General features: G+C 41.4%; 2 protein-coding genes and 1 non-coding gene across 5 annotated transcripts; 1 reads left to right on the forward strand and 2 right to left on the reverse strand.

Annotated features, from left to right (window-relative positions):
* The first annotated feature begins 46,171 nt into the window (after positions 1 to 46,171).
* USP6NL (USP6 N-terminal like) lies at positions 46,172 to 224,475 on the forward strand. 3 transcript variants are annotated; one of them, XM_046011723.1, is made up of 15 exons: positions 46,172 to 46,384; positions 64,780 to 64,866; positions 144,480 to 144,547; positions 146,777 to 146,859; positions 156,593 to 156,632; positions 167,967 to 168,047; positions 175,671 to 175,778; positions 181,516 to 181,625; positions 184,479 to 184,527; positions 186,064 to 186,184; positions 188,952 to 189,046; positions 189,714 to 189,779; positions 189,872 to 189,971; positions 192,866 to 193,018; positions 212,875 to 224,475. In XM_046011723.1, exons 2-15 carry the CDS (start codon positions 64,863 to 64,865, stop codon positions 214,281 to 214,283), a joined length of 2,487 nt encoding a protein of 828 aa, XP_045867679.1. In that variant the 5' UTR covers positions 46,172 to 46,384; positions 64,780 to 64,862; the 3' UTR covers positions 214,284 to 224,475. The 3 variants fall into 3 exon arrangements, with proteins under 3 accessions (XP_045867679.1, XP_045867678.1, XP_045867680.1); XM_046011722.1 differs by lacking the exons at positions 46,172 to 46,384; positions 64,780 to 64,866 and adding an exon at positions 140,595 to 140,730; XM_046011724.1 differs by lacking the exons at positions 46,172 to 46,384; positions 64,780 to 64,866; positions 188,952 to 189,046; positions 189,714 to 189,779; positions 189,872 to 189,971 and adding an exon at positions 140,595 to 140,730.
* Positions 132,617 to 132,722, reverse strand: LOC123947807. Its single transcript, XR_006819840.1, has one exon. It is a non-coding gene; the product is annotated as a U6 spliceosomal RNA (small nuclear RNA).
* Positions 224,476 to 237,188: 12,713 nt separating the features above from the next.
* On the reverse strand, positions 237,189 to 238,211 carry LOC123946851 (stathmin-like). Its single transcript, XM_046012660.1, has one exon. It carries the CDS (start codon positions 238,099 to 238,101, stop codon positions 237,640 to 237,642), a length of 462 nt encoding a protein of 153 aa, XP_045868616.1. The 5' UTR covers positions 238,102 to 238,211; the 3' UTR covers positions 237,189 to 237,639.
* Between the last annotated feature and the right edge of the window lie 5,582 nt (positions 238,212 to 243,793).

The following is a 243,793-nucleotide window of genomic DNA, read 5'->3' on the forward strand; positions in this document are numbered from 1 at the left end:
CAAAATTTTTTTCCTGATGCTTTGTTCCCAGCTGTCGCTTTCACTCCATTTCCTGACGTTCTGACAATTCGCTTTGGGGCGCCTGATTCCGTTGCTAGCCTGGCCCTTTGTCTGGTTTCCAGTTTTGCTGCATTGATCCAGCATTTTTTTTCCCCCTCCTTCTGGTTCCTGCAGTTTCCAGAACGTACTTTACAGACAGCACTCGTGTCAGGCATTGGGCAAGAAGCTCTGTTTTTTATAAGAGCATATTTTCCCCTTTCTCTTAAAAAAACAAAAAATGAAAAAACCTTCTCTTTATCTCCCTCTGATTTCCAAAGTCTCATTGTTCATTTCCCCCTACTTCGACTTCATCCGTTACCCCCTTACCCTCACCGTGAGTTGCGTTCTCTGTAGTGGCTTTATTGAGATGTAATTCACATACACCATTCATCTATTTCGAGCGCGCCATTCAGTGGTTCTGGGTATATTCACAGAATTGTGTATCCATCCCCACAAGCAACTTGAAATCATTTTCACTCCCCTCCCCCCCGAGAAATCCTGCACCCATCGGCATTCACCCTCCTCCCGGCCCCTGGCAGCCACGTTCTGTTTTCTGTCTCTCTGGACTTGCCTCCTCTAGACGTTTCACATAAATGGAATCATTATGTAGCGTTTGTCTGTCGTGACTGGCTTCTTTCACTTTGCCTGTGTTTTCAAGCTTCCTCGGCGCCTTAGTACGCCTCAGTGCCTTGTTTTTATTGCCAACGCCCAGAGACGTCCTGTGTCCTCGTGGCGTGGACGAGGGTAGGGCCAAGAGTCCGATGGGGTGAGGAGGAGCCTGAACCCCGTGCAGAGAGATGGTTTATTGAAATACGGGAAGAGCCTTTGCCGAGGCTGACAAATTTACCATCCTGGAAGCGTGTAGAGGACCCTTAAATGCACCCTGCAGAAGAGAGGACATCATCTCCAGAATAGAGAAGGGGCTCGGTCTAGAAAGTTCTTTCCAGCCAGTCTCAATGCTCCCAACTCCCTCCCCTTGTCCCTATCTGCCTTCTTCCCTCTGGTCTTTCTGTGGAAAGGAGCAGCAGCCGTCTGCTTGGGACCACGTGCCCATGAGGTTGTGCCCACGTGAGGGTGTTTCCGTTCTGGTGTTGGTGGAGAAGGAGGGAAGCGATTCCTTTACCGGGAATTTGAAAGAGCCCAAATGAAGACGTGGAGCTAGATTGAAAAAGAAGTATGTTCTCAAGAAAGAGGAGATGAAAAAAGACCCAAGACGTTGAAAGGAGAGAGCCAGGAGACGTAATGTCTGGCAGGGCACCTGCGAGGGAACTTGGGTCGCTGTGGGTGGAAGGGGGGTTGAGGACACAGTGTCTTGGATTTCCTTTGTTTTCCTGGCAGAGGTCAGACTCCTTCCCAGGCCTCCTGCATAGCACTCAGAAACAAACAAAGCAGCTGACGTCTTTAAAGTCAAGAATGACGGGCCGTTGGTGTGACTTGCCACCCTAGGCTAAGAAGGGACTCTGTGAGCAGGACAGGAAAGTTCTCCTCTTGTCAGAGTATCTCAAAAATTATATTAATAGTTACAAAATCCATTACAGTTAAATATAATTAACTTGATGAATGTGGCTCCAAAACATTCATAGGGGAAAAGAGAGAAAGGGCTGTTTTTCAAGCTCTTTGACGGCTGAAATCTGAGATCTTTTGAGTTTGGATTGGAGAGAAAGAGGAGAAGACAGAGTGTCATTGACCCCCGCCTGCCCGGCAGGGCATCTGCTGCTGTGAAGCCTGAAAATCTGAGACTCAGGCTCATCCTGGGAAGCTCTCCTCTGTCTGTCCAGTTCCCTGAAGGTCCCATGTGGTGTTGCTGAGGTTCCTGAAGTATCACAGAGTTTGGGCATGGCTGCTGCGTCATTGACAGTCTGGGGTAGCTCCAGGACCCAGACAAGTACCCGCAGAGCCGGGGAGCGAGAGATTCCGCTCACCATCACTGTACTGTACTCAGAACTCATTCATTTACTCAAATATGGCATGAGCAGGTATGCCCACAGGGTCCTTAAACTGGGTGCTAGGGACAAAGCCATTCATAAATATGCATAGTCCTGGCCACAGACTGAATGTGTGCCCCCCCCATGCACCCCCAAATTCCTATGCTGAAGTCCTAATCCCCCAGCGATGGTACTCAGAAGCCAGGACTCTGGGAATGACTAGGTCATGAGAGGAAAGCCCTTCAAACGGGATTAGTGCCCTCACAAAAAAGAAGCCGGAGACCTCCCTCACCTCCTCCCCATGACGCAGACGATGCCATCTGTGAGCCAGGAAGCAGGTCTTCACCAGATGCTGGATCTGTGGGCACCTTGATCTTGGACTTCTAGCCTCTAGAACTACGAGACAGAAGTGCTCGTTGTCCAGAAGCCACCTGGCCTGTGGTTCTCTTAGATTTCTCTCCTTCTGTAAGAAGCCTGGGAGAACAGAGACGGGCCCGCTCGGGTGGTTGTCAGTGCAGGGAGAGAGGCATTACACACGTTTAGAGGTAATTGCAGGAAATGCTACGAAGACTAGCCGAGAGACTGTATTATGGGGCCTAGCGGAGCTGGAAGTTTGCTCTCGCCTCCTGATGAGTCAGGCCCTGTTTCTGGGTCAGGTGCCTGGGGTCTGGATCTTTCCACATTTTTAAAATAAGTTCTCAGCCCCCTTGCACATCTCTCGGCTACCATGCTGTGTTTCCAGACCTGCCCACTATATGCCATCATAGGACGCGGTCATAGTCGGGGCTGAGACCCCTACTGTGTAGGTGACAGGTATTTGAAACGCTTTCTCTTCTGTCTTTATTGTGACAAACAATGTAGATATAACATAAAAGTCGCCATGGTAACTATTGCTAAGGGCACAGCGTCAACTATGTTCGCACCTTCGTGCAACCATCGCCACCAGCCCTCTCCAGACCTTTCTTTCCATCTTTCCACACTGACACTGTCCCCCTCCCCTCAGCCCCTGGCAACACCATTTTTCGTGCTGTTTGACTATTCTAGGTGCCTCATGTAAGTGGCATCATAAAGATTTTATGTCTGGCTTGTTTCACTTGGCCTAATGTCTTCAAGTTCATCTGTGTTGTAGCAGATGTCGAAGGGGTGTGTGTGTGTGTGTGTGTGTGTGTGTGTGTGTGTGTGTTAAATTCTAAGTATTTCCAAGGCCCCTTCCCCACTCTGTTGTCAGGGTCCCTGCAGGAAATACATGGTTTTAGATATTGACATGGACATTGAACAGAATTTAACAAAGGGATCATTTATAAGGCTGTGGGTTTAAGGAAGCCAACAGGGGTTGTGGGTGATGATTACCTGCAGGGGTGCTGCCTGGAGGGGTCGGGGGTTGGTGATTACTAGAACCTGGAGGGAGAATTGTAGCTGGAGGTGAGGCCACCAGACAGGAGCTGAAGCCTTGGGGCGAGGGAGCAGAGACCCCCACCTCCCTCCTTCTTCACCCACCATGCTTTGTGGTGCCCAACCCAACCAGGAGCCAGAGGGCAGGACTGGCCTTCCCGGGCACAGGCAGTGTGCAGAAGGGTGGAAATGGGACCTGGAGGAGCAAATGATGTATCCAACACCCCCACACTCCACAAGGTGTTGAGTGACGGGTGAATAGGGATGCAAGACAGGGAAGCTGAGAACAGAAAGGGGCTGAGTTCCTTGAAGAGAGAAAGAGTGGAAGATACTCAGAAGGAAAATAGGTCTGGAGGGAGGGGGAGATGGGGAGAATGAAGAGAAAGTTGAGTTAAGAGTTCCCATTAGGAATGCTGGGTAGAAAGTTCAGGAAGAAGAGACAGCTAAAGAGAATTTTCTGTGTGAAGACCTAGAACTCCCTTCTCAGTGTCCTCAAGGGACACTTTATGGTCAAGGCTTTTGGAGACTTGTGAGTGTAACGCCATGTCAGAGTATACCTGGGAACAAGAAAGTCCAAGACAGAATAGCTACTCCCAAACAGGTCCATATCCCAATCATGAAACCTGGGAATATTGTCAGTTTATGTGGAAAGGGGGAGTTAAGTTTGCAGATGGAATTAAGGCTGGTAATCAGCTGACCTTGAAGTAGGAAGTTACCCTGGTTGTCTGGGTGGGCCCAGTGGAATCACAAGGGCTCTTCATGGGGAAGAGGGAGGCTGAAGAGTCAGTGTCATAGCCGCGTGACGTGCGAATGACTCAACCGGCGGTTGCTGGCTTATAAGATGGAAGCAAGACACAAGGCAGTGAGGCGCAGCCTCTGGGAGTTGGAAAAGCCCTCCGAACACCCTGGTTTTAGCCCACTTCAGAGTTCCAACCTCCGGAACTATAAGATGATATATTTGTGCTGTTTAATAAAGCCACCGAATGTGTTGCAACTTGTTACAGCAGCAATAAGAGACTCATACACTTGGGTTTTATGAGTTTGGGGCAAAGTTAGTTAAATTTAGGATAAAAATATGGAATTGTTTATAATTACTGTAAGTACTATGTTTGTTTACAGCTAAACTTATAAACTTGACCAATGAAGGCTTTGATTAACTACCAGACTCCTCACTAAGAAGCTCCCCAGCTCAAGCAGGCCAGGCCTCCCTCGTTCTCCCAGGGCTGCAGGAGACCCATTGTTCTTGGCACCCGGATTCTCGAGCAGCTGCCGTCACCCTGATTCCTTGATCAATGTGGTTTTCAGTTTGCATCTTCATCTGTCCCCTTTGAGAGACCAGGGTCGTGGCCCAATTCTGAGCCCCATGCTCTGTTTTTAGAGCCCTCCTTGGGGGCAGCTTCATGACCAATCCATCATGCAAAAGTCTTGCTGGTTTTGGGGAGCCTCTTTCTTGCCTGCATGAACTCTCATTTCAATCTGTTGGACATACAAATGTAGCAAACTCATGGTGGAAAGGATTAAGAGATTGGCGCTCTGGCAGTAGACAATACCCACGGAGTAAACCCTCCAATCTCCGGCTCCTAAAACAGTTAATGCTTCTCCACATCAGCATTTCCGTGCTGATAGAGGCATTTTCAGGCACGGCTGGCAAGAGTACAGCGCAGTTAAACAACTAACAAGGAGAGTTAGAAATATATATATATTTTTAAACACTTTTTTAAATTTGATTTATTTTTTTATTTATTTTTTTATTATTTATTATTATATATTATTTATTATTATTATTTATTTTTATTATTTTATTTATTTTTTAAAAGATTTTATTTATTTATTTGACAGACAGAGATCACAAGTAGGCGGAGAGGCAGGCAGAGAAAGGAGGAAGCAGGTTCCCTGCTGAGCAGAGAGTCTGATGTGGGCCTCCATCCCAGGACCCTGAGATCATGACCTGAGCGGAAGGCAGAGGCCTAACCCACTGAGCCACCCAGGCGCCCCAAGAAATATTTAACAAAGCAAAATCAAATGGGTCTTTTTACTGGGCTGGGATCAAGGTGTCAGAAGGGCTGCATTCCCTGGGGTCAAGCAAACAAGCTTAAATCATTTTATTCTGAAGAAATGCCCCGCAGAACGTAAAACGACATACAGAAGAAAGGTTATTGATTGTGGAATTACGTTACAATCACAAATACTGAAAACACAACCAAAGCTCCTGCCGGTCCGAGACTGGTTGAATCAGTCATGGAACAGCCACAAGAAACGACTAGAAGACTCTGGGAACTGATAGGAAAGGATTTCTAAGCCATACTGTTAAGTGAAGAATGTAATGTGGAAAAGAAGATGTAAAATATGTTGCCATTTATATACAAAAAGGTGGGGGTAGGGATTGTTTGTGTGTGTTTCCTGTTCTCATCAGAATCACAGGAAAGGTAAACCAGAAAGAAAGGAAAATGACTCCCTGGAGGGCACAGGTGTGAAAGCACAGAAGGAAGGATGAGAGGGACCGTGAACTTCTCTGAGGATCTTTTCATGCAGTTCTGAATTTTGAACCATGTAAATGTTTTATTTTATTTTGCTTTATTTCATTTTATTTTAATTTTATTTATTTTATTCATTATTTTTAATTTAATTAATTTATTTATTTTATTTAGGACAGAAAGTTTGCTTTAAATATTTCTTTGGAGGAGAGGGCACCATACTTCTACTCCATTAAGAAACACATTTTTATAGTCTTGAGGTCTTTTATTTTTTTTTTACGCTCATCATGGCTTACATTCACAAGGGATGGGCTTAGGCAGCTCCGGCTCCTTCCATCAGCTCTCACAGAGTAGGCATGTCTGGGTGGGGCCGGCTGGTGTTTCCGTTGAACCCAAGTACCTTTCTCTTTGGCTTGTATCCGATCATTTTCCTTCGCCATCATTTTCCTTTGCCCGTTTCAAGAAGTTGTCTCTGCTCTTTGAGCTTTTAATATGTCAGTATGTACACTAATTCTCTTGGTAAGAATCTTGCCTTTAACTTCTTTGTTTGTAACAACACCAGCAGCATGCCGGGTAACACTGGGGACTCTTCGGGTTTTGATCGTAGTAATATTGTGGGACATCCCTTCATGAACAGTGCCATTCCCTTGATGTCCATGGCGTCACTTTTTTTTTTTACAGAGTCTCATGTAAGTGGCCAAAGAAACAATTCTGTGTTTTCTAAAGGGCGTACAGAATGGGTGCTGGGTGGCTTGTCCGTTGGACGTCTGCCTTTGGCTGAGGTCATGATCTCAGAGTCCCCCATCAAGCTCCAGCCCCCCATCAGGCTCCCTGCTCAGCGGGGATTCTGCTTCTCCCTCTCACCTCCCTCTGTGCTCACTCTCAAATACATAAAATCATTTTTATGTATTTGAGAGAGAGCAAGCGAGACAGAGTGTGTGAGTGAGCCAGGGGATGGGCAGAGGGAGAGAGAATCTCCAGCAGACTCCAGGCTGAGGGCAGAGCCTCAGCCTAGGGCTCGATCTCACCATCGTGAGATCATGACCTGAAACAAAACCAAGAGACGGAGGCTTAACTGACTGAGCCACCCAGGGGCCTAATAAATAAAATCTTAAAAAAAATGTTTTGTTTTGTTTTTTTTTTTTTCTAAAAAACAAAACAAAACAAAATCAAAAACCTAAAGAACATAGAGCAGGTACCTCTTTTCTTTCCTTTTGTGTTGGTCATTTTGGTGAGTTACTGGAAGATGGCAGTTCAGGCTGAAAGGAAGCTGAACCATGTAGCTGTTTTAAATATTAAAAAAACTAAAGATAATTAAGAAAAAAGTTGAACATGCACAGAAACAAAGGAATCTAAGTGGTTAGAAAATTGATAGCATGATGAAGATTGTCAGTAACTCTTGAACCCCATGCTCTGGCTAATGGGGTATGGTCGAAGGGAAAACAGACTTGCATGAGGCTCACACGTTTGGGTTGTAGTTGGTAGTAATACCAGTGTCCTCACGCCGAAACTCGTCTCTCTGTGTTATAAGCCCGGCAAATTAGTAAATACACTGACTGTGTGGGGCGACCTCAGGCTGTGGAGGTCAGAGGAGGGGGGTTACATGGAATGGGGAAACGCTGTGCTCCTAGGATTAGAATTGGAAGCATTGGTATGAGTTCACGATTTCCCAGCTCTATCCGCTGTCCAAGATAATCCAAGATAAACCCAGATGTTAGTTAAGCTGTAAAAGCAGATTTTATGCAAGAACTACTGGTCCATAGGGACAAGATCTGAGTCTCGTACTGATTTGTACAGCATAACTTGGTGTTTTAAAGTGAGAACGAGGCCATGGGGAGGGGAACAGAGGGGTGCCCAGTGAAAAATGACAAAGGAGGGGCACCTGGGTGGCTCAGTGGGTTAAAGCCTCTGCCTTCGGCTCAGGTCATGATCCCAGGGTCCTGGGATCGAGTCCCATGTCCGGCTCTCTGCTCAGCAAGGAGCCTGCTTCCTCCTCTCTCTCTGCCTGCCTCTCTGCCTACTTGTGATCTCTCTCTGTCAAATAAATAAATAAAATCTAAAAAAAAAAAAAAAAAGAAAAATGACAAAGGATCACACTGGTCCGTGTGACTTAGGCCAGCTGTGCCTGCAGGCTGGCAGCAAAAAGAATCAGGATTCTTCCTCCCACAGAGACTGGGAGACAGAGGCCCCATCCTGGCTGCTGACTGCCTTCCACAGGCATGACTTTCAGAGCCCCAGGAAAGGCATTCCTGAGTTGCAGGAGAGGCACATATATCTCAAAGGGTCTGGGGAAGGGTTCACAATTCTAAGCCCTTTTTAGTGACTGCTCTAAGACAGGGGAGTCAGTAGCCTATCTCAGCTGTTGGCTAGAATGAACAGAATTCTCCTGGCAGTGCTGAACTTTCCAGACAGGCTTATGGGGGGCGGGGGGCCTCCTAGGGACATAGTCTTACCTGCTTGAAGTCATGCTGGAGTTTGGTGTCCCTTGGCCTAGAGGTTTGGAAGGGATGGTTGTGTTCAGTTCTTACGACTGAAAGTGACTTGAAGCAGTGTCACTCCCAGACCAAAGGACGCATTAGTCCTCAGATCTTGGCTTCTAAATACCATTCCCTTTAAAGGGAACAAATCTCCTTGGATAAATCGGTTGATTCCAGATTAGGGACAGGGAAAGTACAATGTGTTTGGAACATCTTGTCCAGAAAGAAAGTCTCAAAGACCAGTGGGTGGGACCAGCTGTGTAATTTGCAGGACCCACTACAGTGAAAATGCAGGCCCCTTTTTAAAAAATGACCGGGAATGTCAGAATAGTAATAGCAGAGCAGTGAGGCAAACAGGTGGCTTTCCTAAGGGCAAGGTCTTGTGCAACCATCCAGGTCACATGCCGCAATGCTGACCCTGATAATGGAAGATGTCTTAGAAGTTCAGAGGGGCCATCTCGAACGGGCTCCTGCTGGTTAATTTTGGGACAATTTGAGCACCAAAGAACAATAATAACGGCAGTGGATTTCAAAGCACAAAATCAGAAAGGAAGCCATGAGTTTATAATGATACTCAGAAGATGTGTATGGAAGGGATGGAAAATTTTAGGAAGAATGTCTGCTGATAAATGTAGACAGAATGATAAAGAATTAGGGAAATTACCATTTTTTGCAGTCATCAATGTAACAGTGATGCTAAAACCATTAGATTAAAGATTGTTGAGGAAAAGAATATGCACACAATTGCTGTCTGCCTTTATTACCCCAGAGGTTACTTGTTAATTACAAATGGGGAAAGATGCTTTCACAATAGAGAGATCTGGCAGGATCCACCTTTACCAAGTGAACAATTCTGCGTGGCTGACAATGAGACAATATGTCCATCATGTGTCTCTTGATATGAATACCATGTAGTGTTTTGCCCGAGACACTGACTGTGAATCTGATCATGAGAAAGCCATCAACCAAACAAGGCAACTGGCCTGAACCCTTACAAAATGAAAAGAGAGAAAAAAGAAAGAAAAGAAAAGAAAAACACCCCAGGGCTGTTCTGGATAAAAGGAGAATAAAGAAACATGAGAACCAAGTGAACTGCATGACTTTTAATGACCTAAATTGAAAAGGAGCTATGGGAGTGCCTGGGTGGCTCAGTGGGTTAAGCCTCTGCCTTCAGCTCGGGTCATGATCCTGGGGTCCTGGGATCAAGTCCCTCATTGGGCTCTCTGCTTGGCAGGGAGCCTGCTTCCTCCTCTCTCTCTCTTTGCCTACCTGTGATCTCTCTCTGTCAAATAAATAAATAAAATCTTTAAAAAAAAAAAAGAGCTATGGAGGACTTTCAGGGGACGACTCAGGAAACTGGGATTTGGGACCACAGATACCCTATGCATCAGTGTTAAATTTCTTGGGTGTAATGATCGTGTAAGAGAATGTCTTTGTTTTTTGAAGAAACATCGTGTAGGAGAATGTGTGTTTTTTTTTTTGAAGATACATGCCAACAATTTTAAAGTGAAATGCCCTGACGTCTGCAACTTGGTTTCAGATGAAAGGAAGGGGAGAAAGGAAAGAGAGAGGGAGGCATAGAGGGAGATATTTGGAGGGGGAGAAAGAGGGTGCAATGGGGAGAGGGATAGAGAAGGCAAATGTAGCAAAATTCTAACAGTTGTTTGAATGTAGGCCAAGAGTATATAGCTATTATACTATTTTTTTTCACTTTTCTGTAGGACAGACTGTTTAAAAATTAACTAAGGAGAAAAGTTTTCCTAGCTAAAGTCACATATCAAGGAGGAACACAGTTCCTAGCCCATCAAGGGCAGAAAGGCTCTCTAGCTTGATTGACAGGACCCCTGAAGCAGCAGACATGCCACCAGGCACCTTAACATAAGTCACGTGTGTCTCCGATCTGTGTGCCCAGCACCATCAGTCATGGTGGGCAGAGCAGAGCTGACAGCAGACAGCAGTGTTCGATGGGGACCTGTACCCAGTGAGGACTAACAAGAAGAGCGAAGACTGGTGTTGGTCGACCAGCTGGCCAGAGGCTGAGGTTCATTCTGTGTTCAGCTGCCAGTGCAGGCTTGGACAACTTCTTCGGGTTTTATTTGAAAATTGGAGAAAATAAGCCTGCTCTACTTATGCCACAGAGATTGAATAAGATAATGTACGAGACAAAACATTCTTATTTCATAGATTTATGTTGTAGGTTATCTCATATTTTATTTTATGGATTTTAATTCTGGAAGTAAGAGATTTTTAAAATATATATGAGCTCTTATAAATGTTCTTGCTGTTTGTAGTCTTGTTATAATTTGTGTCCTATAAATACGGAATTTATGACCATTCTATTTCACACAATTTCCATCAAAAAGAAAAAAAAAAGCGGTGCATCTAAAATGGTAAAATCGTCTTAGCTGCACATTTCAAATTTGTGTTTCCTCTTTACTATCTGTACCGTTTCAGGGCTGGGTATAGTAGGACATGTTCATATGATGACATAACCTTCTGCTTCAATCAGCCTAATGAACAGCAGGGTTATCCCTGGAAGCCGCCCCCACACGAGGATGGCTACTAATCACCATACACCCAGCTGACTGTGAATCACGGAGCTCTACCCCACCAAGCCCTGGCATCCCTGCCTCAACTTCCCCTTTTTATTTTTTTTTAAAGATTTTATTTATTTGCTAGATAGAGCGCATGCGTATGAGCAGGGGGAAGGGCGGAGGGAGAAGGAGAAGCCGACTTCCTGCTGGACAGGGAGCCCGATGCAGGACTCTGTCCCAGGACTCTGAGATAGTGACCTGAGCCAAAGGCAGACACTTAACTGATTAAGCCAACTGGACACCCCCTGACTCAACTTCTCCTTAGCTGGAGTCCAAAATGTCACAGCCATTCCAGTGGTATCTGTACCGGGGGAAGTATGATGGAGAGAAAATCCAAGAGGACAGAGATAATGGTATTAACCAATTATAGTTAAAATATCTTACTTTAAAAATAAAAAAAAGAGAGAGTGAAAGACCAAGACAACGGAGAGAGTTTATCAGCATTTGTGACATGAAATGGGAGGTGGAGGCATCCGAAGGGCAGTCGGAAATGTGGGTGTGAGGACATGATGGATGGCAATGGAGAGATGAGGAAGTCATTTCACAATCACTGTGGCTGCACGAGTGGATGGGCTCCCACCAAAAGAAAGGGAGTAGAGGAGAAGAGAAGCGAAGGAAGGGCAGGATGGTGGGTGATGCCTGGATCCCATTGTGAGGTATGAGAGAGGAGACTGCTGCGAAGTCTTGGGCCAAAATGCTGATCCTAGCCAAGATAAGAGGGCTGGAGGGGATGAGCGCAACCAAGTTGATTTGGGTTTTTGTCACTTACAGTGGAAAGGTTTTGATAATACACACATTTAAATATTGAAAACTGGATGTAAACCCATGTTTATAGCTCTTACACGATTATAAAATCGAAACATATGAGATGCTAGCAAAACTATGAAACTCATAAAGTGAAAATTAACATTCAGCATGACAGATGGAATTGTTTTGTTGAAATAAAATCACTGTGCTTGGTGGTAATAATAGAAATATCTATTTATATGGCCAAGATTTCACTTGCTGGGTTGGCTGTTTTGATTTTGAGTGTACTGCCCATCCTTTGAGTAATTGTCATGATCTGTGTTGATATTTCTTTTCTTTTTAAAATTTATTTATTTTTATTTTCTCTTTAACACAGTTTGCTTTATATCCCTTATTTATTTAGAAGGGACAGTCTAATAGTGTATCTCAAACGTGATGACAAAATTTATTCATTGATTGTTCACTCTGCCCCTTAATGATGTGTGGTAAGTTGGTATGTGTTCTTATCATGCGATCCTTATTCCTCATGGCTCACGGTGTGAATGTGGAACTTGCCACTGGGATGCCCACTTCTGAGATCAATGTGCTTGTATCATCATATGTATTTCAATGACTCAGTTCTCCCACCATTTTTCTCCCATCCAACTACTACAGTACCTTCATCTTGATAGTCTGGCTTCAAATAGCCTGAAAATATTTAACTATATAAAGAAAAGAACTAAAGATACACAGTCAACTAAAATTGGGGATGGAGAGAAGCACAGAAGGGAGAAGAAAGGAGAGACCTACTAATTCGCCATTGCTCGAAAAAGGTGTCCATACTGTCAGAAGGATGTATCTGCCAACCTTCCCATGTCAAAGGCTTTTTGGGAGGCAGTGTGATGTGGTAACAAGGAGCATAGGTTTGGGAGTGAGACAACTCTGATTTTGACTGATGCTCTCACTGACTTTGACATTGGGAAGTTATTTATTTATTTTTATTTTTATTTTTATTTTTATTTTTTTGGATTTTATTTATTTATTTATCAGAGAGAGACACAGCAAGACAGGGAACACAAGCAGAGGGAGCACGAGAGGGAGAAACAGGCTTCCCACCGCTGAGCAGGGAGCCCAATACAGGGCTTGATCCCAGGACCCTGGGATCATGACCTGAGCCAAAGGCAAACATTTAATGACTGAGCACCCCAGCACTGGGAGGTTTTTTTAATTACTTGGTTTTCTTGTCTGGAGAATAGTGTTACAATGATTAAATGAGATCTTATAGCAGCCCCTGGGTGGCTTGGTTGGTTCCATGACCGACTTTGGTTTCAGCTCTGGTCATGATCTTGGGGTCATGGGATTGAGTCATATGTCGGGCTCCGGGCTTAGCTTGGAGTCTGCTTGGCTCTCTCTCTCCCTCTCCTTCTGCCCTTTCCTGTGCTTACACATGTGTGCTCGCTCTCTCTCCCTCTAAAATAAATAAATCTTTAAAAATAAAAATAAACAAAGTAAATGAGGTCTTGTAGCTGGTATGTGTAAAGCTGTGCCTGCTGCAGAGTTCTATTAGTGTCCACTAATAGTAGTTATTATCAGTTTTAGACATCGAGAAGGACTAGAATAAATGTGGAACTCAAAATGGTGGCAGATTAGGTAAGTAAGGCTCAGAAGTATGATGGGTTTGACCATCGAGAGGACTGTGTCCAATCAGACCCACTGAGCAAAGGGTGGGTGTTGGCACCTAGGGCTACCGACTACAAATCCACATTATTGCCCATTAGGATGTTTGACCCACATTGTAATGCCCCACTGTATTTGTGTCAAGATAGTTGTACCTGTTCCAAACTGTCCAAAAACCCAGCATTAATCACAGTATTTTAAATGAATTTATTATCAAATTGGGAAAATCTTTGGTACATTGTCCATTCCTGGGGATTATTTTTCTTTTTTTAAGATTTTATTTTATTTATTTGACAGAGAGAGAGATCACAAGTAGGCAGAGAGGCAGGCAGAGAGAGAAGGAAGCAGGCTCCCTGCGGAGCAGAGAGCCCGACGCGGGGCTCGATCCCAGGACCCTGAGATCATGACCTGAGCCGAAGGCAGCGGCTTAATCCACTGAGCCACCCAGGCGCCCCCATTCCTGGGGATTAAAATAATTATTTCTTTTGTCTTTGAGGATTATAATGCTCTTGGTCTTCTTTGGAGCTTTTCTATCCTTTAGTGGTATCATTCGTGTAAAGAATTCAGTCCTAATCGTGTAGGAGCTGAGGTTCAGTTCAAGCAGACCTGGATTTCATCCTTGCCTTCTGATGTTTTTGAGCACTGGTTTCCTAACCTGGCAGATTAGGAGTAACAATGCCCAACTCCTCTGGATTGGAATGAGGTTTAAATGAGATGGTGTCTCGAAAGCTCTGGGCTGATCAGCAGCAATATCAATAAATAACCTTAGTGCCATTGTTCATATCCTCCCAGCTCCTCCCATCCCAACTAGAGGAGCAAGATGAGCAGTTCTTTGGCATAAATATAGAATATTATATATATTTATATATGTAATATATATGTTCTTTATATTTTATTTTTGTAAGTAAGTAATCTCTGCACCCAATGTGGGGTTTGAACTCACAACCCCAAGATCAGGAGTCACACACTCTACTAACTGCACCAGCCAGGCACCCTCCCCCACCAAACATTTAATTCATGTGGGAAAATATTCAAAACTATAGTACCAGTCTGAGTCTTAACCACATTTGAGAAAATCAGAGAGGAAATTTTAATTATAAGCTTACTTTGTCCAACAGAAGAGATACTAGAATTCCTGGGCAAGGGGAAAATAATCTGCCGTTAGCCTAAATATGTGATAATCATCAGAATTTGCTTTTTCCTGAGGAGTAGAGCTAAAACATAAATGATTCCGAGAGATTATCCACAAACACATTTACTCAGAGGCAGTAGGGTGCAGGAGAGTCTCTAATGAGTCAAAAAATCTAAGCAAGTCACTACCTGCCTTTCTTTCTGTTTCCTTGCCATCCAGTGAGGTGATTATCCTTTAGCTGGGGCAGGGGGGTGGTTGGGAATATGTGTAGGACGTTTCTGTTATTGGTAGCCACTGAACATATTCTATATATGGCAGCCATTTTCCAAGATGGCCTCCAGTGACCTCCACTTCCGGTGGTCACACCACTTTGTGGTACCTCCAATAGTGCAGCAGAGTTGGTCTATGTGACCAGTAGGATGCCACAGGAGTGAAGGAAGATCAGCCACTTCCAAAGGTTAGAAGAAGTGCTGCAGCTTCCCTTTTGGACTCTCTCTCACCAGTTGCTCTATCAAAAGCCTCCTTGTGGGGCGCCTGGGTGGCTTAGTGGGTTAAAGCCTCTGCCCTTTGGCTCGGGTCGTGATCTCAGGATCCTGGGATCGAGTCCCACATCGGGCTCTCTGCTCGGTGGGGAGCCTGCTTCCTCCTCTCTCTCTCTCTCTCTCTGCCTGCCTCTCTGCCTACTTGTGATTTCTATCTGTCAAATGAATAAATAAAATCTTTAAAAAAAAAAAAAGCCTCCTTGTGAGCAGCTCTATGATGGAGCTGACCGTGTGGTAAGGAACTGAAACCTGCTGCAAAGCAGCCATGTGAGTGACCTTGGAAGCAGGCCCTCCAGACCCAATCAAGTCTCGCATGACTGCAGCCCCAGCTGACCCCTGGAGTGCAGGCTTGTGAAGACCCGGAGTCTGAACCACCCAGCCAAGGTGCCCTGACCTAGGGAAACCAAGATAATAAAAGGTCATTTTTTTAAAGATGCTAAGTTTAAAGAGACTTGTTGTAAAGAGTCAAGGATGCTAGGTGTCCTGCAGTCTGTGGAACAAACCTGTTCGGTGAAGCCTTGTCCTACCTTCCCACAGACTGAACGTTTGTGTCCCCCCACAAAACTCCTATGTTGAAACCTAATCCCCAAGGTGATGGTATTTGGAAATGAGGACTTTGTGAAGTGACTGGGTCAGGAGGTGGGGGAGCCCTCAGGAACGGGCTTTGTAAAAGGACCGGGAGAGCTCGCTTGCCCCTTCTGCCATATGGGGGCACAGCAAGAATACAGCTGTGAATCAGGAAGTGAGCCTTCAGCAGACCGGAAATCTGTCACTACCTTGACCTTGGACTTCACAGCCTCCAGAACTGTGAGAAAGAGATGTTTACCATTGAAGTCATACAGTCCATGGTATTTTTATTATAGCCATCCAGATGGACTAAGACACACCCCAGTGCGGAATTCCGGCCTTTGCTCACCCTGGCATGATCCCTCTGGGTTTGGAATGTGTAGGATTGTATCCATTCCTTTACTCAAAGCGCAGCTCCCTTGGTCATTGGCTGGCTGCATTTTTATCTTTGCAGGCTTTTGCCAGATAAAGCATAGGGTAATTGAGGAGGCCTCATTCATTATCAACCAACAAAGCTTGGGGTTGTCTCCAAAGTCCAAATGTGTACAAACAATGGGGATGAAGATGAGAGTAATATGTGTGACTAAGGGAAGCTGAAAGTTTTGATTTATGTGTGAAGATAAGGCAGCAGAGATCAAGAGTACAAATGATAAATAAGACCTAAAGATGAGAGATATGGAAACAATTAAAGAAAAAAATAAGATGAAGGAAGAAAATTTCCAAAGATTTGGTTGATCGCTTCATCAGGATGACCATCATCTTAAGAAAATATAAAATGTGTGTATTTTGGGTTGTTTGAGAACCAAGACTCCCAAGGTGCCCTCTTGGCCTGGGGTTCGTTATCAACAACACTTGTTCCAGAGAGTGAGACCTTGTGTTTTTTCTCCCCACAACCCACAAACACCTCACTCAGGAGAGGAAACATACATTCAGTGAAAGACTATGTCAAGAACACAACCCATAAGAGAATGGACAAAGTACCTCTTTTGTGTGGAATTGTTGGAAGGAAGCCAAGGAAGTGACACATTTCATCTCCTGTTTCTGGCTGAACGAACAATCCTTAAACCCACAGTAGTGGTTCATCAAATCATTTTGGGTCGTAGGTACTGTAAGTTAATGAATTTATTTCCCAGTCAACAAATTTTAATTTTCTCATATTTTCATAAGGTGATGAGATACAGTGCCTTTACGTTGGTTGTAAATCTATTTTACCTTTTATTAAAACTAGGGGGAGGGGCGCCTGGGTGGCTCAGTGGGTTAAAGCCTCCGCCTTCCGCTTGGGTCATGATCCCAGGGTCCTGGAATCGAGCCCCACATCGGGCTCTCTGCTCAGCAGGGAGCCTGCTTCCCCCCACCCCACCCCCACCTGCCTCTCTGCCTACTTGTGATTTGGGTCTGTGAAATAAATAAATAAAATCTTAAAAAAAAAAAAAAAAAACTAGGGGGAAAATATCCTTTGCTTGAACAGGAGTTTGGCTCCTGCCTTGGGCAGGCTGGTGTTGATTTTTCAATCTTTTTAACTAACTTCTCTCTGACTTAGTCAAGGCAGAAAATAAATCCTATTTCTGGCACATTTTTCTGAATGTAATTGACTTTTCACTCCCTGTCAATAGTTCTAGTCTCCTCATCTGTAAAACATACGTATTTACTGTAAAGAGTCACATACATACTTTATACACGTTTATACTAAGATACACGTTTATCTTAAAAAAAAAAAAAAAACTAGGGGGAAAATATCCTTTGCTTGAACAGGAGTTTGGCTCCTGCCTTGGGCAGGCTGGTGTTGATTTTTCAATCTTTTTAACTAACTTCTCTCTGACTTAGTCAAGGCAGAAAATAAATCCTATTTCTGGCACATTTTTCTGAATGTAATTGACTTTTCACTCCCTGTCAATAGTTCTAGTCTCCTCATCTGTAAAACATACGCATTTACTGTAAAGAGTCACATACATACTTTATACACGTTATACTGTAAACACATGTATAGAGATGAAAGTACTTGTGAATAGTAAGTGATAGAAAAATGCTAACGACTTTGTTTCCAATTCAATGTATGGGAGTTGACTATTTTTTCCCTAAATCTAGGACAGGATAAGTTTGTATATATGAGAAAGCATGTCAAGCCTAATCAGGAGAGTAGAAAGTGAAAAGAGCCAGTTGGATACATGGCTTTTTTTTAAAGATTTTTTTTTATTTAATTATTTGTCAGAGAGATAGAGTGTGTGAGCAGGGGGAGAGTTAGAGGGAGAAGCAGGGTCCCTGCTGAGCAGGACTCCATCCCAAGATCCTGGGATCATGACCTGAGCCGAAAGCGGACACTTAAGTGACTGAGCCCCCCAGATGTCTCTGGATACATGGTTCTTAGAGTTGGGCCAGGGCTCTAAGCTAGGTAAGTCAGAGATGCAGATTAGGTCCCATAAGGAGGAGTGTATATAGAACCAAAAGAGGTGAGGATGACCAGCGACTGAACCCAAACTAATACTAGCTGTTTAAGATAGAGGTCTTTAACCAGGATAGAGCACTCCTTGTGAAGACTTCGGAAGGGGTACGTACACAGGTGTTTTTTTGTTTTTTTTTGTTTTTTTTTTTAATTTTATTTATCTATTTCGTAGAGAGTGAGAGAGAGAATGACAGGGGAGAAGGTCAGAGGGAGAAGCAGACTCCTCATGGAGCTGGGAGCCCGATGCGGGACTTGATCCCGGGACTTCAGGATCATGACCTGAGCCAAAGGCAGTCACTTAACCACCTGAGTCACCCAGGTGCCGCCATACACAAGTGTTTTAAGGGAGCCCATGTCTAGATCCTCAGCTTCAGTTTCTAATCTTTCCTCACTTGCTCTGTTTCAGAGCTGGCCTGTGATGGGATGGGGGATAGGGCATGGGGAACGAGGGACAACGTCTCCTCTCTAATCCTTTCATGCTGGCCTTTCTTCCCCTTTCCCAAAAAAAGGCATGCCCTTCACAGCGCCATGTTGCATTATCCTGGATGGGGACAACCTCTAGGGCAGCAAACAAAGGGACAACTAGAAATATTGGTGCCGGTTCTGAGAAAGCCCATGACTCTGGTGGCCTAGTCGTGGACCCTCCCAGCTGTCGGTCTGCAGCTCTGTGTGCAACGGAATTGGAGTCAGACCATACTGGCCTGTCTCCTGGTAAGCCTTCACAAGTCATTTGTGATTATAGATTGCTCTGACTTGGGGGCAAAACTCAAAAGGAGCTCAAAGATTTGAGCGCCATTGCTCTAAAAGAAAACTTCTTCCTTTTCTGTTCATTTGTTTGTGAGTAAGTTTTCTCAAAGCTTCCATCTGTAAAAATAAAAAATAGGAATAGAATGGATGGTGAACCTTGTCTTATTCTAGCGACCAATAATACTAGCAGATGACTGAACTTGGTGGGGGGTATATATATATCTCTCCAATCCCAGAAATTAAGACATACATTTCTGTCTTAGTTCAGGATGTTGTAACAAAAAAAGCACACTGGATGGCTTATAAACAACAGGGATTTATTTCCCAACGGGCATTGGGAAGTCCAAGATCAAGATGCTGGCAGACTGTAGTATGGTGAGAGCCTTCTTCCTGGTTCATACATGACATCTTTTTCCTGGGTCTTCACCTGGGGGAAGGGGCGAGGGAGCTCTGTGGCGTCTCTTTATAAAGCTACTAATCCCCCGCCCCCGACCTAATCACCCGGAAAGGCCCCTACCTCCTAATACCTTCACATGGGGGATTAGGATTTTAACATGTGAATTTGGGGGAGACACCAACGTCCAGACCACAGCAATTTCCAATAAAAATTTGTTTAGGGCAAAACTGTAGTGACTTCTAGAAGGCAGATCAGTGAGTGGTTGCCTAGAGTCAGAAATAAGAGTTGAGGATTGTCTGCAAAGAGGCAAGAGGGAGGTTTTATTTATTTATTTTTAAAGATTTTACTTGTTTATTTGACAGAGATCACAGTAGGCAGAGAGGCAGGCAGAGAGGGGGAAGCAGGCTCCCTGCTGAGCAGAGAGCCAGATGTGGGGCTCGATCCCAGGACCCTGAGATCATGACCTGAGCTGAAGGCAGAGGCTTTAACCCACTGAGCCACCCAGGCGCCCCAAGAGGGAGGTTTTAGAGTAAAGTTTTCTATCTTGATTTTGATTGTGGTGTTGGTTAGGGAAGTGAACACAATTGTCCAAATTTATCAGTATGTCCACCTAAAGTGGGTGAAGTTTTTTAGATGTATCTCATTGGATGTAACTAACTTATTTAATGATCTCATTAAAGCTGGGGAAAAGGTTTTCTTTTCTGTTTAGTTTTTATTTACCAAATTTATAGTATTTATGTTTTTTTAGTCAATTATGTACCACTAATCAGTGTAATGGCAACTGAACACAGAAGAAATTTTTAACATTTAGAGGTTTGTGGCTTCGGGAAACACAGCACATTTTAATTTATACTTTTTCCCCAGAGTTGTAAAATATAAAATATATTAGGACTAAATTCTGTGGGAAGGGAAGTATGAAATCAAAGGGGGAAAGAAGACTTATAAAATGCCAAAGTTTAAAATAGAGGTTGCTTCAATATTTTAAAATATGAATGATAGTGGATTATAAACAAACACCACGTTTCATAGATTCCATTATATTTATTTAAAAGAATGATATAACATGGGATTCCTGGAAGGCTTAGTTGGTTAAGTGTCTGATGCCAGCATCCTAGGATCGAGTCCTGCATCAGGCTCCGTGCTCAGCGGGGAGCCTGCTTCTTCCTCTGCCTGCCACCCTGCCCCCAGCTTGTGCTACCTCTCTCTCTTTCCCTGACAAATAAATAAATAAAATCTTAAAAAAAATGATATAACAGTTTCACTTTCAGATAATGAGATTTACAATATACTGGAAAATCCATTCTTTGTAACTATTTGGACTTAGGATAACACTTTAAAAATATCAACTTACAGGGCGCCTGGGTGGCTCAGTGGGTTGGGCCGCTGCCTTCGGCTCAGGTCATGATCTCGGGGTCCTGGGATCGAGTCCCATTTCAGGCTCTCTGCTCAGCAGGGAGCCTGCTTCCCTCTCTCTCTCTCTGCCTGCCTCTCTATCTACTTGTGATCTCTCTCTGTCAAATAAATAAATAAAATCTTAAAAAAAATAAAAAACAAAAATATCAACTTACAAATGTGCACGAACAGTATATAATAGTTCCAGGTACTTTTATTTTTATTTTTTTTTAAAGACTGATTGATTGATTTGAGAGAGAGAGAAAAAGCGTGAGGGGGAGGGGAGAGAGGCAGGCAAGGAAGACAAGTAGACTCCCTGTCTTCACTGGGCATGGAGCCCAATGCAGGGCTCGATCCCAGGACTTAAGCCAAGACCAAGAGCTGGACACGACTGGCTGAGACACCCAGGTGCCCCTCAAGGTACTTTTAAGAAAAATAGTAAAAAAAAAAAAAAATGGACAGAGCAGAGGACCAAGAAAGAATAACCACAGAGAAAGAAGGGAAACTCAGAATGTGCAGAGAATTCAGAGGAGGAGAGACTTTAGAGGAAGGAGAATTGTTCTAAACCTCAGAGAGACTCAGACAAGTAGGCGCCACAGCATCACCGCCTGAGGCTTTGACTCATGAGTGTGTGTCGGTGGGAGATATCTTTACCTTTCAATTGTCCGAGCGGGGATGTTGAGTTTGGAGATCAAGCATTCCTTAGCCCCTCTAGGGACTGAGAAAAAGTTGATTTGTTTGAGAGCAGAAGAGGGGCTCCAAGGAGATTGCAAAATCGAGGGTGATTGGGGTGCCTCCATCAGCCAAAGTGTCCTAAAGGGTGGGGGAACGAACCCAGGCCCAAGGACTCTGAGAGTAGTGGGGTTCAAGGTCTTCCCACTTAGGACCTCCAGGGCAGGTGCCAGGGACAGTGAGGACCTAAGAAGATACCCAGTGTTCAGTCTAGACAGTACCTGCTGTGCCTGCTCTGACTAGAAGGAGGGGGGACACTCATCTCCAAGGGAAGTGGACTTGGACTCTTAGGAACCAGATACCCCATCCCCAGTGTTCTGGGCTGTCTAAACCCCTCTTGACTCTTGAGTGACCTAAGACATGGGAACCCTAATCATGACTACGATCAGATGTCTTCCCTGCCCAGTGGGAAAGGGAAGCTTAGCAATACTGAGTTTTAGAGGCAGAAACACAAACACTTATTGAAGTCTGCTTGTTGTTGTTTACTGAAAGCCGCTCTGTAAGGACTGACTCGTGTTGGGTTGGGTGTGACAGTGAGGAGGTCACAGTGCAGCTTAGGCAGAGTGGGGGACAAGATCTACATTGTATAAAGTTACGGGATGAGTGAGAGGTGAGGACATGGGGGAAATGCATGTAGACAGCTCTTCCAAGAAAGCTGGCTATGACTAGAAGGTGAGGGACGGGATGGAAGCTTGAGGAGGCTGCTGAGTAGAGGATTCAGCTGGGAGGCCATGGCCAGCAGTGTTCTAGCATGCTCTCTTGTCCACTCTTGCTCTCTTGTCCAGCTTCTCTGGGCAACTTTCATTTCCCTGGCATTTATAAAAGTGACTGTGAGGGTAAGTGAGCTGCTGTTGAGGAACCCCCACATCTCAGTCACTTAACATAGTGAAGTTTTCTTTCTCACGAAAGCAAATCCCAGTTGGGGCTTCCTACTGGGTGGTCATGTTCTCCTGCAGAGATGCAGGGGCCTAGGCTCACTCCGTCCAGCTTCCAGAGCTGCCCTGGGAGGGAAAGTAGCATAGGAATTGTCTATGGGAGGCTTACGTGGTCCAGGACTGGAAATGGTGGACATCGTTTCTGCCCACTTTGAGCAAAACAGTTGTGTGACCGCGTGTCACTGCAGTGGGCTGAAAACTGCCATGCGGCTGTGTACTACCTCAGGAGATGGGTCTGGTGAACGTGCACTAGTCTCCGCCACATTATTCTGCCCCTTCATTACTGTGACCCCCTTAGCCCACTCTTAGCCTCTTAGGACCTCGCCCTCGGTTTGGACGGGTATCTTGGCTGGGGCACCTACCGCCCAGACTCCTGTGCCAGCCTGTTTCCAGCCTGACACTTTCAAGTCGCAGAGTTTCTTTTTTCTTTTCTTTTTTCCTTTTAGGATATATTGATTTATTTTAGAGCGGGGCCGAGGGAAAGAGGCAAGCAGACTCCCTGCTGAACGTGGAGCCTGACTTGGGGTTTGATCCCAGAACTCTGAGATCATGACCTGAGCTGAAATCAAGATTCAGATGCTTAACCAACTGAGCCATCTAGGCTCCCCTCAGAGTTTCTTACAGAGACTGTGAGGGGATCATCTCTGCTTGTAAATCAAGTCACAAAACCCTTAAGATCTTGGCTTGGGACGAACCAGAGGGAAAGGCTTATGGAGTTGGGTGTGATAGGCAGCAGAACCAAACAACTTCCCGTGAAACATGGGCATTTCACTTTTTCCTTGTGGTTCTCTGCTGTGATGACCGTTGTTGGTACTGGGGCCACAGGAACTTTGCCCACGAGCATCCCACACCCGGTAAAAACAAGACCCAGCCTCACACAGCTGGGATAAGATGGCATTTCCAGAGAGACCTTGCCAAATCTGAAGGGAGGACAAATGGAAATAAATACAGGTGTTGTGGGTACACCAGAGGTCACTGTTCATGCACAGCTGCAGAATTACTGTCCCCTCTCTTTAGGAAGTACTGCCCCTCGTGGCCAGCAGACTTCCCAGTGTGGACTGCTGGGTTTGGTCTGACCCTAGACATTCTGCAAGTCTTTGATGCCTGACTCTTGTACACTGTTGTATCGGGTTGGCTTACTGAGGAATCACCGTGTTCGTTTTGGTGTCCAGGATTAATTTGAAACAAAAAGATAAAATTTTTAATAGTCCAAATTCTTTTGTCTTTCAAAAGACAAAATGTTCTTTTTTTCTTTGTTAAGAATTTGTTCCGAGGAGCCTAACAGCAATGAGAAAATTGTTTGGAAAGAATAAAACCTGAGTAAAGGGTGTTGAAGGGCTTTTAATGATAGTTCATTCAGGCCATGATAGGATTTGGAAAATCATCTCCATAAGACTATGTGGTATAGATTTTTCTTTTGGAAATATCCCCATAGGTATAGCATTTCCCCTTGATGGGGAAGGTTGAATAAGCACAAATTCTTGCCATTTGATATATATATATATTTTAAAGTAGCCTCCCAGCATAGAGCCCAATGCAGAGCTTAAATTCACAACCTTGAGATCAAGTCCTGACTGAAATCAAGAGTCAAATGCTTAAAGGACTGAGCCTACCCAGGTGCCCCTAGACATCTACCTTTACATTTGAGGACTTGTTTTCTATTCGGTGTTAAATTAGTTAACTTTGGATTCATTCTATTTAATCAAATTGAGGATTAGGACATAGTCTAAATTTCATAATCGTGCTTTGGGCAAGTTATTAATATCTCCAGATAGCTAATCTCATTTTGAATTTTTCTTCTTAATTTTCTTATTGAGCCATAATTGACAAAAAATAAAGCCCCCCCTTTTAAAATGAACAGAGTTTTTTTTTAGTATATTCATAAGGCTGTGTAATCGCTGCTGCTAATTCCAAAACATTTTCATCAACTTAAAAAAGAAATCACATTCAATTAGAAGTCACTCTTCATTCCCTTGCTCCCAACCCCTGGCATCTACTTATTTTCTGTCTGTATGGATGTGCTTAACCTGTGTATTTCAGATAAATGGAATCATATAACAGGTGGCCTTTTACATTTCGCTTCTTTCAATTAGCATAATGGTTTAGGCTTATCTATGTTGTAGCATGTATCACGTATCATTACTTCATTCCTTTTTGTGGCTGGATAGTATTTCATTATATGGATAGGCCACATTTGGATTATTGATTCATCATTTGATGGACTTTGTGTAGTTTTGACTTTTAGGCTGTTATGAATTATGCCACTATGAACATTCACAGACAAATTTTGATCCGAACACTTGTTCTCAACTCTCTTGGGTATATACCTCTGAGTAGAACTGCTAGGTCATATAATAAATCTGTGTTTTGCTTTTTGAGGAACTGTCAAAATGTTTTCCAAAGCAACTGCATCATTTCTCATTTCCACCAGCACACAAAGGTTTCAGTTTCTCCACAGCCTTGCCAACATTTGTTATTTTTGTTGTTTTGATTATGGCTTTAATACGTATTTCCCAAATGGCTACGGATTTTAAGCATCTTTTTCTGTGCTTTTTGGCCACAGGATAAATGTCTATCCAACTATTCTGCCCATTTTTTTTTCTTTTTTGTATTTTGCCCATTTTAATTGTCTTCTAAAAAAATTTTTTTTTAAAGATTTTATTTATTATTTATTTGACAGACAGAGATCACAAGTAGGCAGAGAGGCAGGCAGAGAGAGAGGAAGGGAAGCAGGCTCCCTGCTGAGCAGAGAGCCCGATGTGGGGCTCGATCCCAGGACCCCGGGATCATGACCTGAGCTGAAGGCAGAGGCTTTAACCCACTGTGCCACCCAGGTGCCCCTAAAAAATTTTTTATTTTTTTTATTTTTTTATTTGTTTATTTACAGCATAACAGTGTTCATTGTTTTGGCATCACACCCAGTGCTCCATGCAGTACGTGCCCTCCCTATTACCCACCACCTGGTTCCTCAACCTCCCCCCCCCCCCCCGCCCCTTCAAAACCCTCTGGTTGTTTTTCAGAGTCCATAGTCTCTCATGGTTCATCTCCCCTTCCAGTTTCCCTCAACTCCCTCTCCTCTCCATCTCCCTATGTCCTCCATGTTATTTGTTATGCTCCACAAAGAGCTGGAGCAAATAATCCTAAAATTTGTATGGAATCAGAAGAGACCCCGAATTGCTAAGGAAATGTTGAAAAACAAAAACAAAACTGGCGGCATCACGTTACCCGATTTCAAGCTTTACTACAAAGCTGTGATCACCAAGACAGCGTGGTACTGGCATAAAAACAGACACATAGATCAGTGGAACAGAGTGGAGAGCCCAGATATGGACCCTCAACTCTATGGTCAAATAATCTTCGACAAAACAGGAAAAAATATTCAATGGAAAAAAGACAGTCTCTTCAATAAATGGTGCTGGGAAAACTGGACAGCTATATGTAGAAGAATGAAACTCGACCATTCTCTTACACTGTACACAAAGATAAACTCGAAATGGATAAAAGACCTCAACGTGAGACAGGAATCCATCAGAATCCTAGAGGAGAACATAGGCAGTAACCTCTTCGATATCAGCCACAGCAACTTCTTTCAAGATATGTCTCCAAAGGCCAAGGGAACAAAAGCAAAAATGAACTTTTGGGACTTCATCAAGATCAAAAGCTTCTGCACAGCAAAGGAAACAGTCAACAAAACAAAAAGGCAACCCACGGAATGGGAGAAGATATTTGCAAATGACAGTACAGACAAAAAAAATTTTTTTTAATTGTAGTTGTAAGAGTTCTTTATATAGCGGCACCTGGGTGGCTCAGTGGGTTAAGCATCTGCTTTTGTCTCTGATCATGATCTCAGGGTTCTGGGATTGAGGTCTGCATCAGGCTCCCTGCTCAGCAGGGAGTCTGCTTCTCTCACTGCCTCCCATTTCTGCTCGCTCTTTCTCTCTCTCAAATAAATAAGTAAAATCTTTTTAAAAAGGAGTTACTCACATAGATATTTTTAAAAGTATTAAGTTTTCTATTTCCTTGTTCATCTTCTGTCTAGTTGTCACTATTTTTAAAAGATTTTTTAAAAATTTATTCATTTGAGGGGTGCCTGGGTGGCTCAGTGGGTTAAAGCCTCTGCTTTCGGCTCAGGTCGAGCCCTGCATCGGGCTCTCTGCTCAGCAGGGAGCCTGCTTCCTCCTCTCTCTGCCTGCTTCTCTGCCTACTTGTGATCTCAGCCTGTCAAATAAGTAAATAAAAATCTTTAAAAAAATTATTCATTTGAGAAGAAAGAGAAGGAGCACAAGAAGGAGGAGAGTCAGAGGGAGAACCAGACTCTCCACTGAGCAGGGCGCCTGATGTGGGACTCCATCCCAGGACCAGAGAAAGCCAAAGGCAGACACTTCACCATCTGAGCCACCCAGGCATCCCTGGTTGTCACTATTAAAAATGGAGTACTGAAGTCTCCAGCTATCATTGTTGTCTGTTTCTCCTCTGATTTCTGACAGTTTTTGCTTCATGTATTTTAGGGCTCCATTATTCAGTGCAGTGTTTTCATAACTATTATATTTTCTTAATGGATTGACACTTTTATCATCATAAAATGTCCTTCTTTGCTGCAAGTAGCAATTTTTTACTTAAAATCTTCATTTTACTTATTTTTCACTTAATTTCACTTAATTTTAATTAATTTCACTAACGTTCATGGTGAACATTACAGTAATTTTTTTCAGATATTAGTATAGTCACTACAGATTTCTTTTGGTTACTATTTGCATGGTATGCTTTTCCATTCTTTTACTTGAAACCTATCACTATCTTTGTATCTAAAAGGTGTGTCTCTTGTAGACTGTGTATAGGTGGATCATGAATTTTCATCCATCCTTCCAGTCTTTGCCACCTTTTAATTGGAATGTTTAATTCATTTATGTTTAATGTAATTATTGGTAAGAAAAGATTTGCATCTGTCATTTTGCTGTCTGCTTTCTCTATGTCTTTTGCCTTTTGTGTTGCTCTATTCCTCTGTTGCTGTCCTCCTTTGAAAGATATTTTCTAGAGTAGAATTTAAATTCTACTTAAATTGTCATTTATTATCTTTTCTGAGTTACTTTCTTAATGCTTGACCAGTGGATTTTAATTGAACTTTTAGTTTATAACAAACTAGGTTCAAATTAATACCAAATTAATTTCAGTAGTATAGCAAACCTTTACTCTTATGTATCTCTATTCCTTCCCCCTCCTTTGTGTTATTATTTTGTACCAATTATATCTTTATATTTTATATTCCCACCCGAGGATTATTGGTGTATATAGTTGCTTCTTAGATCAGGTGGGAGGAAAAAGTTATAAACAAAGTATACAGTTATGCTGTCTGTATGTTCCATGCCTTTAGTGATTTTTATTGATGCTCTATTCATGTGAATATAAGTTACTATCTTGTGTCCTTCCATTTCAGTCTTCCTTTAGAATGTCTTGTATTTCAGGCATGCTAGTAACAAATTCCCTCTGTTTTTGTTTATCGAGTAATGTCCTAATTTCTTCAAAATAATTTTGAAAAATAATTTTCTGGTTATAGAATCCTTGGTTGATGGTTTTCTCACTCATCAACTTTGAGTACATCATCCCATTACCTTCTGGCTTCCGTGATTCTAATGAAATTCAGCTGTTTATCTTGTTGAAGAACGCTTGTATGTGATGAGTTACTTCTCTCTTGCTGCTTTCAAGAGTCTTCATATTTTCGACAGTTTATATTGTGTCTAGATGTGGATCTCTTTGAATTTACCCCACTTCTTGGATAACAGTTTCTTGGATGTGTGGATTAATGTTTTGCTTCACATTTGGGAAGTTTGGGGTCATGAGTTCTTCAAATATTCTTTCTTCTTTTTGTTCCTTTTCTGTGATTGTCCTTACAGTCTGTTGGTATGCTTGATGGTGTTCTACGGGTCTCTGAAGTTGTATATAGATTCCATTTTCTTCATTCTTTTTTCTTTTTCTCAGACTTGATATTCTCATTTGATCTATCTTCAAGTTTTCTGTTTCTTCCATCTGATCCAAACTGCTTTTGAGCCTCTTTAGAGTGAATTGTTTTATTTCCATTATTGCAGATTCAATTCCAGAACTTCTATTTGGTTTTTCTTTGTGGGCTAAGGTTAGACTGTGAGAAGGTAAAGTAGGAATGTGAGAAGTCACAGCAGCTGAATTTCCAATTTAGTATAGTTGAAATATCAAATGGGTGAGAATAGATAAAATGCTTTGAAAACCACCATGTTTGATAAAAATAATTTATTCATGCATTCTTTATCATCAGAAATCTAATGACAAGGTATCAAACAAACCGAAATTAAGGGATTGTTCTGCAAAATAACAAGCCTGTAGTCTTCAAAAATGTCACTGTTAAAAAAGGCAAAGAAGGCCAAGCGACTATTCTGAGTTAAAAAGACTAAGGAGACATATCTATTAAGCATAGTCTGTGATAATGGACTGAATCTCATGTTAGGAAAAAAATTTTGCCATAAAAGACATTATTGGGATCATTGATAAGATTTGAATATGAAATGTATATTCATCAGCTCATTAAGTTTCTTGTTTTTGATCATTGTGCTGTGGTTACGTTATAGCATGTCCTTATTCTTGGAAGGGATGTGTTTAAATATTTGAAAGTAAAGGAGCATGATGCTTATATATTATTTTCAAATGGTTCAGAGTGTGTGTGTGTGTGTGTGTGTGTGTGTGTGTGTGTGTGTGGTGAGAGAGAGAGAGCACACATGAGCACAAATGTAAAATGTTAATAATGGTAAATTTGGTTAAAGCACATATGGAAGTTCTCTCTACTTTTTTTTGGGTAAATTTTCTATACATTTGAGATTTTATCAAAACCAAAAAGTAAAAAATAATTTTTATAGATTTACATTATGCCAGACCTTCTAATTATTGAGATGCAGCAGTTTATACAAGAAAACTCTGGCCACCAGGTCATTTACTTCCTAATGCAGGAGACAGAATGAACTAAAGAAGTAAAATGATACTGTATTTTGGATGGTGATAAGTGACATGAAGATAAATAAGCAGGGTAGTGGGATAAACTCCAGAGTGAGATATTTACAATTTTAAATAGACGGTGAGTTAGACGCCTCTTCTGCCTTCAAATCTCTTGACTGCAGACTCTGATCAGCCTGATACAGGTACAGCCTGGTAGCCACCACCAGTCTATCTCCCAGTCTAGTCACCAGCATCTCCCAGTCTAGGGCTGCTCTGTTGTTGACAAGGTGTGGGACACACCTCTTAGTGCCCAGTCCTGTGCAGGCATGACCCAGATTGCAGGTTACTTAATGCCCCTTGTTGGTTTGCAAACTCACCCCCATACATGCAGGGCAAGGAGAGACCAAAGAAAGAGGCAGGTTATTCCAGACTGGTAGGTGGCTGGTTTAATAAGAAGGGGAACTTACATATGTGGCTTTCATAGATGGACGCAAGATGAGTAGACCTCCACACCTCCCTGCCAAGTTTTAAAGTCTACAGAGGCCTTAACTTTGTTCAGTCACAGATACCATCCAGATAGTCTCAATAACACCTTACTCTCTCCAGGCTGGGTCTTTGGAAGAGCTCCAACTATGAGGACTGTAGGCAGAGTGTACTTCTTAAGGACAGGGGTGGGGGTGAGGACCTCTGACTGCCCAGGTCCAGCTTGAGGTTCAGCCAGTGGTCATGTCCTCTAGATTACTTTCTCCAACACCTGCAGAGGCTAACCTTGGAGCTGACAGATACATGCATGCTTCCTCCTTTCTTTTCTACCTGTCACCATAAATGAAGTCTTCTGAGGACCCTTGTGAAAGACTTCTCAGTTGGTCCTGTAGGACTGAGTGATCAGTCACCAATTTTGTAATGCTACTTTTCATCCTTGTTTTGGCTCATTCTCCCTGCTTTGCCCTTTCCCTCTGTCTTCTGATCCCCCAAATCACAATCCCCAATAAAGTACACAGAAACATCTTTCTCAGATTCTGGTTTTTTTTTGGGGGGGGGGGGGGAATCTAACCCAAGATCATAGCAGGAAAGGACCCATTAAGAAGATACCTTCTTAAATGGGAATTCATTGAGCATTTGAAATGGTTCAGTGATCTAGGTCCTATTACGATCACCGCTTATTTCATTGTTGAGGAAACTGGGGTTTGGGGATGACGCCGCTGCCCCAGGGTCACACAGTGTAGAAGACATGGAACCCAGCTAGTCTGTCTCCTGGCTCACTCTCATTCTGCCCCCTCTTTTTTCCCCATTGCATTTATTACTGCCATTTCAAAAGTCCTAGTTTTACCAGTGAAGTCAACAGGAACGTAAGAACGAGTTATTTTCATGTCAGGATCTCACTTAAAGGAAAATTTTTGATGAGGATCCAGGTGCTAGTGATAATCATCATCATCAATCATCATCATCATCATCTTTCTGTGTTAGTCAGGATAGGTTAGACTTTGCTGCACTAACAAAAAACTCCAAAATTTCAGTGGCTGAAAATAAGATCTCATTTTTGTTCATGTTATATTTCTGTGGCAAGGACAAGCAGGGGTTTCCAGTCTGCATTGTTTCGTAATCCAGGCTAATGGAGCAGCCACCAGCTGGAGCATTGCTGGTTGCTCTAGAGGAGGGAACGGGTGCCCTGGAGGGTCTCACACCAGCAATTAAGTATTCTGTATGGAAGCTACATACACCGCATTCTGTTCACAGTTCATTAGCCAGGATGACTGTACCCAACCCACTGGGGCCAGGAAGCAGTCCTACTCTATGTACAGAAATATTTGTCGAACAGCGTTAATGACTGTGTCACACCCACTGAGAAAGCTCCAAGGGGAAATGAAACTCGGTAATAGAGGCAGGTTCTCCACTGTTATCATCTTATCCTCTTATAGAGGTTATCTCTATATATCTCTGTATCTCTTATAGAGAGCCTCTTCTCTCTGCGATGAGGGAGACAACACTATATGTCCTGGGAGTGTGGCACAGGCTCGTCGGTAGAACAGGTGACTCTTGATCTCTGAGTGGTAAGTTCAAGCCCACGTTGGGCACAGGGCTTACTTAAACAATGAAAGTAAGGAGGCCTGGGTGACAGAGACCATTAAGTGTCAGACTCTTGGTGTTGGCTGAGGTTGTAACGTCAGGATCATAGGACTGAGACCTGAGTTGGGTTGTGGGCTCAGCATGGAGTCAGCTTAGGTCTCTCCCTCCTTCTGTCTCTGCCTTTCTTTCCCCATACCCCCCATTCCTGTGTATGCTCTCTCTAAAATAAATAAACCTCAGAAAAGGATATCCTGCTTATTTAAAAAATTATTTTCTAAGTGCTTATCTTAAAATGCCTTTTCAGTTGATTTTTATTAATATTTTAAGGAAGGATAGCAGTTTCTCCAAATCTCCGCAGGCATCAATACTGCTGGAATAAATGATGACATTCCTTTTAACCTCAACATGGTCATGTTTTATTTATTGTTTTATTTGTATGTGCCCTATTTACTCAATGACACTCACAGGTTATACATTGCCCAAGTGAGTACACAATGCAGAAGGCTTATCACTCGCTATTATCTATAAGATCAGCCACCATTTTGAGCCTATCTAAGTGCAGATTTTGTTATTCAGTTTCTTGACATAAGGAAAATGAGAGAGGGTTCCTATATCTATTTGATTCTTTGTTCTAGATTTTAAAACATTGGAAAATGTGGTTTGCTTTTTTTTAAGGTTTTATTTATTTATTGGTCAGAGAGAGAGAGAGAGTGCACAAGCAGGGGGAGTGGCAGGCAGAGGGAGAAACAGGCTCCCCGCTGAGCGAGGAGCACTATGCGGGGCTCGATCCCAGGACTCTATCCTAGGACTCTGGGATCATGACCTGAGCCAAAGGTGGACACTTAACTGACCGAGCCACCCAGGTGTCCCAAGAAAGGTAGATCTTAACGTTTCCTTTGTCAAAAAGAGTATATTTGCTGTTCTTTGAGAAATGCCTTGGAGTTGGCATCCCATACGAAAGTGAAGATAGCTAGCTTCAGCTGAACTGCCTTGCCCCAGCTTCGTGGGACCACATCCCATCGGCATCTTTACTGCCGAGCAGATTGTATCCATTACAGCTATGGCTTCCTCCTTATCAGTGCAGCTCGCCAGTTCATCCTGGAAAGAAAGAAATTCTTGTTAATTATTGTTACATGGCTTACACTTTCCCAAAGTTGGTTAGCTGCTCCTTATGCCTTTATTTCCTCCTCCTTTTATTTGGAAATGAATTATTTCATAGTTTATCTTAGTATCTTTCAGGTAGCGAAAGCTAAATGCATGATATGTAATTACCAAAGTGATCTTTTATTTTTCCACTTTATTTTTTTTAAGATTTTATGTATTTATTTGGCAGATAGAGATCACAAGCAGGCAGAGAGAGAGGGAGGAAGCAGCCTCCCCTCTGAGCAGAGAGCCTGGTGTGGGACTTGATCCCAGGACCTGAGACCATGACCTGAGCCGAAGGCAGATTCTTTTTTTTTTTTTTAATATTTTATTTATTTGAAAGAGAGAGAGATCACAAGTAGGCAGAGGCAGGCAGAGAGAGAGGAGGAAGCAGGCTCCCCGTGGAGCAGAGAGCCTGACGCGGGGCTCAAGCCCAGGACCCTGGGATCATGACCTGAGCCGAAGGCAGAGGCTTAACCCACTGAGCCACCCAGGTGCCCCTATTTTTCCACTTTAAAAATGCCCTTTTCCAATTGTAGGCATGCTGGGTCCTCTCTTACACCCACAAAAAATTGTTGTGACCTTGTAATACATACCAGTGCCCCCTTGAACTTCTTCTTGTGGGATAGTGAAAAAATACGAACAAGTAACATGTAACAGAACCCAAGAACGCTTGTTTTGACGCTTTGCCTGGAGACCAGCCGGCATTTGATTATTATAATAAAGGATGATTAGCCCAAAGTTATCCCAGATTGGGAAGGGCTGGCAATCTTGTTCCAAGGAGAGTCTTCCCTTTCTTTGGTAAATCAGTTAGTCATTTATTGAATATTTATACCCGGCATTTCATTCTGAAGCTCAGAATGGGTGAGTGAATGCTGTGGTCAGGTTTAAATTTTAGGAAAATAGTGCTGTTAGCAGTGTGAGGCATAGGCTGGAAATAAGAGTTGTAGTGACCCAAACACTAAGTGACAAGAGACCAAATTAGAACGGCGGTGGTGGGAATAACGAGGAGGGAATGGGTTCGGGAACTCTCCAAAGGGAGGATCTACGCTTGTTGACTTGTTGGCTACGGGGAGAGATGGGACGGAGCACTAAGGAGGAGGCTCAGTGGTTAGCTCGACAACTAGGTGCATGGTGGCGCCATCCACTGAAGTGAACACCCAAGGAAGAGTGTGTGTGTGCGTGTGTGTGTGTGTGGTATCGAGTTAGTAGCAGAGTTGCTGTTGAGAGAGACATGAGGAGTTAATTATTTGGAACCAGAAGCCAACAGAAAGTTTCATCACTGTAATACACTTCCCTTGTATGCCTGGGCTCTGGCTGTCGAGTGTGGTGATTCCATACATGTGGTAGTTAAAACCATGGTGTGGATGAGATCAGATCAAGACCATGAGAGGACTGAGAAGAGCTCCCCCTCCTCTGTCCCCCTACTGGAAGCTTCTCTCAGCTCTCATTGTTTCCTGCCTTAGAAACCCTCTCTGGACCGCTCATCCCCTCCATTACCTACCCCCATCCAACCCTCTCCCACATGGCTTGGCCATTGCACCCAGCCTGCTTTTCTGTCCGTGCTGCTGCATCTGAGGAGAATGCCAGTGTTCCGACCTCGAAGTGCCCGGATGGGGCAGCATTCCCAGAAGCCTTCACTGCTCCTTCATGCTGCTCTTTGTCCTCCTCTGTGTCACCTGCCGTATACCCTGTCTGAGCACGGCAGGGACACTGTTTATACCTCTCTGTCTCACATGTCCCCAGGGAAAACATCTCGTGAGTCCTTGCTTGCGGCCTATCTTGCCATTAGGTTCAGACCTAGTCTAGGGGCCTGGGCTGTAGGTTGGATCCTGATTTTCCCCTTCCTCCTCCTTCCAGACCCTTCCATGACCTCCTATCCTCCCCACCCTTGCTCCCTGCCCACCCTCATAGAGTGACATACAAACTGGCCTAGAGGCTAGTTCTTCCATGAAAATTCCCTTGCAAATATAAAATAGAATGAGTTTTAGAGGGGAGGAGCTTTTAAAGGAACACAGGCTTGCTGCAGAAATCATTCAGGAAATATAACAATGTACAAATAAAAATTTCTAGTATAATTACCCAGAAATCACCACTCTTCACATTTTCAGTAATTTCCTTCTCATGATGGACCTCACATTTATTTTACTTAAAAATAAGATTATACTATACGTGTAGTTTTTTTTTTATATAGGTAGTTTTTTAAAAGTCAGTTAAATGTGTATTTCTGTTGTCAGTAAATATAGATGACATGATTTTTAATGGAATTGCACTCTGTTGGATGTTATTCTCTTTTAATCAATCCTTTATTGACAGGTAGGTTCCAATTTTTAAAAAATATTTTATTTATTTATTTGAGAGAGAGAGCATGAGAAGAGGGAGGGTCAGAGGGAGAAGCAGACTCCCTGATGAGCAGGAAGCCCGATGTGGGACTCGATCCCAGGACTCCAGGATCATGACCTGAGCTGAAGGCAGTCGCTTAACCAACTGAGCCACCCAGGTGCCCGGTTCCAATTTTTTATATTGTAAACAAGGCTATGCTGAATGGCCCTATATGTAGATCTCTGTGGGCTTTATTTGTGTATATGTGTGTTAGTTACTTCCTTAGGAAATACTCCTGGAAGGTAAGTTACTACATCAAGCTATTTATACTGTAAAACCGGAACTATATTGCCAAGTTGCCCTTCACTTAAATTCTACCAATTTACGCTCCTGCAGCAATGTATGGGAGTGCCTGGATCATCATAGCTTTGACACATTCTGGGTGTTTTAAAATCTCCACCAAAGGGCGCCTGGGTGGTGCGGTTGGTTAAGCATTGGACCCTTGGTTTTGGCCCAGGTCATGATCTCAGGGTCCTGAGGTCAAGTCCCGCATTGGGCTCCATGCTCAGCTTGGAGTCTGCTTAAGACTCTCTCTCCCCTCCCTCTGCCCCCACCCCGCTCATGCTCGTGCTCTCTCAAATAAATCAATCAATCTTAAAAAAAAAATATGTCAAAACAGGACAACAGTGATTATTGTTATTACTTTGAGGTTGAGGTTAAGTAAAATCTTTTAGCTGAAGCCCGTGTCCCTTCATCTAAGCAGGGCTGAAGAGTGACCTCTCTGTAGTGAGGTATCAACTGGCCTTGGAGGACTTAGAAGAGGGATGGATTAGCTTGACAAGGCACATGGAGATTTCAGTCAGGTTTGGGAACTCTGGTTTGAATGCTTTCTTACCTTGTTTTCCATTGGTTGTGAGTGACAGTTCTGACCCAGAATGTAATGTTTTCCAAAGGCAGTTGAGATATTGGAATCTGATGCCATGATGGCATAGATGATAGGCTCTCCATAGGCCTGTAGCCTTGACCGGGGCAATGACATGACTATTTCTCACCATTGAGCGACCAGCTACTGCCAGAACAGGGCCAGGCACACATTAGATGCTCAGTATTTGCCAACTGAATAAGCAGGTTTCTACCAGGGAATGTAGCTTCTCAAATAGCAAGACCTAGCATTAGCAGGAATTCTTCTAAAATTCATTTCATACAGTTTTCATTAGAGAAATACTTCTTCTTTTTCTGAGAATAAGCTCATTTTATTTTTCTTTCTGTTGCTTGAAGAATTAAATCTACACTGCTTAGTCAGGCGTTTGAAGTGCTCCATTATGATACGCTCTCAAGTGACTCCGCTAGGCTTACTAACTTTTGACTGACACCAGTGGTCCAACCAAAATGGACGATTATTCTCTGTTTGTATAAATGAGCCCTCATGCTGTTCTTTTTTTTGTTGAATACAAGTTTACTTTATTTAGTTATTCATCTATTCATTTAAATAAATACATATTCAAACAAACAAATGAATATTTATTTATTTATTTATTTATTGTGTTAGTCACCACACACAGTACATCATTAGTTTTTGATGCAGTGTTCCAAGATTCATTGCTTATGTACAATGCCCAGTGCTCCACTCAGTACATGCCCTCCTTAACACCCATCGCCAGGCTCACCCATCCCCCCAACTCCTGCCTTCTAAAACTCTCCATTTGTTTCCTGGTGTCCGTGGTCTCTCATGGTCCGTCTCCCACTCTGATTTCATCCCCTTCATTTTCCCCTTCTCCTCATGTCCTCCATGCTATTCCTTATGTTCCACAAATAAGTGAAACCATATGATATGTGACTTTCTCTGTTTGACTTATGTCACCCAGCGTAGTCTCCTCCAGTCCCATCCAAGCTGATGCAAAAGTTGGGTATTCATCCTTTCTGATGGCTAAGTAATATTCCATTATCACACTGTTATTCTGTTCGATTCCCTCTGACCAGGTCAGATCCCTTCTCTTCTGTTAAGACTTCTCTGAGATTACCTGTGATGCGTTGCGATGGCGCCCCCATATCCATTCCTGTTTTCTTTGTCACTTGCCCAATTTCCATTTGAGAACCATATCTTCCCCATGTGGGAAGAAGTCCAATTCCATTCTGACGTAAACAGCAGTGAAAGCAATTGACATAATCATACATCCTGGCCATAAGTCAACAGTTATGGGTACCCCGCAATGGGCATGTGAATCAGGGCATACCAGCGAGAGGCAGAGACGAGTATCAGCTGGGGGTTGCTCCCTTTCCTTGACTGAGATGAGGACGCACGTCGCTCTGGAAATTGTTGGCAGCCATCTTGGTTGGATGGAGCTGACATGATGGGAGGAAGAGAAAGAAGCTGGTCCTTGACAATATCATTGAACCCCACAGAGCCTATCTTCTCTTGGCTTTCGGTGAAATGAGCCCATAACTCATCTGTTTTATTGTATATATGACCCAGTTTGAGTTGACTTTGTTTTTCTTTTTTTAATTTAAACATAATGCTCCTCTTCTCATAAACTGGCAATTTCGTCTTTCTTGTTAGCACTTCTGCAAACTTCCTGTTAGTCTATAAGAATAATATACTCTACTGATAAATAGTATATGCACTAATACACATACGTGTGTATAGTCTACAGGTATATGTACTACTAGTATAGTGATTTGTTCACAGTCACGGCTAAACCCATTTATTAAACAAATGACTCTTTCAAGGGTGAGTGAATTTCAGTGGTTATAGAGTTAATCTAGGTCAGTGGATTTACCTTATTTCTCTGAAAATTTTATGGTAAGGTTTAAAAATCGTATATAGGGAAACAGTTGGGTAGCTCCTCAGAAAGGTGAACATAGACTCACCACATGGTCCCATACTTCTAGTCCTCAGGGTACATCCAAAGTAACTGTGGAACAGATACCAAACCGGATACATCTACATGCACGTTCCTAGCTGCACTGTTGACAGTAGCCCAAGGTCGGAGACAACCCAGGTGTTCATCCGTGGATGAATCAGTAAGTAAATGTGGTCTGTCCATCAATGCGGTGTTAATAACAAGGCATGACGGACTGGTATATGCTACACTGTGTATGAACTGCAGAAACCTTATGCTTAGTGAGAGAAGACGGACACAGAAGGTCACATACTGTATCATTCCATTCTCATGTAACATCCGGGGTAATTCCATAGAGACAGAAAGCAGGTTAGTGGTTGCCGGAGCCTGGGGAAAGAGAAAAGGGAAAGTAACTAACTGGTTACTGGGTATAGTTTCTTTTTGGGGTGATGGATATGTTTTGGAACAGCATACAGGTGGTTGTTGTACAACATTGCAAATGTATCAAATGCTACTGAATTGTTTATTTTGTTTTTTTTTAAATATTTTATTTATTTTTTAAAAGATTTTATTTATTTGACAGAGAGAGAGAGAGAGAGAGAGAGAGCGAGCGCACAAGCAGGGGGAGGGGCAGGCAGAGGGAGAGGGAGCAGGCTCCCTGCAGAGCAGGGGGAGCCCGATATGGGACTCTATCCCAGGACTCCAGGAGCATGACCAGAGCTGAAGTCAGTGGCTTAACCAACCGAGCCACCCGGGTACCCTGTTAAAGTATTTTTTTATTTATTAATTTGACAGAGCACAAGCAGGAGGAGTAGCAGAGGGAGAGGGAGAAGGAGGTCCCCCACCAAGCAGGGAGCCCGATGTGGGGCTTGATCCCAGAACCCTGGGATTATGACCTGAGCTGATGGCAGACACCCCACCAACTGAGCTGCTCAGCCCCTGAATTGTTCGCTTTGAAGTGGTTTCTGTGATGGGGATTTTACCTCCACATGAAAGAAGTCTTCTGTGAATGAGTCAGTAGGAGCAAAACATGCTGACATGTATTTAATACCCCGTTAACAAGTACTTTTCAAAACTGAATTAATTGATACTCTGATTCTGAGCTCAACTTTCAAAATCGACAGGGCGGAAGTCAGGGTTACCTGAAGTGTGGGATGTACTTGGAAGTACAAGGATGTACTTGGAAGGTAACATGGGCAAGTAAGGCTTTAAATAACGTTACCTCATTCGGTGAGAAACTTAATTTCTTTTTAAGGATTTTAGTTGGTGTTTAGTCCTGTGAGCGTGTCACTGAGAGAGGCTCAGTTTCGTGCTGGGATGTTTGCTGTTAGCATGTCTAGCCTCTCCAGCACATGCTAAGCCCCATTTTCAACAAAGAGAGAGCAGGCTTCAGGCTCAGGGCCCTCTGTGGGCAGTGCTGTCTAAGTGATCTTCATATCATTGTTGTTTTCTGTACGTTTATTTTTACTTTTATCTTGCATTTATGTTACGCAACACCTGTTTTCTACTTCAGTGCTTTGCATTAGACTTTGACAGTGATGCAAAATTTCCTATTTAAATTAATTTCAGGAGAAATGTGAGTCAACGACAATGTGTAAATGATAATATAAATGGTGTGAGGACTTGGGGAAAAACCTAGGACTCTGATGAGCACCAGCATAAAGATACATGCACCTGAGTGTCTCACTATGCGGCCAACTCTGGACCGGCCACCCAGCCCCTCTGTGCTCTCGGTTTCTGCGTACCTCGCAGAGCTTCCAAGGCCAATACTTTACAAATGTGAATCATTATTGTTAAATTATTTGTGTTGGATAGGATCTCTGCATTTCCCAGGCTCCCTTGTCAGCACTGTTCTGGTAAGGTGTCATTCTTCCAGGGAGATGCCCTGCTGGGATGGGAAAGGCACAAGGAGTGTGCCTTTCTTCCTCTGGCAGCTGGGGCTGACATAAGGCTTTGGAAGACGTGTATTTTTGCAGGGAGGCGAGACTACAAAGAGCGCCCCTGACAGTTACCAGCTTCCAAGCTGCAAGGCAGCCGTGACATTGGCAGCGATTCCATGTCATTTCCTGTGATTTCTGACCGTGGGTGCCGCAGTTTCCTGACATCGATCGGGTCCACACCCGCGGTGGACTGACCAGGAGTTGGTGCTGGTCCTCACACCCCATTCAATCCTTTCAAAGATTTTGTGCCTCTGATTCCCTGTGTTAAATATCTTCCTGCTAGGGCTCCTGGGTGGCTCAGTGGGTTGAGCCTCTGCCTGTGGCTCAGGTCATGATCTCAGGGTCCTGGAATCGAGCTCCGCATCGGGCTCTCTGCTCAGCGGGGAGCCTGCTTCCCTCCACCTCTCTCTGCCTGCCTCTGCCAATTTGTGATCTCTCTCTATATCAAATAAATAAATAAAATCTTTAAATATTTTCCTGCTGGTGATACCTTGAGTCATTTCCGGAACCCTAATGGAGATATGATTAGTTTTATTGAAATTGTTTTTAAAGATTTTATTTATTTATTTGACAGACAGATCACAAGTAGGCAGAGAGGCAGGCAGAGAGAGAAGCAGGATCCCTGCTGAGCAGAGAGCCCGCTGCAGGACTCGATCCCAGGACCCTGAGATCATGACCTGAGCCAAAGGCAGCGGCTTAACCCACTGAGCCACCCAGGCGCCTGAGTTTTACTGAATTTTTAAAGAAGCTTCTGTTGAATCATAATACGATAAGAGTTAACATTTGTTGAATGTTTACTAACTCCTAGTCATTGGGATAAGCCGTGTACATGTATAACCTCATTCAGTTCTTTTAAGCACCCTATGAGGTAATTTCTATTACTGTCTTCATTTTGCGGAGGGGGAAACCAAGGCAGAGGGTTACGCGCTGACCTAGGCTCAGAGGTGACAAACAGTAGAGGAGGGATTTGAACTCAGGCTGTCTGAATCGAGTGTTCAATGACTCCACATTATATCGTCTCTCCCCTGCACACACAAAAAATGTTACTTCAGGTCCCCAATGAAGTCTACTTTAGGTCTGAAACCAGAACTGTTTTGGAATTCAGAACTTTCGATTTTTAGAAGGGTGGCAGGACCTTGTAATCAGACACGCTGCTAGTTGTGTAATGGGATGAGGCTTCATATGGAATAAAATAGAGGCCATACATAGCCCAAGGAAAGTCCAGTTGCTACCAAAGGAGTTTAGGTGCCACACTTAGGGGGGAAAATACTTTTGGTTTTCAGAGCTTTTTAGATTTCAGAATTGCTGATTAGGAATTATGGACCTGCAATCTTCATGAAGTCTTAGCAGATAGAAAAGAGAAGTTGAGTGGATAAAAAAAAATTTTCTCCCCCATCTATTGTCTCATTTTCATTGAATCTGTAGTACTGGCTACTTGGGACCACTCCTTTCTTTTTTTAGCCAAAGCATGTGGGCGGGAACTTGGTTCATGTCTGTCTAAGTCACATTGAATTGCAAGTATTTACTTTGTAGACACCAGAAGGTTAAGGTCGTTGGGACGTTTCACTTGTCCAGAGTGGCTCCTCACCTCACAGGACAAGAGCCCACGAAACCAGCAGAAAGACACCCTGGAGTGCCTTAGGATCTTTTACGGTTCACCTTGTTCTTCCATAATTGGCCTTCTTACACCACCTTTCCGTCAGTTTGGGTGACGTTATTTATTAAGGGTTTAGCTTAAATACAGCTAAATGTAGCCTTAGCACTTCATATTTAATTAGCTGATTCCAGTTATCAGTATGTGGGTAGCAAACCGCCCTACACTCAGTGGCTTAAAACAACAATTACTTGTTGCTTCTATTGTTCATGGGTTAATGAGGCTCACCTGAGATGTCCTGATTTGGGGTTTCTCATGGGGTCCCAGCTGCTCAAGGCATTTGAAGGCTCAGCTGTGCTGAATGCCCAGGATGGCTCACACACATGCCTAGCAGTTTGGTGCTGGCTGTCGGGTGGGGGCTCGGCAAAGATTGTCACCTGTATGGGACCGCGCCGTGGAAGCTGAGTTCGGGGAGGGAGGCCACGACTACGGGTCTCTCAGAGACCCGGGCAAAAGCCTTAAGACTTCTTTTCATTCTGGCCTTAGAAAACATTCAGCATCACTTCTGCCCTATTCTTTTGGTTATAAGTGAGTCACAGAGCCAGCCCAGATTCCAGAGGAGGACGGCATACGAAGATGTGAACATTGGAGGCATGGGTTGGGGGGGTGGGGTGGTGCGTCTTTGAAAATTAGCTGCCACACAGCTCACATGGATGCAGGGACACAAGGGTTTAAACGTTAATTAAAAAGTCATACACACAGAGGCAAAAGTTTTATTGCCGTAAAATGGGTACAAAAATGCCTTGAAATAGTACTGCATGTTTATTTCAATATCCTATAGTACTTTTTAAATACAACTATGGCTTTTTTTTTTTAAAGATTTTATTTATTTATTTGACAGACAGAGATCACAAGTAGGCAGAGAGAGAGGAGGAAGCAGTCTCCCTGCTGAGCGGAGAGCCCAATGCGGGACTCGATCCCAGGACCCTGAGACCATGACCTGAGCTGAAGGCAGAGGCTTTAACCCACCGAGCCACCCAGGCGCCCCAAAATACAACTCTGAGGAGATTGGAAAAAATAAAGGGCATGGCGTTGACGAGGTGGTCAAACGGAGACTTCAAGCATGACAACTTTAAGTCGAGCAGGGAGAGCAATTCTCTAGAGCTACAAAAACATAATGAGACCCTTTCCAAAAGACAGGGCATCATCGTAGATTTCTGGCAAACCGTGATAACCATTTCGTTATGCGAGCGGGGTGGCAGGTGAGCAAAAGGGCAGAGGAGATAATGAGGGCAGCCTTTGTAGTTGGAAACCAGACATTCTTATTTGGGTTGTTGTTGGTTTGTTTTGGTTTTTGTTTATGTTTTTGTTTTGTTTTGTTTTTTTGAGTCACAGACCCTTTTGAGCTTATGATGGGAGTTAGGAAATGTTTACCCAGAGAACATGGATATTTGTATACCTTTGTTCCTCCCTCCTCCTCCTTCTCGTCATTCCTTCTACAGTTATTTATAGAGAGCTGTTTCTGTACCAGACACTGATCTGGACCAAAGGATAAAATAGGGAAGAAGACAGATAAGTTACCCAATCTCATGTCATGCACATTCTTAAGATAGAACCCCACCTCCCACCCCAGGGGCGCCTGGGTGGTGCAGTCGGTTAGGCATCTGACTCTTGCTTTTGGCTCAGGTCAGGGGATCCAGCGTTGGGCTCCGCACTCAGTGTGGCGTCTGCTTGAAATTCTTTCCCCCTCCTCCCCTCCCGCTCATGCTGTCTCTCTTTCTCTCTCACATATAAATAAAATCTTAAAAAAAAAATACCCAAACCCAAGGACATCAATACATAAGACAACTCCAGATAGTTGTAAGCAATGAGCTACGAACACAGCGTCTTGCATACAGTTTTATGGAGCTCACATTTCTTCCACAGACTTTTCCTCACTCTGCATCAGTAACTTCTCTTTTGAACCAAAGGAGAACTTTTTCCTCTGAGCAGGGTGGATGTGGACGTTGCTTTTTCACTTACACCGGGTGCAGAGATACTGACCAGTCTTGTCTTTTTCCCAACAGTGAAGGAACAATTATATGCAGTGTCATTGTAGGTGACTTTCCTAACTAATGGAACGGCATCGGTTCCTTATGAAATTTCAGAAGGTACCGCTTCTAGTGAGGATGAAAACGTGCACAGCAGAATTTTCCACGTAGCCACGGATTCATGTTTCGAATTCTCAGTTTACAGGAGACTCAAGGGCCCTGTACTGTCATTCACATTCTGAAGATGACAGGGCAGGATGGATGATTTGGAGGATTCTTTTCTCTATGTTCTTATGTTCTCACTTCAAATTGTACTTCTGGCTTCAGTGAATTACAGCATCCTGTACGGTGGGGTTTAACATGCATTCTTACCTTTGTCAACATTTTGAGTATTTCCATTATCCTAACATAACTTTTGCAAAAATGAAATGCAAATATCTGTCTATCTTATTCCACTGTAGTACCTGAGATGTAGTTCTCAGCCTTTGGTATTTGTAAAATATTTTAACTGGTAACGCAAACAGAGTAACGCAAACTTATTCTGTAGGTCTTTTGACTTTTTGGTGCTTTGTTGATAACAAGCTTTTACCCTTTGTATTTTAAGATCTGTCATTTCACATTGGAGTGACTATAAAAATGGAATGAATCTAATATAAATATAATGACTTAGGGGTCAGCAAAATAAATACCCATTTATTTTCACGAGTAAGTTTTTAGTAGAATAAAGTTCACGCATCCTGTTAGATACTGTCTACCGTTGCCCTCATGTTTACTATGTTTCCCCTTTAAGAAAAAGTTTGCCCATCCCTGATTTGGAGGAAAAATGATTTTATCTTTTTTTAAAAAAATTATTTATTTATTTATTTATTTGACAGACAGAGATCACAAGTAGGCAGAGAGACAGGTAGAGAGAGAGAGAGGAGGAAGCAGGCTCCCTGCTGAGCAGAGAGCCCGATGTGGGGCACTTGATCCCAGGACCCTGGGATCATGACCTAAGCGGAAGGCAGAGGCTTTAACCCACTGAGCCACCCAGGTGCCCCTGATTTTATCTTTATTTCCTTGATAATCATTGACATCAATTCTATGTTTACTGTATGTCACAGAGTAGTGAACACTAGATATATAAAGACAAAAATCTGTTTGCCATTTAACAGTACCTCCAAGATGCTTATATACTCAAAAATTTTGACAAGCCCCTGAAGTTATACCTACGAACAAATACTAGTTTTATATTGAAACGACACTTTGTTTGGGGGAGAAGGTGGGGATCTCTGAACTTGAACTATACTATAGCGTCAGAGGGTGATTATTGAAGCATAAAATTGAATCAGTGGTGCTCATAATTAGGTCCAAAATAAAGTTTTAAAAAATTACCCATGTAAGTTATGGAAAAAACATCTGAAATTTCCACTTTATTTTGCCAAATAAGCCTCTGGCCAGAGTTGTTCATACCAGAATCCCATTAACTCATTAACTAGTGACTTGGGGTTCCTTTTTAATGATGTTTGCAGTGATGTCCCTTGAGTAGTATTTCTTGTGTGTCTCTGTGGTTCCCAAGGTCTCCTTAAATGATTACACTCAGCCATAGACAGGGCCATTTAATTCAATAAACACTGAAGGCCTACAGTGTGCAAAGCAAACTGCTGGTCCAGCAGGGCTACAAAGCTGTATGAGTGGGGCTCTCCTGCCTTTTAGAAATTCAAGTTATCTCAATCTGGATAATCGCCAATCAGAGCACTCCAGAACTTTTGGAGAAGTGTTCGGGTGTTGAAGAAGTTTCCCATGTCCTGCCAGCTCTTGATCTCTTTTTACCCCAATTCCTATATCCAGTTTTGGATCAGACTTACTAAACACTAGTCTTCACAAATCTGGTTTAAATGAATAGCCAAAGGGAGGTATTAATTTAAGGAGTCTATGGGCAAGTAAGATCAACACTTGTGAGCTACAAGGAGCCTTGGAGACCATCTAAGTAAGACCCAGTCTTAGGCACAGGTGGTGAAGTTTGTGTCCTCCCAACAGAGGCTGTGACCCCACTTCTCTCCATCTTGTTTCCATATTGCACACGGCACCCAGTTTTTTGGTGTCCGTTTTCACCAGCTGGAAAAAGATAATGACAACAGTGCGGAGTTGCCAGCTTTGGTAATTCTAGTTCCTGGAATCAAGGACAGGAAGTCTTTGTTATTTGCACACCCTAACTTTTCTAGCATCTATTGAATAAATCACTTAACTGTCAGCTAATTACAGTGTCGGAAAGTTTACATCATTCATCTTTTTATGGCACCTCTTAATGGAAGACTCTGGAGATTAAAACTCTTGACAATTTCCATGACATAAAAAAGGAAAGCTGACCTAGAGAAAGATGGGACAAAAGATGAACATTCGGGAAATTTTCTGCAGCAGTGGGATCTGAAACAGTAGCCTATTTAAAGTCGTGTAATTTGAACACTTGAAGTTCCTGAAAAATGACAGGAATGTGATTTCCGTAAGAAGCAATACCATTTTATTGAAGGAACGATCATTTTACACCTACTAACGACCTGGCACTTCCCTGTTCCAGGAGATAACCTGATGAGGAAATCACTATTATTATGTCACTTTACAGATGAAGAAACCGAGGCACAGAGAGAATTAGAGCGTGCAAGCTCTGACAGCTAGTAAGATGACCCAGAAATGAAACACGCGGCAATCTGGCCACTGCTCCACTGGCCTCACCCCTGCGCTCACCCATCCCTTGACCTTTTCGATTGGACAGCCTAAGTGGGTCGTTTCCGCGCGCTGCCTCGAAGACCCGCTCCAGGTTCAGGGTCTGCAGTGCAGAGCGGGCCCTTCTCCCCTCGGCCGCCGAGGGTCAGAGGCGCCGCTTCTCTCCCAGGATCCCGGGGAGCTGCGCCCGCATCCCGCAGCGCTGGAAGCGCGCCCCCGCGGACGGCGGGAACGCGGGAGCGGCGCGCACGTGCCGCCGGGAAGAGGCCGCCCGGCCGCGCCAAGATGGCGGCGGCCGCGGCCGCAGCCGCAGCGGCGACGGTTGGCGGCGGCCCGTGAGGCGGGCGGGGCCGGCGGCGCGGAGGCGGGGTCCCGGGCGAGCCGCCCTGGGAGGCGGGGGCCGTTTCCATAGCGGCGGCAGGAGGTGTCGCGCCGGGGAACTTCCTGGTTCCCGGGCTCGGCTTCGCCGGGATCCTCTTGGAAGGGAAACAATGGGGCGGAGGGCACTGCGGTAGCCGCCGCCGCGCCGGGACCTGCTCGGCTGCCCCGACTCCCCGCTCTGTCCCCTCCCACAGCCTCCGCCGACGGGACCGGCCGGAGGTAACTTCATTTCCTCATCTCCCACCGCAGGGGGCCGGCCGGCGGCGGCGGCGGTCTCCGGGGTTTCCTCCGGGCAGGGACTAGGGTTGGCCCCGGGGAGCCGGACGCCGCCATTCCCGGCCCCGGGGAGGTGGACGGAGCCTCGGCTCCCTGCCTCAGCCCTCGAGGGTCAGGCTCCGGAAACGTGTGCGGGGGCCGTGCTGGTGCCCCCTGGAACCTCGATCGTGGGGCTCTGCGGGAATGATTGGCAGGCTGGCGGGCGCCGGGTGGGGGGCGCGGGGGGCGTGTGGGGAGGGTCTGTGGGGGACGGTGCGCAGGGGAACCTGATTGTCGGTGAAGGGGGCGGAGGGAAGGGGCCGGGGTCTGCCAGGTCCTGGGGGAGGGGAGCCCCGCTGCCTCCCCCTCCCCCGCGGAGCAAGCTCTGGTCCCCGGGAGACGTGTCTCCCTTGCAAGTTTCACTTGCGTCCTGCGGAGTCCAAGTGGGCAGGACCGAGGCAAACTTCGTTCTTTTAAATTACTGCCTTCGAGCCGCGGAACTTTGTTTCGACTACGCTGGAGGAGGATGGGGTGAATGAGGGATCTGGAGAGCCTGGAAATCTGTGCGCCTTTGCGAAGTTTGCAAAGTAGTTTAGAGCTAACAGCCGCGTGATGGTGCGGCAGATCGAACTCGCGGGTGTTTTAATGCCAGGAAATTCGAGGAGTCCGTGAATCCACGATTCTGTAAATTGAAAGACATTTCTATAAATTGGATATTAAGCTCTTTCCGTCCCCCCCCCCCCCCCTTTCTCCCGCATTTTAAATCCACAGTTGCTGTTTAGTGAGTAGACTTGAACAGGAGTGAAATGAGTCCCTTCTGGGACTGGGAGGGATGTTTGAATTGGGGGCAGTACCCAGTCATGGGGAATGATGTGACACAATTGGGGGGGGAAAAGTGGGGACACGTTCCTAAATATTTTGCTTGCTGGAAGAAAGCGATTTTAATCCTGTATTAATCCATTTGTTAATGGAATTAAGTCTCTGGGATACATACTTAATATTTTGTAGCTCAGAAAAGTTGCACAGTAACTTCAGAGATCATCATGGCCAGTCCCCTCACACGTTGAATCTCTGGGAAGTTCTATCAGAGGGAAGTCAGGGTACTTTTTTCTGTTGTGAAGTCATTTGAATAAGAATTAAGCTAGCCAGCATCAAAGGAACAGTGGCTTATTTGCTTTTCTCACTCTCAGACCCTAAAATTAAAAATATTTCCGAGTTTGCCGTTTTTGATAATAAAGCTTGGAAGCATAGTTTAGTTTATGTTTTTACTTAAAATGAATATTGACCCTATATTGTAGTCCACCTAGGCAATTGAGATATGTCAACATATAAAAGAAAATATGCTAATAAAACTATAAATTTTTCAAAGAAAGCAGGTATCCTGAGTTAACTGACATTCTTTTGCTGATTATATAAAAAATTAGTGAGTCGTCCCAAAGGTATTTGAAGGAGCACCTTTTGCCAAGCATTAAGAATTTGGGCCCTGAGTCTTGGTGTTTGTGCCTACTTACTGTTTTGAGCTAGCCTGTCAGACTCCCCGGTGTACTTGTTTCTGAAAAGGATAGTCCATTATCAGTTTTAACATTGTTTTGATGTGGAATGTCTCCTAGTGAGGACAACTGCCTGCTGGTTCAAACAAGCCAGTAAGTGCAAGTGTTAGCCATCTGTTCATTGACTGGTCATCCCTAGCGTTTTGGGGGAACCAGGACAACTTCCTGGCAGGGCAGATTCAGTCTGGGCCTCCAGTGAGTGCCAAGCGGGGTTTGTATTGTCAGTCTTGGTCACTGTGTGCCCATCTATCTCGAATTCCTGTTCTGTGTTGTAGCCTGTGACGGTGGTTGAAAAAGAAGCCAGTAAATTAGTTAGTGGCCAACTGAAAACAAAATTATTTTGGTTAAAATGGGCGAGGCGTGTTAAGACAGTCTGAAGCTGGCAGAAGTCTTTGCCACAACATTAAAAGTTTGGGAATTGGGCGCCTGGGTGGCTCAGTTGGTTAAGTGTCTGCCTTCAGCTCAGGTCATGATCCCAGGGCCCTGGAATCGAGTCCCACATCAGGCTCCCTGCTCCATGGGGAGTCTGCTCCCTCAGACCTTCTCCCCTTTCATGCTCTCTCTCACTGTCTCTCTCTCAAAATAAATAAATAAAATCTTAAAAAAAAAAAGTTTGGGAATTGCTACTGCAGTTAGAGAGAAAGAGGCAGGTTATGTGTGCAATTTAACTTTAACCATTTTTGGTTTGTTTTAGTGCAGTGGTATTGTTATCAACAATATTCTAACCACTTATTACCAGAATGTTACTGTTTGTCCCTTCAGGGTGATTTTTGAAAGGCATATTCCATTTAGATACAATTCACTTGTATTTAGAATCTTTTTCCCCCCATTAAAAAGTATCTCACTTTTTACAGTGGAAGTCAATAAAAAGGAATATGAATTTGAAAGAAATCTGTCTTCTACCAAATTTCCTTATAGTACATGGGTGTCACAGCGTGGGAATTAGAGTTGCAAACACTTGGATTCTCGACTTCTATGCCATTTCCATGTAAATAGCTTAATTTTTCAGGTAAATAACTTAATTTTTAAGGGCTTGTTTCTGTGTAAAATCGGGGGGAATCATAAATTCGGATTTGTTCATTCAGCAAGGATTTCTCCAGTGCCTGCTGTGTCCCTCACGAACTCCTTGTTTTCAACCACAGGGGGATGAGTCCCTTGAAGTAAAGCACAGGGAGCTGTAAAACCTGTGACTCAGGAACCTGGCCTGACTTGGGGGTGCTTTGGCAAGCCTTCCTGAGGGCATGACTCGGAAGAGCTGAAGGATACGGAGGAGTTCATAGGTGAAAAGGGGAGGGGAGTGGGTGGGACACGGAGGATAAGAGAAGAGCTCCAACACAGTGCCTGAAGAGACTGTCAGTGGAGGTTAGATAAGGATGCTTGTGTGTAAGTTAGCTCCCCACCCAGCTTGGCAGCAACCACTGTTCCTCGTGTAGAGAAGGCTCTTGGCATCATACTCCAGCCATCTGAACGAAGGGCTCAGTCTTGTTGCACAGCCATTATGGAAAGGGAGTCCGCCTAGTTAACTCTAGCCACAGTAGACCAGCAAATGAGGCTCTGTATGCTTCGGTGTCTAGTTTTTTAAACTCTGGCACCATCCGCTTGTGAGTTTCTGTATCTGAAAGACGGAAATTAAATGTTGAATAAGATTCTTTGATTTCTTTACAGAGATACTATATGATAGGAATATAGCATTTTGATTTAAATTTGCTAGCATTGTTTCTTTGGAAGAGCTTAGGCTACCTTACTTAAAATATCTACTTCTCCCAAAATGATGGTACTAATCCATTCTAAAATAAAATATATTTATTAAGTGACAGGTAGTTTCATTTGCCTATAGGAAGATCAGGAGTGACTAGAGCTTCATATCTTCTTTGCTCTCGTGTTTTTGGCACTAAATCGATGTTTAGTTGTTCTCTGATAGAGGTACCTGTTGTACCTGTGTCTTGCTGACATTTGGGGGTGTTGTAAAAAGTTGCAATTGTATCCTGGAATTTTCCTCTCACTAAATTAACAGGTGAATTAAAAAATATTAGAGTACTATTTTTCATGAAATAAGTGAAAGAACATTGTTTTTAAGTTTCTTAATATATTAATTTCAGTAATTTTATATAGATCAGTAGTGGTGAATTAATATTTTATTATGGAATTAAGGCAGTATTTATAAGCTAGTTGGCTCCCCGGGGTTTTTGTTCCCCTTTCTTTTTATTTGGTTTGGACATTTAATGCTTGTTAGCATATCTGTGGTCAGATCAGAAAAGAGAAGGTGAAGTAAGATTTTGAGAAGTCAGTCACAGTGGGAAGAAATTGAATAGATGTGGTTAAAATTTGTAAGAGTTAGGTATATGTACATTGGCCAGGTAGTTCTGTGTCTTTTGCTTATGACTTATAAAAATGAATTGGCATACAATAACTGTTGACATTAATGTTTAAAAGTTTTAAAAAATCTATTTGTCTTTCCTGTTTTTCGTGTTTCTTTTTTCTCATTTTCGCTTTACTTTTGGTTTGAGAGGAGAGTGTATGGGTACAAGTTGGGGGTGGGGGCTGAGAGAGAGGGACAGAAAGAATCCCAAGCAGGTTCCACAGTCACTGTGGAACAGATGTGGGGCTCAGTCTCATGACTCAGATCGTGACCTGAGCCGAAATCAAGAGTCAGACACTTACCTGACTGAGCCACTCAGGCGGCTCTAGATTGTCTTTTTAAAAATGATTATTTCATTTACCTCTTTTTTCTTAGCTTGGGATTTTGTATTCCTTTGCTGTTCCTTAAGTGTTTGCCTAAGAAATTCTAGTATGTTTTCTCAGCTTATCAGAGTGTAGTATTAATTGAGACTTCCCCTCTTTTTTCCAGAGAACAAACCATTTTAAAACATTTAAGTTAATTTTCTTTCTTCTTTCTTTTAACTTATTTCATTGTTACTATGTTTTAAAATGCATATGTATTTTAAACCCCAAAGATGTATTTTTTACCCTGTCATTATTGTTAGGCTTACTTCATTTTCTTTTCCTTCTTTCTTTAGTGTTACCGACCTTCCAATTGAAATAATTTTCCTTCTGCCTGAAGAATACCCTTTAGTGTTTTCTTTAAAGTAGGTATTGTATTGACAAATTTTCAAACTTTTTATTTGAGAATGTTTTAATTTCACCTGCATTCTTGAGAGATACATTTTGCTAGGTATAGAATTCTAGACTAGTGGGGCGCCTGGGTGGCTCAGTGGGTTAAGCCTCTGCCTTCAGCTCAGATCATAATCTCAGGGTCCTGGGATGAAGCCCTGCATGGGGCTCTCTGCTCAGCAGGGAGCCTGCTGCCCCCCACCCCACCCCCGCCTGCCCCTCTACCTACTTGTGATCTCTGTCTGTCAAATAAATAAATAAAATTCTTAAAAAAAAAAAAAAGAATTCTAGACTAGAGATACATACATACATGTAGTTACGTATTAGTCCTTTGGAGAAGAGATTATTCTCTAATATTTGGCCTTGTTTCTATTGACAGGTCAGTTATAGTTTATCACTTCTTTATTGGTAATATGTTTCTTTCTCAGGCTATTTTTGAGATTTTCTTTTTGTCTTTGGATTTCAAATAATCTTGTCTTGCTTGGGGTGTGTACCTTTCGGGTGCATCTGGATGTCTTTCATCAGTTTTGGGTGGTTCTCGGCTATCTCTACAAATACTGCTTCTTCCCCATTCTCTTGCTTACTCTTCCTGGGACTTCAGCTCCGTGGTGTCAGAGCTCACCGAACTCCTCTGTGCATTTCACTTGTCTTCTGTATTTTCCACTTTTCTGTTTCTTTTCTGTAATGGATATTTTCTTGTGGTCTCTCTTCCATTTACTAAGTTAGTCTTTACCTCAGTCTAAGCTGCTCTAAATGTTATTCTCCGGGTTCTTAATTTTGGTTAATTGTATTTTGCAGAATTTTGTAGAATTTCAGTTTGGTTCCTTTTAAAAATATGCCATGCCGCTTTCATAATTTCTAATTCACTTTTCAAAATTTTCTAGCTTTGCACATATCTCTTTGAACAGAGTAAGCTATCCCATAAGTTTTTTCTGTGATCTTTTATTTCTTGAGGGTCTTATCTCCCTATGTGCCTACTTATCTTTGATTGCATACTGTTTATTCTATTTGAAGAGATATTTCCAGAAGTAATTACAGATTTAGGTAAAGATTTTTCTGTTGCTTTTGCCTGGCACTTGGGATTACCTTTATTCAAACTGAGGTCTTTTTGTGTCTATGGAAGGACTGGTTGAGTTTACTTCTGTGTTATCTCTTCTGGGATTCAGCTTTTTGGGGTCTTATTCCAAAGCAGGGGATGGCTCCCTTGGTGGATCTTATACTCTGACATTAGTCTTCCTTCTAGTTTTTTGATTAGGCAAACATTTCCAGGAGCAAAGAAACCCCAGGTGCCACGCTCCTCTCTATTCTCTTGGACTGTGCCTGGTAATTCCTTATTACCACGTCAGTTCTTTGATTACCATCCTACCCCACTTTTTTTTTTTTTTAAGGTTTTATTTATTTATTTATTTGACAGACAGAAAGAGCACAGAGGGAGGCAGAGCAGCAGGCAGGGGGAGAGGGAGAAGCAGGCTTCCCGCTGTGCAGAGAGCCCTTCATGGGGCTCAGTCCCAGGACCCGGAGATCATGACCTGAGCTGAAGGCAGTTACTTAACCGACTGAGCCACCCAGGTGTCCCCCACTCCACTTTTTAAATTACGGTATCATATACATATTATAATGTGCACTAATCTTAAATGTATACCCCAAAGAATTTTTACGAATGTAATGAAATGTATGATCGTACCCAGTTGCTCAGTATATAGAACATTTTTGCCACCGCAGAAGGCCCTGTCATACTCCTTCCCCATTCATAGCGCCTTCCTTCCCTGCCTCAGGTGAAAATTACTCCGTTTCCTATCACCATAGACGAGTTGTGCATTTTTTGGTTTTCTTGTCAAATAGTATCACACAGTACGTTCTATTCTCTTGTGTCTGACCTAGCTTCTATCATTCAGCATTGTATAGTATCAGTGAAATTTAGCTATGTTGTTGCACATAGCAGTAGTATTTTTTTGTTGCCCTGCACTTGTTCTAGTTACTGTAGCACCTAAAAAATTGCCTCAAAACTCAGTGATGTAAGCAGAGACAACATTTATGTTCTGCCCAACGCTGTAATTTGGGCCATGCTTGTCTTAGCTTCTTTTGGTTTCAAGTTGGGCTGCTCGAAGGCTGGGCCTAATGGTATTTAAAGGTTTGCTCACATGTCTGCTGGTTGATGACACAACACCTCAGTGTGGCCCGAGTGTGCTCACAGCTCCGTGGTGGCAGCGTTCCAAGGGCCCGTCCTGCACCCGCGTGCAGTGGGGAGAGGGGTGGAGGGCCCATGAGCCAGACGGACGCTAGATTGCCTCTTGTAACTTGGCTTTGAAGCTTACTGCAGTTCTCCTTCCATGGCGGTCTATCCTTTGAGGCAGTTAGGAGCCTGCCTAGGTTTAAAAGAGAGGTGAAGCCGACTGTCCCTCTTGATGGCAAGAGTTGAGATTCTGGAAGAGCATGTGAGACCAGGAACACTGTAGTCACCATTAGTGGAAAATATAGTGTGCCATGGGAGTAGCCTCATATGCAAATCTGTCACAGTTTATCCGTTCTGCTCTCAATAGGCATTTCCATTATTTCCAGTTTGGGGCCATTACAATAAGGCAGTTGTGAGTACTCTTGTCTGTGTATTTTGTTGGATTTGTGCACTTCCTTCTTTTGGAGGTATCCTTGGGTATGGCACTGTTGAGTAATGAGTAGATATAATTTAGCTTCAGTAGTTATTATCAGTTTTTCAAAGTGGTTAAACCATTTAATATCCTCTGATATTTTTAAGAATTAAAAAAAATATATATTTGTCTAGGTTTTTTTTTTTTTAAAGATTTTATTTATTGATTTGTCAGAGAGAGGGAGCACAAGCGGGGGGAGCAGCAGGCAGAGGGAGAAGCAGGCTTCCTGCTGAGCAGGAGCCCGATAGGGAACTTGATCCCAGGATGCTGGGATCATGACCTGAGCCAAAGGCAGACACTTAACGGACTGAGCCACGCAGGTGTCCCTTTGTCTAGCTTTTTAGTTCGTCTTTAAAGCAAGAGGATTGGTATGTAAATATGGTCTAGCTTTGTTGGAAATGTAGGTCCCTTATCTTATCTTTTGCTTTCCCAGCCAAATGCTTAATTATTAGAAAATGGGGACTAGGTAGAATAGTCTGATTGTGAAGTAACAGTAGCAGTAATTTTTAAAGAAGCACTTTAGAATATATATTCAAATTAGTGCTATTTATAGCTAGCATTAGCGGGCCATCTGCATTAATTGCTGAAGAGAAATTTCTGAAATTTCTTTTTACAGTTTGCTTTCTGGAGCTATTGAGCCCTCCCCTAAATTTATATCACATTTTGTTTTTGATCCAATGCTATATCATGAGTTCGAATTCTAAACTCATTCACCAGACTTGCTTGGGAAATATTTTTCAATTGCACAAAATTTTTCCTACAAAATTGATAATCTGCCATCACAAAGGATTGCCAGAAAAATACCATCCAGGTTCTTCCCTCAAACTCAGGGTTACTTTTGACTACTTCACTATTAATAGTCATTTTAACTTTTTTCCAGGTGTCATTTGAATCTTTGAATCTGATTTGCTTGCTCGCTCTTTCTTTCTTTCTTTCAACCAACATTTTAGACCAGTTTGTTTCAGCTCATACCTGGTTTTCTGCAATAATTTACTGATTGATCCTACTAATAATAATGTTTAGGAAGTTAGAATTCTCCTCGTTATTCATTGAATCAAGATTAGTTTTTAGGTCATAAATCTTACAGTGCTAGAAAGAGAACTTGGGGCTCCTGGGTGGCTCAGTGGTATAAGCCTCTGCCTTCAGCTCAGGTCATGATCTCAGGGTCCTGGGATGGAGCCCTGCATTGGGCTCTCTGCTCAGCAGGGAGCCTGCTTGCCCCTTGCTCTCTGCCCGCCTCTCTGCCTATATGTGATCTCTCTGTCTGTTAAATAAATAAATAAGTCTTTAAATTAAAAAAAAAAAGAATGAGAACTTAAAAATCATTTCAATTTGGGGTGCCTGGGTGGCTTAGGTGGTTAAGCATCTCTTAATTTTGGCTTGGGTCATGATACTGAGTTGTGAGATAGAGCCCTGTGTCCTGTTGCCTGCTCAGTGTGGAGTCCGCTTGAGTTTCTTTCCTCCCTCTTATCCCCCCACCCCCGTCCCCGCCCCCTGCTACCCTTCCCCACACTTGGTGTGCTCTCTCAAATAAGTAAATAAAAAGAGATTTTATTCACTTATTTGAGAGAGAGAGAGAGCATGAGCAGGGGGAGGGGCAGAGAGAGAAGCAGACTCCCTGCGGAGGGGAGGACCCCATGTGGAGCTCCATCCCTGAACTCTGGGATCATGACCTGAGCCAAAGGCAGATGCTTAACTGACGCCACCCAGGCGCCCCTACATAAATGAAATCTTAAAAAATATCATTTCAACTTATTTACTTAATAATACCTGAATAAAGCAGAGTCAGTAGTAGTATATAAAAAATATTTAGTTTACCAAATCATTCTTTCATGCATAATCCCTTGACAGTCTTGAGTGGTAGGTGGGTTAGAGATTTTAACTCTCATTTCACAGATGAAGACAGTCTCAGAGCAATGAAGTGACTTGATCTAAAGTCCTAGAGCTGGTTAATGGCAGAGCTGTGCCTCTTGCATCCAGGACTTCTTATATGTTGAGTGATTTTTCTTGCAAGGCTCACAATCTATTGAATTCCAGTTTTATTGACCACATGAATTTTCCTCTCTTCAGCTTTCAGTATTTACATTTTATGGCCCATAAAGTTACTCATTTTCAGCACAGGGTCTTTGCATGACCTGAAGCTCTTCACTCCAGTTTCCCTCACAGTACTTTTGTCCTGGTTATGTTTTGTTAGTGGCAAGATGGCTGGAACCGGGTTTGTCTTGATTTTTTTTTTTTTATCTCAAGTCCCTTGAGAAATTTTTGCATGTTGTCTAGCTGAATAAGTATTTATTGAATGGACGGATGCATTCTTGTATTTAGAATCTAACTGGAGATAGTTTGGAATTTTTAGCTGACTTTTTTTAAAATGGTGCCAGGCCTCTGAAAATCAGATATATTGTATCCTTCATTTTAGCTTTTATCTGTGGAGCTCAGGCATTATGTGCCGTTTGGATAGTATGTATCAACTGCATTAAGCAAATACAACGTGAACAAATATAAGCTTCCTTTGAAAGATTCTCAGTCTGTAACTATAAGGAAGTTTGGGAAAGGACCTTGTTTTTCTAAATACCTAGAAATTGACCTGTTTACCAGTGTATAGCTACTAGAATTTGATAAGTCCTTTTGGAAACCTAACTGGAATTCTACCTGCAGAAGGGGAAATTAAACCTCATTCTTATCTGATGCTTCATTAACATACACGTGTAAACAAACCAAGGAAATCAAATGATTTCACATTTTGCCTATCTCATTCTCGATCTTATTAGCAGGAAATATGTTGTTGATTTAGTGACTAGCATAAACAAACCTCCTTTCACTCTAGTGATAATGGAAGATTTGCTTTACTTCTCTTGAGCTGGGAAAGTATTTAAAGCTGTTCAAATTTAGCTTTGTGTTTCAGGGGATATAAATTGTAGAAAGAACACTTTTTATAGAATGACCAAGAATTGGCCAAGTACAGTGGGGAGACTTTCTGCGTCAGTAAATGAGGAGTTTAATACTAACCGAAGTTCTTTCTTTATCCGAGTGAGAAGGCATTACCTGGGAATTTTGCCTCGACATACATTTGAGCTAATGAACTGTGAATCGGAATTAAGAAAGAAAGGTAGTGGAATTACTGTGTTGTAAGTGCCACAGGCACAGGATCTTTGTTCTGCTCTTGGCTGTGTCTCCAGAGCCTAGAACACTGCCTGGCTCATAATAGCTGCTCAGTAAATATTTATTGAAGGAATAGTAAGTTTATGTATTATTTATGTGTTTTAAATTTTAAAACCTAACATAAATCATTTAAGGTTTATAGGGCTCTGGGAAATAAATTTAAATTGGTTGAGGCATCATTTCTGATAATTCTTGCTGTGACAAAGTTGCATAAAGTACAATGCTGAGCACTCATTCACTCCCTGTCATTTAAAAATGGATATGTGAAAAAAAAATAAAAATGGTTACATGCAAGTCCATTATTTTATAATATTATGTATATTGTTATTATATATTATATTTATATATAAATTAACAGTGGTTCATTTAGTCCATCCCTTATTATTGGACATTTAAGCTGTTTGTAATTTTTTTTTTTTTTTTTTTTTTTTTTTGCTGTTACAATAATGGCTCAGTGAAGGAAATTTTCTTAAGCTCTTTCTTGGGATGGCAGTTCAACACATAGCAATGTTGCAAAACAAGATCTAGGAATTTCTACTAGAAAATGAACTTGGATTGTACAACTCTGAGGGTGAGATCAGAAGCTTTAGTGATCAGACAGCTGAGTTCAGCCAGCACAAATAGTAACAATTCTTTTCTGCTTTTACATGTGGATAATGCATAATCATCAGTCTTTGCCCAGGAAAGCTCTCTTGCAATTAGTACTGGAGCTGCCTACCACTTGGTATTGTCTTTAGCTTTTAGAGAATGAATGAGTCACTACAACTCTTTCTGCCTCTTAATTATAGTTTAAAGATCATAAATGCATTTAACTCCTTTATATAGGTGAGTACACATGTTATGTGACCTTTTTTCTTCCTTTCTTTGAGAGAGAGAGAGAATGAGCAGGGGAGGGGCAGAGGCAGAGAGAGGAGGGCTCCCCGCTGAGCAGGGCTTGATCCCAGGACCCTGGTCATGACCTGAGCTGAAGGCAGGCACTTAATGGATTGAGCCACCCAGGTGCCCCATGTTGTGTTACTTTTATTTATAATCATTTCACTTACGAATTTTATTGGAAATTTTTTGCTTTTTTATATGGAAATATAAAATATTATGTTTATACAAAAAACTATGTGTAAGGTGTGTTACGTAATGGTGTCTGTACTATCTGCTCCTTCAGCTTAAGTGATAGGAGAACATGATCAGTACCCTCTAGGATCACATCTCTGCTTCTCCTCTATCCTACTATTTGTCCTGAGGAAACCAGCAGCTTTAACATTCAGGTCTAACATTCTCTTGCTTTTCCATTAAAGTATATATCTGTATGTCCCTAAACAACTTATTGTTAATTTTATGTATTTTGGAAATTCATGTAAATGGTATCACCATGTGTGTATGTGTTCATAAATTTAGTGAGTAAAGTTTTCTAGTAAAACTAAAACTCACAAATTTAATTTACATTTAAAGCTAATGTTCTTATTCTCTGTATTAGTCATCTTTTGCAGTAATAATGCTCTGTAACAAACCACTGCAAAATTCCAGTAGTGTAAAATGACACACTTTTTTTTTTTTTTTAGCTCATGGGTTTGGCAGTCTCTGGTAGGTGTGGCTGAGTTTGTCTGTAAGCTGTGGGTTGGGTTTGGTTATGTGCTAGGTGTCTACTCATTCTGGGGTGCATGGTCGGAGAGCAAGAGAACTCAGACAAGCACAGTGCTCTTAGAATCTCCACTTAGGATTGGTGCAATGTCAGTCCAACATGTCGTATGGTCAGACCCCCAAATCCATGAGGTAGGGAGTATATGCCCCTCCTGAGAAAGCCACAGCAAGAGCGGTGGGGGAAGGAAGACATAGGAACAAAAGTCAGTGTCTGCTATATCTTCCTCCTGAATAACAGCATAAAAACTTGGGATATTTCCATTCTTTTTACCTCCCTTCTAGATTACATGCTGTTGGTCTGTACTTTAACTCCCCGCCCCCTTTTTTTTTCTTTTTTGGTAACTTCTAATTTAGAAATCATACCTCTAATATTTGTTTGCATTTAGTCATGTTTACAGTTCTTTTCTCACCATCCTTTCTTGTATTTCACTCCTCTTTGGCATCATTTTCCTACTTTGTGACTATAGTTTTGGAAGCATCCTTACTGAGGATCTGTTTACTGTATATTCCCTCGGTTGGTATTTGAAATTTTCATTGTTTTGTCATTTTTCTTGAAAAGATAGTTTAGCTGAGTATATAATTATAGTTAACATTTCTTCCTCTTAGAACTTTGAAGATACTATTCTAGTGTCTTCTGGCTCCTGTTGCAGTTAATAAATCAGGTATAAGTCTTTTGCTTTGTAAGAAATCTGTCTTTTGTTTCTGGTTGCTTTTAAGAACTCTTTGTATTTGATGTTTCACAGTTTCACAATGATATCTCTCAGGGTCAGTTTCCATTTTATTTATACTTTCTGGAATTTGCTGAACTTGAGTCTGTACATTAGTATCTTTCATCAATTCAGGAAAATTCTTAGCTGTTCTCTTTTTGCAGATTATTACTCCCTCATTCTTAATGTTCTCTTTCTAAAACTCCACTTAGATATACATATTAGATGTTTTAATTTATTTTTCATGTCCCTTAATCTTCCTTTATGTTTTTTATCTTTGTTGGATTTTGGGTAATTTTAGATCTGTCTTCCGGTTTAGGGGCATCTGGCAGGCTTAGTTGGGAGACCATGTGACTCTTGATCCGTGGATTGTGAATTTGAGCCCTGTGTTGGGTATAGAGATTCCAACAAAAATAAATAAACTTAAAAAAAAAGTTATCAGATCTATCATCTAGTTCATTAATTCTCTGTTTAGCAGAACCTACTTTGCTGAACTTGTCTATTGAGGTTTAATTTTAGTTATCCTGTTGTTCACCGGATTCTTTTCCTAATCTGTTGCCTTCTTTTTTTGCTCGTATTTTCCATTTCCTATTGAATTTTGAAACATTACTGTCCTTTCCTTTTTAACTATTTGTGATTACTTATTTTTCTTGAATCTCGCTTATGCCTATTTTTAAAAGTTTGAGCTAATTTTTACTGTAACTGTATCTGTGGAAATGCTTGTGAGACCTGGCTTAAGAGTGCTTTCTCCCAGAAAGAATTTGTGGTTGAGGACACTATTAAACCAGGGTGACTTGATTTCTAGGCTTGAGACTTTTATAACATGCAAGTGTATGGATTTGAACTTGAAGCCTGTGTGAAGTTTGATTTTGGTTACAGATCTACAGTGAATTGTCCCTTCCCTTTCCCCAAATACAAATAAGCGTAGACTTAGGAGAAAATTCTCCTCAGCCTTCCTTTGGGGCAGATTTTTTTTTTTTCATAGTTTATTCTTTTTATTGAAGATGTAGTTCTTCAGGGGCCAGGCTTTATATGCTTAACTGTAGTCTGACTTCCCATGTTATACAGTGTGAAGCTTTGACTTTGTCCCATGCATGACTGTCAACACAGAAAGCCCTTCAGCATTGTCCAATAGAATTTTCTGTGATAATGGAAATGTTACTCATCTCTGCTAATACAGCAACCAGTAGCCACATTAGAAATCCTGCAGTATGACAAAGGAATGGAATTTTAAATTTTACATGGTGTTAATGAATTTAAATTTAAAAAGTTACGTGTGGCTAGTGGCTACAGTATTGGACAGTATAGCTTGATTATGGGAGATTGTCAAATGCCTCTATGGCCCTTGTTGGCAACCTTGCCTACTGACCATTCTCTTTTGTGCTCCTATTCTTTTTTTTTTTTTTTTTTTTTGGTTTCTAAGGATTTCTCTTAGTTGCTTATGAGCTTTGTTATGCACTTAAAAGAGTAAACCTTGTATTTTATAAAATGTGTTTGATGTCATGTCGCAAGAGGGTTGGTTCCCAGTCCATTTGGACACAAGAATCTCGGACACAAATACCTGACAACGGTATTTTTATTTGGAGAGGTACTTATCTTGAATGATAAAAATTGGAAAGTTCACAGTAGAGTAGTGGAAGTTCTTCAAATGGAAACTGACCATGAAGTTAAAAATTGTGAGGAAGAATTAAATAAATACTTCCTTGCTGTCCTTATTCTACCAAAAATTTAAAGATGCTGCAGGATAAAAGTGGGGCTGTGGCTAAAGTTTTTAAAGTCTTATGTATTATCTTTACCTCTCGGTGTGAGTAAGTATTTTACTTATACAAGAGGACTTGGATGAAGTGGTATATATATTTAATTTGGAATTATTTTGCAGATGGACGTAAGAAACCAAATGAACTTGAGAGATTGTAGGGAGTGGTGGTGGCTAAGGGATAAGAAAAGACTGTGACATTCATTCAGTGCTGAAAGTATTTGTTTCACTTCTGGCTCTAACAGGGCCTGTATTAGGTATTTAATTGGGGGATTTTTAAAAATTCGAAATAATGAGTCCTAGCTATTTCTCAGGTAGACAGTCCAATACTTTAGAACTGTGTGGTTGGTTTTGATATTTATTAATAAAAAATGCCTAGATTTTTTTTAAGTGTTTTTTAAAATTTATTTGTTAGAGAGAGAGAGAGATGGAACTTGCATGCACAGGCAGAGAAGCAGGTTCCCTGCTTAGCAGAGAGCCCGATGTGGGACTGATCCTAGGACTCTAGGATCATGACCTGAGCCAAAGGCAGACGCTTTAACTGACTGAGCTACCCAGGCATCTCTAAAAAACACCTAGGTTCTTTGTAATAAATTTCTGTTATTTTAGGATTTGCTTTGTGCTTTTGGAGCCATAGGTACATTTGATTTTTTTTTTTACTTGTATTTTTTTTATTGTGGTAAAATATACATAAGATTTAACATTTTAACCTTTTTGAAGTGCCCAGTTCAGTGGTATTAAGCACATTTACATTGATATACAACCATCACTATCCATTTCCAGAACATTTCCAAACTGAAATTCTGTCCCCATTAAACACCAACTCCCATTTTCCTCACCCCCAGCTTCTGGCAGCCACCATTGTACTTTCTGTCCCTGAATTTGACTTTTTGAGGTGCCTCATATAAGTGGAATAATAGGATGTTCGTCTTACATATGAATAGCTTATTTCACTTAGCATAATTGTTCTCAAGATTAAATTGGATTTTCTAAAATTATAATTTGTGATGAGAGTGAAAGAATGGAGTCCATCAGCTTGTAGTGGACATTGACATTCTTGTGTATTTATTCCAGTAGGAGAAGTTAGTAAACAATACAATAAGTTCCTGTTAGTTTGGTCTCCTAAAAGAATATTATTAGAAACAATAGAATGTGATACCATATGTTGTGGTTCATAATTCTGCTCAATTTAAGTTTTAACATAATTAACATAGGGACTGCTGAGCTAGTTCTAGAATAGATTATCTGGTGTTATAAAAAGCGGAAGTCCTTTCAGATCCTTTGGGAGGTTTTAACTGTCTAAAAGCATCAGAAATTATTTTTAGGTCATGTAGTGCCTACAATAAAGAAAAGGATTTGGTGGAGTTTGCTTTACTTTTAAGTAGACCCTGAGTTCCCTGTCAGGATGGGTTGGGTATCCTTTGTCTGGCTCGCCATTCATGTCTGTCAAGTTTTGTCAGAAAAGTTAGAGGAGTCACTTGAAAGAACCAGGATTAGCTTAGCATGATTATAAATTCTCATGCTGAGAATGAACAGCTTGGCACAAGTTCCTAGAAAATGAGTTTAAAGGCCAGATTTTATGGAAATACACCAATATACCTTTTATGCGAAGCTGTGGAATTAAGACAAATTACATTTTTTTTCTCCCTCTTGGATGGTGTGAAAAACAAAGTTAAATTTTGTTTTTCTTTTTTGTATGTCCAGTGGGAGGGGTTAGCATTTAGAGAAGGAGAAAGAGAATGCGCACATTTTATGCCATGTTCTTCTGAACTGCCTTGTTGCTTAAAGAGTCCCAGACTACCTGCTTTGAGAGTAGATACGAAGACCTGCATTTCAAAGCTGTGATTAGGGTAAAGAATCTTGAACCAGTGTATTCAGTTATAAGTAATTTCCAAGTATGTTTCTAAATAAGAACTACTCCATGACATTGGGCAGTAATTCCAATGCGTGCATTGTTGCAGATTTGTAAAGTATATTCATCACTTTAGATGGTAAGGTTATCAATGCACTGTTTATGAGTTTTATTATCCCGGCATTTTTGAAGTTACTAATTTCAGTGCTAAGAAAATTCTTGATATCTTAGGAACTTCAAGTCTTGAGTACATATTTGTTCAGCATTTTATGATTATGGGTAGGAGGGGCGCACTATTTAGTGCAGAGTGCTCTGATTTGCCCTTTAGGAATTTTAAATTTAAGATCGAAAACTTCAATATAAACAGGAAAAAAAGTCCCCAACTAAAGAGAGTAGACTCTTAGCGAGGAAGGGAACTCCTGGATCATCTACCAACGTTAATCTCCTTTGTGTATCTGTGACGTGGGATTGCCTTCCCATGTCCCATCATTCAGCATTCTCCGGGGGTCAGCATGTCTGACCTCATAGTGCCCTGGGAGGGAAAACAGGTCTGATGGACTCCGTGAAGCGCCATCAAGAGAGTGTATTTATAGTGAAAAGCTTACATCCTGTATTCTAAAACTAACATGTAGATTATATGTTGTTTTAGATTTTCCATACAACTTCTCATTTCCTTTGGGATAAGTGGGTTATCTGGAAATGAAAATCATAGTATTTACTGCATAGATAAAGAAGAAAGCGTGTGGGGTGGGGGTCAGGTGATTACGCAGCAGCGCCACGATTATATGCTATTGCTAATTACAGTCTGCGAGTCATGCTGCGCATACAGATTTTCATTTTGTACATTTGTATTTCTCGTGTATGTTACATGACACGCGTAAAGAAGTATATAGATGGGACAAGCATTATTTCTTCAAAAAATGTTACCCAAACTTTAATCTATTTCAGAATCAAAGGTCCTTAGTACTATGCTGTTTTCTTAATCGATTTAGAAGATAATCGTCACTTCTTGTAGTTGCAAAAAGTAGTTTATCAGTTGGTGAAGAAAGCTGTACATGAGGAAGCACAGTGCAAATTTTGTACCGAATTTTAATTTATCTGTGGAATCTTATTATTAGATCTGGGGAAGCACTTGTCATCAATGGATACGTTGAAATACAGCATTAGTCTTTATGCCTCGTTTCTTTAATATGTTAATGAAGTAGGGAAGGTATAGTTCGGATTTATACTAATACAGGGTGATGCTTTATCTTACCTTGAAGTGAGAAGAACCAAATATGAAAAAAAAAAGAAAAAAAAAAGAACCAAATATGAAATGTTTTATGTAGTATTTTTGACATGTATTTTAAGAATACTTAAAGAAAATCCCTTGAAAGGAAACGTGCCCCACATAGTTGCTTAGATGTAATAGCCTTGTGTGGTGAGAGAATTTTTCTATTTTGCTGCTGTTTCCAGTTTTTTGAAACAATGAAACCATATTTTATAATGAGGAAAACGCTCACTATTAGAGAAGGCTTATAGGAATAACTTTGGCCATTTTATTTTGATAGTTAATGTGAATTACTTATGTGTAATCAAAATAAATCTAGCAGCTGTGATGTGCTATATCTACCCTAGATGGAGTGCGTCCTTTCTAGGACTCACTTATCTGGGAAAGGGGGAAGGAATAAGATTTTAGTAAGTGAAGACCAAGGACATCTGTTAATAAGTTTCTGTGTGATAATTACTTTATACACACTATTTGCTTTCGAGATAACGTCTTACCAAGGAAAAGATGAATGTTAAAGATTGATTGGTCATTTTTTTAATATTTAGATGACACCAGAGGGTTCTTTTAGAAATAGAAAATTGTCGAAATGATCATTTTCATTTCCTTTTAGAAGATTTTCTTTTAAATGCTGAACTTTAGAAAAGATGATTTCTTTCTCTTTGTCTTCTGACCAGGACATGTATTCTTCTGAGAAGCTTTGGGCAGCAGATTCTGGTGTACTCTCCAATCGGGTCAGCCTACGGGGACATTTCCAGTCATGAGTAAGTGTCCATCTTTGTTTAATTTCAGGGGCCTCAGGAGCATTTGTGGAGTACTCAAAGAGAAGAAAAGGTTTGTTATGGGACAGACTGGAATTATGTCACTTCAACAGAGATTGGATAATCTGGTTCAGCCCAGTTGTGCACCTGTCTCTATTAGAACAAGGAGATCTGTTCTGATGTTTCATTTATTCGGAGAAGTTAGATGTGCTGAGGAAATCTGTGTCGTTAGTTTCTTGGCTGATTTAGTTCTGTTCCCCAAAATATTCTGTTGACTAGTCATTGGAAAGGGACTTGTTAGAAATATGAAGAGGGAAACAGACTCATAAATATAGAGGACAAGCTAGTGGTTGCCAGAGGAGAAGTGGGTGGGGGAAAAAAAAAGAAATATGAAGAGGGAAAATTTAAATTTAAATTGACCTAATTAGCAGAGGTTTAATTGTGTGAAGCTTAATCATTGGATAACATGGGTCAGTATTATATTTAAGCAAAAAAAAAAAAAAAAAGATGTCTTTGATAATGTCTTTGGTGGAATGAGAACCAAGTATATCCTAAAAGACTTCGCAAATTTGTTACAGATTTTATGTTCTCAGTTGTAGGGGGATTGTACCATATGTAATATTTTCTGCCATTCCAATCCACTTCTTCCATGAAGAGGAGAGCTGGATTTTACTCTTTTGTATTAACTGTTTACTTTTAGAGAGTGAGGAAGGAATAAAGATTTTTACCCTAACTGTGATCATATAATAGTTTTGATGTACTTTTTAAAAAAAGTACAGAGTTTTTGGTTGCGAGAACTTCAGAATAGAGTGAGCATTTACTACTGGGGAATATAATGTCGGAGAGTTCAAAAATTTTCACATGTAATTCATAATGATTATATTTATCTAAATACAGATATTCTTAACATCGATTGAAATAATTAGGCTGTTTTTGATAAATGAAAATGAGGCTGTTGTTACTGTGAAATATTTGAGTGTTTTCTGCTAAGAATAATATTGCAAGAAGTGAGCTCTGATTTTTGAGACTTTTCAGTGGGCTACTTTGTCAGTAGTGTGCTTTGAATAAACCAGGATAGTTGTGACATGAGTTCAAATCCAGATTAGAGGAGAAGCAGCTTTTGTTATTTCCACTGCATTCATGCGAAATTTTGTCAGAACATTTGTCTACCAAAGAGTGCCAGCTCATAGTAAAGGTGGAAATAGGAGTTTATGAAGACTAAGAAATGTCAGGCATTTTAACTTAAAAATGCTTAATGCATTTTGGGAAATTTTCATTTTACTTTGTAATCCTAGTGTTCGGTTAGCATCACCATTACAGAGTTCTTTGAGGCCAGGTACACTCTGTTTTTCATTTTTGAATCTCAGAATCTAACAGTGTGCTGTACACCACTGTCCCTAAAAATTCAGAGCCCTGTGTGGACAAAGGCAGAGGTGAGGGATAGCTCGTTAGGTGACTAATAATAAACTATCCGAACCTTGTGCAAGTTTTTACTTGTAAACACAATGGCTGTATTTCATTTGTAAGATTTTTATCTTTTTTATATCCATTAGTTCTTTTCTCGTTTCTGCTTGTTTTTATTTAAAAAAATTTGGTTCTTTTATTAGTCTTTTATCTCTGTGGATCTTTATGTGCTTATTTTGAAGTCTTTTTCAGATCACTTGATTATTTTTTGTTTTGTCTCCAGTGAATTTATATTGTGGTTGTTGATGCTGTTGGAGTTTTCATCATGTTCTGCAATTTTGCAGGCTCATTCTGATGAAAATTCTTTCTCTCTCTCCTACGTCTTTGTCTTTTTGTGATTTTCCTGCTGGTCTGGGAGCTTTGCAGTTGTCTCTGCCTGCCTTTGGAGTTCCCAGATCAGAATCAGGTCTTGTGTTAGTGGATCAGAGCACCAGCCCCGTGGTGATGCTGGTGATATCACAGATTCTCTCACCGAGTCAGCTGGCATTAGGTCAGCAGCTTCCCCAGCGGTGGCTTCAGCACACTTAGCAAAAAAGCCTTCTTCAGTCCAGTTTCATAATCCAGGATGACTGCCATCCCGCCCCTGGCTTTAGGCAAGGAGCCTGGCTACTGACCCTGCTTCACACGCAACTCCTTTTATGTACAGTTACCCCATGGGATTTACGTCCTGCTGCCTTTTCCTGCTTTGGGGACTCACAGTTGGTGTTCCTGTTAGATTTCTGATTGAGAGATGTTGGACATGTTTAGGGGCATAGGTGGGTCATTTTAGTGACTTGTTTTTTATGTTTTATCTGGTTACTTCTCTGTTTGTTGTGAAGACAGGAGAGTCATAAAGGATGAACATGTCATTGGAAGTTTATGACCATAGAGTTCAAACTTCTTACTTTGCACTGAAGACTAAAAACCCCAGTCAGTTTCTGCTTAGTTCCCTAGCTCCTAGGGTTCCTCTTTGTTATCTTTGCGTCACGTTTCCTTGCTAGTCGAGCCCCATCATGCTTCCTCCCTGTAGCACCCTGCTTGCCTCACTCTAGTTCCTGTCCTACTCTTCAAAATCACATGGTTGTTCATTCTTATTTTCATGTAATGTAAGATTCTTGAGGCCAAAGATTTTTGTTACTAACGTGAAACACTTTTCCTGGCACTTAATAGGTGCTCAATAAATAACGCATGGCTTTGGTGTTCCTAAGTTACATCCTTTAGTACGCGGTAGCTATTCCATGTGTTACTGCATTAGGTGAAATTTAAGCTGATCCCATATGACGGGAGATTGAGGGCTGGGATGAGGGGAGAGAGAGAGAGAGAGAGAGAGAGAGAGTGTGTGTGTGCGCGCGTGCGCGCTTGTGTGTGTGGAGTGTGGCCTAGGATGGAGTGTTGTGAGGAAGTGGGACAGTGTGAGAAAGGCATGAAGGCATGACTGTGCGTGGTTGAGCATTTGGGAGCATAGCGATGAGGAATGACACAGAGACAGGGAGAGAGAAAGCTGGAGGAAGTGCAGTCAGGGTCTGGGGCAGGGACGTTCCAGAAGTTCACACTTCACCCTGCAGGGCTTAAGGAGCTGTTGAAGGATTTCAGTGAGGGGAGCAACTGAAGATTTCGTTATGGAAAAATTACTCTGACAAATAGACATTTTTGTTAGATATAAGTTAAAAAGATTGGTTATAGGCCGTATTTGCCTTCTAGCTTTTTTCTTAGTTTTCAGCCCATTTTTTAGGCTTTCTTTGAAGTAGGCTGTGAGTTTCTTATTCTTGCCAGTGTCATGGCTTTCTCTACTGACAGAAGTCATTCTTGAGCAGACCACTGTGACCATAGGTTAGGGAGTGTTACAGTGTCTGTGTTAAGATATAGTTTTTAGGGGGTTGTAAGTTTTCAAAAAGGTGGAAACTGAATATACCAGAGTTTCGGTTTTTGAAAAAAAAAAATACTGAAGAATCATAGTACAGGTTAAAAAGTAGGAAGATACATCTTTGAAGTCTAGATAGGATTTCCAAACCTGCATCTGGGTGAGAATGATGGGTAACTAAAGTTTTTTTTTTTTTTTTTTCTTCAGTATTTCTTTAGAGATTAAAAGAGAGGTTGATACTTGTTATGTCCAGGTGGGTTTTTCTCAGAAGCATTTCCTAGCCCTTTCCGTGTCATGAACTGCATGGTGGAAATTGTCCTACATGCGGTAAGCTGAGGGAGCTGTGTGGGGCTCCGAGGCAATGGGCTCTGCTCCCTCAGACCAGGCTGCTGCTTGTGCCCAACTGTCCTGTAAGTGACAGGGATCCCTTCTCTGCACACCTGGGCACCCTGGGCACACCTGGGCACACCGAGGCACCCTGGTTGGGATGCCCCAGCTAAACCCTAGAGAACTGCTTAAATGTTTTAAAATGTTTTTCAGCTTTTTCTCTAGATTTTTATATATTCTGCCCTATTCTGAGGCTAGATATTTATCTGGTGGAAAAATGTATTATGTGGTGTGCTATGAGCTGTGCATTTCATTGTGGATTGTTGACTATTACAATCCACAAAAAGCCTTTTGATTTTTAGTGCTTAAATTGTTTTTGTTTTTCTGTATTTGCATATGTTGCAATATTAAACACTTGTCAAGGTTTTTTTTTTTTTTCAAAATTTTGTTTTATCCGGTGGTGCCCTAGATGAAGTATTTATCTGAAAGTTGTTATATTTAAACTGGGCTATAATTTGAAATGGACCTCTTAGATCTTTAATGGAGATTGTAACAATAGGAGTTGTTACACAGCGTTGCACAACAGTTTCCAGATGATTATTTTGGTGGAACGGGTTAAAAACAAGCCAAAAAAGCACCAAAAGCCAAAAACGATTATTTAGGGTACTATTTAATTTTATTTTAACATCTTTTAACTTGAAAAAATAAAGTTTATGTGCTCTACTATTTGTAAATTTTATCTTATATATTGTGTTTCATTTTCTTCAGGAAACTTTGGCTCTTAAGTAATAATGACATATTTTCTAAGAGCGGACTTCTGTGTCAAGTCTCTTCTGACTTGGCAATCCAGGAGCTGCTCTGGCACTGGAGTGTTTGATCCGCCCTTTGGCCTAAATAGAGGAGTGAGTTTTTTGAGGTCACTTCTGAATATGAAACATTTCTCATTTAAGTGAGGAAAAAGTAATGGCAGTGAATAATCTGGGGTGTAATCTATTTGTGGCTTTCTAATAGAGTAGGAACAAATACCTTCATTCTGCGGAGCAGTGCACTGAATGTTCATGCTGAAGTGAGAACAATTCAATATTTGTTAGAACAGATAATGTTGTAAGTAAGTGATAGATTACTAAGTCCCTCAGTGGTGGCACAAGGATTCTTCTGAGTCTTACTAATGCAACGAATAATATAAGGCTTTCCTTAAGTACTGGCTAAAATTTCTGTGTAGGATAATTATAGGTAGATACATATCTTGTTTTATGGAAGAGCTGTGTGCCTTAGAAGTTGAGTAGAGGTTATAGAAAAGAAAACTTACGTTGAATTGTGTTTTGAATACTGGGGTATTTGCATTTAACAGACTCTTGAAAGAAATCCCTTTGTAAAGTATATGTATCTATTTGTTATATTAAGACATTTATGCTTGATAAGTTTGGATTTTGGAAGATAATATTTTAAATGTTAACTAAAGTGAATATATACTTGACCCTTGAATAACACAGGTTTGAACAGTGCCGGTGCCCTTGTATCATGGAAGTTTCGGATGAGTGCGATATAGGACTGTATGGTCACAGATGGTAGGTAGGCCTGTGGAGAGCATAGCACACGGAGTTAGAGCTGTCTGACCTCTGTGTGGTACACTTGAAACTAATGTAACTGTGTGGCGACTCTACTTAAAGAAATACAGCGCAGTACTCTAAATGTCTTTTCCTCCTGATTTTCGTAATAGTTTCATCTCTCTAGCCTACTTTATTTTTTTTTATTTTTATTTTTTTTTAAATATTTTATTTGTTTATTTGACAGAGAGAGGTCACAGTAGGCAGAGAGGCAGGCAGAGAGAGAAAGAAACAGGCTCCCCACTGAGCAGAGAGCCCTATGCGGGGCTCGATCCCAGGACCCTGAGATCATGACCTGAGCCGAAGGCAGAGGCTTAAACCGCTGAGCCACCCAGGCGCCCCCCTAGCCTACTTTATTGTAGGAATACAGCATGCGGGACCTCTGAGAAGTATATGTTAATCAATTCTGTATCTGTAAGGCTTCTCCTTCAGAGTACTTAACTATTAGTAGTTAAGTTTTGGGGGACTCAGAAGTTAAAGGCAGATTTTCAAACTGTGTCAGGGTTCGGTGCCCTTAACTCCCGCCTTGTTCAAGGGTCAAGTGTATAATCAGAATTTTCATGGGGGGGTGGGGATTTGGAAGTGTATGGAGACTTTCTGGTTGTTATAGTTACTGGGGAGACCTGCTGGCATTTAGTGGGCAGGGCCAGGTACAGTGTATACCAGTCTGTGTTGAGAAACAGCCTGTGTCTGAGCCATCAGAGCCGTGGCGTGGTACACTGCAGGTGTGGTGGTGAAGAATGTCAACAAAAATTCTTCTCAGATAATTTATTTGATCAGTTTCTTAGTTTAAGGCACTTCACTGTGTTAGTACTGACCATTGAAAATGGAATATACTTTACTTTTAGCTAATATATCATCTTTTTGACCACTTGCTGCAGAAAAGTGAGTAATTCTTAGTTTGATAACTGTGGGAAGTTTAACTTGAATTTAATGTAGTATTTATTATAGAGTATATTCAATTATGGCATTCAAATATAAGTATAGTATTAAGTTTTTATTGTGATATGATTTGCATCATCTTGTATCTTCTTATTTTGATATGTTTTCAAACTTGTAACAAGAAAAGTTGTAAAATTTTAGAACCCAAATTCTTCATGTATCTTTTATCCAGTTTACTGATTGTTCACACTTTGTCCATTTAATTCTTTTTTTTTGGTAAAGGTTTTATTTATTTGACAGAGAGAGATCACAAGTAGGCAGAGAGGCAGGCAGAGAGAGAGAGAGGAGGAAGCAGGCTCCCCGCTGAGCAGAGAGCCCGATATGGGACTTGATCCCAGGACCCTGAGACCATGACCTGAGCCAAAGGCAGAAGCTTAAGCCACTGAGCCTCCCAGGCGCCCCATGTCCATTTAATTCTTTCCTGGTCTCCCTTTTCCTTCCTCTCTGTGTCACACACACTCACACATTTACATACATATAAAATAAATTGGTTTGTAGTTAAACAGAACATTTTCTATGAAAATCTAGTTCTTTTGATCAAAAATACATTATATGTTTATTAAAAAAAAAAATTTGGAAGGGGAGGCGAACCATAAGAGACTATGGAGTCTGAAAAACAACCTGAGGGTTTTGAAGGGTCAGGGGTGGGAGGTTGGGGCAACCTGAGGGTTTTGAAGGGTCAGGGGTGGGAGGTTGGGGGAACAGGTGGTGGGTAATGGGGAGGGCACGTTTTGCATGGAGCACTGGGTGTTGTGCAAAAACAATGAATACTGTTACGCTGAAAAAATAAATAAAATGGAAAAAAAAAGTCATTTAAAATCTGGCATAAATGTCACTTACTGTACTATTACAATATAATCTCAGTAAAGCTTCTAAATTACTTTTCCTAGCTAAATCTTAAAATTTCAAACCATTTACTGCTATTGTTGTTTAAAAATGACATTATTTACATAGGTTTTGTAAGTCTGTCATTAACATTTTTGTTTTAAGCTACAATATATCGCATAATATAAACTTGGTATTCAAATTAGCTTTAATTAAAATTCTTTAGTATAACACAAACTAGTGCGCTCCAGCCTCCTTATAATAGTTTTAAGATACTCTGTTCTTTTTTTTTGACAGAGACATAGTGATAGAGGGGACACAAGCAGAGGGAATGGGAGAGGGAGAAGGTGGCTTCCCTCGGAGCAGGGAGCCCAATGCGGGGCCCAATCCCAGGATGCTGGGATCATACCCTGAGCCGAAGGCAGATGCTTAACAACTGAGCCATTCAGGCACTCCAGGATACTCTGTTCTTAAAAGAAATTCTTTAAAATACCATTTTGAGAGAGTAAGTTTTCCAGTAACAGTCTTCTTTAAGGGTCCCAGAGACCTGGATTGGCTTTGCTGTTAACTAGCCATGTTATGTATGGCCATTGGCTTGACCTCTTTAATGTGCCTCCACTCTCCGCGCCCCCCACCCCCTGCTGTACTCTTACCCATTTCCCTGTTTTAAATATGGGGACTGGCCTACATTGTATGGAAGCCTTCTAGTTCTAAAATTTATGATAATATCTGTGAGAAAATTTTCATTTCCAATTTGCCTGGTAGGAACACAGCTATTGAATGAAACGAGAAATGCCTCTATTAGGCTAAATTAAGAAAACTTAAACATGCAGCTTTCAGGGTTTGGGGGCCTACATCTGTTGCTCCTTGTTGTCCTGGTTACTTTCAGAGGCACCTTGTTCCAGCTGTAGGCACATGCTCTCTGTTCTTCCTGCTTGTTCCCCAGGCAAGTAGAGATGGAGCAGAGTATTTATTTAAAATTAATACTCGTAAGTATTCATCTTGGTATCTCTTTCATTAACTTCAGAAAATATTTTGATTTATATGGCTTATACTTGAGTCGTGTTATTAGAACTGATGTACTGGCTTAAAATTTTCCATTTCTCTTTTCCATTAACTTCTCTAAAAATGAATTTCTGTATGAAAATATTATGTAATGACTCTTGGTATTTCTCATTTATCGAAAGACATAGTGGAAAACACAACTTAGTAAGTGATTTTTTTTTTTTGTACAGTTGTTTATACAGATTCAACAAAGGTAAAACCACATAAGGGAAGGTCTAGGGAAAAACACCTTACAACAATGGCACCGAGGAAGGCATAGCTTTACGCTAGGAAATAGCTGTGTTACAAACCTTAAATGAGAACTCAGCTCACTTCAAAGGAGAGGAAAAAGGAAAAGAAAGGCTGTGTTGGTTCATTTCTTCTACCTCTTGACTCACTGTGTAAATTAGATCTGTGTAGAGGACAAGAGCTCATGCTGGTGCAGAACTCTCCTGAGCGCAAAGGCTGAAGTCTGAATTGAAAAATTTTGAGACATAAGTGAATTTTATGCAGAGGAAACTTGGCAAAGTGTCTTACTTCAACTATAATTAGCATAAGTAAGTGATAGGTATTATATGGTCTGGCTAATAAATCTACATATATTAATATTCAGTGTTTTTTTTTTTAATAGAATCTGGACAGCTATATATTACACTTTTTTGCCTTAAGCATAAGTAGATGTTTTCTGGTAAGGGAATTTGAACCTGTCAATTTGTATGATGGATGTCATTATATAATTTTTTCCTCATTTCCCAAAAGTGTGGAATTGATATTAGAAATTTCCAAGCCTGTATCTTTCTCCCTCAAAATTTATCTGAAATAGTGTTTTGATAATACATTCTTTTTTGGAGATGGACAAGGTGACTATGAAAGTAATTCTTTCTAGCTTCTCATTAAAAATGTTGGTTAGAAGGGGTCAGGAATAGAGTGAAAACATCTTCCCTATTCTTCCCCTAGCCCAGTCTCCCTCTCCTGCTTTGAGCGCTGAGTCATAGGTTAGTTATTAAATTCGTGTTCAGAGATAGTGGTCATGTGTAGGCAGTTGATTGTAGAGTGCTATTTTTTGCCCTGAATTCAGAAGCTGACTTCTGCTGGCATTACCTAGGTACCCTGGAGTCGAACTGGTTTTCTTTGCCACTCACACGTTTGGAGCATTCACGTGTTCAACTTTGAACAGTGAAACATGGAAAGATTTCAGTAAGACACCGATGTACATCATATTTCATTTGTATTAAATTGTAGAGCATTTGGAGTCATAATATCTTTTAAAAAATACAGTTGCCTATTGAAGATTCTAGAAGAATGGAATAGAAATGGAAGTTATAGGACATGTTAGGAAGGGTTTTGACAATCAGTCTCCAGTAAAGTACTGTGTTTGATGTCTTCACTGGTTAACCTTGTTACGTTCTAATGCAAAGTGAAGTAGAATATGGTTGATCGATTCTAATCTAAAAGAAATTTGAGAATGCACACATGTGCACACACTTTATTTATTTATTTATTTATTTTAAAGATTTTATTTATTTGACAGAGAGAGATCACAAGTAGATAGAGAGGCAGGCAGAGAGAGAGAGAGAGAGAGAGAGAGAGAGAGAAGCAGACTCCCTGGTGAGCAGAGAGCCCGATGTTGGACTCGATCCCAGGACCCCGAGATCATGACCCGAGCCGAAGGCAGCGGCTTAACCCACTGAGCCACCCAGGTGCCCCCACACACTTTATGTTTTTATATAAATTCACAGTAGTTGGTCTTGGGTATTTTCTTTAGATAATAACTTTTTGTCATTTTCTTTATGTATTGTGTGATCTAATGAGGTGGGATTTGTTCTGGATTAGGAAAGGAGGGGCTGGGTCTTCCCAGTGTGGGAAGAACATTGCAAACTTGTTTACTCATGACAATTTTGGTACCACAGAATTTGAATTTGATTTTCAAACCAGCTTGAATTTGTTGTTTTAACTGTATCAACATAACTTTATGCCAAATGATTGATTTATACTATTAAAATATAATCACTAAAATGTATTTCATTCGCGTGCTTTGTTATAAAAAATGTTGTTTCTGATGGTAGAAATAACCCAGATGCTATTTAAAAGAAGGTTTCTTTACTGCTAAGTAAGGGGAAGTATTCCTTGTCACAGAGTCTCCTGAGGACAGATGTTTCTCCATTGTCGTGGTCTTGGTCTAGGTTACCTTGTACAGAGTCAGTAGGGCCATTTTGATTTTCTTGTTTTTACCCAAATCAGCCTTAGACCTTTTATGGGGACTTTGTACTTACATGTACCTATAGGTGTATGTACTGATATGTATGGGGAACATTGCCCAGGACAGGAGAATCACCCCACTCCAACTTTTTAGGTACCCAAACTGACTGTTAAGAGGAACTTGGGTCTCAAATAATTTCTTAGTAGAGGTAACTCTGTAGTTAAAAAAATTACTTTAAAATGTTTGATATGTGGGATGCCTGGGTGGCTTGGTGGGTTGATCCTCTCTGCCTTTGGCTTGGGTGATGGTCTCGGGGTCCTGGGATTGAGCCCCGCATTGGGCTCTCTGCTCGGCGGGGAGCCTGCTTCCCGCCCCCTCCGCCTGGCTCTCTGCCTACTTGTGATCTCTTGTCTGTCATATTAAAAAAAAAAATCTTTAAAAAAATAATAAAATAAAATGTTTGATTTGTATTACAAAGGTGAAGTCATTATTGTCTTTCCCCCTGAAATGTGCTGTAAAAATTGTTAACCATCAGAGGTTTTCATGTAACTGTAGAGATGTGCTTTTCTAACAGTGCTGAACTGCATTCTGATGGAAAATGACAATGTTGAGATCTGCAAAGTTTTCCTTCTTATTTCTTCCTTTGATTAGTGTGTATCTCTTTTTAGCATGTGAAATTCTGCCTTTCTTTCCCAACCAGTGCAGCTTAGTTTTTCTTTAACAGGATCAATCCTTTATTTTTTTGTATTTCTGAAGATATATCAAAAATACATATCACTTATTTTGTAACTATTTGAAGTAGGTTGTATATATCACACTCCTCTACCCATTTGTCCTTCAGTGTGTAGCTTTGAAGAACAAGGACATTCTTTTTTGTAACCACAGTAAAATGACTGCATCGGTGAATTATGTTTATCTAGTCTACAGTCCTTCTGTTGTTCATTTTCCCAGCAGTGTCCTGGAGAGCAGATTTGCTGCCAGTGCAGGGCCCAGCTGGGTGTTACCCACCAGCTTCATTCCCTTGTCGGCCCTCTGTAGTCTCCTTGAACCTGGGACAGTCCCTCAGAAATTCTTAATCTTTCACAATACTGGTGTTTAGAGTAGCCCTCAGGTGAGGGTTGTCTTGGTGGGGGGGGGGGGGTCCCTCTAATGAATGGGGTCTGTCCTAACAGATGTGTGATGGTTTGGAGGCATTCCTTCAGGAAGCTTGTCTGGAAGAGAAAGGAAGACGGCATGGTGATCTCTCCACTTTTTTCCATTTAGCTCTTTAATAGAAAAATTTCCCATTTCTTCCTTAGTTGAAATAGGATTCATAATGTTGCATAAGAATGGGATTTATTGTCTGCTTTACTAGTTTGTTTTGCTTTTTTTATGAAGGCTTGAGAAAAAAGGTGGTGAGATATTTTCTAGAATATGAGATTGACCCAGAAAGGGGACAACATTCAACTTTTATTGAGAGAAGTTACTTTCTTTACAATTGCCATTTTGAATTATGTTGACAAAATCTCAAGATGCTGTCGAATAAATATTTTGAAGGTAAAGTATAGCAATATTGAATTTGCTTTGTAGCAGTAAACAGCGGAAGCTTTTTATCACTTGAGATCGCTTTACTAAGGATTAGCTTTTCTTATAACCTGGTGCCTCTTTGTCTTTGTCCTAATAAATTTTCCTCAGCTAAAAATGGAATAAGTGAACATATCAAGACTGATTCTCATTAGGTTTTAGAGATTTATGGGTTATATTAGATTTTAATGTGAAATGTCAGGATACTTACCATCTATAGTTACGACTCCTTAAAGTTTAATAATTGCAGGGTGTAGTGAAAGCTGGAAAATTAGTTTGGAATATTGCAGAGTATAAGAGATTTAAATCTTGCTTTTTCGACAACTTGGAGACACATGATGCTGTAAATTGATTTCATGGTGTTTAAATCTGATTTTTAAGACAAATTTTAAGAAAGGGAATATATGATTTTGAATAAATAATATCTTTTAGTATTAACAGATACTAATGAGTGTCTGCAGGTATACTGCTGCTGGGTTGGTCTTTGGGGACATAGACAAGAACAAGACGAATGTGGTTGGTGGCCTCTAGAGCACAGAACTTGTGGGAAAGATGAGTAATGCACAGGTAGCATGGTGTGATTAATATGAAAAGGGGAATGCAGGAATCTGGGGGTGCAAGGGAACCTATCTGCAGGAAGGGCAGGAAGACCACTGTTAGGAAATCACATTCTAGCCGAGGTCTGGCTAAGTGAAGAGGAGGAGGGAGAGGTTTTGTTTTGTCTTGTTTTTTAAAGATTTATGTATGTATTTATTTGAGAGAAAGAGCATGGTCCTGCATGCGATGGGGGAGAGGCAGAGGGAGAGACTCTTTCAAGCAGACTCTGAGCTGAGCACAGAGCCCCATGTGGGGCTTGATCTTCCATAACCCCACCACCCTCTCCTGACCCCCCGACCCCCAGCAACCCTCAGTTTGTTTTGTGAGATTAAGAGTCTCTTATGGTTTGTCTCCCTCCTGATCCCATCTTGTTTCATTTATTCTTTTCCTACCCCCCAAACCCCCCACATTGCATCTCCACTTCCTCATATCAGGGAGATCATATGATAGTTGTCTTTCTCCGATTGACTTATTTTGCTCAGCGTAATACCCTCTAGTTCCATCCACGTCGTCGCATGGCAAGATTTCATTTCTTTTGATGGCTCCATAGTATTCCATTGTGTATATACATACATACATATATACATATATGAATCCAATTATGTATGTATATACTTATACATACGCACATACATAATTGGATACATATGTATGTATGTATATGTATGTATATGTATATACATACATAATTGGATTCATAATATATATACAATTTTATATTTGGATTTCTAACATTGAGTTATGTATATGTATATATATATATATATACATACCATGTCTTCTTTATCCATTCATCTATTGATGGACATCTAGGTTCTTTCCATAGTTTGGCTATTGTGGACATTGCTGCTATAAACATTCGGGTGCACGTTCCCCTTCGGATCACTACATTTGTACCTTTAGGGTAAATACCCAGTAGTGCAATTGCTGGGTCATAGGGTAGCTCTATTTTCAGGGACCCATGAGATCTTGACCTAAGCTGAAACCAAGAGTCCATGCTTATCCAACTGAGCCACCCAGGTGCCCTGGGAGAGGGTTCTGAGTAGAGGGAACAGTGTGTGTGAAGACCTGGAGTTGAGAGGTTGAGATTAAGTTTAGGAAATGAAGGAGAATTTAGCATTGGTAGAATTAAGTAGTAGGAGGAGATTAAGTTTGTAATTTTAGTTTAGATAAACACCACAATGTTGCCTCCATTTTATATTTTATTTTATCTGATGTCACGGAAACTAATCTGTTTCCTTCATCTTTACAGTCCCCTTTTCCTGTTGTTTTTAAAGTATAATCATGACAATAAAGTAAATGCATTTTGGAGATAGGGAGAAAAAGAAATTGTAACTCCCTTACATTAAAGCAGCCTTTTGCTTTTTTTGCATATGACCCTGCGGTCTTATCCAGATAATATGTGTGTGTGTGTGCGTGTGTGTATTTTTTTTTTTAAGATTTTATTTATTTATTTGACAGAGAGAGATCATAAGTAGGCAGAGAGGCAGACAGAGAGTGAGAGGGAAGCAGGCTCCCCGCTGAGCAGAGAGCCCGATGTGGGACTCGATCCCAGAACCCTGAGATCATGACCTGAGCTGAAGGCAGCAGCTTAAACCACTGAGCCACCCAGGCGCCCGCGTGTGTGTATTTTTAAGATTGATTTATTTATTAGGAAGAGTGGGAAGAGTGGAGGGAGGGGCAGAGATAAAGAGTCCTTAAGCAGACCCCCCACAGAGCACGGAACCTGAAATGGGGCTGGATCTCATGACCTCAAGATCATGGCCCCAGCGAAACCAAGAGTCAGATGCTCAACTGATGGAGCCACCCAGGTGCCCCAATGCTATATATTTTTATATAATTGGATTCACAATATATATATAATTTTATATTTGGATTTCTAACTATTGAGTTGTATTTAGACAGTTCCCCTATTTCTATAATTGTTTTTCATTATTCAAATTACTAATTTTCATATTCCTTAAACATAATGATGCATGGTAACTTTCTTAACTGTTTCCCTATGGCTTGGTTATTTAGGATGCTTTAGTTTTAAAAAAAATGTTTACACAATGAGTGTCACTGGTGAATTTGCCCCTTTTCTTAATAAAACAAACTAGAGCGAATTCCTTAGGCTAGATTTACAGTACTGACATGTTTTTGCCTCTGTCTGCCTGTCTGTCTTAAAAGACCGTGCTAATTTACAGTTACTGTGGTAATTGGTATCCAAGGATATATTTCACTATGACTAGTTTAGTAGGCTCAAAATGACATTAAAAGTTGCTTTTAGTTGCATATATTTGATTTTTTAGACAGGATAACTTTTTTGTCTAAATTGTAAAATGCATATAACACAAAATTTACCATCCTAATTGTTTTTAAGTGTACGGTTCAGTAGTGTGAAGTATATTTACATCGTGCGGCCAGTCTCCAGAACTCTTTCTATCGTGAAAACCTGACACTCTGTGCTTATTAAAGAACTTACTAAGCAACTTCCCATTTCCCTTCTTCCATCCCTTGGCACCCACCATTCATCCTACTTTCTGTCTCCATGAATTTGATTACTCTAGATACCTCATGTCAATGGGATCAGACAGTATTTGTCCTTCTGTGACTGTCTCATTTCACTCAGTGTAATGTCCTCATAGTTCACCCATGTTGTAGCAGACGCCAGAATTTCCTTCCTTTTAAAGACTGAATACCTGTTTCGTTGTTGGGATTACCCTGTTTTGGTAATGCACAAGTTGGTCTGCTTCCACTTTTTGGCTATCGTGAGCAGAGCTCCTATGAGCATAGGTGTACAAATGTTTTTTTGAGGCTCACCTTTCTTTTGAGTATATACCCAGTTCTTTTGAGGGTATACCCGGAAGTGGAATTGCTGGATCATATGGTAATTCTGTGTTTAATGTTTTGAGGAACTGCATATGGTTTTCTGTAGCAGCTGCGCCATTTGACGTTGCACAAGAATTCCAGTTTCTCCACATCCTGGCCAACTCTGTTGTTTTCTGTTTTTTTGATAGCCGCCATCCTAATGGGTGTTGAGGTGCTATCTCATTCTTAGGATAACTTTTTTCATGTGTTCACTGTTTACATTTTTTCTTGTATCATATCCTTTTAAAATAGACCTTTCTCCCAAAATGCTTATTGAAAAATCAGATTTTTAACTCTGGATGATGCTTTTGTATCTCCAAAAATTTATTATGAAGCAATTTAGTTTTTTAATATGTGCATTGGAACTTTGTATGTTTCTTTGGGGACATGGGTCATTTTGTGATGGTTAGCAGAGAGGCACAATGCACAGTATACAGAAAAGTCAGAGAGAGGAAAAAGGTTTCATAAAGGAAGGAAGAGTGGAGAGTAATAGGTACCAAAGATCAGTTTTGCCTGATGTATTGTTCTGTCAGGGACTCTGTTGGTGGTCTTACTTCCTGTTAAAATTAATGTATTATGGTGAATTTTAGATTCTGTTTAGTGGAAACTCCAGAAGGATCTTTTTGAATGTTAGAAGGACTTCTGTGTTTAATCACAAAACACTGTGGTAAATTCTGTGGAAATTCCTATGTCTTTATATTTTTTATACATATGTGTGTGTGCATATGGATATTTGATCTTTGATGTTATATTGAATTATTCATCTAGATTGAATTATGATTTATTCTAAGACTTGACTGCTTTTCAATATGTGTTTTTTATGGTAATGAATTCTTAAGAGCTAATAATGTTATTTGACAGCTTTGTTAGACTCTGGGGTAGGTCAGATTGTTTGGATGGTGTGTGTGAGTTCTTGATTTTGGAATAAAGTCATATTTAAATTTCCTTATTATGCCTAGAAAACCTCTTTACTTTGTAACTTTTATGTCCATCTGCATGTGGCTTTGGAAAGTCAGAAGAGTCAATTTCTACATAAAGGGAAGCTTTCTTTAAAAATTCAAAATGTGGTAATTCAGGAATTGGAATATGTTCAGTTACAATGTGCTGTGTGTATCTTTTAATTCCTACTATTTTGCTACTTAAGGACACTGTCCTGTCATTCTGTTCTTACTTGTAGGAGTTATTTCAATTGTAATTCAATGGCTAATTGTGTAAATGTGTTTAGTGTCAGTTTCTTTTGGTAGAGTGGAAGGAGGTTGATGACCCTTGTAATACCAGCAACTAGCATTGTACCTGGTCCGTGCTTAATAGTTTTTGTAGGGATGAACAAAATTTTATTGCCTTTAAAATGAACTTGCGATATGGCAGTACATGAAGAATTTCTAGGTGTTATGAGGATAAATTGGGATAATATATTTTCATTCTCCACGTTTTTGAAGCGTACTTTGCACGTATTTATGGCAGTTTCCGCTGAGCCACAGAAAGTACAGAAGCTTCTACCAAGCTACTGAGGTTTCTTGGCTGCTTGTTTTAAGCAGAATGAATTGCCCTTTTATAAAATACCTTTAAAAACTGGGTTTGAAAAGAACTTCTAACTTAATTACATTAATACAGTTACTGCCGTCTAATATGCTTTGGGATAATGTCATCCGTAACACATATTCTGTGGGTCTTTCCACATTCTGCAACTTCAGGACATTTTTATTTTATTTTATTCTTAAAGATTTTATTTATTTATTTGAGAGAGAGACAGTGAGAGAGAGCATGAGTGAGGAGAAGGTCAGAGGGAGAAGCAGACTCCCCGTGGAGCTGGGAGCCCGATGTGGGACTCGGTCCCCGGAGTCCGGGATCATGACCCGAGCTGAAGGCAGTCGCCCAACCAACTGAGCCTACCCAGGCATCCCAACTTCAGGACATTTTACCTTCCTATCTTTTTTTATTTTATCTTACTTTTTTTTCTGTGAAAAAACCCTGCAAAGATAGTTGTTTAGCTTTGAAAGTGTTAATTTTTAAATACCCCATATAAATTATTAGGAATTACTGTAAGAGCACCTCAGCACTATTTAGACAGAAAATATAGATACTTGGTATGGAAAAAGGAATATGGACAAAAATCAACAACTTTTATTTTTATAATCAATGTACATTTTATTCCATATTGATGAGTTTATAGTGATTGGTTTTCAAAATTGTAGAACAAAGTGTTTATATTCCACCTGTAAAAGCTAAGTACAATGACAAAGGAATGAATTTTTATTAAGCTGATTTATTAACCCAAGACGAGACCGGTCAGAAATGGGTTTATGGTTTGATATTCAAAAGCCTTTTTGTATTTGCTGGCCAGTTGATGTCCTATTTACAGATCATTTTTGTCACAACAAGTGTGGCCTCTCACATTTTTTTTTTCCTCATTTATCTACATGTTCTGGAAAAACTGACAGTAGTTTAATTCTAAAATATATTTCCAGGAAAGCCAAAACAGTTTTCTGAAAAGTGTGTAGAAAAAACCCTAAGTCATTGCCAAGAATGAAAAGATGCTGGGTTGTTATTCATATGATCAAAAATTTTTTTGGACAAAACATAGTACAAATATCCTTGTCTGTGTTTATTTTTGAAAAAAGATGTTGATGAAGTATTCTAAAGTGTGAAAATATACCAATTCCAAACCAGTATATATAATGTTACCTCATTTTTGTAAAAGCAACCAAAAAATACACGGATAAGTCTAAAAGGTAGTCTCTATATGGTATAGGTCTAAGAGAGATTCTATTTAATTTTTTTATTTTTAAAAAAATTTTTAAAGAGATTATTTATTTATTTATTTGAAAGAGAGAGTGAGAGAGAGCATGAGAGGGGAGAGGGTCAGAGGGAGAGACAGACTCCCTACTGAGCAGGGAGCCTGATGGTGACAGATCCTGGGACTCCAGGATCATGACCTAAGCCGAAGGCAGCTGCTTAACCAACTGAGCTACCCAGGTACCTGAGAGATTTTATTTTCTTTGGGTTTGTTTTCATATACTTATTATTTTTTTATAAGATTTTATAAGATTTTTCATATACTTATTTTTTTATAAGATTTTATTTATTTATTAGACAGAGATCACAAGTAGTCAGAGAAGCAGGCAGAGAGAGAGGAGGAATCAGGGTCTTTGCTGAGCAGAGAGCCCGATGTGGGGCTCCATCCCAGGACCCTGAGATCATGACCTGAGCCGAAGGCAGAGGCTTAACCCACTGAGCCACCCAGGCGCCCCTCATATACTTATTTTCTACTGTGAACCTGCATTATTTTAGTAATAAGAATAACTATTAGAGATGTGTATTTACAGAAAGAAGAAGATAGATACCTTTTAAATTAGTTTGTAATTCTTTAAGATTCTAGGGTGTTGGTCTGAATTATCTACAGCGTTATTTGTAGGGAATAATAATATAATTTTGTTTTAAGATATACTGATTCTCCAAATTTCTTTTCATGTGGGGCCAAGAAAGATGCTCCAGTGAACTTATTTATGGTTTTATTAAATGAATGAGAGAAAGAAAAGAAATGAGATCAAAGTCAATCTTGTTTTCTTTCTTTTCCTGGTGTTTTGTTTTGTTTTGTTGGTGAGTGAGGAATGGTAGGAAAAGATTTCTTTCCTCTGCCTAGCTGATTTTTCTTTATATCATTTGACATATAATTTCTGTTTTTGATCCCTTTTGAGCAGAAAGAAGTTGACTTTGGCTTTGTATTTTCATTGGGAGAAAGGAAAGTGACATAACCTGGAGTGTCCCTCTAGGTATGTGGGGGGGCACTAGGACCTACCCTGCCGCCCATGGCACTTCTCTCTGTGCTCTTGTCTCATTCTGGGCCCTCCCTGACTTCTTCCCTTTGCCTCACTCTGGGAATGCTGGATTGGGAAGTGATGGGGAGGAAGCTTTCGGGGGTTGTCTAAAGTTTGTGGTTTTGGTGGCCATCTTTAACAAAAATACAAACATAGGAAACAAGATTAAGGAAAGAATTTTTCTTTGCAAAAAAGAACTAGCTCACAGCTGGTTGCAGGTAGTCCACTGGGAGGCCACGTATTCTATTTCTTGTCTATGGAGTCACATTGGAGCTGTCATGTGTAGCAATGTTTTTGTCTTAAGCACTTCAGTTAAACTCTGTACTTTTTTGGCTTTATCGTTGCATTGTTTCAGATATAGATTATGAAGTAATATTAAATAAGATTTTCAGAGACTATGTTTTAGAACACTTTTAGGTTTACAGAAAAGGAGTAGAGGGGCACCTGGTGGCTCAGTGGGTTAAGCCGCTGCCTTCGGCTCAGGTCGTGATCTCAGGGTCCTGGGATCAAGTCCCGCATCGGGCTCTCTGCTCAGCAGGGAGCCTGCTTTCCTCTCACTCTCTCTGCCTGCCTCTCTATCTACTTGTGATCTCTCTCTGTCAAATAAATAAAATCTTAAAAAAAAAAAAAAAGGAGTGGAAACTGCTAGGTGTTCTCTCATATCCCCCAAGAATGCTCCCACCTTTCCGGTTTCCTGTTACTAACATCTTGCATTTGTATGATTCCTTTATGGCAGTTGATGAGCCAATATTAGTGCATTCTTGTTAAAGTCCATAGTTTACATGAAGGGTCACTACTGGCGGTGTACATTTTATGGGTTTTGACAAATGTATAATGAGTTTCACTACCATAAAAATTCCCGGTGGCCCCCCTCATTCATCCTTCTCTTCCTCTCCCTGGCAACTATTAATCATTTTACTGTCTCCATAGGTTTGCTTTTTCCAGAATGTCATATAATTAGAATCATATACTATGTAGCCATTTCAGATGGGCTTTCTTTACTTAACATTTAAAATTCCTCCATGGTGTGTGTGTGTGTGTGTGTGTGTGTGTGTGTGTGTCTGTCTGTCTGTCTGTCTGAATAGCTCATTTCCTTTTATTGCTAAACAATATTCTGTAACCTGGATATAGGAGTTTGTCTGTCCATTCATGCGCTGAAGAACATGTGATTGCTTCCAAATTCTGGCAGTTACAGATAAAAAACTGCTATAAACATTTGTCTACAGGTTTTTGTGTAGATTTAAGTTTGTTTTTTTTTTTTTAAAGACTTTATTTATTTATTTGACAGAGATCACAAGTAGATAGAGAGGCAGGCATAGAGAGAGAGAGGGAAGCAGGCTCCCTGCTGAGCAGAGAGCCCGATGCGGGACTCGATCCCAGGACCCTGAGATCATGACCTGAGCCGAAGGCAGCGGCTTAACCCACTGAGCCACCCAGGCGCCCTGGATTTAAGTTTTTAACTTATTTGGGTAAATAACAACATGATTGTTGCATAAAATGGTAAGTGTTTGTTTAGTTTTGTAAGAAACCACCAAACTGTTTTCCAAAGTGTCTGTATCATTTTGTATTCCTGCCAGTAGTTAATGAGAATTCCTGTTCCTCCACATCTTTGGCAGCATTTGGTGTTGTCAGTGTTTTACATTATAGTCAGTCTAATAGATGTGGAGGGGTATGTCAGTGTCTTAATTTGAAATTTCCTAATGACATGTGATGTTGAACCAACTCTCTTCATACGCTAACTTGCCATCTGTGTATCCTTTTTGGTGAGATGATATGGAATATTTAAAAACCAAAATATAATTCATTTTTTAAAAATAGTAAAATGTGTTCTATGTAGATAAGTATAGCAAAATGAAGACAGTGAAAATTGATATATAATACCACTGTTCAGAGGAAAAGTGGTTGGTAACATTTTGGTGTTTTTTTCTTTGTGCATACGTCTTTCTGTGTGTGTGTGTGTGTGTGTGTGTGTGTGCACATGCATGTGTGTATAACTCTGTAATAGTGGAATAGTAGTAGTGGAATCATCATATTTGGACCTTTCATGTTTACTTGTACATATTAACTTTCCCTATGTCATTCTTCTAGAACAGTGGTCCTTGGCTGAATGTTAGGATCATTTGAGGGAACCTTTAAAGTTTATGATGTTTGGGCTGCACCTGGGACAGTGAAGTCCAGATCTTTGTAGATGGACCAAGGCATCATACTTTTTAAAACTTCCCAGGGGTTTTCAATGTGTAGTGAAGATTGAAAACCACTGGTCTCAATATTTAAGAAAAAATATAACTCCTCAAAGATAACATGAACTGTGATAGGCTTTTTATAAAGTTTGGAACAACCAAACAGCAACACAGGGGTCCGTGTGTGTTTGTGTGTGTACGATGGGGGAGGAGATAATATTAGATCGGTTGATACAAGGGAAATCAAGGGAATCAAGGGAGTTTTGTTAGAAACTCTTTTTTTTTCTGGATTTAGAATGTTTGTTACTTTGGGTTGAAGCAGGAGGGTGGGTTAGTGGTTGGGGGGACCATACATTAAATGCAGATTATTGTTAATGTCCTAGTATTTTTTTTTTTTTGAGTGGTTGCTTTGTGGTATTTATTATTAAAAATAAATAATTGAACGCATAAATAAAACTGGGCCATGCAGGGATCCATGATAAGATCCAAGGACTGTGATTAAACCAATTCTTTGTGCCAGAGGGCCAGTAAGGAAAAATAATAGATAAGCCAAACGATCACATTCCTCTTATAAGTGTATCTAGTAGGGTTTGATTTTCATAGTGGTTTGATACCCAGTGTCATCCATTTGAAAAGTGAAGAAGGTAGGGGTGCCTGGGTGGCTCAGTTGGTTAAGTGTCTGATTCTTGATTTCAACTTAGGTTATGATTCCAGGGTCGTGAGATCAAGCCTAGTGTCTGGCTCTGTGCTGGGTGTGGAATCTGCTTAAGAGTCTTCCCATTGTGGATGTTTTCGCTCTCTCTCTCTTTAAAAAAAAAAAAGAAAAGAAATAAACAAGCTATGCCTTAGTAGCCAGAGATTTTATATACTTTTTTTCTGAAATTCTGTATCCATTCTACTTTCCTCACAGAGGTCTTTCCTAATGTACTTTGTCAAAACGACAAGTATATGATGAATTTTGATGAATAATTATTCACTTTAAATGAATTTTTAGCTGATGTTACTTACTGTGCTTTGATTAAAGGAATCGTTGAATTATTTTTGTTCCCCATCTCCCATGTTTCTCCTCTTGGAGCACTGTGCCACAATGAGGTGCCTGAGGGTTGGCCTTTTTCTTGCGAAGTGGGTCAAAGGTGACTGCATCAAGGGAGATGGAGACAGCCCTTGCGCCTGCGTCTTCTCAAGCAGCTCAGCTGTAGTGATGAGTACATGTACAAGTTAAGGATCTGGAAATTAATTCTTTGAAGAGTTCCCATGCCAGAGTAAGCCCAGAGGTATGTGTGTTTTCACACTTTGCATTCCAGGAAGATGCAGAATGATCTTAACAGCGTTTTCACAAATGTGGAATTCTCTTTTATATTATCGGAGCCTTTAAAAATCTTTTGCTTTGTATGATTTCAGTATACATAAATATGAATATATACCCTTTATAAACAAATAAATATACATAGATTGGACAAAATACTCAGAATTTAAGTTTATTTTGAAATAATTTCAGACTTAGGAAAATGTTGTAGGAGTGACACAACAATTTTCTTATTCCTTTACCTGGATTTCCCAAATGCTAAGATTTTACCACATTTATTTTCTCATTCTGTATTAATATAATTTTTTTTTCTGGACCCGTAGGGGGTAAATTGAAATATTTACCCCGAAATGCTTCAGGGTGTATTCCTAAAATCCAGGATGTTCTGTTACAGTGCAATGGTCATAGTCAGGAAATTAACACTGATAAGCTGTAGATGGTGTTCACACTTTACGAGTTGTCCCCAAATGTCACACATTTTCCCTTGTCCCTGGTCCAGTATCTAACCTGGCATCAAGTGTTCATTCTAGTTAACCTGACTCTTGAATTTCCTCTGAACTGTAATAGTTCCTTTGTCTTTCTTTGCCTTTCTTAATCTTGATATTTTAAAAAAAATATTTATTTGTCAGAGAGAGAGAGTGAGAGTGCATGAGTAGGGGGAGCAGCAGGCTGAGGGAGAAGCAGGCTCCCTGCTGAGCAGGGAGCCTAATGTGGGACTCGGTCCCAGAACCCTGGGATCATGACCTGAGCTGAAGGCAGTTGCTTAACTGACTGAGACATCCAGCTGCCCCGATCTTGACATTTTATTTTTATTTATTCATTTTTTAAAAGATTTAATTAATTAATTTGAGAGAGAGAGAGAGTGAGAGAGAGAGAGATCATGAGCAGGGGGGAGGGATAGAAGGAGAAGCAGACTCTCCTCTAGGCAGGGAGGCTGATACGGACCTCGATCCCGGGACCCTGGGATTATGACCTGAGCTGAAGGCAGACGCTTAACTGAGGCCATCCAGGTGCCCTGATTTTGACAGTTTAGACTACGACTTGGTTATATCTACTCTATTATATGTAGTCAGATACATTTACTGTTGCAACATGTGATTTAAAAAAATGAGAATGAGGGGCACCTGGGTGGCTCAGTGGGTTAAGCCTCTGCCTTCAGCTCAGGTCATGATCTCAGGGTCCTGGGATCGAGCCCCACATCGGGCTCTCTGCTCAGCAGGAAGCCTGCTTCCTCCTCTCTCTCTGCCTGCCTCTCTGCCTACTTGTGCTCTCTATCAAATAAATAAATAAAATCTTTTAAAAAAAATGAGAATGAGAGAAACAAGAAAAGCTGTTGGTTGCTTAGCAGAAGTTAAGGACTGACAGTAGTGAGTCAAACTGATTGCGATATTCATTTTCTTTTTTTTTTTTTAATATTTTATTTATTTGACAGAGAGAAATCACAACTAGGCAGAGAGAGAGGAGGAAGCAGGCTCCCTGCAGAGCAGAGAGCCTGATGCAGGGCTCGATCCCAGGACCCCAGGATCATGACCTGAGCTGAAGGCAGAGGCTTAACCCACGGAGCCACCCAGGTGCCCCCGATATTCATTTTCAAAACTAATACTATTATCAGGGAGATGGGGTGATGATAATTGAAATATATGGAAACATGAATACAGATGGTTTTCTCTTCATTGATCAGAGATCTGGAGGAGAGAGTTGACTGAAGATAATCCCCTATAGATCCCCTTCCCTACATGGAAGGAGAGATACAGTGGGAGAGAGCAAAACTAACAGAAAGTAACTTTCAAAAACATTATGTTTTTCTAGAAAAGTGGAAGTGATTTTTCTGGAGCTGGAAATGCAGACAGGAAAATAAAGTCAGTGTATACCTAACATCTATTTCATGTTCTGAACTGCCCTGGGAGATGGGGCCATGGGGGAGATGGGGTAGAAAGAACTGGGGAACTTGATTTAGATGTTGATTTGTTAGTAGCGGGTCTGCAGAGGGAGTCCAAAGAGCACAGTTTTGATTTGAGGTTTGAAACTTGGTCATTGACTCCTCTGAACTTTCTGATTTAGTTTGCAAGTACAGATATTCTCTTTAAAGATAACAGGTAGTTAGGACAATTCCCAGTTTTGTCCTCCCATTTGCAAACAGTTTCTCACTGCCATGGATCTGTAATCTGATGTCTTAAATTACCACCCATATGGAGAATACATTACGGGCGGATATATATGTACATGTTATAGCACCTCTTTTTTGAAGAGCTGAAAACTTCACCCTGAATTTTAAAACTATACATTTTGACAGGAAAGGCGTGATATCAGAGAAAGCAGAAGTCTTTGAGTTTTGGATTCTGTGTTTTACTTCCAACCCTGGTTGATTGACTGTGTACTTCGGTTGTCCAATTGGAAAATGGGAAAATAACAAATAAGCTTTTAAGTGTGTAGGCAGCGGTATTGCCTTTGGTTTCCTCTGGGATCCATTATGTAATGATACATTAAGGATATCAAAATGATGAACGGGAAAGAAGGAAAACTAGGAGGACAGTTGGCAGTATGGTAAGGGGAACAAATTGCTGGTGGAGATTCACTTTAATAAACAGAACATTTAACGACATGAACCCGATGTCAGTTTTCTCTTAGTTAAGCCTCTAGGTTGACTTTGAAAAGGGCTGCTGTGTGGTAAACAGAATATGTATTGAAGGTATTTAATATTAACAGCGTCGGTGCAACTTGGTTGTTGAAAACCGAATGGTGAAAATGGTGGTTATGCTCGATTTGAAAAATCTCGCCCATGCCTCTTCTGGTGAGGCCAACGAATTTACAAACCCTTTAGGAATTTCTAGAGTGAAGCATGAATGTAGACTTCTCCTCAGGGACTAGGATGTCAGTCAGAGGTGTCTGTGTGAGGAGGAGGGCAAGGAATTTATAGGATAGTTCTTGAAGTTTCATATCTGTTAGGCAGACCTGGGAGCTTGGAGTTAGCCAGATAGTGCTTTATTTTTATCTGCATTTTACTTTCTGCATTTCAAATATGAGATTTTTGAGAAATGGGAAAAAAGTATTAAGGCTTTGCAGTGCAGGGTATTTTGGTTGACTACTGAGTGCTTTTAAAAACTTGCACATAGCATCTGTGATCGACTCTATGAGAATTTATAGCATAGCACTTTGTTTCTCCTGTCATGACTTTGGTGGGGAAGTGTTTTCATTCACTGTGCTTAGGGATTTGCAGCAGATCACCCACATTTTGTTTTGTTTTGTTTATAACCGGTTAATGCTTTGTAAAGTGATACATTTGGACTTTGAGGATGGTGGTTTTCATATGTGCTGAAATCACTTTGAATCCATTTCAAGAAGACACAGCCTATCCTTCCGTTTGGTTCTTATTAACTGCTTCCGAGCCTGCACGGATAGCTAAGCAAAGCATGTAATGTGTTTCTCCGAAGTTCAACTGTGCTCCTGCCCGAGCTTCCTGAGAGCAGAGACAGCCGTGAGCTCGTGGTGATGAAACCTGTTGGATTTCTGGAGGAAGCGTGGAGTCTTTGGCTTGTTAACTAGCAATGATTCAAGTCTTGCAGATTGTGAAGGAGCTGGTGACACCATCGAGGCAAAAAGCAGCTCGAGTGAAGGAAGGTAGGAACATCATCAGAATGAACAGCCGGAGCACTCAGAGGTTTTTACAAATCTCGACCTAAAGAACAGCTTTATAAAAACGGAGTTTTGAGGGTTTTTTGCTCTTCTTATATAATGGTACTGAAAAGGATCAGGGAATGGCTAACTGTAAACCCGTCTCATTATTCCGATTTTTAAATGGCAAATTAGAGGCATATGTTCTTACTAAAAGGGATGAAGAGTAGGGAGCGGTTATGACATACCTCCTGCAGTAGTATTTTTCACACTGGAAAAATCCGCTTTTATTATGTATTTTGGACGAGGGAGAATAATTTATATAATCCTCTCTTAATTGTAAAATACAAATGTTCATGGCAGAAGTCAGAAAGGAACAAGCTAGGATTCTGCCTGTAGCAGGGCAAAAGAACTGGATGGTTCTTATTTGTGTGGCCGGCTGATGAAATAATAGTTACAAATATTAATTCAGCCACTGAATGGTAGGGTTTGTTTTTGTTTTGTTTTGTTTTTTTGCCTTTTTCAGTGAATAGTTACTTTTTTCTGTTTAGGATTATATGCTTAATCAATGCTGCTTATATTTAAGATCGTTTTATATTTAAAGCCTGTGTCAGTTTGGGATATGTTGAAATCCATTTTCAGAACCTTTCGAAGTTGCACGTCTGACTTACAGATCTTAAAATGAACTAATGCAGATATATCTTTGAAGAAGTAGTTGTGTTTTTTGCTTTTTTAAGCATTTGAAATAGTAAATCTCCAAAATGACAATTAGGAATTGATTTAAGAAATACAAGTTTATAAACTTAGTTTATAATGCTGACAGTTTCATGAATTTAATCTATGATTGAAAATCAGTCAGTTGACAAATTTGTATATCAGCTTTTTCACATGTAAAAGACGTAGCATTCTGTCTTTATATGATTCAAATAGCATAAATATACCTCAGATAATATAAAATACAGATTATTTTGGATTTTTAAAAAACTTGATATGATCTGTGTTTGAAGTAGAGCTTACGAGATTCCTTAAGTCTTGTGCAGCATGATTTGGGGTGAAGGTATGAAATGATACTGTGATATATACTATAATCAGCCACATGTAGAGTACTACAGCTGAAAGAAACCCTAGCCCATCTTGTCTATTCTCATTTTATGGAAGGACGTGATATTTAAATGGACAAAAATCCATGTCAAAAAGCAGAGAAACTGTTGTCATTTACCTTTGAAAAAATAAAATTTAGGATACTTTACAATTATCTCCCGTTTTCTACTTTATTTCTTCTTTTTGTTCTATAATAAAAAGTACTATCTTCCTATCTCTGAATAGCAGGATTCTAACAATTAGGCATTAAAAAAAGCCGACTGCTTTTACTAATTCAAGGGAATATAAAGTAGTTAATTTAACTGCAATCTGTTTGAAAATGTCAGATTCATATGGTTTAACCTTTACAGATGGAATTTTTTTTTATTGGAATGTTTCTTCTAGTTTATAAGATTTTGGTCATAATCATAATTACTTGGAATACACTTAGGGAAAAAAGTAGTAATATTCTTGTTTTTCAGAATGCATATACATACACAACATAATCATATTTGAAAGGAAATGCCCTAGGAATGTAGAAAAAATAGTACTAAAAGATGCTGTATACTAAAGTAGTAGAACAGCTTTGGTTCTTAGATTCTTTTTCTTATTTTTTTTCAGGCAGAATTTTCTATGACCAGGAAAAACAGAGGCAAATTGTATATGGATTTTTTTTCATAGACACTTCTTTTTTTCAAACCTATTCTAACAGTTTTTTAATCATTTAGCTAGTATATTTACTGTTAGTTTTATCCTTTTGTAAAATATTGTTATATTTTACCAATTTTCAATATTGATAAACTGAGAAAAACAAAGTTCTACAAACAAATATGAAACAATGACCTATAAAAAGAGTTTTTAAACAAAATTCTTTAAAATACAGTATGAATTTGGATGAATTAGAAAGAGCAACATTTCAAAGTATTTGGTCACTTTTATGTGAGCAAATAGTATGGAAAAACTGCTATGTGAAGGAAGGTATCAAAGTTGGGGATGAAATATTTATGTTATGATAAATGGTTTGAAAGTTTTTCATAAATTAGTTTTCCTTGACTATAAATAGGACTCAACAGTTTGGTGAAGGATTATCTTGAGGAAGGAGGGGAATTATGCAATATTCATGAATATTTTCTTTAAAATTTTCAAAATATCTGCCAAGTGACTGTTCTGTCATTCAGTTGAAGTATCCTAGCCTACCCAGCACTTAGTGAAATATATGCTAAGAGTTCATGTTAAGGTTCTTTAGGAAACTTAGAATTTTGCAGCAGTTAGCGTTAAAAGGAAGGAGAGAACTAGTAATGTTATTCGAAGGGTAATTTTAGTGGATCTACATTCTTTTTTCCAATAATGCATTGGGGAGGTGAAGGACATGATTGACATTTGTAAGATGGTTGAAATGGATAGGCATAGATGTTTTGTAATACAACCTTGGGCAAAATAAAGGAATAAGGGGTCTTTGGAAAAGTATTCTTGCTTTATTGGAGAGAGGGTCCCATATACATGTACATGCTCACTGGTTTGTCCATTCATCAATCTCTCATGTATTTATTCATAAAGCCCTTATCAGGTGCCCACTATTTGCAGGTCACTGTGTTATTCACTGGGGACACAAGAAAAGATACGATCCCTGCCCATGCCTGGGGCATAATACACACTCAACTGTTTGTTGAATAAATGAATCAGTCAGTGAATGGAAGAATATACATTTGTTAAGATAAACTAGTCTGAGAGTTAAAGCAATGTGTTCTTGCAGACCAAAGAAAGGGATGGAGTGAGTGATTTATGCTAAGTGGAAGCACAAACTGTCACGGTTTTCCTCAAATGTCCTGGTGAGGCTCCATCTTTGGGGCCACGCTTGAGTGGATTGGGAGGCTCAGTACCATGGAATGACTCCAGTAAAACTGTACAGTCTGTTCAAATGTACATGAGGCACACATGCAAGCGTTGTGGCTGTGTAGTAGTCAGGGGCCTGGTTTTCGCCTTTAAAACTTCATGTCTGTTTGGATAAAAATATTTAAATGATACATGTTTCCCTATCTTGTAAAACGAAAGTCTGCTAAATGTAAGTATGATTCAAGTTCTTTATTTAAAATATTTTTTGTAGGGTGCAAAAGCTGATGACCATACTTATTAAAATTATTCTTATACAATGGAATACTATGCAGCCGTCAAAAGAAATGAAATGTTGCCATTTGAGATTACGTGGATGGAACTAGAGAGAGGATATTATGCTGAGTGAAATAAGTCAATGAGAGAAATAAAGTTATGTGATCTCTCTGATACGAGGAATTTGAGAGTCAGGGCAGGGGGTTTGGGGGATAGGGAAGGAAAAAATGAAACAAGATGGGATCAGGAGGGAGACAAACCTTAAGAGACTCTTAATCTCACAAAACAAACTGAGTGTAGCTGGGGGGTGGGGGGTAGAGAGAGGGTGGTTGGGTGATGGACATTGGGGAGGGTATGTGCTATGGTGAGTGCTGTGAAATGTGTAAACCTGACGATTCACAAACCTGTACCCCTGGGGCAAATAATACATTATATGTTAATAAAAAATTTATTCTTTTTTATTTTTTAAGATTTTATTTATTTATTTGACAGAGAGCGATATCACAAGTAGGCAGAGAGGCAGACAGAGAGAGAGGGAGAAGCAGGCTCCCTGCCGAGGAGAGAGCCTGACGGGGGCCTCGATCCCAGGACCCTGAGATTATGACCTGGGCTGAAGGCAGAGGCTTAACTAAGTGAGCCACCCAGGCACCCCAATAAAAAAGTTATTCTTAAAGGAAGAGTAGATTTACAGTGACACCCTGAAGATCCCTCCTGTTAGTAAAACATACGCGCTTTGGTATCCTTCTATTCCTACTTTCATGCCTTAATACCGCTCCTCTAGATTATTAAACTAGCCTCCTCACTCATTTTATTTCATAAACATTCACTGAACACTTACGACTTCTTAGATGGAAGGATCCAGTAGCCTCAAGAAATTCATGTGCAATAGCAGGAGACAGAGTCAGTAATTACAATGGTATGATAGGTGTTAACGGTAGACAGAGTGTCGTGGGAACCCCACGGGGAACTGACCCTCGTTTGGTAATTAGAGCAAAGGAATTAAACTCTTAGTGAAGTGACAGATGTTTTCATTTGAGCCAAGTATCAGAGGATGCATAAAAAGCTGGCGAGTTGGGGCATGGAGTGGCGGAGAGTGTGTACAAGCATCCTAAGCAAAATCCACAGTAGAGGGGAGCTCAGGTAGCCAAGCATGGGAGGCTTACATTCCAGGTGAAGAAGTTTGAAAACTTTTAGATGATAGTGGGAGAAGGTGAGCAGAAGAGTGGTCATGTGGTATTCGGTCATTTAACCCTGTATTCCATCCTTCCCTTGCTATGTGAAATAGCTTTCTGAAAGTTTTCCCGGAACCAGGAGTTTGGACTTCCGGTGTGTTTCTAGCTGTCTTACCGGATCTCTCCGTGCAGCCTCTGTGTCAGCTCTGCAGAATGCTTGTTGTTTCTGACGCGCTGCTCCAGCGGGATGGCAGGTCCTTTCCCTCCTCCAACAAGCAGCTCTCTTACCAGGTCAGCCGACCAGGCTCAAATGCCACCCCTCCAGGAAGCATTCCCTAACTTTCTCCCCTCTCCCTTCTAGGTCGGAATCAATCATTCCTTTGTATTCTCTTAGCATTTTACTTTGGCCTCTTATTATACCTTTAACATTCTCTACATTATGGTTATATTTGTTAAGTTGATCAATGTTAACTGAAATAGATGACCTTGAACAGTGTGGGGGTTAGTGGTCCCATCCCCCACACAGTTGACAATCTACATGTTACTTCTGACTCTTCGAAACTTGAGTACTAACAGCCTACTGTTGACGGGAAGGAAGCCTTACCAATAACATAAACTGTCGATTAATACATATTTTGTGTGTTACAGATATTATACACTGTATTCTTACAATAAAGTAAGCTAGAGAAAAGAAAATGTTATCAAGAAAATCATAAGGAAAATATACTTACAGTACTGCTCTGTATTGATACTGTAAGTGTACATCATCTGTATATAAGATGAATCGTCCGTGCGTACCTACATCGGTATTGTCTTATATGATACAGAACATTGTAGCTTGTCTTACTAACACTAGATGTCAAAAATGGAAAGATAAAGTGGAAAGGAAACTCCTATCAGGTGTAACGATTCATGCATTGATAATAAGAAAGCAGCAGTATGACTGCTTTATGGTAGCCTAGTGTAATCAATATGATTGCTTCATGGGGACCTAGACTGTACGCTAATGAATAAATCATCTAAAATTTTTATGGCACACAGTGTTATGGTCATATTCCTAATACAGTGTAGGCAACATCGTTCGGTTTTTTAAGAAAAAGCACTTAACCTGTGATGCTAGGCTGATATGCAGTTCCTTCAAGCATACTATACTGTAATGTAATTCTTTGAAAAGAAAGTTGTAAACAGTAAGGAAACTAACACATTACAGATTTCATATTAAATATCACTTACCTTATGCTTGTCTTAAGGCTAGGCTGTCCTCTTGCATATGAGTCTTGCGCACGATGCTCTGCGGGACGAATACTTAGGGGATGCTGGTGACACAGCTCTTGCCTACAGTTACAGACGTTCACACGAAGACACACGTTCAACAGATAACGGTTATTAACTATATGACATGATCATTATTTACTGTTTATGAAGTGGAAGTGGAGCATCATAGGAGGTCTTCATCCTCATTGTCCGCACACCGAGTAGGCTGAGGGGGAAGAGAAAGGGGTTTCCTTGATCAGCTCTGTCGTAAATCCTGTGAGTCATGCACGACATCTGGATGCAGTTTTCTCCTGAAGAATTTATTGTTTGGGCCTTGATGGCTTTTATGCCTTTTTCCTGTAATGACGATGGCATCTTCAATAGTGGAATATTTCCAGACTTTCATAATGTTCTTCTCTCTCTCTCTTTTCCATAGTGATAACAATCTTTCCTTTAGAGTGCTGTGTAGTGAGCCTTCAAGGTCCCTATGACCACCGGTCTAGAGGCTGAATTAGAGATGTTGTGTTTGGGGGCAAGTAGACCACTTTGACACCTCTGGTGTTGAACTCATGGGGTGCTGGGTGGCCAGGGTCATTATTCAGAAGGACTTCAAAAGGCAGTCTTTTAGTGGCAAGGTACTTCCTCACTTCAGAGACAAACCTTCGGTGGAACCAATCCAGAAAAAGGGTTCTCATTGTCCAGGCCTTCTTGTTGTACCACGCAGAAACTGGCAGCCGGTGTTTATCTTTTCCCTTCGAGGCTCAGGCTTCATAGATAAGGACACTTGGATTATAAACCTGACTCCATTTGCACAAAACAGTACAGTTAGCCTGTCCCTTCCTTCCTTAAATCCTGATGCTCATTTCTCTTCTTTATTAATAAATATCCTTTGTGGCATTCTTTTTTTTTTCTTCCTGGGAGGTGGGGGAGGAGACTTGCATTTAAAACCTGTTCAGGTGGATCTCCTGTCTCCTCAGTGATTTTCTTAATGGTATCTGGAAACCCGTGGTCTGCTGCCTGTTGGAGAGTAGAAGCTGCTTCTCCCGTTATCCTGACATTTATTAAGCTAAACCTTTTTCTAAAATTACCAAACCATCCTTTGCTGGCATTAAATCATCTGACTTTAGCGCCTTCATCCTCTTTTTTTCTTTAAGTTATTGCATAATGACTTTGCTTTTTCTCCAATCGTATTAGGTTCTCTATAGGTATGCCTTTCTTATAGCAATTCTGCACCCACGTAAATGCTGCATTTTCAATCTGAGTTAAAAGGTATTTCATAAAAAGTGCACAGTTCTCACGTCTGGTGGCATAGCTGAGGCAATGGCTTAGCAGATTTCCTTTTCTTTTCATTTTTTTTTTTTTTAAGATTTTTTAAATTATTTTTTTTATTTGACAGAGAGAGAGATCACAAGTAGGCAGGGAGGCAGGCAGAGAGAGAGGAGGAAGCAGGCTCCCTGCTGAGCAGAGAGTCTGATGTGGGGCTCGATCCCAGGACCCTGAGATCATGACCTGAGCCAAAGGCAGAGGCTTAACCCACTGAGCCACCCAGGTGCCCCTTCTTTTTTTTTTTTTAACAATAGTCCTTATGCCAGATTCATTTCTCTTGCAGTGGCATGGACCTGCACTTGCAGGCCTCAGTCTAGGGTACGTGTCAAGCAGTTGAACTTTTCCTTGTGATGTCATGACTGTTCTCTGCTTGGTGGGTGCACTTCCAGCATCGCTACTGGCACTTCGTGTAGGTCCCATGGTGTTACTCAGAGTTGACAGTGTGGGACTAAACGTGATGAAAAATATGCGAGAAGTGCCCGAGATTACTTTTTACTGCTGTATGCAATTCATAGGAGAGACAGACTCCTCATGTGGAAGTGATGAGCATCAAGTGGCATTTTACGTGGACCCTTGGCAACACTTGAACTCACCACAGTAGCTGCAGGGGGTGGCTATGAAATTATTATAGTGGTACAGTTAATTTTATGGAATTATGTTTAATACTGCATCTTTACATTTGTTTACATTAGATTGTGAGTGGTGCCCTTTATGGTCTGTGTGTGTAGATGTTTTGATAAATTTTAACTTTTTTTTATTATAGATTTGTATGTATTTTATGGTAGGAAATGATAAAATAGACTAGTATCTACATATATTTCATACATCCATAGCACACCTTTTTCTTATTTTTTTTCTGTATTTCTAGGTTATGCTGTTCATCTGTGAATTTTTTCAGATTGTCTCAAATCTCCAAAAAGTTTTCCTGTGTGTTTATTGAAGAAAACCGGTGTAGGACTGTATTACTCAAACCCATATCGTCTAGGGTCAACTGTAAATGTTATGAATCTGAATGTTTTCGCTTCCATTCTGTCTTTTAGCTGTGTTTTAGAAAAGAGTTAAGATTTTCGGCAGCTGATCTTTAGATAAATGAAATATCCTAGCTAATGACTTAACAGTGGGCAGGGAAAGGTTTGATTCCTTTTGAGGTATTTTGTAGTGTCTGATAGATAATGGTTTTCAGCTGATAGGTAATGATTTTCTACTTCTATTTAAAGTACACATATTTTGCTGCACATATTGACTAAGTTTAAAAAACTGAAGTCAGAGCATCTGGTATTCTTTTTTGTTTTAAAGATTTTTATTTATTTGAGAGAGAGAGAGAGAGAGAGAGAGAACATGCATGAGCAAATGTTGGGGGGAGGGGCCGAGGGAGAGGGAGAGAAAGAATCTCAAGCAGACTCCCTGCCCAACCCAGAGTCGGACCCGGGGATGGATGCCATCCTGGACAGGCCATCAGGACCTGAGCCCAAATCAGGAGTTGGCCGCTTAACTGACTCGGCCGGCCAGGTGCCCCAGCATCTAGTATTCTTGATTTAGTTGTTTGAAGTTTTTTACGATTTACAAAGAATTTCAAGCTGTTGGCAAAAAAAATTTGCTTAATGAAAAGTTGAGAAATGAGTACTTGTGGCAAACACTGTTCATTGCCTACCCCGTATCCACTCAAATCTTTACTAATGACAAGATGGTGATTTTGTTTGGAGTGATATTGTGTTCAGTTAAAAAAACAAACCAGTTAAACTGTATTTTCTGAGGTGGAAATAAAAGGCTGCTGGAGATTCTGGGAAAGCTTTGCTTTTTGAGATAGTTGTCATCTCTGCTTCCTCTTACATCTTTTGTTTGTTTGTTTGTTTCCTACATGGAACATGAATGGAATTCCTGGAGTTGTAGCAACCACAATGTGACCATGAGGACAAAAGCAGTATGGTGGAAAAGAAATGTAGAAGTCTGGTCTTTCGTGAAACCCATGGGACCAGTGAGCCACTTGGTTTTGTATCACCTTGACTTACCTCTAGACTTCTTAGTTTATTACTTGTAGTCAAAGCAATCCTCACTAGTATGTGTCCAATCTGATCAAAAATAAGAGGCAAAAGTGTATCTTTTAAATAGCAGAATTTCTTAAATGCAACTCAAGCCCTGTTACAGTCTATTTTGTTTTTTGTTGGAGTTGGGTAGTCTTAATGAAGAGAAGCATTTATCCTAAGTTAAAACACAGATGTGGCCGTTATAGTAGGATGGGAGGGAATCCGAAGACCTGTGATCTAGTTCTACCATCATGCGACTTTAGGCAAGTCAATGAATGTCTCTGTGTCATGGAGTTTTCCATCTATTCTATTATGAGGTGTCTCCTAAGATCTCAGAGAGCACTGACATTCATTTCATATTCTGTTACTTTTCTTAAAGCCATTCCCCCCCCTTTTTGGTAACGTCTTAGGTTAAAATAGCAGATTCATAATGCCTACCTGGCTATCTTCACTTTTTCTACACACACACATAGTAAATTGGGTTGCAGAAGTCTTAGAAGGTTGTGTAATTGGCTTAAGTATAAAACGCCTTCAGAAGTTTTCCCCAATTTGCTGCTATCTTGATACACTATAATGTGAGTGATTTAACGAAGAGAAAGGCAGCACAGAAGAGGCTAATTGAGGTCATGGACTATATTCCAGGAGATTGGGGTTTCAGCCCTACAGTTGGTTTGCACCTACTAGCTGTGTGACCTTTGGCAAGTTACTTAACGTCACTGTGCATCAGATTCTTTATTTGAAGTAGGGACGATGATAGGATGTACTTCATAAGAGTTGTGAGGATTGAGATGAGGATTGATATAAAGGACCTGCGTAGTGGCTGGCATGTAGTGAGAGCTGCATGTAAGCTGCCATTAGTGTTTTTGTTCTCTTTTTTTTGTTGTTTTATTGTCATTCTTATTGTCATTGGTACTGCATTCTTGATATGTTATTTGGCTACTAACTTGCTTACAGGTGTTTGTGTGCAGGATAGAACACAGGGTTCTTTGTGCACAGTGGACAGACTCAGTATCTTTATAACAGTTTCTTTTCTTTTATACTTGGACAACTCTAAATAGTTCATTTATTCTTTAAATTTAGATATGTATTATTTGAAGTCAAAGTTATGTGTGTGCGCTGTGGACAAATTTAATTGATATAAGTTTTATCAAAACTTTGTGTCAGGGAAGTGTATTTCTATGTACAGATCTTAATTAATATTACCTGTTTTAAAAGAAACTGTTTTAAAGAAACACGGGTTCATTTTATTGTTCATTGGTCCAGTGTGTCACTGTCTTAACTATGGTAAAGAATTTCGGAAGTAATGCAGTGAATTTTGCAATCATTCATTGCTTAAAACTCTAAATTATTTGAAAAGTTTTCTGTAGGTTGTTTACACTTAAAATTGAGTGCAGTGGACATCCTGAATAACTGTCCTTTCTTGCTTGTGAGTGAGGTTGTCCTCTGTAGTAATTAAGAGCATCATCTGAACTCTGTCCAACATGGCCACTAGCCACTAGTGCATGGTTATTTAAACTTCAACAACTTAATAACTTATAGTTAAAGTTAAGGAAAATAAAAAATTCAGCTCCTCAGTCATGGGAGCCACATCGTAAGTGCCCAGTAGCCACGTTGCAGAAAGTTCTGTTGGACACCACTGGATAGAGTGGATAGCCAGACTGCCTGGGCTTATATCTTGAATCTGCTACCTTCTAGTCATGTGACCTTGGCAAGTTTCTTAATTTTCCTGTGCCTCAGTCTCCTCACGTGTAAACTTGGATCAATAACAGCAGACAAAAGTTCTCAGAAGGTTGTTAATGAGGAGTCGATCAATCAACATTTGTAAAGTGCTTAGAACAGCCCCTGGCACATAGTAGCTATGTGTTTGTTAAATAAACAAATGTTCATGGTGTGTTAAATTTATCATGCTTTGTAGTTAGTAATGTGTACTGCTTATATTTTTGTCCTTAGTGTATTTTTTTAATTGCCTGCTTTTTTTTAAATCTTTTTTTTTAAGATTTTTTATTCATTTTTTTGACAGACAGAGATCACAAGTAGGCAGAGAGGCAGGCAGAGACAGAGGGGGGAAGCAGGCTCCCTGCCAAGCAGACAGCCCGAGGCGGGGCTCGATCCTAGGACCCTGGGACCATGACCTGAGCTGAAGGCAGAGGCTTTAACCCACTGAGCTACTCAGGCGCCCCTCATTGCCTGTTTGAGAAAAAAATTTAAATATACCAACCCTTTCGGGTGCATTTTTCATTTTTATATTGGACCACCATGTTGAGTAATGTTTCTGTCATGCATTTCAGCTTAAAAATTCGTTGTGAGTGTTCATTGCTCTCAGAGCGAAGTGTAGTCTCCTTTGTTAGGCATTTTGGGAGTTCCATCTGCCTGTCCCAGCTCATTTTTCACTACCATCAATTCTAGCCCTTTGTTCCATTTTTTAAGTTAATCACTGCCTTAGTTGTTAAAAATACTTAATGGTGATGGTTTCACTCTTGAAATGGTATAGAAGCTCTTCCAGAATGTGTATGTAGTGTTAGGATCTGTGCGTTCAGTAAATGCTCAGAGTATGCTTGTTGAATAAAAGAATCTTCAGATTTTTGAAATGCAATCAGTATTGCTATTAATATCAAAACACATTTGTTCAAGTAGTCTCTGAAGTAAAGGGAATTCCAGACCCCTTCCACCATCCGTGACGTCGGCATCCGGAAGGTGCTCCATCGCGCAGGACTCTGCCACTTGTCTGTGTTTGTCTCAGTGGGGAGGGGCCCGGGTAATAGTTCTTGTCGCTGTAGGTCTCTACGTTACAGTGTAGTGACATGAAAAGCACCCTTTGGTGACACATCTGGTGATTTTCTGGATGATACATTTTTAAAGGATGCAGATTTTATCTTGGTTTCCTCACTTTTTTTTTTTTTTTAAAGATTTTCCTTATTTATCTGAGAGAGAATGAGTGAGGGGAGAGCATGAGAGAGGAGAAGGTCAGAGGGAGAAGCAGACTCCCCAAGGAGATGGGAGCCCGATGCGGGACTCGATCCTGGAAGTCCGGGATCATGACCTGAGCTGAAGGCAGTTGCTCAACCAACTGAGCCACCCAGGTGCCCGGTTTCCTCACTTCTTTAAGTGATCTTCCACACTCTTCGGTCTGCTGTTTGTTTCTCTCTGTGTTTTTCCTGATTGGACTCAAGTGCCTATCAGAGGGCTATAATAAAGGGGGAAAAAGTCAAATCAAAAGGAGAAAATACCATCTCCTATAACAAGGAAAACTTTGTTTTTATTTTTTTCTTTCTTATTTTTTTATAATAATGGCATCTAGGTATAATTTATTTTTCTCTTTAAGTAGGTTATTATCTCCATAAGAGGAAAAAAGTGTAGAAACTCGAATGTAAACTTCCGCTGTGGAATGGCGTATGCCTGCGGTATAAGGTCATGCCCCATGTCTCTTACTACAAGTTGCTTCATGTGAGAGAACAGCAGTGGCGATCCGTGACGGTCTCTGGATTGGTGCGTTTTCAAGTGCGTGTGCTGTCTCAGATGCACGCGCAAGGTACCACGTGTTGTACGTTATACCACGGAGAAAAGAGTGTTTGTTATAAAACCAGTGACGTGAGTCAGGTTTATATGTGGTCTTGCAGTGTCATTGGAAGTTTCAGACATCTCTTCTAAGACACCGATTCAATGTCCTCTGTTGCTTTCTTAGGGTCTTTAGAGGTGGCATGGGGGTGTAGCTGGGAACTGGTAGGATAGAGGTTTGAAGTTCTACCAGACAATGATTTAGAGTAACGCTTTGCATGTATCTCTGCTTATTCTCCTATAACATATGTAGTCATGCTTACTTCCTAAAAGCTGTGAGCTTCATGAAGGCAAGGACCACAGTTCCTTCATTATTTTAGAGAAGAGTTAATTCCGAGGGATGCAGTGGCTCATGAACTTGCCTGGTATTTGTTTCTCTGTAGCTTATTAGCAAAGTGACGCACGCACATATGGATAATAGAGAAGTGGGATGTTTAGTCAGTTACCTAACGACTGAGAGGGTTTGATTCCTACTTTGTGTTATTTTATTATGGAAACAGACTGCCTAATCGATACCATAAACATTCTCTAGAGAACAATTAGGTTTGCAGTGAGTTATTTTACTTAGAATGCTGGTTGGGATTAAATGTTTATTTGTACCACCATCTTGCTATACTCTAAGTGTAATTTAAAAGCACTGCAGTGTCTTCGTTCAGATAACTTGTTACCCTTTAAAAATGGGCTGCTCGAGTATTATTTCTCTTACATTTGGCAGTCACCAGATGCAGTAATTAATAAAGGTCATTATGCTACTAAGTCGTGGAGAGCCTTTAATGACTATTACCTGAACATCTGCTGGTTTCTTCATTGCGTTTACCAAAAACATCCAACACAGTATAGATGCTGTGCTTTGGAAATCTGACTTGGGCTAATCTAAATTACTATGTAAGAACATTTAAAAATTCTTTAAATTTAAATAATTAAGGGAAAGCTCTTATCTTTCTGTCAAGTGAATAATCAAAAATGTCAGTGAAACACTTTTAGCATGGTTATACTTGGTAAGCCTGGCATCCTTTGGGCAGAATTCTCAGTGTCTAGGAATTTTTTGTGCAGAATTGGGTGAGGGGAAGCAATGACCTTCTCATGCATTCTGCTTATCCTCTGAAATCTTGACTGGAAATGTGGGGTTTGGAGTGGAGTTGAAAGAAAAGAAAAGTTCATCCAGACTCTGCTGGGAGAAGGTTGAAGAGTGAGAGATGGTATATTGATTATGGGGTTTTCAAAAATAGGACCAAGTGGGGCACCTGGGTGGCTCAGTGGGTTAAAGTCTCTGCCTTCAGCTCAGGTCATGATCCTAGAGACCTGGGATCGAGCCCTGCATCAGGCTCTCTGCTCGGCAGAGAGCCTGCTTTCCCCCTCTCTCTCTGCCTGCCTCTCTGCCTACTTGTAATCTCTGTCTGTTAAATAAATAAATAAATAAATAAATAAAACCTTAAAAAAAAATAGGACCAAGTATTTTTAAAATTTTGAAACAATTACAGTGCTCGAATTGGCATATACTATAATTGACATAATTATAAAGCACAGCAAGTAGCAAAACATCATACTGAGAGATCCCGTGTACCCTTCACCTATCCCCCGCCATGAGAACGTGTTACAGATCTGTAGGTAAATATGAAAACCGGGATATTGACATTGTTGCAACTTAACAGTTCTGCTTGCATATTGTGTGTTATTGTGTAGTTAATGTATGGATTCTTGTGACCACCACGCCTGCAATCGGGCAGAATGGCTGAAAGTCCAGGGAGGGTACGCTCTGCAGGGTACTTACAGGGGTAGAGTGATGCCTTGAGTAACTCAGCTCTTTTCATTTTTCTCTTCCATCACACTCAGTCTTTGTCCTGATGTTTGTAAGATAGCTGCTGCATCTCCATCCTTAGGTCCAAGAGCCAGACCAGAAGAAAAAGGAACAGGGGAAATCCAGAATGGGTGTCACTTGTATAAAGAAAGCATAAGGGTTTCCTTAAACCTCTAGTCGGAACCGCATCACATGGCTGCAAGGTGGCCTAAGTAGCAAGTATTTTTTAACGTGAAAGATTCTTACTGAAAACATTTGAGTTTCTGTTGGTAAGGGCAATGTGGGAATATTGGATAGGCAACTAGCAGTGTCCGTTGGGGAATGCAGATTTTAAAAGCCATGAAAAAAATAAAAAGCAATGAAATATCACGTGTGCCCAAGACTGGTTAAACTTAAAAAATATGAATAATGTTCAGGGTGATGAAAGGTACTAGTGTACTGTTTGGCGTACCTTTTTGGTGGGCAATTGTGGTATTCTTCATCAGAATTAAAAATAGTGCTTCATCTGGCCCATCATTTCAAACCTGTTACTCTGTTTTGTAGAACACGCTGTTCTTGCATATGTACATAAAGATCTGTGGCGTTGTTTATGTAATATGAAACCACCTGAAATTATCTGAATAACTATCGGGAGAAAGATTAGTACAAAACGATGTATCCATTCAGTGGAGTACAGTACAGCCAGCCATTAAAAATAATGAGCTCGAGGGGTGCCTGGGTGGTGCACTTGGTTGAATGAACAACCGACCCTTGGTTTCGGCTCAGGTTGTGATCTCAGGGTTGTGAGATAAAGCCCTGCCTTGGGCTCCCTTCTCAGTGGGGAGTCTGCTTAGAATTCTCTTTCTCCCTCTGCCTCTCTTCTTGCTCATGCTTACTGTGCGTTCACTATCTCTAAAATAAAGAAATCCTTAAAAAAAAATGTTTGATTTGTATGAACGGATCTGGAAAATAGCCATGAGATATAGTGAGTAGAAACAAATTACAGAACAGTGTGCATAGTTTGGTTCTGTTGCCTGCCCACTGGTATGTATGGATGTGTTTATGTCTGTGTTCTTCTGCACGAGTGTGTGTGTGTGTGTGTGTGTGTGTGTGTGTGTGTGTGTGTGGTATGATTATATCTGTTTTGGAATATGCAGAAGAAAAAGATTTTACAGATACACACCAAAAACAGTGAACACTGGGAAGTGGGTTCGGGAAGGCAGTATGTGGGAAAGAGATTTTACTTTCTTTATACCCATCTGTATTGTCTGACTATATTATAAGTTTGTAATAACTGTTCAGTTAGGAAATGAAGTGTTCTATAATGTAATTTTTTTTGGCTGCTTGAAGTACAAACTTGTATTTGAACTTTCTGGATGAAACTACTTAAATATTTTGCCATTTTATGCCATAGAGTATACTAAATATTTTTTCTGAGTAACTCGGGATCTAATGAGATATTTAGGGCTGCTGAATTTACTCCAAATAGATTTAGATTAAATGCTTTTTAAAACCATCCTTATAAATTTTTTTTAACTTTCTGAACTTGAGGCGGACAGTTACTCGTACACTATCAGTGTATCTGCCTCTAAGAGTTCTTCCTATTCTAATTTTCTGCTTTAATCTTCTTTGATTTGGGAATGAAGCAACTATCAACCTGGTTTGAACTATTTCTAAAAATAATTCTGAATAAAAGCGTGGAGGGATGTTCTAAGAATGTACACAGACTTCATATTTGAACACCTGTTTTTTGGGGCCTTTTGTTCTTGGGCTGGCTGTGCTTTAGTTATTTGTGGGGGCTTGATGTGAAGGTTGCTGTATCTCTAGGGATCTTTTACAAACAGATAACCCAACAGTGTCCTCTCCTAGAGAAACATGCTGCAGTAGTAAGGAAAGGACACCGGGTGTTTTAGGGCAGGGTTGGGTAAGGAAAAAAAAAACCCAAACCCTAAACCTTCAAATATTTGCATTTTCTTTTCGTTCCTTCATGATAAGATGATTCTTCCCTTCATTGCCAAGTTCATAATTAACCACTATAATGTGTCTAGAGCCTATAGGTCAACGGGGGTTCGAATCCTGGCTCTGTTATGTACTAGCTGAGTGACTTTTCTGATCTTCAGTTTTAAAGCCTGTTTTACTTACTGTGAGTACATACTCTGTAATTGCCTAAATGACACTTTCAGAGATTGCTGTGATCATGAAGTGGACATAGTTTATGGGACACTGAGACCCGCATAGTTGACTGTTCTTCTACGGGATCATATGAAATTTGAGATTTGTGTAATGTATTGTGCTTTTGGGGACTAGAACAAAACTCTCTTTTTTTTTCATTTTATTTTTAAGGGAATTATTATCCTTAGTGCAGAAAACCCGGATAACACAGAACACACAGGGAAAGATTTTGTTGGAGATCCTTAAATTTCCTCACAGGGAAGATCTTTGTTAATATTTTATTGTGTATCATTCCAGCCTTTTTTCCATGTGCAACTACTACTTGCTTTATAGACTAGATCCCGAATCCTTAAAACTACCTTGCAGGGTGTGCTGGCGTCTCAGTTTTACAATAAGGAGAATGAGGCGGAGAGAGGTTAAGACGCCGTTGCTGGTAAGCAGTAGAGCTTGCGCTCACCATCCAGACTCACGCAGCACTGGAGCGACGCCGGGCCCCTCCCCGTCCAGCTGAAAGTAGTCCTCTCCCTCTGCGGCCATTTTATAGCAGTTTGTGTTTATAAGATGTTTACATTTACTTTATGATTGGTCCAGAAAGCAAAGAAGCTTTGGTTTTAATGCATGGTTTTCCCATCTATTATTGTAATATAATGTTACTTAGATGATAGGTGTGTTTGGAGCTATGGAAAGTCTTATTACTTTGCTGTTGGAAAGTACTGTGTATACACCTAAGGTGTTGAATTACTAAATGGTTTAGAAAATGATTTTATTTATTTATTTAGATTTTATTTATTTATTTGACGGAGAGAGACACAGTGAGAGAGGGAACACAAGCAGGGGGAGTGGCAGGAGGAGAAGCAGGCTTCCCACTGAGCAGGGAGCCCAATGCGGGGTTAGATCCCAGCACCCTGGGATCATGACCTGAACCAAGGCAGATGATTAGCAACTGAGCTACCCAGGCGTCCCTGGAAAGTGATTTTAAAGTTAATACTTTATTGTACTCAAAAAATGTTGAAGTAAGTTATGTTCTTATTTTTATGATGTCTTTGAATTTCTGGTTTTCCTGTTCACGGTAAGAAGGAGAAATTGTTATTTGGGCTAATAAATATTGCCTTTAATTTGAACAACTTAAAGCATTTACCAATTTGTTTATCATATTTAGAAGCCCAGCTAGTTTGTACATTATATTGTATATTTTGCTTACATGATACTTTAGGTACACACACGCACACAAATCTTTTTCCTTACCAGAACATAAGCTTCATTGCTACACTTGGACCTTTACTTAGAAAATTTGGCAGTCTGTTATTTCTAGTGTTTGAGGGTTGTACTGTCATTATTATCGAAGTATGAAGCCAAGCTTGACTTAATGGCTTTCATTGCTTTTTTTTTTTTTCATTGCTTTTTAAATGATTTTTTGTTCACAAGCAGGGTTTTGTTTGGTTTTTATTTATATATTTTTTAAAGGTTTTGTTTATTTGAGGGAGCACAAGCAGGGAGAGGGAGAGGAGCAGAGGCAGAGGCAGAGGGAAATGGAGAAGCAGATTCCTGGCTGAGCAGGGAGCCCAAGGGGACCCTGGGATCCTGACCTATCTGATCTGAAGGCAGACACTTTAACTACTGAGCCAGCCAGGCACCCCTTTTGTTTTGTTTTTAAATAATGTAGTTGATTGGAATGTGTTCATCTAGGCAGTTACAAAACATGAACTAATATTAAGCAGAATAAGCTATGCTTAGTTGTAGAAATTATGCTTTGAACATAGAATTATACTTCGAACTCACAAAAACTCCAGAGAAAAAGTACTGCATTTGTTCTATATTTATGGCAGAGGAGGGCTGGATCTGAGTTCTTTAGACACTTAAGCGTCATGTGACTTTCAGCAGGATTAGGATTAAGTGAGTACAGTTTACATAAAGTTAACGTAGCGAATTAAGTGTGATCATCTGTAGAGGTGTGAGGTTGTTAAAGGGCTGACTGTGTTTGGGGAAGAAGTGTAGTGTGTCTTGATTATGGGGTCCGTGGATGGGGAGTGTAGGGAATGTGTTGGAAGTTCCACAGCCATAAACTGGGACCAGACTTCCAAGGATTATTTTTGACATATTGAGATTTATCCTGTAGGTATCCAGGCGCAGCAGGATGTGAAGTTAGCGTTCAGGTGGCATAGGGTGGAGGGACAGAGAAGTAGGAGTCATCGTTTTGGGAATGTAGGTGGTCGCTCATGGGAGAGAGGATGAGGAGAGAAAACCCAAGGAAACCCTGTTAGTAAGGGAGCCAGACCCCTGCTTGTGCAGGTGCAATTTAGTCGGGAGCAGGGGAACAAGAGGCCGGAGCTCCGAGTCTTGTTGGTACTTTCCAGCAGGGCTCTTGGCAGCCCTGCATCCTCCGTGTTTGTACCTGTGCATCTGCACGTGGCTCGAGAATCCGGCACAACATTCTGGCTAGTTGTGCTTTGAATTCATTGTCACAAACGTTAGGCGGCTTCTCATGCTGCCTAGCGGTCACACTGTATTACCTTATTGCCTTCCTATCCGCGAGGATCTCTGTTTCTCCCGTCTTCTCAGACCTTCTACACCTCTTCCCCATACCCACTTCTTTACTATTGTCCTTCTTTACTAAGAAACGTGAAGCTGATTGCTTCAGTGGACTACCCGCCTCCGCCCAGAGTTAGGTAACATCACATCAGCTGAACCCCAGTACCGCACCTGTTGTTCCTGCGGATGGACTGTCCCTGTCCCTATGCAGTGCGGCCCCTCTCCTTGCGCACTGTCCTCTAGCCTCACTTCTACACTCCACTGCCGGACGGAGCTCCCTCGACTCCCTCTTCTTTTCTCTGTGTCATCAGTGTCCCTCCTTTAATGGATCCTTCCCATCATTGCACCATAGGTTGTTACCTCTCTCAAACGAGAGAATGAAGAATTTCTTCATTTGAATTTTCCTTTCTTACCAGCAGCTGTTCCATTTCTTTGTTTCCTTTCTCAGTAAAGCTCCTCCAAGGAGTTGTCTGTACTCGCTGTCTTCAATGTCTGCTCTTCCATTTTCTTTTAAATCTGCTTTAGCCAGACTTTCAGGCCCATGTCTCCAACTTAACATTGATGATAATCCAATTTAAAATTTGCTCTTAAAATCATAAGCCTTATTTGAATTACAATATGTTATTCATGCCACTTTATATTCCTGTGTTAAGTGTAATATATTTAGGGAAATGTGTAGACTTTACCATTCATCTGGAGTTGCTATGGTTGTATCATAAAGAGGAACTTAAAATGGAAACAAATTTTAATTGCTATCCTGTCATACTGGGTACCACACGTGTTGGCTTTGTAATATTGGGCCCCATATGTCCTTTTTGTGACTGTTCCTTAATCCTTCCTACTACTAAGAAGTTGTTTAGCTTTGACCAAACAGATGGTGTCAGGTTTCCCTCTAATATGTTGAATGATGTTTTGAATGAGTAACCGAGCTGACTGAGCATGAAAGTAATTCGTGTGCAGGAGGTTTAGTACCAAAAGAAAACAGAATATTCAGAAAAGTTAATCTGATGCATAATTAATTATATCCATAATTGATACAGAGCTGTATGGTTTAGCTTTTAGTAATCTGTTAAAAATTCTTTTGAGAATATGGAATTGTTTTAGAATTATTTTAAAATCCTCTGGTTACAACCCCAAAGGAAATAGTCAATGGGCTTTTTCCTTTCACAAAAAGAATATAAAAAATCCTGGTCCTCAGTTGTTGGTACCCCTGAAGTTCGGAGGAAGATTAATTGGCTCAAAAGTATTGAGTCTAATTAATTTGTTGTTGAAGAGAGATCTGTAGAGGTCTGGTTCTTTCTGACCTTTCTGCATGTTAAAATCTCCCACTCTGTGAATCAGTCTATTTTTCCTTTTAATTCTGCCATTTTGGGGCTTTATATATTTTGAACCTGTGTTACTAGGTTCATCTTTATGTCTTCCTCCTGGATTGATTCTGTTGTTGCTGTGAAATCTTTCTTTTTCTCTCTGGTGATTTTTGCCTCAGTCTGCTTTGTCTAGCAAACATACAGTGATAACAACTTTAAATTCACGTTTGCATCGTATAGCTTTCCCCATTCTTGTTACTTTCAAGCTTTCCGTCCTTACATTTAAGATGGGTCTCTTCTTCCTCTTTGTCTTCTACACCTTCTATACCTTCTCCTCCTCCTTCTTTTTAAAAAATATTTATTTGAGAGAGAGAGAGAGAGAGCATGAGTGGGGGACGGAGGTAAAGCAGACTCCCTGCTGAGCAGGGAGCCCGATGCAGGGCTTGATTCTGCGACCCCAAGATCATGACCTGAGTCAAAGGCTAACTGCTTAACCGACTGAGCCACCCAGGTAACCCAAGATGGGTCTTTTCTAAGTAGTATATATCTATATGGTTTTTAAAAAACTGATTATTTTAGGGGCACCTGGTGGCTCAGTCAGTTGGGCATCTGCCTTTGGCTCAGGTCATGATCCTGGGGTTCCGGAATCAAGCCCTGCATCAGGCTCCCTGCTCGGTGGGGCGTCTACTTCTACCTCTTCCTCTGCCCCTCACCTAACTTGTGCTCTCTCTTTCACTCTCAAATAAACGAATAAAAACCTCTTAAAAATAAAAACGGATTATTTTAATTTTTTAATTGGAATGGCTCAGTCTATTTATATATATTACTATCATGTTTGGGTCTAAATCTAACTTTCTGTCTTCCCACCTATTTTAAATCCTTTTTCTGTCATTTCTTACCATCTTTTACATTATTCAAATAATTTTTATTATCCATTTTCAAACCTATTAGTTTAATTATAAATTCTTTTGCTATTCTTTGGTGTTACCCTAGATTGCATTATTCATCTTGACTTATTTGAATATATAATAAATCAGTTCTGTTCCTCACTTCCCAGAAAAATCTAGGAACCTTAAAATACTTTAACTCCTCTTATGTCGCACCTGCCATTAGGCATTATTCATGTATACTTTAATTCTCTCTATATTTTAAGTCCCATGTTCTTAATATCCATGCATTTACCTTTTCTTTTCTTTCTTTATTTTTCTTTTATTTCTTTTTTATTTTCTTTATTTCTTCTACCTTCATGTCTATTCTTCTACCAGGGCTTATACTCTTCCACCTGAACAAGTCCTTTTTATTATTTTAGTACATGTATGCTGACCGTTAAGTATGTCAGATGTTGTTTGTCTGGAAATGTCTTATTTTTGGATTCAATTTTGAAGGATTTTAAAAAATTTCTTGAAATTCCAAGTTGCTTGCTATTTTCTTTCAGAACTTTAAAGGTGTTATTTCAGGGTCTTCTGACTTTTTAGAGTTTTGGTTTAGAAATTTGCTGTAAGTCTTATTGCTCTGCCTTTGAAGGTTATCTCTTTTTGTTGTTGTTGTTGCTGTTTTTTGATGTTTTAAGCCTTCTTCTTTGTCTTCAGATTTCACAGGTTTTACTCTGGTGTGTCTAGGTATTTTTTCCTTTGTTTGCATTTTGCTTGGAGTTTGTGTTGCCTTTTGAATCTGTGGATTGCCATCCCCCCACCCCCGCCTTTTTAAAGATTTATTTGTTTGTTTATTTGACAGAAAAAGAGAGAGAGAGAAAGAAAGAAAGAACAAGCAGGAGATGGCAGGCAGAGGGAGAGGGAGAAGCAGGCTCCCCACTGATGAGAGAGCCCAATGTGGGACTCCCAGGACCCTGAGATCATGGCCTGAGCTGAAGGCAGACACTTAACGGACTGAGCCACTCAGGCACCCCTGGATTGCCATTTTTGCATATTAGTTCTTTGAAACTGTTTCTGCCCTATTTTCTCTATCTTCCCTTTTGGGACTCTGATTATATGTGTGTTAGACCATTTCCTAGTATGTATATGTGTCCTATGCTCTTTCATATATTTTCCATTCTTTTATTTTTTTCTTGTTTCAGTCTATATATTTTCTTTTGATTTGTATTCTAGATTATTAGTCCTCTCTTTAGCTGTGTCTAACCTGTTAAGCCTGTCTGCTGAATTTTTAATTCAGTGATTGTATTTTTCAGTCCTAGAATATTCATATGATTCTTAAGAAAATAAAGGAGAAGATAAGATTACAAATCTTTGGTGAAAATATCCCTCTTGTTATCACTTTTCCTGAACATATTAATTACGGATTAAAAAAAATTTTGATAATGCATTATCTGTCTTACCTTGTAGGTCTCCCCCTTGCCTTTTTTTGGGGAAATTATTCCTTTATATGCCTGCTAAGTTTTTATTAAATAGTAGTTATTATATATCAAAAATTTGTAGAGATTTTGGATAAACCTGTAGCTCTTGGCAGGCAGTTAGAGAGGAGGCAGAGCAACTTAGTCCATCATACTTGAGCTATCTGAATTTTAGGATTTATAAGACCTGTTTATTTCTAGCTCTCCATGAATCTTAAGATATAGTCATTTAGGGACCTGAGCTGGAAGTCTAGGGTGCCTACTAGATTCCTGCCTCATTGGTGGGTCCTGAGCTCCAATTTTTGTCTTAGAACTTTGAGATTGACAACAACTCTGTTTAGCTTTTTAAGTGCTGTTGATGCTGTCTGCTTGGCAGTCTGTGATGCTTATGACAGGGCAAATGTGTTGAGTTAAGCAGCTGGAATTTTAGGTTAATTTCTCTTTGTTTTCTTGCTCTGTAGGATCTTGGCCCTCAGGTCCTGGCTACCCTGAACTCTAGTGTGAGACTGAGAAATGCTGATTTTCTGTCTCTTAGCAGTTTTTATCTGGGTCAGGCAGTATTTTTACTCCTTTTCTTTGGTGCCGTCTGTCCCCCACCCGCCCTCCGCAGCCCCCCCCCCCCCGCCCACTACACATTTTCCTTCATTCTTACTATCTATAATACGAATATGATGGCTGGAGATCTGGCAGCCATCTTGGCACCATGAGGTAACCGTGAGGATATAAGCCTTAAAGAGGGCGTGGAGAAGAAAGATAGAAAGATTTGAGAAGCCTAAATTCCTGTTGACTCAATAGAGTCCTCATATCAGACCTGGATGACTTAGTTCTAGATTCCCTAGACATTAGGAAAGAAATCAACATCTTCTCTTGTTTTAGCCTCGTGATTGTAAGTTTTGTGATATAGCCAGATGAATTTAATACTGATTAATAAAATGAGGGTTCCTGGAATCAGTGTAAGTATATATTCACATAACTTACTAAGAATCACTTCTCAATCTTTTATTTAGTTGTGACATACAAAACAAGTGTCACGCACCTGAGTGAATAATCTTATGGACAGGTCCTCTTAATATATTTGGTGTACTTTCCCAAAGGCTATTACTTTAATTCCCCAAGAGGGGAACACGAAAATTCAAGTTAGTGAGAGGAATGTTCCTATAAGGAAAGACTTGACAAATTCTAGTGTTGTCATTTATGGTTATTGGCAAGTTACTTATACCTACCACACTATCCCAGTAGACCACTCAGGGGGATAATAATGCACTGTCTTGAAACAGTGTTTTCCTTTCATTCAACAATACCGTTCTATGGATAAAATATGGTTGTAGACTAATTGTGGTAGTGGGGGGGAATGAAAAAAGCAAGGGGTGATTGAAACAAATATTCAGAAATTAATGACACATTACAAGTAGAGGGATCAAAGAAAAAATTTAAAGATGATGCTAAGCTTTTGAACTTAAAATCTGGCATAGTAATGCTATTGGTACAGAAATAAGCAAATTAGGGAGGGGTTCCTTGCAAGGAAATAAATGTTTTACTACTTGAAATTAAGAATATGTTCAATTTAAGAAATAATTCTTCCTCTTGGTACATATGAATTCTTTGTATAATGGGAGTTGTATCACACCAACATAAAAGAGTTTTCTTTAACTTATTCTCACCCTAAAGGATCCTGCAGGACTTTACCTACCCTCAGGCTGCAGCTGCTCTCTCACATATTCGAAAGCTGCTTCTAGCCATAGACAGTATTTTATTTTATTGTATTTTCATAGACAGTATTTTAGAAACTAGTTTTAAAACCATTTACATTTGAATGTATGTGGTAGAACTATGACTCCATTGAAAACAGGAATTCACCATAAAGCAGCATTATGTCCGTGTTTTGACAAAGATTATAATTAGCATCTTAGGATTTACGGTAGTGTCTGTTCACATTTTTGAGGTATACACTTAAGAATGACTCACTATCTTGACTCACTTGTTTAAGTTCACTGTCACTCAAAAGCTCTTTCATTCTGCTTTTCTTTTTCTGGCTTTTCTTTTTTTCCCCCAATGAATAGAATTATTGTAGTAAGTCTCACATTGCTGAATATAACCTTTGTTTTTTCTTAATTGGTGCATATATGCCACGCCTCTAGGCATATTCAAAGCTTTTACTTTTGATGGCTGGCATTTTGCTGTTCAGTCTTGGCAGGAAGTATAGCAGAGTGACAGCTAGTAGTGTGTAAGAATAGTGAGACAAGTTCACTTGTTAATAGAATGAATGTGTAAATGCTATCTAATTTATGTTAGTGAACATATGCATCTTTTGTTTAGGAATGTACTATAAATTTAGTTTTTACCCAATTTAGTTGTACCCAGTTAAAGCCTACTCCAGGAACTATCATCAGGCTTCATCATTGAGCTGGCCCACTTGTTTGAAAGAACTTTTGCTCAAACAAAATTCCAGGCAAACAATCTTAATAGTTCTTAGAGTTTATGATAGGATCCAACCAATAATTTAAGACTTGGTAAGTAGACCTAAACAATCCATTTTAGAAATTCAGCGAGTTTTGCTACCCCGTGCATAGACATTAACACTCGGTTACTTGCACAAGGTTTTGAGACATAGAGGCCTGTTTGTCGTACCAATGCTTAATGGCTCTGTAATCACCGTCCAGTATTAGCCCGTCCAAGGCTCAGTCTTCTCTCCAGTGGTACCTGTGTCACTAGAGTTGTGATTGGGATTAAATTAGAAAATTCTTGTTCATTCATTTAGTCATTCGGGAAGTTTACTGAAGCTCAGTTATGTGTCAGGTACGTGCTAGGCACTGGTTTCGAGTGGTAAATAAAATGGTACGGACTGCTGTGTGGGTTCAGTGGGGAAGACTGAAAACAAACAAGTAAACAAAGAAAAGAATTACAGATTGTAGTATTTTCTGTGAAGAAGGTGTCAAGGTGCCATGAAAGAGAACAGCTGAAGGAGGAACTCCCTGAAGAGGTAGCTCTTAGGTTGACATGGGCAGAGTGGTAGCTGTGAGCCATATAAAGAGGAGAGAGAATTCCAGACAGACGGAATAGAAGAATGTGGGATGGCCCTGCGGCAAAATGAAGAAGGGGGTGCTGTGCCAGTAAAACTAAAATAAGGCCTGTGGAGACAGTGAAAAGTGGGGTAGGTAGCTGTTCGTGATCCGCGCAGTGCCTAGCCATGGCCCTGATGGATGTGAGTTGCTACCAGTGTTACAGTTGCAATCATTTCTTTATTTAGAGCTCATTTAAAAACTTAAAGGAAGCAAATAGCATCCAAAAGCAGATTCAGCAAAGTCAGTGCTTTGAAACTTGTGTGTGTTTGTTTGTAGAGACCATTAGTCCCTCACTCAGGGCCTGTTGATTATTTTTTACGTTGTTCACATAAATTTGGTTATTTGATTTTGTTACAGCCTAGAAATGGCAAATTGGGTGTAAATTTAGAGATTCTCCACAAACAGCAAGACATTGTAGTAATAAAAATAAAACTCAAAGTGATTAGTGATTTTTTTAAAATGTGAGGTTATGAAACCTTTTAAAAAAAGATTTATTGAGGGGGCGCCTGGGTGGCTCAGTGGGTTAAAGCCTCTGCCTTCGGCTCAGGTCATGATCCCAGGGTCCTGGGATTGAGCCCCACATCGGGCTCTCTGCTCAGCGGGGAGCCTGCTTCCTCCTCTCTCTCTGCCTGCCTCTCTGACTACTTGTGATCTGTCGGTCAAATAAATAAATAAAATCTTAAAAAAAAAGATTTATTGAGGTGCAGTTTGCAGACAATGACATTCCTCTATTTGAAGCATGGAGCTTTGATGAATTTTGGTAATTTTATGAAATCAGGGCACCACCACATCTCGATATAGAAAAGTTCCATCAAGAATCCTGAAAGTTCTTGTTTTCTTGTGTCTCTTTGCCCTACCACCAGCCTCACTCAGACAGCCCATAATGTGTTTTCTGTCGCTATAATTTTGTGTTTTCTAGGCTTGGATATAAGTGGAATTATACATTATGAGGCTTTTGTGTTTTATTTATGTTGATGCATGTATTAGTAAATATGTTCCTTTGTTTTGTTGGGTGGTGTTCCAAGTAGAGATTAACCATAATTTGTTTATCTCTTTGCCAGTTTATGGACATTTGGGTTAGTTTCTTGCCTATTATGAATAAGGTATTCACATAAAATTCTTTATGAACATGTTTTCATTTTTGGCACCCAGCGTAGTAAGATTTTCTCCTGTATCTTATTCTAGAAGTTTGATAGTTTTTGCTCATACATGTAAATCTCTTGTTAGAGTAGGGCGTTGGTTTCTAACAGGATACCTGGAGGCCAACATGGAGGAGGTCTTGGTCATCTATAGGGAAAGCCTATCCTGGCAGCATTCCACAAGAAGCCAGGTCGATCCTGACAGGCCCAAGATGGTTCCCACATGACAGGAAACCCCTGACCACATAGGGAAGAAATGGCAAGAAACCCTGCTTCCAAGAAATCCCTATCCCAAGTAATGAATGTTCTGATCCCTAGTTAACAACTGTCAGTTAAAGACAGAAACCCCCAGGGCATGCAGCTCCCTCTCTTGAACTTACCCACTCTCACATCTCTAGACTATATACTTCTCACTTTAAGAAACTTTCCTGCTTGTTTCGCTTGTCCACTGTGTTGCATCTCTGTCCTTGAATTCTTTCTTGTAACAAGGCCAGGAACCTTTGGTGACTCCTTTGCGATAGGCCAACTCAAGGCCGCAGGGCCCAGCGTCTCCCCATTTCATCTGACAAATACTGAATTTTTTCAAGTTAATTTTTGTGTACTGTGTGAGGTTAAGAGCCAAAGTTTGTTTTTTTCCTCTCGATATCTAGTTATTCCAGCATCATTTATTGAAAAGATATTTTCTCCATGAATTATTATGAAACCTTGAAACTGAGATCTTGTTATCATCTGTAACCATTTTCTTTCAACAAGAATTTGAGTCTGACAATAGAGCTTATCAAATATAAATAAATCCATCTTGTAATCTTACTGATAAGTATATATTTTAGGAGGCTGTGGGAATAATGAAAGGAACTGCTTTTCAGAGCTAATTCAAGTTAATAAGAAAGTGCTTGTTGGTGAGGTTCAAGTGCTGATAACTTTTGAGAATTTGTAAAATGCTAAGGAATGAAATTTTGTGCCAAGTTAGTGATATATGATTATCTTTAGAAAAGTGAATTAGAAAAATGTAAGAGTGAAGGTGGTCTTCCATACATTTGCAGACTTTAAAAGGAGACTGGGGCCAATTAAAAAAAAACAAAAAAGGGAAAAAAAATCTGCAGCAGTTACCGATTCTAAGAAGAAAGAAATGATAAAGGAATTTATACTGAATAAGTAAAAATACACAGAAAAGCTGTTGAAGTACCCTCTGAGTTTAAGGATTTAATGAAAGATGGAAGAAAAGGCTTGTAACCTATACTGAATGAACAGGAGTAGTAAGTGCTTTAAAAAATAGTGTCGGGGGCGCCTGGGTGGCTCAGTGGGTTAAAGCCTCTGCCTTCAGCTCAGGTCATGATCTCAGGGTCCTGGGATCGAGCCCCACATCGGGTTCTCTGCTCAGCGGGGAGCCTGTTTCCCATCCTCTCTCTCTGCCTGCCTCTCTGCCTACTTGTGATCTCTGTCTGTCAAATAAATAAATAAAATCTTTAAAAAAAAAAATAGTGTCAGGAAGAATCAAGAGCAGGTGAATTGACATCTGTGAGCATTGTGGGGTATGAGAAAAACACCTGAAAAAGCATAGTTTGATTCCTGGAAATCTGTTCTGACCATATGGGTCTGCTACTCAGAGCAGATCATGTAATGTAAATATGAGAGAGAAAGAACATGTCTCAGACTCTTTTTCTTCCATCTGCTTGTTTTGGTTTTTGGTTTTTGCCTTTGTTTGTTAAAGCAGAAACTTTCTTCTAGGTTGTTCCATTTGTTGATGTATACTTATTTCAGTAGTGTCTTATAGATCCTCTGAGTTTTTGTGGTGTCAGTTATAAGTTCTCCTTTTTTGTTTTTTATTTTGTTCGTTAGAGCCCTTTCTTTTTTCTCAGTCTAGCTAAACATTTGTTAATTTTGTTTGTCTTTTCTTTTTTCTTTTTTTTTTTAAGATTTTATTTATTTATTTGACAGAGATCACAAGTAGGCAGTGAGGCAGGCAGAAAGAGAGGAAGGGAAGCAGGCTCCCTGCTGAGCAGAGAGCCACTATGGGGGTCTTGATCCCAGGACTCTTGGATCATGACCTGAGCCAAAGACAGAGGCTTTAACCCACTGAGCCACCCAGGAGCCCTTGTTTTTTTCCAAGAACCAACTTTCAGTTTCATTAATTTTTCTTTCTTTTTTTAATTTCTATTTTATTTCTGCTTCAATCCTTACTTTATTCCTTTTACTGACTTTGCTCCCCCACACCCACTTTTTTTCTCCCTAACTCCTTTAGGTGTTAAGTTAGATTGGTTATATGAGATCTTTCTTGTCACTTGAGGTAGGCCTGTATTGTTACAGTATACCCTCTTAGAACCATTTTTGCGGCATTCCAAAGATCTTGATACATTGTATTTCTGTTTTAATTTGTCTCTAGGTGTATTTTTTATTGCTTTAATGACCCATTTTTTCACAGTGTGTTTAATTCCCACATTTTTGAGTGTGTTTTTTCCAGTTTTCTTTTTGTAGTTGATTTCTAGCTTGAGTATTCCATTGTGGTTGGAGAAGGTGCTTGATATGATTTCAGTCTTCTTGAATTTCCTGAGACTTGTTTTGTGGCCTAGCATGTGGTCTGTTTTGGAGAATGTTACATGGGCACTTGAAAAGGCTGTGTATTCTCTTGCTTTGGGATATGGTGTTCTGTATATGTCTATTAAGTCCATCTGGTCTAATGTGTCATTTAAGGCTGATGTTTCTTTTTAATTTTTTTGTTTGGATCTGTCCATTAATATAAATGAGGTGTTAAAGTATGCTACATTGTCAGATGTCAGTTTCGCCTTTTAGGTCTGTTGATATTTGGTTTATATATCTTGGTATGTTGCATATATATGTACTTATAAATATTATGTCTTCTTGTTGGATTGATTACTCTATCTTTAGGTGATGGCCTTCTTTATCTACTATTACAGTCTTTGTTTTAAAGTTTGTTTTGTCTACTATGGGTATAGCTACTTCAGTTTTCTTTTCATTTCGATTTTCATGGACTATCTTTCTCTATCCCTTCACTTTCAATCTGTGTGTGTCCTTCTGATGTGAGTCTCTTGCAGGCAGCATATAGGGGTGTCTTGTTTTCTAATCCATTCAACTACTCAGTGTCTTTTGATTGAATAGTTTAGTCCATTTACATTTAAAATAATTATTGATAGAGATGTACTTATTGCCATTTTATTTGTTGTTTTCTGTGATTTCATAGCTCCTCTCTGTTCTTCTCTCTTTCTCTTTCCTCGGTGGTTTGATGGCTTTCTTTAGTTTTATGTTAGATTTCTTTGTTATTTTCTTTTGTGTCTTTGCTCTAAGTTTTTGGATTGTGGTTACTATGAGGTTCGTATATGATTTATCAAGTATATATAGTCTGGTTAGTTGATAACAACTTAAATTTTAGTACATTCCAAAACTACACTTTTTTCTCAGTGCCTCCCACATTTTATATTTTTGGTCGTATTTTAGATCTTTTTATGTGCCTCTATGTAATTACTATATTTTTACTCCTTTTGTCTTTTAACCTTCATACTTGCTTTATATACTTTGTATACCTTTACTATATATTTACCTATATTCTAGTAAGATTTTGCTTTTGGATGTTTTCTTAAGTAGTACCATTTCTTTTTGGTTTAGGGATTTACTTCCCTTTAACATTTCTTATAAGGCCAGTTTAATGGTGATGAACTTTTTAAGCTTTTGTTTATCTGGAAAATGCTTACTTCATTTCTGAATGATAATCTTGCCAGGTAGAGAATTCTTGTTTGGAAGTTTTTCCATTTTAGCATTTTGACTGTCATGCCACTCTCTTCTAGCCTCCAGAGTTTCTACTGAAAAATCTGCTCTAGCCTTATGGGATTTCCCTTGTGTGTAATTAAGATTTTCTCTTTATCTTTTAACTTTTATCACTTTAATTCATAATGTATCTTAATATGGATCACTTTGGGTTCATTGTTTTTGGGAACTGTCTGGGCTTCCTGGACCTGTACATTTGTTTTGTTTTTCAGATTAGGACGTTTTCAGCTATTATTTCTTCAAATAAGTTTTCTGGCCCTTTCTCTTGCTCCTTTCCTTCGGGGACCCTTATATTGTGATGCTTATTCTCCTTGATGCTATCCCAAAGATATCTTAAGTTTTCTTTGTTTTTTAAAAAATTCTGTTTTCTTCTTGCTGCTCTGTCTGGGTGAGTTCTGTTGCTTTGTTTTACAGTTCACTGACTCAGTCATTGACCCATCCACTTTGCTATTGAACTCCTTTTGTATTTTTCAGTTCAGTTATTCTTTGGCTCTATAACTTTTGTTTCAAACTGACTTATATTTTCTGTCTTTTTGTTGAGGATCTCACTGTCTTCATTCTTCTCTGAGTATAGTAAGCATCTTTTTGACCATTGCTCTGAACTTGTTATTGGGTAGTTTGCTTTTTTTCTCCATTTCATTAAAGTCTTTGCCTGATTTTTTTTTTCTTGTCCTTTCTTTGGAGCACATTCCTTTATCTGTTTATTTTGCCTCTTTGTGTTTGTTTTTATGTATTAGATAAATCAACTCCCTTTCCCAGTCTTTTTTTAAAAAGATTTTATTTATTTATTTGACAAACAGAGATCACCAGTAGGCAGAGAGGCAGACAGAGAGAGAGAGAGAGAGAGAGAGAGAAGTGGACTCCCTACTGAGCAGAGAGCCAATGCGGGGCTTGATCCCAGGACCCCAAGATCATGACTGAGCTGAAGGCAGAGGCGTAACCCCCTGAGCCACTGAGGCTCCCCATCCCTTTCCCAATCTTGAAGGAGTGGCATTGTGGAGGAGCCCGTCTCAACAGCAGATCTTGACACCCAAGGGGTGTTCCCTGCGTGGGCTGCATGCACTCATCTCATGTGGCATAGGTTTGGGAGGAAAGCTGGCACCTGGCCCAGCTGTGACTTGCTGGCTGTGCTGTGCGAATGAGTGGGCTTTCAGTTGGGTGCCCCTCTGGGTCTAACAGGTTAGGGAGATAGTTCCAAAATGGAGCCTACCGGTGCTGAGTTTAGCAAGGTAGGATGAGCTGGTAAAAATGGCACCACCCTGGAGAAAAAGAGGCTCCATCCCCAGAGAAACCCTCAGTGGTTTCCTGCCTGTATGGCAGGTGTTTTTAATAAGTGGGTCTCCACATAAAATCTAAGTACTTTTCAGACTGGTGGTGTTTGCAGTGGGTGCTGGGGTGAGTGAAGTCTGTGTGACAGCTCCTTATGAGTGGGTTCTCCATTCCCTACAGTTTAATGGCTTTCCTGGATGTAATCCCTGTTGGTTTTCAAAGCCCAGTGTTTAGGAGGGTCTTCTGGGATTCAGGGTCTAAGTGTTGGATGCCTGATAAAGAGTACAGACCCCTCACTTGTGAGCGAAAAGTTCTTTGTTCTCAAGATCCCTCCTGATTGTGCCTAGGGTGTGTTTTTGCTTTTGCCTCTTTCTTTCAACCTTTTCCCATCCTTTCCTCTCTTCCTTCTCTTCTTTCTTTCTCTTTTCTCCCTTCCTTTCCCTTTCTTCCCTTTCCTCTCTTCCCTCCTCTCCTTTCTCCTTCTCTTCCCTCCCACTTTCCTCCCTTTTCCCTCTCTTGCTGTCTTTGCCTTTCCTATCCTTGATGCCGCCCTCTGTTGTGAAGACTCTGTTCATCTGTTTTTCTGGTCTTTCTCAGAGCAAATTATTCCATCTGTAGTTGTGTATTTGTTGTATCCATAGGAGGAAGTGAGTTCAGGATCTTACTATGCTGCTGTCTTGATTCCAACCCACCAAGACATAGATTTTATTTGGGTGTTAGAAACATATTTGATAAAGGCTCCTGCGATGTCACCACAGACTATAAGAAGTGATAGGTCTTGTAAGGATTTTACATTTGATTGCTGGATCATATTTAAATTAGTTTGTTCTGTCAGAGTCAAGATTTTTGTAATATGTCCTAGGATTTCAACTTATTTAGCAGTTTTTCAGTGGCCAGGGAGAAAATTTCACTGTAATCTGTGGGTTTGTGAAGGAAGAGATAGAGAACAGTGTTGATAGAGATAGCTAAAGTAAGGTTATAAAATTGAGATTTGCCAAGATCTTTTCAGGCTAGAATAATAGACCAGAGTGAAAACAAGATTAAAAATGATAAGATGTCATGTTCTACACTGTGATTGAGATAGCCCCCAAGAGAGGACTGAGATATTTCAATTAAGCATATGCCAAATATGAGCTCAATAAATTGACTACAGCTGGGAAAGAAAAGTGAATTTAGGTGCAGATCCAGAAAGGTGATTGAGCTGTTGTTTTCCCAACATTAGACCTGTTTAGGGATTTTATGTTGAATTTGGGTGTCACATTTTAAAGGGGACTTCAATAAAATGTCATGTGTTGAACAATGTGACTATCTTAGTGATTTGTATTTATAGGCTTATCATGTAGAAAAGCCTAATTTTGTTTTGAGCTGAAAGGATGACATTTCTAATAATAATTAGAACATTTCAAGATGGAATGGGCTGACTTGTGAGTTTGGGAAATTTTCATCTCTGGAGGCATTAATGGAGAAATTCTGTGACAGCTTATTAAGAGTGTCATCCAGCAGATATTAACATTTCTGGAAAGTTGAACTAGATACACTTGAAGGTCCTTTACAATTCCTTTAACTTTTTTTTTAACTTAACTTTTTGCTTTGATACCTCCATAGTCAATTTTTACCAGTCTTGTCCTTTATTAATAATATTTTTATATTATATATAATTATATATAAAATATATAACATATAAAATAAATATGTAATATAAAATATATGATATTTGATATTATATATAAAATATATGGTATTTTATATTATATATATATAAAATACTTTATGAGCCCGGTGAAATGTGATGTTCACAAGAATTCTACAAGTTGGGCAGGAGATGTTTTAACAGTTTTTAAGCAGCTGTACCTTAATGATGAGAATGTGGCTTCTGGATCCCAGACCATTTTCTCTGCCACCTGCCATGAGACCGTCGGAATCATGTGCCTCTCTTTCCTCATCTGGAGTGTGGCGATATATTATTCTCTCTGTATGGTATCTATACCATAGGTTTGTTTGCATTGATGATCACATGCTTGAGAATATATGCTTAGAACATGATTTGCTTAGAATAGTATCTGACACATAGCAGACATTTAGTTAATGTTAGCTAGTGTCCTTACTGTCATTATTTGTCATCTACAGGTGAAAACACTGATGCTCATGCAGTTTGTAACTTGCCCATGTTTATATCTGTAATGAGTGGTAGATCAGTTATATTACGAATTCTATTGAATTGAACAAAACCAAAATCAGAAATGGGAGTGATGTTACTGGTGTATGGACTAATTTTGTATTAATTTGTGTAAGAGTATTAATTTCATTTTGATTTGTTATATGTATCCATCAGACTCTTGTGGAACAATTATTACAGATCTTGGGGATAGCTTTGTTTTGCATATGTTTATATATATATACACACACAAATTCCAGGCATAATTCAGTAGGAAAATTCTTTCTAAAGCATGTTATAAATAAAGATAACCATACTTTCCAAAAGATTTATGGTGCTTGATAGCATGTAAAAGGAAGTAGGCAATTAACTTTGGTTTGTGTTGGCATTCCAATATTCTTGCCAAGCAATTTGAGCTTCTGATTGCTAGATTTGTCATTAGGTCTCGAGAGGGATATGTCAATCTGCAATCAAATGCTCTTCCACTGAGCTATACCCCCTGGATATGTCAATCTGAAGGCATCTCCTAGAAGTCCAAATTGGCTCTCATTTGTAGTGTTGAAATGAACAATAAAATCTCACTAAAATTCTGTTCTATCTTTAGATAATCCCCTTTAATAATTTATTCATTAGATGCTCTCTGGTTTTCCAGTTGTGTTAGAAATAGTTTGCATGGTATAGTAACATACTTGTCCCCAGCAGATTGTGTGATGTGCTTTAAGAAAGATTGTTACCTTTGTCTTTTTCTCCTTGCTGGTAAGGTCCTGTGGGGAACACATCCCTTAAGGTAATGATTCTTTTATTCATTTACAAGGTTGTGAACATCTTGAGGGCAGATAGGGAGTCTTAATAATCTATGTTTCTCAGTACTTGCAAAGAGCCTTTGTCCACACTGAGTTTGTGAAATTGTCAAAGCATTGGTGGTTTTATGGGAAGCCAAGGGACTCATTAGATTGGCTGTATTAAAAATGGTCATTTAGAGTAACTTACCATTCACAATGATAGTAATGTAGTCCATTTGCCAGCGAGTTTATTAAAGTTATGTTCTTGAAAAGAACGGCTGTTGGCAAAACTGCATTTGACAAGATCAGTGTCATATGAAAAAAAGTTTAAGGGAAAAAAAATACCCTCTAAAAGGCTTTAAGAACACTATAAGTGAAAGTTCTAGGAGACATGGATATCAAAAATAACCTAGATTTGTCAGCAATAAAAATCCCATTGAATAAGTAAGTGAATTGGTTAGGAAAGTTGTAGTGTGATCTGCTGAAGCAGATTTTCCTGTAAATCTTGATTTTTGGCTTGTACTTTTTTTTCTTTTTTTATAAGTAAGCTCTGTGCCTTAACATGGGGTTCGAACTCATGACCCAAGATCAAAACTTGTGTGTTGTACTTACTGAGGTAGCCAGAGGCCCCCAGGCTTTAATATTTATTTTTAAGGTGTTTGATCTAGCCCGTGATAGCCTAAAATTTAATGACTTCAGCATTTGTATCATCCTTTTTGTAGTTTTTGCCGTTCTCAGTAAAATATTGACTGTTTCACAAATCACTGTGTTGGATAAAGAAAGACCTGTGTCCCTGGGCCTGGTTTTCTATTCATATATCGAGAAGGTGGTATATAGAGTCTTAATTTTCCTCTTTCTGCACCATTACAGCCCCGATGCCTGGATGGCCTGCTAGAGGATAAAGTACTAATGGGTTTTTCTCATGGTTATGGGAAGGAAATAGTTACGCATTTGACATAGTTTTTCTCTCTTTGAATTTGCATTCTTCCTTTCCTTCCTTTAGAACAGTAAGGAAAACTGGAAGATGAAGGCATTCTATCATAAAAGCTGACGTGGCCCTGTGCTTGACCCTCTCCTGTTTCAGGTCCCTGCAGGCTAGAAGAAGGGTTGGTAGAGAAGGGAACATTTGCTTGTGTAGAGGGAGCTATGCTGGAGTAGGATGAAACCTTAACCTTTTCCTGAGGAGGGATTTTTTCTCCTAACATTAATTATGTTTACAATTATTAATATATATATTTTTTATGTTTTGATAAGGTGGTACATGTACCTGATAAACAACTCAAGGTGTACTCAAGGTTAGCCATTGAAAAATAAGTGTCCTTTCCATTCACTCTCCTGGTTTTAATCTCCCCAGGACAACCACTGTTAGTTAGTTTTGTGTATTTTTGTGCATTCCTAACCCCCAGCAGGGCGTTATATGCACTATTCTGAACCTTGCCCTTTTTTTCTCCCTATTTCCAGTATATCTTGGAAATGAATCCAAATCAGTACGTAATTTTACATCATGATATTTAATAGCTGAATTGAGGGACACTAATGTTGTTTCCAGTCTTTTTTGATGGCTTGTGAATTTGGTCATGCTTATTTTCATGTAAAAGAGGAATTGGGGTGGTTGTTATAAATGTATTCTGTAACTTCAGATGGTATACTCAGTGAGTAGGAAGGAGACAGTGCTTTCTAAGAAATGTTTTCCTCAATGAGAAGGATGGCAGGTCTTTTATGTAAAATGTGTTTTTATAATCAGTCTCCCTGGCGTATGGTGGCATTTCATGTGGGGATTGGTATAACTCATCAGGTGTAGCATTCTCAAAGAAACTTTTTTCCCCTCCTTTCATCGTGTCTTTGAGTTTACTCTTTAACTGATATATTAAAAAATTCACTTAGAGTTTCATGTAACCTGTATATGGTTTTGGCTAGGTAATTGAGAGTGAGACATTGGGATGGGAATGAGATATATAGCTTAACAGTAAAGAAGCCTAAGTTGGAATTTCAGGATATCCAGACAAGATGTCATCTGGAGTCCAGTGGTAGCCCTTGCTCTTCTTTCATGGGTCAGTTGCATCTAAGATTATTGTCTTTTAAAAAATCCCAAGTACAGTGGTGCTGCTTTCTGTGGAAATCTACATTCTACCACTGCTATTTTTCTCGAGGAAAATAATGTATATGGTGGATTATGTTGGCATAATATTGAAGGAATATGTATTTGAACGTGCTTCCATTGGTTTTTGAATTGGCTTTTGGAACAGAATTTGCATCATTAAAAAAGGGTTCCAGTTGCCATTATCTCAGTCATTTAATTTTTAATGACTCAGGTCGTAATGAATGAATACCCAAGTAGCGATGATATGTTGGTAGTTATCAGAACCAGAGTTATTAAAATTTTACTATGTTTATCTTGCTTTGTTTACAGCCTCAAACTAATTTCTGATCCCTGAATTGTTGCCTTTTGTTCTTTCCCTGCATACACTTAACTTTTGCCCCAGGATATTGTCTTCTCTCCAGTTGTACTGTATAGAATATCATTAAAGCGGAAATGATAAAAGTTAGGAGACTTGCCTTTTTTACCCCAGCAGTGGACATTGCTGTTGAAATAGATGAACCTCTGTATTTATGCGCATCCCTAACCCCCAGCAGGTGTTACATGCGCTATTCTGTTACCTTCTATGGACCCTACCTCTTTACTAACACATTGTGGCTTTCTGTCCTTGTCCACATGGTTAAGTATCTACCGTTCTTGGAAGGCGTGGCTCAAATGTTGCCTTGTAGTGAAAGTCTTTCTCTGTCTTCCTTTTTTTTCCTGTTAATTTCTCTGTAGCATTTTAAAAAAGACCTCTATGAATGGGAGTGATTTTTTATGTGTTTGATCCCCTCAGGAGATTGTGATCTTTATGAAAAACTACATTTTATCCATATTTATTTTCATAGTAACTTAGTGCAGTGGCAGTAGGTTTTGATTTAATGAATATCAGAAAATGTAATCTAGCACTTTTCCAGGGGAAAGCTGGTCTCTATATTCTTAATCTGATCTTCACTCATTTACATGACTTATTACTTGGTATTAAGTAGAATTTTAGGTGTCCATAGAGATAGGGGAGAATTATTTTGATGACTATAGATAACTTTCCTCAAAAAATGTTTTATAGATTTCCATCTAAAACCTCATTAGAGAACTGGGGAGCAAGTTTGTTTTCCAGGCAGCATACTGTTTTATTAAAAAGCTTAAAATGTATTTGGGAAAAAATGGTTTTTAATTTTTTGACTTACGGTATTAATGTGATCTGTCTTTATATTAAAAATACACTTTATAATAAAAGTAATATATACTTATTAATGACCATGCAGAAAAAAAAATACACAAGGGTAAGAAGAAAATAAAATTGTCTGTAGTTCATCCTCTCAGAGGAATTCATAGAGTTAAAATGATTGTTAGCATTATGATGCATGTCATTCTTGTTTTTGGTGTTTCTTTTTTTTTTTTTTTTAAAGATTTTTATTTATTTATTTGAAAGACAGAAATCACAAGTAGGCAGAGAGGCAGGCAGAGAGAGAGAGAGGAGGAAGCAGGCTCCCCGCCGAGCAGAGAGCCCGATGCGGGGCTCGATCCCAGGACCCTGGGATCACGACCCGAGCCGAAGGCAGAGGCTTCAACCCACCGAACCACCCAGGTGTTTCTTTTTTTAAAGAATTTATTTTTAAGTAATCTCTTCACCCTACCAGGGGCTCAAACTCACAGCTCTGAGAACAAGAATTGTATGTGACTTGTCTCTTTTCTGTTCTTGTGCTTTTTTTTGCTTTGTTTCCCATGGTAGTTGATTATTGTTTTACAGTTTGGTATTGAAGTAACTTTAGTCTTCACATGGCACAGTTCTGGAGAAATTTATCATTTACATTGCATGACCTCTGTAGGTCACATCTCGGGGGTTTATGCTGTATTACCATAGCAAATCAGAGGTACTTCCAAAATACTACCTGCTTTCTTTTTGAGGACCCTAAGTTTTGTGTTTTGCTTTAGTTTTATTTCACTCCCACCATGGGATTTGGTGTTTGTGAAATGCGTGGAGAAAAGCAAAGCTACTTTGATAGGCACTAACTAGACATCTAGGCTCACTCGTCAGCTAGGTGACCCGCTTTCGTACACACAGTCCATGGTTCAGATTCATACCTAAGGAAAATTACCAGTTGTTACATATGATGACCTTAAATAGTGTTGAAACTGATGAAACATTAAAATTTTCAAATGCCAATGATGAGAGCTGGAGTGTTTTGTGCAATATTTATATACTACAAATTGCCAGTAGTAGTCTGTTGGAAATGTTGTTTTTTAAAGTTTGGTATAATTTAAAATTAATGAATCTTTATACTGAAGAACCTATGTGTTGTACTTAGGGGGAAAAAGATGCAGTTAAAAGGGTTTAAAAAAAATAAATACAAGACTGAATATTAAATAGAGGGTATAAATCAAAGACAACTAAAAACTACTGCCAGGAAGCCCATGTTTCCCTGCTCCCTTCCCAGGGTCTGGTGATTGGCAGCTGGTAAAGCATTAAAAAAAAAAAAAAAAGTTTGATTGTATCAATATTGAGCTGCTCCATGGTAACATTTGGAAAATTGTGCTTGCTTGTTTGTGATAATCACAAACTAGGAAAATGCATTTTTTGTGTGTGTAAAACTCTATGGCAGCTTTCTGATACCAGTGGAAGGAAACTTTGAGAACTTGGTTATTTGAAAGTGCACAGGAATAAGAAATTTGGGGAAGTCATTTTCAGATCTAGGAAGATTTTTCCTTTTATTAGAGGAGGATATTCACTTGCGGAAACACAGTCAGCACACGTAGGTTTGAGCACACTGACTCAGCCAAACCACCTCCTGGTTACAGTGCATTAGTTTCTTGGTAGCTTATACCTTACCAATTTACAGATATGCAGACATTCTCTTTCTCGCTTCACTTTTATGGCATTATTGGCCAGAGGATAGGCTTTGTAGCCTTCCAGATAATGGATTTGTATTGAGACTTTGACCCATAATGTAGCTTTAGACGAATTGCTTAACCTCTCAAGTTTCATTTTCTCATCTGTAAAATATAAATGCTAATAGGCTGTTTGAGCATTCAGTGAGCTATTGTATATACCTAGCACAGTGCCTGCTGAGTAACAGAAGCTCAATAACATGAGCTGTTAATAGGCACATTCTTCTTCCTTCCCGAGCAGCCTTCATTGTAGCTGCAGCTTCTGGCCAGTTTTCCCTTCAAAAACACCTCCTTGGCTTCCTGTTGATCTGAGGGCATTTCCTTGGCCTCTTGCCCTGATTTAATGCTGCTTTGAGGATCCCTTTGACAGATTCTCTTGACAAACCTTTGTACATTTGCTTGCCATTTCATTTATTCAAAGATTATGTGGAGTGATTAAGAGCACTCTGGGGCCTTATTGCACAGGCCCAGTGCCACTGCAGAGCAGTGTGATCTTGCAAGTTAATTAACCCAACAATTTTCTTGTCTGTGAAATGAACAATAATGATACCTACCTCATAGTTTGGACGTGAGGTCATTACACAAAATAACATACATAAGATGTTTAGATTGTGCAAAAGAGATGCTAGCTGTCATTATGAGCCAGACTCTTAGTTGGTATTTATTTTATCTAGTCTCCTGATCAGTGACTTTCATATGTGTATAGCACTTTTGATGTTTGTTCTATAAAATAAATCTCACTTATACGAGGAAGGCCAACACAAAATTATTGGTACGGTAGCAGTAACAATGGAGAGAATACATGTTATATTAAACATACATACAAATGTGAGATGTGCATATATGATGTTCTTAGGGTTTGTTACAGGAGGTGGTGACTGTAATTCTGTGTTATGAGAATTATGTGGTGCTGTGCTTGGAGCTTAGGGCACTTTGGTAAAAAAATTATTTGAATGGATGACAGCTTCACTGTGATGTGAACACTTAGATTTATTATTTCCCAAGTTGCTGGCTTTTGATACCTTTTTTCTTTTTTTTAAAGTAGTGTCCATGCCCAGCACAAGCCCAGTGCAGAACCTGACCTCACAACCTTGAGATCAAGACCTAAGCTGAGATTAAGAGTTGGATGCTTAACTGACTGAGCCACCTAGGCACTCCTCAATGGCCTTATATTCTGATTTGAACCTAAGAGCCATTCAGGAACCAAATAATACTTGAATAGTCATACTTTAAAAAAAAGTGTTAATCCAGTTTTTTGTGTGTGCTACTTTGTTGTACTCGGTGATACTGAGTTCTTGTTTTTGTATGTCATTTTAGGCACAGTTTACTATTTGCTTATCATTTTTTTATTTAAAGAGTGGAAAAGTTACCATCAGGTTGAGAATAGGGTTTGCCAAATTATCTGTGGAATTAGTTCTGTACTACTGAGGTGGGCATTCTATGAATTCTCTTCCATCCCATTTGCCTTATGTGTGGTCTACAGGAATCTGCTATAATTGCTTTGTTTCTCGTTGGTACCCAATGGGCTGAATTCAGCACGAACTTATAGTGAGTATAACTGTACATGCTTTCGGTTCTGAATGAGCTGAAAGTTGTGGAAGTCAAGTAAATGAAGTAGATTCAGCCGAATTCTTTCCATAGTCGTAGAAATGAATTGTGAGGGCATTTGAGTTAGTATCTACTAAATGTGTGAAGTATTTTAGCAGAGTTAAATTTAGTATCCATGTGGTGACTAGTCACTCAACTATTTTTGCAGGTTTTTTTGTTGTATTTGTGTGTTTTTTGGAATGCTTCATGAATTTGCATGTCATCCTTGTGTAGGGGCCACGCTAATTGTATGTATTATTCCAGTTTTTAGAACGTGTGCTGCTGAAGCGAGCACCACATGTTTCTTGAACATTTCCTATTATCCTAAAACATACAGCTTACAATATAGGAGGTACAATTGCTTAGGATCACAAAGAATATTTCATATAGGTGTTCTTCGACTCTGCATCATTGAAGTCCGTTTTGCACGAATAGTAGACAGTTCAGCGTGGTCAGTTTAGAAGGCTACTGGAAAGTAGAAAGCAACGTTAGAATCACAGATAGATTTGTTTCTAAGAAAAAAAAGATGTAAGGACCAATGGAGGTGAGAAGAAATATAAAAAGATCAACCATTTGTACTTCAGCAAAATAGCTTGGTGGTTAAAAACAGGGCTTTGATGTCAGACAACCTTGACTTTTAAGTCCTGTTCTACTACTTACTTCCCCTAGGACCAGAGTGACTTAACCTCGCCACACCTCAGGCTTCCCATTGTAAACTGGAGATAGACATACAACTACGAGAGTATCTTTTGTGTATGTGAGGTTATGGGTAGTAAATGCTCAACACAGTGTCTGGCACCTAGTAAACTCTCACTGGATAGGTTGTAAAGTATCCACAAACAGGGAGTTGTTACAGTGAGTCTTGTGTCATCTTCTAAAGCAATCATACTGCTGGAAAAGCAGCTAAGGTATAATCCCGAGTTTGCCAGCAACCTGTAGGCGGATCTAAGTGAGTCAAATGACTCATTAGCTTGTCTTGGTGCTAAGTATCTGTTGTTGACAATTTTGTCATTCAACCCTGCCCCCAAATGTGGGAGTTAGACTCATATTCAACAGCTAGTAATTATGCTTCTCATCAGTAGTAATGGTACTTAAATATTGTTACATCACTCCATATCCTTTTTCTCTATGAATCACCCTACACATAGGTGTAGGAGGTTCTAGTCTGATTTGGGGAGTTCTAGGGAACCGAGAATGATACTGTTTCTTTTCTTTAAGAAATACAACACAAGAGACTGACAGATAGAGGTCAAAATGTCTACTCTGTTGGCTGATCTGAGGACATGACATTAGAGCGGAAGTGAAAAGGGCTTAGTAGCCAGTGCATCGTGACTTAGACTTAGGCTGTGACTAGCACGGCCGGGCAACTGCAGGCCTCCCCTCAAGATGGGTGCCTTCATGCATGAAGAGTAGACCAGAGAGCATGCCCCCAGGGGGACAGAGAGAGAGAGCAAGGAGTTCAACCAAGCCAACCTCCACAGTCCTTCTGACCCCATGAGAGGAGTGAGGGAGAAGTGGCGGGAGAGTTCTGGAGTGTTCCTTTAGCTGAAGTGTCTCCACATAGACTTGAAGCACGATGGTAGCACACTCAGCCAAGTGAACAAGACTTCCTGTCAAGAAAGTGAGATCGCAGGATTCTATGAGTAGATTGGGGAGCTGGCTCAAGGACGACGTGAGGAAGGGAGTAGATTGGAACACAAACATCACACACAAGTCTCTGGTTTACTTCATTTTTCAAGAGGCTCCCCTATCTTTCTCTTTCTTTCTCCCTCTCTCTCTCTCTCATTCCCTCCCTACCTCCCTTCTTTTCTTCCTTTCTTCCTTCTTCCTTAATGGATATGAAGGACTTGTAATTAATTAGAAGTGCTAATCGGAAATAGGTTGTGATTTCTTATATCTGAATTTTACAGTCTTAATAAAAAAATTTTTTTAAAGATTTTATTTATTTATTTATTTGACAGAGAGAGAGAGAGAGAGACAGACAGCACACAAGTAGGCAGAGAGGCAGGCAGAGAGAGAAGTATGCTCCCCACTGAGCAAGGAGCCCGATGCAGGACTTGATCCCAGGCCCCTGATATCATGACCCAAGCCAAAGGCAGCGGCTTAACCGACTGAGCCACCTAGGCGCCCCAGCAGAAAGCCTGTTGCAGGACTCGATCCCAGGACCCTGGGATCATGACCAGAGCTGAAGGCAGACACTTAACCGACTGAGCCACCCATGTGCTTTAATAAAAAGTTTTTAATGCTACCTTGAAATAGAATAAAAAACAAAGCTGATAATCTTTAGTAAAGGTATGCTTTCTGCAGTGAAAATGTATCTGGAAAATAATTTAAAATCTAATCGTTCAGGCAACTGGTCGATCAGTTGAGATCCAACTCTTGGTTTTGGCTCAGGTTGTGATCAGGGTCATGGATCAAGCTCTGCTGTCTTCATGCTCGGTGCTCAGCATGAAGTCTGCTTAAGAGGTTCTCTCTCTCCCTCTCCCTCCCCTTCAGGTCCTCCCCAGGCTCATGCTCTCTCTCAACTAAATAAAATAAAATAAGATAAAAATAAAATAAAATAAAATAAAAATCTAATTGTTAAAAATGAATAGATATCTTAGTGTTTAGTTGGTTGAATAGTTCACAATAGTGATACATTTTGAGGAGATATTTTTATCTTTTTTTTTTTTTAAGATTTTGTTCATTTGACAGAGATCACAAGTAGGCAGAGAGGCAGGCAGAGAGAGAGAGGAAGAGAAGCAGGCTCCCCACTGAGCAGAGAGCCCCGATGCGGGGCTCGATCCCAGGACCTTGAGATCATGACCTGAGCCGAAGGCAGAGGCTTTAACCCACTGAGCCACCCAGGTGCCCCTATTTTTATCTTTTTAAGATATATTTGGTGCGCAGCTACCCTGTGTTAGGCACTGTGATAGATACTAGTGATACCAAGGTGAATGAGATAACTGTCTTTTGTTCATGAAGCTTACGGTTAAATAGACATGCCAGTAAATGTATTCAGTGAGATATTATGGGTATCAGTTTGGAAGTGTGCTAGCACAAATGAAGCAGTGGCCAGTCTTCCTTTATACCAGTGGGCATTGGTAAGGTAGATCCACTAGAAGAAACAGGCTATAATTCAAGATTGAATTTGAGAAAAAATGATCTTCTCAATTTTAATAAATCTTTGTTAGTAATTTTTTTTTGGATTTTAAAAATTATTTTGTTTCTCATCTTTCTAGAAATTAGGAAGCAAGTAATAGAAGCCTACCCAGGAATTATTGTTAAGACTATAAGTTTAAGTATCTTCTTAGTTATGGAAATATTAAATACCTTTGCTGATACCAGGTACTCTGTGTTTAAAATATTAGTGTTTAAAATATCTGTGTTCTGAAGGGTCTTAAAAGCATGTGCTTACAAACAAAATAAACATTTTATATCAATTATAAAATGTTGATCTTTTTATTTGTATAAGGAAGACTCAGACCTTGAGAATTATGGGGGAGACTCTGTGAAAGGGAGCTTGAGACGTAGCTGGGAAGCTGACTGGAAGAGAAGTCATATGAGCAGTAGTTTTATTGACAAAGGTACGCAAAAAAGAAGGCCGGTGGGTACAGCTTGCTTTGGTCTGTATAGCACTGTAGGTCCGTTCAGGTACCCTGGATCACTGTGGAAGAAAGAGGGAGACCAAGTCAGGGGAACTTTGCTTCCTTTCTCCTTAACCTTACCTACCCACTTTGCTGGGCAGTTGGGCTTCTGTGTAAGAATTTGTTTGAAATAATGTGTTCTGCAAATTTAATGAAAAATTTAAAAACTATTCATTTAAAGCATGATATAGTAGAAAATATTGATACCATGCTGATAGTGCTATAATAGAAATATTTTGAGTGGAAAGATACAAATCCTCTTTACACTGATAATTAAAATAAAATCTGAAATTGAAGAGTATTTAAGCTTATATATTTTAAAATTTTTTTTATGGTATCACAATGCATATTAAACCAGAGAAATATGAAGCTATTGTACAGACACTTGTATGGCTGTTTTGAGAGCAAATCTGGGCATTTCTGAAGACTGGGTTATGGCATTGGTTCTTTCATATATTTAGCTTCCTGCCTTTGGCTGTCCCTTCCTTGATCATGATGATTTATAGTAGTCTTACAATTGCAGCTATGATCCGAATCTTTTGTCGTCTTATTCCCAGTGAACATGAGAAAGAGAGAAGGAAGCCAATGACTTTTCTAAGATTATTAAGTCTAGTGGGGGGAGGAAGAAGGAGAGAAGTAGGTTTTGGGAGGTTGTACCGTTTTTGATAAGACATTGTTTAATATGGAATTGAGTTACAAGAGATGAAAGTGGGGCCGGGCTGGAGTGCCAAGGCATGCCGGATTACAGATGACCTCCCAGTGGACAGAACGGGCGGAGACACTGGCTTAGTTAGCACAGGACCGGCAGGGGGTCGGTATCCCATGGTATCCTGCCATGCCCTTTCAGAATAAGCTTTCAGGGGTGGGGGGCTGGCGCTCGGGTATATGGAACTTGTAGGTGCCCGCAGTTCATGTCATGTCACACAGAGTGACCAGTCACAGTAAGTGGCATTTCAGGTTCTCTTGTGACTAGTGTACCTGCTTTTATTTGATTTATTTTTAGTTATGTTTTCGTGTTAATCCTCTTAACTCTGCCTGTTCCTCCTTCCAGTATTCCTTCCAGCCTCGGATCTCGAGCATGACAAAAATCAATGCTGAAGTTTTTAGGAGTGGTGCCTGTTAAGATTTTACCATTGAAAGATCCTCATTTTTGGTCCATCTTAGTCCAGGGCGTGCTAAGCAAGTGATCACAAACACCCGAAGCCCGCGTAGGCCCTGTCGGTGCCAAGGGCCTCTTTGGGTTGAAAGATGGGGTGGAATGAAGGAACTCAGATCATAGACGAGAATAACTTACTCAAATTATTTCAAGATAAAAGAGCATTATTTGTATTGAGCCGGAAGTGAAAGCCACTGGGAGCTGAAGCATGAAGCAGCTTCGGGGAGAGGTCGTTCTGGCTCTTTTTTTAGTCGTGGTGACTTGCTTTGCTCTGCATGCCAGGTACTGTTTTCCTCTCTGCAACAGCTGCTTTTCTCAGTTTCCTGGTCGTTTTTGCTTCCTCTGTTTTCCCCTTAGCCTTTGGTCACCACTGCCTGGTAAGCCCTTAACCTCCTGGTGTTTTATCTTTAACTCCCATTAAAAATGGGCTCTCATTTTATCCTCGTTCACATCCCTTAGAGAAGACTGGTCAAATAAATGAAGGCATCAGGAAGCTTTGCACCTCTGGAAAGGTTGCGGTAGATACTGTTGAAGTGTTTGAGCCAGCTGAAACCTGTCTTCTGTGAAGGCGCTCTGTCGCTTGCTAATTAACCAGCACAGTGCTGGGAGCGGCGGTCTGGAAGTTGGGAGATGCTGCAAACTAGGTCCCTGAGCCCTTACTTCTTCCCTCTAAGAATCGGTTGCTTCTTAGTGGTATTTGCACACTGCTGGGTAGATCCGTAGATGTTGCTATGCACAGTCTCCAAGATGAACTGTTAAAATTGAAAAAGTAAGGTGTAGAATTATTTCTAGAACGATTCTACTTTTTGACTAGAAAAGGGAAGTTGATGTCTGTGTGTACGCTTGGATACAGGCCGGGTCCTATTGCGGAGAATGTTTTTCATAGGTCACAGCAGCTGCTTTTGGGAAGGGGACTTAGGTTTGGAGTGGGGTCTGTGTTTGCAGATCAGAGTGTGGTTTTGGACACTTGGTCCGAAGTTGATTGTGAACATTAAAAGTTGATAAAATTCTTACGTGATCAGAATAATGTCAGTATCATATGATCACAATAATGTCAGTATCATTTACCTCAGTCTCAAATGTTATGGTGTACCTAGGAAGGAAGTAAAATCCTACTGTTGAAAGCGTCAAGGTCACATGAATTCGTTTCTCTTCTGTGCCATCCAATTCAAATGTAAAAATGCCTTGTATACATTTCTTTACATTTGACTGTGACTTTTATCACTTTATGCTTTGCTTGTTCTGAGATTTCCAAGTCCTTTTACCCTCTTTTTGGAGTCTTTTATGTGTAAGCTTTTACTGTATCACTAATAATACCCACTTTCTTCCTGAAGACACCTTGTATTCCCTGTTCAAATGTAGGCTGGCTGTTCTCTAGGCAACTACATGGTTGGCATCTGGAAATGTCTAATTTTAGCCTCCTGTGTCTGCCCCTCTTTTTGATTCTGTTAAAGAAAAAATTCTGGCACTTGTTAAAACAACAAAGAAGACTTTGTTCAGGACGATTGCAGTTAGTGTCGAGACTGTTGTCAATATGGGAGAGAGATTGGGCTCCGCTCCAGGCACCGTAAGGACAACGGGGGTGGGGTGGGTATAGCCAACAGGCAGAGCAAAGGAGTCTGCGGGTACAGGTGACATCGAGGGTACGGGGTCCTTGCTCCACTGACGGAACAGGATCCTGGGTGGAGGCAGTGCCAGGATGACCAGCTACAGATTCGTGCTACAGCCGGGCGAGGCAGACTGGACACAGGCTGAGGGCTCGTCAGGAAGAGGGTTAGGAGGGGCCTGACTAAAGTTTGGAAAAGGGGAGAGTTTCTGTCAGCTCTTTCTGTTGTTGTCCTGTTTTTCTGTCGTGTATCCTGAAATTCTTTTTAAAAGAAACGTTGCATAGGCAGTGAACTTTGGACCACTGTATTGGTTTCCTGTCACTGCAGTAACAAGTGACCACAAACATGGTGGCTTAAAACAACATAGAAGACTCTGTTACAGTTCTGGAGGCCAGAGCCTGAAGTCCGTTTTACTGGGCCAAAGACAAGGTATCTGGCTGCCTGGTTCCTCCTGGAGCCAGCAGGGGAGAGTCCGTTTCCTAGTCTGTTTTAACGTCTAGAGACCACATGCTTTCTTTGGCTGGCGACCCCATCCTTTCTCTCAGCACTCCAGCCTCTTCCGTTGCCACATTTCTTCTCTCCCTTGTACATGGCGCCTTATGATTTTGTTGGACCTGTCTGCATGGTCCAGAATATTCTCCCCCTCGGAGGAGCCTTACTTAATTACGTCTGCAGATCTCTGCAGATCCCTTTTGCCATATAAGGTACACTCATAGGTTCCGGGGGTTGGGATGTGGACATCTTCTGGGGAGGAGGTATCATTCTTGTGCTCAGCACGACTCATAATATCTAGAAATGTTTTTATTTTTTTCTTCATGCTTCATTGATAGTTGGGCTTAGTATAGAATTCTAAGTAAATGATAATTTTTTATTAGAACTTTGGAAGCAGAGTTTCATTATCTTTTAGCTGGTAAGAAGTTTGATACCGGTTTGATTCTCATTCCTTGGTATATGACTTGAAAATTTTCCCTCTCTCTAAGCTTCTGAGATCTTTTACTTGTATTAAATGTTACAGATGACTTCAGCTGAGTGTAAACTTAATGCATTAAGTGTCCAGTTACGTGTAATTAACGTTCACAAGCATGTCTCTAACATGGCTGTTGGGTTTGCGAAGTGGTTTCCAAAGTGTAGGCCCTTGACCATCTGAAAGAAGGAAGCATTGAAGGGAAGACAGAATAAATAGACTGGAAGAGAACATTTCACAGTGCCATCCTACAGTAATTACACACATTGTTTCACAAAACATGTGTTTCACTTGTATATGTGTGGTGTCTTAAAACTTCCCCAAATGTTCCAAAACCTTCCAAAATTTAGCATGTATTCTACTTAGTGTCTGAAACAGAGGCTGCAGTTTTCATGTTAAAAATTATGTTAAGATGTAACATGTGTTTGAGGGGAACATTCCTGCTTAGCTTTAGTTTAATGTTTTCAATTAAAATTGTCTTTGTTGTTTCATGACAAATTTTATGCAAAGCAGTAAGCATGGGGCTGATTCTGCAGTACAAGATGACATGTTGTAAAGCTGCTTGTTTCAAGCTCCTGTTTGTTGTCAGATGGAATGCTGGGTGTAGGCTGGTGTGGTTCATACTCGGGATCTAGCCTGAAAGACATGTTTTTACCCTCAACAAACATCATCTTTGTTTGGATATCTGTAGTCCGTGTAACCACAGAAAGATCTTTTCTTCTCCCCTAGAAACGTTTTCTTTCTTGTACTTGTTTCACAAAGAGTTTAAAGCAGAGCTGTCTTCCACTTTTCGGTTTCAGTTTGTTGCAAGAATGTGTGAGGCACCACCTAACACTCCTGGTGTGTTTGAGAACTGTAAAATAATAATGAGATCTTGGAGTAGATAAGTCTATCTATGAGGACTGAAACTGCCAGTCATTCCCAAGGCCAGACCAATTGTCTAACAAAGGGTAAAGTACTTCTTACATTGGAATAGTTGATTTATGCATAATAATTATCTGTCAGACTGTACGGGAGGAAAAATGTCTGTTGTCAATTTTGTTTTAGTGCATTGAATTTGAAATTTAATAACTTTGACTGACTTGTTCATTACGATTTGGGATTAATTGAGTGATACTAAGTTACAATGCCTGCTTTTAAAAAATGGCATTCATGAGGATGCTTGCTTCTTAAAAGTTCTTGTGTTTAAAGGGAATTAGACGTCTTCTTAAAATGTTGTAGTTGTCAGTGTTTAAATGTTTCATAAGACACAGTAGCTGTCATTATCTTCCATAAATTTGTACCCAGGTATGTTTTCCTGTATACTTGAGTATGTAATCCAGTCTTTTGATTTTTACTGCTTCAGATACGCCTCTTTTACTTTGGAACATTGTTATGTTAGAGGGGAAGTCAATAAAATTAATTTGATTTAATTTGGCTTGAGTAATGTAATAGAGATTTTTAAAATTTAATAATGGCATGTGATTTAAGTACTGAGTAACACAACTGTCTTTGTTAAATAGGTGCCTGGAACTTTGTGCACACTTGCGCCCAGACACAAGACAGCTGTTGATATCCCTTTGTAATCAATGTTTAGGGCACTCTTTGTTCTTGCAATGGAATTTCTAAATAAGCACTCAAAATGAAACCAAAGGGAGGATTCTGGTGTAATTCTTAATAAACTTCTCAACTACAGATCAGACATTATGAAACAATATAACTACAGTGAAGCCTGCGTAGGGATATTACTTCTTACTCTAAAGATGGTTGCCTCACAATGTGGATTACTAAATTATGTCTCTACTACTCCCTCTTGGAAAGAATTGGCATTTAGATATAGTCTCTTCAAAGAATCAGGTTTGGCTGTATTTTATAAAATCAGTTTGACTTCAGATTCATGCTTTTTTTTTTTTTTAGAACACATTTGTCAACATTACAGAATTTTCTGTATGCAATGCAATGATAAGAATTGCAGTGATATGGGAATGCAATGATAAGGGAAATGCAATTATAAGGGAAATGCAATGATAAGAAATTTCTAAAGGAATTTAAAGATTTAGAGCTTACTTTCTTTGATTTAGAGCCATGTCAACTACTCTAATCATTTGAAAGTACATGATCTGTCTGTTATAAAATTAAGATAGAACTTCATTCAGTTCCAGCATGGCCTCTGTTACATGGTTAGATTTTCCTTTCCCGAAATCTCTAGATTAGAGATCATCTGTGGAGAGCTTTCTGTCTTGCAGTTCACCATAATGATGCTTTCTCGGGATACTTTGCATCTTGTCAGCTCCATACTGTTTCCAGTTTCTTGTCTTTATACTTTTAAACCTGTCATTGTTAAGTAGGAAACAGGGTTCAGACTCATCCACTGACTTTGGCCTGATCACCATAGATATTCACGCTTAGTTGTTCTGATAATGGAAGTGGAATTTAATAAGTAGTCAACTTTTCTAGTTTGAATTTAATTTCTATTAATCTGCTGTCCCTACACCTTTGTAGAAGCAGCGGTATAATGTTGTCAAGCTGGGCAACAGAAGAGGGAAAAGGTATTAACAGAGGTCTGGAAGTCTCGACTAGGATTATGAATATATAATTGAGTTGATTATCCCAGACTTCTGACTACATTAGTTCACAGTGAAAATCTAAACTGGTCTGAATTTTTGTTATTTTATTGAACCATTCTATTACTTATTCACGTTTCCCCCAATGGATAGCATATCGACACTTTGTAGTCTGAGAAAAGCAGTGAATAAGCATTTTTCCCCCAAATAAACGTTTAAAAATTTACAAATTCCCCTGTTTTCCAATTTTTATTGTTATATCGATGATCTCATTGACCTGACTCCCTAGACTTGGAATTGTTGGGGTATACCTGTTTTTAAGATTCTGTAGGCATGTTATCAAATTGTTTTCCACAAAGATTTTTATACACTGATAAGTCTCCCCTCACAGTAAGCTGCTGCCGATTTCCCCATGCTCTTGTCAACATTGAGTAACATCAGTGTGGTTTTTGGTCAGTCTGAGATAAGTTTAAAGCTTGTATTTCTTTAGTTTCTAATAAGTTTGATTTCTTTTCCCCATGCCTTGGCTTTTATATTTAGATTTTATTTTTACCAGAGCTATACTTGGTTTAAAGATTCAGCAGTCTGTATGGCTTATTTTGAAAAATAGCTGACTGCCATACTCCTCCCTCCCCACAGTCCGCCGCACAGAAGTAACCACTTTCCACTCCCCGGGCTGCTTCGGTTTCTGTTTTCTTCCATGGTGGTAGACGGCATGTTAGAAGCCTGTGTTGCCCTTCCCGCTTCCACAGTCAGGCCGGGTCTGCTGGTCTCCTGCTGTGGAGGGCCAACATGGGGTTCTCTTCCCTGCACCCAACCTCTTTCACACATCCCTTCAGTCTTGCACATCCCTTCAGTGTCAGGGACTTGACCCCTTTCGTCCGCGTTCTGTGTTCAACCCCATCCTTCCCCTCCTTAGGAGCCACCATTTGCTGGGCCTTTGAGGGAGGGGATTTAAAGATCCCTCTGTTGTCGTTTTAGTGAGTTTCAAGACGAATGGATATAAAATGTACGTTCCATTGGCCATCTCTCCCCGGAACTCCTTTCTTTTGTCTTTAGTAATCATTTTTAGAAAGTAACCCTTGAAAATACTGGCTATGAAGTCCATTGTAGCTGGATGTGAATCCCAGTTTTGCTCTGTATTAGTTCTGTGACCTTCGACAAGTTCGCTCAGATCGCTAGGCTTCTTGTTTTTCTGTCTGTGTGATAGAATTCATGTGATACCTATCTTAGAGTGTCGTCGTGAGAAATAAATGTGATAAGACATGTCAAGTGCTTTTCACAGCATCTGAAGCCTGGCGATCTCTTACTGTCTGCCAGAGAGTTCCCGAAAACACAGACATGCTTGTGGCTGCTATCGTTAACTCTTGGGAATTTCTAGCTCATGGCCTTTGCCCAAATTTCCAGTGAAATACTTGTCTTTTTTCTCCTTGATAAGAGGTGCCTTTGATACAGCCTGTTATTGGTCTTTTGTTTTTCCTTATGTACTTGGGATGTAATCATATGCGTACTATTTCAGGTTATGATCGCCACTGCTCTTGTCAGGTTTGTGTTTTTCAAAGATACGGGGTGGAAGTAAGACAGAAGGGTATGTCTGTGCGGAAGGATTGGAGATTATCATAGTAGTTGGGACAGCTGATGAGGGGGACCTCAGACGCCAAATAAAGAAGTAATTATTTTCATTATGGAGGAGAAATAATTTTTTTTTAACTCCTGAAGTATATCGTATGCTGGTTTGTTCTGTGGACAAATTACCTCAGTTTGTAAAAGCCTTCTTGAATGTTCTCATCATATACCCAGATGGATTTCATCTGAAAACTTAGAACTTACGGTTTGTTTCTGCTTCAGTACTTATTTCTCTGAAATTAGATCCAACATTGATTCTTAAGGGATAAACTTTATCATCTCCCCTAAGTTAATGCTATGTTAACAAATTTGCTTTTTAAAAATATCTATGCTATTGAAATGGCAGATGCGTCAATATTTCAAAGTTGTAGTTACAGATACGTAATTTAGCCTTTTAAGTTTATTTGATTTTGCTAGTTTGTCCTTTTAGGCAATACCAATTTATTGTTTTATTTCTTTCTTGTCTTAGTTTTATAATAATTAACTTTTGGTTCTTTAAATAACAGATCATCTCAATTTGATCTCCACAGATTCGGACCAGGATGTAGCACTCAAACTTGCCCAGGAGCGAGCTGAAATAGTTGCTAAATATGACAGAGTAAGTATTCATATTTACTCTGTGAGTAAGTATTTAGTAGGAAGAGACATATAAATAGAAGTGGATTTGTGCTTGGAGAGCTTCAGTTCAGAGCAGGGTGTTTACTGCATGTGGCAGTGGAAGTCATCTTTCTTCTCTCGCTTCATCTCCACATTTCTCTCCCACTTGCCCTGCGCTGTGGCCGCTCTGGACTCTGGGGTTCTTGCAACACACCAGGCTTGCTCCTGCCTCTGGGCCTTTGCACTGGCTGTTTCTTCTGCCTAGAACACTTTATCCTGGATATCCTCATGGCTCATTGCCTCACCTTTTTCAGATCTTTACCCAGATGCTGCCATCTTAGTGAGATCTTCTCTGACCGCACTGTATAATAACTCCTCAGCTCTCTGGATCTCTGTTCTCTGCTTTATTTCTCACTATAGCACTTACTGTATCAGCATACTTCACATTATACTTATTTTGTTTGTTGTCTGCTCTCACTACTAGAATGTACACTCTGAGGGTAAGGATTTCTTTTGTTTGACTTCCTCTTATACCCTGAATCTCTGGAATAGTTCCTAACACATGCTAGGTATTCAGTGAATATTTGACCATGGCACCATATAGAATTAAATACCCATTTTATTTATAATTTATGTATGCTCTTAAAATTTTAACACACATCTGAAAATTTGAACTTATATACTCTCCATGAGCATTTATCTCTAAGTAAGTTATGGAATCTGCTTTTTGGTGCCCTAGAATATCACAGTTGTTGACAATTTACATGTCTTCTTATTATTACTTTACCCCTTGAGGTCTATAATGGGTTGGAGGCAGTGATTTATAAATGTCATGTTTTATATTTATCTCAGTTGCATGTAATTTCATATCTGTTATTTTTGATTATTTGAGAGAGTAACAGGAACATGAAATTATAGAAAGCCATCTGGACTGTGCCCTGCTCCCAGAGAGGCATACAGGCAGGCACTGCTCTACTTAATAGTTACGTTCCTAGAGTTTGTTTTTGAATGTTTGGAGCATGATGCTTGGAGCATCAGACACAATTTCCCATTATTGTGAATGGGTTTTAGTGGAGTCTGTGAAAAAACCTAATTCATTTATTTAACTGCTTAACTAATTTAAAACCAATAGGACTATCATTCATTCATGTTTGCATGCACTTTTTTTTTTCCCCATGCAGTTAAATCACACTTAGGAACTAGGCTAGCCATTGTGCAGTCATTAATAAAATATATGCACATGGAGGGGTCCACAAGACAGTTCGGTATTGAGTCTGAAATTTTATGGACCAGTGTAGACATTTGATATTCCTTCTCTAATCCATGCTAATTAATGGCTTCAAAAGTAGAACGAGGGGCGCCTGGGTGGTTCAGTGGTTTAAGCCTCTGCCTTCGGCTCAGGTCATGATCTCAGGGTCCTGGGATCGAGCCCCGCATCGGGCTCTCGGTTCAGTGAGGAGCCTGTTTCTCCCTCTCTCTCTGCCTGCCTCTCTGACTACTTGTGACTTCTCTCTCTCTGTCAAATAAATAAAATATTAAAAAAAAAAAAAAAGTAGAACGAGAAGAGCAGTGGGTTGAGGGCAGAGCTGTGGGCACACGGACGGTTAAGGGGGACCCATGAAGACCCATGAAATGAAGAGTTGGATGGTATGAGGAGAGCCAAGAGAGGCTGGTGTGCTGAAGTTTGAGGAATGGGGGTGAGCAACACGGACAAACGCACTGAACAGAACCTACTAGATAGGAACTGAACAGCATCCACTGGCTTGAACAATGGCAGATAATCTTTGACGCTGGCAAGAGTAATGTCGAGGCTGATGTGGCTGTGAAGTGAAGAAGTAGAGAGACAAGGTGGCTAGCTTACTCTTCTGGGAAGTTTGGATGAGAAGTAAGAAATAGTTTTTTTCTACAACACGTGTTTTAGTCAGAGTGGCTTTCTTACCCTTCATTGCTCTGTTTTTCCCAGTTGACTTCTCACACAAACCCAAATCCGATCAGGGCTTAGCTGCATGTCAGCTGTTGCTGGCATACAGGATCTTCTGAAGCTTGTCACTGGGAAATAATGATTAAATTGCCAAAAGTAGTTTTTTTTTAAGTTAATTTAGGCTGATAGTGCCTTATTTCTAGCTCTTATTAATTCATTAAAAAACTCCTTTTTTGTGGACTTTTTCTTTTAAGTAATTGTTCAGTTTTATAAATTCCCAATAATACCCTTCTTTGTCCCCAATTACAGGGACGAGAAGGTGCAGAGATTGAACCTTGGGAGGATGCTGATTACCTTGTTTACAAAGTCACGGATAGATTTGGCTTTTTACAGTAAGTTGCATCGATTGAAAGCTAACTTTTTTATTATAATGTTTCTATGGTGACCTGTTATATTGATTTTCTTCATTTTTAATCGCACAGCTATGAATAAGGTTTCAGGAGTAGTCCTGCAATGTGCTTTTGTTATTAAATTCCTGGCATTTTTAACCTCTGTGATTAACATTGAATTAGATTGTTAAGAATACAGTCTTTAATACTTGTTGTATTTTAGTAAGAACATAAAGTGTAATAAGTGAGTTGTATTAATAATTTAGCAGAATTAAATGGAAATGAATAATAATTTGCATTTCAAAAATAATTACAAGACATTTCATTTTATGTAAATGCATTTTAAAAATAATTAGCAGTTAGAACTTCAGTGTTATGCAGCCTAAAAATTAGCAATGAAAGGAAATGCTGTTGATCTTTCCCATAGTTATAAATGTCTTTGTGCTATTGCTTCCCATAATTAATTCCATTTATCCTGAGTATGTTATATAAAGACTTGAGAAAGGTCTGGACTCCTGTAAAGGGACTAACATGATTTTGACTCTTGAGAACATCCCGCTAATGATGTGAATTCTGCGTGTTCTGGTTCCGGTGGTGTTTGGGCAGATCCCTACAGTCTAGATCTAGACTTCAACTCTATAGTTTGCTTGCTTCCGTCCAATTTAATGAGTAATTTCTCATTCAAATTTATTCTTTTCCAGTCTCATTAATTATAAATAGGAGAAAGCTAGAGGTTTTTTAAAAATGTTAGGATATATGATTACATTTTGAAGGAAAAAATAAAATTTTTTTGATAGTTCATAGCGGTAACTTGTAGTACTCAGACTTTGTTTTCTCCTTCTGTTGAGTTTTCTTGCATTTGGAAAGTATTTTTCGGTATCTTGTTTTTCTTTGGACAGAGCAAGTGAACAAAGTGAAGAGAAGCAGTTCTGGGAGTTAGAGAATGTGTGCCCTTCTAGTGCCTTTGCTTGTTGCAGTTAACCCTTCCCGCCCCCTTTATAGAATGGAATCACCACTGCTCTGCATACTTTAGAATATGGTGGGATCTTTGAAGAAATAAAATGATAGAATGCCATATAAATAATGCCATATAAAGGTCTGGACAAATATAAGCTGTTATTATTATACTTACTGACATAACTGGAGTGTTCCCTTGAGTAGTTACAATTAGAAGACTTTGAACATAACAGACTAGCAGAGCAGTATTTAACTATGATGAAACACTATTCTTAAATTAAACCCCTACTTCCACTTTTTTTTCTTTAATAAATCAAGCTTGACCACAAATGTGGCAGGAAATGGTTACATATTTGTGTGGGTTAGTGTGCAGATCTGAGGTATGTGATGGAATTTTAAAGGACAGCTTGAGCTTTTAGCCCTGTCAGGATCAGTGGGTCCCAAACTTGCCTGCACACTAGAGTAATCTGAGAAATTTTTCTTAAAAACAAATTTCTGGGCTCTGTCCCGATTTCGATTCAGAGGATGCACTATAACTTACCTGATTTTGACCTTCTCAAGTGACTGTATATTGGGAGTGAACCACCAAAAGAGATGTTTATATCATAAAATGGTCTAATATAATACAAACTACATGTGAAAAACCTGTGTATTCCAAAAGGATCTAGTAATTACCTAAAAATCTCTTTTTCTCATTGCTCAAAACATGTTTAGTCAGTCCATTATTTATCTTAATAATATTAGGTAGTATTTATTGAGCACTTACTGTGTGCCAGGCACCGTTCTAAGCCCTTTGCACATGTAGCTCATTTATTTCTCTCAGAAACTCTATGGGATAGGTGCTCTTTCTTTTTTTCAGATGAAACTGAGGCAGGAAGAGGTCAACCACCTGGCCCAAGTTGTGTTGACTGTGTTATATGTGGGATGTAGACCTTGGCAGTCTTACAGCAGGGCCTGTGTTCTGAACTTCTGCAGTATACTGCCTGTTACTGCTGTCCTGTATTTTAAATAAGAGAAACACAAAAGTGCTTTGACACGCCTAGAAAGAAATCTGAAGGCAGTCACTTATATGAAGGTAAAGTCAGATAGCTAAGCTCACCACTTCTTTGAAAATGAAACCAGTTGGTACCAGTTCTCATACGATCACACTAATTTTTAAATTTATACCATGGTGCAGTCCTGCAGCATCCAGCACACATGAAAATAATGAAGCAGAGAAATGGGTTTTAATATAATGTTAGGCTTTGTTAAATTTCACCAAACTAATTGATTTTTGTTACAATGCCTAATATAATTAAAACACTTTCCTCGAGAGGTTGCTGCTGGTGCCTTCCATTGCTTGTCACTGTAGCCTGAAGTTTTTTTGCACTGTTGAATAAACAAATAAACTTGGCCTAGGCATTAGATACCGCTTTCTCTCACACCTTGATCAAAGAGCATTTCTTTCTGCTCTTTTAGTTGTGCGCAGTTTTACATTGGTTCTGCAGTAATTGGGTCTAAGTGCCAATGTCAATACCATACAGTGGCCGAAAGTACCTTTGTGATCTTCTGCGAAGGCTGCTGACTTCATATCTGATTATAGTTTTAGTAACTTAAATCGCTTGTTATGATACGTGACAGTACTAACAACTGCAGTATAGGCCTAACTTGGCTTTTTAAGAGATTTCACAATAAATATAAAAATTGTTGCCAAACCAGCTTGGCTTGATGCTACAACAGGAAGGTCTTTGTTTAGGATTCAGAAATGGGGAGTTATCCCTGGTCTGGATGCCTGTGACAGAGTTACATCTGGAGAATGGAGAAACCAAGCACATTTAAGAGTTAGAGAAATTTCGAAATTTGAACTTTCAGCATTGTTAAAAATAGTCACTGCTAGTCTGTTCAGCTTGGAATGCTTGGAATTTGGATAATGATAGAGCTTTTAGGTCAGAAGTTATTAATAGAATTAGAAGGCAATTGTATCAAAAATGAAGATAAAATTAATATCAAGCTTCAGATTTTCAACTAATCAAAACACGTATATTTACAAAAATTAGCAGATTGTAGTTTACTATGGCTACATAAATATTTGAAAGCCAAAATAAAGGTGTTTTTGTTTTTGAAGAACCTCTGTTTTGATGACAAGAGCTTGCGAATTCTTTCTACTTGTCTAATCCTTGTGATTAGAGTAAATCTTAACTTAGACATACGTAACTGCAGAAACAAAATTTAGTCAACATATTCAGTTTATTGGATTTAACAAATTAAGTTTTAGTTTCCCACTGAAAGTTTGTCTTACAGAAATATGCCACCTGAGGTATTGAAAAATAACAGGCACATGTACTCTAGTTAATAATTCTTTTAAGTTTAAAGCAGATGAAAACAGATTGAGTTAAGGCCCCTCTCTTTCCAGGGATGACCATGTTGTTGTTTTTACTTAATGTGTTTCTATGAGGCATGGCTTCCTTCTGTCAGCTTGGCATTTTCTTTTAGCAACTTCTATGGACCTCTTTCCTTCAGAGAACAAACCTTTGTTTTTTAAAGTGGGGTTAGGCAAACATTTTCTTTAAAGAGTTGGATGCGAAATAATTTTGGCTTTGTGGACCTTGTGATTTTTGTGATTCAGACTTAATGATTCAAACTTAATGATTCAACTCTACTGTTGTAGCATGTAAACAACCACAGACAATCCATGAATGAGCACGGCAGTGTTCATCGAAACTTGATTTCCAATTTGCAGGCCATGGACCAGATTTGACCCATGGGACTGTTGTTTGCTGACCTAAAGGAATACTCCGCACTCATCCAGACTTCGGTTTTTCCTTTGTCTGCTTGGAGAATACTTAAGTGGCAAGGGGAAGGTGCATATGTGCGTGCCGGTGTGTGTTCACCCTTTTTTTTTCATATGTTCACTCAGCAGCATTTAGTGCCCTCCTGCAGCCTGCCAGCCACTGTGTTTGAGGTTGGTGCCGTGCTTTACATGCGTATTTTAGACATCGTGTGTAGCTTTTGGGAAGGCAGCAGTCCTCTGCTTTCTCCTTAAGGCTGTGAAGATTAATGCACGCCATCACAGAAGTTTGAGGAGGAAAAGTTCTGTGGCATTCAGTGTTGTGCACACAGCAGATTTTGTATAAAAGGTTTTAGGTATGGAGCAATAATGCAAGAGAATCCATATGGGAAATGTTGACCACCTTGTTGCTCTTTCGTCCGTCTAAGCAGTCTCTCAAGACTGTTTTCACAATTCAGCATCCATCGATTGTGAAGGGAATGGACCTCATCAGGAAGAAGGCCACATAAGACACACCCACAGCTAACATCATACCCAATGGTAAGAAGCTGAAGCTTTTCCTCCAAAATCAGGAACAGGACAAAGATGCCCACTCTTCCCACTTTTATTCACATAGTGCTGGAAGTTCTAGCCAGAACAGTTAGGCAAGAAAAAGAAATAAAAATCCAGATTGAAACAGGAGAAGTAAAACTGTCTCTATTTGCAAATGAAATGATTTTATATATAGAAAACCGTAAAGACTCCACCAGAAAATTGTTAGAACTGATAAATGAATTCAGTAAGGTTGTGGCATACAAAATCAATATATAAAAATCAGTTACATTTGTATACATCATAAAAACTATCAAAAAGAAATGAAGAAAATAATTCCGTTTATAACTGCATCAAAGAGAATAAAACAACTAGGAATCAATTTAACCAAGGAGAAAAAGGCATACTATAAAAACTATAAGACATTGATGAAAGAAATGTAAGATGATACAATAAATGGAAAGAAGTTCCATACTCATGGATTGGAAGAATTGTTTTGTTAAAATGTCCATACTGCCCAGTGCTGTATTACGGATTGAGTGTAGTACCTACAAAGTGCCAATGACCTGTTTCACAGAAATACAATGCGTACAGTCTTAAAATTATATGGAACCACACAAGACCAAAATAGCTAAAGCAGTCCTGAGAAAAAAGAACAAAGCTGGAGGCGTCATGCTTCATGATTTCAAACTCTATTACAGATCTCGAGTAGTCAAAGCATTATGGTATTGGTGTAAAAATAGAGACATAGGTTGATGGAACAGAATTGAGAGTCTAGAAATAAACCTATGCATTTATGGTCAGTTGATTTACAACAAAGCAGCCAAGAATATATAATGGAGAAGGGACAATCTCTTCATTAAGTGGTGGTGGGAAAACTGGGCAGCCACATGCAGAAGAGCGAGTGGATTAAAGGCTTAAACATAAGACCAGAAACCATAAAACTCCTAGAAGAAAACATAGGCTGTAAGCTTCTTGACATTGGTCTTGGCTCTGATTTTTTGGATCTGATACCAAGAACAGAGACAACAAAAGCAAAAAAAACAAGTGGGACTACATCAAACCAAAAAGCTTCTGTACGGCATATAAAAAGGGCAACCTACCAAATGAGAGAAAGTATTTTCAAATTAGGTATCTGATAAGGGATTAATATCTGAAATATATAAAGAACTCATGCAAATAAGTAAAAAAAGAAATCTGATTAAATAATGGGCAAAGAACCTGAATAGACCTTTTCCCGAAGACATACAAATGGCTGCCAGACACATGAAGATGTGCTTAACATCCCCTATTATCAGGGAAATCCAAATGAAAATCACAGTGAGATATCCCCTCATACCTGCTAGAATAGCTATAATCAAAAAGACAAGAAATAACAGCTTTTGGCAAGGATGTGGAGAAAAGGGAGCCCCCGTGCACTACCTGTAGGAGTGAAAATGGTGCAGTTACTATGAAAGAAGACAGTATGGAGGTTTCTTGAAAAATTAAAACTAGAACTACTTAGGGAAGCCTGGGAGGCTCAGTCAGTTAAACCTCTGCCTTCGGCTCAGGTCATGATCCCAGGGTCCTGGGAGTGAGTCTGGCACTGGGCTCTCTGCTCAGCGGGGAGCCTGCTTATCCCCCTTCTTGTGCTCTCTCACAAATAAATAAAATCTTCACATACCCCCCCCCCCCCCCAAATAGAATTACTTAAGATCCAGCAATTCTACTTCTGGGTATTTATCCAAAGGGAAATTACTATTTCAGAAAGATTTTTGTACCCCCCCCCACCCGCCGTTAATTGCTTCATTGTTTACAGTAGCCAAAACATGGAAATAACCTAAGTTGTCCGTTGATGGGTGAACGGGTAAGGAAAATGTGTGTGTACACACACACACACACACACACACACACACACACACAGGCATATTATTCAGCCTCTGAAATTTTACCGTTTTGACAACATGGATGGACCTTGAGGACATTATGCTAAGTGAAGTAAATCAGAGAAAGACAAATACTGTATGTTATCATTTATATGTGGAATCTAAAGCAACCAGACCAAAAAAATGAACTCATAGATACAGAGAACGGGTTGCTGGTTGCCAGAGATGGGATGAGGAGTGGTGGTGGTGCTGGGAGGTAGGCAAAATGGGATAAAGTGGTCAAAAGGTACAAGTTTCCAGTAATAAGGTAAATAAGTCCTGGAAACAGAGGGTACAGCGTGGCGGCTATAGTTAATAATACTGTGTTGTATATTTCACATTTGATAAGGGAGTAGATCTTAAAAGTTTTCATCACAAGGGAAAAACCAAAACATGTGTAGCTGTGTGTGGTAATAGATGCTAACTAAACTTAAAATAATAATCATTTTGTGATATATATATATATACAAATCATTATGTTGTACATCTAAAACTCACACAGTGTTATATGTCAGTTACATCTCAATCAAAAATTTAAAAAATAAATTTTAGGGGGCGCCTGGGTGGCTCAGTGGGTTAAAGCCTCTGCCTTCGGCTCAGGTCATGATCCCAGGGTCCTGGGATCGAGCCCCACGGCTGGCTCTCTGCTCCGCAGGGAGCCTGCTTCCTCCTTTCTCTCTGCCTGCCTCTCTGCCTACTTGTGATTTCTCTCTGTCAAATAAATAAAATATTTAAAAAAAAAATTTTAAAAATGCACATGAAAAAAGGCTTGGTTAGTAGGAGTTCAATAACTGTCTGGGGGTATGATGGTGTTCCTGAACAGGCAAGCAGGTCCTGGGGTGGGGGTTGTGACAGGGCAAAAGGAAATCACGTAATGTATCAAGGTGGAGGGAAATCCAACACCCGGTCTTTCTACTTCTGGATGTCGCCTCCGGCTGACTTCAGTTGTGCGTTTGGTCCTGCATCTCTCTCTCCCAGGGCTTTCAGGAGTATGGCTTGATGTTAAGGTGGGGCGGGATGCTGAGAGCAGTGCTGTCTCGTGTTGAATTTCACAGGTGAAATTCACTTCTGTAGGACATGAGCACCACAGGCCACGTGGCTGGAGCAGATAGATGATCAGCCCCACTCCACAGACGAGTGCAGAAGTTGGTTCTGATTCAGTGTTGGGAATAGGCACAGTGAGGTCTGTTAGTCTCGTCGAGTCAGTAGGAGGACGCCAAAGAACTGTACCCAGCGCCTTCAAAGAGCTAGTCGTGCGGTAAGCCGCCGGGGTTGGTGCTTCATTTGCAGTTGGGAAAGTTCAAACAGTTATCAGGAGCTGCTCAATTCAGCTGCACAAAAAGCTGCTCTTGCCCAGGGCAGCCTGCTCACCCCAGAAATACCGGTCTCAGTGTGCGCAAAGGGTGTCAGATGTTCCTAGTCATTCATGATGTCCCTGCTGACCCTGTTCACCTAAGAAACAAATTCCAGCGGTGCCAATAAGCCCTTTTTCTGCCAGTAAGTAAAGAAGGGATAGATGTACTTTTCAATTAGAAGTTACATCCTGTACCATTCATACATCGTTGGCTCTAGTAATCAGGAGTACAGATTGATTAGCAGGGAAATGTAGACTATGAGTATAATGAAAATTAAAAACAACAACAACAACAAAAAACCCAGGTGTCACCTTCAGTAAGGTGAGAGTGGATGTTTTACATTAAAAAAAAAAAAAAAACTTTTATATTAAATCCTCAAATTTTTTTTTTCTTTTTGAGAATTAGTTTCTTAGCCTTTTCTCCATATACTGCTCCACAAACCAAAGATCTTGTTCATCTTCGTTTGAACCCACAGGGCTAGAGAGATAGGATTGAGCATCTCTGTATTAGGCTAAATGACTGTAACTAAGTGAAATGTTAGCTTCTTATCTCTGAAGTGAAGAGTTTGGACTATCTCTCTAAGATCTCGGCTGTTTGGAGTTTCTGTCAGTTCCATTGCTGTAGGTTGGTTTGTGTTTCACCTGAGGACTCTTCAAAGTAGCAGAAGAGTGCCTTCGAACAAACTGGATTCTTGAATACTAATGTGCGTGGTATTATGTGGTTTAAGAGAAACTAAGATGAGAATCTGTATCATTACCCAACCATCAGTATTACTGAGGTCACAGTTCAACGCTCAGAACTTTGTTACAGATAGTGCATTGTTTTTCTGTTAATACAAGAGGCTCGGCATGTTTCAGGTTAGAGCTGATACCACAGTATTACTGTATCAGGAAGTGAATTTGATCTTTTGTTGCATATTTAAAAATCTCATCCGCATTGGAGTTTTGACAAATGAAGCTTTCCTGATGTATAGAATTAGATTTTCCTTTTTCATTTATTAATCTGTTGGAGGCTGTTTTATTTTCTTACACCACTTAAAAATATTTACTTATTTATTTATTTATTATTTATTTATTTATTTAAAGATTTTTAATTTATTTATTTGAGACACAGAGAGAGCAAGAGAGAGCAGGATTGGGGAAGAGAGGGAGAAGCAGACTCTCCCCCTTGAGCAGAGAGCCCAGGACCCTGGGATCATGACCCGAGCCAGAGGCAGACACTTAACTGACTGAGCCACGCAGGTGTCCCAATCCTTTTTTCATTTTGTGAAAAGAAATCATTTGCTATAGGCCATAGTTTGAGCCACAGAGTGGAGGTGATGTTGTCAAGTAGAGGCTGGCAAACTCTGACCACATCACAGCTCACCACAGTTTTTAAAATGTTTTGTTTTTAAACATTTAAAAACATCACAGTTTTTAAAAATGTTTTGTGAGAATAAAACTGCACTTAGTATACTATTACCTGTCTGTGCAATACAATGTTACAGTCAAATAGTTAATGACAAAGACTATACGGTGTGCAAAGCCCAGTGTATTCACTGTTTAAATATTTACCTTCCCAGAAGAAGGCTGCTGACTCCTGGTCTGTAGGAGTGCTGTCCAGTAGGACTTTTCCTGCAGTGGTGCGAATATTCTTTCTATATACACAGTGTTCAAAACGATAGCCTCGGGGCGCCTGGGTGGCTCAGTGGATTAAGCCGCTGCCTTCGGCTCAGGTCATGATCTCAGGGTCCTGGGATCGAGCCGAGCCCCACATCGGGCTCTCTGCTCCGCAGGGAGCCTGCTTCCTCCTCTCTCTCTGCCTGCCTCTCTGCCTACTAGTGATCTCTCTGTCAAATAAATAAATAAAAAATCTAAACAAAAACAAAAACAAAACGATAGCCTCTGTCTTCCTGTCTTGCACTTGAACTGTGGCTAGGGTGAGACTGAAAAACTGAATTGTTATTTTTATTTAATGTGAACTTAACATTTAAGATTAAATAGCCACATGTGGCTAGAGAAGTCTGTCTTGGACAGTGTATATCTAGAGACTGGAGGATAGGGGACCTTGTGGGCTCAGGGTCACTAATTGTTTTATATTGAATTTGGTAGCATGGAAGCTTATGTACTGTGATCCATTCTTGGGATGATGGTCATGGATATCATCTGTATCTATTCGTATATAATATTTAAAGAGTTCGCTATGGTTTTAACTGTTTCACATCTACTGTTCTTCCTTTGCAGTGAGGAGGAGCTCCCGTATCATAACGCAGCTGTGGAACGCGTGAGTCCAGCTCTGCATGTTTTTATCATCTCTGGTGAATTATGTTATCAGCGGATTAAAATCTCCACCTTTGTGACTTTGAGTGCCATGTTATGTAAATGGTGCAGCCATTTAAATCTGACCCAGAGTGTATCACTAAGAAAGTAATTAATAGTGAAGCAATTTTAGGAGATTTTTTGGAATTTCTGATAGATACTTGAAAGAAAGCAAGGTAGCAGTTCTCAGAGACTTGTATGCTAGACAGTCTCAGTCTAGGAGTGCTTCGAATGTAGAGCCTTTGAAGAGTGCAGGTGCTGGGGACCCTCCCGTCTGTTAGGTCACACTCTCTGGGCAGGAGCCCAGGTCGGTCATTGGCGGAGAGCTTCGCAAGTGATTCTCATGTGCTCTGTAGCTAGTAAAGCGGGATTCTAGACCAGCAGCTTTTTGTAATAGAGTATTCCATGAGGTTGTAACCAAATTTCCTATAAACAACAACAGAAGTTTGCTTTAGTCAGATAAAGTCCATTAGCTTTTAGGGACTTTAAAAAATCTTATGGATAGTAAACTTGTCACTTTTTATTTATTTTTTTTAAACTCAGTGTTCCCCCTGTGTTCATTATACTTGGCGAGGGAGCTTGTCACATAGCTGTGTGTGCATGAGAACTAGGGACTGAGTATTTTAAGGTTGGTCAGAATCTCCTTCCCTTTCTCTCTCTCTCTTTTTTTTTTTTTTTTTTTTTCTGTACTAAAAAATGAATTGCAGAATGAAAGGCAGGCTACTGATTGGGAGTATCTTCGGTTTGTTTATATTTGATCGGGGAAAGAGGCTGAGTCTCAGATAATGGAGGTAAAGAATTAGAATGAGAATTTGAAAAACACTTTAGAAAAATCTTTCTGAAGTCAAAAATTTCTGAAAATAAGAAAATGAAGCCTACCTTTAAGAGGCAGACAGAATTGTCCTTTGAAATATATAAAGATCCTTACAGGTACTTCCTGCGGTTGAATTCTCTTGTGTCTGCCTCGTTTTCTCCCCGTATCATAACCTTGAAGTTTTGGCAGAAGAGTTCCTTACAATAGGTACATTGAGTAGCAGCTGTGTCTCAAGCAGTGGACCAGGTGCTGCCTAGAATACTGGGGTCAAATAAAAGGTAGTTTCTGCCGAGGAGCCACTCACTGTCGTCCAATGACTAGAGGAAGGTCAAGTGAGACACTAGGCGGGAGATTCTTGGTGGCCAGTATCAGTCCGGTTTGAAATGGGAATCTGAGGCTCTGTCCCCACTCTAACCATTTTCTCTCCTGACTTCACTTATCCTTGAACCTCACTGATGCAACCACTGTTATATTATCTCTCACCAACCAAGCTCATGTCTTCATTCCCTCTCTTCCCAGCTGAAATTCTGCTGTAGGTCCGTGTAATCACTCCCACGAACCTTTACTCCCTCACCTCTATTGCTTCCTCTGGACTAAAGTCCAGCCCTGATTCTGGCCAACTTTCACATTAGGAAAGCTTGCTGTTCCTAGTCAGGTTTTGCTCCATTTCAACTATTGGAACATTCTCTTTCCTCCTCAAACTTCCAGTAATTCCTTTGTCCTCTAAGCCCATCTTCTTCTTATTTCTTATAAGAAAATAGAAGCAATCAGAGAACTTCCACAGACTTCCACAGCCACACCTACCCACATGTCTTCATCTGTGCTTAGAGGCTCGCATCACTGTGAGTGATTGGACTTGTTCACAGACATCACTTGAGCTGTTCTTCTCCCCCTCTTCCGAATTCTTTCTCTTTCTGCTTGATGTTCCCATCAGAATAAAATTTCTTATTTCTCCTGTAAACAACACCCCGATACCCGTCTTCTTTTGTCCCATTTCCTCCTCAGAACTACCCAGATTCTCTGTTGGTCTTACAGCAAAACTCCTTGAAAGAGGTGTCTATACCCTTGCTATGCCATTTCTTTCCTGCATTTCCTTCTTGCATCCATTCCTATCAGATTTTTAACTCCCACCCTTTCCCCCACCCCCTTCTGGCCTGTATTAGGGTCTCGAATTAAACCAATATACTATGTCATCAAGTAGGCAGTTTTCAGTCTTCCTCTTGACCTACCAACCTTTGACGTGGTTGGCTACGGTCTCATTCTTAACACATTCTTTCTTCCCAGCCTTCAGACCCTCGGGCTCTCTGCTTGTTCTCAGTTTCCTCTGCTTGTTCCTTCTCATCTCCTAGATCTCTGTACTTTGAGGTACCCCAGGGCCCAGGCCCTGGAACTTCTCTTTTCTGTCTGTATTTTTTCCTTTTGGTCTCATCTCGTCTTTTGGCTTTAAATGCCAACCATATCCGTGGCTCCCTGAATCCCATACTTGTATATCCTTGCATATACATTTAAATGTCTACACTTAAATGTCTGACTTAATCTGTGCACTTAGATGTCTAACAAATGTCCAAACAGGAGTCTGGTATTTTCTTTAAATCCATTTTGTTAACACACTTCCCTGTGTCAATAAATGGGAGCCCCACTTTTCTGCTTGTTCAGTCTAAAACTTCTAAGTTCCCTTTGACTTTCTCTCTTTCATAGTCTGCATTTCATCAACGCTGTGAGCTCTTCCTTCAAAATGTATTCAGAACGTGATGACGTATTCAGAACGTGGTGACGTATTCAGAACGCGATGACGTATTCAGGACGTGATGACTTACCGTCACCACTTCTGCCACCTTGTTCACTGGAGTTTTCTCTTCTGGAGTTTTCTCTCTTCCTACTTCTGCTATTGTCCCCCTTTCTCCACCACAATCTTCCTGTTCACCAACAGAGACAGAATGAGCCTGTAAAATACGTAAGATCATGACACTCCGATTGGAACATTGTGTTGCCTCTCCGTCATGTCCACAGTAAAACGGGAAGGCCCTAGAGTGGCCTTCAAAGCTCTTTATGGCGTGGTCTTTGTTAAGGCTCTCATTTCCTCCTCACTGCCTTCTCTTCCTTACTCACTGGCCTCCGTAGTGGTTCCAGAGCATGCCTGCCATATTGTTTCTTTGGCTGCTTCCTCTTTTGGGGTGCTTCCTTGCCTCAGCGCCCATAGCTGTGAGATACATTCCGTTTCCTTTGCTGTTTTCTCACATGTCACCTTCAGAATAAGACCCTCCTCCGGACCATCATATCTAAAATTGGGAACTCCCTCCCCCCACATGTGCTCGTTATCCCTCTCTTTCCCCGGTTTTTCTCTTCAGCACTTAACACTATTTCACATTTTAAATCTGTTATTCATGTCTTTAGTTTGTCTGTTTGCTCACTCAGATGTCTCTTTGCGGGGGGGGGGATATCTACTCTGTTCACTGCTGTGCCCCCGGAGCACAGAGCCCTGCATGTAGTATATATGCTCAGTAAGTGAGGCCGAATGCATAATTCAGTGAACATATTGGCTGCTTTTTAACACTAAATATGGTGACCTAGACACTTTTGAATATTACAGTGGCATTTATTTGAGAAATTAGGGAGAGCAGAATTAGAAGGTATTATCTTTTAATAAAATAATATCCATATTTGGCAAAAAAAAATCTGGCAACTCAGTGTAGACTTCTCCCTTTGGCGCCTCTGCTTCTTTTTCTTTTGCATAGTTGTCTGCTGCAGAAAGTTCAGAAATCTGGGAACTGGTGGTACAGATGATTCAAGAAGGGTGTCAGTGAGGGAAAAAAGAAATAGAAGACAAAAACGAGCGAAGGATGCATGCCTGAGGGAGGTTGTCTTTACATTTTTTTTTTTAAGAGACTTGCCTGTAGAATAAAAGACCCACCCAGTGCAATTATGCTTATAATTAATTGATTGTTTGCTTTAAAGAGTATAATAGGAAGTCACTAAAAAAAAAACCTATGCATACCCTAATAATTTAACATTAAGATGTAATTTTATATGCATTTGCCAGTCTTTTACTGAGAAAGATGCAGGATTCTGAGGCTGCTCATTGAGATTCCATTTATGTCTTTTGTATAAGTTTTGTCTTAAACTCTGCTCCTATTACATGACCTGCCTTGTATACTTTTGGTCTCTTTAGAGTGGAATGAGAACTTTAGACATATGCAAAGCAGTCTAACACTGTAAACTTTTGAGCTTATCAGAATTTCCCCCAGTTTTTCTGGGTTAAGTTTAGTTCATTGTTTTTCAGTGACTGCCTAGCCCTAGTAGCCAAGCCTAAAGTTTCCAGGAGGCTAATAAAAAATTCTGCATGTATTACTTCATTGAATAACATCAGGGGAAATAGTACCTTGCTGAATCCTACACGTGTTTATTAATCTTTACAAAGCATAACTGCCATTTGGGAAGATTTGTACACTAGCGCCTGGTCAAGTCGTCATGGTTTTAGTTCCAGCTTCATTATGCATTATTTTGCTTAAGGCTGTTCTCCGCTTAAAATAGGGGTAGTAATGGGCAGCCCCTCATAAGAGGATTCGTGTTGATGTTTGCCGAGTGCTTTGGAGTCCCCCAAACAGGCATTTAAACAAATAAACAATTACACTTATTACATTTACTCAGCAGAGAACAATATTAATAATGGATAATATCGTTTGAGCTTATTGATGTTTTTAATAAAGAGGAAAGGATATGTAAGGCTATGAATTTTCATGAATTCAGCTATTCCTCTATGTAATGCAGTATTTTGCATAGCTTATGGAATATTGGAGCCTATTCATATCTTTAAAAACCGTATCTTACTTTCATGTGGTGTGAAATCTTACTCAAAATACAGGACCAGTAGACGTTTCAGTGTCGTTATTCTGTCAAAACAGGACGCTCCTTCCAGTACTTCTTGTCCTCTCCTGACCTCTGCTGGTGAGGTCTAGGTGTCTGTGACTCCGGTCCTCAGTCACTCGTCCTAATACTCAAACAGAGAGACAGGAAAGGATCTGAAGACTTGAACTTTTTAGTAACGTTCCAAGATTTCTTATTCTAGAAGAGAAGGCCATTTAATATCCATCCATGTGTGGTGCGTATGTGTACATGTGTATGTGTGTAGCTGTTACTCTCAGGGTTGTTGATCCTGTCAACAGTAGGAAAGCCTGTGACTATGCACGTTAGTACCATGTGGATTGAGCAGTTTCCACACACTTACTGTTTAGTGGGTCCTGCCTAGGATGAAAAATATAGTCCAAAATCATTGGAGATTGAGAAGCAGCAAAGGAGACATTGGTCGCAGCCAGTTTTCATCCTTTATACCTTTCTTGCCTGAGCAGGAGGGGCCAGTCCAATTCAGAGGGGCATCACTTAGGACAGTCGGGTATCTGATTGCAAACTTCAAGCGGAAGTTTAGTCCTTTTCTGAAAACAGCTCACGGGAGGAAAAGCGCACAACAATATACCGTTTCCATAGTCAGTTGAGGTGACGGAGAGGTAGCAAAGGGAATATAGAGTAGACACAAAGACCTCGGCATTATTTTCCTCTCGATATATGTTGTTTTTACATTCTTGGGAGAATAGAATTTTCCTATACTAATGTATCTTCTATCCGCTTTTAACAGTTGTAATGATGAACTCACCTTGTACCCAGATCTTAGTTTTTGAAAATCATTCCCCATTAAAAAGAATGACTGTTTCTTTTCTTTCTTCTTCTTTTTTTTTTTTAAATAAGACTTTTATTTATTTGAGCGAGAGAGAGTCTTCCAGCAGGGGGAGGGGCAGAGGGAGAGGGAGAAGTAGACTCCCTGCTGAGCAAGGACCCCAATGTGGGGCTCCGTCCCAGGACCCCGGGATCATGACCTGAGCCGAAGGCAGACACTTAACTCACTGAACTACCCAGGCACACTGAACCACTATTTCTTAAAGAAGTGGCTGATGTAGGTTTAGCGTAGAAAAAGTAAAAAGTAAAGTGAACCTGATTATTTTGTGCCAGGTAGGGCATGTCTAAAGGATCCACTTGAATTAAATGACGAAATCTCCAACCAGATAAGAGGAAGTCCTGCCAAATTGGGGACAATTTGAGCTTCTAAAAGAATAATGATGCTAGTTTTTTTTTTTTTTTAAGATTTTATTTATGTATTTGACAGAGATCACAAGTAGGCAGAGAGAGAGGGAGGAGGAAGCAGGCTCCCCGCCAAGAAGAGAGCCCGATGCAGGACTCAATCCCAGGACCCTGAGATCATGACCTGAGCCGAAGGCAGAGGCTTAACTCACCGAGCCACCCAGGCGCCCCGATGATAGTGAGTTTTAACACACTGAATGAAATAGTTCTTTTATGCCATAGTGCTATTTCAAAGGGAGAAGGGGCTAGAAGGGAAAAACTTTGAAATAGAAAAGTATCAATTAATAATATGAAGGAATCATCGAAAAAAAAACCCACATCATTTTAGCACCATCAGAATCAGAATCTATTCAGGCAGAGATTATCAGTGGATGATAAGACCATGGAATTGTTAAGGATCAGGATGTTCACAGTCCCTCAAAGTGTGTCACACAGATTATAGTTGACCGTTGACCATACAGCAGAGTGACCCCTCATGAAGTTGGAAGTCCACGTACAACTTTAGACTCCCCCAGATCTGAACTACTTAGCCTACTGTTGACCGGAAGCTTCATGGGTAACATGAACAGTCAATTAACTTAATCAATGTATTTAATATATTAATATATATTAATGTATTCTTTATGCTCTATGTGTTACTGTATTCTTACAATAAAGTAAGCTAGAGACAAGAAAATGTCTTAAGAAAATCGTCAGGAAGAGAAAAATACATTTACAGCCCCATGCTGTGTCAGCGTATATAAGCGGACCCGTGCAGTTCAGACCCGCGTTGTTCAAGGGTGAACTGTGGAAGTCGATGGTGTGCTGTCCTTCTAACCTTCTGTGGGTTTAAAGTATTTCAAAATAAAAGTTAGGAGGAGTAAGATGTCTGTCGTTGAAGTCAACGGAGTTATCTCCTATCAATTTTGTACGGACTTCTAATGTTAGTAGTTCTGCCTTTTGGCAGTACTTTGAAAAGTGTTGCCAATATGAAGGACTGATACCATTTTTACCATTATGCTACATAAGAGAGACTATTATAGTTCATTTCTGGTTATTTCTCTATCACAGTGATTGAATTGCTGTCAAAAGTATTTATGATCTTATTCCATCCATTCATCTTTCTTCTTCCTACCCCTCTACCTCTGGGATCACAGAATGCTATTAATTGTTTCACAGTGCTGTTTACTTATATAAATTATGTTTATATTTATTTGACTTTTAAATTAAAACTTCCACTATTTTAGGTGATGAAATTAAAATAGGAGTATATAATATGGTTCTTGTTCTCAAGGAGTTTATACTTGAATAATAATAATAGCGATAAGATTTGGACATTTAGGGCAACTAAAGCACAGCTGTTAGGCTTTAGAACAATAATCGTACTAATTCTTACTTTGTATACAAGACAACTAAGAAATAGAGAGATTAAGTAACTTGCCCCAAATGAAACAGATAGGAAGGGGCAGAATTAAGATTTGAATCCAGGCCAGTTGGGACCTTAGTCCATGCCATGAAATGCTGAGGAACAGTTAATTCTGCTTGGAGGATGGAGGCACCCAGACTTCTGACTGGGTCTTGAGAGGATACATTTTACCTAAATGATGGTGGGGAAGAGCACCACCGGCAGACAAATAGCAAACTTCGGTTAAAGAGGCATGACATGAGATCATGTGCTGGGAGGGACAGGTATTTCAGAGTGGCCAGGTCATACAAGTAGCAAGAAGTGAAACTGGAATGTGAATGGGACCATATTGTGAAGGGCCGTCCGTGTAGAAGTTTGAACTTCGTTTGTAGATAGTGAGTAGCCATTCAAGGGTTTTCAACCGTGACACATTCTAAAAGTTTTGGTAGATGGGATTGAAGACTTATAGGGCTACGAGTAAGGAGTTAGTGCCTTCATCTAGGAGTTAGGATGCTGAATGAGGGTAGGGGACATGTTGAAAGCAAGAGACAGGGATGGGACCAGCAGAGTGTGGTTTGGGGAGTGGGATGGAAGGGAAAGGATGATGAAAACCAAGGTTCTAGTTTGATGGCCTTAGTAGGTAGTGATGCTGTTACTTCATGTTTGGGAAAAGCAGGGTGACGGCAGCATGGTCAGGGAAGTGGTTTTGGATATGTTGAGGTGGAGTCTCTGCTGAGCTTGTACGTCAAGATTCTCACTTGCTGGGGTGCCTGGGTGACTCAGTGGGTTAAAGCCTCTGCCTTCAGCTCAGGTCGTGATCCCAGGGTCCTGGGATCGAGCCCCTCGTCGGGCTATCTGCTCGGCAGGGAGTCTGCTTCCTCCTCTCTCTCTGCCTGCCTCTCTGCCTACTTGTGATCTCTGTCTGTCAAATAAATAAATAAAATTTTAAGAAAAAAAAAAAAGATTCTCACTTGCTCTCTTATATTCTAGTTTGTCTTGATGTTACCGAGTCCACGACAAGATGGGGTTCCTTAGCCTGTTTTTCTAGAGCATTCAAGTTCCCATTTGTTACTTGTGATTTTGGTTACTTCTTACTTCAGAATAAGTTCTGGAACAGTTAGTTGTAGCTTGTTTGGTGATAAAGTATATTTTATCCACGAGCTAGAGATTCATGAGTGGGGTAGGGGGCAGACACTTGCATTCAAGTCAGGTGTGGCTGAAGTGACGGCATTATGGAATTAACATTGAAACCTGATGGAACTGCTGATACATAATTTTTAAGTCCTGCAGCTCAGAGCTTTTCCAAGATGTGTCTTTTTTTTTTTTTTTTCCTTCCCTGTAGGGGAAAGAAAAGCATACTTATTAATGGTTTTTAAAATTGTGTGTGTTTGTGTGTGTGTGTTTTGTCCTTGCATGTTAGTGTGTAGCATTTAACATTATGTATATAGTAAGAATTGGAATACAGAATATGCCTTTTAAAAAAAGAATAACTATTTCTTAAAGTGACTCATTGATAATTCATAGTCATAAAAATGAAAGATAGCAAGAGACCTGCTAGGTCTCAGCAGGGTTGTTCCTGGCAAGTGTGTGTTATTATGCTCTTGGGTTGGCTTGAATTATTTGGTGTTTTCCTGTCGGAGGAGAAAGGGATTGTGCTTTGAAGAAGTCAGGGGAGGAAGTACAGAAGAACAAAAAAATACTCAACATAGATCAATCTTAATTTTTCACAGCTTGGCCTTCTCTAAAGTCACATTTAGCAGAAACATTAATTAGATTTCAGTGCCCCACCGAGCTTTACAATTAAACATATTTCTGGAACCATCTGCAACATTTTATCACTAATAATATAATGAAGAATATGCTTAGTCTTTTGAAATATGGGAATTATAGCAATATGTTTTGCTCAGGAGTGATCATCTTTTATTATGAAAACCCATCACAATTTTTAGGAAGAGTTAAGTAATTAAAGAGTTTAAAAAATATGCCTAAAAGTAAAATTCTTTAAAAATATTTTCATTTTTGGAAAATGAGGATCTTTTCCTAAAATCAGGATTTTCTTTGTGATGTTGTGCTTCTTCTAAATCTAAAAAAACTGTTGGTGGGCAAATGTCATCTGCCTGTATGGGGCTGTGTTGAAGACCGTTGATAAGGAGCCATTGCTTTCATTGGAAACCGCAGTCACGTGACCTGCGTGGAGGCCACATGGGAACAGGAGACCTCGCTATGGTGGCTCAGAGGGCAGGTCCTGAAGCCAAACTGCCTGGCTGTGAACCGCTCTTCACACTTGAATTTACTACATAGGGGGCTCTGAAAGCCAATAAACCACCTTGTGCCTCTGTTTCCTTATTTGTAAAATAGAGATGATTATACGTACTGCATAGGGTTGTAATGAGCACACCGTTTTGAGCATAAAGTAGATCTTCAGAACTGTTTTCTGTGCTGTCTAGTCTTTCATTTTCTTGGTTTTTAATTCATGGACCTATTAAACTTACAGAGTCCTCCAGAAAAGAAAATGTGGGCATTGGGAATTAACAAAATAGCGGAATCTCAGCTCACTCATAAGAAACGATCACATTGGTCTCATTTCATGAAAATGAAATAGTTTGACACTTCCCTGTGTCTGGCACTGTTCCAGGGACTGGGGAAACCGCCCACGTGTCTGCCTTCATGGGGCACACAGGCCTTAGGGGAGAATGCAGGTTAGGTGTGCAGCAGCTGTGGGCACCCTAACTCGGAAGCCTGGTAGGAGACAGTCTGACCACCTGGTCACAGACAGGTCATCGCCAACTTCCTGGCCGAGGAGGGTGTTTTCCCCGGTCTGAAAGGATGGAGTACAAATGTGCCTTCTGAGCGTTCAGGCTTTCATAGGGACAGAAGAGCTGTATATGTCCAGACCTTTTTCTAAACTTACTAATTAAACAAGTCACTTTACTACCTTAAGAGTGAATAAGAGATTGGATACCAGGTCCAAATAATTAGGAAAAAACCATTCCTTCTCCTGGAAGCCAAAGAAGGGAGGAAGAAGCATTTTCTGTGCCACCTTCCCCGTTCCCCAGCTTTGCTCCAATTCCAATCTGGTGTGACATCCAAGACCCCTGCCTACATCTCCAGCCCCATCTCCGGATGCTTCCTTTTTTAGCCCTTTAGAACTACTGTGGGCCGCCCATGGTGCGCACTCTCTCAGAACATTTATCCATGCTTCGTGGAATATTCAGTCCTGCATTGCACGTGATAAAAATTCTAATAATCTTTCAGCAAAGCACAATTTCTCATTTAGGGCTTATCTTCTTTAACATCCCTCGCAGAATTTAACTTCTTCTTGCATTGTGACCTTGTGGTCACCTTTTCCGACTGTGTGTTGTCATACCTGCCACAGTACCATCAGTGTTCATGACAGTTGCCCTGAACTTTATTCGGGGCAGCAACTCTTACTTACCGTGGATAAATGTTTCATAACATTTTGCTAGGTAGATATCACTTGCTCCACAAAACACCCAGCTCTCCTTTAAAGAATCATCTCCGTCACTGAAAACGTTAAGATGGGAGAATTCAGGAAAATGTCAGAGAATGGAATTTTAAGTTGTTTTTTTGTTACTGCATAAAAATATTGCACAATATTTTAGAACTTCCTTTTGGTGTAATTTTGTTATTGAATATAACATTGAATATAATATTGAATATATGGAGTTTTCAGTGATTAGTTTAAAAGCATTAGAAAATTTAAACAATTCCTTTCTCTTTACCTGTCCCATTAGAGCATCTCCCATATATCTTAACTTCGGCTGTGGAATACTGTTGCTACAGCTATAATCACTTACCTATCTTTTTAAAGTTAAGATAGCGTATTTGCAATCTAAGTGCTTAACTGTTTTAGTAGGGTTTTTTTTAAGCAGCATTTTCTTTGACCTTTTTTTTTGTACTTGTAAGTATGAAGCCTCAAACAGTAACAATGAATCTCAATTTTATTTTAGCAAAAGCAACTGGAAATTGAAAGAACTACTAAGTGGTTGAAAATGCTAAAAGGATGGGAAAAATACAAGAACACTGAAAAGGTAATTAAAATAATGTTACTTCTTTCTGAAACTGCACAAATTCAGTGTGAATTGTCCCAATAAAAGTTTCTTTTAAATTATAGAAGTATTCGTGTTCATATTCCTTCTAAAACTTTCAGTAGAATTTAATTTAGTGGGATGCCTCAAATTAGGAGTCTTTACGTTGTAACAGAATATCCAGGTCAGATCGGTTTCAGCAGTTTAGAGGCTGTACCGGGTAGTCCGGAGGTAGGATGCTTTTAGGAGTGATTTGCTTCAGACGCTCCATCGTGTTGCCTGTGACTTAGTGTCGTTCCCTCTCTCTTCTCTGCTTCTCCAGTGCCAGCTTTACCTTGAGGTTGCCTTGCAGCAGTTCCGGGCTTCATACCCACAGGTCATGCTGCTCAGGAAGAAGGCTGGCCTCGAAAGCTTTCCCTGAAGCAGGAGCAGTCTTTCCAAAATCTTTTTGCCCTGCAGAGTTGGTGCTGAGTGTTTTTTTTTTTTTTTTTTTTTTTAAGATTTTTTATTTATTTATTTGACAGAGAGAGAGATCACAAGTAGACAGAGAGGCAGGCAGAGAGAGAGGAGGAAGCAGTCTCCCTGCTGAGCAGAGAGCCTGATGCGGGACTCGATCCCAGGACCCTGAGATCACGACCTGAGCCGAAGGCAGCGGCTTAACCCACTGAGCCACCCAGGCGCCCAGTGCTGAGTTTTAAACCAGTTAAAACGTAACACACACATCTATTACTGTCACTGCCACTCATCACAAAAGTCTTTAAATATTGGGAAGCTGTGGAGTTCATGGTGGCGGAAGTTTTTCTTAAAAGAGAAAAGGACTCTCTAGTTCAATGAAGTTGGGAATACCAGAGCTAACCCAAGTGAAGCAAAGTTAAGTCCTTTAGGACAGGACTTCTCAGAGTCTTTACTGTTGTATAATACGTGGCAGGGAGACCACACCTTCAAGACAGACCTTAAACTGAGTGGAACTTACTCAACCATGGAAATCTTTTTGTCAGAGGACATCTTGCAGGACTAGTCTAGTGCCCCTTTTCTTTTTGAGCATTCCAAAATACCCTTACTTAATGTCTGTTAGACTCTCTTATTATTTTATTTTCATCAGGAGTAAGCTCGTTTTGAGGTTGCTGATTTTATTAAGTGTGTTTGAGCATTAGGTTGGAACTCAAGATGGTTTTTTGAGAGGAATCCGTTCAAAGTAGAATGTGAGTTACAACATCTGGGCCCTTGTTCATTATCGTGCTGTCTCCCAGAGTGGCCTAAAGTTGGCGCCTGCTTTCCTCCATGTCTGTGGGAAGATTGCTCAATTGGTAATTACAGGGTAAATGTTGATGTGCGGCACCTCTGCTTTCATCCCAACATTTGGTCGAAGAAGAGATTTGTAGAATTATGTGGCTTTATGTTCTCCTCGAGTACACATATATCTGTGAAAGTATGTAAGCCGGTATAAAAATGAGCAATTCTACCATTATTCTGACAACTCTGGCTAATGTAGTTCCCAGTAAGAGAGATTTTTAACAGAACAGTTTCCTTGATGTATCATTTTAAAGCACTTTCTCACAACCATAATGCTGGAATTATTTGATAATATATGGTCCAATTTGGCGAGGAACAGAATGTACCTTCTAAAAGAATTGCTGCTTTCAATTCATACCTCGTTTTAAATTGCACTGAGGCAAAAAAAAAAAAAAAAAGGAGCTTGTGTTTTTCTTCTCTTCCAAGAGGAGGTGGAAGTTTTCTCTCCACAGATTCCTTACTTATATAATGGTAATACAAAGAGATTTCTAAAAGTGTCTTGAAATTAAAATATAGCTGTGATAGAGAATATTTGGATCTTTAGAATCTAAGCTTTAATGAAAGACAGTTTACGTTAAGGTTGTTTGTGTTGCCTGTGTCTCACAGTTCTCACGGCCCCTGGTTCAGTAGTACTGGGTTTAAAAAGTACAGTCTATTAAATGAAGTCATCTCTGTTAAGTGGAGACATTGTGATTTAATTAGTTGTGGTATAATTGTGTCTAAGCGATGTCACAGCAGAGTACCTATGACAGATGAAGTTTGTTCCCTTTTTTTTAGTCAAGTAAATTGAAGGGACCTTATATTAGTTTGCATTTTATTTTACTGATGGGAGAATGGAGGCACCAAATTTATAAGCAAATTTCTTAAGGTCACACAGATTGTTAGTCGCAGCAGGAGGTCCCATGTCCACACTTGAAGGCTTGTTTACTGTACCGCCTTTCATGTTTGCTTTCCCTTTTGGTGTTTGTCAATAAAAAGTCAGAAGGAAAGAGAATGTGGTTATAAGAGCCAATAGGGCCTTGTGTGTGGTTTAAAACTTTTTTCACATCTGGCCTTGAGGGACTCAGTGCCTATCTCGAGGCCAAGATGGAGAAGCTAATGGAACAGGGACGTGCAAAGAAAACAGAGAGGCGGTAAAGAGATCAGCAGCTCAGCACGAACTCTTGTGTCCTGGTAACACACTTGGGGTGTTGCAAGTCCCCCAGCTGGAACCCTTCTGGGTTGGCTGCAAAGTTGGCTCGTGGGCCAGCGTGTGATGTGGACTGGCACTGGCCCGGCACGTTCATCACTACTGTGAAATCACTACGGTTAGAAGGAGGTATGGGAAATGTTAGGTCAGCCAGTGGAATTTTTTTTAGTTGATGGATGCTTAAATATATCTGTGTGACTGAAATAAGTTACTTCTTTCTGTTGGCAAGGGAACAGAGATACTAAAAGCAAAAGGTAGATTTCAAGGAACCTTAATTTATTTTTTCCTCAAGATTTTATGTATCATATCCCTAAAAAAAATTTCTAACAGGATGTTAAAGGTACTACTTTTTAACTTAGAATATTAAAATGCTGTTTAAATCCAACATACAGAAATTCTGTATCATGGCCGTTAAAACTGCTGTCTGGGGGCGCTGGCTGGCAAAGTCGGTAAAGAGCCCGACTTTTGGTTTCAGGTCAGGTTGTGAAACCGAGTCCTGTGTCAGGCTTCATGAGCACCATGGGGGTCTCCTGGAGATTCTTTCTCTCCCTCTCCCACTCATGCTCTCTCTCTCATATAAATAAATAAATCTTGAAAACAAAACCAGACCATAAGAGACTCTTAATCTCAGGAAACAAACCTAGGGTTGCTGGGGGTTGGAGGTGTCGGGATGGGGTGGTGGGGTGATGGACACTGGGGAGGGCATGTGCTATGGTGAGCGCTGTGAAATGTGTAAGACTGGTGATTCACAGACCTGTACCCCTGGGGCAAATAATACATTCTATGTTAATTAAAAAAAAAAAAAAAAGACACAAAACAACAAAACCAGAAACTGTGGTCCTGAAGTCAGACTAACTGAATTTCAGTTCTTCTACAGTTTGTTCGTTGTATGATTTGGCGTTACTTTCCACATCTTCATTTTCTCATCCGTAACATGGGGATGTTAACAATAGTGTGCTCCTCTTCAGGGGTGCCATGGTACAGGCTCCCTGCTCCCCCTGCTGCTCCCGCTGCTTGTGCGCCCTCGCTCTCTCTGGCAAATAAACAAAGAAAATATTAAAGAAAAAGCGATAGTATGACAAGGAATAAATTGATCTAGAAACATAATGCAGGCTCCTAATAAATAATCACGAAGTATTCGCGTAACATTTATTATTAAAGTCATTTTTACTGGATTCGTTATTTTCCTCACCCTCATCTCCGCATTGCCCCTTCCTGCCAAATCCCTGTGGATCCTTCAGTATTGATCCTCTCTGACTGTCACGTAGAATTCATCCCTCCCTTCCTCCGATACAGTATTTCTCGTACAGTCTCAAGGGGAGAGCCACTGTGTTGGTCTGATGAGAAATATCACTGCCCTCACCCCAACATCTTTATTCCTCAACTTTTTCTGGTTTTCCCCTCCAGTCTCTTGTGTCCGATGACAGAAGGGCTAACGGCTCATGCACAGACAGTGCGGTGCCTACTGTTCTCCCTTTCCCACTCTGGCCCCCTCTGGGGAGTCTGTCTCTGTCCTGACTTCTCCCATCACGGTGTGACGCTCAGCTCTGCAGCAGGGAGTATTTTATAATAAAGGGCTGTCAGTTTGTGGTATCAGTTTATCTGCCTACACACCGATTTTCCCCACTACTGTGAGCTCCACAGAACTTTCTCACGTTCTAGCCGGAGCACCTACCTAGTAAGTGTTGGCCACAAAGCAGGCAGTCATTACCAAGTTCCTTTTTAGAACGAATGAGCGATGTTCATTTATGAGTTGGGATAACACCTATCACCTGCTGCGGCTGAAGTCTACTTAATTTAAAGCTGTGATCTCTTAAGAGGCTGTGAGATTTGGCAGAAATGCCCTGAAATAGGACTAAGAAGAGAAATTCTTTGACCGAGGCAAGCCACTTCTCAGTGCCATGGTCTCCCAGCATTGAGAGTACTCGCTTTGCCCACATGACAGGCTATCACAGAAAATACGAGGTATTACTTTGCCAGTTGAAGGATTCTCGGCAAATGTAAACGGGACACTGTTATGGAGAAGAAGCAAATTTTGTTTGCGTATGTCATACTTGGTGTAATTCCTGCTTTGTTTTACAAAATTTCCAAAATTTCTATGATGGTTGAAAATTTGTGAAAATTATGTTTCTGTAATGTCTTTCTGTCCTGTAAGAGTTGTATTTGAAAAACAGGCATAATTTAAACTTTTTCATAATTTAAAATTCTTATTTTAAGGTCTCATAATTTAATCCTTGTTCTGGTATATGTGACTTTGTATGCATGTGTTTTATTTCACTGCCTCCTAAAGCTGAATTCCAGATACATCCCTTTTTATATTCCTTTTTTTTTTTTTAAATTGAAGTAGAGTTGCCTCACAGTGTTACATGAATTTCAGGTGTGCAGCATAATGATTTGACAACTCTATGTTATGCTTACCTTTTAAATACAGTTTCATTATCATTATTTTAATGCTTTCTGCTCTTGGATTCCCTTAGTATTTTCTGATCTGTGTATTTTAGTAAGTTTACTTGAGTGGAACGGTGGGTACTAGCTACATGCAAAATGGTCTTGGAAAGATGGTCTTTGTTTTTTATAAAATGTAAAATAAATATCTTTTTCTAAAAGATGGTGACATCTTGTGTGTGCATTGGGCACATTACTTAACTTTTTTGTGATTCATTTTCACCATCTGTAAAATTGGGATAATAAAATATGGAATTGTTGATGTGATTAAATGAGAGAAACATCTATATATAGTTTAAAATAGTTTCCTACATACAGTAAATGCCCAGTAAAAGTTGTGCCTCATTTTTCTAGCCCTGGAGTAGCACTGGGACCATTAATTTTTGCTTTCTCTGTTTTTTTTTTTTTTTTAAGATTTTATGTATTTATTCAACAGAGAACACAAAAAGTAGGGGGAGTGGCAAGCAGAGGGATAAGTGCCTTGCTGAGCAGGAATCCCAATGTGGAACTTGATCCCTCGGATCATGACCTGAGCTGAAGGCAGCCCGAGCCACCCATTATTTCTTATTAATATAATCATAATTTAAGTTTTTAAAAATTTACATACTTTAAGATGAAAAATAGACATTTATATATAGTTGTTGAATACAGAATTGGTTTAAAAGCAATAAAATAATGTCTGAAGAAGTCTTTTCAAGTAATACAGTGTGAGAAAGACACGTCAGTACTCTTGTTTTACCCATTGAAAACATCACCCTGATGGAGATTCACGTCCATCGAAGTTAATCTGCTCACCTGTCATCATATTCTACTTGGTTATTAAACTTTCACTTTTCACTTTTGTAGTAGTTTCCACACCTTCTGATACTCATATTGGATGCTTAGAGTAGAGCATCTTCACTTTAGAAGTTCAGGAGATAAATTGAAAATGCTTCTAGTATAATGGTAAACATTACGACTTTGGAATGAATGTAGATGACAGACTTTCTTAAGGAACATAAATCTTAAATTCATTTTTTTTTAATGACACTCAGTTTGCAATTAATGGTGGTAGCTGTTTTCCTATGTGGGAAATGTTGCACGTAGCAGAGTCTGGTTTACACAGAACTTTTCTGTATATATTCTTCCAGTCAGAGCTACTGCATGAGTTAAAAAAACTTCCAGGATTCTAATCAGTATCTACTGAAATTTCAAATTTGAGGCATAGTGTGTTTATACCAAAAGAATAAAGCTAAAACGCCACATGGAATTACCTAATTGAATCTATTTCACGATATCCACTATTCATAGTAAGAGTTGTTGTACATTGTTACTCATTCTAAGTCACAGCATCAGTTTGTAAAGCTACATTGAGACAGGTTCTAAAGCTTTAAATTAAAAAATTTTAAAAGTGAGGTAGTTTATAATAGTAGTAGTTGAAACTTTGCTTCTTAACTCATAACTTGTCAGCATTTCAATTACTAGAACTTACATCCTATTTTCTTTTTTTTTAATATATATATTTTATTTATTTGACAGAGAGAAAACACAACTAGGCAGAGAAGCAGGCAGAGAGAGAGGAGGAGCAGACTCCCCACAGAGCAGAGAGCCCGATGTGGGGCTCAATCCCAGGACCCTGGGATCATGACCTGAGCCGAAGGCAGAGGCTTTAACCCACTGAGCCACCCAGGCGCCCCTACATCCTATTTTCTTAGCCATTCTATTCAAATATATTATTTTGATCATGAAAGTAATTATGTACCTATTCTTACCTCAGTCCCCAAGGTTTCTGCCATAATTTGTTTAGTCATTTCTTTGTTTAGACATTTTCTTTTAAATTTCAAAGTTTTATTGCGCACAACTTTGTAATAGCCATAATAGATTTGTGTGTTATTTGAATACATAGCTTTGAGGAAAAAGGATACAATTATAGGAAGATGGAGAAGCAGATGGAGTCTTAGGATTCATAGAGTGACGGCGTACAAGTATCCGAAGACTTGACAAAACTGATGATTTATGCCTTATCTCATTCAAAAGTGATGGCAGGTTATTCCTGGAGAACTGCCAAAATCAAAAAGAGGAGAGGGAGACGGGAGTATGGGGTAGAGGTGTGGAGGGGAGAGGAGGGACAGGGAGTTAGGAAGTGGGGAGAGAACTAAAGATTGTGGGGGGCCTTAGCTGAGTTGTGAGCTAGACAGGGCATGTTATGTTGATAGGCTCTGGAAAGCCCCAGAGAGAAGATGCTGCAGGAAAGGATATTAGGGCTACACTGTTCTCTATACTCCATGAAAACACTTTGGGGACAAGGAGATCTTTTTGCTCTTTGAAGCCTTTTAGATGTGTGGGGGGAAAGGAAGAAAGTATGTAACTAGTTAATTATATCAACTGGGAATGTGTAAGTCAGATGGTCACACCTAAAAAAAAAAACACTGATCATGCTGTCATGCTGCGTGAGGAGCACCTTTGTAACCGTAGGAAAATACTCATGCGCTAGGCGTACTTAACATTTTCCTTGTTGTGTATTCTGCCGGCCTGTGTGTATGCCTCCCAGCCAGGGTTTGAAAAGTAGAGATGATGGGATCCAAGTGTCCCATGTTAAAATAGATCAGTTATCATGGATGCTTTGAAAATAAAGGACTAACAGATATTAATTAGTTTGATTTGAGGGATCCGTCTAAGATTTTTGTCATTTATAACCTTCAATTGTTTCTTTCAATAAGTTTCATAGGAGAATTTACAAAGGAATCCCACTCCAGCTCAGAGGTGAAGTCTGGGCTTTGCTTCTGGAGATCCCTAAAATGAAAGAAGAAACAAGAGACCTCTACAGTGTGAGTATTTAAAGCTAACTTGTTATTTTGAAATTGAAAAGTAAACCCATTTCTTTTCACTTTCAAGGTGATTTAAGATATTCGTCTCATTTGAAGTTATAGTAAAATGATATTACATTGAGTTGTAGAAGCCTATTATTTTCTTGATTGTTTGGTTTAGTGCCGTGTACTTCCTGACTTGTAAAGAAATACTTCAGGGAAAATGATATTTTCTCTATCAGTCAGTAAGTGTCCAGTGCTTTTCAAATACTTGAAATGACCAGTGTTGGGTCATAATCATGAGGAAAATGGACCAACACCTGACTGTAGCTTCTCGTGTGCCATGTAGTATTTTGTTTTGTTTTAAGATTTTATTTATTTATTTGACAGAGAGATCACAAGTGGGGAGGGGCAGGGAAGCAGGCTCCCTGCCAGGCAGAGAGCCCGATGTGGGGCTCGATCCCAGGACCCTGGGATCATGACCTGAACCAAAGGCAAACGCTTAACCTACTGAGCCACCCAGGCATCCCCCGTGTAGTGTTAATAAAGAGATCTACAGTGTTGCTTCTAGACTTTGTGGGAAAATAGCAGTGGGATTCAGTTTATCCAACAGCTGTCTGTATGTGGTTGACTGTTTGCTTCTGGGTGTGAGAAAATTTTTCTCCAAGACTAGTAGGTATCTCTAGGTTTTGTTGTTTGTTAATCAAAGGTCAAACTTTTAACTCAATGATCTGTAATGCTTTCCTTAAATTAGGTAATACATTACCCTTACCTCCTTGTCATCTCAGGTGTACCCCTTTCTAAATCTGAAGTTTATAGTAACCTTTGAAAGGAATGATTATCTGAAAATCTTTTTGAAATATGTCCCTCAGAAAGTGAATATAAATAGAATAAAATGGATGAAAGAAGAATTGCTTGTAATTTAAACTCAAAACGAATTATAAAAGGAACTTTGGAATACTCTTGATATTTTCTTTTTCATGTAATGTGTTTGTGCATGTAATATTTAATCAAGATGAAAAATAATAGATACTGGCTAATTTAAAGAGTTACTTATTTTGTGTGTCTAAAAGGTTTTTTAAATTAGCTGTTTGCACCCTACACAGACTGAGTTTATATCTTAGAGTTTTAGAGTTTCAAGTTATTTTAGTTAGTTGATTAGATACTTGCTTTTAGTATCATAGTCTTAAAGCCAGTGTTGAAAATGGTGTCTGAGAAAACATATAAAATCTAACCCCAGGGTGCCTGGGTGTCTCATTTGTTAAACGTCTGCCTTCGGCTCAGGTCATGATCCCAGAGTCCTGGGATCGAGCCCTGCATCAGGCTCCCTGCTCAGCGGGAAGCCTGCTTCTTCCTCTCCCACTCCCCCTGCTTGTGTTCCCTCTCTCGCTGTGTCTCTCTCTGTCAAATAAATAAATAAAATCTCTTAAAAGAAACCGAACCCTAGCACCTAGCACAGTGTGTCGTAAATGGTAGGTGCTCATTAAATTCCTGTTTAATTAACGAGAGAAGACAGTTACTCTTCTTTCGCATGCTGTTTTTGTTTCCTTGGGCTCCGTAAAGTGCCACAAACTGAGTGGCTCCCAACAGCAGCACCGTCTTCTCTCACACGTCTGGAGGCTGGCGGTCAGACACCAGGGTGTCAGCAGGACCCTAGATTGGCTCAAGGCTGGGGAGAATCCTTCCTCGCCCCTTCCTGGATTCTGGCGTTGCTGGCACCACTCCTGGGCTTGCAGCTGCCTCAGTCTGCTCCCTGCCTCGCTCCTCACATGGCCTTCTCCGTGTGTGTCTGTGTGTCTGTATGTCTGTGTGTCTGACCTGATAAAGACGCCAGTTCTCGGACGTGGGGCCGCCCTCGTCCAGCATATGTCATCTTCACTCAGACATCTGCAGAGACCCTGTTTCCAAATCAGGTCCGTTCACAGGTTCTGGGTAGACATGAGTTTGGGGAAGGGGCACTGTTCGATCCAGCACACATTCTAAAAGCAGAATTCTGCTTTCAGCGATCTTTTAGACCTTTTCTGCATGGAACAAGATGATCCAGGCACTGGCTGACATGAGGGATCTGTTTAGTGAATGCTGGACATACAGTAACAACAGTAAAAGAAATGACTTGCCTTCCAGTACTTTTTTAAGGGCTATTTTTTCTAACACTTTCATAAGAAATTTTTTTAATTTGTATTCTTTGAGTTTTCCTGGCACCCTTATTTGATGGTCTTCCTTTCCCACTCTTTCTTACTCTGTCTCTCCAAAGACGGTCAGAGTTGCTCTCTTCAGGTGGGAACTTGAGGAGGAAGAGAACTACTAAGATTTTTCTCGGGTGGTTGAAACTGTCGCTGGTTCTGAGCTGGCGCTCTCATCCGCCACTTCCTCCTGTTCTTTCAGGTGTCCCTCAGTGTCACTTGTCTCTTGTGTGTGTCGTGGTAGAGCTCACAGGTGGCAGTTCTGTCTGTCGTGGTTAACAGCCTCACCTGTGGCCTTCCTGGGGCTTCATAATCTTGTTGGCCAAAGGAACCACGATACCGCGGAGCTTTCATGTAAATGCTTTCCACTCTCCTTCCACTTCAGGTTTATAGATTCCCTAGATCCTCTTTCTTTTTAAATAAAATGTGTATTCTTGTGTTATTATGGCACTCATGGGTCTCAGCCCACCCAATCTCAGAGATAACTGTAGAAGCTGCTTTACCTCCTTGCACTAAGATAAGAAATACGCTTGATTTCCGGTATTCTGTACATTCGTTGGTAAATATTCTAGGACGTAATCTTTCTGACCTACTATTTTTTATCTGCTAACTGAAATTTGCTTCTGTCTTGAGGCCTTTTTATGTTGGATTTTCTTGTCCTCTAGAGAAACTGATACTGTAGGTGCGTTTGGGTGATTTTCTGCCTTTGAACTAAATTTTATTGTAAAGAACATTTTATCATGTCCTGTCAGACATTTTCTTTCTGTGTTTTGACATCTCATTTTTTAACAGGAGGCCTGTAGGACAATAACTGAAACCTCTTTACTTGCCCATTACCTTTAAAAAAAAAAAAAAACAACAACAACAAATACGAACAGCTTACCATCTTAAAACTAAATTTTTGTAATATCTTCTGGACTTTTATCAGCGATAGTGTACAGTCATATTTTAGTGGTCGTGTGATTCTTGTACAGTATTATAAATATCCTCCTGTGTATTTAGCACTCTGAATTATACTGTGATTACTCTTCATGATTTTAAAAGCTACAGAAGCTCCCCTTGTCTGAGCTCCCACCTCAAGACACAGAAAGTACGCATAGTTACAAAACACTTGACACATACACCCATATTCCAGATAGCCTGCTTCTTCCTGCTTTTAGCTAAAGTCAGGAATTAGCCAGTTATGTTTTCATATGTATTTATTGGAGTTGATTCAGGCAGAGGTCTGTATCACCAGCACATGGTAACAGGAGTCAGTATAATATATGTATATAGATGCGTAATTATACATTAGCGTGGTTAAGTATAGATTAGTATACATTTTAATCTCTTTTATCTAGTTCAATTTGGGAGATTAAATATCCTCATTCAGCTCCCTTCCCCTGAAATGCCATGAAACTGACAGCAGGGAGTTTTTGTAAAGGCAAAGCCCATGAGGAGTAAGAAACAGGAGAGAGCATGGCTGCCAGTATCTGGAAACCAGACAGACACTTACTATTCTCAGCAAACCCGAGAAAATGGAAACCCCGGCTGCCTGATTTCGATCTCAGAATCTCCAGGAGCCTTGGTAATTGTCAACTGCAGGTGCCTCAGGGAGCGGAGGAGAAGCTCAGAACTGTGGAAGTGGCCCAGAGTCCCTCGCAGAAGCAGTTAGAGCCTTGACATTTCCCCCGCCCTGGCGCAAGTCCGAGGTTTACCATTTGGAGAGAATGAACGAGAGGGCCTCTGCACTGGAGAGGACCGGGATGTTCCCTGGAGGAGGGCGCAGAGGAACTGCGTATCCTGAGCTGGGGGCATGCTGGCATCCTTCCCAGCACACTGGTGGCCAGGTGCTTGTCTTCCTGACCAGAGACCAGAAGAGACTTCTCTGAGGAATCTGCCCAGCCGCAGGACATAAACCCGGAGACACTGACTTGAGGGGAACCGCAGTGACACTGCTCGGCCAGATCACTGCAGTGGAGACAGTCGTGAAGCCCCTTCTCCGCACACAGAGCTCGCCGTCAGCTTTCTGGTGTTCTACTTTTAAATAGAAGCAGACAGCGAAATACCACTGTTCACTTGAGGAAAGGAGCTAACAGAAAGACACACAAGAACAAATGGAAAAAAGAAACGTGTAAGAAACAGACTATAGAGCAAGAAGAAAACTTAGAAAAATGATCACAAGCATCTTCAGAGGGATCAAAATAGGTATTACACCCATAAAGCAAGTATAGAAGCCTATAAAAAGGAACCTTTGAGGAAAACAAAGAGCTTTTTAGTTATAAAAAATTATAACAGAACTGAAAGATTTGAGAGGAGGTTTGAAAGTAACAATTGAAGGAATTTCCCAGAAAGCAGATGATAAATTCAAAAAAATGGAAAATAATAGAGAAAATACAAGAAAGTTAAGTGACAGCTGGAGATTCCACACTGTAATAATAAGAGTTCCAGAAAGAGGAAATGGGAGCGCAGGCAGGAGGGATGAAGAAATCGACAAAGGAATTACTGAAGAAGTCACTCAGAATTGAGAGACGTGAGTCTCCGTTTATAAGATTGAAAAGATCCATCAAGTGCCAGCCCTGTGGATAAAAATAGATACAAATCAAGCACAGAAGTGTGAAGCTTCAGGACATGGAGAGAAAAATGCCTACGAGCTTCTAGAGAAAAAGCAGATTTCGTACAAAGAAGCCAGAATTAGAGTGGCAACACTAGAAACTAGAAGACAGTAAAGGCAGTGCCTTTTGAGCAAAAATATTTTCCAATTTAGAATTCTAAAACAGCCCAACAGTTGAGGAAGAAGGAGGTAGTAGTATCAGACATTTGAAGTTTCAAAACAATTTATCTTCCATACACCCTTCCACAGGGGCTACTAGAGGATGTGCTCCTGCGGGACAAGGGAATAAACCAAGAAAGAAGATGACATGAGACCCAGGGGACAGGGGACCCAAGCGAAGGAAGGCCTAGCAGAGGGTGAAGGGGGACCCCAAGACCCCAGCTGTGCAGCAGGCCCAGAGGCCCAGGAGCCCAAGGCTGGAGCAGGTCTGAAGGCTCTGGAGAGACATCTGCACAAAGTTGAAATCAGAGAGTACCTTTTCCATTGCAATTTTCCAAAACCCCGGGGAGATGGATGCGGTTTAAAGTGAGTTTGGGATCGGATTAGCAAGAAGCCTGTAGAAAATTAAGCAGGTCAAGAAACAAGGCAATGATTAGCTCAAAGGAAAACAAAAATACTGTGCCGGAAAGAAAAAAGAAATCCTGGTAGACTCTGTGGCTCAGTTGTGAAGAGATTTTACGTAGTCTTATCAAGGCAGACTCCGAAAAGTGCTTCATTCCTAATTAAAATCGAATTAAGATGGGAAGGGAAAGGTGGCGGGAAGAGGGGAGGGATGGGTGTGGGAGAGACGGGGACACGGCTGGGAGGGAAGCTCTTTATTGTGTGCCTTTCCACGTTCATTGCTGAACCACAGGCGTGGCTTTCCTAAACCAAGACCGCTTTTTAATAAGAATTATTTTATGATTTCATATTTTAATGAAAATTATTTTCAATAACTGATTTCCTTAAAAATGTGCTTTCTTCCCCTCTTTTTTCTCTTCAGAAATTAAAACACAGAGCACGGGGTTGTTCACCTGATATCAGACAGATAGACCTTGATGTCAACCGCACATTTAGGGACCATATTATGTTTAGAGACAGATACGGCGTTAAGTGAGTAAACTTTCATGTGATGAAATGTAAATAGCATTTATAAAGAGTATTAAAGTCTTTGTTCACTTAAAACATGAATGAGGAGAATGTCTTGTATGAACTATAATTTTGATGTAGGTCCTAAAGGTTTAAGCTTTTGCAGATTGTTTGGTCCGTGTTGTATGAAACCTAGTGTCTAGGTTCCCTTAAATTTTTTAGCCTTTGACATAGTAGGTGCCATTTGGTTGGTTAAGAGTCATTTTATGATCTGGGAATTCTTAAAAATGTAGTAGCTACTTTTATTAAAATCTTAGTGAAAAAATGGGAGGCTGTGTTTGAGGACCAGGTCAGAGACAAATAGATCCCTATGAACTTGACCCCAGTGCATGGCTGAAACTAAAACGGATGAGGAGTGAATGTCTGAAATGAGTATTACAGTTTATGCATGAGCAGTGTAGTTTTGCTGACCTCTGTATTGGCTGAGTTCAACATGAGAAACAGAAACCAGTAAGAAATGTGTATTCCGAGATGTATTGAGAGGAACTGGCGTGGTAGTGGGGGTTGACTAGGCAAGTCCCGTATCTGGAGAACAGGCCACCAGCAGGGACAGCCTGCAACTCTTGAGCACAAGCCGAGCTGTTGTCCACAGGAAGAGCTGCTTCAGAGAGGCCTCACATCTGCTCTTACAACCTTTCACCTGATTGGATCAGGCCCACCAAGACAATCTAGGAACTAGGATCATCTCTGCTGGTTAAAGTCAAATCCTGCTTATGGATTTTTTTTTCTTTTTTTCTTTTTTTTAAAGATTTTATTTATTTATTTGACAGAGAGATGACAAGTAGGCAGAGAGGCAGGCAGAGTGAGAGGGGTGAAGCAGCCTCGCTGCCGAGCAGAGAGCCCGATGTGGGGCTCGATCCCGGAACCCCAGGATCATGACCTGAGCCGAAGGCAGAGGTTTTAACCCACTGAGTCACCCAGGCATCCCGTCTGCTTATGGGTTTTAATCACATCTACAAAATGCCTTTTTTACAGCCACATGTAGGTTCGCCTTTGAATAATTGGGGGCTGTAGGCTAGCCAGGCTGACACCATGGTGTACTGACCATTATAGTACATCCTTGTCCACTCAGTTCCAAATTCAGGTTAATAGAAGGTCATACTTCACCTAACATGATAGAACTCTTTAGCGTGGGGCTGAAACTAGTCTAACCCTTTCCCCACAAGAGGATACAAAGTCCTTGGTGAGGTTCACTCTTTTGCTTTGACGTTCTAAAACTTAAACACTGTAATATAAAATTAACTGTTAATAATACATCTGTCTAATATAGCTAATATGTTAGATGAAAAGGGAAAACAAAGGAGGAAAACAAATATTTTAAAATACGTATGTATAAACATACATCAAAATAAGGAAGAAATGCTTACAAAAATTATAATCATCATTTCTTTTTTCTTTATTTTTTTAACAAGATTTTACTTATTTATTTGAGAGAGAGGGCAGGACAGAGAGCGAGCAGAGGGGAGTAAAGGGAGAAGGAGAAGCAGGCTTCCTGCTGAGCAGGGTGTGGGGCTTGATCCCAAGACCCTGGGATCATGACCTGAGCTGAAGTTGGACGCTTAACGAGCTGAGCCACCTGGGTGCCCCATAATCATTTCTGTGGCTGGTAGTTATGTAGTTATGACTGATTTCCACCACCCATTTCATATTCCCTTTGTCCTCCACAGGCACCTGGTCATGATACTGTACCTGGTGGGGTGACCTACGTTTTCATTCTGGACCATCGCAGTCCTGCCTGAATTAGATTGCTGTAGTTTTCCATTGACTTTAATCACAAGGCTTGGCTGTGCTAAGAGACACCCCATGTATTCTCCTGCGTTCTAGGCCTACTCTTCCTTACTCCAGTGTGTGGTAGCAACTCAGTTTCTCCTTTGTAATCAGGCTCCTTTGCTCCAGCTGGTCCAGTCACCTCCTTCTTTGCTTGTTGATTCGGAGGCACAAGGAGCTCCAAGTGGCTGGGTGGCAGTCTCGGCTTCCAGTTCAGTAGTATCATCGTGTCTCCTGGTGGAAGCATTTCTCCCTTTGGAACTAGGAGTCCTAGACCAGCAGAGCTTAAGGCTCTTGGGACGAGAAGTGAACATTTTGCTAGTGGACCACTAGGGATAATAGTGGATAGAGTCATCCCCGTTTCTGCCCCTTGAATCTTGGACCCCAGCCTCCTGGCTGTGGGAGAGAGCACTAGATACTGTGGCTGATGGAGAGCATGCATAGCCTCCTGGAGGATGCCGCAGCCCTCGTGCCTAGCCGCCACTGTAACTGAGGCTTCCCAGGGCCTCCCCAGTTCTGTCAGGCTGCCTGCTCCCATGGGGATGATTTCAGTGAGGGTGGTCGCCCTCCTTCACTGGAAGGAGGGTAACAAATTGAAGAGACTGTGAAACCGTTTATGGTTTTTTGGTATAAACTGTATCAGAATGAATGTTAGGGGTACCTGGGTGGCTCAGTTGGTTAGGCTTCAGTCTGACTCTTGATTTTGGCTCAGATCATGATCTCAGGGTCATGAGGTCGAGCCCCTCACAGGGCTCCGTGCTGGACATGGAACCTGCTTGAGATTCTTTCTCTCCTTCTGCTCCTCCACCCCCTTAAAAAAAAGAAAAAAAAAAAAAGAATGTCATCTAAATCTAATATAAATCTAAATAAATCTTCAATTTAGACTGTACAGAGTGTTGTGTACATTTGAGCTTGGGATCATTTCTTTATTACAGTAGTGCTTTTGTCTGGATTATCTGTTTTCTGGCAGACTTCATTTTTTTAAGTTTGTAATTTTAAAACTATGTGAAAGAACCAAACTGTATTCAACATGAACTTTGTTTTCTCTAGGCAACAGTCACTGTTCCATGTTCTCGCTGCGTACTCTATTTATAACACGGTAAGTCGGAGCACAGCCACTCAGGTCTTTTGGGGTATTCTGAGGAGCTGGGGGAGCTCTCTGGTCACCCCTGCCTCTGTGGATCTTTTCAAGGCTTCTCTTGTGACCTCGGGATCTCAGAACAGAGCTGATATAAAAGCGGGAAAAACCACTGTATACCAGTGAAGCTCTCATTTTCCTCCTTTCTCTGAATTATTCTGTTGTGGTGTTATTTGTTATCTTGTTTTTATTTTACACAGTTGTGAGGAGAGTGAGGAGGGCTAGAAGTTTTAAGAAGTCCGTGGGCAGATAAATTTTTGCTTGACCCTTGCTCACTCTACATCACCCGCCGGGAGTTTGAGTTTCAAGGTCACATTTTGTTTACTCAGCGAGGGCCAAAGAGGAGACCTTGTGTACCTACTTGCTAACCCTCGGAGTAGGCTAAAAGTAAATGTTTTGATAATAGAACATGTTGTCCTTAACATACCTATCATTTGGGGGGGGGATAATTTGGGGAGAGACCAATTAATGTTGAACCTAATGCGGATATTAAATGCTTATTGAGTAGGTTCTATGGAGGACAACCTTGAACCTTGGGTGTGTAATTTCTATTAAAACCTTTAAGTTATAAGAAATTTCAAATTAGGGCAAGTTAAAAAGAATTATTAAAGGCCTTGTCATAGAAAGGAAGCAATAGTTGGGCCCATGGGACTTGGAGCTGGAAAGTGAGAAGCCTTCGCTGAGAAAGTGGCACTGCACACACTCTCTAGCTCTTCTGTTCTGGTGCCACGTGGTAACGGATTATCTCCGTAAACTGCTTGTTCCGTTGTTTCTCTCTCCAGATTGCTTTCTTTGCCTACTTTTCGGTTTTCCCATGGCTGAAATTGCACCCACAGACTGAACGTGACCGTTCTGTTTAAATGCCATCTCACCATCTGATTACAGCTGTCCTGGAGAGAGTATGTGATTAGCAGTGCCCAATTAACTGTTCCCCTGGGGTCAAGTGACCTCTTCTGCTCCATCAGCTTCGGTTCATATGGCACAAACAAGAAACTCCAAGGCCACATTACAAGCAGGGACTACGGGGAGAGTAGGCAGTTCTCAGAGAAGGGACATGGACTGGCTGGGTATCCCAAAATGTGTCTCTCTAAGGGCTGGGAAATCCAGAGGTGACAAGACAGCAACTTGGGAGCTGTAGCAGGGGAGAAACTTGCCAGCATTTGAACAAAGAGGGGGAATATTGAACTGAGAATAATATATACAAAGGAAAAATAAACTATTCGTCCTCTTTACAGAAGGTATAATGGTATTGAATAGGGGACAACAAAAATACATGTAGCTTGACACTTGGTCCACAGTTCTACATTTATTTTTGATGTATAGCTCGATGAGATAATAGCTCAATGTTGTAGAAACTGTAGTCTCTGTCTGTAGACTTGTCCGTTGTTTAATTGTTCAGGCATTGTCTGGCTGTTTTGGTGGGCAGGTTTTTGCATGTGTGTCTGCACGTAATTGGATCTTAAAATCCCCAGTTTCTTTGTTCTCATTTATCTTCAGGAAGTTGGATACTGTCAGGGGATGAGCCAGATCACAGCTTTGCTCCTTATGTATATGAACGAAGAAGATGCCTTCTGGGCCCTGGTCAAACTATTCTCAGGCCCCAAACATGCCATGCATGGTAAGAAAGCCCTGTAGTTTACCAAAAACAGTAAACAAGGAAGGGAGAAAAAGGTAATTAAAGCAGAATCAAACTTTGGAAGATGCGTGGTAGGGTAAAGCACAGAAACGTAATGACTGGGGCCGTTCAGTCAGTCAGTGTTTGTGAGTCACGTCTTACTTGGCCGTTACTGAACTTGGCTGCACTTTTCTGTTCACATTTATATTCTGTTATGCTTACCTCAAAATATACTGTTGGCATTTTGAAATCCTTCCTTACTTGCCCCCAGTCAGAATAAACTAATGTAGGTTTGGAGGAATTTAGGAAAGCTCTATTACCTGGAGAACTAAAAGATGCTGTTGACTAAGACTTTTAGACTGTCATGCAGTGATCATTTCCGTGAAATGCGTGTTTGGGTTCTTCTAGCCATAAAATGGATTCCATTTTACGATGCTGCTGCTAACGTGTCGTGGGTTCTTCATTATTTAATATCTCAAAACTTGCATGAGTTTTTGGTTTTCAAGTTAGATTGTTTTTAATAACCTTTCCCTTACATCTGCCAAGCTTATACCAGAAGCTTTAGAGTTTGGATTGCATCTTCCTCGGGAAATAAAAGTGGCATTTGCCCATTTAATGCAAAGTTATTTTCCCGGTGCCATCCCTTTGATAATACCAAGTTAAAAACAAACTTTTAACACGAATCACTTGAAGAATGGATTATCTAAGTTGCATTTGTAAGTAAGCCTTAGATGGTGAGGAGCCTGCCACATGTTTATAGTGATATTTTAACATTTTCAAAATTATGACTATAGTTTATTAATTTCCACATTCTTACCATGTGGTTTTTGTGGTGGTAGTGTGTGTGTGTGTGTGTGTGTGTGTGTGTGCGCGCGCGCGCTTGCACACGCATTTCACCATCTCCCTCACTTTTCCTTGTGAATATTTTTTAAATGAATACTGCTACTGATAACTGTTTCTGGACACTTTGCATCCCATCAAGAGACTCCAAAGGTAAGACACACTGTATCGAACTGCCATCCGAGAGTATCATTTGAAAAGGCATCTTGAAGAAAAATAACTCCCCCTCATCCACCTTTATTTTGCCGCACCATGGAATGAATGGTGTTGTGGACTGTGTGGGAAGTGTGGAGGGATGTTGCAGTTTCAGTAGTGTGTAATGATGTGGAAACTGCCCAAGTCTAGGAACGTCATTTCTTTTGAACACATCTGATAGCTTATGTTTGGCATTGGTCACCAGTCTAATCTAGAAAGTAATAGTAATTTTACTATCCTAATATTTGCATTCACAGTGCAGCTTAGGTTACTATTTTGGTGACGTTTGTATTTAGAGATGTTTGTTTGTAGGTCTGCCTATGGAGTTTTCTCACCGAGGCTTGCCTCAGTTTTTTGCATCCTTTACGTGAGAGTGATGTCACTTATAAATGTACAGAATAAAGTGAGGGCTGAAGAAAATGAGATTTTAAAATATCAAGCCTGGGATATCGCTAACAAGTGAAGTAATGTTAGCTCTCCTTGAGCTAGCGTTTATTACTGAGGGCATTGCCTTTTTCACAATGAGACTTTTTCTTGAAATCCTTCTAATTCCCATTCCTATCAAATTGACCACGAAAGTGGCACAGATAGATACGTACATGCATATTTTTTTATGACATCAGAAAATGTTACTATGGGAGAAATAGAATCTCTCTCTCTGGAAATTTTTACACATAAAGGATGTTTCTTGGGTTCTTGGAAGAACACAGTTTCACTGTTTAGGAAGCAGATGTTCTGTGGGGAGAAAAAATGGGATTCCCAGATCAAATCAGTCTGACGTAAGGAGTGAATCAAGCAAACCAACGAAGTTTCTTTAGAAAGCATGTTAGAAAGATTGAGAAGCCCTTACGTGTCATGAACATACCGGAAGGGTTTGTGGAACACAGCAGTTCCCTAGATGCTTTTTAAAAACACAGGGCAGCTCTTAACATCTGTCAAAGCTACATAAAGCCCACGGTGAAGATAACTAATGTGGAGAAATGATCAATCTATTGAGTGTGTGACCTTTTTAATGGATTGTGTAGACTCTCTGAAAGGAAACTCATCAGTAAGAATAGACGTAAAGGTCCATGAGTTAGATAAACAAAATCGGTACTAACTTAACCATTTACAGTTAGTTACTTCCTAGAGACCTTAGAGATTCTGTTGTGTAAGGAGATGGGATAAACTCCAGTTTCTGATATAACATCGATCGCTAGTGTCATTATGTCTTAGCTGAGTATCACAGAAGGGATTAAAAAGTGATTAAAACTTTGGAGCCATGATACTAATGAAGCTTTTAGAGTAAACCTGAAAAAAAGCAATAAAATATTTGTTATGTAGCGTATTGACAATAAAACAATAAGTCCTCAAGATTAGAATAACCTATAAAAATTTGTGCACTTAAGATATGCTTTAAGATACTTGAAGAGAACAGACAGCCCTGATAAATGGCTTCAGTTTTCATTTTTTTCTTGGTTTCTAAGTTTTCCTTTTGATTCAGAAATAGTCTGTTCTCTTTTATATTTTTAAAAGGTTGAAGGAGATCTTTAGCAAACAAGTACTAGATTGCAAATTTTATTACCCAGAGCTCACACACCATCATTTCCTTGGTGAGGAGGACAAGTGTCTTAGTTAACTACTGGATTTTTGCTGTTTTACTAACAGTTAAAAATGAAAGAAATGTGTTGCATTTTGAAAGAGGGGTTTTTGTTGCTATTGTTTATGAAATACTGTTCTTATGTTTGTATTCTAGGCTTTTTTGTTCAAGGTTTTCCTAAACTCTTGAGGTTTCAAGAACATCATGAAAAAATACTGAATAAATTTCTATCCAAGCTTAAGCAACACTTGGTAGGTAGATGTGACATCGACTTGTACCCACTTACATCAAGAACAAAGCTAGAAGAATTGAGTGCAGCCTTTGGTCCCAATTACTTTATTGATTTGCAATGTTATCCATTTCATTTACTATGCAGTTGTAATTCCCAGGTGTTTGAAGAGCATGAGATTTGTGGAATTTAGTATTGATGAACCATCACAGCCCTCACTCATAAAATCAAACCATTTCTTTGCAGATGATACCTACAAATGGTGCAGCTTTTAAAGACATATGATTTCTCAGTAATTTTGGAGGCCTTTTTATTGCACCAAAAAATACTTTAAGGGTCATACAGACTCGTCCTTAGTGAACCATACACATGCTCTACTATAAAACATGATAATTTAGTGAAGCACAGATGCTCACTGTAAAATATATTATAGAGAATCAAAATGTTGTATTACAGTCCTATAGGAGAAGGACTTATTATTAAGGTGATTTCCAAAAGTGAGATTGAGGGAGAAAGAGAGGGAGGAAGGAGAAAAAAGTAGAAATACTCCAGCATGTAAAATATTTGAAATGAAACGGTTTTGTGCTTAGCTTTGACAGCTGCCTCCAACAGCTTGCCTAACTTTTAGTATTAGATTGTCATATTCTGTTTGCTGCAATCCAGAAATTTGAAGCCTTTGTTTTTTTCAGGATTCTCAAGAAATCTACACAAGTTTTTACACAATGAAATGGTTTTTTCAATGTTTCCTTGATCGTGTGAGTATTTCTTTACAAAATCCAATCATAAAATTATAAATACCAGACAAGAGTGAGCTGTTAATCTTATCTTGTTTTGTTTTTAATTATAGACTCCCTTTACACTAAACCTCAGAATATGGGATATCTACATCTTTGAAGGAGAACGAGTTCTTACCGCTATGTCTTACACAATCTTAAAATTACACAAAAGTAAGAAAATGTTTAAGTATAAAGATTTCACAAAGGTCAAGGCTTGATTTAACTCTGATTTCTCATTCCTCACCCAACTTCAGATTCATTTTCTTTTAGTGGTGGATTTAAAAAATTCTTGAAAGTGAAGAAATCATGTCCAGTTGGTAATCAGCTTCCATCGGTCCTTTCTCCTGGCTAGAAGCTCATTCATTATATTGCAGAGGTCTTTGATTTTTTTTTTTTCCTATTTCAGTTTAATTTTCCCACTTAAGCAGTAGAATGTAATGTGTTGTTTCACTAATAATATTATTCTTACTAAGTATTTGTGTGCATACTCTTAATATTGCTTTTCATCGGTCTCAATCTCTGGTTTGTAATCAGAGACCTGAGAGACCAAAGAAACCAGGCCCTTAGTTAAAAAGTCTAGTGGAGACATTTTCCCATCATTGTTTCCTCCATCCAGGCAAAAAGCACCCAGCTCCAAGCTGTACACCTCCTGCTCGTCTCCCTGCTTGACTGCATGGTGGTCTCTGGGGCAAGTCTAGTCACTTGTTGCCTAAATGCAGTGGTCGGTTGCAGCATTTCAAGGGCCCTGTACATTGGACATGCAGTGCCTTACTTTAAAAATCAAGAAATGAGAGTTTTCTTCTTGAATGTGAAGAACCTTACTCATCTTAAAGTCTCAGTTCAGTCTTTAAAATTGTAATTCCTCCTAGTACCTCTTCTTGTAACTCTGCAGAGAAGAGAATCATCGAAAGCTTTAGAACTTCAAGGAGCACTTGCAGTCTAGGTCTTACAGTGTGGTTTCACATTCATTGATCATTCTCCTCCGTTAGGTTATTCTTGAATGATTCCTCTGTTCAGCTGCCCAACTGAAATTATATGCTAATTGAGTACGTGGGGTCACGTTTTTGTGTGTATTTTCTTTCCCTGCTGTGCTTGACGTTGTTCTAAGTACATGTTTGGTATCTTAATATAAAATTGTTTGATTGCTTACTTGAAAAGCAGGCTTTGGATTGTCCAAACTTTAGAGAGAAATGAAAACTCCCTTTAAAATCAAGTTTGTATTGCTTATTCGGAAAGATAAGGATTCAGAAGTGCTGTGGTTCATTTCCCTTACACCCACTCCTCACTCCTCCAGCGCACACACCACAGCACTGGGACAGCTGTCTCCTAAGGCTCACGGTCTATCCGAAAACTGCAGCCAACCTCTGTCTCTCCCCAACCTGCCCTCCCCACCTCCTCCTCTTCTCTTCCCTCTCTTGCCTTTCCTTCTCTCCCTGTCTTTCCTCTCCTTCTGGATTATGAACTGACCAAGATGTGGAACAAAAGTATACTTTTTATTAAGATATATGCATATTCGTTTAATGTTCACTAAACAGCGAGAAAGTGGAAATATGATGTATTTCTCCATAGGTCTGTTCTCCGTCTGAAATTCTGATTTATTTATGAGTCTTGATTAATTTTGGCAACTGGAAAGTTTCTTCACCCTTTGCAAATAAACTTAAAGCCTAATAGCTACTTTATATCCCATCATATCATCAGACTAAATAATGTCGTTTTTTTTTCTCAGGAAGACAAAAGCTCAAGGACTTACTTACATGAACTTTCTTCACCGTTCTATGAAGCGTCATAAACTTTCTGGGCACCTTAACCAAGAGTTTAGCTTGATTTTGTTCTTTTTTTTTTTCCTGATTGTTTTAACAACATTTAGAGACATTGTTACAGCAGGCTTATCACACACTACTAGTTTTAAGTAGTAAAAAAAAATTAGTAATAACCTAAATGTCCAGTATTAGAAAACTGATTAAGCGAATTATAGTACATTATAGTATATCCGATGGACTCAAAGTATAATCAGTTTTTTAAATTGATATGTGTCCACACATCTGTTTATAGGACAGGGGCTAGTGGGGTCATAGCTGATTTTTGCTTTCTACTTTGTATCTGCAATCTCAGCTTTTTTAATTCTTTTACTTTTTGAATAAAAATTTTTTTAAATTTTTATTTTTTTAAAGATTTTATTTATTTATTTGACAGAGAGATAGAGAGCACAAGTAGGCAGAGTGGCAGGCAGAGGGAGAGAGAGAAGCAGGCTCTCCTCTGAGCAGAGAGCCCAACGCAGGGCTGGATCCCAGGACCCTAGGATCATGACCTGAGCTGAAGGCTGACACTTAACCAACCGAGCCACCCAGGCGAGGCACCATAATCTGAATTTTTTAGAATAAAACTAATTTCATAAGTAGAAATACAAATAAGGTTAGTAATCCAGATTTTTTAGAAATTCTGAAACTGTAATTAGAAAGACTTGAAATAGGTGTGCCTGTGGGAGGTGAAGCTCCATGACAATAAAACAGAAAGCCCTCGTGTCAACCTGGGTACCCTGTGTCTCTAAGAAGTACTTGCTCTGGGTTAATATTAATGTCTAAGGTGTGACGTTCTTAAATAAACCCATGAGAAGGTACTTAGCAGTAATCACTTCTCCCCGTCTTCCTGAAGAGTAGATGTGACTGCTTGAGTATCATAAAATACTTTATCTTACTGAGTGTCAGTGACAGTCACAGTGCTATGTGTAAGTTGTATGCTGTGCCCCTTTTAAAAAATACTGCACCAGGGGCGCCTGGGTGGCTCAGTGGTTTAAGCCGCTGCCTTCGGCTCAGGTCATGATCTCAGGGTCCTGGGATCGAGTCCCATGTCCGGCTCTCTGCTCTGAAGGGAGCCTGCTTCCCTCTCACTCTCTCTGCCTACTTGTGATCTCTCTCTATCAAATAAATGAATAAAATCTTTAAAAAAAAAAAATAAAAAAAAAAAAAATAAATAAATAAAAAATACTGCACCAGAATAGAATATGTTACCTTCTCAACCTGAGTAACTGTTAACCCAGCATTTGTATTTCTCTGATTTGTTCTTAGAACATCTAATGAAATTGTCTATGGAAGAACTTGTAGAATTTCTTCAGGAGACCCTGGCAAAGGATTTTTTCTTCGAAGATGACTTTGTAATAGAGCAACTTCAGATTTCTATGGTGGAACTAAAGCGTGCAAAATTAGACCTTCCAGAACCTGGTAAGAAATACTCACACACTTTCTATCTAAGTCGTAATTAAAGTTGGGAAACGGTGCAGTGAACACAGGTCATTTCTGTTTCAGAACATAAGCATTATGTGTATTTGTAATGGCAAGCTGTTTATGGCTTTGTGCTTATTTAAGAAAAAGCAAATAAATGCATTAATGAAACCTGCCTCTCCTAATAGCATAACTGTACTATCCCTGCTGAAATTTAGAAGGTTTGGATGGCAAATAATACTGATCAAGAGAAGGAATCGTGGTGCTTTAAATGAGCATAAACAACAACCTTTACTTTCACCCTCTCAATCTGTAAAACCATAAGGAATAGCAGAGAAAAGAAAATGTTATAGAAGAGGACCCGGATACTGACATGCTTCTGTCTAAAGCTACAGACCCAGCAGATGGCGTTACTGACGCTGGCCTCCAAGCCTCTGAATGCTGACCCAGGGCTCTTGGCAGGATGTTGCCATGTAGATAATATTTTATTTGCTTATTTCAAAACCTCTTTCAGCACCTCCTAATAGATTTTCTGTGAGGTGCCGGGCAGGAAATTCAGCAACCGAAAAGAAAGACATGCTTCTTGTCTCGAGGTGCACACAGGGGAGACGATTTTTGTAACTGACGGCAAATGAAGTCTAAGTAAATAGGACAGATGGGGAGGGACCAAAGGAGGGTTCAGATGAAAGGGGAGAGAAAGAAAATGTGGAAAGATCACAGCAGGAATAACTCAAAGTTTTGACGAGATATTATTTGACAAGAAATGGTTTCGTGAGAAAGAGTCCTTTTCCGCACATTTCTTTTCTTGTCTTTGTTCCAAGGCAATCCAGCTGTTATGTTCTCAGGTAGAGTTGGAGGTAGCATTTCCCAGTCAGTCTGGCCCGTATTTTGAGGTCTTCTTTGAGATATCTGTGCAGAACGAGTACATTCATGGAAAGCACATCTTTTTTTCCCTTTGGTAAAAACCAAGATGCTCTGCTTTTAGGTACTTCATTTTGAGGGCTCTAATCAGTGTTTCTCCCATGTTCTTTCTGGGTCATCAGGAACCACTAGAAAACAAACTGTCACAGCAGTGGTTGCTGGTGGTCAGAGGCCTTGGCAAACATCACCTTTGCTAAGTGAGGACACCTGCTCGTGCTCAGTGTGATAACGTCCGTTCCCCGCTGATTCTTTACTGTAGCAGGGAACACCCGTGGAACAGCAGTGACTAAGTGTATTAACATTTGGTCCAAAATATCTTGCCCTTTTTTTCTAAAAAAGTCAAGACACATTTTAGTAAAAGGGCATACAGAGAGAAAAAACATATATAGTAGAACTATTCAAGCATGAGAATAAAATATTGCAGAATAAGGTGGTTCAGCATCCAAGTAGCAGATATTAGTTACTGAATGCTTAGCATGGGCCACAGGCTACATGCACTATCTCATTTAATCCCTAAAAATAGCTCCTAAAAAGTACTCACCCACCTTTTACGGGTGAATAAAGTTAGTAGTAGTGGTCTGTAAGATCTTTTTACTAGGAGGTGGTAGACCAGGGATTGAGGGGGAGGTGCAGATAAAGGGAGAGGGAAAGATAAATAACACCAGGCCCAGCGGCTAAAGCTTGTCTTGATCTTACTGATAAAGGGCAAAGCAGTGAGGCGGCTCTGCACTTTTTCTGGGACAATAATCTGTCTCTCCTTTGTATCTCTACTTCTACTACATTGACTATCTGGGCTTTGCGCTCTGCAGCCTGGCCAGTCGGATCCTCTTAAATTATTACAAGCTGTCCGTGGAACATTAAGTCATTAAATGGTCTTGGTAGTAAGACATTTTAACGTCCCATCATCTTAAAAGCACACATAAGCATCTTATGTCTTTGTGGCTCCTGATGGGCTGCCTCAGTTTGCACTTGGCTTTCCCAGCCCCACACAGCACATGGTATTTTGAATTGTTATTTTTTTTTTTCTGGTTGGATCGAGTTTTCCATCGTTTTGATTTGCATTTCTTTAATTTTGATTGTCTTTCTTTTCTTTCTATTGGGCATTTTATTTCTTTTCTCTAAACTGTTCATCTTCTGCCCATTTTTCTCTTGCTGTATCCACGTACATTCTTCCTAAGTAAAGGAAATTAATTGGCAAGTTTATTATATGTCTTATAGATACTTTTCATATAGAATTTTAAAAAATTTTATCAGTCTTTCCCTTTATGAGATCTCACTTCTGTGTCCTAGGTAAAGAATTTTCCACATACTGAATGAAAGATTTCTGGTTACCCACATTTTCTTTTTCAACTTTTATTTCTTTTTGTTTTTTTATGCTTAAGTCCTCAGCCCATCTCAAATTACTTTTGGTTTAAGGGAAGAATTTTAAGGGTGTGTTTTTAATTTCCAGGAATTTATGAATTTTCCAGTTTTACTTCTGTTGACTGACCCCTAACTTTATCCTGTCATGCTCAGAGAAGATACTTTGTAGAAAATCTGTCTCTTAAAATCTGTTGAGACTCAGTTTTTGATGTAGCATGTAATAGAAAATGTTTCATGTGCACTTAAGAAGAATGTGTATGCTGGGGGTGCCTGGGTGGCTCAGTCGGTTAAGCATCGGCCTTTGACTCAGCAGGGAGCCTGCTTCTCCCTACTGCCTACTGCTCCCCCTGCTTGTACGCTCTCCAATCTCTCTCTCTCTCTCTGACAAATAAATAAATAAATAAATAAAATCTTAAAAAAAAAAAAAAGTGTGTATGCTATAGTTGTTGGGTAGGGAGTTCTGTAATTGTCTGTTAGATCTAGTTGGTTTATTGTGTTGTTTACATTCTCTGTGTTCTCATCTTCCATGTGGTTGTTCTGTCCCTTGCTGTGGGACAGTTACTGAAGTTTCCAGCTATTATCGTAGAACTGTTTCTCCCTTCACTTCTGTCAGTTTGTGTGGTATATATTTTGATAGTCTATTATTAGGTGCATACATGTTTGCCATTATTATATCTGCTTGCTGTATTGAACATTTTATTAAGATATATTGTCCCCTTTTTGTCTCTTGTAACCTTTTTTAGATGTACAGTCTATTTTGTCTGCTGTAGTATCGCTACCCCTACTCCCCTTTGTTACTTTTTGCTTGGAATGTTTTTTTCCATCCTTTCACTTTCAGAGTGTTGGTGTCTTTTGATCCAAAGAGAGTCTCCTGAAGGTAACATATAGTTGGATCATGTGTCTTTATCCATTCTGCCAATCTCTGTCTTTTGATTTAAGAGTTTAAACCATTTACTTTTAAAGTATTTACTGACAGGGAAGGACTTCTGTCATTTTGGTATTTATTTTCTGAATACTTTATAGAATTTTGTTTCTTATTTCCTGGATTACTATCTTACTTTCCATTTTGGTTGATTGTTTTATTGTGAAATGTTGAAATTACTTATTTTCTTCTGTGTATATTCTATAGCTATTTGTGGCGGGGGGAGGTTAAAGGAGTTATGTTTAACATTTTATAACTCTCTAATTTGGATTTGGATTAACTTCAGTAACATACAAGAACTCTGCTCCTTTACAGCTCCATTCCCCAACCCTTTTAGTTGTTGATGTTTCCACATGACATTTTTATACATTCTGTGCCTGAAACCTTAAAATAATAATAATTTTGTAATTTTATGTTTTATTTTTTTATTATTAACATATAATGTATTATTTGTTTCAGGGGTACAGTTCTGTGATTATCAGTCTTATATAGCCCTCACCACAACACATATCCTCCCCAATGTCCAGTACCCAGCCACACCATCCCTCGCAGCTCCATCCACTCCAGCAATAATTCTTTTAAATGGATTAGTCTCTTAAATTATGGAGAAAACAAAATGTGGAGTTACAAACTGAAGTTACAACAATACTAGCTTTTAGACAAATAATTGTTTTTTAAAAACTATTCTCTTAAATCATGTAAACAAAGTGGAATTACAAATCATTGTTACAGTAATAATAGCTTTTATAATTCCCCGTGTTTTTACCTGTATCTTTCTTTTTTTAATTTAAATTCAATTAGCCAACATGTAATACATCATTAGTTTTTGATGTAATGTTTTAATAATTCATGAGTTGCATATAACAACTAGTGCTCATCACATCTTTATTTCTTTTTATGCCTTTGAATTTCTGAGTAATGTCCTTTCATTTAATACTGCACCCTTAAACATTTCTTTCAAGGCAGGTCTAGTGGTAACAGACTCCTTCCACTTTTATCTGGGATTGTCTAAATTTTTCCTATAAAAGACAGTTGTAATAGATACAGGATTCTCGGTTGATAGCTTTTTCTTTTTAATGCTTTTAATATGTTGGCTGACTGCCTTCTGGCCCCCAAAGTTTCTGATGAGAAATCCGCTTATAACCTTATGAGGATACTTTGTATATGATAAGTTGCTTCTCTCTTACTGCTTTCAAGATTCTGTCTTTTGAAAGTTTAACTGTGATGTGTCTCAGTGTGAGTTTCTTTGAATTCATTTTACTTGGAAATCTTTAAGCTTCTTGGATATTTATATTCATGCCCTTCATCAAATTTGGGAAGTTTTCAGCCATATTTTATCAAATATTTTCTCTTTCCAGTCTCCCTCTCCTTCTGGGACTTGCATAATACATATTACATAATACATTTATGTTTTCCACAGTCCCTTAGGCTCTGTTCACTTTTCTTCAATGTTTCTTCTTTCTGTTCCTCAGACTTGATAATTTCCATTGTCCTATCTTCAAGTTGGCTGATCTTTCTTCTGCTGCTTAAATCTGCCTTTGAATGCTCTAGTGATTATTTAATTTCATTTATTGTATTGTTCAGTTCTATAATTTTTTATATGTTCTCTTTATTGATATTATCATTTTGTTCATACATGATTTTCTTAACCTTATCCACATCTTCCTTTAGTTCTTTGATCTTAAGACACTTCTATTAAAGTTTATGTCTAGTTTACCTGCCATTGGTCTTTTTCATGACAGTTTTCAGGGACAAAATTCAGTTTGATTTTTATTTATTTATTTATTTTTTTTACCCCTTTGAATGAGCCATGCTTTCCTGTTTCTTTGTATCTCTGGTGGGGTTTTTTGTTAAAACTGGACATTTGTATCCAGTGCTATAAGTCTAGAGCTTTCTCCCTTTTCCCCAAGTTTGCTGTTTTTTGTTTGTTTGTTCTATTGTTGTAGGCTGTGTCTTTGGCAAGGATGAGCCACAAATGTAAACTTAAGTTCTTCTCAGAACCTTTTCTGAAACTTTCCCTGAACATGTGTGGTCATCACTTTCTAATTTTTCCCACATATGTAGTAGTTTTCAAATGTCCTGGTCTTTAATATCTGCCTCCCAGAAGGGGAGAAAAGTAAAGAGAAGAAGAAAAAGGGGAGTGACCCTTTAAAGTCCCTGAAAGTCACCTAGAGGGGCTTGCAACAGTGGGGGAGGTACAAAAAAGTGACCTCCACCTCTTTGTCCACACCTCTCTGATAGATAGTGACTTTGTTTTTAATCTTTCCCTCAATGGTTTTAGCTTCCATTAATAATCTTTGCCAAAAACAAGTATTTCATTACAGGTTGTAAAGTAGTAAGTTTTCAAATTCCATTATTTCTTTTACAGTTAGCAACAGATTTTCTTTTGTAAAAGTTTTCTCTCCTTTACCAACAGGGGCTCTTTTGTTACCCTAAGATGTATTTCCTACTGAAGGGGCAGAATGAATGCTTAATTGTATTCTTTTACCAATTTTCAAAGTTAGGAGTTGATGTTCTTGATTATCTCCAGTGGCAGAAAGTGAGGTTTTGTTTTGGCTTTCTCACTGTGAATCCATGGAATTTGCTATATTCTTAATGTTTCCATCAGATACAGTTGTTACTGTTTTAATGCCCACGTTTGTGGCATTATGCTCTGTTTGGCCAGTGGGAGCTCCCTTAAACTGATTTCTGTGTTCTTCTGACTCAACGCTATTCATCCTTGATTACTTCCTTGCTTTTATGTGCAACAAGATAGTTCTGGCTTACCCTAAAAATCCCCTGTTCCTTAGTTTTATTACAGAAATAATTTATGAATATATCCTCATAAGAACTGTAGATAATCTTTGCAGTATGTTGAGTGAAGTATGAAGGCTTTCCATTAGTTCAGGTTGGTGAATATCCTTTGAGTCCTTTTCCTTTGCTTTTACCTATAAACTTGTATTGAAAGCACTTATATTTACATAAATGTATGCAGCTTTTTCGTAACTGTCTTTTGTCAACGAATGTTTCCGTCTCTTCCTAATTTGTTGTTTATATTCTTATTTGTGTTGTCAGTCTTTGTTTATTAGGAGTATATCAAGCCTTTCCTGTATGTTGCTTATCTGATTTCTGGCCATTTGTGTTTTGTCTTATGTTGTTTCTGTTTTATTGATTAATTCTATCATGCCGTTCTTTTTAACGGCTGCTGCAGTAACCGTGTATAAAGTAGTTAGAAGTTTCATCTTTCCATCTCTTAATGTAACTCATCTCTGAAGATCCAGGATCTCCCCATCACCCCCGCTTACTAGCACTTCAGCCGGTGACAGTCCATTCAGACACGCAGACACCAGGTTTTGTGTTTCTTTCGATGCCTCCTCTCCAGCCTCACTGCGAGGCTGTCCTCCGCTCCCAGAGCACTGACTCCAGCGCTGCCCCTTGTCTTGCCAGAGTCGTCAGGGGGCGCTGCTGTGTCGAACAGAGAAGATCCAGGCTCCTTAGTTTGACGGAAGATACTCTCCCAGTCTGCCGTCTGCTTATTTTCCTATTTCCATCCTTCCCACCTCAGACACTTTTAACATAGTAACAGTAATGGCAAACTTGAGTCTTACATGATAGTCTTCCCACAAAATGCGTTCTTTACATATTCGTGTCACTTAATTTTTTTCAACAGCCCTTTGGAATAAGGCTTTTTGTTGACTCAGCTTTGTTAATATCCTTGAGGACAGTTTTTGGTGCACAGAATTATTGAGGTTTCTAAAAATTAGTATTTGATTTCTTAAAGTTACAAGTCCCGAAACCTGGTTCTTCTTTTAGTCTGGTAATCCAGTTTGTAAAAGTCAGTAGACTGTTTTTAAATTTAGGAAAATTTACCATTCTCTTTTAAAGGGCACATTAATATTTGGTTAATGTTAATGGTAGCTAATGTATGGTTCCATTTACAAATGAACTCCTACAAACATTTTAAATTGCATTTATAAATTTAATATATACAGTTCCTTAAACATAACTTTTAAATTTCAAAACAAAACCTTCCCTAGTTCTTAAAGAACTTCTGTGATAAATTTAAGACTTCGCTGAACCTCTAGTCCCTTAAAAATTAGTTACACTACTATTTAAAATTTCACTTCCTAAGTTCAAATCAGTTTGGCATGAGAAAGCAACTTGGCCAAATTCTCTTCATGTAAATATATAAAATACTAAATATGGACAGATTCCTTAAGGCAAAAAATACAGAATTAATCCTGTATTTAATTCTCTTCAGTTTTTCTATACTTAATTCTAGATCTTTATGAATGAAAACAATGAATTTCAAATATATTTGGAAGATACTTTGTCAGTTGAAATACGAGCCAGGACTCCAACCGAATTCTCATCAGTTGCCGAACTTATAAGCAGAACTTCCCACTTTTTATTATCACTGGGTCCATACCCCTCAGATGGCTTAGCCACATAGACACCATGGATCCTGTTTGCACACCACCTGATTCTTTCTTCTCCTTGAGGAAGTCCTCAGCTTTCCACCCAGGAGGATTGGACTTTGCATTTTTCTTTTTTTTGTTTTTTTTTTTTTTTTTGGACTTTTACCTTTAAGCACCTTTGGACATGATGGAATCCTGTGTTCCTTTGTTTTTTTATCTGGAAGGACCATAAATCTTTTTTTTTTAAGATTCGCATGGGTCTGTTGGGGAGGTGGGGTGGGGGGAAGGGGAAGCGAGTTTGCACACGCACACTAGTGGGTGGAGGAGGGGCAGAGGGAGAAGCAGGCTTGCCTGGGAACCAGGATCCTGGGATCATGACCTGAGCTGAAAGCAGACTGACTGAGCCACCCAGGCACCCATGGAAGGCCCTAAATCTTGTATTAGGAGACATTTTCATTTTGAATAGCTTTCATGCTTGTTCTGCCATCAGTAGTCATGGTAGCAGCTTAGAGGTTAGGAAACGGGGGCTTGGAGCTTAAGCAGTGCCCACGGTTCCACTCCGGTGACCAGGCCTGAGTGGCAAGCCGGCACCCTACGTTGCAGCAGACCACCAGCCCACTCAGGGCTCCCCTGCCGGGTCATGTGCTCCCACTGCCTTGCCTTGGAATATGCTGCTCCCCCAGGGACACCGTGAACAATTCTCCAGGTGCCCCTGTCCTCTTCCGTTCTACTTCCGTTTTCACATTTGACTGAGTGTCATCTCCTCCTCCTGCCTTGTCAGCCAGTCGCAGTGTCCCGGACCACGGAGCTCGAGGCCTGGGATTTTGTGCCTGGCGCACCCCGTGCATGCTCCCGATGCGTTCCTGCTCGTGTTCACTTGACGTCTCTGTTGGACAGGGAGTTCTTGAGGACCGTGACCACGTCTTTGTGTCACCAGCACCTCCGTCAGTGGCTGGCGTAAAATGGGCATCCAGTCAGTATTTTTTCATGAACTGATGAAATTTTAGTCTATTCTTTAGATAATAAAGGCCACCATCTACAAACGGTTAGCTAGCGTGACGCAGTTTTTTGAGGTAATGGAACTGGTTAGTATCCTGATCACGTAGACACATAAAGGAATCAGCTGTATTTGTCAGTTAAAAAAAAATAAAAACTGTCCCACTCTTTGAGGGTTTAGGTGGGTTTCCCTTTTGTTTATATAATAGAAATTGATATTAAATGTGCTCAGGGTTTGTTTTTTTTTTTTTACATATGTATACGTGTGAATTGAAACACTAGGATCACAAAGTGCAGATTTAAAAAATTATTTCAGGGGCGCTGGAGTGGCACAGTCACTTGAGTGTCTGACTCTTGGTTTCGGCTTAGCGTGGCTCTCTGCTATGGACTGAATGTCAGGGTCGGGAAATGGAGCCCTGCATGGGCTCTGTCCTTAGTGGGGAGTCTGCTTGAGACTTCCTCTCCCTCTCCCTCTGCTCCCCCACACTCCTGTGCTTTTGCTCTCCCTAAATAAGTCAATCTTAAAAATAGTTATTTCACAAACATCTATTGATTTTTGTGGCATTAAATGGTTTTATAATAGATTTATAAATGTGTTTAAATAATTCTCTCCTTTCTGCTTCCCATCTTTCAAGTTTTGTCTGATGAAAACAAAAGTCAAGCCTATGAACTAACTACAGTGATTAAAGAACATATTTTTTTCCCTCTTAGAGCTGTAAATACAGCACACTATTTCCCTATAGAAAGGAGATAGGATTGTTGATGGCTATAATAATCCTTGAATTGTATATTTTTCTGGCTAATGGTACATTAAACAGAAATAAAGCCATTTGATTTTTCAGATGTAAACATGAAACCACTGATTTTGTGACAATATTTTCGAACTCAGTTAGACTTAATATTTGTTCTGGAAAGGAATAAGAAGACTCCCAGAATAATTTTCCTGACAACAGCCCCTGCCATTTCTTTCTTTTTTTTTTTTTTTTTTAAAGATTTTATTTATTTGACAGAGAGAAATCACAGAGAGGCAGGCAGAGAGAGAGGAAGGGAAGCAGGCTCTCCGCTGAGCGGAGAGCCCGACGTGGGACTCGATCCCAGGACCCTGAGATCATGACCTGAGCCGAAGGCAGCGGCTTAACCCACTGAGCCACCCAGGTGCCCCCAACCCCTGCCATTTCTTACTGAAAACTGTTAGAACAGTGAGAGTACATATATTCTATTGTTGAAATTGAAGAGTAGGGTGTTACTCACAAGAGAGAGCACTTTGAGCACTTTGCTGTGATTCTGTGGCTCTTGTTGGGAGCGTAAAACTGATAATGGCTTCTGAGACCATTGACCTGCAGGGCTTGTAATTTGGTGTAGTGTCCACAGGGTGGCAGCAGAGACCTGAGTAAGAGCAAAGATGGCCAAACCTGAGGGGGTTTGAGGGATTCTCTAGTTTTTTTTTGTTTTGTTTTGTTTGTTTTGTTTAAGGGATGGCTAGACCATTCTTTCTCTTGGCCCCCTCCTTTTTTTAAGGAAAAAAGTTCCAAAAAACCAACTAGCAAGCTCTTTTGCCTTTATTAAAATATATCAAGTTGACAGTGGCATAAAAATACTTTTGACGGAACCAGTAATGTGATATTTTCACAAAGGTGTTCTTGTCGTATATGATGAGAATTGTGGTGCTTTCCCACCCTTTAAGAGTACGGCAGTAATTCTTTCAGACACCTCTGTTTTGAAGGGGAAGAAGAAAATCAAGTTACAGGCACGGAGTTTATAGTGGGACGAGCGCAGACGGTATTGTGGCTGTTGAGTTCAGAATTTAAGTACGGACAATAAATGTTGATACGTATTGCCTGTGTGGAGCCATCTCTTTTGACATCAGTTAGGCTCAGGCTCGAATCTTACAATTACCATTGACTGCTTGGGGTCAAAGGAGAAGGTAAACCAGACAAAGCCAAGTTCAGCAGCGTTCGTGTATGTGTGTGGCCCCCCAGATAGTTTGGGTTGGTCTAAGGATAGTACAAGAATGTTTAATGCTTATTTGGATCCCATTTATGGGCAAATGGCGAGGAATATTTACTAGTATTACAGGTGATGGCATTTGTCGTCCTTGAGCAGTCCACACAGTCTGTCTTCAGTTCTGTGAAGGTTGAATAATTCATCCTCAGGAAAGCATTGCCCTTATCACAAAGTCAGATAGCATTTTCTTCCAGATTGCATCATTACCGAGGTCGGATTGCCCTGGCACCCGGTCCTTGAGTTTGGGTACTGCCCTTGGAATGGAGCGGCCTCTGCCCCGCCCGGTTTCTGTGAAACCCCAGCAGGTCCCCGCTCAGACATGAGCCTCTCTGGGAAGGGAGACACTGTTCTGCTCCTCTCTTCCCTGTGGCCGCCTCCACTTTCTGCCCTTAGGCTCCCCTTCCTTCTCTTTGTCATTCACCCCTCCTCTCCCGCCTGCTTTCTCTCCTCACCTCTTCTATCCCCCTTTTCCTCTCTGGGCACTTCTTTCCACCTCTTCTCTTTTCCCCTCCCCTTGAGAGAGACAGTCCTCCTCCCCAGCCACTGTTGCCCCAGAGGGCCAAGGTCCTGTGCTGAGGTACAGACAATGTGTGTACGTTTTTGTTTCACTTTTTATTTTTTATTGACATATAATGTACCATTAGCCCCAGGGGTACAGGTCTGTGAATCGTCAGGCTTATTCACTTCACAGCGCTCACCATAGCACATGCCCTCCCCAGTGTCCATCACCCCACCACCTTCTAACGTGTGTGTGTGTGTTCCACCATTGTCGGGTTGCTGAGAATTAGAGATGTGCGGTCAGTTATGGGAATGACTTGAGCACAGCCTAATCCCACGGTGTCCTCAGTCAGCAGGCGTTTATGGAAAGGGGATGCTGGTGCCAGGACCCCGGGCCCGTGTTCGTGCCTCCTGTTCGTCTTCAGCACGCCCCCGGGTCACAGATGACTGTGGGAAGGAGGGCTGCCCAGACACTGCTGGAAATGAAGCAAATCCCAATCTGCAGTCTGGCCCCGGCGCCCGTGAATATCCCGGCCCTCCATAGTCTCACTTGTGTTACTATCTTTAAAGTTGGGATGAACTGGGTTTTTTAAGCCCCTGCACTTTGGAAGGCTCTTTCTGAAATCTCTGTCTACTGCCTCTTTCAAATTGTTTCACCTCCCTCCATGCTTGTTGAAAATCTCTTTGGGGACAGAGAGGCCATATCCTCTAAATGTCTTTGTACGTTTGCGGTACTCACCCTGTGCCTGCTACAGGCCCCGGTGCCTAATGAGGGATTGCCGTTTAGAAATTAACCAAATGCGGTGTCATTTTGTCTGCACTGGACGTTTTTTTTTTCCTTTAAACCCTGCTACATCTAGTTTCTTGGCTGGTAGATCTTGGGTATTTATAACCATTATGCTTCTGTGCCGTGCATAGGCACAGTGTGTCATTAGGCTAGCATGAGAATGAATGGACATTTTGTCACCACTCACTTGTAATTCCATGACTGTCTTAGATACTAGAGGTTGGGATATGGAGGAAGTCATTTGAAGCAGGTTATTGTCTACCAGGGGAAAGGGACGTGTGTTTCCAGCTACCATGAAGGAGCTTGGAGATGCCGCTTTTTGGATATTTTAAAACAGTCACAGAATTTTTTCCCCAGTGTGGTTTTGGGCCTCTTGCCCATTCGGTAAATGGACCATGTTAAAGTTTTCTTTTAATTCTGTGATATGTAGATGCACAGAACATTAATGTCCCTTCCTTAGAAAACTTGCTCTATTGACTTGAATACAAAGTGGTGTTGAATGCAGGGGGAAGGGGCGCCTGGGAGGCTCAGTCCCTTAAGCACCTGCCTTTGGCTCAGGTCATGTTCCCTGGATCTTGGGATCAGGCCCTTTGTCAGGCTCCCTGCTTCGTGGGGAGCCTGATTCTCCCTCTGCCTGTTGCTTCCCCTATGTGTGCGCTCTCTCTCTCTCAGTGTCAAATAAATAAATAAAATCTTTAAAAACAATAAATGTGAGGGGAACACTCTTCCTACGTTTATATGGAAAAATTAACTCATGCATGCATGTACGTATGCCACATACCTTTCCATTTTGAATTACTGCCTCGGTCTGTCTATTCCCTTTTTCTCAATCTTCTCACTCCTTCTCTTGAGAAATACATGCTTTATATCTGTAATCCTACATTTTGACTCTGTGTCCTGTGAGTCGTTACCAGTATGTGCTTTTTCTGTAATTCCGGGATTTCAGGACGCACGTCTACAGGTACAAGTGTAGAGGAACAGTGCGACGTGGCCTTGTTTTCCCTGGAGATGTTCCATTTTCCCTCACGGCCCTTTCTTCTCCCCACTTTCTTCCTTCCACCTACCCCAAGTTTTTGTTTGTTTTTTTTTTTTGTTTAATCTTTCCATGGATTGGTCCCTTAGTAACCCCTTTCTGCTCTGGTTCAGTTAGTCCAAACCTGGAATCTTGCTTAAATTCTGGGTTATACACTTACAAAGATGCCCTCTTGTGCCATCCTTGTCACTAAGCCAGTCTAGCTGCGTGTCTGTGGAAAATGCTACGGAGGCCAATCCTAGGTTGGCCATCCCTAGTGATACCATGGTAGCCACAACACAGAAAATGGCGTATGGGAACCTGCAAAGTAATGGATCTCGCATCCCTGTGGATCTGTTACTGCCTGTGTCTGCCTTCCACATTTGTTCAGTTCAGTTGTCTTTTGGATGTGGTCGTGTAAAATAAATTGTCATGACTATAGTTGGTTTCGTTACATTGTCGACATTGAAAATATGCTAGCACCGGGGCGCCTGGGTGGCTCAGTGGGTTAAAGCATCTGCCTTCGGCTCAGGTCGTGATCTCCGGGTCCTGGGATCGAGTCCCGCTTTGGACTCTCTGCTCAGTGGGGAGCCTGCTTCTCCCTCTCCCACTAACCCTGCTTGTGTTCTCTCTCTCTCTCTGTCAAATAAATAAATAAAATCTTTTTTAAAAAGAAAAGAAAATACACTGGGACCATAAAAGCAGATGATTATAAATAATGAAACATGTGATTTTTAACTAGCAGAAAAAGGCAATTCATAAAATCTGATTGGTATAGCAAATCAGTTTTGAGATTGAGGATATAGACTATAGGGTAATATCTTTGTTCCGAGTGCTCTAAGGGAAATAGCACAGATTGAGTGCCTTTAACAACAGAAGAATGTTTTCTCATAACTCTGGAGTTTGGGAAGTCAAGAATCAAAGTGTTGGCAAGATTGGTTTCTTCCATCCTTGTTTGTAGCTGGGCGTCTTCCTACATGATCTCCTCTCCATACCTGTCTGTGACTGCACACCTCTCCTTAGAAGGACATCAGCCATATTGGATAAGAGGCCTGCCCCAGTGACCTCATTTCCCTTAATCACCTCTGTAAAGGCCTTATCTCCAAGGCCTTGTATTCTGTTGTATACTAAGGGATTAAGGTTTCAACACAGGAATTCTGAGGGGACATAATTCAGCCCAGAACAGTGAGGTAATTTTTAGGCAAGACTTTGCTGAAGAAGGGAAAACTCAAATCTGTCCTCTGGTGAATGGAACCTGCTCTAATGCCCAGTCCACCTCAGAGGACGCAGACTGTACAGCTCTTCCCTGGGGCAAACACGTGCCAGCCACTGCCCACTGTCTCACACCGCGACTCAGGCTCAGACTCTCCCTCCCTCTGAGTGTCACCTGTCTGGGTATTTGGGAAGGTGTGATGACAGAAGGAGAAGGGTTGTCCCCCATCTGGTCCAGAGCTCCCTGTCTGTTCCTCCAACAGGGTGTCCCCCCTGCTCTGCCAGGGGCCACTCCTCAGTTCACTCTTGACCCCAACTGGGAGGACCCCATCAGCTGCAGTCCTTGTGGTAAAGTCTGGCGACTCTTAGAAGCCTTCACAGAGGGGGCAGTAAAAAACAGGGCAGATCAGACCTCTGTGTGGCCCTGTCCACTGCCCCACTCCGAAGAGAGGTGAGGGCACTAATCCCATCATGAGGTCTCTCCCCGATGACCTAATTCTCTTCCAAACCGCATCTCCAAATATCATATTCCATGGGGGGTTCCAATATATGGATTTTGGGGGGGGGGGGGGTGACACAAACTTTCAGTCCATAGCAGAGAGCGAACCTTTGAAAGGCCTAATTACAAGTGAATCCGGCTGTCGTGGGTTGTGAACTGATGCAGATGGAAACACTGAAGACATCCAGTGCGGGCTGGGAAACGTTCGCGGCTCGGACCCGTGGACTGATGTCCTGCAGGGGCCCCGTGCTGTGCGAGCGCTTGGAGAGCGGGTGAACTGCACGGCTGGCGGCCCACGCTGCCCAGAGCGGCTGGAGTGGCGCAGGAGAGGAGCAGCTTAAAGGGCTCAGCGGGAGAGTCTCTCCAGCTAATCCGGTTTTGTCCCTGTAACAGCGCATGTCGCAGGCAGGAATTAACCACGCTCTGGGCGCCGCTGCTTTCCTTTTCCTTTTAGTGGTTATGGCTGTCATCAGGCTCCCACTCACCCACCTGGAAGGGGCGTCGTGGTGACTGGCTGATGTTTCTATCGGATGGACTGCCGGCCGGCCGCTGCGGTAGCCGCCCAGGTTACTGCGTTGTGCCCTGAGAAAATTGTCTGAGTGCGGACCACTAGGAGAGTCCCAAGTGCAGTTTTTCTTTTCTATCGGTCTTTGTATCTTCTTGATAATTTGTTTGTTGGTATTATCTGCCTACAGGGAAGAAGGAATTCCTGTGTTTATCTGGGACACAGTGGATAACTATTTGTAGAGCCGGTGAAAGCTTTTTGGGGGCACAGATTCTGATTTTATTTTTTTTGCTGGTTTTTTAAGCCAGTAGGCTAAAGAACTCCTTGTGAATATTCTTGACTCGCGGTGCTTTTGGCTTTTGAGTCCCCTTCTTAACCTTGATTCTAGCTGTTTCCTATGAGGCTAGTTAAACACTGAACTGGAATTGCCTCAGACTATTTCACAGACAGACATGGACAACTTATTTTATTTTATTTTACTTTGTTTTATTTTATTTCATTTGTCAGAGAGAGAGAGAGCATGAGCAGGGGGAGCAGCAGGCAGACGGAGAAGCAGGCTTCCTGCTGAGCAGGGAGCCCCACGAGGTACTTGATCCCAGGACTCTGGGATCCTGACCTGAGCCCAAGGAAGATGCTTAACCGACTGAGCCCCGCTAGTCATTCCAACATGGACAACCTTTAAAGTTTGGGTTATCACTTAAAAAATTGTGTCCACATACCATAGCAAGGATACCCGGGTGGCTCAGTCGGTTAAGCATCTGCCTTCAGCTCAGGTCATGATCCCGGGGTCCTGGGATTGAGTCCCACATCGGGCTCTCTGCTCGGGGTGGAGTGAGGCGGGGGAGCCTGCTGCTCCCTCTGCCTACCACTCCTCTGCTTGTGCGCTCTCTCTCTCTGGCAAATAAATAGATAAAACCTTAAAAAAAAAAAAAAGATAGAACAGTATTGGTCACACCCTCTGTCGCTGAGCAGTATCTTCCAGCCCCCAGGGCCCCTGTGGTCCATTCATCTCTTAGCCCACACCTAGCGCAGGAGCCGGAGCCGTGTGTGGCTCTGACCTTACGATATATGCAAGAAGCAGCGCCTTCTCTTGCCTTCCATCCAGAGGGCCCTGCAATCAGCTCTCGGTTTGAACTGTGTGTCTGCCACTTACCAGCTGGGAGCCCCTGAGCAGGTTCGCTTCTGCCTCTCTAGAGTGAGAGTCACAGTGGTGACCTCAGTTACGTGCCTCTTGCTGAGTGCTGTATGGACAGCTTTTGGGGCAGTGACTAACACATGGTAAGTGCGTGATGAATATCAGCCATTATTGTTACTGTTATCAGCACCAATTATTACATAATCCAAGTCCCACCAAGGTGAACTTGGTAAGATAGGAATCAGATGATGTCACTCTCCTGCCAAAAAGCCCTTAGTAGGTTGCGGTTAATTTAGGAAGAAATCCAGAGTCCCTACCGTGGTCTTCAAGGCCCTGTGTGATGCGACTCTTCCGTTGCTCCGGCCTCGCCCCAGTGTCTTCTCCCACTCAGGGCACATCGCGCCCTTGCTCTTGCCAGAGCTCTGCCCTGTTCGGCCTCGCCCCACCGCAGATCACTTTAATTGTCTCCTGGTGCTGACTGTCTTCCTAACTCGGCCTGACCAGCATATATGCTCCAGGAGGACAGGGACTTCATCCTTTGTGTCCCCTCTGGATGGCCAGCTCCCCAGGCAGTGCCTGGCATGCAGTATTTGCTCGATACATACATATTAATGGAGACATGAGCAACACAACCTGTAACTGCCAGTCCACTGGGCGTGCTTTCAAATGTGCAAAACAAAGGGCTTGTACAAGTATTGCCAAAGTAAAGTTAGGTTCAGTTAAAATCATCAAAAGGATCTCTGGAGTTTAATTAATGGACATAAATGGCAGAGCTGGAATGAAACCACTGGGTCCTGGTTCTCATTCAGTGTCTGCCACAAAAGATCACAACGGGGGGCACCTGGGTGGCTCAATCACGGCACATCTGCCTTCCGCTCAGGTTATGGCCCCAGGATCCTGGGATCGAGCCCCATATCAGGCTCCCTTGCTCAACGGGGAGCCTGCTTCTCCCTTTCCCTCTGCCTGCTTCTCCCTCTGCTTATGCTCTCTCTGTCAAATAAGTGAATAAAATGTTTAAAAAAAAAAAAGAGAGAGAGATCTCCCGGCTGCTCTGAGACTCGGCTTCCCACCTCTAAACTACAGGCAGAACTAGCTGTCCAGCCCTCGGACTCTGCGCAGCTGCCCAGCTGAGGAAAAAGGGGTGACTTTCCACTTTGATCAGAGCAGCTGTGTTTATATTTTCTCTATATATTGGGGCTTCATATGGAATTTGGTGTGAAAAGAAAAGGGTCTGCTTTTAAAATGTGTAAAGACTACTGGATTAGAAGAGCACAAAGGTAGGGGCGCCAGGGGGGGCTCCAACTGTTGGTCCTCAGCTCAGGTCTTGATCTCAGGATCGTGGGCTCAAACCCTGCACTGGGCTCCATGGCCAGCCCAGCATGGAGCCTACTTAGAAAAAAAGGAAAAAGAAGAGAGCACAAAGGTCATTTTTAGCTTAATAATTCTGATTCCCATAGCTAAACTCCTTAAAGGATATTGTTTCTTCATGATTCTCTGTTCTCCATCCCCCCAAAGAAAAGTTCACTGAATATTTTTTAAAAAATATCTTAGAAGTACGCTATGCGGGTACATGACAAAAGTATCATCATCCAGACCGTGAGCTACGTGAAAATAAAGACCGTGTCTATTTGCTCACGTCTCATGGACGCACAGTTCCTAAAGCCGAGCTCACCCCGTCAGTGTTACGGGCGGTGGGTGGGCGCGTACACGGAGAGAGCAGCAACATGCTGTTAAGTAGACTCGTGTTCTGTGATATGTGAAAAATGTATTTTAAACCATGGAATGTTTACAAACGAAGTCTGTCATTTCTTCAGGACGAGATTTACTGGGTCTCTACATTATAAATATTTTCCATTTTTTAATTTTGTTAAACTCTTTGAAGTTCTGTATTTTACTTCCCGTAGAGTTACCTTACAGTGCTACATTAGCTTCAGGTGTATAGTGTCCGCAGGGCCGTGTGTGACTCCGTGCGCACCGTAACGAATGTGCTCGTAATCCCGGCACTCGTGCCCCAGCCGCCTCCCCTGTGGGAGCCAGCACTTTGTTCTCTGCAGTGAAGAATCTGTCTGGGTTTGTCCTCTGCTGATAGTCACAGTTTTACTTCTTCCTTGCCAATTTGAATGCCATTTATTCCTTTTTCTTGTGTGACTGTGGCTAGGACTTCAAGTATTGTGTTGAATCAAAGTCGTGAGCCTGAACATCCTAAAACTGTTTACCGAATGACCAGTTTATTGTACCTTCCTTTAGTTCTTCGTTAATTTTTTTTTTTAAGATTTTATTTATTTATTTGGCAGACATCACAAGTAGGCAGAGAGGCAGGCAGAGAGAGAGGAGGAAGCAGGCTCTTTGGCTGAGCAGAGAGCCCGATGTGGGGCTCAATCCCAGGACTCTGAGATCATGACCTGAGCCGAAGGCAGAGGCTTTAACCCACTGAGCCATCCACGCGCCTCCTTCATTAATTTTCTGATGTTCATTATGTACAATGTAAAACTAAAAGTAGTATGATTTTCTTTCTTTTTTTTTAATTTTTTTTTCCTTTTTTGCATTTGCACTAGGATATTTTAGAGTTACTAACTTTGAGATGGAGTATTATTTCTTTTTATCATGAAGTTATCCTCTGGCAGGTACTTGAGAGAATAATAATAATAGTAAATAATAAGCTGTTTTGGGACAACGTTGAGACTACAGTTGGTTATCCCCTGCCTTTTCAATTTTTCAGACCTGCCTAAAGTTGATAGAGTTTTTACTGATTTCAAAACCATTTTAGTTGAGGTAGATTAAAGCAAAAGTAGTATAATGGTAAGACATTGAACTACTGACCTGCATGAGTGTTGGGTAATAAAAAGAGAATGAATATCAGCTTTGCATTCTTGAAAAAGCAAGTAAAAATAGATTTTTTTTTTTAAGATTTTATTCATTTATTTGACAGACAGAGATCACAAGTAGGCAGAGAGGCAGGCATAGTGGGGGGGGGGCGGGAAGCAGGCTCCCCGCTGAGCAGAGAACCCGACGCGGGGCTTGATCCCAGCACCCTGGGATCATGATCCAAGCCAAAGGCAGAGGCTTTAACCCACTGAGCCACCCAGGCGCCCCAGCAACAATAGATCTTAAGAAAACCTAAGAATCATGTGTTTGATCATTGTATAAACCTTACTTGTTAGTTCATAAAATATTTCCACCTGCCTGCCATATAAAAAGATTTTGAGTTTTGCTGTGTTTTAATATGAGTTTCTCTAAATAATGCTGCTTCTAGGGGAGCCTGGGTGGCTCAGTGGATTATAAGCCTCTGCCTTTAGCTCAGGTCGTGGTCCAGGGTCCTGGGATTGAGCCCCGCATCGGGCTCTCTGCTCAGCGGGGAGCCTGCTTTCCCTCTCTCTCTGCCTGCCTCTCTGCCTACTTGTGATCTCTCTCTCTCTGTAAAATAAATAAATAAAATCTTTAAAAAAAAATGAATAGCGCTTCTTCTAAACCCGTACAATCCTGTGGCATGTAGATATGTGTGCGAGTGCATGTACGAAAAGCATGCAGTTGTTCTGTTGTGGTTCTTACATTTGATACCATTTACTCCTGTATCTGTTTTACTTATGAATCTGCTTTTCTCTTTAGGGAAAGAGGATGAGTATCCAAAGAAACCTTTGGGACAGCTGCCGCCTGAATCTGCTTGCATCAGTCACCTGAGCAATGGACAGAGAAGTGTGGGCAGGCCAAGTCCCCATATGAGCAGCAGAAGAGGAAGCGGCTCATCTCCTCACAAAAAGCACGAGCCTTCGCCTCTCCATGCGAGTAGGATTGGTACACCAGAACGAGTAAGGGCGCTGAGACGGAAATCAGAAGATGAAGACAGTAAAAAGCTTCAAGGTGAAGCAGATCTTCAAAGAAAACTTCCATCAGGTCCACAAGACAGCTCCAGGCAGTACAATCATGCAGCTGCTAACCAGAATAGCAACGCCACGTCCAATACCAGGAAGGAATTTGTGCCCAAGTGGAACAAACCGTCAGATACTTCAGCTATTGAAAAAACTGCCAAATACGCCATCGAAGGCAAAAATAGGTCAGGACACCCCGCACTCACAGTTTCCATCCCGAGTTCTGCTGACCCTCGGGTATCAAACGTGAGGCAAAAGATGAAGGTTTTGGATGCTGATGAAGGGAAGCGGGGCTCTAACGCGTCCCAGTACGACAACGTACCTGAAAATGACAACAGCGCTTCTATCGAAGAGGCACTGGAAAGAGCCTACTCCCAAAGTCCACGGAACGTGGTTTACTCTCACAGCCCCAGGAAGTATGTGGAGCCAAGTTCTAGTCCATCGAGAGTATCAAACAAGTTTACTTTTAAAGTGCAGCCTGCAGGTTACTCAAAATACCCACCTCCGTGGGACGGAGAGGACCGCAGGACAATGCTCCCACCGTCCTACAGTAGCCCCCCCGTCTACCACGGCAGTTCTCCCAGACACATCCCTGCGGCTAACAGCAGCTTCGCATCTCCGCCGTCTACCCAGGGGACTCAGGTGCATCCTTCCCGGAGACCTTATGGTTCGACTCTTTCAGTCAATATTTCTCCAGAGAAGTCGCCCGGCCGCCCGCTCCCGGTCGTGCTGCCCTCCAGCCGCATAGAAGTCCTTCCCATTGATCCTGGCGCCGGGGGATATGCAGGCAATCCAGAGTCGCCAAAGAATGGACAGTTCATCATTCCTCCAGTGGATTATCTGCCGGAGAACAGAAAGTGGTCGGAAGTTAGTTACACCTACAGACCCGAGACTCATGGACCGTTGTGGACTCAAGACGCTAACCGGGGCCACTTGAGCAACTTACCAAAATATTCCACCTTTCAGCACGTTCCCTTCCAGGACCACAGCCTGCCGGCGGTTTCAGTGGATAGTCCAGTGCGATACAGAACTTCCCCAGGCTTAGAAGACGCCGGCTCCTCTGGCTGTCAGTATTCAGGGCCCCCCCCTCCAGTGTACCACTACAGAAATCGGGATGGACTTTCTATTCAAGAATCAGTGTTGCTGTGAGAATTTATCTCTACTTGGTAAAGACAGGAGAACAGAAACCATTTGAAACCACATTGCTATGTTTATAATTGCCAAAGCAGTATTTTATACTATTGTAAACATCTTGGACAGGTCCGGCGTCTGCTGACACTAAGAATGCATAGGAGCCTTTCGGCCTCACGTAGATGCGGTTTGTGATGAGCATTTTTAAACTGCAGCATCACTGAACCTATGGCATTCAACACAAACATAGCAATAGCATTTAGGGCTGCACACATAATGATAATTCAGGCCTCGGTTTCAATTACATCTTCCTCCAGAACCTGAGCATTTTTGCACCATTAGCCCATCCTGGTCTGAGTAACGTTACAGAGCACGGAGAAACTCTGTAGAATACTTTCAAGGCTGTATGTAGTGTGCGTGTCTTTCAGTAGACACCAAAAAGCCTCCATGCACACACATTTGAACACAGAACTAAAGAAACGTTAAAAAAATTCATTTTAATCTACATCCATGGAATAATTTACTGTTCTTCCTTTCCTTAACTTGTCTTTCAGCCAAGTTTTTTTGTTTGTTTGTTTTTGTTTTTTTCTTTTTCTCCCTTATATTTTTCACCCCGGTCCTAGAGTGCCGTCGGGGTTTGCCCCGGCTTCGTTCGGCTCCTCTGCGGTTGCGGCCATTTTCTTTCCTTCTGAAAATTAAAGACGCTGGAGAGAAAAGCTCACCACTGAATGGTGCTTAAACACTGGGGCACGGAACAGGCTCCTTTGACACGGTTTGATAGCGGGCTTACTGCTGTGGTCGCTTCTTTCTTCTGCCCTGTAAATTCCTGCAGGCACTTACATGAGCTTTTCCTGGCACTCTTTCTTTAAAGGTGGTAATCACGGGATATTGCTGCACTAAGGCCATTAAATTATCATTGTGTAAACTTGTAAGAAATGATCCTCATTATTAGTAAGGAGTCTAAGGTTTTAATCTTTAAAAAAAATAGTGTGACTTTCATACTTCTAAAAATCTCCTTTTTTTTTTCTTTTGCAATGAGAACAAATTCAGGTTCATGGTTAAAAATTTAGCAACGTCTTTCAAAAACAGTCTATTACACTACAGTTACCAAAACACAGGGATAGTTTTAGGCATCCCCAGAAAGTCTGACTTTGTGTTTAATTGGAGAGCTTATTTTCAACATGCTTTCCTCGTGTTTGGACAAGGACCAGAGTAGAAAACCTAACACCACGGGCTCTTCTGCTTGCAGGTTGGGGCTTTAAACGTTCAAGGTACCGAAGTATGTCTTTTCAGATGAGAGTAACATTTGTTTAGCTAGTGAATGTGACAATATTTTTTATGTATATAATGAGTCTAATGTAATTTTAATCAACTTGGTAATGATGTTATTAAACAGCAAAACAAATGGCCGTGTGTTAGCAGCTCGGCTCTCTGCTGAAGCACGCACGAAACCCCGCTCTCCCTGGGCCTCCATTCAGATCCTGTGGAGGCTTACAAAGAATTGTACATCAGACGGATAGCTGAGGATGTCAGTTCCAGTTTTTCAACCATGATTCTGTGACTTGTAATAAACCAAGCTGTATAATTTAGGATATGATAGCAGCATCTGAGCTGCTCCAAAATATATATGTCAACAGTGGTAAATACTGTAGATTTATATATATAATATATATATATATGCAAAATATATATATACACACACACTATTTTCTTATGTCATCTATGACATTTTTATCTGTATACTTTTTTGGATGTGATTGTTTTTAACATGCTAAAAGTAATAAGTATATTTTGTTTTGTGTCTTTCATGTGCTTTTTTTCATATGCAGAAATGCTCTCCATCTCGGATGCTTCTAAGCTAATTTTCTTCTAATTGAGGCGATGTGCTCAGTGTTTGCCTACGTGACTTTATACATCACAGTTGTATGTTAAATGCTTTATTAATTTCTAGGAGCACTGTATTTAGAACTACATTACCTTTCCTTATTTTATCTGCCATTATTAATAGCAATAATGTATTTCCAGTCTTCCCCACTATAAAATGTAGCTCTCTGTTTGTTTTCCAAGTAGGAAAATTTAGTTGGAGCTTTTTTTTGCCACCGTACAACTTTAGTCTTTCACACTTATCTTTTGGTGAAAGATAAATAACGGAATGGTGATGAAAGATGAACTTGTATTGGTAAAGTGGGTTAACTGGGATCACCTGTATTTGGTGAGGCCCCGTGGAAGAGGCTGGTCACTGACAGCTGCGGGCACTGTGAGTACCTTGTCCTTATTCACCCCCTTCTTCACAGCGGTCTTGCCTCGCACGATGAGCACTTTGGTATGGTTTTTGTTTTTGTTTTAAAGATTTTATTTATTTATTTGACAGAGATCACAAGCAGGCAGAGAAAGAGGAGGAAGCAGGCTCCCTGCTGAGCAGAGAGCCTGATGTGGGGCTCTATCCCAGGACTCTGGGATCATGACCTGAGCTGAAGGCAGAGGCTTTAACCCACTGAGCCACCCAGATGCCCCGGTATGGTTTTTGTTTTAATATTTAGTTTGAAATGTTAGAGAGGCTACCCCCAGAGTCTCCAAGGGTTTTAAAACTTTGACTCTTTTGGGTACTAATTTTTTTTTTTTTAGCCAGATTTTTAAAAAAAAAATAGGTGTTTAAAGCTGAGAGAGATGTATATACATAAATGTAAAGTCAGATATCAAAGTATTGTAGGGGAAGAAAATAAATTATTTTTTCCTCCACCTGCTGGGTTCTCCAGCCAGGCCCTGTAAACGGTCTGACGAAAGCAGATCAACGAGAGAAAAATAGCAGCTTATTAACGGGGGCCTCCTGCATTCACATGGCGCCCAGGCCTCAGCAACTCAGGGAAGGGTCGGATGTGGGGTCGGCGCACCTAACTTAGCAGGGAGAGGGAGGAGGAGAAGGGCACTTATGGGAGAGCCCGGGACTGTTTGGAAAGATCAGTGGACCCTTAGGAGAAGTGATGGGCGGTGTGCTAGTGTGTGGCAGGGTCTGGGTGCGGCGCCTGGAGAGAGCACAGTTGCCCGCGGAGGGGATTTATGACAGCTGAATTTTGGGGGGAAGCTCTGCTTTCGGGCAGATAAGCAATTTCAGGAACTCAGATGCTTTCAGCTCAAAATCGTTCCTATGCCAAAGTGGTGTATTTTGGGGTAATGGGCCCTGATCCCCCTCAGTGGCAATGATAGAATGTTTCCTGGAAGAATTGAAAAAAAGATTGAATAGGACATTTCAGGAGAAGAAAAATAGATGTTTACAGGATGTGGTGTGATTGCTTTAACTTTTTTCATTTTAAGGAGATTCTAATACTAAATTTTATGTCATACTCAATGTAATCTTACAGTGAAGTTTTGTATTTGTCATTTCAGATCTCTCCCCCAGGGCCCATTGAAATGCAAGCACGGAAATAGTACCTCTTCAATACTTTGCTGAGATCTCCTTTCATATCCATGACTAGAGAAAAACATGCCATGCCCACAAATAGGGATTTATTCACAGAGGACCTACGGCTCAGTCTTCTGGAAATATTATTACTCTCAGTTATCTTTCCGACTCACACTTTTATTTTTAGTATGCATTTGTTTGTGGGTTAATTAAGATTACAGTTTGGGGATCTTTTTTAAAAAAAAAATCCTGTGATGGATTATAATGGATTTTAAATGTCCCTCTGTAATATGGATATTAATGCTTATCGATCAGGTGGTTTTAATAAGTCAGACTTTATTTTTTCAGTGACCCATGGTAGTGAGAATAAAAAGAAAGGACTCCACTTAACATTTAGTTATGAATTGTACTTTCAGAAGGATTTTCAGTTATCCATAAATCCAAGCCTAACTGCCACTGTTTTATACATAAGAACAATGAGGCATAAAGGAACACATTTTAGATTTCATAGGAGTGCATCTCAGCCCTTGCTACTCTTTAGTATTATCTGGGGAACTTAAAAAAGGTTCTTCTTGGTTTCTTCTTTAGGCCACTTAAATCAGAATCTCTGGGATAAAACCCAGACATCAGCTAATTATTTTTTTCCCCATTCAGCCAGCAAAACGCTTTAAAAAAAAAAAAGTCCCTCTAAATTTGATTTTGATTGTCTTAGATTCCCACTATGAACTGTCTCAAAAATTCTTAACAGATCAATTTCAGATTTAGAAACTCTGATTTCAGGTAATTTAGGAAAAATTCCACTGGAAAGATTCATGTTACCAGCCATCTCTGTAAATTTTGATGAACTACCGACAGTTCTGGAAAGCATAAATGGCTTCAAATGGAAGGTGGCATGACCCTGTACCTTCTCTCATTACTGCTTACGGTAGTGCCTCAAACGAGGTAGAGCCTTACTAAGGTTTCCATTTTCCTGGACAACCTCTGTCTTTTTCCTTAAGCGACATGCTAAAAACACACCTGAGCTATTTGTAAACCTAAGTGCATTTTCCCTATTTGAGCAGCTGAGAAAATGTGCATGGTCTGCTTATTCACCCAGCCAGGCGGCATTTTATTGAGCACCTACAATATCCTAGCTGTTTCAGGGACTGTGCTAGGCTCACGCTTCAAGATGGGAGACACATTCTTTAAGCTGTGTGCCTCGGTTCCGTTTTGGAGACATGCGCAGGTGATTATCACAGGCATGGGAAGGCCGCACCTCAGAAGGAGCAGTGGAGGCTGGCTGGGGAGTTGCTTCCATTACTGAGCCTGAGGATTAGTAGAACAGACAGACAAAGGGAAGGGAGGGCCGGGACACGGCTGCGGAGGGCATATGGCGTTAGCACCTGCATGATACGTAGGGGGGCGTTTGCTGCTGTGATGTGTGTGTGCCGATGGAGTGGAGTGTTTCACAGAGAGACTGTCTGGCAGGGGCCTTCCGTGCCATTGAACTAGACCCCGGAAGCCGGTGTTCTGTGGCCTGTTCCCGCTCGTTGGGGGATCTGTGGAGTCTAAGAGCGAGGGAGCGAGCCTGGAGGAAGTTAGGGAGACCGCAGCAAGTGTTCATGCCCAAGGTGGTACGGAATATGAGGGAAGCAGTTTCAGAGAAAAGGGGATTAACTTGACAATTACTGAGAAAAGTTAGCCCAACTTGGTAATTGTTTGAATGTCATCATGATAATCATAATAACAAAAACAGTGAATGTTACTGAGTGCTCGCTGTGTGTCCGGCCCTGTGCCGAAACACTGACCCTGCATTAACTCACTGAATTCTCAGCCTACCTCCGTGAGGGTTTTGCCCTCTAAGCCGCTGTTCATCTGGGGCAACGTGGTTGAGGCAACTGGCCCCCTGTGACGCAGCCAGCCCGCGTCAGCTGGGACTTCGGTCCACAGGGTCTAAGTCGAGACCTCTGCTTCCTCCCCAGCCCAGCAGTTTTCAGAGGCTTTGGTTTACCTGTCATACAGCTCACCCATGTTAGCATACACGTCAAGGGTTTTTTAGTAAATTTACACAGCTGCGCAACCCTTAGAGCAAACCAATTTCAGAACATTTCCATCACCTACAAAAGATCGCTTACACCCGTCAGCGATCCAGCTCCACTCCTGCCCCAAGCCTCGGGCAACCACGAAGCCGCTTCCTCTCTCTCCCTGGTTTGCCTTTTCTGGACATTTCGTACACATGGAATCAGGCAGTCTGTGGCTTTCTGCATCTGACTTCACACTTAGCGTAACACTTCTGAGGGTTCTGCGTGTCGTAGGGTGCGTGAGGAATTCCTGTTTATTGCTGCGTGGGGCTACTTCATGTTTTGTTCGTTCACTCCGCCAGTTGTAGACATGTGGGTTGTCTTTGCATGCGGCTGTGACCATTTGTGTCCAAGTCTTTGTGGGGGCATGGTTTCATTTCCCTTGGGCTGTTGCTGGCTTTTATGTAAGCTTATGTTTGACTTCTTAAGAAAGTGCCAGACTCTCTTCCAAAGTGTCTGCACCGTTTTAGATCGCCATCAACATTGTATGAGTTCGAATGTCTCCACATCCTCACCGACACGTGTTATTTTCTATTTTTTTTTTATTATAGCCATTCTAGTGAGAGCTCCTTGTGGCCTTGATTTGAATTTTTCTAAGAGCCAATGATGGTAAACTCCTTTTCATGTACTTATGGACCATTCTTGTATCTTCTTTGGGGAAATGTCTGTTCAGATCCTTTGCTCACTTTTGAATTATTTTCTTATTATTGAGTAGTAAGATTCTTAATATATTCTGGATACATGTCCTTTATAAGACATGATTTGTAAATATTTTCTCCAAGTCTGTCTTATGGTCTCTTCTGTGGTGCAAATGTTTTTAATTTTAATGAAGTCCAATTTTTTCAGTTTTTTTTCTATACGAATCATGCTTTCAGTATTTTATCTTTCTGCTTAGCCCAAGGTCACAAAGGATTTTCTCCTGTTTTATTCTCCTAAGAAGTTTCATAATTTTAGTTGTTCATGTGGGTTTATGAGCCATTTTGAATGAATTTTTGTGTATGGTGTGAGGTAAGGACCTAAATTCATGGGAATGTCATGTGTCACAGAGAGACCATGCTTTCTCCATTTGAACTGGGTGCCTTGGTACTTCTGTCAAACTCATTTGACCATATTTATAAGTGTTTATTTTAAGGTTTGAAATCAGAAAGTGTACCTCCTTCAAATTTGTTCTTTTCCAAATGTGTTTTGCTACCCTGGGTCCTTTGCATTTCTATATATGTTTTAAGATCAGCTTGTCATTGTTTGGGAAAAAAAAAAAAGACGAAAAACGGGGATTTTTTAGTAGGTGTTACTTTGACTCCATGGATCTGCCTGGGAAGAAATGCCGTCTTAACAATGTTGAGTTTTCCAAGCCGTAGACATAGTCTCTACGTCTATTTTCATCTTTAATTGCTCTTGGCAACATTTTGTGGCTTTAGTATGTCTTGCACTTCTTTTGTCCCTGAGTATTTTATTTTTCTTGCTCTCATGCATGGATTGTTTCCTGCGGAGCCCATGTGCTTCCCCGTCATTCGATACTGGCGAGGGGAGAGCAAGTGATAAGGTCGAGTTCTGCAGTGCCCAGGTTGGGTGGTGGGCCTGATCGGGGGCCCGCCATCTGATAGACAGAGCTCAGAAGAGGGAGCAGGCTCAGACTTAGTGAGAAAATGACATGTTTTGACATGTAGAATGTGAGGAATAAGGGATTGACAGATGGTGGTGTCTGACAGACAGCTGACCGTTCAGGGAGATTTGGGACTTGCTTGCCAGCACGTAGGAGGTAAAGCTGTGAGAGTGCTTGTCTAGGGAGATGAGCAAGCTAAGGATGGGGAGGTGGGGGGCGCTGACATTTAAGAGGTGCCAGAGAGAAAGGAGTGTGTGCAGGACTCTGAGGGAGCGCTCACGGATGGTTTCTGCGAGAGCTCAGCGCCCAGTGACTGACCCGTGAGCTTTGGAGCCAGACAGGCTCGAGCCTGCACTTGGCATTGGTGGTGTGATTGGGCTGTAACACAGCAACACGGTCCTCGTCCTTGGGGGGCGGTGCTCTGGTCCACCTCCTCTGTAGAAGACGACTGGTCTTCATTTTACGGAGCTGTGAGTTGAATGAGTTACTTCGTATGAAGTGTTCAGCACAGCCTTGTCACACAGTGATAATTTCAAATGTGATCTATAATCACATGCCACAACCATGTGAAGTTTAGGAACAAGAACATGGGCTTTGACGTCCTGGAGCTGAGTCTGGTGAGGAGTGCAGACATAGACCAGCCGGAACGTGAATGTGACAGAGAAGAGGGTCATGGTTGGAGGAACGAGACTTCCAGAAGGAAACGTTCGGCAGCAGGATAGCCTGGTGACTGGGACTGAAGAGAATTTGCATCTGACATCTGCTGTCATTACTCCTGCCTCACTCAGACGGCGGGGTTGGCAGACACAAGTGGGAGGCGATGTGGCTCTCTCCGGAGGCTTCCACGAGCATGGGAGGACAGGCTGAATGGGAGCTGGAGGGCCTGATGGGTAAAGGTGGGGACGGGGTCAGGAGGTACTGACACAGAAAAAAGTCATGCTAGTTGGAAATGAGCTTTGACCGTTCAAACACTCCAGCTCTTGTACAAGGCAGTCCTTGGTTTTATTCCAGTTTGCTACTTGATGTACTCATGAGTATTAAAATACCAATCACGAAACTTTCTGTAATTCTGAGTTTTCACTTTAACTTGGAGGCCAGTTGGCACGATCATTGTAAAGCCCGCTGTATCAAGAAAGCCCTTGAGTGCTGCCCGTCGCTATCCTCGACGTTGTGGAGCACTTGCTTATATCTTTCTGTCTTCCGATGAGGATGGTACAGAAGGAGTGGGCGTGCGGACGACGGAGAGGTGAGCTGCTCTCCGCTGGCTCGGAGTCGGCGATGAGCTGCGGCTCACCAAAGTCCTGTTACTCGTGAATGAGTCTCTAAGCTCTGCCACAAATCCATGGTGTGACTTGGGGCAGATCGCAAGGCCCTCTGGGACTCCGCTTCTGCTCGGTAATCTCTGGAGGTGGGGAAGGGGGGTGTGTCAAGCGTTCTGCCCCAGACACTAAGAGGAGAGTGCCTGAGGCCTCTCTGCTTTGTGCTGGGTGTCCAGTCGAATGCCAGGAGAGCAGTGGTAAGCAAGGGCCAGAGGTCCCCGCTCTCGGGGAGCAGTGTTGTGGGGAAGGCTCATGGGAATTACGTGGTTACAACAGACGGCCTGCACGTGTGGCAGTGACCCGGGAGGAGGCACGCCCAGCACACGGAGGGCCTGTGATGGTGGCAAGCAAGAAGATGAGGCTCACGGGACGCAGCGCGGCCTGACTTGGACACTGGGGGGAAAGAGGCACAGTGATGGGCAGAGGATGCCGGCACGTTACCGTGGAAGATGGCTCCGTTCTCCCGGTGCCACCCGGGGAGTCAGGAGAGCCGTGTAACCAGTACTGACCTGGGCAGCTCCGACCCTGCGGACGTTCTACGCTGTCAGCCAGTCCGCACCTGCGAGTCATGCCCTTAGTGGAGTCACCTTGGAGAAGGGAGGACAGCAGTGGCCCTGTGCATTCACAGTTTGGGGTTCATCAAATCTGCACTGTAGTTTGAGTTTGCCACTGACGAGCAGTGTGATCTTGGGCAAGTCCTGTTCCCTTTCCAGGCCTCGCTTTCTTCCACCATAATGCGTGGGCATTAGAGCGTGAACAGTCGATGGAGGTGGTCTGAGACCGCAGATCCCGGCCATGGCTGCAAGTAAGCATCACCTGGAAGCTGCCGAAAGTGTTCATGCCTGGGCCCACCCCCAGACAGTTACACTGCAATCCCCCTGGGGTGGGCCCAGGCCTTAGGGTTGCGTACCTAGAGCTCAACAAGGCAATTGTGTAGAATACACTGGAACAAAACATGCAAAAAGCAGATCGCAGAGCAAGAAAGGAGATACCACTCTCTCCAGGCCCCACCCAGCTTTCTAGCTCCCATATCCTCCTACTATACCAGGAAACCACCTGAAGATCATATTAAGGCATTTTTATTTAGAGGTTTTGAGAGGTGCAATGAAAAAACTTGGGCCTGGAAACGAACTTGGAGACGTCTCAGCATTTCCACCAGCCTTGCTGGACCTGTCTTGTGAACAAAATGGGGAAAATGAGGCATTCCCTACCAGGTTGTCCTGAAGATTAATTCAGATGACGCACTTGTCACAGTGCCTGGAACAGAGATGCTTTCGAAGTGTTCAGTGATGAATGTGTCTGGATGGGGAAAGGGCTGATACTCATATTTTAAGAGCTTTTTTTAATTTGAGACATGTACCCCCAATTGGAATGTGGGCAAAGAATATTAAACAACAAGGTCAGATAAAGAAGTCCAAAGCTATTAAACATGTTCTACATCCCCACTAATTAAGGAAATTGACATTGAAACAGTGATTGGCAAAGACAGCGGAAAGGATGTCCACGCCCTGCTGGCGCGAGGAAAATTGCATCCCCCAAACATCCCGCTTTCCAGTGTCTCCATTTACATGTTGTATCTTCAGTCCAGATGTACTACCGTGAACAAAAATACAAGTGGAAGAAATACATGTGAAAGGATATTTCTTGCACCAACATTTGTAATTGAGAAAAATGAGAAATAACTTGGGTGCCCATCAATAAAGCATGCATTAAATTTGGTATAACCACATGAAAGAATACTGTTCACCCTTTAAGGATATGCAGATGGCTTTACATGTATTGATGTGGAGAGATGTCCATGATTTACCACTCGGTGAAAACAGCTGGGAACAGTATTCACTTAGCCCTTGGCTACCTTTCCAGCTTCTGGCTACTGCTCAACTCAGCCTTGTGGTGGTGAAGGTCATGGGTGCCCTGGCCATGGCGGCTGCTCACTGTTGGTTTAGAAACCGTGGGCTCTCTAGGAGGGCCGTGGAAGTTTTGTTTGCATGAAGGCTTTAGGGCCTTTTAGGACAGACAGGGAAGAAAGGTTTAGAATGTGGGATGTAAGAATCAGTTGAAGCAAGACAGGGAGGTGAGGAGGGGCCATCACCCCTAAGAAGGGGCAGGGCTTGTCCCAGGTAGACAGGACTAGGAAGTGGGAGCAAAGCAGAACTGGGGCTACCATTTAGGCTTTTACCAAAAGTGAACATGACAAGGCTTCGGGGGGAACTCAGCAATGCGGGTCCTCAATGGAGAGGCTCTCAGACTTCTTTCCTTTCCCTTCAGCAGTGTTGTTTGCTCCTGGTCTCTGGAAGAGATGGGCAAGAAGATCACAGATGTTCCTGCCCACAGCTCGGCAGGCAGCAGGTGGTCACCGGCCAGGAGCTCGGGGTAGCCTAGGGGTGGAAGGGCACTCTTATTTCTACCTTTGAGGCTGAAGGTCAGTGATGCCCATGAGTGAACCTTAGAAAAGCAGTAATAAATTTTTCGAAAGGCAGAAATCTTAGAAATAGGAAGACCTGGAACATGGGGAGGTCAGATGTCTCATACCGTCTTCCTGCTGCACGAGTCTGTGTTGGGTTTAAGGGCTTCTATTTAAAAGCCCATCTGGGAAGCCAATCTCTTCCTCCCTGGCTGGCCCCGATGGGAAACAGTGGCCGCTGTTTGTTAGTACCAGAAAGGGATGGAGGAGGTTTTGAGCCCGGACTTGTCCCATACTTTAAATATGACTGGATGCTCTATTAGTCCAGGGTATGCTATTCCTTTGGATTTTATGGGTCAGTAGAAAATATTCCCCAAGATCTGAGACACTGTCACAGGGCTGTCCATTTTTATTTTTCCAATAGGTTTATTAAAAATACATTAAAGAATATTATAACACATATGAAAGAAGAAAGCATAAACTCAGGAAAAAAATGTTCTTTACATTGAATATATTTACCCTTGTAATATATTGATTTCTTTTTAATACCTCATTCCAAGAGGGTGAAAACTGTATGGCTCAGCTCTGATGCACACATCAGCATTTAAAGGCCACTGAATCAGTGTTTGTTTCAATCCCAGATGATATGATTAGATTGTGTGGTTTGTAGAAAATTAAATTCTTTAGCCAAGCCAGATGCTAAGCTTCTGCCCAGAATCAATATGCTATTAGAAGTCCCGGAAACTAATAAACACACCATAACTATTAATTTATGGATAGGTTGTTGGCAAATAAGCTCAGAGAAGGAATCCGGGCTTGAAACAGCTTTTGGAACACCAGATGGAGTGTGCAAGTTTAATCAGAGTCCTGAGAAGGAATCTGTGCTGTGTGAGTTAAATCGGAGATATGCCAAGAGCGTGGAGAAGTAGAACCTAATGGAAGCTGATAGAGGAAATCCTAATTCATGCAAAGAAAAGCAGGTGTTACTTTGACCATGAAGTATGTTGGTGAGAAGCAGAGACAATGGACCTCTCCCAAATCTCATCACCCGGCAGCTTCACCGGAACACGTGAGGCCAAAAGGAACCTTGCCTGAGCAAGCACACGTCCCCCATGTGTGCCTGTCAGAGCACCTCTCAATGCCCGACCACAGCCAAGCCCAAGCCCAGGAAGCCTGTCTGCGGTGGGCTCAACCCCTCACGCGCTTCCCGTTTTTGCAATGGGCAGTTCACAGGTGAAGAAACGAGCCCATAATTGTCCAGTGACTTGACCTTGAGCAAAGGACCAGAACTTACCTTTCCCCACCGTGGCTCCTTCCCACAGCAGATGGAAGGTGGACTGGGTGTGCCCTACCTGCGGCCAGAGAGCCCTCGCCCGACGGAAACCCAGCCATTTGGAGAACCAACCAACCAGCAAGCCCAGGCGCCAATGTTCATGAAACGGTATTTTGGCCCAGTTAATATGGGTGAAAATCGCTTAACATTCAAGGTTTAACTGCAGCTCCGTGTAGATTGGCCTGTGTAATGGTATCGCTAAGTCGCTCTACACTCATTCATTCAACCCAGTGTTACTGGATGCCTGCCATGTGCCCCTGGGAATAAATGCGTATCCATCAGAATAAAGTGGCATTTTGCTCACTACACTCCCAATTTAAAAAAAAAAAGACAACAAACAACCCTATTTGAAGTCTTCAATACACCCGACATATTATTGCAACAACTCGCTGCTCAGCCGCACGATCTCAAATCCTACCTGTCAAGCCCATTCGGATTATGTCTGTCTCCTGCTTTACCCACCTTCAGAGCTTCCCCACCACCGACAGATTGAACGTCCTCACTCAGCCTGGCTTTCAAGGAGCCCATGACACGGCGTCAGCTTCCTGTCCAAGCGGTCCAGAGCCCCAGCCTCCCTGGAAATGACTCAGACAATGATGCACGTGGGGGTGGCAAAGTTGGAGGTTTGGGTGAGAAGTAAGGGGCTTCAGCGGCATAAGAGATCAGCAAGACTTAGACTCCTAGCTTCGTGGACTGCTGGTTTCCAAACTCGGCAATGCCCAACTCCACAGTACCCAACAGTGGGAAGGCCACCGTCCGTGGAGCCCAGCCCACCAGCAATATTACAGAGCCTGGTCTGCCTTCAGGGCTCCCCACACCCTCCTGTCTAGTCTATGAAGCTTCGTACCTCCTCCCGCATCCGAGATTCTCCCCACTTCCGAGTCACTTCTCTTGCAGATTTTGACCTTAATATTCAATCCAGCAGCTTAGGTGTTTCGTAGACCTTGCTCTTCTTATAGTTTCAAGGTAGTTTATAGGAAAGGGTCAGCTTTAAGTTGGGAGCTGGACTGCCTCTCTATTGTCCAAATCTTTTTTTAAGATTTTATTTATTAATTTGAGAGAGAGAGCGTGCATGAGTGAGCACACATGGAGGGACAGGGAGAGGGACAAGCAGACTCCCCGCTGAACAGGGAGCCTGATGCAGGGTTGGACCCCAGGACCCCGGGGATCATGACCTGAGCCAAAGTTAGACACTCAACCGACCAAGCCACCCAGGCGCCCCAAGTCACTGATTCTTAAGTTTTTTCTTTTAATGTGCACAGAAATGCCCTGGGGATCTTGCTGAAATGTACTTTGCTCTGAGATTCCCTATCCCTTAGGAGCTCCCACCTGACGTTCATGCAGCTGGATGGACACCACACTGAGAAACAGGAAGAAGTTCAAGTTCCCGAGCCCCATTCCACCCACGCCAGAGGGCCACGCATTTGCTGGGGGCCTGAGGCCGCTGACTGGTGTGGCTCATAAAGCACACAGCCGCTGGCCTCTGCTCACGGACACCAGCGAGATGGCTGCGTGTCTTCTCCGTCCGGGTCTTTGCACACTTACAGGCCTGTAGCCTTTGGAGGCTCTGGTCTGGCTATTGGAGACGGTGCTTCTCTCTGGAAGGTGACCAGCAAGTCTTGAGAAGAAAGAGTAAACCATTGCCCTTGGGGGGTTCCTGGGGCAGCTTCCCACAAGTGAAGGAAGTACCTGGTGCCATTTCCTCCCTAACGCAAATTTTTCTTCCTTTCATCCGCACAGATAGGCCAGACCGTCCGAGCAACAGTGTCTGGGTGTGGGACAGCCAGCCCTCCTTTACTTCCGTATGTGTGTTCTACGGAAAGGAAAGATGATGCAATTCAGCTGCAGCAGGCTGTCGTTGGGAAGTCATAACCTACCTAATTCCTAAATTAAGCTATCGATTAAAGCTATGTCCATGCCAGCTGCTATGCCTGGGCCTCGTGCCGCGTGCTAGATGCCAACTCTGAGAAACCCATCCCTGCGAACCCGGAGCTTCTGACACGTTTGCCTGCAGTAAATCTTTAGTCATCGCTCTCCTGGCCGCCCCCCCACTGCTTTTTCCGAAAGTACTTTTTGAAGTTCGCATGCAGATGGGCTGCCCAGCCCCATTTGTCACGCACCCGGGGTTACAGAATGTCGGCCTCTGCCAGCAGATTGCAGCTGGGCCTTCCAAGGGCTGTGACTGCCGCAGCCCCTCTGTGGACCGTCCGGCAAGGAGCCAGTCGCCTTTCTCGGGTGGAGGCCCCGCGCTTCACCGCAGGGAGAGGCACGGCCTAGACCGCTCCAAAAGGGAAAATGGAGTCAAGGACGCGGGAAATGAGGCTTCTCTGAAGGTAAGCTCCGTGGTCGACTTCGGTTACCTAGGTGGATCTTAAATAAGCATTTGTGGAAAGAATGAATGAGTGAGAATAAGAAAAGCAAGAAGAAAAAGCTTTTGTATCAAAGCGTGGTTGTCCCCGCCAAAGGCCTCAGTTGTCCTCCTGTTTTCCTGTGTGGCTTTTGTCTGAAACCGCTGGGCTCTCTGAGACATCTGCGACGTCACCCTCCGGAGAAGGTGGAGAGCAGCTCAGCTCATGGGTCGTGGCACGTTCCTTGGATGTAGAGGGCCTCCAGCAGGTCGGGGAGCCCATGGGTCTGGTCCGTGTCAGAGCTGATGGGACCGTGACCACAGCTCCCATGCTTTCTGATGGACCAAGCTGTCGACACATCCAGGAAATGCTCACTCCACCCTGAGTGACTCAGAGACCGGCCACAGACTGTGTCAGACAGCCCCCCTAAGAACTAGCATCCCCGAGTAAGACTTGACCTCTGACTGCTCTGCTCTTCACCTTGAGCGAGCGTCGTTATCGAAGAGGTCACCTCTGCCCCACATGCAGATGGCGATGATGCCTGCGACCAGCAGGAGGGGGAGCCACAGGCTCATGGTGATTCCGCTGCCCCTGCAACCAAGTGAACCATGAAGGGAAACGTACCCAAGGGGCCGCCATCCTTCCCTCACCTACTGAAGACGTACAGAGGTTTTCGCCATCTCAGTTTAGAGACCAGGCAAGGATCCACAAGGATCAGCTTGGATTTTTCCTACATCATTTGAGGCAAAGAAACAATATGCTGTATTCCCTCCTCCTCCCCCCACGAACGCTTAATGAGCCTTTGCCACGTACTGGGCACAGTTTCGAGGTGCTGGGAATCGAGCAGTGTGCCACAGGCCCCACACCCTCCTGAGCTCCCATTCCACGCCGGGAGGGGAAACAAGGCAAAGTCGCTACATAGTATGGTAGACCGTGGGAAGGGCTCTGGCAAAAAGGAAAGCATAGGGGACGCACAGAGAGGGTTGGGAGGGGTTGCAATTGTAATTAGGATGATTGGCAAAGACCTCCCAGAGAAGGTGACTGGAAGAAGCCGAGGAAGCAAGCCCTTCAGATATTTGTTGAGAGTCTTTGAGAGAGAAGGGATAGCAAGTGCAAATATCCTGAAGCAAGAGCGGGCCTGGTGTGCTTGAGAAACCGAAAGCAGGCCGGAGAAGCTGAATCCAGCAACGTGTTGGGGGTCGGGGTCAGAGGAATGGTGGTGAGAGAGCGATGGGAGAGAGAAGTCCAGAACAGGGCCACGTCATTAGACCCTGAGGTCATTAGGAATGGGCTTTCATCTGCGAATGGTCAGAAACCACTGGATTTGGAGAAAAAAGGTTGACATGACTTCTGTTTGACCACAGTCCTCCTGGCAGTGGGCTGAAAAGCCGGTCGGGGCGGCGCAGAGAAGGGGGATCCCAGTAGACAGAGGAGTCCGCACATCTCAGCCGGGAACCGAGGGGAGGTGATGAGAGCTTGGACAGGGTAAGAGCAGCCACTGGGAGACGTGGTCAGTTCTGAGTCCATTTTGAAGGTAGAATCAAAACGCACTGCCATTCGGTTGCATGTGGAATGGGAGAGAAGGAAAGGAGACGGCATCCCCCCAGCAGTGTTGGGGTTTTTCAGCTGAGTAAGTTGAAGGATGACACAGCCTTAGCCGGGATGGGGAAGATGGGGGAAGCGTGGAGGGAATGCCAAGAGCTCAGCGCAGGGCACATTAAGCTTGAGAGAGGCTGTCCTGAGAGTAAGAAGAGCCTGCGTTCCTTGAGCTCTTCTGCCCGCCAGGCATGGGGCGAAGCGCCCCACGTATCTCGTCCAATATCTCCAATAGTCAGCCCCGCATCTGGTCCTCCTCATGGCAGTGCTGTTCCCAGCGGTGTTCTAGAGATGACAAAAGTGGCAGTGGTGGCCGCGTGCAGCCTTACAGGGACTCGCGTCTCTACAACCACAAAAAGCAGATCTTTCCAGTTTAAATTCTCTGTCCCGGCTACACAAGTTCCCGGTTGCCATTGACTCATCGCCCTGCTAATGAAAGGAAGAGTTTTCTCTCCTCGTGTCTACAGAACAGTGGGAGATCATCAGCTTCGTTCTGCTCCTGGAGCCTGTGGGTGCTCCACAAACAGAGGGTGAGGGAGCTTGGAGGCCGGTGGAAGTTGTCGGCACCAGCCGGCCCTGCCTGGACCCGATGGGCTCCGCGCTTGTGCGGGGAGGAGCCCAGAGAGGGGAGACTGCGGCTCACCAGGTGCGTGGTGGGTGCATGAGAGAGCTGAGCTTGGCAGCTCAAGACAACAGAGCGCTCCAGTTAGCGACCAAGGGGCCGCTGGGCTTCTAACCGCAGGTGTCGCAGAAAGTAGGAATCGACCCCAAGGAGGCGAGCGGCATGAGCGATGGGGCGGGGAGGCAGTTCAAGGCTAAGTCCGCGAGACCAGGTGTGCTCCGGTGTTCCTTTGTAGGTGAGCTCCTCTAGCTGGGGGAGTCTCCAAGAGGCCAACAGTGTGTGCTGAGGAAAAGAGAAGTAGAAAGGGCTCCAACAGCTTCCCACTCAAGGAGTGCGTTCGTTCTCTAGGGCCAAGTATCAGATCACCCCAAACCTCATGGCTTGAGACAACCATGAATGTGTATCATCTCACCCCATTCACGAGCAGCTGGTGGGGGCGCTCAGTGACACCTGGGTGGAAAGAACCGGAGCTCCTTATCCTCAGGCATCTCGCTATGTGGTCTCTTCTCGTCGTCTTTCCGGCATGGCGTCTTCCAGATGGTGACACTTCCTATGTGGGAGCCCAGGGTTCCAAAGCTCTGTGTCCCCAGAGAGATAGAGACAATCAGGAGGAAGCTGTCCCCCTTTTCTGACCTTGCCGTGGGAGACAGGCAGCCATCTCTCCTGCTGCAGTCTGTCGGGAGCAAGGCCCCCCGCTGGCCCTTCTTCACGGGAAGGGGAATCAGATGCCACCTTTTGCTGGGGGGCGTATTTAAGAAATTTCTGGCACGTTTTGTTACTGCCCAGAATTCTGTGACATAGTCTGGGGTCCTCCTAGGCATGTCCGGGTCAATGGAAAGTCTCTTGGTGTCTGCAGTGGCTGGAGATTGACATCGGATGTGTGGAGGGACAAGGGGACACGTGGACAAGGAGTGTCGATTTCTTGTGTCGGAGTAGATTGTGAAGCAGTGATCCCACAGGGGTACAAGACAGTGTTAGGGACACAGGGAACTGTAGGGACTGAGCAGGTACCAAGAAAGGGGCCTTGGCTTCAGTGTGGCTTTGATGTACGATACAGCAGCGGAGAAGGCCTGTCCGGGGAAGACGGTGGTACCCTAGACCCGCGGCAGCCACCAACTGTCTCCACGACTGTTAAAGCCATTGGCAAGTGAGGCCCGGCACCACCAGACCCTCATGCTACTGACCCCCGTGTGGACGGCACGTGGGGTTCCATGGCGGAAATTGGACTGTGGTTAATTGTTTTGTTAGAGGGGAGCTGGGAGGCTTAGTGCGTTCAAATGTATTTCCGAGCAGTATTCGGAAGCCTCCTGGAAGGACACTGATCGCGCCAGGCGATGTTGGCCCGACGCCAGCTAATTAGGAAAAGCCATTGTGGGCCTCGCTAGACTGAGCCCAGGGAAGGATAAACAGAGAGGCTGTCACTGGTGCGTCGGTGTCCCCCAGCGTAGCTCACAATCTCCTTACTTTGATTGACTTTATTCTGCACATGGACATTTGCCGAAGACCACCGTGTCCCCGCATGCTAGGCCATTGCCAAAGCGTAGTAGTGCTAACAGCTGGGGTTCCTATCGGCTGCTGCTGAACGAGGAAGAGGAACCTGACTGTCACTACGAGCGATCCCCTAGACTGTTCGGCATTGTCTGCAGATGGGCCCAGACATCACCACTGCGGGGTCGACGCAGGCTGGCAGAGACCCGCCAACCCTGGGGATTCTCCACGTTGGGGTCCAGGTCCGGCATTATGACCGGCTTGCTGTAAGGCCAGACCCCAGGCAAGCATTTCTTAGTGTGGGATCAGTGGGATGTGGTCGGGCGAATAGAGCACGTGCTCTGCGGGAACAAGTTAATCACCAATAAAAGGAGAGAGAAAGAGAAAGTGAGAAATAAATTTGGAAAGGTGGGCTCAAGGAAGGGAGCGTTTTGCTTCTTTTGAAACCAGATTTTTCAGAGCCTTTTACCTGCCCCCATGCATTATGATTGCCCAAAAAGAGATCTAGCATTTTCCGCACCTCGTTTGACCAGCGGAACCATGTGCCCGTGACCACCTTGGGTGACAGTCGGCGAGCGATGACTTCGGGATGCGCTGTCCTACACCAGAGCTGCTTCGAGGGTAGCCCCAGACCAGGGGTCTGCAGCGGGGGAAGCTTTTAGCCTCTGTTCTAGCAATTGCACAGAGTAATTTGTATTTGCCTGTTGAGCCTGATAACCATGTCATGGAGCTCATATTTTATATTTCTTTGTTTTATTAATTTTATGTTCCTAGTAGTTAGGTTTTTAGGGCTCTTGACAGAAAACATCCATCTGCAACACACTGAAAATGTACAAAAATAGCCCTCGTCCTCAGAATCTGAGAGCATCCCCACCAGCATCTAGATCTTTCTGGCACCATACCAAGAGCGCAAAGGTGATCCCAGATGGAATGTGGACTACCTCCTGGCATCCCCTGTCGCTGCCCATCGTGGCCCTTCCGCCCCGTGGCCCAGAACAGGAGCCCTGGCGTGGGCGCCGTCAGAAGTTCAGGAGGTGCTGGAAGGAGACGTGCGGCTCCGCTCACGTGCCGGTCGGCCTCCCACCCTGGGAATATTGCTGACAGCTCTTTGCAAACTTAAGAAACTATGACAGGCTCTCAGGAACGGTAACTTCCCACCACAGCACGGAGGCATGGGAGGATTTAAGCAACTCGCTTTAAACAATGCTTGGCTTTTGTTCTCCCTAAGCGTGCTGGTCATGTGGGTTTTTTCCACAGCTTTCTGAAGTGTTCTCCGATAGAGGACTTCAGGCTTTTAAAAACAGTAATTTTGGTAACAATGGTAATTACTGTAATTGGAGTTCTTTAAAGGTAGATCCTTCTCGCCCACCTCCTCTTAAGACGTGAAGCGTGCTGTCACCGATCGCATGACTCCAAACCAGCGCCGTGTTCTTTCCTCTTTAGAGCTATTAACGGGCATGGTAGGAAGAGAGTAAAAAAAAACCCTTCCAGAACACACTATTTTTTAGTCTAGAATAATTACAAGTAATTTTCCCCTTGTTTCCAGGTAGGGGGAGATAATCAGATTTATGTGTGGAAAATATGCACATTAACTATGACTGGGCTCCCCAGTTAGGCCTTTCACAGAAGATTAGGACTCACAATGCCCCACTGGGCTCCATTTCATCATGAAAGCCTTTTGCACAATCTGTTGGGCTGTCATGTTTCTGGGAGCGTTATGTGGTTCTTAGGTGACATTAGCTAGCCCTGCATAAGGTCTTTTTCCACAAATACCCACATTCTTTAGAATAGTTCTTTGAGCTATTTGACATACAATAGGGAAGCAAGCAATGTATGATAACCTTCCCTTTCTGTAGGAGACAGGTGAAGGGCAGCAGAACCTTCCGGAAGGAACCCCATGGCTGTGGCCTCAGGGAGCTCGCAGTGACACCCACAAGGACCAGCCTTCCTTCAGGGCCCATCTGGACAACTTCCTCTGCTCCCCGCCTTTCCTACAACAATGGGCCCACCCTTTGGTTCTCGAACTTCTATTTCATACATCCTGGTTGGTGTTGGGTGAAACTGCTGTGAAATGTGTCCGTCACACATTCCTAGAGCAGAGGACCCCTGGGGAGTTTTGAACTTGGCCTCTGGAGCACGTTCTGGATTGTGACAAGCAAAAGCAAGTAATTTGCCTTCTGTGGTTCTCACTCATTTATGTTTTCACCTCCTTTCCTTGCCCCTTGCCCACATGTTAGGAAGATAATAAATACAAATGTTTCCTTGTGCACTAGAGGAGAACGTGTATTCTGTTGCTTTGGGATGGAATGTTGTGAATATATCTGTGATGTCCCTCTGGTCCAGTGTGTCATTTAAAGCCTTTATTTCCTTGTTGGTCTTTTGCTTGGATGATCTGTCCATTTCAGTGAGGGCGGTGTTAAAGTCTCCTACTATTACTGTATTATTGTTGATGTGTTTCTTTGATTGTGTTATTAATTGGTTTATATAATTGGCTGCTCCCATGTTAGGGGCATATTTAAATAGATATTTAAAATTGCTTGATCTTCTTGTTGCACAGACCCTTTAAGTATGATATAGTGTCCTCCCCCATTTCTTATTATAGTCTTCAGCTTAAAATCTAATTTACCTGATATAAGGATTACCACCCCAGATTTCTTTCGACGTCCATTAGCATGGTAACTTGTTTTCCACCCCCTCACTTTAAATCTGGAGATGTCCTTGGGTCTAAAATGAGTTTCTTGCAGACAGCATATCAATGTTTTTTGTTTGTTTGCTTGTTTTATCCCTAGCAATTGGTATTGCCTCTTGTTCTTTTTCTTTTTGAGGTGAGTTTTTCTGCTTTTTCATTTTATCCAGATAAGAATAGATGAATGAGAGAAAAAAATACTAAAAGGGTAGCAATGACCCCAGGAAAATATACACTAACCAAATCAGAAAGGACCTGAAACAGAGGGAGAAGAAAGGGGGGGGGGGAGTCATATATATGTGACTGGTGAATAGAACAGAGCCACACACACTTGATTCTGGGTGTATTTTGGACTATTAGAAGAAACTGCCTCCCAAATTTTTAAAGAAAGAAAAACATATATATACAAAAAGAAGGATAAACATGATAAAGGTATGGAATATGGCTGTAAAGATGAAAATTATAAAGATTCTAAAAAAGGAATTGATAAGTTCGTTGAAAAAAGAAAAGGGGGAAAAAAGGAGAGAATGTGATCATCACATGTGAGAGGATGTGATCTAGGCTGGAGACTAGAACAAAGGCATGAGCTACATTTAGGGTATATTTTGATCTATTAGATGAAATTTTATCCCAAAATTTTTTAGGAAAAAAAAAAAAACCCTATATGTATACAAAAAATAAGGTTAAATACAATGAAGGGATAAAATACAACTGAAAATTTTTAAAGATTTTTTTAAAAAGGTGTTGATAAGATAAAGTAGTTTAAAAAATGTTAAAATAGGAATGAGGAAAAATTTTAAAAACAGAATAAGAAAAAAATAAAAAAAATTTAACTTTGAAAGACTTAAAGATCATGGGGAAAAAGCCATGAATTCTAGGCGTTGCTTTCCCCTAACCTTGGAGTTCCGCATTTCTCATCAATCCATGAACTTGGGCTCAGCTGGATGGTCTTGCTGATCTTCTCGGGGAGGAGCCTGTTGCTGAGATTTTCAAATGCCTTTGCCTGAGGCGGAATTGACCCGCCCGTGCCAGGGGCCAGTTAAGTCATCTGTGGGGTTTTGGTCTGGGAGCTTTTGTTCCCTGAGCGCTTTCCGTAGAGCTTTGGAGGACGGGAGCAAGATGGCGGCCGCCCCGTCTCCGGCTGGAGGAGCCGAGAGCTCGGGGACCGCTCCTCAGTGCGCCCTCGGAGCAAAGCCATCATTCCCTCCGTCTCCCTGGTCTCAGGCCACCCTCCGAGCTCCCTCGGCCGTGACCGAGCGTTTTTCTCTCTGGTGCACGGTTCCGTTTGGAGCCTCCAAACCCAGCAGATTCCTGTGCTGTGCTCCTGCGCTGCTCCTCCCAGGGGAGGAAGGTGAGTCTCCCCATACCTGCCACTTGTGGGGGCCCTACTCAAAGAGCAATGTCCCCACTGTGCCTCGGATCACGGTTTAAGGTAAGCCCGAGCTGAGAGCCCCTCCTCGGCTCCGTCTCTGCTGCCGGCTTCCCCGCTCTGATACCTGTGAGCTCTGCTGCACTCACACCCCCGGTCTGTCGGTGACCCCGCGGGTCCTGAGTCCACACTGTCCCTGCGAGGGCTCCCCCCCAACCCCCACTTAGCCTCGGAGTGAGGTCCCTCAGTGGAGCAGACTCTAAAAGTTCCGATTTTGTGCTCCGCTGCTCCGCCCTTGCCAGGAGCCAGCCCCTCCCCCCGCAGTCTCTCTTCCCACCTATCGCCTGGGATTCACTTCTCTGCACGTCCTATGTTCCAGAAAGGGTTGCTTTTCCGTTCCTAGAATTGCTGCTCTTCTTCTCTTCGATCTCCTGTTGAGTATGTAGGTGTTCAGAATGGTTTCATAACCATCGAGCTGAACTCCTGAGACCCAATGACATTTAGTTCTCCTACCCCTCTGCCATCTTGCGCCTTCCCCCTCTCTTTCTCTGTCTCCTTCTCTTTCTCTTCTTGCATGGAGCCCAGTGCGGGGCTTGAACTCATGACCCTGAGATCAAGACCTGAGCTGAGATCAAGAGTCAGGTGCTTAACTGAGTGGGCCACCCAGGTGCCCCATACTTGCTATTTCTCAAGACTTTTTTTTTTTTTTTTAACAGCACTGTGCAGTTTTATTAACCATTCAAGTACAGTAGCATCTGGTAAGATTGGGACAGAATTGGGATTTAAAAGTGAACAGATATTCAGCATCTAACAATTTGAAAGAAGCCACTACATACTCTTTTCACGAACATGTTTTCACAGAGCCAGTACAGTACTAGCCATTAACCCAGTACGCCAGGTGCACTGAAGTAGAAAAGATGCAACGAGAAAAAGTAGCTACATTAGAAAGACTTCAACACTTTAGAAAAAGAGTACAACACTTTCCGTTTCTCCCCTTTAGGCCCGAAAACAACATCATACAATCTGGATCTACCTATACAGTCCTACATCAGCTTCTAGAAGATTTGTCAGGAGGGCAAAAATAAAACGACACTGGCCAGTACAGTCTTTGGATATTTGGGAAGGGGAAGGGGAGAAAGTCAGTTCTCAGAACAAATTAGTCTCAGCGTCAGTTTCATCAGCAGGGTCTCTGGATTCCTTGTTCTTCTGCACTTCCTCAATGTGCTTGTCCTTCTCCCACAAGCGCTCCAGTTTGGCGGCCATCTGGGCCTCTCGGTTCTCTTTGTTGGCCTCCATTTTGTGGGTCAGCTTTTCTTCCGCCATCTTACTGAAGTTGTTGTTCTCCTCTATGGCTTTCTGAAGCACCTCTTTCTCGTGCTCATGCTCCTCAGCCAGCTGCTTCAAGACCTCGGCTTCATGGGACTTGCGTCTTTCTTCTGCAGCTTCTAATCTCTTCTGAATTTCCTCCAGGGAAAGATCCTTCTTCTTTGGAGGGGAAAGGGGGAATTCTGGGATGGATTCTTTTAATCGAGGGCGGAGAATCAGCTCAAAAGCCTGGCCTGAAGCACGCTGCTCCAGTTCTTTCACCTGGGTATCAGAAGAAGCCATGGTGAACAGAAGACAAGAGACTGGCAGTGTATTCTACACAATCCACTGGCAAAGAAAACCCTGCTCGGTCCGAGCCGCCTGACCACACTCTGACTATTTCTCAAGACTTTTAAGTCAAATAATCAATATGCCAAAGTGGCCTCCTTTGGGGGACATGCTCTGAACCCTTCATCATCCGTCCTTTATCTCTATCTGTCTACAGGCCTATCTGCCACCCACTCATCCATCCATCCTCTCCACCTCTGTCTCTGCCTGTCTGTCTATCAATCATTCACCAATAGCCTGCCTGTCTGGGCCTTACCAGTCCGTGACCACCCCCAACCACACTTCATCTTTCCGTGAATTCCTCTGTGGCACATTAGTCCTGGGAATTGTTAACCTTGGGTCCCCTCTGTGCCCAGAGTCTCAGTCCCCCCGAGATCTCTCAGAGGTCTGATTGGGGGTTGTGGTGGTACACACAGGCTCTGTCATTGGGCCAGGCCACGCTTCCTCTCCCTCGGGCTGCTGTCCTTACCAGCAGGCCAGCTTGGGCACTTGGCACTGCATTTTAGGCATAGAACAGACTTTGCCTTTAAATTCCTCCTTCACAACAGGAACCAGACTGGGTTGACGAGCTAGGAAGAAAGAGGGGGAAGAGGGTAGAGCATAGGTAAGTGATAAGCTTACTGGATGTGGCTACTCTTGGAGTTTCTAGGTGGGTCTGTCCGGGTGTCCTTTCTGGGGCTCCCCCACCTGGCTTCCAGATGGCCTTCACGGGAAGGAGGGGTCTCTTCCCTCCCCAGAAGGGCTTTGTGGATGTCCCTGATTCTAGCTGCTCGGATGCCCAGAAAGAAGGGCTGCCTCTCTTGTCAGAGGCTGGCCTCCCTGATCCTTGTTCCCTAGCTCAAGACCAGCCCATTCTCAGGATGACTGACAACAGAAATGGCCCTAGGTTTGAGGGATAGCCCCTAGGCCTCTGGAGAGCTCCCTTGCCTTCTGGGCCCTGATGAAACTAGTCCATCGGAACGTAACTATCCAGCAGGAGTCTTAACTGGGCATTAAAAGTAAGCTTACCCCATAGCATCCACAAAGGCTAAGTGAAACAAGCCCCACCCAGATTTCTGTCCTAGCCTTCCTTCCTTCCCTTGTGGGGAATTCTCCAACCCAGTCTGGCCTTCAGCAGACACATCACCCCACAGGCTATAGGTGCAATCACAGCAAACTGATTCCTCTACCCCTTACTGACCAATTTTTTCCCCCCAGGTCAAGTTCTGATTCTGCCATTTACTCTGCACAGAATATGGAGTTTCTCAGCCTCAAACATCCACCTACAGGCCAACAGACTCAATAAGCATGGTGAGTATTTGCTTTAGGCTTATGCATCGAAGTCATGGTTTTCCTGCAAGATTGTCGAATGTGACAGCTGGGAAGGAATTCTTGAGACGTTGTATGGTGCAACTTAGTAAGTTTATTTCAGTAGCATGGGGACAGGGCCCATAGGCAGAAAGAGCTGTACTTTTGCTGTGTGAGGCTGGTGGTTATACGCTTGGTGCTCGAGGGGGAGGGAAGCGGATGGGCAGGGAGTATTAGATCATAAATATCTTCCTCGAATTTCTGCTCATAGAACTACCTTTGCACGATTTCTCTGCTGCTTATCATTCAGCTCGACATGAACTAGGGGTGAGATGTACAGGCAGTCACAAGACCCTTTAAGAATGTAGCAACCAGCGCGTATTTGATCCTTACCGGAACTAGGCAGGCTGTAGGTCAGCCTTCTGGGCTAAGAGTGAACATTTTTCTGCTTCTATCCCTCATCAGTTTAAAGGGGAATTCATTTAAGGAATTCACGTAATGGTTCCTTTCAAAACGAAGAATCAATCTGCCCCCAAAGGTGAATTCAAATTTCTTCTTTTTTTTTTTTTTCAGAGGGGAAAAAAAAATCATACCTATTTTTATTAGGTAAATACTGCTTGCCTGTTTAAAATGATTTTGAAAAGGTAGCAAACAAAACCCAAAAAATGTTGGTTAGGGTCTGGGGTTCTCTTTAGGAATCCTACTCCTCTCCTTACCTTTTTATTGGCTAACAACTCATATTCCTGCCTGAGCTGCTTGGAGACAAGTCTTTATCGATAGTGCTGCGTGGCTTACCCTAGAAGCTCTCTGACCCCGTGCCCTGCTCTGACTGTGTTTGCCCTGTTTACCCGTTCTTTCTTGGCCCCTTCTGGATGGGGGTGAAGGGGACCATGTCACATGTCCAGTTTTAGCTAGGCAGCAGCAGGGGCCTGCAACCCCCTTTCCTTGGAAGCATCAGTTGGGAGGGAGCATCGTCTCTCGGCTCTGCTCACAGATGCTTGTTACGGGAGAGTTTGTATAACTTGGAAATGAGGCCCAAAAGTGGAGGCATGTCATGTCACTGTCAAAATGAGCATCATTTTGATAGTCTGCCCAAGGTCTGGGCAAGGTCTGCCCAAGGAGACTTAATGATCTCAGGCAGTGGTTCTCAACCCTGGGTCCCTCAGGGGACATTTGCAATGTCTAGAGACATGTTTTATTGTCACAACTGGCGTGGAGCACGGTGTTGTGGGGGGGGGGCGGCGTCACTGACAAGTAGCGGGTAAGGCAGTGATGCTGCTGAATGCGCCGGAAGCCACGGAGCAGCCTCTCCCTGCATGGAATGATTCTATTCCCTGCTTTCTGTCGATTCAAGATGTCGGAAGTTCTGTGTGAACTTTAGATGTTTGACTGACACAGACGAAACTAATTTCTGTTTGGTGGAAAAGATAACCCAAAGGAGGCCATTCATTACCTCGTAGTACAGGAACTGGTTTCGTATTATTTTGTATGAACCCAGCCCTTGGACTCTAACAGTGCGTCCTTAAACTGCCCATAAACATCAAGTTCCTCAGATGCTCTGGGAACCGAATTCCTATTTTCATCATCGTTAGTTAATGAATTGAATGAAATCTTCGACGTGTTTATTTCCATCCTGTAATAGTTACCTGTTGCTGGGTAATAAATTACCCCACACCGTAGCGGCCGAAACCGATACTAAATGTATTATTATTATTTGGACATCGTGCCTGTGGGGCAGGAATTGGAGAGAACTTTCGTATAATCGTGGGGCTTGGGTTCTCTCCTGAGGTTGCAGTGAAAGGGCCAGCCAGCCCAGGCCCTGCGGCCATCTGAAGGAGGCCGGCGGATCGGCCCACCGTGATGGCTCCCACGTGGTGGCAAGTCCACGCTCTCTGTGGGCAGAGGCTTCAGTCTTTCACCAGGTGGGCCTGGCAGAGGCCTGCTCAGGTGTCCACATGACGTGACTGCTGCCTTCTCCCAGAGCACAGACCCCGAACGTGGGTCAGTCCCATTCCAGAAGGGAAGGAGGACACAGGCCTGAGAACACTGGAGGGAGGGATCACTAGGGGTATCTTAGAGGTGGGCGCCCACACTTGCCCTCTGTCCCGCCGTGGTTCAGGGCCTTCCCATGGGCAAGATGTGCTCAGCCTCTCCCGGGGCCCCCAAACTCTCATCTTATCCAAACCAGATCCATACTAATGAGGCTCCTTGAGCTCTCAAATCCAGTTCTCTTTGATCTGAGATTTGTGAACTAGAGACACTAGCTATCCGCCCCCTCCCACACTCAACAACAGGCAGTGATGGGACAAGCAGAGGGTGGCGCTGTGGGCCCTCCTGTTCGGCCTGGATGGAAGGTGGGGATACACCCAGGTTATGGGCTCAGAGCACTTATGAAAGGAAGCGGGCACCAGTGGGCGGCTCCGGGATGCTTTCCTTGGCTCTCAGACTCACTCCACCGGCCTCTGTTTCTCCCTCTGGGTCATCCTTCCTTTCCCTGGGGCTTCCTTTTCTCAGCCGGCTTCCCACCTGTGCAGGGTCCGGGGGGCCAAAGACATCATTTCAGTGTGTGCTGTCTGGGCCTTTCAGCCCAAGCTGGCCACGTTCCTCCAATGTCAATTCTCTGTGAGATTTTGTGGGTCTCCAGTCTTCTCGGGGCTCACTCCATCCGGGAAAAGAGGAGCCTCAGCTGTCCTATAAGCCCTTCAGAAGACAGGGTTGTTCTAGTCCCCGGCTGTGGGCCTTACTTGCTATTTGTCACGTCATCCAGGCAGATGCAGACCAGTCACGCTTCTGGATTCATCTTCGGATCAGATTTTTCTGGACAGCACCCTGTACTTGTCTTTGGCCCGGGAGCCCTTTCTTAATTTTGACACCATTTGGCATCCAGAGAGGTCAAGAATTTCCCAAACCAGGACGGTGGCTCCTTTTTGTCCAAGGGCCCTTCCTTTAGCTCCCTCTCCCTCTGGTTTTTACCAGAAGCAGCAAGAAGGCAGATGCCCTCTCCCACTCTCAGTGTGGACCATCTCCTCAGCCAGTTGACCCCAGGTGTAGGGTACATTTTCTATTTCCCCCATTCCTTTAGGCAGTGAGGCTGGGAGCCTTTCTGCCGTGACTGCTAACTGTTTCATCTTTGAGTTTCCTCTGTCCTTGAAACCCTTACTGGAGGCCCTGCTCAAAGACAGTCATGCTTCTGTGGTCAGGTTTTCAAGGTCATTCAAGTTTCAGTGACATGTCCCTCAGGGTCCTACAGGACCAGGTTCCAAACCACAAGAGAAATTTCCATGAATGTCCCCAAACTTATCTGGAACTTCCATACCAAGAGATGAGGGGTCCTTCTTGGAAAACCTGCTCTCATTAGCTCTCTGCAAGCCCGTTCCCCTCCATCCTTCTTCTTCTGTTTTTCTTCTCTCGCTCACTTGCTCTCTCTCTCCCTCCTTCATGGGGTGGGGTGATTCGTTGGTCAGATACACTTTAGTCTTCTTGTCTTACCCAGAGACCGCAGCTCTGAAAATTTTGGCCAAGCACTGAAGCCACCGCAGGTCCCTGTCTGATGTGGAAGAGGCGGGGGTCCCTGGTCAAGGGGAGAGCAGGAGCCTTCTCACCCATGAACACGTCACGCTGTCACTTAGAGCCCCATCATGCCACCTGCCATCTAGGTGTGATCCCAGTTCATTTCTTGACGGCCCGTATGAAGCAGTTTCACTGATGAGAAGATAGAAAGGTCACAAAACTCTCTCAAGGGCACACAGGTTGTCGCAGAGCCAAGATTTGAAAACAAGTCTTTCGTACAAGCCCACGACATTTCTGACACATCCAACGGGGTGTTGACTAAGGGGCCCTCAGTGTGCAGAGAATGGTTGAATGGATGAAAGTGTTTCTCTGAGTCACTTCCGCCACATCCCCAGGTTCCGTGGTGGAAACCGCAGGTGCTGGGGGCTGGGATTCAGTTAGACAGGTGGAAAGGCACACTACTGTCCTCTGCAGGTGCTTACGATGGGGAAGGTCAGCTCAATGCCAGTGACGTACCAGACCCACAGGTTGACCAGGCGTACGCTCGGGGAGGCACAGGGGATCAGCTCCGGAGTCCCGTCTCTGCTGCCATCAGAGCGTGAGTCCAGGCATTTGTAAGGAACCTGTGACGCCCAGAATACGATGGCTGCCGCCGCCACAACCAGCATCGCTCCACTCCGTCACGTGGCCCCTTGGAGTCACGTCGGTGTCAACTTCACATGTGGCAGCCAGAGAAGGCTGGCGCTGCCCCATCGTAGCCCTGCTAGAAACAGCTTCCTGCTGCCCCCAGCCCTGCCCCATTCACAGGAGGGAGCAGCACCTGATCTCAGTCACCGAGATCAGCCTCGGT

Source organism: Meles meles, chromosome 7 (assembly GCF_922984935.1).
Source record: "Meles meles chromosome 7, mMelMel3.1 paternal haplotype, whole genome shotgun sequence".
Taxonomy (NCBI): Eukaryota; Metazoa; Chordata; class Mammalia; order Carnivora; family Mustelidae; genus Meles; species Meles meles.

Coding starts and splice junctions, on each gene's coding strand:
- USP6NL (XM_046011722.1), top strand. CDS start 140,676: ATGAGGACTGAAACTGCCAGTCATTCCCAAGGCCAGACCAATTGTCTA. Junction 140,731..144,479: donor GACCAATTGTCTAACAAAGG/GTAAAGTACTTC, acceptor TGATCTCCACAG/ATTCGGACCAGGATGTAGCA. Junction 175,779..181,515: donor AAACAAGAGACCTCTACAGT/GTGAGTATTTAA, acceptor TTTTCTCTTCAG/AAATTAAAACACAGAGCACG.
- LOC123946851 (XM_046012660.1), bottom strand. CDS start 238,101: ATGGCTTCTTCTGATACCCAGGTGAAAGAACTGGAGCAGCGTGCTTCA.